This window comes from Pantherophis guttatus, chromosome 12, assembly GCF_059756535.1.
Source record: "Pantherophis guttatus breed Tessera chromosome 12, ASM5975653v1, whole genome shotgun sequence".
Classification (NCBI taxonomy): domain Eukaryota; kingdom Metazoa; phylum Chordata; class Lepidosauria; order Squamata; family Colubridae; genus Pantherophis; species Pantherophis guttatus.
In genome coordinates this window covers 1137934-1371059 of record NC_142074.1, presented here as the reverse complement: position 1 = coordinate 1371059, position 233126 = coordinate 1137934, and the positions used below count along the sequence as shown (strand labels likewise).

The following is a 233126-nucleotide window of genomic DNA, read 5'->3' as shown; positions in this document are numbered from 1 at the left end:
CCCCACATTTCTGCATTTACATTAGAGTGGAATGGGTGAGGGGAGGTAATTCTCCTTAAATTAGCAGACGTCTTTTTTTGCAGTACTCGCAGAATATTAAATTGGAGAAGGCCAAAGCACATGACAGCTTGCACAACTCTGTTAGCATTTGAAACACATCCTCTTCCTCCTGAGAAGTGCCTTAAGCATCCAACATTTGCTGTGTTTTAAGAAAACTGAGCTTTTGCTTTGCTCGTACAAGCAGCAATCTTTTCCTTGCAATCAGGGAGCCTAGAGGTCATATAGCTGTGCCTTTTCTTCTGGGGACTTCTTGCTTTACCTGGTAGGAGAATCCAGATGGTGGATCATACAGGATCCTTGAAGGAGTTGGGGTGCACCCATCATTTCTGGTGGAAATGAGCCAACTCCCCTTGGGTTTGGGCAGCAACCAAACTTTAGACTAAGAGTTTAACATGAACTTGGGTAATAGAAACAAGGGTATACAAAGTTGTGTAATGGAAAGCTATGTAGTTTTTCCCCCTGCAGTTTTTATCCAACGAGAAACAGTCCTGTGAGCCTGGAGGTGCCAGAATGCAGAGTTGTTTGGGAAATGCCAATTTCTTTGCTCATGAACATGTGGAGATGTGGCTGTTGAATGTCTTTTATTTTGGTTTTGGCTTTTGTTTTTGCTTGGTGCAACTATATATTTCCTCTGTACCTGTGTAGGAATGTGTGTCAATGTCTAGAATGTAGTTCTCATGATAATTGTAACTCTACTGTATTTACAGTATGAAGAAAATTCTCTCTTTCAGAAAATGCTTGGAGTGGGTTGTTGTTTTTTTTCCTTCCTAGCAGTTAAGTAGCCAAACAAAAACACCCTGTGGTGTTCTGGGTAGTTTCGCCTATTCCCTGCCTTTCAGATGCATTGGGAGCAAGAGCTGGACATGGCAAGAGCTGGCGTCCCAACCATACTAGGGCAACATCGAGTTAGGAACGGTGCCCATCTGTATGATCCAGGCTAAGCCCCCCCCCCACGTCCCTGCCATGGTTGGTTGGCATGCTCCGTGTGTGTTGCCCTCTCTTGTGAGTCTGCCTTTAGGCAAAGCACAAAGGACGACATTCTAGCAGTTTACTCTTAGCGAGCAGTGCATGCCTGTAGCAGGGAGGCTCTCCCTTGCTAAGCTCCAGGGGGCTGCTTGACAGCAAAGGAGGAGAATCTGATTAAGGTCCTTCCAATCTTAGTATCAGCTGCACATGTCCCCTCACCCCTATCTGGACCAAGGCCGTGGAGAATGGCACAATTTTCTGGCAGTGGATAGTTGAATTCACCCCCTTGGATCCAGGTGAAGTGGTAATATCTGTTCTCTGCCAAAGTTCTGATTGAGGAGATGACCCCCCTTCTCTCAACTGGAAAAACACCACCCAATACTAATCTTGCATCAAAGATTCAGAAGTGGCTGAATTGTTGCACTTTGCAAGTTATGTTAAATTTTGGTTTGGGTAATAATGATCTATTGGGGGGGGAAATCACCATTAGATAGGCTTGCACAGTATACTGTTCATCAACCATAGTTAATAATCCACAATGATTTGGGTACATACACAAAATATGGCTCAAGATGATGTGCAAACTTGGTCATTCGTAGAATTAAACAGATTTAACAGGAAAGAGCGCTTCATTCCCAAGAGTAAAGTAACTGCTGCTAAATTGAATAGTTACTAGACAATCCTTTTTCCAAAAGAGGCATTCAGAAGGCCAGCCACCATCACTGATCCCTCCCTCCCTCCCTCCCTCATTTAAATTGAGTCTGTTCTTCCAGAGATGATAGCTGTCATCAATTCTCAAATGCAGGCAGACCCTAACAGTCCAGATCCTATCAAGTTCAATAGAATTCATGCCCATGGAGGCCATTTTTGTTCCTTTGGTGCCACCACACTGCAGGAGGCCAGGAGTTTGGCCTAAATAAGCCTCATGTATTCTTAAACCACCGAAACAGTTCTTTCAGTCTTCTCCCTTCCCTGTTTGTGTACTGGGAAGCCTGGATGGACTGGACCATTAAGTGTTGCTGACCACACCAGCAAGAGCCTTACTTGCCACCTGTGGAATAAAGTGAGCCGGTCCTACTCTCAGTCTTGCAAGTATCCTGCGACCTAAATGTGAGACTATCGTCAAGCAGAGAAGAAACCACTTCAGAGGGACTGACTGCGTTGAAATCGTGATTGCCCCTTTATCAGTATACAGTATATTAACTTGGAATGTATCGGTTTAGAATGGAAAACTTAAGAGCTTTCCAAATAATATTTTCTTCATTAAGCCACAGTTGGCTGGACTTGTACTTTTTTATGGCTCAGTGCAATTGTTTAAAAAGCATAATAGCTGGGCTCACAAGACACAGTATGGAAACTAAACCATACTATAATTTCACGATGCATTAACCTGGTCTCTGACAAACTGTGTTCTGCTCCTTTAAGAAATGCAGCTATGTGAATAGTAAGTGTTTAATAACATTGGACAAATCGTTATGTGCAAGTGATACAAGACGGAATGGCTTTCCTCAAACAGCAAGCTTTCTGGTGCACGGAGATGTCAGTTCCCAGAACATCCAGTTCTTGCTTGCAAGGAAACTCCAGGTTGCACTTCCTATACCTTTGAGTGGAAAAGTATTAGCAATATTGGTGTTATTCAATATTGGTGCTATTCTGAGAAAAAAACTAAATAGATAAGGTGGAACAACCTTCAGATTGCATCACTTAACAATGGAGTTCCTGTACCAATTACTATTGTTCACCAAGGGCCATCTATAGGTATGAGCTGATTTTGATAAAGATGGCCAGAAACCTGAAATATTGATATTTCTTTTCTTGAGCAATATTTCTGCATTGTTGGGTCTCTATACAAGAGATAAGAAGCCTATTAGGACATTTGGGTGTGTGTGTGTGTGTGTGTGTGTGTGTGTCTTTCTGGTGGAGAATTTGTGGCCCTCCACAAGTCGGAGGCATTGGACATGCTCAACCTTTTCTTAATACTTTGGGGAGACATGATAGCACTTAGACTTATATACCACTTCACGGTACTTTTACAGCCCCCTCTAAGCGGTTTACAGAGTCAGCCTCTTTTCCCCAACAATCCGGGTGCTCATTTTACCAACCTCGGAAGGATGGAAGGCTGAGTCAACCTTGAGCCTGGTGAGATTCGAACTGCCAAATTGCAGGCAGCCGCAGTCAGCATAAGTAGTCTGCAGTACTGCACTCTAACCACTGCGCCACCGTGGCTCCTGATAACCTGAAGGGCTGTAATGGAGAAGAGGCAGAATTGTTCAGAGCTGCTCGAGATAAAACCAGAAAGAAGGGGGTTGAAATGAATATGGAAGCCTATTTCACCCAATTGCTCCAGGTGAGATTTCCTTACTATGTAACCGTGAGCCATTCCGCCTTTGCAGTGCCCGCTCTTTTGCCCGAAGTACTTCAACCAGGAGCTTGGGTGGGCAGATCACTGGACACTCTGATTTTCAATCCTCCTTTATTTTATGAAAGGAGACGATGTTCAAGAATGCAATAAATAATTCTGACGGAAGAGAATATTTAGCTACAATATATTTTTCTAAGCAGAAAGTATCATTAAAAGAAAAATTTAACACATCATTTAATGTTCCAGCATAATAACATTTATAGAAGTGAAGGCACATTCTTGAGAAGACCATGACATATGCTCCACATAAACTAATATTGCACACGATTGCTTAAAGTTCTTTTTAGCTTTCTTTCAACGACCTTGGACTGGTTCCTGAAAATGGAATCAGCAGATCTGGGACTTCAGCTTTTGACTGCAGGAAGCAAAGAGGCAAAAACAGTTCTAGCTTTTTTAGAAAACAACCCCACGCAGTTAATTTTTCAGAGTGGAGAAAAAGGGAAAGGCATTTGCCTTCATTTGTGAAGGATAATTCTGATCACCACAAGGGCTCTGAAGAATGACTCTTGGCTGTTTTCTCAATTTACCCAAAACGTTTGGCCAACGGTGTCTGTCTCCGATGGGCCTCCTTAACAAGACTGGGAGGAGCAGCAGCAGGTAAAATGTCTGCCACCATGGAATATGCAGAACAGACATAAAAATCTTCAGAAATCCCCATCATAAATGCAATAAAACCAATTCTGCATTATTTTAATTTTGGATGCACTGAAGTATGTTTGCATAAGATATACAGGTAATCCTTGGCTTGTGACCAGTAAGACTTACAACTGTAAAGCACTACCAGCTGTCATAAAATGTCAGACACCCCACCCACCCACCCACCCACCCACCGTCAAATGACTTCATTTTGGGTGCTTGGCAACCAACTGGCTGAAGTTTCTGATGGTCATGTGACTGCAATTTGCAATGTTTTTTGGGAAAATGTCCATTCAGGAGAATGGATTCATGTGACTCCCTCAATCACTGCTTTAAAAACAAGTGAAAAAGTGGGTTAGGTCATATGGGTGCCTCAATTTACGACTGTCATTACTTATGACCAAAATTTTGGTCTGAATGATGGCTGGAGCGAGAAGTCTGCTCTGGAAGCATCCCCCCTTTTGTGACTTGGGGAGCCTGCAAAAATGCTTGGACTGCAGCTTGCATTATAACCAGCCATGCTGCAGATGACGATGTCAGGAACCAGGAACGATGGGAAGCAAATCCGGTGCATTTTAAGAGGCTGGAGGCTGCCTTGGAAGATCTAAGAGGCTAAAGGACATTAAAAGCGCCATCGCTAACCCCGGCCTCCCTGAAGCACTTCTTCAGCATTAATTTTTTTTTAAAAAAAAGGTCCTGCCTGAAATGCCTACAGGTGGAGACCAAAGGGAGATACGGATGCGCAGTATTTTAAAAGAAGTGGACACCAGCTGGGAAGGGAAAGAGAAGGGACTTTTTAAAAGCCAGATAAAAAACGGGAAGGAAATCCTGACTTGCATATATGGCTGCATATACACTTTGTCTAATAATTTAAATAAATCAGAAAAACATGTTTCAAATACATGGAGCTAGCAGAAGCAAATAACCAAAATAAATACATATAAAGGAAATGCAAAGCTTGTTCTAAAATCTGCTTTTGAAGCTGTTTGGCTGACATCTGATCATTTAAGAATCCTGATAAACAGGTGTGCTTGAGGCAGGAAAGGGACTTTACATTTTGGGATGAACATTGCACATTCAAAGCAAAGAAGCAACTTTTGGTTCTTTGAAACAAAGTCAAGTATAAAGCCTTATTCACAAACAGGAATAACCAATAACCGCCTTACCAAGGCATGGCAAGACGGCAGAGAACTGGAGGAGAAGAGAGATTGAGAAAAAAAAGGGATGAAACAACGGAATTCAATTCACCAGGTGAATTTGCAGTTTTCATACTATGTCATACTATTCACCTGACTACGTTGAGGCATATTACTACTTACATTAATATATAATAACATGCCCCGCTCCGTGAACAGGATTTTTTATATACATTTAAAAAGCCCAAACTTTGTTCCGTCCCAAAAGCATCCATGCTGCTCTTCCCCCACAGCCTGGGCCAGCTGAGGGCTGCTCCTGTCATGGGGCCCTCTCGCTCTGAGGGTTTGGCCAGCAAGGAGGAGGAGAAAAGCTGCGGATATCGGGAGCCACAATCCACAGCCATCCGGAAAGGGCCCTCTTGGGCAGGGGTACGCCAGGCAGGAGCCCCGTTTCCTAACAACCTGATCAGCTAAGAGCAGAATCAGGGCCTGGATTGCGAAAACTCGCTTCCAGCAGGCTCGGGAAGGGAGGAAATGTCTAATTCTCCCTGGACACAATCTTCCTTCCCACCCTCTCTTGGAGCCCTTAGTGGACGCAACGGGGCACGGAGGATGGTTTTTGTGTGCAACTCCCAGGAAAGATAAATAAATAGTGCAAGGCAGCCCTGGAAGTGGATTTTCACTAAGCTATGAAGAAGTTTGCAGTTCTTTCTTTGTGTATTGTCAACACAATCCCTGCCATTTTCTGAGCCCCCCACCCCCTTTTTTCCCAGAGGCCACTCCCAGAGGGCTAAAAGAGGAGGAAGGATTTTGAAAAGCTGTGGCTTGGGCGCTGTTTCTCCATCTGGGTATTCCAAAGGGGTATTAAAATGCCTAAATTGGGTGACTTAAACCGAACTGAAAATTAAGTAAACTGTTTTTTTCATGAACTTTGATCCTGATAGGTGTATCTCACCACTTTAAATGAAGACAAGTCCATGATCAAGTAAAAAGCCCTGATCTTTCAGGGCTAATTCTTGCAATTCTCACTAATTCAAAATTAGGAAAGCAACAAGGCATCTGCAAGGCCCATTTTGTTCTCCAGGCAGCTGTTTGCAATCAAGCCAAATCTTGTCCTTTGAAGGCAGCTGTTGGAGGGAGGAGGGTGCAAGAGCCCCCTGCCTCTGGACCCTCTCAGCTAACATGATAGAAACCCATGAGCACAACAGGGAGGCAAGTGGCAATCTCAGGTCTTTAGGGGTCTGGATGATGTTCAGAGGAAAAAGGAAGAGCTGGTTTTGCTGGACTCCCACACAAAACAAGAAGGGGAGAAACTTGAGGAGTGTAAAGGGGTGGCACAGCTTTGATTCCTGCTGACCACCAGAGTCTGTTCCGGCATTCCTCACAAGCTACAAGTGAGGGCGGGACAGACGAGATGGAGGACCAGGGCCCTCAGGAGGAGGAGGGTCCGGTCCAGGGTTGGCCAAGAAGGACCGCTCTGCTTTTTCTCTTTCCCAGCTCCAGATGTGGCCTTTCCTGAGAATGCCTCTGCTTGGGTGGAGTAGAAGTAAGGCACGCTTCTTTGGCAAATGGGGAAATAACATCAAGACCTGCTGGTAGCAGCCAGAAGATATCCTTATTTTGGCTTCTTCCCCAAGAAATCAACTTGAAAAGCAACTCAGTATTGTAGCTCCGGGTTCTGCTCCATTTTGGAATCTTTTGTCCCGTTCTGGCTGCTAAGAGGGGCAAACAGTGTAGAACACGCTGATCTCCCTGGGGGGAGTCGACCCCTTGGCCCTGCTCCACCTCTTCAGACGGTCGTGTCGTCTTCCTCCCGGGAATCCCCAACCAGAAGCGAATGCTTGTCGGGCTCGCTCAGGGCAATGTTGCTGAGGGAGTGCTTGTCGGAGAAGAGGGAGCTGATGGAGGCTTGACTGTAGTGGATAATTCGGTCCATGAGGCTCAGTTTCGGAGACCCTGGTCCAACATCGTCGATCCCAATATGGACACTGATTTCTGACGCGCTCTTGCACCTCACCTGGGTGCGGGCATGGCGCTCATACTTCTCGCAGGTGGGCTTCTTATAACTAAAGGGGAACACAGGTCAGATTGGTGGGTGGTTTCATGAAAACTCGAGCCAGGGACTGCAGAGCCAGACCTTACAGCCCCGGGAGCCCCATGTGTGAGGCTGACCTTTCTGGCACTTTCTCTGGCTATGGCTTTGTAGCCTCAAAACATTTTCCTACCTGCTTTAAGCATATCGTTTACTAAGCCTTTTGTTTAATATGACATTATTACAAGCCTTCCTTGCCCAGCGCACTGTGAAGGGAGCATGGTTCCCCCCCCCCCCAGGAGAAGGCCTCTTCTGATCCGAGGCTGCTTTGCGTGGTTTTGCATTCAGCTCCTCCTAAAGCTCCGCTTTCATCCACCCACCAGCGCCCATCCAGAGAGCAACTTCCCCATCCTCCACATCCAGCCCTCTCACGACAGGATGTGGCCCACGAGGAAGGCCAGCAACTACAAAGATCCTGGCTTCTCCTCCTCATTTAGCGAAAGGCCAGGCCCTGGGTGGCCTTTCGCTCACAGAGATCCCCAAAGAAGGAACCCCTCACCCTCCCTTTCTCCTGCACAAGGCACCCGGTGGTGCTCACAGCTACTCACAGTTTTAGCAGCAGAGAAGACAACACAACGGACACAGAGGAGGCCGCCATCGCTGCAGAGCCCATCCAAGGCTGCAGAACCAAACCAATCGGCAGGAAGACACCTAGGGCCAAGCACGCCAGAGTTCAAAGGAGCGCCGAAACTCAAAGACACGGAGCGGGAAGCATTTTCACAACTACTTCCTGTCACTGGGGGGGGGGGGGGAGAGGTAGGGGAGAAACTAGAACCCAAATTGAAAAGAGGGGATTTAGGAAGCCACTTGCACAGAAGAAATTTCTTACCCCAAATTTATTATGTCTGACTAAACTCAAGAATTCCTCCTTTCTCTCCCTAAACTAACTGAAGCAAAAGGGGAGGAAACTCTGGAATTTGATGTCCCTCTTAATGCTTCTTTTCTCAGGTATCATTTCCTGCAGCTTTTTGCTTTACCGATTAGCTCTGTGCACATAAATTTAGAGACCTTTTGTGGAGGACACCACGCAGCACCCAGAAATGTTACATACCTGCAGCGACAGGAATACCAATAAGATTGTATATGAGAGCAAAGACAAAGTTGATCCGTATCCTTCTAACAGTTTTCCGTGATAAATCTATGCTTGCCACCACATCCAGCAAATCATTCTGCAAAATATGTTGTTTCAGAAATTACTTAACAGGATTAATTCTATCTATCAACGCTTTAGATTCCTGGTGACTTAATGAAGCTGCATCCCTTTCTGGACCTCAGCTAACTCAACACCATTGGACCATTTTAGAAAGTGCACATATGATCAAAGAACGTAGGGGGCAGGCTGGACAACCCATAACGCCCCTTCCCTGAAGGAGTCCTACTGGGCCCCTTCCACCAAGCAGAGCTTGAGTTCAAGCCCCTCGGATTCCCCCGTAGCTTTTCCTCTCAATTCCAGAAAGGAAATGCACAAATCGATGGCAGAGTCTTCCCCTCCACAGCACAACTTACCCTGATCAAAACCACGTCAGCTGCTTCTATAGCCACGTCTGTGCCTGTGCCGATGGCAATGCCAACATTAGCCATGGCCAGGGCTGGGGAATCATTGATGCCATCGCCCACCATAGCCACCCGTTTCCCTTCTTCCTGCAGTTGCCTCACTTTGGCAACTTTGTGGGAGGGGAGCACCTCAGCAAATACTTTTGTGATGCCAACCTAAAAGCAAAAGAGAGAAGGCTGAAAAACCCCAAAGGACGGACACCGGGGCAGCACCGGGCTCCAGAATCAGGTTGAGCCAAGGTCCCCTTTCAAGAGGCTCTGGTCTTCCCAAGGCCTATCTCCAGTCACCAGTGAGGGCACCAAGATACGTTAAATGAAAATATGCCATAAACCGACTGCATGGTGAAGCCTTGGAGGCGTCCAGGAAACCCTCAGGAATCCAGGAGCTTACCTGAGAAGCAATCGACCTGGCGGTTTTGCCATTGTCCCCCGTCATCAGAACCACCTCCAAACCCATCCCCTTCAGAGTCCGCACAGCAAGATCCGCTTCGGGCTTCACGGTGTCAGCAATGGCTACCAGGCCACACAACTCCCCTAGGAGACAAACATGTTCCCATGATGCCTCCAGAAAAGACCTACTTTTCCCTTATGTTCCTGCCTAAACCGACTTAGTCGTGTTTTTATCTTATATTGGTAAATTACAATAAAACAATCAGTGTGTTGATTGCTGTGATCTAACCACAATTTTTGAGTCAGGCAGCCTATAAGCTTAAAGAGTACAAAAATTGTCCACTTGGTTGGTTGCTACAAGATCACACAGGCTGACTACAAACAACGGCCTGACAAAGTAGCAACAAAGGTGCATTGGAAGATCATAAATTTTAAAAATATATCTTGTTGCATTTATATGAATGATTTGCACTTATATGAAGCATATGAAGGATTTCCAGGAACCAAAATTACTTAAAGTCAAATATGTGGTTAGGATTAAGAGACAAAAAAGTCTTGGTTAGTCTTGCTTCAGGCCCCAGAACCAGTCAAGATGCCAAGGGAGGCTCAAGGGTTACTTCACTCTTTTTGCAATTGTAAATACTGAAACAAGGTCCACAGATCCACAAATGGGCTGAGACAGGGGCAGCAGTGAAGAATCAAGAGGCGGGGGGGAGATTTCTCATTTTTAGGCAAAATAAATGTGTCAAACTTAATAATTATTTCAGCTTTTTATTGCAGGAAAAATGTGAAAAATCACACATCCATAAAATCAGTCTTTAGAAATATACATTCACGGGAAAATATGTCCAGGGAGGGCGCAATTTGCACATCATGATACCCCTTCACAGAGAATAAACCCACATTTGTTTAAGCAAATGGAAGCAAGAATCCAAGCTAAGCTTAACCCTGGTTCATTGTGGCATTCAATTTAGGCCAACATATGAAATTGAATTTCATTGAAATTCCAATGAAACAAACAGAATATTTTATTATTTCTAAAAGAGTTTAGTAAGAATAAATTTACTTATTTATTTATTAAATTTATTTGCTGACCATCTGGTATTGAAACAACTTTGTTGAATATTTGAAGGCAAGACTATTGGATAGTATATATATTTGCAGTAATTAAGAGAGAAATAGTCAATGACAATGGTTAACTAAGTTTAGACTGCCAAATGATTGTGCATTTATGTTTATTGTAAATGCAATAAACACACCTAAATAGACATTCAGAAATTCTCTGGAGTTTTATTCATTATTTAGAATTGTTATGAGGTGCATCTCTGGCAATAATAATTTTGTCAATAAAATCAATGAACATTTCTATCCTGCCCAACTGTTTCAACACATCCGGTTACATGTCCTTTCGGCCTTTTCCAACTAAAATACTGAATATCCCGATCCTCAAACTTACCATCCACAGCTATAAGAACTGCTGTGCGGCCTCGGCGTTCGTGCTCCGTCATGGCTTCGTCAATATCACTTCTGAGAAGAAGGCCGTTCCTAGACATCCACTCTCGGTTTCCAATGAGGACAGAATATTTGTGCGACGTCCATGTGTCTGAAAGGAAAACTTCCATTATCCAAAAAAAGAGGATCAATTTAACACTAAGAACAGTGTTCGTGAAGGGCAGCCAAAAATCTGAAGTATGTTGCACCCTTTCAGGCTAATGAACGTTATTCAAAGATATGGGATTTAGAATCAGTCCTTTTTCCATCCTGGACTAATGGTTGTCCAATATTGGCGCTCCTACAAGCCTGGAAGGCAATCGGTTCCATTGACTAGCGGTCCTCCCTGTTAGGGAGATTCCCCTCAGTTCCAGGTTGGAACCCTCTCTGAGTAGCTTCCACCGCAGCTTTTTGTTGTATCCTCAGATGCTTTGGAGGATAAATCATCAGGCAAAACATACCTAGTCCCCTTAGCTACCCATGGTACAGTGTAGCCTCCAGGCCCCTAATCCTCTTTGTTGCTCTTGTCTGCACTCTTTCTCGGGTCTCAGAATCTTTTTTGCATTGTGGTGGCCAGAACTGGCTGCAATGTGCCAGGTGTAGCCTTACTAGCACAGTATGCAGAAGTACTCTCACTTCTTGTGATCTTGATGCTGTCCTTCTGTTAATGCAATCTAAGACTGCATTGGCTCTTTTGGAAAACTGTAGCACACCGCCGGCTCCCATACAGGGGTGGACCATGAGGACCCCTAGATCTGTCTCACAGGTACTACTGATGTTCATAAGGTATACCTCACAACAGATGCACAAAAGGAATAATAGTCATCAAAACAAGGTTTCAAAACAAGGACAAAGTAGCATCGGGGCATTTCAATCTGAGTCCTACATTGGAGAAGGGCGGTATAGAAATTTAAACAAATAAATAAATAAATAAATCTCTCAGGACACCCCATAGCAGAGCTCAAAGATCCCATTATTGGGGGGGGGGGGGAAGAAGCATTAATAATTGAGGGAGAGGTTGCTGAACTCATGTACACTGCGCTATCTTAGGAAATCTCTTTATACAATAGTTAATTGATAAAGTCTCACATGCATCCTGAATCTTCATCACTGAACCATTTTCTTCCTTTCTACTCCCTATCTCATCATCATTTAACCCGTACATCAGTCTAATTATTCTATCTAATCAAGGAAGCTGCAGCTCACAAAAGTTTCTGCTTTTTAAATAATATGTTAATTGGAAAAGATGCTACCAAACTCCTACTGATATTTATTAAATAATAAACGGCCCTGCTCACGAATGGAAAGTTTTTAAGAATCTTTATTCCTTTCTCGCTAAGGAATGAATGAGACCAGAACTACCTGAGCACATGATTGTCCATAAATATGCTTAGAGCCAGTGAATAAAAACAAAAATCAACGTGTCTCTGGTTGGACTGATGCCATCTTATGCCTAATTACGTTTCCATGTATGTGAACTTCCCTGTCTTCCAGAAAAAGCAGCCGCCCTTCCCATCTGCAGAATGAAATGAAAGCCCCTGGAAGCTACTGAACATCCCACTGTGCAAAGCCAACCGCATCTGCTTCAACAGTCACAGAATAAACTAGTCTTAGAAAGGTGGTAAGGAAGACAATAGCCTGGATCAGCAGTCACCAACTGGGGGTCCACGAGAAAATTTTGGTGGTCCGCAGAAAAATTATTTGCATTTTTAATATTGCACTAAATGAGGGGTCCTCAAACTACGGCCCCTGGGCCGGATGCCTGCAATGAATGCTTGTGTTGCTGCAGAGGGTCTCCCCCTTCAGGGTCTTTTTGTGTGGGTCGGAGGGGGGGGCAGAAATTCCGACTTGGGGGTCTGCTTTGGCCTCCTGGTGCTGGGCTTTGGGCGAAGGCTGGAGGGAAGCACCGCTGGTGGCAAAGAGCCGGAGGGCCTCGTTCCACTGGGAGTGCATCATGGCCTGGAACTGGCTGACCATCTCAGCCCGCTGAGCCTCCAGGCACCAGTACCTGGCCTTGCACTCCCACAGGTCTTCCCTCTGCTTGGAAAGCCTATGCTCCTAGTCCTCAGTGAGGTGGTTCTGCTGAGCCTCCTTCTCAGTCAGGGAAGGAGAATTGAGCTGTTTTGCCAACTCTTTCTCATGGTGGCTGCTTAGCTCCAGCAACTGCTTCCTGTTGGGGCCCTAAAGAGCCCTGGTGGGGAGGCAAGGAGTGGCTGGCAGGAGAGGGGTGAGTAGAGGCTGGCGAGGCACCCCTCAACATGAGTGACACTGAATTAGCCACATCCACCCAGTCACATGACCACCTGGCCATGCCCACCCAGCCGGTCATTAGGCAGATCATATTAGTGGTCTGCGGGATTTAAAATTATGAATTTAGTGGTCCCTGAGGTCCGAAAGGTTGGTGACCCCTGGCCTGGATCATCATTTAAAATTCGAAAAAAGAGCCCCCGTGGGCCTGGGGATTGTGCATTTCTCCCCTTTGCCACAGGGCTGAACACACCTTACTTTCAGTTCTGCCTAGGAGTAATCTTTTTCTACATGAGAATTGGAAAATAAAGCCCAAAGCAAATCCCATTCTCAGAACATGTGAGTCAGTAAAGCCCAGGGAAAGCTACAAGATAATCCTGCCCAACTGTCCTTTGCTTTCTGGGTCTTCAAATTGGACGGTCAAACACCCCCACCCACACACACACACAAAAGGATCCCTTCAACTCTTGTACTCCAATTACATAAAGCAGGCTATTTCATGGGCATCGTAATGTACTGTCCGTGTGCCAACTGGAAAGCAGAATCTCTGAAGCAGTATAAATCCCTGCCCACTAGGCAGCTTCCAGTTGGGGCAACAAAGGAACATTTTATTCACATGGTTGGGTTTGGCTGTGAATTAACACAGAATGAATGAGGAAGCGTTACCACACAGCTGTCTTACAAGGCCAATCCAGAAAACGGAACTTGTTGGTTTTGGGGCCCCTTCCTCTCTCCAGAAGCCAAATCCTTGCCAGGAACACAAGCTCCCATTTACCAGACACGCATGTCACACGTGGACTCACCTGGCACCTGCTCATTGATGATCAAAGCTGGCTGCATGAGGGGCTCAGCCTTCTCCTCCATGCTCACTAGGGCAGCGTTCCTGACATTGGTCTCTTCCACAGTTTCACTCTTGCTGCGAAGTAAGGCTTCAATATTGGTAACTTTACAGCTAATACCACAGCCGGGCACCACCTGGAAATCAGTGCATGTCCCAAGGATATCTGCATCCAATTCCTAGAGAAACGAAAGGGCCACATAACAATAAGCTCACCTGGGCAAAACCAGGACCATCATCTGAAACAAGAGTTCCACATCCAGAACCCCATAGCACTAGCAATAGCACTTAAGACTTATATACCGCTTCACAGGGCTTTACAGCCTTCTCTAGGTGGTTTACAGAGTCAGCCTCTTGCCCCCCACAATCTGGGCCCTCATTTTACCCACCTCAGAAGGATGGAAGGCTGAGTCAACCTTGAGCTGGTGAGGCTCGAACTGCCGACAGTTGGCAGTCAGCAGAATTAGCCCGCAATACTGCATTCTAACCACTGCACCACCACGGCTCCAATGTAAGATGTGGGAATAAAATATAGGGGTGCTTGAAGCAATAATAAGTCTTCCCAAATCTGGAGGACATGAGGAATGAAGACCTCCAAGAGGGACATCTGCAGGCAATTTTGAATTATATGCCCCAAGTATCTGAATACTTTAGTAGCAAACTCGTTGGATTGCTAAAGGAGATAGTGGAAGGTTTAGAGAAAGGGTCCCCAACCCCCAGGCCGAATTAGGCCATGCAAATGGCTGGCTGGAGCGCGCACAGCTCAACTTGTGTGAGTGCAGACTGGTACGCCAGTCGTATGCCATGCACGCCAGCCCGTTGCTCGTGTGGCCCAGTTCTCCTCTCTACCACCACCCCCCCAGCCAGACTGCCAAGCCACAAAGTTTGGGGACCACCGATTTAAAAGGCATGTCTAGCCACTCTTACTTTCATCTGTGAGATTGAGGAATTATTCGGAAACTCTGTATTCAAACTAAATGCAGCAAAGAAGAAACAACTACAAGGAAAAATGAAACCCTAAAGGAAGACCAATGGCATCTTGTCACTCAGAGGACAAAACAAAAACAAAAACAAAAAAAACCTCAAGAAGACTGTCCGCGCCACTTCATATCCTCCCCTGGAAGAGAGACACAGACAGCTGCAGTCAGCTCTTCATCAAGTGCTCCGTAATAGGAAGAAAAGTGGCTCAGAGGGTCACAAAGAGGAAGAGTCCACTGAGTTCCCCAAAGAGAAAAAAGAACGTGGGGCTGATTGGTGACTCACTTCTCAGAGGAAGAGAATCAGCAATCTGTAGACCGGACAATCTATATCAAGGTTGCCTCCCGGGTGCAAATATGTAACAGAAAGGCTTACGCAATTCATCAACCCCACTGATTATTATCCCTTTCTCATCTTCCATGTTGGGAAGAGAGATACCAGTAAGGGCCTGAAATCCGTATCAAAGGGTTATGAAGAATTAGTGTAAGCCAAAACAAACAATTGTGCCTGGCCAAGACTAACTCCCCACGGCTTCTCCTTAAGTCCCTCCTTATGAGAAGGGTTGGGGCGACCTCCTTCCCAGCAGTCTTGCAGCCCTTCTCTGGGCTTGCCTACGCTCTGCTCTCTGTGCCGGGGGAGGCAGCTGTTCCTCCTCAGAGGGGATCTGCTGCCTCTCAGCAGCACTGCCAGTCAGCAACCGATCCTCCCGTGTCTTTGAGGGCAGGTAGCTCTCCATTCAATCGACCACCTCCCCCAATGCCTAAGGGGCCTGGGACAGCATCATCCTCACTCCCCGGCCTCTCTAGATATGCCAAGGGATTCGAGCCATCCCCGGCAGATGCCTCTTAGTTCCAACTGCCCCTCCTTCTCCTCTGAACTGGGCTCCGATGGGGCCATGACTCTCATCCCTGAAGAAATTAGACTGCTCCCAACTTTGACACTCTTTTGAAGCCCTGATTTTGCCAATGGGCTTGAGGAACCCAGAGTGGGATGGAGCCCATCAAGGGGTTTGTTTGATTGACTGATTATTGTTGTCAGATTTTTTTGGGGGGGGGGAGGATTGCTTTTTATTGTTTTTTATATTGGGCTTTTATCTCTGTACGCTACCCATGTCGCTGAAAGTGAGTTGGGTGGCCATGGAAAATTTCTTATAAATAAATAATCAATTTTCAAAAGAAACAGACCCAACAAAAGAGATAAAGGATCTGAAGGCTAAATCATATGACAAATGCTTGAGGACCTAGGTAGGTATCTCTAGCGGCAAAGAGAAGGATTAGATGGGACGTGATAACTGTCTTTCAGGACTTGAGGGGCTTCTGACAGAGACGAAGGGGGTGACCTGTTCTCCAAAGGACCGGAGGGCAGGACAAGAAGGAATGGGTGGAAATCCATTAAAGAGAGATTCAACCTAGAACTAAGGAAAAATTTTCTGACAGTGAGAACAATGAATGAATAGAAGACTTGACTCCCAGAGTTGTGAAGGTTCCATCACTGGAGGTTTTCAAAAACAGACTGGGCAACCATTCGACCGAGATGGTATCAGGTCGCCTGCCTTAAGCAGGGGGTTGGCCCAGAAGACCCCCCGAGTTCCCTTCCAGCCCTAGGATTCTACGTTCTACGATCTGCTCTTCTACCTGTTTGCAGTATTTTGTGATTGCTGCTCCTAAAGGGTGCTCACTGTGGCTCTCCGCTGTTCCCACCAGGGCCAAGACTTTCTTGCGTGGTATCCGGTTACTCTCCACTAGCATCTTCATCTGCATCACCACTGGAGTTCCATGGGTGATGGTTCCTGTTTTATCAAACATCACAACTTTTACCTGCAAAACACCCACAGAATATCCACAGAACTTTAGAGTTGTAAACAGCAGCAAATAGTCTGTGGGGAGGATTCATAACATTCTTGGACAAAGGTAAGAGGTGAGATCTTTTTGCCTCTGCCACTCAACCAAAAAGGACATTCCATTTTCTCACCTTGTGTGCCATCTCCAGCGGTTCTCCGCCTTTGATCAAGATGCCATTTTGGGCTCCTACGCCAGTTCCCACCATCACAGCAGTTGGAGTTGCTAATCCCAAGGAACAAGGGCAGGCAATACACAGCACGGTGATGGAGGCTTGAAAAGCAAAGCGGATCACGACCTCTGCTTTGGAAATGCTCTTATTATAGCCCTGTTGGCACACAGAGAGACGACTGGATGGGCACTTATTTTAAAGAAAGTCACAGTTTGATGAGGTCACGTGCTGCCTTAAATGTGGTTTCTTTGGCTTCAAAGTAATATAATATGGGAACTCATCAGTTGTGGCATATAAAATAGGGTGTATAGTTTAGCATTTTGCATTAACCCAGACAACTGTAATTTATTCAATTGACCACACATTTGTGTGAAGTGTGAATCTAATGTCTTGATTTTACATATCATCTGTGTATGTGTGAAAGAATGCAGTTCTTGTCATGGGGAGGGGGTAGAAGGTTATGAAACAGTAAAGGGAGAAGTAACAGCAACACAGAAAGAGGAAAATGTGGGAAACAAACTCAAAATAACTCTGCCTTGATTTTGTCCAGTAGAAGATGTGGCAGAGGAAAATTCTGATAAGACTTTCAGGACTCTGCTACCTCCCCTACAGCAAAGGCCTATGAGGACCAATGTGGCCACTAAATTATCAGACTGGAGTCAGACACCGAATGTCAGCAAAGAGAAACATTCAAAGAATACATTTCAACCTCCTGCTGCAACTTCCAAAGGCTGCATAAAGGAAGGTACAATAGTAAGCATATCAATAATCACCATGAATACAACTAAACATTGTGATCCAGCATTAAAATATATCACAGAAAGTGTGAGTTTGCATTGCCTCTGTATACAATTTATTCTTCATTAAGCAGGTGATCAACTGATAGTCAAAAGGGCCCTTTCCCGCTCTGAGACCTATAAAATAAAGAGTTCCTTTGTGCAAGCACAGATCATTTTCTTCTTGACTCATTTTAAGCGTGGTGTTTTCCAGCCACATCTTCAGGGATCTTTATTAGCGATTATTAGCATTTAGAAGATAATCATAAATCACATTTAAATATTGGGCAAAAATCAGCAAAAATGTAAATGTAAGTAATGCAGGCAAAGCAACATTTTAAAAACACCACTCTATGAACTAAGCATCTGAATCGTATTTCCTTTTTTTTTGCTATTTAAATTCAAATTAATCTATCATACATAATATAGAGAATATGAACAATAGCAAAAAAGGAAATCTTTTGGTTAATTAGATTTTGCAGGCCATTGCTTTACAAAAATTAAAAACAAAAGGAAAGAAACTTACAAGAAAATAGGTTTCTACCACTTGAAAATTGACAAAGCCAATCACAATCCAAGCAAGAAGTGTAATCACAGAAACACCAACAATGAAAGGAACAAAATAGCCACTCAGTTTGTCAGCGAACTGCTGAATTGGTGCCTAAAGCAAGGGAAAGAGAGAAAAAGAAGCAACATTAATTCTAGAAGTCTTTTTTGAGGCTGAGCTGGTTTGGGTTTTAGCCTGCAGATTTGTAATAAATAACATACATGATTTTTAGTGAGAAAGGGTATTTAACTCATACTTTGCTGATGCTATAATTATTGGCAGGGCCAAAAAAAAAAAAAAAGAGAGAGACACAGAATTTTGCTGAAATCTCACTGCATAGACCAGTTTGGCATGTTCCATAGCCATATACTGCAAATAACTTTAAGCTACCCACTTGCTGTCTAGAATCACGGCCGTCAGACAGGAGAGAAACCTAAAGGTGTTCGTCTAAATACCTTTGATGTCTGAGCTTCTTCCACAAGCTTTACGATCTGGCAGAGGGTAGTGTCAGACCCAACATGGGTTGCCGAGATCAACAGGGATCCATTCTGATTAATCGAACCTGCTATGACTGAACTTCCAGGTTTTTTCATCACCGGCATTGCTTCACCTATATAGATCAGAAACAAAACAAAATAGAGGCCGCTCTTTGACAATTTGACAAGAGCCTTGGTAGTACAGTGGTTTAGTGCACCCTGTTATTAACACAGCTGCCTGCAATTTCTGCTGGTTCGAATCTCTCCAAGGCTCAAGGTTGACTCAGCCTTCCATCCTTTCAAAGGTAGGTGAAATGAGGACCCAGTTGTGGGGGCAATAAGTTGACTTTGTATAAATATACAAAAGAATGAAGGCTATTGCTTAACGCATTGTAAGCCGCCCTGAGTCTCCGGAGAAGGGCGGCATATAAATCAAATTAAAAAAAAAAAAAAAATTCCCTCTCCCCAGCCCGGAGGTCTAGGGCCCATGAAAACCCATTCCGGCTTGCCTGTGATAAGTGATTCGTCTACCATCGAGTGTCCTTCAACCACTCGGCCATCCACGGGAAACTTGCCGCCTGGGACCACCTTCACGATGTCACCCCGCTGAACTAGCTCAACATCCACTTGCTCTTCGCTGCAGAGAAATCAGAAGAGTCAAGACTCAGCGATGGAAGTTATGTAGCAGTTCAGGTTGTTAAATCCTGCACAACAGAACTCCCTTTTCTTTTAAATTCCTGTCCAAAGTCTTCTTCATCTGCAGGAGGCTAGAGTAATGTAAAGAAATCCCCAGCTGAAATTATGTTTTGGGGAGTTTATATGAAATTCAAGTCAGGTTGCTACTCTTCTCTCATTTACAAATATTTATAATTTACACTGAACAGCATAGGCAGAATGTTACCTGCAGTGGTGCAATACAAATGTAAAGACTACAAGGAAATTACAGGGGATGAAGCACTGCAGCATATAAATATTTCATTAAAAAGCCACCACAGAACTGGAAATACCTCATGAGGATATTATCTGCACCCAAAGTAACAATAGTTGCTTCTGTTGCTTGTAGTGAAATTAACTTCGCAAGGGCCTCCGATGTTTTACCCTAAAAAAGATTAAAAAGTGTTTTACGTTCAAAGCACCATAGAAATGCATTGCAAGCATCAAAATCATAGGTTAAGCATAAAGTCTTTAACCACAAGAGTTTCCTCACAAACTAGCAAGGAAAGAGAAAATCTAAGTTCCACGGAAAGCATAATCTCTCCTTTCATCAGCATTTGTTTTTAGGAGTGTGACATTTGTTTGAAATAAGACGCTGAGCTTGTCGATTGAAAAGTCCGCAGTTCGGCGGTTTGAATCCCTACTGCCGCATAACGGGCTGAGCTTCTGTTACTTGTCCCAGCCTCTGCCAACCTAGCAGTTCGAAAGCACGTAAAAAATGCAAGTAGAAAAATAGGAACCACCTTTGGTGGGAAGGTAACAGCGTTCCGTGCGCCTTTGGCGTTGAGTCATGCCAGCCACATGACCACGGAGACATCTTCAGACAGCGCTGGTTCTTCGGCTTTGAAATGGAAATGAGCACCGCCCCCTGGAGTTGGGAATGACTAGCACACATGTGCGAAGGGAACCTTTACCTGTACCTTTAATGCCAGTCACTAGTAGATAAAAAAAAAACTTTCATTAAGCTGCAGGCCTCCAGCTTGAGCAAATTTGAGGGCTGAAGTTCCTAGAAGGTGGCACCCAGGGAGATGGCCTGATCCTTCACCTCCCTTGTTTTCCTTCACTTCCTGCTTGATGGAAGCCCAATTGGGAGTCATTTGAATGCACACAAAAGCCACTGAGCTCCTTCCAGGCCTTCTTCAAGGCAGAAAGGGTGCAGGAGAGGGAGGCAGCCAGCTTTGTGAGTTTTAGTATTTTGTGTGTGTGTGTGTGTGTGTAATACTATATTATTGTTACATATATTCCCTTCAATTGAAACACATGTTTGTAATAACACCCAAATTTTAATAATACCGAAAGCACAGGTAAGCACCGAACATGGCAGGTAATTTGAAAGCATTGTTTCTCTCCACCACCACCTGAACCAGAGGAAAAGCTCTTTTGCCCTGACCTTAGCCACGTGCTCCAACCAGCGCCCCAACGCAATGAAGACAAAGAGCATTGGAGGTGTGTCAAAGAAAGTCACAGGATTGGCCACTGCCTGCTCGGCCATTGCAACCAGAAGAACTACAAAGGAGTAGACGAAGGCGATGGTCGTGGCCAGAACAATCAGCACGTCCATATTGGCTGTTTTATGCTTCAGTGCTTTGTAGGCTTGAATGTAGAAGTGCCAGCCTCCGAAGAACTGTAAGAAGAGCAAATGTCAGTAGCACATTTACACTGAAACAAAGGTAACAGGGAGCAAAACTGCTCACTCATTGCTAAATTTCGGGAGAAAATGCCCAGGTGCTTCCCTCTTGGCATGGGCATCTCAAGAAGACACCTCCCATCTACCCTGGACTTGGCAGGCAGGCAGCAGGTTCCCGAGAGCCACACGACAGAGCAACTAGGGAGTTCTAGGGGAACCTCTTCTTGTGCGGCTGCTCTGCCTCACTGGCAAAATTTAACAGAGCCACCCTTATTTTCCATCTTCTCCTTGCTTCTTCCATCCTTTCCTTTACCTGCCCCCCAACAAATGTTCGGTTTCAGAAGAAAATTCAGAACAATTGTGGCATTTTGTTTAGTGGTGCTAGAGGTTTTTCACCAGGAAGCAAAATCTCCCACTGTATGTCAAGGGAAAATGATTCTGACAGTAACAAAAACGTAGACAGAGATGCTCGAAATGTCAAGATAAAAACATTACTCTTGACTTTTTTCCCAAAAGAATAGAAAAGGAAAACTATTTTAACAAATGAAGTTTGCCTCTAGGTTAGTCTTTTGGAGGGAGCAATGAAAGAGTAGAGTCAAATGTTAACTTTAAAGGACAATGCCTATTGGACACTTGGCACTTTCCGGTGACAATCCACACAATCACATGCTCTACCTAAGCACTAAAGAGTAATCTGAATTTTCCTCTCCCAAAGAGACTTTGTCAGTGTTTCAAGATTAAGGACTGCAATTAATCCTTAACCCTAACCCTAAAAGGAGTTGGGGCATGACATGAGGACTGCCATCTCTTTCTACTTGCCTGAACAGGAATACACAATAAAAAGGAGAGCAAATTCATAATTGACAGCCCAGGAAGAATCTGCTGCTCCAGAAACATTGATGGGTGGTGTGCTTCTATTTCTTCTTGAGTCAAGTTAGAAGCCTTGTACATGGCCGACATGTGGCTGTCCATCACCATCATGTAAATCATGAGCCCCATTACAGGGATGCAGAAAATGAGGCTTACAAGGAAGGACCGTTTCCACCTAAGTAATAAGCGGACAAGGTAATATTGAATAAACCATCATAACTTAAGAAGTTAGGTACAACTTCAAAGACAGTATATAGTTATTTGGGGGGGGGGGGAACCATGTTCCAGGAAACATGTGCAAAGCTACAAATAAACACAAAAAAGAACTTACTGCCTTATTTCCTGCTTGTGGTCTAAGTGGCTAGCAGATCGGTCTTTCTTTACCAATGTAGCGTTAAATCCTAGATTCTGGAAAGAGACATAATGTGAATATGTACATTTCCACACAGATCATAGCTAAAAATCAGTAACATATACTACCAGCAAAGGGAAACCGACTCTTTGCCAGAATTGTTTTACAAGTTTAGACATTTCTGTATATTATTTAACAACCACCATTGCCCAAAAACAAGTCACTTTAGAATGAAGGATATAAATTAACGACGATAGCTTGGGAAGAAATATCCCTCTGGTTCAGTTCCAAGGTGGGAGAAAGACACTGAAAACACGGAGGCTGATTGGAAAGATGGTTTATTGGTGAAGCAGAACCAGATGGGTTTGTGGTTCTGGGCAGTTGACCACAGGGAGTTGAGGGGGGGGGGGTTATACCTTCTTTGAGCTTTGCACTGTGCAAGAACATGTATTCTACTGGCTGCTGCCAGATTCCTATGGGGTCATGTAGGGGTCATAGCTGGCTCTATAGGCAAAGCGGAAACACAAATCCTAGGTGGTGTTTGTGTCTGAGCTCCCAAGTTTTGGTTGAAGTTTGGACTGCTCTGAGATGATGCAATGAAGGGGCTTGTGCTCCGAAAGGGTGTTGGGATTGGACAACTCCTATTGTGGCTTAATGGCTGTTGTCTTGTTTTGGATCTTGAGTGAGGGCTAATCCTATCATTCAGGCTTTGCTGCAGGGAGTTTCAAAATATTCTGTCTTGAATGGATTTCTGCCTGCAGTATTTGCTTTGCCTATGAATAGAGCTATCTAGTTTTCAATAAGCTCTTTATCTCTTAAGTACTGAGATCAGCTGTGAGCTATTAAGGAAAGTGGGGGTTGCTTTCTGCCTCTAAAAAACCACATTTCTCCATTTCTCCCTTTGGGAAATGTAATAATTGCCTTTTTAAAATATTCCTCAAAATATTTCATTCTTCTAGGAGAGGGTGATAACTTTCTACAACAGAACACTGGCAACAGCTTAGAGCCTAAACAAACAAATAAGAAATAAGAAAATATAAGGGTGGGGGTGGGAGAATAAGAGCATAAACTAAACTGAGAGAATCTAAGTTTCAGTCTTAAACCTAGCATTTTGTTATATCTACATAATGGGATCAGAAAATGCCAACTTCAAACCAGCTTCCATATTCAGCCTCTTCTTTCACAGAGTTTCCTCTACTTAGTTACAATGATTTTTATGGAAAAAATAATCTAAAAAACAAAATGAAATAAAATGAAATAAAATGAAATAGCAAGCTAACAAAAAGAGAAACCATATTGGCAAAAAACCTTACCTGTATAATCTGTATAATATCTCGAGGGCCAATGATCTCCAGATCATACTTAACGTGGGCTTTGTTGGTTGCAAGAGCCACTGAGCTGTACAAAACCCCTTTTGTTTTCATAAGGGTAGATTCTATTTTATGAACACACGAGGCACAAGTCATCCCTCTTACCTGTGAGGGGGGAAAAAAACTTTGTTTGCAGAATATTGTTTCTTAAAGAATAATTCTGCCTGCATAACACGATGAAAGGTGGTCGAATCCCCTAAATAAACCTCTAATCCTAGCTCAAGATTTGTGCTAGCTTATCATTGCTTTTGTTATGCTTCTGTAATTGTTCAAACGGGTAAATAGAGCCAGTTGGTTTAGCACAGGGGTCGGCAACCTTAAACACTCAAGGAGCCACAGAGGTCCTAACCAGAAGCCCACCATTCAATTCTGGAGCCGACCGGAAGTCTGGTTCCCCCACCATAGAGTCTCCTCCTAGTGCGGCATCCTTTTTCCTCTACTTGTCCTAACCGAAAGCCCTTTCAATTGTGGAGCCGACCGGCGCCAGGAAGCCACACCAGAGGGATGAAAGAGCCACATGCGGCTCCAGAGCCACAGGTTGCTGACCCCTGGTTTAGCAGTTTAGGCACCAGGTTAGGAACCAGGAGACTGTGGGTTCTAGTCCTGCCTTAGCCATGAAAGACATTTGGGTGACTTGGGCCAGCCACACTCTCTCAGTCTAATTCACTTCCCAGGGTGGTTGTTGCGAGGACAATAGGAGGAGGAAAGTATGTGGGATATGTTCGCTGCCTTGAATTGTTTGTAAAATAATAAAGGCGGGAAACAAACAAACAAACCATTCCTTCTACTCCTGCAGAATGGAAACTAGGCACAGATAGATAAATAGATATGATTAAGGTTTTTAACTGTCCATCAAAGAGCAAAACTCTAGGGGAGTTGGGAAAATCTGCTGTTTGCTCCGTATTTCAACATCCACCCATTCTGTCAGTTAGCAGTTGTGTTTCCCAGCCTGCATACAGCCCTATCCTGCGAAGTGTGCACTCTTTGCCTTCCTGACCAACGGGGGAAAAACTGATACGGACACTGAGAAAAAAGCAAACAAATGAAAATATACAGAAGCACACTTCTGTTTGAGGAAAGTGGGGGGGGGGGCGAATCCCACTAAGACAAGAAACTTGGAAACAGCAACAGAAACATTCTCAAACTTTTTGGTACACGGGCAAAAATAGATATGACAGCAAAATGAAATGGTTTTTAGTTATAATTTTAAGGGGAATGATCACTATATTCAAGGACATGTCCTCCTAAACATGAGGAGCAAGAAGTGAAGGTGGAGTTGGAGGGCTCGTTCTGCCACCTCAATGTGGTCTCTTAGTAACAACAGCAGGAGTTCCACATTTTTCAGAAGGCCTGATACACTGCAGTTACCCAAGGGCTTCCATCCTTTTCATATGTGGTATAAAAAAACTGCCAGATGCATAAATGTTGATAGTGAAACAATCTGCTTACAACCAGTTCCAAGATGCCATCTCCTTCATCATAATCCTCCAGCACCAGAGCACCAAACCCCAGTTCTCTAATCCTCTCGGCTACCGTTGGGGGCTGGATGACGGAAGGGTCGTATCTCACTTCAGCCTTCCCAGCCATCAGGGCAACGAGCACAGAGCATATTCCTAGAAAGAGGGAATCATACTTAACAACATTTAGGCGAAAACATAATCGGTATGCTGTACAATCAAGTGTCCTGAATAAACACATCATACTGCTATTTTCATCAGTGTAAAACTGACTGATTTTCTTAGGACATCTCATGGCCCAGGTCCAAAGGTGTTGTGAGGCTACTCAGGTAAGATCCACCACCCAAAGACCAAATGTCAAAACCTGAATCGGGGGGAGGGGGGGACGATGACACTCCCTCTCCTTGAACCACATGGGCCCCTGCCTCATCCTTGAGCAGGCGCTCAAATCAGAATAGCTCTCCTTCTGCCTTTACCTGAGATCTGGTCAACATCAGTCATAAATTCTGTGACCGCAAACGTTAATCAGCCTTACGGGAGGGTTTCTTACCATCTTCTCTCTTCAGGTTCCTCTCAATGTTTGCCACGCAGGAAGCGCAGGTCATGCCAGTGATCTGAATGTAGCATTTGGATGGTGCCTTCAAACCCGATCTGTTCGGAACTGGCGACAGGTTGGGAAGAGCGACTGTTTTGGGCAGCTTGCTGTCTTGCGTTCTAGCCAGCCTCTCCTGGGAAGGCTGAGTGATTAGCACCACGGGCTCTGGGCTTGGTGGCACTGGCAGCAGAAAAATATCATCAGAAAACAACGTTCCAGCTCTTCCACCATCTGCTTTCTCATGACAGCAGTAGATATGCTGATCTTTCTGGGTGCTTAATCTCCCTGCCCCACCTGCCTTTAGTTTGTAAGGAATTTTTCTCTTTATTAAAAAGTAAAACTAATACTGCAGATAAAGGTTTCCCTTGTCCAGTCGTGTCCAACTCTAGCAGTGGTGCTCACCTCCATTTCCTAGCCCAGGGAGCCAGCATTGTCCAAAAATATTGCCACGGTCATGTGGCCAGCATGACTATAAGCCAAGGCACTTGGAACGCTGTTACCTTCCCACCAAAGTGGTACCTATTAATCTACTCGCATTTGCATGCTTTCAAACTGCTAGGTGGGCAGGAGCTGGGGCAAGTAATGGGAGCTCATTCCATCGTGCAGAGCTCGGGTCTCGAACCTGGGCTGTCAGTTTTCCAGCTGACAACCTCAGTATCTTTGACCACTGAGCCATCGTGCCCCTTGCAATACAGTACAGGTAAATGTTTTCCTGTCAGTCGTGTCTGACTCTAGGGCTCGGTACTCATCTCCATTTCTCGGCTGAGGGAGCCAACGCTGTCCGAAGACAACATTTCTGTGGTCATGTGGCCAGGATGGCTGTACGCCAAGACTCCCAGAACGCTGTTATCTTCCCACCAAAGTGGTATCTATTAATCTACTCTGCCTGACCCTGCACCTTTCCCATCCGGCCTCCCTTAACAGCACCAAGAGTGATTTCCCTACAGTGGACTAAGATAACAAATTGGCTGCTCAAAAGGAAAAGAAACAGCCACTTGATGCTCAGAAATTGTAATATGTAAGGTTGATCTTTAAAACTGTTTTAAGGAAAATGCCGGTTACATGAATTGGGCACAGTCAGTGCAACACTATGCTGTAGGACCTTCTCTAGCAGTGCAGGATTACTCCCGCAGGGGGATCGTTACAAAAGTTGTGAAAACAATCTGGAGTCCCCCATTCTCCACAAAACAAAACAAAAAAAGTAAAAAGCAAAGCACTCATGTATTTACAGTAGGCACCAATCCTTCCTGGAATGATTCTGCCATTGGTTAGAGGAGCTTCAGGATGGACGGATTGGCCTAGAAACCCAGGATTGGAGGGGAGCAGCCATCGCCTCTCCCCTTGCTCGCCCACCAACCCCTTCCGTCTATTGCTCGCCCTGAAGCAGAACTCATGTGCTTTCACTGCAACACCAGCCCCCCAAACCAGTCCCGTTAAGGAAATTAGCACATTATCCCACGTAATACACCCCCTCCAAGAAATCTTTATCCAAAACAAAAGGCTATGGTTGTCCTCTCAAGTCTGCCTGGAGTCTAAGGAATAACTTACCAGCTATGGATGCGTCAAAGCCCATGTCTTCAATTGAGTTTTTTAAATCGGCTGGAGAGGTCAGCGTTGGGTCATATTCAATAGTCCCACTACGATCCCGCAACGACACAGAGACTGACTTCACACCGGGTTTTTGTGAAATCAGCCCCTCAATTGACTGCACGCATGAGTGGCAAGTCATTCCTTCGATGCGGATGACGGTCACCAGCATCAGGGGATGAGGCCCGATGCTGTGAATAGCTGCTGGAAGAGAAGACTTTGATGGAGATCTGGAGTTGTCCAGGCGCTCGGCCTTTTCGTGTGCGTCCAAAACACAAACCTTGAAAGTCCCCGGGGAGACAGCTTCAATCGCCCTTCTGAGCGCACTGAGGCTGATGAGGCTGGGGCTGTACTGGACGACGGCTGACTTCTCTTGCAGAGACACCGTCACGCTGGTCACCGAAGGAAGTGTCAAGAGGCTGCTCTGAATATTGAACACGCATGAATTGCAGTGCATGCCATCCACGCGGAAGGTGGTGGTCTTCCCATCCAGCTTGCCTTCTGAACTTTCCTGCGGGGTCCTTTCCGAGTGTTTGGTTTGGCTGCTTTTGAGCCGCTCTATGTCAATAGAACCGAGCTGGAGTGGTTTAGGCATTTTCTTTACGGAGGCGCTGAATCCTGCCGCTTCTATTTGCTTCTTTATTTCTTCTGATGTAATGATGTGAGGCTGGTAAGCGACCATGGCTTCCTGATTATCCAGGGAAACTGCAAGATAAATGGGAAAGGGTTGGCGTGATTTTCTCTTGGTATTCCGCAAAACATTTATCCATTTAAAGCCTTTCTGTAGGTTAATGTTCTAGTTAACTTGAGGAGCTGGAAATCAGGGGACTCAAAACCTAGCCCAGAGGCTGCTGTTTTCTGGGAGTGGGTGGTTCCGAGTAGAAGCATGAAGTGATGCCTGTTCCTCCCCTCCCCCCCCCCCACTTTCCTCCCCTCAGCAGCTCTCAGCACGTCACCTCCCACCAACCAGCCAGCCAGCCAGCCCTTTTCTGCTCCTCCTCGGCTCCTCTCTCTCCATAGCCATCACTGATATCCTTGGGCAGTGCTTCTTAACCGTGGCCCCTTTAAGGCGGGGGTGAGGGGGGATTTCAATTCACAGAATTTCCCAGCCAGAATGGCGAGCTGGGGATTCTGGAGTTGAAGTCCTCACATCTTAAAGTTGCAAGAGTTGAGAATAAATCTCTTTGGGGCTTTTGCTACCCTTGTTCATTCCATGCCTGGAAAAAAGCACAGCAGCTGTTTCATTCTGAACATGGTTGAAAAAGCTTGGTTGCAGTTTAGGCATGGACCACCTAAGGCCAGCTGGAACAGTTTGAATGCTGATACTTCCAAGCAGTCCAGAAATATGTGTGAGTGTTCTGAAAGGCCTTTCAAATAGGTAACTTCCAGAGTACGTGACACAGGCAATTTTGGGGTTAGACTATTCAGTCATGGAGCATTTTGCACAGCTTTACCTGGAAAGCATCCTTTTGTTCAGCTAGAAGAGTCTGGAGGAACTTGCAGACTATATCACTGCTGTGACAGCAGGCAACAGAAACGAATCACAGAGCAAAGAGGTGGAATTTAGCTTTTGGAGTGGAAGTGCCAGGATCTGGAGCAGTTACATCATGCCATGAAGGCTGGATGAGTCTCTGCCTACTTCTTCCAGTTTTGAAAGAACCCCCATCCCCTCTGGTCTTGCTAGTCCTGGTGACTCACTAGAATGAGAGGGAAAATTATTTCAAATCTGTATGGTCTCAGCGTAGGTTCTGTTTGAGAATACAAAAGGTTGGATGTTACCTTTTAGAAATACTATAGCTTTCTGAATGGTGGCTTTACAAAGGACCTACAAGTGGATTTCTCCATGAACAGAATTGTCATCCATATTTTGTACCTCTTGGAAGTTAACTTGCCTATTCAGGTTATACTGGAGAATTGATGAAAGCGGTTTAAAAGGACAAAAGCTCCCAAAGTGCTCTATTTTTAATTACCTTTAATTCGCTTGACCCCTTGCAATTTGCCAATTTTTCCTTCAATGGTGCTCGTACAGGAATGGCAGGTCATCCCTTCTATTTTCATTCTTAGCACCACGTCATTTATTTGGTTTAAACTTACATCTTCACATGTTCCTTGATTTTTATCTTGCATTGCATTGTCCAAATTTAATCCCGGTACTATTTGATTAATCTGTTTGCTATTTAGAATAGAAGAGATAAAGGTTACAACTAGAGTTGTTTTATCAGAAGAGATTTTCACATCCAGAATGCCTTTGATCTTTAGGAGGTCGGTACGAATCTGTTCGGAGGTCAGAGTTGCCTGGGTGGGAATTGTAAGAAAAGTGGTGTCATGTGGAACAGACTGAGGGTTGGTATCGCCAAGAACAGCATCAAACCCCATGTCTTCAATGGCTTCCTGGAGTGACTCTGGGATTTGCTCTTTGGGGTTGTAAACAATGGTTGCGTTCTTCTCATCCAGAGAAACCTTGCAGAGAAAGAGAAAAGGCAACTGAGCCAAGCAAGATTAAGATGGTCTTAAACTGGCATTAACATGTCAAGGAGCTTTGGCTTATTACTCTGACACCCTGAATGGCAATTTCACTCACCTGAGAAGGAAGTGTAAGGCAGTACCTATGAAACCATAAATTAACTCGGATTTATTTGTAAGACAAGACGGCTAGCTACAGGGTGAGCCACAATAAAAGCGGCAAAACGATTTCAGAAATCTCACACACAATAATACAGGATACATTTCTCACATGAACTTTCTACAGCGCCTTAAGTATACATTACAATCTATATACAGTACAGTAATGACAGATAAAGATTAGCCTAATCTTCAACTGTCATGCCCAGAAAGTTAAATAGCTGGCTGATGTGGAACATGACGTTACAGTTAATGCTACACTGACTTGTGGTGGGCTGTGTATAGGGCTATAGGCTGGGATGAACAGAGCAAACCCACGCTCCTCAATTTTTAAAAGTATTCTGTAGCATATAACTGGTGGGTATTTAACTAGGAAAACGGACTTTGAAATTTCACACACAAAAAAAGAAAGTGAATTTTAAGGGAAGGAGTGGCAGAATCTGAGGATGGAGTTAAAGAGAGATAGCCAGGAATCTCGATGTAGCCACAAATGGATTAAGTCCAAACTCTCCCACCCCCGCCCTGCTTGAATTCTGTTGACCCTCATCTACTCCAAACAGGGGCTAACTTAGTTGAGAATATCCCTGGGCATCAGTTTAATTGGACTTTCATGTGTGGACCTGATTTTTCATGCCTGACACAAACTGCCATGTAGTTTAATGTTAGTATGTTAATGATACGTTTAATGTTAAGTATGTTCATATTTTAATAAAAAATTACAAACACACCAAAATTAAAGAACTAAACACTGTCAGGATGGAATGGCAAGTCAGAAATATACTGTACGTGCAAAAACAGAAAAGGGAAATGATCAAGCCCACAGGAGAAACTAAAGGAGCTACCCTAAATAGCTTGACTTATTATTCTGGAATCTGGGGCAGCAGAGTGAAGGATTCCCCTCAGGTGGAAAGCTCAGGATGGGTCCCACGCCAAGTGTCCAAAGGCAAAAGAAACTGGGCCAGGGAGTGGGCTAATCAAAGCCCTGCGTAGCTTCTCTTGCAGGACTCCTCCCAAAACAGCCTTATTATTACTCTGCTTTTCTCCCATTAAGCCATAGCAAGAGAGGCTTTGACGGTTTGAATCTTAAGCAGAGAACCACAGTTCCCAACCTGTAGTCTGGAGACCACAGGGGTACCAGGATGGTGTGGCAGGCGGTCTGGATACCAAAATCAAAACGTTGTTCAAAGGACCTCAATCTCTTGACAAATCTCAGAACACGTTGGCATTCTCACCCAAACTCTTGCCTCTTGCGACATTTGGTAATTTCAGAATATTTTAGAAACTTAAATGTTATTTTTTTTTTGCCATAGATACTGCAAGGAAATAACACACGCCAAGGCACACATACAAGTTCTAGGCTAGGTTCCGTGAGGGAAGTTCAACAGGATACAGGCTTTCCCAAGCTAAGTTTAGACTTTAATTGCTGGATTGCTGGGCTATAAATCCCAACAGACCAAAAATTTCCATTTAACACCTCAAGGTTCCTGTCACACCAGTGATTTCTCCATCCCAGCCATAGTAAAAGCCTCTCCCTCTTCCTCTCCTGGGAGGAATGCCTGGCTGGGATTAAAACTTGTATGCTCTTCCTGAGAGCCTCTTCTAGCGGAACAAGCACCTCTATTCCTCTCAGCCTCTTTACTTTTGTAAAATACGCAGCACAGATAAGTAGGAACTTGGCCCCCGGTTCTTTGGCAAAACAGTCAGGATTCTGCTGAGATACCAAGATTACAACAAGTAGAAGGAACTTCTTCTCTGAACTTTTACCACTCACAGATTTACTAATATCAGGAACTTTCTCATAATACCTAAAATCTGATTTGTTTTTCAGCAGACATTCAACATATCCTGCTGCTTCAATTTCTAAAAGGGCAAATGGACATTACTGAAAAGCCCATTGAATTAACAGCAAATTTTCCATTTGCCATAGGCAAAACAAAAGCTAGAAGCCCCCATGTAATCTAATTTAAAATATTGCAGTTTCTTTCTTCTGCCTTTGGCTATAGTATCATGGATTGATTTACTGCCAATTATATGGAAGATAACCAAATTCAGGCTCTCTGAATTGCACGTCCTCCCCCAGCCCCCTCTTAAGAATCCTGAATCTAAAACCTGTCAAGATTATTCTGCTAAGCTGCGTGGGAAAGCAGTCCTCCACTACTGGGCCCCATCTAGCCTCTGATCTGTAATAAAGGCAAAATCACTTACTTTAATGACGTGAACTCCATTTAGTTTCCCAATATGCTGCTCAATTGTCTGCACGCAAGAACTGCATGTCATTCCCTCCACCTGAACAACAATTGATCTGGCCCCTGATGGTGGATCCATTCTTTTATCCTTTTGCATTCCTGAAAATTAAAAAGAAAAAGATAATGGCACAAATCAAATAGGGGCACAAATCAAATGCCCCATTTATACGGAAATGACAGAACGCCTACAAGAAAACCTCCAGGAACAATGGAGACCAGATATTAGGCCAGGCATCAATTCTTTCCCTGGCTTGATTCACGGGGCAATTGGAAAAGGAAAAGGAAAGGGGGCATTGGTTGCCTTGATCTGCTTGGAGCACAAAAAGAGGCAGAGCAGAGCAGAAATGAATATATAAATGAGCAAAGCAAAGGGTGTGGCGAGCGGAGGGTAAACCACACCATCTATTTCCAAAAGCAAAGCATTACAAATGCTAATGAGAAGTAACCCGGGTTGCTCCAAAGAAGCAACAGGAAGAGATACAAGGCTGACAAGTTTATTTTCACTGGTATGTGGAAACCCTTCAGAGGAGTGACCCAAATAACAAAAGTGGAATATGCAATTACTCCATATGACTAAATCCTTCTTTACATTCATGCTCAAAGTGACAGTACTCGATCATCCAGAATGTGCACAGATTTTTATCTATCTTTTGCTTAGTAGAGTTCCCTGTAATCTGCAGAACTGAAGGCAGACCTACTCCATGCTTATTGATCAACCAAACAATGAAGGATCCTAGATAACATAGGGTGCGCTTGAGGTGCATATCTGTCTGGGTGTGTCTGGGTATAATTCACTGCAAACCACCTTAGGAACCAACTCATTGGAAGTCACAATCTGGATTGAATAAAAGCAGAGCCATAGCTAAATGTGAATGTGGTATTAGGGCACGCTTTCATACCTCTCCATCAGGAAGCAGATAAAGATACCCCAACTTTCCTTTTGCTATCACAAAAAGTAAGCAGGAGCATCAAGAGGTGTTCTCTCCAAACCCCCAAATAGGGCTCTGATTCAGTAAATAAGGAATGGAAATTACCTTGATATTTAATAGTACGAGTTACGTTATAAAATTACTGGAATCAAGTTTCCTACTAATCTATGGCTGGTTTCTAAAATTAGCTTGGGTGTTAGTACTATACCCCAAACTCTCCCACAGAACACAGAAATTATAGCAGAAGAGAAGCGATTCCTATTCTGGATTAGCCATCTCAATAATGGTCTAAATAATTGTCTGTGTCTTTCAATGTTAATTTTTCAGTTAACCACAAAGACAAGTTTTCTTAAGCGTTTCCCCTTCACCTGCTGTTTACAGTTTACGGAGTACAAAAGCATCTGTTATTGCATAACAGTGACTCTAAAAGTTTTAAATGCATTTTTAAAGCAATTAAAGATTTAGAATTTTACACGGCAATTAAGTAGCAGGTGCAAGTGAAGCTTTAACAAAGGAAGTTTCCATGTAAATAAACCTAAGTGGGGGGAAAAGTCCAGGGAAAATGCACCATGGCTGGATGTGGCTTGCCCATGTTCTATTCCAGTGGGAGTTGAAGTCCACACATCGTCCAGCGGCCAAGGCTGAGAAACACTGTTCTATTCAAAAGAAGGAGAGTGAGGTGTTAGGGCTGACATGCTGGGCTGGCTCTGCTCAGAACCCTCTTTTGGCCCAGCCAAGGAGGATTCTTCAAGAAGCAGAGGGAGGGATGAAATGAAAAGTGGATATAAATCTAATACAGCCAGTAGCTCTCGCTTAAATGAAACTAATTGGGCAGGCATTACGTGATGTGGTCATAAAGACTGATGTCCTATGACCAGCAGTCGCTGTTGCCATTGTGAAGTGAGGACCGTACAGGTCATTAAGCAAAGACCTCGCCTGACTTCCGACTCCCTCCCTGATGATGCTTGTGGGAGGCTGGCAGGGATGCCTGTTAATCACGATCACGTCACTGTGAGATGCTGCAACAGTTGGATATCTGGGCTGATTGCCAAACGATCACGAAGACAGTGGTGCTGCAACAGCTGGAACTTCAGGGATTGGTTGCAACTACCTCTCATTAAGCATTATCTCAGATCTGGTCCCTAAAATGCTCGGCTAAATGAGGACCGCCCTGTAAACAAACTGCTTTCAGGAGATGGTTGGAAGAAACACCATTGGGACAGGTTCTTCTGCCCGTCTGAAGTGGGAAATGGAAGTCGGATAAATCAGGGGTCACCAACATTTCGGACCTCAGGGACCACTAAACTCATAATTTTAAATCCCGTGGACCACTAATATGATCTGCCTAATGACCGACTGGGTGGGTGTGGCCAACTTGATGTCACTCACGTCAAGGGCGCCTCGCTGGGCTCTATTCACCCCTCCCCTCCCAGCCACTCTTCACCTGCCCGCCTGGGCTCCTTAGGGCCCCAAGAGGAAGCAGTTGTTGGAGCTAAGCAGCCACCACGAGAAAGAGTTGGCAAAACAGCTGGCTCAGTTCAAACAGGATCTGACTGAGAAGGAGGCTCAGCAGAAGCACCTCACTGAGGACTAGGAACATAGGCTTTCCAAGCAGAGGGAAGACCTGCGGGAGTGCAAGGCGCCTGGAGGCTCAGCAAGCTGAGGTGGTCAGCCAGTTCCAGGCCATGATACAGTCCCAGTGGAACAAGGCCCTTCGGCTCTTAGCCATCAGCGGTGCTTCCCTCCAGCCTTCGCCCAAAGCCCAGCTCCAAGAGGCTGAAGCAGACCCCAAGTTAGAATTTCTGACCCCCTCCGACCCACACAAAAAGACCCTGAAGGGGGAGACTCTCTGCAGTAACACAAGCATTCATTGCACGTATCCGGCCCAGGGGCCGTAGTTTGAGGACCCCTGATTTAGTGCAATATTAAAAATGCAAATAATTTTTCTGCGGACCACCAAAATTTTCTCGTGGACCACCAGTGGTCCACGGACCACCAGTTGGTGACCGCTGCTCTATACAGTCTTTGACTTACAACCATTCGTTTAGTGATTGCTCAAGTTATAACGGCACTGAAAAAAGTGACCGATGACAGGTTTTCATACTTACAACCATTGCCACATCCCTGTGGTCACACAATCAAAATTTGGAGGCTTTTGCTAACTGGCGTGTATTTATGACGGTCGCAGTGTCCTGGGCTCACGTGATCGCCTTTTGTGACCTTCTGACAAGCAAAGTCAATGGAGAAGCCAGGTTCACTTTACAACCATGTTACTAACTTAGCAACTGCAGTGACTCACTTAACAACTTTGGCAAGAAAGGTCATAAAATAGGGCAAAACTCACTTTACAACCATCTCGCTTTACACTGGAAATTTTGGGCTCAACTGCCGTCATATGTGGAGGATTACTTGTACATTTTCTCCAACTGGCAACGCAGCACCAGATCTTTTGTTTTCAGCTGCACTGGAGAGAAACTCGTTGGCAGCTTTAATATGGGTGGACTTCAAGAATTCCCCTTCCCGTTGGCTTAAGACGTTGGCCTTTGACTCCCAGAATTCCCCAGCCAGGTTCCTGGGAGCTAAAGACAGCACACCGTAAAGTTGTCAAGGTTTAGAGACATTACTCTAGACAGAGCCAGGCTCCTTTTCAAAAAGTTTAAAAGGACTGGGGAGCTGATAAAAACAAAGGCAGGCTAGAGATAAAATTATAAGAATTGTTCAAGTATTTCCATGACTTGAGAAAGGTTAGGCACAATGTAATTATACATAATTCACTAAACTTAACTAGGGACTGTGCACATATTTTCAGAATGCTCGGGAGAAAAGAATTACAATTTTCACCACAGAGTCAAATCTAATCAAATAACACAGGGAATAAATCAGAATTTCTTCAATTTAGACCTGGTCAAATAATATTCCAGCGATGACCCCCTGCTTTATTTCCTGTTTTGCTGTCATCCTAGAATCATATTCAACTTACTTTATAACAAAACCTCATCTTCTGCAGATTTTACTGTTGTTTGTTATTGGTTTTATTGTAATATACTGCCCAGAATTGCCTAAAATGGGTGACCATGTAAATTTTTTAAAGAAATAAAAATAAACAAATAGGACCCCTTAATTCCAGGCCTGGGAATAAAGCCAGGTTTCCTGCCTGATATCAGGCAAAAGTTGTCCGGATCTCTGGGGGCCTGCAGTACCAAAGGACAAGTCTGGAAATGGAGAAAGCCGAATTCTTAGGTCCCAAAAGATTAGATCATTTGAATGGACCTCCTGGTCCATTCAGGCTCATTCTACCTAATTCTACTGGGCCGGCAGAAACCATAGGAAATAAACGGCCTCTTGAATAAGCAGGCCCTGTGCTGCGAAGGGCTTCATAGGTGGTAACTAATATCTTGAATTGTGCCCAGAAGCCAACTGGTAACCAATGCAGGTTGCAGAGCAGTGGTGGCACATGAGGGTATCGTGGTGTGCCCCCCCCCCATGCCACTGGGGCATGAATAATTTTTTTGAATGACTTCCCAATCTAGCAGTGGGCACAACCGTATTGTGCAAAAGCCCTCCTGACATCAGCTGCCATCTACTCTTTGCGCACTTGGCTGTGTGTTTGCTATTGTTGCACAAACAGAATTAGACAAAACACTTTTTCAGAGCAAGAGGTTTGGTGAATGTATTACCACAGAAAATGAGCTTTCGTGGCTTCACAAGTATGGGAGAAATAACATTTACAACTTTTATTTTTATTACAAGTCAGATACAAGCCATACTGATGATTCAGGACGCCTGTTAATATAAAGTTCAACATTACACTCCCCACACATTTGTGGTTGTAGCAAGAAAGATGTGCAGGTGGAAGCAAGGAGGGGAAAGCATTAGAGAACACGGGGTTGAGCAGATCACACCCTTTTTAGCTACACTTTCTAAGGTTTTGAGTGAACGAGAGGCGGGGTGGGGGGGAAATGTTCATTTCTTTCATACTGGGGCCAGCAGTACTTTTGCCATGGGCAGCTGCAGCGACAGATGGAAGATAGACATTTGTCCCTGCTAATATGGAGGAGAGGAAGAAATATTAACAAAAGTCAATGATCTATTATGCCAACATTCGATATTCCTTAAGGGCTTCCCAAAATTAATATGTCAAAATCACCCTATGCTTGCTACCATGCATGAATACTAAGGAAGGACATACAGAAAAACAAGATCCAGAAAAGAAAAAAAACAAACAAGTGAGACACTAGCCATGAATATGGTGGAGACCCCCCCGCCCTGCCAATCTTGGATTAGAAAAACATGGAGGGGGAATTGATGCTTTGATTTAGGAGGTAGTTAATGCTGCCTTACTTGAGGGCAAGAGGCCATTGCATTCTCCTTGGTTGAAGGCACCTCTTGAAATGTGGCTGCCTTGGGTGTCCTCCTGGATTAACAGCTCCTCCTAGAACAGGAGTCTTTGCCCACTTTACGGCAGCTATTGTATTTATTTCCCATAGGTCTTTGCAGATGCAGTTTCAAGACTCTCAGCAGCTAACCAAGTATAAAGAGACAATAATTATAAAAAGAAAAAATGCAACTCAGGTGCTAGGTGTGGCCCCAGATGGACTAGGAAGCCCCAAGGACAGTGACTGACTCGCATCCTCATCACCACAACCTTCGCTACCTGGAACACCCTCTGCCTCTGAAGCCGCCTTCGCAGACAACCTGGAAGCGGCAGTGGTACAAAATGCAGCAGTCGCAATGAGAGAATGATTATGCCCATTCTGGGGCCATGGCCCTAGCTACCAATAGGTTTCTGAGTCGGCTCCAAGGGCCTGGGCTACCATCTCTAAAGCCCTGCAGAGCTTGGCTGCAGGAGACCGACTCTCCTGAGGGGAATCCATCCAACTTCTTTGCAGACCCACCCCTTCTCTCTGTTGGTCTCCCACACTACAAAATGAATGTATGTGAATGTACTCTCTTTTCTGATTTTCAACAAGATTGTGAAAACAGGCCTTTGAAGCTTGATTTAATAACCTTGGAAGGCTGAGTCCAACTTGAGCTGATCAGGCTCAATAAATATATGTATTTAGTAACATAAGTATACGTACAAAGATTTTCTCTTCAAACACAAACCACTTATAGCAAGTGTAAAGGAGTTAAATGATGCCAGTATCAATTAGATTTACAGCTTGCTTTGTTATGAATAGATTGAGTTCAAAGCCGAAAGGATATGCATATATGAAAGAAATATATATAGATGACAGTCAGTCCACTAAAGAGAGAAGATGGCAAGGAAGAAGCAGGTGGCAGAGAGAAAGCAGAGCTGCTGCTTAATTCATTCTTTGCATCACTCTTCACGCAAAAAGAGCCCAACTTACTAAAAACCTAATTGTGGAAGACAGACTAGAAATAAAAATAAAAATAAGCAAGAAAATTTAAGAGAACACCTGTCTGATCTTGATGAATATAAATCACTGGGACCTGACAGATTACATCCCAGAGTTCTGAAGGAGCTGGCAGATGTCATCTCAGAACCATTGTACCATATCTTTCAAAAATCCTGGAGCACCGGGAACCACTAGAGCAGGGGTATCAAACTCGATTTCATTCAGGGCCGCATCAGGGTTCTGTTTGACCTTGGGGGGCTGGGGTGGGTGTGGCCAGCTCGATGTCACTTGTGTTGGGGCACCTATGGTGACCTGAACACTTCTGCCAGCGAAATCACGCTCCCGAGCTCTGTTTTCAGCTGCGACAGCCTCCTGCAATCCTCTGCCAGGGAAAACGGAGCTCTGAAGGGCCGCCCACAGCCCTCCCGAGTCCCATTTGCACTGGCAGAGGCACCATGGGCTGGTCCTTCGCTGTTTCCAGGGCAGCCTGGCAGGCCAGATCTAAGCACCCTGCAGGCCAGATCCGGCCCCCGGGCCTTGAGTTTGACACCCCTGCACTAGAGGATCAGAAGAGCCGATGTGGTTCCCAACTTCAAAAAAGAGAAAAACACAGACCCAGGAAACTACAGATTAATCATCAATACCTGAGAAGACACTGAAAGAAATAATCAAAAAACAGATCTGTGAATATCTAGAAACAAAGTTATAACTAGCAGTCAGCACAGGTTTGTTAAAAACAGATCATGCCAAACCAATCTTACTTCATTCTTTGACAAAGTGACTAAATTAGTAGACTAGCAAAATGCTGTGGACATAGTATACTTAAGACTTCAGCAAGGCATTTGACAAAGTAGATCACAATCTACTTTTGGTAAACTAGAAAAATGTGGGATACACAGCAACACCACCAGATGGATTTGTAACTGGCTGACAAACCACACTCAACGAGTAGTCCTTAATCATCCACATGGAAGGAAGGAAACAGTGGGGTACCCCAAGGTTCCATCTTAGGCCCAATACTCTTCAATATCTTCATAAATGACTTAAATGAGGGATTAGAAGGGGAACTCATCAAATTTGCAGATGATACAAAGCTGGCAGTAGCACCCAACATCCCAGAAGAGCTCAACTTGTATGAGCAGCAGGTTGGTAGGCACTTGCACGCATGTGCACCAGCTTGCACTTGCACATCCCAGTTTCTCTCTCTCCCCCCCCCCCTCAGCTGGGCCACCAAGCCTCAAAGATTGGGGATTACTGAACTAGAAGACCTCCAAGATCCCTTCCATCTCTATTCTGATTGATTGATTGAGACATGAGTCTATAGCTGAAACAGGCTGTATTTCTCCTTGCAATATTGCATAGATGAAAATCAAGTAAAACATTCAACAGCAGCAACTTTCAAGGACTCTGAATTCCAAATAAGTGCATTTGCATTTCAACTTTTTGCTAAGATTTTGTAAAAATGCATTACACATTACACTGCAAATCCCATTACTTGTTTATGATTCACACAAGAAATACCCTACAAACAACAGGTGCACGTAGAAAAACATAGGTAAGTCTTATTTCCAGCTAAACCAACAACTGATTCCCTTTCCCCATAAATGTAAAGAAAACCAGGTATTTAACCTAATTTCCAACTGTACCACACTATTTGCAGCTTTTATAATCCAATTTATAACTTAAAATGATTTAAGAAAAGGAGAAAGGAAAGCCTTTAAAATAAAACCATAAAAGCACAATAAACCAAATCATGGAAGTAAAACTATTTTAAAACAAGTAAAGATTGAAAAGGTTGGATTTTTTAATACAAAAGTATTTTTCTGGCAGGGAAACGATAATAAGCAGAGAGGACATTCTGCCTCCGCCTCCTGCCCTTCGCTTGGCAAGGCCATTTAGCCATTTTAGACCTCTGCCTGGATTCTACCATCTGGGAGGGGGGTCCTTGAGATTCCCAGCCCCAGCATAACCTCAGGGCCAAAGGCAGGCAGCAGTCTCCCAGTCTGAATTGATCTGACATGGATTCAGAGGTGGCATTCAATGTAAACAGGCCCCAGGAGCACCCGTCCAAGAAACTGAGAGCTGGAATCAAAGGAAGAATTATGGTAATTGCTTTCTCCATGGAGTGGGGCTATTGGAGGAGATAACCAAGCTCAGGGTCTCTCAACTTTAGCAACTTTAAGATGTGTAGGCCTACCTACCTAATTGTTTTGCGACAGACAATATAATTTAGAAATGCCCTTAAAATAAAAAAGATTATCCTCTAATTAACTTTAATAACCTCCGACGCCCTGTTTTTGCAGAGCAGGATTCAGCCTCAAATATGATGCAATATTTCATCCAAAAAAAGAAGTAAAAAGCTCCTTCACAGTTTCTCTTCATGCCAGCATAAAGAAAGAAAAAAGATGTTTCCTCTGTCTTCCATTGCACACGAATGCAGATCGGCTTCCTAAATTAAACACGTGCTTCTTTTAGTTCAAAGCACTTTCCTTACATATTGCTGCATCCACAGAGTCTGAAAAAGGAAACGTGGAAGGAAGGAAGCGACATGTCAAGCAAGGCAAGGAAAATGTTTGGGAAACGGAAGGCAGGTGAAGAGCTGCCGCAAGGGAGCCGCAAAAGGAGCTCAGGGCAGGACTGGGAAAGCAACCCCAGGCAAGGTGGGAGGAATTCCCTTTCTTCCCATCTCAGGCTCCTGTTGAAAAGACCCTCCACAATTTGCCCCTTGGAAGGAGAAGGCCGGAAAGCAGAGACGCAGAGCCCCAAGAGAGAAAAAACGTCGCTCTCCAACCTTGGCCACTTTTAAGACTTGTGGACTTCAACTCCCAGAATTCCTCAGCCAACAAAGCAAAGCAAAGCTGGCTGAGGAATTCTGGGAGTTGAAGTCCACAAGTCTTAAAAGTGGCCAAGGTTGGAGACCCCTGTGTCCCAGACAACGTGGAGGCGGGTGGACTGCAAGTCCCAGGCTCCGCAGCCCGCATGGGGAATTCTGGGAGTTGCAGTCCCCTCATCTGAAAGAGAAAGAGAGGGAGGGAGGAGGGGCGCGCTTCTCTCTTCCGTCACCGGGACCCCCGAGCCCCCCCCCCAAATCCGGCTCCTTCTGCTAAGGGTGGGGTGGGTTGGGGGTCTTCGAGAGAAGCCCTCCCTCCCCCTCCTCCCCCTTAAAAGCCCCCGCGAGAGGCTCCTTTGCCCCCCCCCACTCCTCCCTCTCAGCTTCCCGCCGATCTCGGGGCCAAGGGAGCCCGGAGGGAAGAGCCTTGGGAGGCGGGGGGGGGGTCTCGCTCCCTCAGGCGCCGTACCTCAGCCGCGGCCCATCCCGCGCGCGCCGCCGCCGCCGCCGCCGGACCTCTCCCTCCTGCCCCGCCCCGCCCCGCCCCGCGCCTCAGCCGCCGGCTCGGCCACGCCCTCCCGCGCGACGGTTGCTACGCTCTACACGCCGCCCTGCAAGGCCAGCGGAAGGGAGCGGCGTCACGTGGACGGGGGAAAGGAGTCGGGTGGCCTGGATCACGTGATGCAAACCACGTGAGGCGGGGCTACTTTAATCTCCCGGGTTTTGGACCCCCTTGCAAGACTGGTGGGCGTGTGTGTGTGTATGTGTCACTCCCCCCCTCCATCGTGATCGTCGTGGCGTTGAGCTGACACCACGTGATACACCAAGTTGGCCCCACCTTCTGGGCTCAAGGCCAGCCAATGACGTAAAGGAGCCCTCCCCCCCATGCGATCTGTTGCAACCTCGCTGGAGGTTTTGGCGGGAAGCCAAATCGTGAGGGGGGAAAAAAGGCCCAGAGGGGCTAATTCAAACTTGAACAATGGGCCCCATCCGACAAAATGGATTTCCATGTGGAGAAAAGCAAAGCTTTGCGTTTAGGCAGGGGGAAAAAAAAACCAAAGGCAGAAGAAATACCGATTAGGCGAGACCTGCCTCAAAAACAGGAACTGTGAGGGGGGCTTGGGAGGCCTAGTGGACGGTCACTGTCTTTACGAGACAGCAGCGTCCAGGAGGACTGAAGCGCTGCTTTGCTGCCTACGGCTATGGGTGGGAAGGCTCTTCTTCCCCCATGAAAACCATCCCTCACCCACTCCGGTTAAATGCGCGTAGAGTGACGGGGTAGAGTGACAGCAGAGCTGGCTGGGGAATTCTGGGAGTTGAAGTCCACACATCGTCCAGCAGCCAAGGTTGAGAAACACTGCTTTAAAGGGATAAAGTGACCGTTGGGCAGCAGACCAAAATGGTGGCTCCGCAGTGAACCCCGAGCTTAGGGAGGCGACATTTTCAGGGGTGTCGGGGGTCAATTAACCATCTTTTGACCCCCTCCCAGTGAGCCGAGGTGTTGCCGGCTTGATAGAGCCGTGGATGGAGCCCGAGGAACAGCTGACTGTCAGGGAGGAGGTTAGAAGACGGCACGGAGAATGGCGCAATCGGGGCCCGGCCCAGAATCCAATCGGGAGACTAGGGTATTATATTATTCTTGAGAATAATATCTGGATTGAGTTTGACCCTGTTTCTGTCAAGGAAGTGGACAGGATTATGGGCAAACTTAGTTCTTCCACTTGCTTATTGGACCCTTGTCCCTCCTGGTTGGTTTTGGCTGCCAGGGAGGTGACTAGAGACTGGATCCAGGCAATTGTCAACGCTTCGTTGAGAGAGGGGAACTTCCCCGCCTCTCTTAAGGAGGCGGTGGTTCGACCTCTCCTCAAGAAGCCTTCCCTGGATCCAGACTCACTTAGTAACTATCGTCCCGTCTCCAACCTTCGCTTCATCGCGAAGGTTGTTGAGACTAGTAGTGCAACAGCTCCCACAATTCCTGGAAGAAACGGAATACCTTGACTCGTACCAATCAGGCTTCCGACACGGACACAGCACGGAAACGGCATTGGTCGCTCTGGTGAATGATCTCTGGCGGGCTCGGGATGGTGGTTGTTCCTCCATCCTGGTCCTACTTGACCTCTCAGCGGCTTTTGATACCATCGACCATGGTATCCTAGTGCAGCGACTTGTGGGGTTAGGGGTGGGAGGCACTGTCTTACAGTGGTTCTCCTCCTACCTCTCGGGTCGCTTTCAGTTTGTGTGGGCGGGAGGGCAGAGATCCACCCTGAGGCCCCTTAATTGTGGGGTGCCTCAGGGGTTGGTTCTCTCCCCCCTGCTCTTTAACATCTATATGAAGCCACTGGGTGAGATCATTCGTGACTTTGGGGTGAAATATCATCAATATGCTGATGATACCCAATTATACATCTCCACCCCAGACCACCCCAGAGATGCCCGTTCCGTGATGTCCTGTTGCCTGGAGGTGGTACGGGCCTGGATGGGCAGAAACAGACTCAAACTCAATCCCTCCAAGACTGAGTGGCTGTGGATGCCGGCATTTTGGGTTTCAGAGGCCCAATCACTTTTGATAAATGGGGAAAACTTGCCCCCGTTGATAGGGCTTGCAACTTGGGTGTCCTCCTGGATGCTCGGCTGTCCCTAGAAGACCATCTAACGGCCGTGACCAGGGGACCTGGTGCGCCAGTTGCGCCCTTTCCTGGACTGAGATGACCTTCGCACAGTCACTCATGCCCTGGTTACTTCCCACTTGGATTACTGCAATTCCCTCTACATGGGCCTGCCCCTGAGATGCACCCGGAGACTCCAGCTGATCCAGAATGCAGCCGCACGGGTTGTTACTGGAGCCCCTCGTTACTCCCATATAACACCCCTCCTGCGTGAGCTGCACTGGTTACCAGTGGTTCTCCAGGTCCGCTTCAAGGTGCTAGTTCTCACCTATAAGGCCCTACATGACTTAGGTCCGGGATATTTGCATGACCTTCTCCTGCCTGCCTCTCACCATCCTGTTCGCTCACATAGGGCCGCTCTCCTCAGGGTTCCGACGGCGAGCCAATGTCACCTTGCTGTGCCCAGGGGTAGGGCGTTCTCTGTGGGTGCTCCCACCCTCTGGAATGAATTACCTACCGAGCTCCAGACGGCTCCTGATCTCCGTTCCTTCCGTCGGGACCTGAAGACTTGGCTGTTAAACAAATTGGCTTGACTCTGATCCCGGGTTTTATTATTTACTATTAATTAGTTATTTGGTTTAAAATGGGATTTTATTGTAATTGTTTCTTAACTTGTGTTCGCCGCCCTGAGTTCTTCGGGAGAATGGCGGCATATATACATGTAATGAATAAATAAATTAATAAATAATAAATAAATAAATAAATAAATAGGCCTGTGCTGCTCCTTATCAAAACCTGCATGGAAGTGAGGACGCCGCTGGTCCTGATGCTAATAGGCAGAGGCAGAATTCTCCTTTTCTTCTTTTCCTTCCCAAAAATTAAGGTGCATCTTATAGTCTGAAAATTATGGTGTCTTAAAGGCCCCGAGTGTGAGAAACGCTGCTTTGGCACTCCAGGATGCAAAACGGAATGAGGGAATCCAGCATTTCCATATGCTCATAGAGCCTCCCTCGGGCCCTTGAGGGAAACATCTGCCATGTGTTCCGTCTGATATCAAAAGCACCTGGGCCCTCATCAAGATTGCTTTCAATCCCGACTTTGCTGAGGAGTTTTGGGAGATGAAAAAATGGAAACCAAGGATGACAAGAATCAAAACTGTCCAGGAAAAGGACAATTGACAATGGATCCGGGGCCAAGGAGGGTGCATACTTTTGGAGCCTGCCTTATCTATGTTTCATGGGGAAATACATGGGAAAATCCCATTGGCAGAAAATCCATTTAGAATTAAGACAGTGTTTTTCAACCTTGGAAGCTTGAAGATGGGTGGACTTCAACTCCCAGAATCCCCCACCCATCTTCAAGCTTCCAAGGTTGAGAAACACTGCTCTAAAAGGATGCAAATGACCAGCTGTCTGCAAGGAACATAAATCCTTCCATTCCCCACTATCCTGTCAAGAGCTGAAGAAGCTTCTGGGAGTTGAAGTCCACCCATCTTCAAGCTTCCAAGGTTGAGAAACACTGAATTAAGAGTTAGGTCATTGTGAATTCGGACAGCAAAATGGACATTGCCAATGTATTTGGAGCCCATGGGTATGGTTAGGAGCGTGCATACTTTTAGAGCAGTGGTTCCCAATGTGGGGCCCATGCCCCATAGGGGGTCAATTTGATTTTTAATGGGGGTAGTTTGGAACCTTGTTTAAACCAAGTTTTTTATTTTTATTTATTTATATTTCAATTTCTATACCGCCCTTCTCCCGAAGGACTCAGGGCTGTGTACAGTCAAGATAAAACCCACACATATAAAAGTTAAAAGCAAATTAAAAGTATTAAATAATTTGGCCAAAACTAAAATAACATAAAACAACCCATTAAAATAACATTTAGGCCAGTCTTGTTAATGGCCTTTTAGGCTTCCTCTACGTGAGTAGAAGTTCACTTTTTGAATAGTAAGAATGATATGTTGGGGGGGGGGCATCAGGATTTTAGAAATGCTTAGGTGGGGCATGGCCAAAAAAAGGTTGGGAACCGCTGTTTTAGAGCCTGCCTTATCTATGTGTCCTAAAATACATGGGAAAATCCCATTGGGGTAAACTCCACATAGGGTTAGGTCTCCATGAATTCGGAGTATGACTAGGAGGGTCCATACTTTTTGAGCCTGCCCTATCTACATTTCATGGGAAAATCCCATTGCTGGAAAATCGGTTTAGGATTAGGTCTTCATTCATTCAGAGAGCAAAATGGACACTGCCAATGCATTCAGAACCAAAGGGATGGTTAGGAGGCTGCATATTTTTCGAGCCTGCCTTATCTACACTTCATGGGAAAATAAATGGGAAAATCCTATTGGAGTAAACTCCACTTAGGGTTAGGATTAGGTCTCCATGAATTTGGAGAGCAAAATGGACATTGCCAATGGATTCAGACCAGTGGTGAAATCTCAACCGGTTTACTACCAGTTCGCTGGCTGCGCGTGCGCAGTGCGCACCACGCACCAAATGTGAGTGCACGCACACAGTGCATGCCAAAAGGAGGCATGCGGTAAGTAGAACAGCGCAAGGGGGGGTGACCAACTGTGGTGTGCAATCTTTTTTTACTTTTAAAAGCATTGCTGTTAATGATTTTAAAAGTAAAAAAAAGCCTCTTGATGATCGCGCAGCTCAGCTGGGCATGGGCGGGGGGGGGATTTTTGCTACCGGTTCTCCAAACCTAACCCTAACTTTAAGTGAATTTTCCCTCACTGGGATTTTCCCATGTATTTTGCCAGGAAACATGGAAAAAGCAGTCTCAAAAAAATGCAGCCTCCTAACCATACCCTTGTGCTCTGAATGCATTGGCAATGTCCATTTTGCTCTCCGAATTCATGGAGACCTAACCTTAATTTTCCCATGAAACATAGATCAGGCAGGCTCCAAAAGTTCAAAAACAAAAATGTAACAAAATTTATATCACACACAATGGGAACACATTAAAACCAATAATAGTTTCCATTGGGTCTGTGATTATCAAACTATTTAAAAAATAATCTGCATGAGTGAAATCCAATGTGCTAATAATGTAGCTGGGTCAGGAGGGCACTGCCAAGCCTTCGGGCCCTTTTGAAAGGCGAGGAGGGAGGGGCCAATCTTAGTTCCAGCAGAATGATGCTCCAATTTGCTCAGATTCCCCAGGGTCGACTCCTGAGCCCATGTAGGCAGAGCTCATGGGGACAATCAGGGCAGCATTTTTCACAAATCTTATTAAAAGACACGAACCTTACCATTAAAAGCTAAGGTCTGTTTTCTTAGAAAAAGTGGTACCAGACTCCCAATTTTATGGAACATGCTATTTCTTATCAGTCAAAATCTGCATAAATATATTCTGCTTGGTCTTGAGTCAATCGTAAGAAAAGAAAAAATGTTTTGTGGGGCTGCTTTTCAAGACCATTTGAAAAGTCAAATTGTTTAGTTTATCCCACTTTTATTATTTTTTATAAATAATTCAGGGTTGTGAACATAATACTCCTTCCTCCTATTTTTCCCACAACCACCCTGTGAGTAGGTTGGACTGAAAGTAGCTGGCCTGAGGCCACCAGTCATGTTTCTTACCTAAGGCACGGTGGTGGGTTGCTACCGGTTCTCCTCAGTTCAGGCGAGCCGGTAGCGGAGATGGTGAGGTGAGAGCGAACGGGTTTGCTTCGACCATCAGTTGGGTCCTCCCGCCTGCCCTTGCGCTATACCTACCTATATTTGTTCATTTTTAGCCCAGCTGATAGGTGTGATAGAGTGGATTACCCTGCCTCAGCTGTTCTGAAATTCAATGTGCTTGTGAGAAGTGCAAGTTCGCAAAGTGTGTGTGTGAAGCGAACCGTTGGTAACCCTGGTTGAAACCCACCACTGCTAAGGCAGGACTAGAACTCACTGTCTCTTGGTGTCTAGCTGCTTTGCTTCAGCCCTGCTTCACTTTGATGGCATCCTGACATAAAGGGAGGGGGGAGGAGAGAGTAAGAGGATATGGGGAGGGAGGATGACAGGGACCAGAGTTGCCAGCCCGGAACAGAGCCTGGCAGATCCAAGGACCCAAGCGTGAGAACGGAATGCAAATGCCCACAGTTCTATCCTCACTACACAGTTACTCTGTGGGCAGCTTGGCATGCAGCTAAAGCCCCCTATCCTCCAATAAAGTAGACCATGTGCGTAGATCTGGATGCTTTATTAAAGGAACAGGATGGGTGAAACTGGGAAAAATAGAAATACGTTCAATAAGAACCCAAATACAAAATAAGCAGTGTTGAGTTGCTGGTGAGAATAACAACGAACAAATACAGATAAATCTAAATTTAAGGAGCCTGAGTGGCGTAGGAGGCAAATGCCTCCTACTAAGGCAGTATTTAAGATCCAGCTGCCTGCAACTACTGAGAGTTCAATTCTCACCAGGCTCAAGGTCGACTCAGCCTTCCATCCTTTCTAAGGTAGGTAAAATGAGGACCCGGTTTGTGGGGGCAATAAGCTGACTTTGTATAAAATATACAAAAGTATGAAGGCTATTGCTTAACGCATTGTAAGCCGCCCTGGGTCTCCGGAGAAAGGCAGCATATAAAAATAAATAATAAATAAATAAATAAATAAATAAATCTCATTACTGATGCTGTGTGTATGGAACGTGGATTTTTGTGCCACAGATTAGGCTGAATTCTTCCTGGGGCTTCTGTATCCTTCCAAATGCTAAAGGAAATAGAGTCTGGCTTCCCAGGATGCACTTGTTTTGGGACTGAGGGTTTATGGGTAGATGACCTTTAAACCGCCAGGTCAGTTTACAAACAATACAGATTAGTATTTGGCCCCAGCTACTAGATGGGGCCAGAGAACAGTATATACACAAATTATATCTGGGGGCATGACAGTCCCTGCCTGGTATCAACCAATACTACTATTTGAGTTTTGAGATGGTAGCATTAGGTGAGCTACCATTGCCTTTTCGCTGATATGGCCGTCTAGTGATGTGACTGCAGTTTCCGATGAGGCTTCTGGGAACTTGGCAGTGATCTAAGTTCGGAATATAACATCCCATTGCTAGCCTCTCCCTTAGAATTGCTGAGGTCATCTGATATATATATATATATGTACAGCACCATTTTGTAGCAACGGAACACAAGTCAAATCTGAAGATATTTGGAGGATTGGGTAAGCTCGAAACAATACAGATTGGTATTTGGCCCCGGCCACTCAATGGGGCCAGAGAACAGTAGTATATACAAAAATTGTATCTGGGGGCATGATACCCATCAAAGATGCCAAATGTTAGGACTGCTACCAAAACACCTAGTTTGAACCCCATTGGACATTTACAAAAGTACCAGGGGGAGGGGAGAAGAGTTTACGCAGGTATATTCAGATCTGGCTTTGCTGCGCCGTAACCTCTTGGCTTCAGTAGAAGTTATACCTTTCACTACAAATGGTGTCAAGGGTCTTTCTTTCCTGAACATCCAATCTGGGAGAGGCCTGATGCTGGGTGCCTTAACCACTAGAACAAACTGCCTCTAATGGTCCAAAATGCTGTGTTGAATCAAAATTCAGTTAGTGCAAAGCTGGCAACATGGGCAGTTGAGACAAAACACCTGCAGTTGTTTATGCGAACAGTTCCAGGTGAGGAAGACTCAGCAAAGACAAGGCTCCTTTTGAGAAAACGAGAAAACGGATATGCTTTGGATATGGGTTTATCCTCTTTTACGGTAATAGTGTGTTTTGTTAAAATAAAAATATATGGTTAAAAGTTTTAATTGTCTATTTCCATCAAGCTGAAACTATTACCTTATTTTCCATAGAAATATTACTTCAAATAGTGCAAATCCAAATAGCGTGAATCTTTTGTGGAATTAATCGCACTAATCAAAACGCATTTGTAATCTTTTCTTAGGTCGGCTTTCCATTCAGTCTTTTGGGAAATGTCGTCAGGTTCTAAAAACCAAAAAGACACATTCTGATTCTTCCAAGCAGATTTTTTTTTATTGTTCTTACCTCAAAAATCTTGCAAACTAAAGCATGCTACCTCCTCATAAAGCACTTCCTCTCAGAACTATTGGCTGTCTTCACCCTCTTTCTTTCACACAAGCCATCTGAACTGAGTTGTTTCTTGCTCCCCTCCCTCCTGGGAATCTGAACTACATTCCATCACAGATGTCTGGATAATGCACGCACGTCTTGTAACATCCTGACAAAAACCCAACTTACTTGACTACCAGTTCTGCGTTACAAGAGTTTATACGACGTTATGATCCCATATTATTTATTTTTAATACTTTTATTATATCACAAGTAGCACAGAAGAGTGCCAGATAAGGGTGGCACAAATACAAGTCAGATTACTTCCCCATTCCCAGAGGGGACACAAAGTCACATCTAGTCTTCTCTCCATTCTTTTGGAGTAAGTCGGCCAACTGGAGAGAAATTCCATACAAGTGGAAGCTGAAGGCAAGCCTGCAAGAGTGATCAGAAATAAAACCATAATCATTGCAGCAATTCTCTTCACACAACACATTTACCCACGGTTGGTAAGGCAGCCCAAGTGCCCGGACTGACCCCAGAAAGCCCACTTTAACAGGCAAACCCAGCAACTGAAGGAAGAAGGGTAGAGTTCTGACTGCTGCCCTGGCCGCAGGGCAGTCTGCCAAATACTTACATAGGTCCAAGTGCCAATACCAAACGCCACTCCAGAAAGGAGAACGAGGTTGCCATACTTGTCATGGAAATCAGGTTCAAGTTTGCGGTGAGCCTGTCTCGTCACCGTATGTTGAATGCCACGGGCTGGAATATAAAGCCCTCTCGGTTGAAACACCAGTTTACCGATCAACCAGGCAAACTGACATAAAGCATGCATTATTGTTATTCTGCTTTTGCTGCAGAATATACTAAGCTCTGAATTTCCATTAATGGCAATCATGCCGGGACTGGGCCACCGTCCTCCTTCTCTGGCACTTTTTAACTGAGGCCGGTTGCTTTTTATATTTTCTAATTTTGAAGCGGAGTTCAACATTTATAATCAGACCTAAGGTTAGCTGAGTTCCTACTGTCACAGGCACCTTCACAACATTTGTGCATGAACCCTTAACATGCATAATTATGCAAACCTATTTTTATTAAACATTTCGGTGGAAAATCCCTGTGCTGTCTTGAAGAAAAGAAACGCTTGATTTTTGTGGTTAGCAATTCCAGGAGGAAAGACCAAAGTCCAGCTTCTCAGCCTCGGCCTGGCATCCATTTGGGGCATGGACTGCTTCCTAAGCAGCAGGTGCCAGGGAAGGGAGAGGGGGTGCCCAGGTCTTCTTGAATTGAAAGCTCTGTGCCTTTTTGTGCCATGCAATGGGCTGAGCTGTGGTGAGAAGGGGTTTAGGAGTATCTGCGGGCTGAAGCACCACAGTGACCTGAAGGTCCAGATCTGGGGATATTCCAGATGGGGTAATACTTCTCCTTTCAAAGTTGGTATGTAACCTGGGGGATGGGGATGGGTGTAGCTTCCTGGACTGGCAGCTCCTACTTGAAAAACAGATGAAGACCTTTGCCCAACTCCATCTGGAGCACCGGTTGCATCTTCTCCTAGATAGGGGAGGGGGTGCCTTCAGCCACTCACTCATGGCCTAGTCACCTTGCAGCTTGACTACTGCAACAGGTCCTACGTGGGGTGTATGTATGTATGTATTGATTGATTGGTTCGATTTATATGCCGCCCTTCTCCGGAGACTCAGGGTGGCTTACAATGTATTAAGCAATAGCCTTCATACTTTTGTATATACCTGCTTAGTAGGGCTTTTGGCTCCTCCTAAGCGGTGTTCTTTTTATACAAAGTCAGCTTATTGCCCCCACAATCCGGGTCCTCATTTTACCTACCTCGGAAGGATGGAAGGCTGAGTCAACCTTGAGCCTGGTGAGATTTGAACTTGAAGTAATTGCAGGCAGCTGGTGCTACTTAACAGCACTTTAGTCTGCTGTGCCACCAAGGTTGTCCTTAAAGGCCATTCAGATGTTTCAGGTGGGCCAGAATCTGGTGGCCTGGGCAGGCGTTGATGTTGCCTCTGCCACCTGTAAAGGGCCCGGCTAGCGGAGGGGCTGCCCATCTCCCACAGCGTCTCAGGGCTGCTGGGATCTTGCAGGGTCGGTGCCTGCTAGGCCCCTTGGGGTCGACGGTGCCCTGAAGCGTCCCTGCCCTGCTCTGCCCTCTGCGGAAGCAGCTCCCCAGGGCCCAGCCGGAGCCCCTCGGCGGGGCAGGGAAGGGGGCTCCTCCCTGGCGCTGGGCCTCTCCTGCTGCTCCCCTTCGGGCGGCAGGAAAGGCGAGCGGCGGAGGGAGGGAGGGGCGGCAGGTCGACGGGGAAGGTCAAAGCGCCCTCCGTTTTCTCCGCTTTTCGCGGGAGGCCCCGCCCGGCAGTCCCCGAGTTACGACCACGCTCTGGCCCAGCGTTCATGTCGCTAAGTGAGGCATTTAAGAGGGCGTCCCATTTTACCATCTTTCCTGCCACGGTTGTTAAGTGAATCACTGCAGCTGATCAGTTAGCAACCCGGCTGTTAAGCGAATCGGCCTCCCCGTGGAGGTCGCCAAAGGGGGGGTCACGTGACCCCGGGACGCTCGCCCAGCGTCTGAACGCGGATCACGTGACCCTGGGGGTGCCGCCACGGCCGTTAAGGGCGGAGGAGGGTCCCGGGTCGCTTCTCTCAGCGTTGTAAGCCGAGGGCTGCCTGTAGTCTTCGCTGAGGAGCACCCCCTTCCCCCCCTTCCACCTCCACCAGGCCTGCCGGGGGTCTCCGGGGCACCAGACTCACCCGAAAGGCCCAGAGCTCTCCGCGCCAGAGGGAACATCGCGCCGCGTCTCCCCGCTTCTCCTGTCACCTCGCCGGGCAAGAGGGGAACAAAATGGCCGCTGGCTTGGGCGTCACACTCCTGCGCCCCTCGAGAAGCGCTGCACCCTGGGAGATGTAGTTTGGGGAGGGGGAAAGAGAGAAAAGGGGGGAGTGGGGCGCCGCAATCGCAAAGGGGAGCGAGCGCGCCGAGTGAGGAGGCTCCGACCGGGGCACGTTTCGGTCCCGGCTGTCCGTTTCGCCTCACGATAGCCATATGACTCGCTCGCTGGTGCGGTGTCCCTCCGCCGCGCAGCTCCGGCAGAGCCTTGAAGGGCCTCCGCGAGCGCTTTTTTTCCTGTGCTGTCACGATGGCCGAGTGGTCTAAGGCGCCAGACTCAAGGCAAAGAGCCTTCCCGGAGAGGGCGGGGCTTTCTGGTCTCCGAATGGAGGCGTGGGTTCGAATCCCACTTCTGACAGGCTTCGTTTTTTTGGGGGGGGGGGTCGCCTTTGCAAACGTTTAGCTGCGGCAAATGGCAAGAAAGCCTCGGGAGGGCGGGGGCTCTGCCCCTCCCGCACCGGGACCTCCCCCCCCCCGGGCAGGGAGAGAAAGGGCCTGTCTTGCAGCCGGAAAGACAGGCAGGCGCCCCCAGAGACCGCGGGGGCTTCTCTCCTGAGCCAAATGTCAGCCCTGCATTGCAAAGAGACATAAAACCAACTTTGTTTCCATCCTGTCTCCGACCCTCCTTTTTTTTTTTTTAAGATATTTTTTCTTTTTAAACAAACATACATAAAACCATCTTCAATTGCAAACAGTGAGTGGGTTGGTTACAAGTCTTTTGTGCATCATTGCCCGAATTCATAGCTTACAATTTACCTGGATTCTCATATCATTGACCTAATATCTATCTATCTATTGTTATCCTCATTAATCATATATTTAACTATGACTTTTTCTTCCCTCATTATCATTCAAAGTATTCTAAGATTTAAGTTAATTTTTATTATAACATTCCTTTCGTCCTCCTGAATCTATCCAATAGTAATACACCTATATGTTATATTTCACATAGTTCTACAATTCTTGTATTGTAAAAGCCTCTACCATATTTCATTTCCATATTTTTTTTATCTAACCATTGATAAAATAGGTCTGTAATGTGAATGATGTAGGAATAGTACAGGGTCAGCTATATGAACACTGAAGGGCCCTCTTTATTCACATCATTATAAGAAAGAAATGTGCTTGTTTAGAAATTACATTAAGTCAGCTAAATTCCATTCTTGGTAATATATATCTTCTGAGGGGCCTATGTCAAGGATGCAAAGACATCCATCTGAAACAAAAAGTTACTCATTATCCAAAAGCAGCCATGAATCTATGCATCAGCAATCACAAAATTAAAAAAGGATGTTTAGCTAAGATGATCTCATGTATTAGAAATTAATATATGAATTTAGTAATATAGAAAACTGATGAAAGTATCAATCATCACCTAACAAATATATGTTAACCATATTTGGAAAGCTGCTGTGCTCACAAAATTCTTTGTCTTGGAGATGTATAAAAGCAGTTGTATCAGAGCTCTTCTTTGTTCAGAATTGCAGATACAAATCTGGTTCTGAAACTGCGCAATAAACTGTCTCTTGCTGACCCAGGAATGTTTTTTGGTCCCATCATTCCATAACATCTGAGCCTCCTTTTGATCACTAACAGGAATAACAAATAACCGAAAGTAGCAAAGTACCATGTTGCAAAGATCAGGAATCCACTTCTTCCCATGGTAAGTTAACAACCAGGCTAAATAAATAGGTGAACCTGCACAAAGAACAGCAAACCAGGCCGAGTTCTTTACACAAATTTCCTTGAACCCACGAATTAGTTGTCCCAGCTTGACTCATACAACAAAGAAAGAGATCTGCAAATGTAAGAAAAGTTAATTAAAATATTTTCCCCGCTGGAGTTACACATTCACCAAATTAAACATCAGGGGCACACTCAGACCCCACACCCCCAGAGACTCCCTGCCCTATATTTATTTCTAGCCTCTGTATCCCCATTTGCACCTTCTTTATGCTCCCAAATAATTTTGTTCTCTTGCAAACAGCCTGCTATGGAAAATAAGTCGACCCCCTCTTCTTTGTGGCAGTTCCTCAAATACTGGAATACCGCTATCATGTCCCCCCCTAATTCTTCTTCTCTTTAGACTAGCCAAACCTAAATCCTGCAACCGTTTTTCCTACGTTTTAGTCTCCAGGCCTTTGATCGTCTTAGTTGCTCTTCTCTGAACTTTTTCCAAAGTCTCAACACCTTTTTTGTAATGTGGAGGCCAAAACTGGATGCAGTGTTCCAGATGTGGTCTTTACCAAGGCTTTATAAAGCGGCACTCATACTTCATGTGATTTTGATTCTACGCCTCTGTTTATACAACTCAGGATTATATTAGATTTTTTGGCGGTGGCTGCACACGGCTGGCTCATATTCAAGTGATCATCCCCTGGGACTCCCAGGTCCCTCTCACAATTACTTGTTTGTTCAAAGTTCTTATTGTTCAAAGTTATGACTTACCTGAAAAAGCATAGGATCCAAAGTTCTGATAGTGGAGTCCACTTTGAGCACATTTATGGCTGTTTGCAGAATTCCATGGTCATCCGACTGCATTTTGACGGTTTTGCCAAAAACAGGCACGTCTGGATTTCAGTAAAATTGTGCCATAGTGAATAATGAACTTGTTTAAGGACCATGGTGCTTGCTTAATGACCGCAGTGTTTGTACTTAAGATTGCAGCATTTGCTTGACCACTGTCACAAAAAATGCTTTAAAATTGGGTGAGTCACATGACAGACCCAATATATCACCGTTATGACTTACAATTGTAATGGGCAGGCTCCGTTACAGTTGTAAGTCAAAGACTGCCTGTATAATGATGCTTAAAACACACACAAAACAAACCCTATAATCTAGAGCTGTGGTGGCACAGTGGTTAGAATGCAATACTGCAGGTCTAATAATTCACTGCTCACTGCAGGAATTAGATTCTGAGCGGCTCATGGTTGTCTCAGCCTTCCAGCGTTGGTAAAATGAGGATCCAGATTGTTGGGGGCAATACGCTGATTCTCTAAACCGCTTAGAGAGGGCTGTAAAGCGGTATATAACTTTAAGTGCAAGGGCTACCCATGGGATCCACAAGTTTCCAGGGCCTTCAGGAAGGTTAACTGGGATGGGGCCAGTCTCACCTGGGGCGGGGGTGGGTGGGAATGATGTTCTGTGGGGTTACAGCAGAAAAGGCAGATCTTCTAGGTCCCATCTGAGCTATCTTTGGCTGATTTGCAAGCTACTCTCCAGCATAATGGGAATGGAAAAGAGTTCAAAAGTTGGATAAATGTCTTAGTTTGGTAAGCCATGGTTTAGATCATAAAGGTTCATGTAGTTGTTAACATCCAGCCACACTGTGTCTCCTTCATCTCAGTTGGACAGCTTTTGACTGGAATCCAGTGGACCATGTTCTCATGTAATTCTTTATGGTTTATTATTCTGCATCCATTATTCACTTATATGGGATTGGGCTATGGCTTTTTAAACACAGAAGAACATCCTGATGATATATAAGATCACTTTGTTAAAATTCAGCGATGGAATGATGCTATTCCCAATGGTTATTTATTTGACTGGATTTACACAAAATTGTAATTTTAGTAGCAAAGGCATTTTAAAAAGAACTTCCAAAGCACATTAAAAAGTTTTAATATTTATGGAGTTTATTTTCACCTTATCATTTGAAATATACAATTAGACAACAGATGATCTGGTGGATTACCCTTTCGGAGATATTTTCTGAATAGATTCCTCAGTCTCTTCAACCATAACAGAACTTCTAATGTTATTATATTTTTTATGTCATAAAGCATTTTATAAAATTTGTCAAATTTCACTCCTTTGCGATTCATGGATCCCGAACTTTAGACACATTGCGTAAGTTAGCCCATCTGAGTTACATTGGTTCAAAAATTATTGCATTGCTATATTGTACTGTTCACCCAAATAAAAATTATGAGAACGAGAGTTTTAGTAATAGATAGATTGTTCATATTTCATTGTATTTTTGTTGTTAGCAAACCCAGTTTAGCCTGGTGCAAATGCCAATCTGAACCAGACAGGAGAGGCAGTTGAAGGAACATTTATTCTTCAGCAAAAGGGTCTCAGCAGCTACGGGAACCAACAATACACAAATACAATTTTTATAGTGTTATGATTAAGGGAGTAAACTTTCTGCCTCGGCAATTCCTTTAAACAAATTTCCCTAATTCCAACCTGAGATCTTCATTTTGGAAAATGATCAAGGCTGATGGAAAGTTTTATTCTTAACTCTATTTTATTTTTATTTTATTTATTTATTTATTTTTCTTGTTTATTTTTCTCTCTACTGTAAGGATTTATTGACAACTGGCATTCCGCCTGTTTCTTAGGAAGACCAAAAGCTAAGCAGCCCCGGGCAGCTTAGCTGCCTCCCCGCAACCATTTCTAACCTGTCTAGCCACCAGCTGAGCCCTGCAGTCCAAACTCCAAGAACAAACTAAGCAAAGACCATTGAAGTACCACACGTTCAGTCTACTGAGGACAGACTGGGGCAACTGCGAGGCTGCCAGGAGAGCCCTCAAGCTCTGACAAGGGGAAACATTCACCCCGTACCCCACCCCACCCCCTCAGGCCTTCTTCTGTTTCAACATCTCCATGTACTTCTGGAGAGACTTCTGAATAGCATCCCTGGAAATAAAGTGCACAAAGTCCTGGATGTCAGCCTCATGATGCATCAGCAGGTGGTCGAGAGCTTGCTTCCGTAGGGTGGACTTGGAGAGCTGTCGGGCGTGATCTGGAATGGCCAGCCACTGGGCCATGGCTTCTGCAGCTCTAGCTGGGATCTTCTCTTCCACCAGGCCAATTTTGAGGATTTCTTGTGGAGAATAGAGGAGTCCCAGCTGGAGAGAGCGCTTGGTGGCCCTGTGGCCAACAGAGTTCAGCAAAGAGTCCTTCAGCCAGATGGACAAGCCACTATGTCCAGTCTTGTCTCATTCAGACCAATGTAGTACTTCGGATTGTCAGCCATGATCCAGTAGTCACATGACAAGGCCGTGAGGCAGCCTCCCGCGCGGCTGGAACCGTTGACGGCGGCCACGGTGACCAGGTGGCTGTGTAGAGGAGGATCCAGAGCTGCTGCAGAGCCCTCCAGAACTCGCCCAGATGCTCTCTGCGACGTCCAGCCCAGGCAAGAAGATCCCGGGCCCAGCCGAGGTGAGGACGAGACAGGCCCTGTGGTCCTCCAGCTTCTGCAGTGCCGGGCTGAGCCCATTTACCGGTGGCTGCTGCAGCCGTACCACCGCCATGCCTGTGTGCTCATCCAACTCCCCCAGCCCTGCTCTTCCGGCGCCTATGCCCCCCCCCCCGCAGGGAAGGCCAGGGGAGTCAGCGGGCACAGAAGGGCCCCGCCAGGCCCGGCTGCCTATCCTGCCAGCCACCCCACCATCTTGCTCGGGAGGAGCAATTTGCCCCCACGGACAGCCCCGCGAAAGGACTGGCCGCCCATTCTTCCCTCCGTTTTAATAGAGCCCTTTGGCACAACGGTCACCCTTGTCCATGGCAGCCATCTCCAACCTTGGCAACTTTAAGACTTGTGGACTTCAACTCCCAGAATTCCTCCGTCAGCGAAGTCCACAAGTCTTAAAGTTGCCAAGGTTGGAGATGGCTGTCTATGGAGGTTCAAGCCTCTGAATGGACTCTTGAACGCCTCAAAGCAGGACCCATCTTCCTCAGCCAGGACAGGGAGTCCTTGATGTACAACAGTTCGTTTAGTGACCGTTCAAAGTTACAATCGCACTGAAAAAAGGGACTTATGACCATTTTCATACTTACGTCTGTCACAGCATCACCAAAATCACGTGATCAAAATTCAGAAAACTTGGCAACTGACTCATATTTACGACGGTCGCAGTGTCCCTTGGGGTCACGTGATCCCCTTTTGCAATCTTCTGACAAGGAAAGACAATGGGGAAGCCAGATTCACTTAACAACCATGTTCCTAAGACAATAACTGCAGTGACTCACTTAACAACTGCACCAAGAAAGGTCGTGTAATAGGGCAAAACTCAGTCAGCGAATGTTGCGCTTAGCGAGAGAAACGTTGGGCTCAGTTATGGTCGTAAGTCGAGGACTACATGCACTTGCATTCTTCCTCCTCCCTCCCCCCCCCCCGCAAGAGCTGTAGGCGGGGCCAGATCGATTTGGACGGCAGCTCTGCCTCCGCCCTCCAATCACATCGCACCAGATCGCCCCCTTCTCATTGGTCGGAGAGCGCTTCCTTTCACCCTAAAGGCGGAAGGTCAGGGCTTGAACGGAACCGGAAGCGCCACGGACCAATGGCGGACGGCGGAGTGGCAGCTCGACCAATGAGAAGCTGGCCCGGCTGCCCGTCTGACCAATGGGGGGCCGGGCTGCCGGCGTCGGCCGCCTCTCTCTCTCTCTCTCTCTCTCTCTCCTCAGTTCTGGCGGCCATGGCGGCGCCGCGGCTGCTGCTCCTGCGGGCCCTGATGCTGGGCGGGCTGGGGCTGCTGGTCGGCTGGGGCGGCTCCGGAGTGGAGGGGCAGAAGAAAAAGGAGGTGAGCGGCAAGGCAGCCGCGGGCTCGGGGGTAACCCGAGGTCATCCAGACGAGCAGCAGGACCGTCCCTGGGCAGGGAGCATGCGCAAAGGAGTCGGGGGGGAGGGGGAGGCCGGCGGCTGTGGCGTCGTTTCGCCTCAGAGCCGGCCGGTCTTGGCGTCTCTCCGCGGGAAGAAGCGCGTTGGCGGCCTGGGCTGAGGCCTCGCAGGGCAGCCCGGTCTCCGTCAGCAGCCTCGTCCGTCTCCCAGGCGGAATTGGGCCCTTTCTTGGCCGGGGCCCCGCAGAGGCTGCACCAGGGCCTCAGCGGTGGGCCAATGGGGCTCTTTTACCACCTGTGGACTTCAACTCCCAGAATTCTGGGAGTTGAAGTCCACAGGTGGTAAAAGAGCCCCATTGCCCCCCCCCCCGCACCAGGGAGCCCTTCTGGCTACCACCCAGGCTTAGAACGGCTTTGGGGCCGCCTTGAATGCGCCCCCATCGGGATGCGATACGTTCAAGGGAAAATCCTCCAAGGGCCTCCGTCTCCTGGGAGGGAAGAGGTGGCTGCAGGTCTATGGCGATGGTCAGTCCTCCAGGCCACATCTTGCCCCAAAGAGGCTTTTCCAAGAGGCCCTTCTGGACTTTATGCTTTTTTCTTTTGGAGACCTTTCACCTCTCATCCAAGAAGCTTCTTCAGCTCTTGACTGGATGGTGGGGGGGAGGGGAAGGGAAGGGTTTATATTCCTTGCAGCCTTCAAGGAAAAACGAGAAAAAACGAGAAAAGTCCAGAAGTGCCTCCTGAAAAAAAGCACCTTTGGGACAACCATCACCTGGACGACTTGAGAATCTCTACAGACTTTTAGCTATACAGTTTGGGATGAAGACCTTTGGATTGGTGGGGGAACAGGAATGGATTTCCAGAGGAAAAAATTGCAGACTACAGGAACCATTTGCAGCATTCAGGTGACCCTGAGGACACAGATAAACCTCCCAAGTGCTTCAACCATCCTCTAAAACAGTGTTTCTCAACCTTGGTAGCTTGAAGATAGGTGGACTTCAACTCCCAGAATCCCCCAGGCAGCAGCGTTGGCTGGGGGATTCTGGGAGTTGAAGTCCACCCATTTTCAAGCTTCCAAGGTTGAGAAACACTGCTCTAAAAGGATGCAAATGACCAGCTGTCTGCAAGGAACATAAATCCTTCCATTCCCCATTATCCTGTTGAGCTGAAGAAGCTTCTTGGATGAGAAGTGAAATGTCTTCAAAAGAAAACACAAGAAAGTCCAGTTGCCTCCTGAAAAAGCACCTTTGGGACAAGACGTGGCTGTCTTTGCACAATGCGTATCTGGCATCCTTCGCAGAGTTAACACATGGCAACCTTGGTGTTGATCTCGGCCAAATCCACTTTGGAGGGTGGTTGCTGAGGGGGGGAAAAAGGAAGATGGATGGTATGCCAGGGTAGGAAAAGCGATGCATAAATGCAACAGCATGGTTAGACTATGTTTTCTTTTTAAATTCCGCCTTTTTTATTGTTATAAACAACTCAATGTGAGGAACATAGCTAATACTTTATTATTTTTATAAACAACTCAATGCTATGAATGTACCTAATACTCCTCCTTCCACCTATTTTCTCCACAATCACAATTCTGCAAGGTGGTCGGGCTGAGAGAGAACCTGTTCCAAAGTCACCCAGCTGGTTTTACCTAAGGCAGGTCTAGAACTTGCAGCCCTCCTCCCCTCCAATCCCAGTTTCTTGCCTGGGTTTATTCTTTTTAATTTGCAGGCCTTCGGTTTCATGTAGGTGTAGTGTGCAAAAATAATTAATGTGAACATTTGTGTGGTGTTGGGCTTCTTTCAATCTTTCAACTTGACAATGAAAGGTGAAAGAGGAAAAAGAGGGTGGAAATTGTGGCATTTCATGTGAAGAGAGAGAATCATGTAATCCTGTAGTATTTATGGATTTACCACATCATGGTAAATTAGTGGGAGCCGGCACTGCTCACGATAAGCCCTGATGTGTATTTAAGTGGAATGAATTAACATTTAAGCTGTTGACCATTTAGGTGCCTGAAAGATGGCATGCATTTAACGTTGCAGAATTTATTTCTAACCTAGATGGTGCTTTCCGAAAAAGTAAGCCAGTTGATTGAATGGACTAGCAAAAGATCAGTTATTCGACTGAATGGGGACAAATTTCGACGTTTGATAAAGGCACCACCAAGAAATTACTCTGTGATAGTAATGTTCACCGCTCTTCAGCCTCACAGACAATGCGTTGTGTGCAAGTAAGAATATCAGTTATTCAGAAATTCACCATATTATCAGAAGAGTATACTCATTAGTGCATTTTAAGAATTTTTGTGCTGGGATTACGCTTGTTAGAAGTTGATAAAATAGCCATTTGTGAAGTGGTAATTTGGAAATATTCCTCTAAAAAGGGCTCATGTATGGGGATGAATATTATGCTGAATCTGCTATAATTGCAGGTTATGAACAGCATTTCTTTGAACAAGTTGTATAAGTTCCTAAAGTTCCCAAAAGCAAAAATGATTTTAGAAACTAATGTTTAGTTCAGGGGTCTCCAACCTTGGCAACTTGAAGACTTGTGGACTTCAACTCCCAGAGTTCCTTAGCCAGCAAAGCTGGCTGAGGAATTCTAGGAGTTGAACTCCACAAGTCTTCAAGTCGCCAAGATTGGCGACCTCTAGTTTAGTTCATGTTTAACTGAACAGTTGGGGAAAACTGACACTTCAACTACTTGGAGAGGATCCAACGATTGTTTTGTTGAAAGTAGCAAGTTAGAATGAGTCACTGGTCTGCTGTTAAGAACACAAAGTATCAGAGATGGTCAACCAAACTTTTAAATAGCACAACAGAGATTGGAGGTAACTACAGGCAGTCCTTGGCTTACAATCACCTATGGGACCAGAACTCATTGCCGTTGTTAGTCAAATCACCACATGACCAGTCTCAGGTTTACAATCATTTATGCAATAGTCATTAAGTGACTCAACCCGGTTGTTAAGCAAAGCACCTGGGTGTAAGTACTAGCCTATTTTATTCAATGGGCATTTCCCCCCAGAAAAAAAAAAAAAAAAACCTGTTGCAAAACGCAATCACATGACTGAGGGACACTGTCAGTGGTCCTAAATGTGATCTAGTTGCTAAGCCTAAAGTGCAATCCCACAGCTGTTGAGAATGAAGTGACCATCATAACTTTGAGGACTGGTAGTAAGTAATCTTCAAGTCCCACGTTTGAATGGTCATTAAGTGACCATTGTTTGTAATGTTACACTGGTTGTAAGTCGAGGGCCACCTGCACATCTGATCACTGACAAAGAATAGGAATACAGATTGGGGCTCACAGTATGTCTTTGTTCAGAAAGACACAGGGTACTTAGACTTCGATGGTGTGAATGCCAATCAAGCAGACTATTACTCTTCCATTATCCCACTTTTAAAGGAGAGAATTTTAAACACATCCATTATTGCAGTTTATAGCCTGTAAATTGATGTAGCGGTTTTGGGTGGAATTATGTCATGAGGGAATAGTTGTAGCATGTATAAGGTGGTTTAGCAGTCAAGATTACTATGACTGGATATGTTGTTTTCACAGGGAAGTGAAGGCACAGATATTCAGGAGCCATCACTGACCTTGATACGAACATATAGAAGGCAGTAACAATTCTTTCCACGCCATCCTGAAATTAAATTCTAGCTTCTCAGGCCTGAAGCACATTTATTTTATTTATTTTATTAAATTTATATACCGCCCTATTCCTGAGGGACTCAGGGCGGTGAACAGCGAACGATAAAAAATACATGTAATACAAATGTTAATTAAACAAAAACCAATTAAAATATACTAAACACTCTGGTCCTAGATAATTCAAGACATCCCAGTTTAAAATAAAATCGAAAGCAATATAAAGGGAAAGTTAGGCCAGGCCGGCCTGCTGAAACAGGAATGTTTTGAGGGCACGGCGGAAAGTGCGCAGATCCGGAATCTACTGTATCTCTGGGGGGAGCTCGTTCCAGATGGTGGGTGCCCCCACAGAAAAGGCTCTCCCCCTGGGGGCCGCCAGTCGACACTGTTTGGCTGACGGCACCCTGAGAAGCCCCTCTCTATGGGAGCGTACTGGGCGGTGAGAGGCTATTGGTGGCAGAAGGCGGTCTCGTAAGTACCCCGGTCCTAAGCCATGGAGTGCTCTAAAGGTGGTAACTAAGACCTTGAAGCGCACCCGGAAGACCACAGGGAGCCAGTGCAGCTCGCGCAGGAGGGGAGCCACATGGGAGCGCCATGCTGCTCCCATAACTACCCGGGCGGCCGCATTCTGGACCAGCTGGAACCTCCGGGTGCTCCTCAAGGGGAGCCCCATGTAGAGAGCATTACAGTAGTCCAGGCGTGAAGTGATGAGGGCATGAGTGACCGTATTTAACGAGTCCCGATCCAGAAAGGGACGCAACTGGCGAATCAGGCGAACCTGATAAAAACACCTCCCGGCCACAGCTGTCAAGTGTTCTTTTAAAGACAGCCGTGAGTCCAAGAGGACGCCTAAGTTGCGAACCCTCTCCGTGGGGGGCAATGACTCATCCCCAATAGTCAGTGATGGCACCAACTGACTATATCGGGACGTCGGAAACCACAGCCACTCGGTCTTGGATGGGTTGAGCCTGAGTCTGTTCCTCCCCATCCAGATCCGTACAGCCTCCAGGCACTGGGACATCACTTTAAGGGCATCATTGGGGTGGTCCGGGGTGGAGATGTATAGCTGAGTATCATCAGCATACTGATAACTTCACCCCAAAAACCACGGATGATCTCACCCAGCGGCTTCACATAAATGTTGAACAGAAGGGGTGAGAGAACCGACCCCTGTGGCACCCCACATACAAGGGGCCTCGGGGTCGACCTCTGCCCCCCTGTCAACACAGACTGCGACCGATCAGAGAGAAAGGAGGAGAACCACCGCAACACGGTGCCCCCCACCCCTAACATTTCCAACCGGTGCATACACGGTGCATACTAATACTTCCTTTCATTTCTGACAGACAAGCTGATGAGGAGTACCAGATTCTGGCAAACTCCTGGCGATTCTCAAGTGCATTTACCAACAGGATCTTTTTTGCCATGGTGGATTTCGATGAAGGTGCTGATGTATTTCAGATGGTGAGGAGTTTCTGGTGATTTTAAAGCAGTGAGCTTATAGGAATTGCTTATAGGGGTTTTTGTATGACAAAGGATAGCAAAAGATAATATTACTTTTATTTTGAAAAAAAATCTCAAGATATTTAGAAAACAATCTGAATTATATTTATTCAAAAAATAAGTCCTTAAGTATTCTTTATCTTCATTAAACATATTTTATTTATTTTATCTCAGTGCTTTTCCACCTTAGCAACTTTAAGATGTGTGAACTGCAATTCCCAGACTTTCCCAGGCAGCATCTGAAAAGTTGCCAAGGTGGAGAAGGTTTCTCTGGAAGAGGTGAAGCGAAGGGTTCTGCAGCACCCACGTTGTGCCCAGGTTGAGAATCACTGGTCTAGAGTAGCTGCAGGTTTTCCTGTGGACAAAAGGCTTTCCTCATCCTTGTACAGGCATTCCTTCACTCACAACCCCAGTTGAGACCAGAATTTCGGCTGCTAAGCAAGGCAAGTGTTAAGTGAGCTAGGCCCAATTTTTAAACCTTTTTTTGCCACAGTTGTTAAGTGAATCTAACTTCCCTGGTTGACTTTGCTTGTCTGAGGCCTGCTGGGAAGGTCTCAAAAATCACCCAGTCCCAAGACGCTGCAGCTATCGCAAAAACCGAAGCGAATGGTTTAAATGGACAACCTGCAGAGGAGCTAATATTATCAGTTATAAACTAAATATTGCTCCCATAAGCTGAGAATCGGGTTTTTTTTGACAGCAGGGATTTAAAGTTTGGCATTAGAGACTAAGTTTTCAATGACATATTTTTGTATATTTTGCTGAAAAATAAAGCTCAACATGAATTCTGCTCCAACCTTCATTAATTTCCCACCAAAAGGGAAGCCAAAAAGAGGAGACACTTATGAGCTGCAAGTGCGAGGTTTTGCCGCTGAACAGCTTGCCCGCTGGGTGGCTGATCGAACAGATGTGAACGTAAGTAAACACCAGACTTTGCCTCTGATGTGATGCTTTTAGTTCTGACTGCCCAAAGAGATGGTTTCTTATCCCATTGTTGCTTTGAGGGACCACTGCTGAACTCTTGGGCATCTCCTTCAGCTTCAGAGAGTATACAGACTCCTATAGAAAGAGGCTGCTCTAATGTGGGTTCTGACAATTAGTTGGTCGAAAGTGGAATCAACTTCCATCTTATCTGCTGGATTCAGTACAATACCACAAGCCAAAGCTAAGCAACACATTATGTCTTAGAATATTGGGACCACAATTTGTCCTCACTTGTTGGGCAAACTCAATCATTGTAGCTTATTCAATAAAACTTGTTTAATAAAACCATCTAACTGGATACATGAATGAACCCATATAGTTTGCATGAACCAATTGAAAACAATTATTTTTTTTAATTCCCAAAGTGGAAATGTAGAGTGGTTGAGGGAACAGATACTTAAAAAACAACAACACTTCTGGAGTTTCTAGTTTTCAGATGTGCTCAGCTACTGCCAAAACTATCCTGGCAATCTTTGGCTTACAACTCAGGACTGTGCTAGCATGTGCAGTGATGCAATTCAATACTCATCCCACTGATTAATAATTGAACCTCCTTAGAATATTTGCTTTTTGAATGAACATTTTTTTGTAAAATTGCTTGGATATATTTTAAGAATCAAGTTACTTATTGTAGTAGTAATTAAAAGTGGCTTGAATATCTAACTTTAGAAGTTAATCAGCATTTTTCTCTGTGGATCATTTCTAATACTTTAAAAATTTCATTAGCTTTCTTAGTATAACTTTTTCTTTGGGGGAAAATTGATCTGAAGACACTGCTGGAAACCTGCTTTGTACAGATTCTCCTCCATCATCACATTAGGAGAGCAGTGACATAAGCGGCAGCTATTTTCATTGTTGGAATTATACTGTTTATTACTCCTTTTAATTAATTCTGCCCTGTCCCTCAAAAGGTACAAAGACATATATTAATAAACAAGGCACAACATAATCTTTGTTTTAAAATGTTCTTTATATTGTGGATCAGTCATCCAATGTCATACCTGGCCGAGGCCCCCCCTATGTCCAAGAATTCGATGTGCTCCCTTTCAGTAAATCATTTTAGAAGCCGTGTGGGAGACATCCAAGTCAGGGAGCGTTTTAGTGACCCCAGTGCTGAAAAGTCCCCTCCCATTGATGGCAGTGAAATAATGACTGGAGCTGACAGTTGCAGCCTGCCTTTCTCACAGATCCGAGTGATAAGACCACCAAACTATGCTGGACCTTTGATGTTGGGGCTGCTGCTGGCTGTCATTGGTGGCCTCGTCTATTTAAGAAGAAGCAACCTAGATTTTCTCTACAACAAGACAGGCTGGGCGTTTGCTGCTTTGGTAAGCAATCTGACCTTTTGCCCCCTTGCTCTACTCAGGCACGCAGCAGCGTGAACTCTCCTGAAGAAGCTGCAGCGGGCATTCTTTTCCCCCCTGTTTAAAAAGGGACAACCGGAGGAAAGAAGGTTTCTGTGTTCCTGCTTGGGAATTATTTTTGCAGGAAACGGGCAGATCTGAAATCAACATTTTAGACCTCTCTGGTTCCTTTGAGAATAAATTTATTATTGATAAGGTATAAATTATACCTGATTAAATCATACTATTGTGTAAATAACGTCTGAAGAGTTTATAAATGCCAATTTTAAGGTTTATCGTAAGAATAAACATTTGAAATAACTGAAAGTGTGAAAAAAGCCCTGTGAGGTTAGTTATATATAGGCACATTCCTTTGGTAGGTTTGTTGGTGGCACATGCATGGCAGCTGATTCACTCTTGTTTTTTAGTGCTTTGTTCTGGCTATGACATCAGGCCAGATGTGGAATCACATCAGAGGGCCACCATACGCTCATAAGAATCCTCACACAGGTCAAATGGTGAGTTATTTTTCCCTTGGAACCGGAGATCCTTTTCCTTGGCTCCAAGTCCTCGTCTGCTGGGAAATTTCCAAGTTCAGTGGGAGGTAGTGGGGGAGGGGTTGTAGAGCATTAATTGCCATCAGATTGTTCTGAGCTGAGCTTCGCTTTCTAAAGAACTGATGGGGGTTTCTGCTCACATGCAAATGCAGGTTCTGAGCTTTGTCCCACCGAAGTAATTTCATGTCTTTGATCTCTTTATTTTCCAGAACTACATCCATGGGAGCAGCCAAGCACAATTTGTTGCTGAAACACATATTGTTTTACTGTTTAGTATCCTTGAGGATAAGTAGGATATGCGAAAGTACAATCAGAAATATTGTTTGTCCAGCCTTCTGCTGCTGTGTGATGGTTTTACAATTCAGGAAATGGCCTGTGTTGGGCTGGGGGAGGACGTGCTGCAAATTTACGCCTACCAATCCTGGCAGGAGATCACTAGGACGAATCTACAGACCCCTCACATCCTGGACACTGTTTCAGGGTAATTCAGGCCAAAACAATTAGGCACAGGGACAGTTTCTTTCGTCCCACAGCACTGTCTTATGTCTAAAGATACTTACACATATCGTAGGGTTGTAGTAGTATTATCCTTATCTTATCCCCCTCTTATTGGTATTATTATTATGATGATTATTATTACTCTGTCACTTTGTGTGTACGCTGAGAGCTCCTGTACTGGAGACAAATTCCTAGTGTTTCTAATCCTACTTGGCCCAATAAAATATTCTATCTGTAGGAGCAGGTAAGAGGTAAACACATTTGTCTGAAGGTGGCTTATTCTGTTCTAGTGGCAACTGGTCTCAGTGTTGTAAATGTAACATTGCTACCTGGAGTTACTTCAAGTAGACCTTGCTTATTGACTGCCTTGTTTATACCATCCAATTGAAGTTATAGTGGTATAAAAAACATATTTGCAAGTAGACCTTGCGTTTACAACCATTGTAGTATCATAAGATCGCCTTTTGCACACTTCCTAGCCACCTTCTGACAATCCAAGTTAATGGAGAAGGCAAATTTGCAAATTGCAATAATGTGATGCCTTACTTAATAATTGTGATTCACTTAACACCCAAAGAGGAAACCAGGTTATAAGCCCATTGCAGCCACATGATTTTCCACTGAACAACTGTGGTGTTTAGTGATTGAGTAGCCAGTCCCAGTTGTGGTCGCTAAGTGAGGAATATCTGTAAACCTAACCCTGCACCCTAGTTGGAATTCTCATTCTATGTTATGTTCAAATGACACACTAAACTTTGGGCAGATGTTTTGTCAACCGTGCCTGTAAAAGTGTAGAAATCTGAATGTTTGCCATAATTATGTAAGATGGGATCTCTCTCAAAGCTGAAAGGCTTCTTTCTGTCCATGGCTGTGGCCTTAACCTGCCTTCTCACAGATGCAGGTGTCACTCTGGGGATTGTGCTTCTTTATGAAGCTGCTACGTCTGACTTGGAAGTGGGGAAGAGAAAAGGTAAGTATCAGAACGGATAGCAAAATGCTTTCGTTGGATTACATTGTCAGAGGTAATTGGCCCCGTTACCTTCCTGGGGTAATTTCTTGGATCGTGGCATTTTCCTTGTGTATATCTTTGAAAAATAAGGCCGGAATACATCTTCTAATAAACTCATATTTATTGTAAAGAAAATAAAACATCTAACTATCTAAAAATTAATTGTTACATTTTTGCAAAGTTTCTACCGGCTATTTCTCAGCCAGACCTTTCTGGCAAGAGAACAAAGAAAAAGTGTGAAGTGGAAAAGAAAGGAATGTGGATACACATAGTTAGCTTACTGATAACAAAAGTTGGCAAGCTACGGAAAGTCTGTCAGTCCAGAAATAATGAGCTCTGCTGTTAAATACAAAAACGCAGTGACATACATGACTAGGCGCAGGTGGGGAAGAGAGGGAGTGTTTAAACAGCTGCTCAGCATTTCTTGGGATGAGTTCATTGCCAGCATAAAGCATGTCCGCCATCCCTTTCGATTAGAGGATTGAGAGGCCCTTTTGTAGTGTTCCTGACATTTTTCTCACAGACTTGCCTTCCCAGAGCACTGCTGAACCAAGTGGTGCCGGTCGTTAGAAGGGTAGGGTAGCTTTGGGGTACCTCTCCTCCTGCTGCTGGAGCTGCTGCCTCCTGTAGGGCCCGCAGGAAGTTGTTTGTTATGTAAATGCATCGAGGCAGTGGCGGCCTCCACATTTTGCGAAATGCCCCTCCCCCTTTGCTGGCCCCTGCTCTTTACGGCTCAGTCTGATGATAGTTTCCGGGTGACGTGAAGGGCTTCTTTTCTCTTCCGCAGTGATGTGCGTGGCTGGCGTTGGCCTTGTGGTGGTGTTCTTCAGCTGGCTCCTCTCAGTATTTAGATCCAAATATCATGGCTACCCATACAGGTAAGTGTGTCTCCTATCTTACAAATTGCTCTGCTCCAAGGAATAGATTCTTAATAGAATTATGAAACGCAGCTGCCAACTCCAAGTTTATGGCACACCCAGTATGGGCACAGTTTGGATTACCCGAAGTTCTTAATACAGATAGAGAACCCCACTCACTGAACAGCCATGTCGTACTTCCTGCTCCCTGCTCTCTCTTGTTCAGCATCTTTTCATTTGGTGTGTTTTTATCCTCCTTTCAAGTGATGCTTGAAAGGATGAATGCTGCAAAATACATTGGTTTTCGCTTGGTGTCATTAGGATTAGGAAGGAATCACTTTTTAAAATGGGATAATGATCCAGGTGCATCCAGACAGATAGATATAGATATATATGTATATGTATTTTCTTTCAGCTTTCTGATGAATTAAGAACGTGCTGTGTTGCAATTCGCCAAAGTGGAGCCCTGGCGTCCAAGATCCAGATGGTGCTACCTCTCTGAAGTGAATGAAATCCTTGCACACCTAACCAAAGATCCCTGGTGCCTTGGCAAGACAAAACCTTTAACGTCAGGATGCCTATTACAGCACGTGACTCTTTCCCATTTACCTGAGGCCAAGGGGTCGCTTCTTGTCTTAAAAACAAGGGAGCCTTAAAAAGGCAACAGTTCCAAAAGCTTAACTCGGCGCATCTCTTTAGGCCTTGCATGTGTACAGGTGTTTTCCGTTCGCAGTTCTGCACGCTGCAAGATCTTCAGAAGTGGCTCATCTGGGTTGGCTTTTTCAGACAAGGATGGTCCTTTAATAGGTAAGCTCCCATCGTGGCTGTTTTTCCAGCACCTGCAGGGATTTTATTTCTCAGCAAGATTTCTTACTCTTGCAAGACCTAGGCATGTTATCTCTTGATAGGGGAAGAGAGTCCAATTTTGGTGTTTTGGTTCTGTGCAATAGGTGATTTGCTTTCGCCTAAAGAGTAGAATCAACAGATAAAACATGAAGGGAGAAATAACGGTTGAACCTCCTAAGCATTTAATAAAGTGGCCTCCTTGGCTCTTTTCTTTGAAGAGAAATGAATGATGTTGCCATGTGTGAGACCATTTCCATTTACTTGGTCTCCTGCTGCTGCTGAACTGAACTGAACTTCCTAGAATTATATGCTGCCCTTCCCATCAAACGTGGACAGTGTTGAGATCTACATCCCCATGTAGATTGAGCTCTGCAGTCAAGTTCTATTCTTGTGCTGATCTTTACCAAACACGGCCCCCTGCTCAGCTTTGGTAATGGACATTGTCTGTGGTGGGTTGGACTAAATATCTAGTCCTCCACTGTGTTCCCAAAAGAGATCACTGGCGTTCTTAAAATTATTTTCATAATTGAGCAATTGGGAGGAAGAAACCCAAAAGCAGAATCTCCTCTTTATCTCTTGTGTAGGTGCTATGTATATAATCCTGGCATTTGTACCAAAATCAAAGGATGGCCTCATTGGAAAAGTAGCTGATGGGGGGATAACCTACTTAAATTGAAATATTTCTCATTCGGAATCATGACTAGATATTAAACGTGCCACCTTGTCTATGGTAATGGAGACATACTATCCAATGGACTTCTTTTTTACTTTCAAGACCTTTTGGAAAGGAAAGGAAAGAATCACAAAAGAAGCTGGGTGCCATTTGAATAGTTCTCCCTTCTTCTCTGTGTCCTGCTTGGTTTTTGTGCTAAGGCCCAGATTCTCCATAGGAAGAAGACCCCATCCTGGGTTTGGTAGCATCGGTTTCTTTTGGGCAGGGGGTAATAAGGGCTGTGGAAGATCAAGAAAAAGATATTTCTTGAAGTAGCTACTACTCAGCTGTTCAGTTTTCTCTTACACAGGTTTCCTGTATTCAATTACTTTCCAAGTGCCTTAACACCATTATACTATTTTTCAGTATTTGATTCCAACAATGTTTGAAAAATGCATTTTTATATGATTGAGAGCATCTAAGTTGTAGCATGGATATTGAAATGACTATTATGGATATTTGTCAGCTTTCAATAAAAAATTTCTTAGCCTGAATCAGCATTTTTTGGGGGGAACTTGACTGCATCTGGAAAACCTCACTACACTGTCCTAAAAATATCCCAATAAAAGAAACAGAAGACAGCAGTACAATAAACAATTCTTACTTTAAGATTCAGAGGTTTATTCCATGAGCAATTTGGAACATGAACAGCCATCATAACCCAATTTACAATGAGGTCCAGAGACAATAGCTAGGTCCAACAAGGAGTAACTTTGGCCAGTGGCCCTGAACTCATCCCAAGATCTTCTTTTTATGCTTTTCTGCACTCAATTCAGAACTTACTTTCTTGCTCTTTCTTACTGACAGTCTCCACAAATACCTGTGTTCATCTCAAACTTCTGTCCATCAGCTACTTTCAGTTCCTTATTTCTCGTAGTTTCATCCTTCTACGTCCAAATATATTTCAAAACTACGTACTTTGCAAAATCACATTTCACAGCAACGGCTCAGCAGGATTACAATTAGTTCTGAAACACTTTGAAATCTTTCTGTCTAAAACTTTGGTTCATGTAGCTCTTTAGGGCCTGCTTTTCCCACTTAGGCCTTATTGATTCTAATAGATTAATAGGCATTTCCCACAACACAGAGATGTTCTCCTGCACAGCGTTTCCCCCTCCATTGTGGGGGGAGGGGGGGTGGATAGCTGAGCACCTGCCTTTCGGTCAGCTGATGTGAAGGTGCCCTCAAATCACCTTCAATATTGGCACCATTGAGATTCCATTCATTTAAATCAGGGGTCCCCAACCTGTGGGCTGTGAGGGGATTGCAACCGGGCCATGGAAATGGCTGGCAAGTGTGTGTCTACGCATCCTTGTGCGAGCAGTGGCTGAGTGTGCTTCATTTGCGGGACTGGCAGGCACATAGGCACGCCTCTCGTGCAAGTGGGGCTGCGTGTGTGTGTGTGCATGCTTGCCAGCAGCTCATGTAACACCATCCCCTCTCTCTCCCCCCCCCAATCTGCAAAGCTGGAAACATTGGGGAACTCTGATTTAGATGGTTTTAATTACAAAATTGGTGCATTGTGTCAAGCCTTATTTCCAAGAATATTTACAGATTCCCCATATATTTGGGAAGGTCTTCTTCAGAAAGATAATAAAAACACAATAGATTGTCAGTTGATACAAGGTTTTTTTAAAATATAGATTGGTCTATCTATTGAATTGTTGAAATTAATAAATTTCATTTTCTGCATACTGTTGTAGTTTCAGTTTCAGTTTATTTAGATTTATATACTGCCCTACTCCCAAAGGACTCAGGGCGGTGAACAGCCAAGATAAAACAAATATAATATAAAATTTAAAAAACAATTTAAAACATATTAAATAAATTTGGCCCATACTAATTAAAATACCCCTGTTTTTAAAAACAAAATTAAACAATTAAAAAGAGTTAAGCCAGCCCAGCTTGTTGAAATAAAAAAGTCTTGAGGGTGCAGCAGAAGGTGCATAAATCCGGGATCCTCCGTATCTCCGGGGGGAGCTCATTCCAAAGGGCAGGTGGCTCTCCCCCTGGGGGCCGCCAGTTGACACTTTGACCGACGGCACCCCTCTCTGTGGGAACGTACTGGCCGGTGAGAGGCTACCGGTGGCAGAAGGCGGTCTTGTAGATATCCAGGTCCTGAGCCATGGAGCGCTCTAAAGGTGGTAACCACCGGAAGACCACCGGGAGCCAGTGCAGCTTGCGCAGGAGAGGTGTTACATGGGAACGCCATGTCGCTCCCATAACCACCCGCGCGGCCGCATTCAGGACCAGCTGGAGCCTCCGGGTGCTCCTCATGGGGAGCCCCATGTAGAGAGCATTGCAGTAGTCCAGGCGGGAAGTGACGAGGGCGTGAGTAACCGTGCATAAGGAGTCCCGATCCAGAAAGGGACACAACTGGCGAATTAGGCGAACCTGATAGAAAGTCCTCCTGGCCACAGCCATCAGATGTTCTTCTAAAGACAGCCATGTATCCAGGAGGACGCCCAAGTTGCGAGCCCTCTCCGTGGGGGCCAATGATTCACCCCCAATAGTCAGTGATGGCACCAACTGGCTATATCGGGACGCCGGAAACCACAGCCACTCGGTCTTGGACGGGTTGAGCCTGAGCCTGTTTCTCCCCATCCAGATCCGCACGGCCTCCAGGCACCGGGACATCACTTCAAGGGCATCATTGGGGTGGCCCGTTGCAGATGGAATACAACAATATTTAAAACAACACAGCAACAAAAACAGTACTAAAATGTGGAATTGTCCCTTTGAAGTCCCATTCAAAACGAAAGGATGCTTTTCAGTTTGGTTTCTTTGGAGAGCGGTTCTGCAATTAGGTTCCACAACTACTGTTGGAAAAACAAGGCCTCTGAATTCTAGTTGGTTTTCTTACTATATTTTTTAATTTAGATTTTATTTTATTACTTTATAAATAACTCAAAGCAGTGGACACTTCCTCCTATTTTCCCCACAACTCTGAAGTAGGCTGGGCTGGGCTGAGTTGAGAGAGGAAGTGACCGGCGAAGGTCACCCAGCAAACTTTCATGCCTAAGGCCAGACTTGAAATCCTTTTCTGGTGATTGGTCCAAAGTCAGCCAGCTTTTGTGCCTAAGGTGGGACTAGAACTCCGTCTCCCCTTCATCACTGCACCCAACCACCTTTCTTGTTCCTTTAAATCCACCTGGAGCCATTTTGGAGTCAGATGGCCTCAACATTTACTTATATTTAATTAACTAAATAATTAATTTCCCCTCTGTTCAAAACCTGTTGTAGAAAATCAAATCCTGAACCCAACAGTGCTTTTTGAGGAGGCAACTGGACTTCCTTTTTCTTTGAAGACATTTTGCTTCTCATCCAAGAAGCTTCTTCAGCTCTGACTAGAGGTTGGGGAATGGAAGGATTTATATTCCTTGCAGACAGCTGGTCCTTTGCATCCTTTTAGAGAGTTGTTGAGGCCACTTGGAGGGTCACCTGAGTGGTGCAGATGGTTCCTGTAGGTTTTCTGGAAATCCGTTCATAATCCCACACCAGATTTCCAGAAAAACTGCAGACTACAGAAAAACTGCAGACTACAAAACCATTAGCAGTACTCGCTAAAAGGATGCAAATGACCAGCTGTCTGCAAGGAGTTCCATTCCCCACCATCCAGTCAGAACTGAAGAAGGTTCTTGGAGTTCTTTTGGCTCTTGAACATGTTGCACTAAACTATAAACTATGATTGTCAGATTACAATAGTTATAATTATTAACTATGGTGACACAGAAATAAAGGCTATTATGATTCTGTTGACTATGTTGACCATTCAGCTTTATAAACCACAATTTAGAGATTAATGACAGAATTCAGCCAATTTTGGTTTTGTTAAGTTATTATTTCGCATATGATGAGAACATGACAGAAGAGAAGTAAGCATATATACCAAGTCCGCGTAATTACAAGTTAAAACTTGTATGAGAATACGGCAGAGGCCATATGACTGGATGTGCAATTCAGCCATCCGGGCACTGGCCTCTGGCGTTGCTTCATGCAGATCTAGGGAACCAGAGAACAGACGCGCTGGGCAATCTTGCACAGTACGTTTAATAGTTTGCCTATCAGCATCCCAATCGCAACCAGGGGAAATTTTCCATCCCCACTGATACAGGGCAGAGGCACTTCTTCCAGTACCAGACCTAATTCTGTTCAATTTCGTCCAGATATAGCCAGGCAGGTCAAAACCAGGTGATTTGGTAGAGGGATCATTAATGTCACAAGAAAATACCTTGAAGTTGGAAGGGACCTTGTAGGTCATCTAGTCCAACCCGCCGCCCTAGCAGGAGACCCTACACCCATGATGGCGAGCCTATGGCACAAGTGCCACAGGTGGCATGCGGAGCCATATTGGTGGGCACGTGAGCATTGCCCTAGCTCAGCTCCGGCACACATGCCAGAAACTTTCTAGGAGTCTGGGAGGGTGAAAACAGCCTTCCCCACACCCCGGAGTCCCTCTGGAAGGATGTAAATGGCCCATTTGCTGACTTTGGTGGGACTGGAAGGCCCGTTTTTCGCTCTCCCCAGGCTCCAGAGCCTTTCTAGGGACTTGGGGAAGGCAAAAATGGCCTTCCCCACCCGAGGCCCTCCAGAGTCAAGAAACGGTCCCACTGGAAGTTGGGACATGGGCCGTTTCTGGCCTCCAAAGGGCCTCTGGGGTGGTGGGGAAGGCCATTTTTGCCCTCCCCAGGCTCCAAGAAAGCCTCTGGAGCCTGGGGAGGGTGAAAAACGGGCCTACCATGCCCACCATGCCATCGTGTGCCAAAAGCAGGGGAAGTGCAGGGGGTCACGCACACATGTGTGTGGGGGGGCACACATTGAATTATAGATGTGGGCATGCCCGGGCGCCCCCTTCCCCTGCGCTCCCTGCACTTTTGGCACGTGATGGCAAAAAGGTAGTCATGACTGCCCTACACCATTTCTGACAGATGGCAATCCAGTCTCTTCTTGAAAGCCTCCGGTGATGAAGTTCCCACAACTTCCCAAGTGGAGACAGTGGAGGTAGAATGTTTTCTCAACCGTAAAAATGTTAAATGTAAAAAGTTTTTATAAAGTCATACAATGTGTTTTGAAATAAGTGAGAAGAACTGATGTATTAAGCTCTGTCAAACTAGGTGTGCAACACATTTATTTATTTATTATTTAGCATATTTATTTATTTATTTATTATATTTCTATACCGCCTTTCTCCCGTAGGACTCAAGGCGGTGTACAGTCAAGAAAAACATAGACACACAAACATCATAAAATTGCTAATTAAAATTGTTACTTAGTTTGGTCAATGAAATAAAACCCAGAATTAGATAACATTTAAAAAATCATTCGCATGTTTGTATGTTTAGCCCTGCCTGTTGGAACATCAGGGTCTTGAGGGCACGGCGGAAAGCACGGAGATCAGGGATATTCCGTATCTCCGGGGGCAGTTCATTCCAAAGGGTTGGAGCCCCCACAGAGAAGGCCCTCCCCCTGGGAGTCGCCAGTCGGCATTATTTGACTGACGGTACCCTGAGTAGTCCCTCCCTGTGAGACGAACTGGTCGGTGGGAGGCTATTGGTGGCAAAAGACGGTCTCGTAGGTTCCCAGGTCCTAAGCCATGGAGCGCTTTAAAGGTGATAACTAACACCTTGAATATGGTTGGTGACACACAGTCAACACAATTTTAATTTAATTTAATTAAAATTAAATTAAACAATGATTGCAACACAATCAGATTGTTGGAGGTGTGACCTCAAAACTGCCTCTTGCCTGCCTTGAACGAGGCACAAAGAAGGCCGGAGAGCGCTCGGGAGCCCCTGCAAACCCACCTCCGTTTCAGTGACGTCATGCGGTGTGACGACAGCCGACGACAGCCGCCCTAGCAGCCAATCGGAAGCGGTAGAGAGGAGCGATGACGCCAACCGCCCTAGTAACAGCGCCGACATGACCCGCCCAATGGAAAAAAAGATGCCAGTCCCCGAGAGCCAATGGCGGGACGCGGAGTGAAAAAGGGAAGGCGGGGGAGAGGCGGGGCCTTCCCTCCTCTTTTCGCCGACAAGATGGCGGCGGTGGCGACGGTGGCGGGGTGGGTGACGCCAACGGCTTTGTTTCCTCTCAGCGCTTGAAGCTGGCCGCCCCCGGCCCGGCCGCGAGGGACAGCGACGGAGACATGACCGCAGAGCCCGCGAGGTAGGCGGTGGGAACGGCAGCCGGCTCCGCGTGCTTTTCCCTACGAGGCCGATCAGCCGGGTGAGGGGCGGAGAAAGGCGGCGGCGGCGGCGGCGGGAAAAAAACCCCGACGCTGCTACTCTCGCCGCTCGCCTTCCTAAGCGCCGCAGCCTCCTCTGGCGGGAACGCCGCGCGGCGGGTTATCCGGGGGTGCTGAAGACGATAAGGTTGGGGGAACGGGCCCTCGCCCCCCCTCCCGCGAGCTTCCCGCCTCTGCGCATGCCCAGTGGGGGCGGGACGGGCCTGCCTGGGCTCGTGGGCGCCCCCCGGCGGTTGCCCTCTCCGCTTGGGGGCGGGGTCTCTGCCGCCTCTCCCCCTCCCCCCCCAAATGCCTCCCTCCGGGGCTTCGGTGGCGGCATCCCGCGGTGACCGGGAAGGATGGAGGGCTGCACAGGTGCGCTCCTTTGGGGAGGGGAAAGGAGCTTTCCGCGCTCCGGTGCCTGGTGCGTTTGCGGCGACTTCTGAGCAGAATCCCGGCGTTTCATGTCTCCTATATATAGAGAGGCTTATAGAGAGAGAGATGGGGATTGCAAGGCAGCTTTATTGATTAGCCTAGTATTAGGCCACCTCGAAGCAGAAGGTTAGGGTTGGGGAATGGGGAGTGCGGCGATGGAATCGGCCCCAACGCCTTGGTGGTCGCGCCTGTTTATTATTTATTATTTATTTATTAGTTTCATTTATATGCCGCCCTTCTCCAGAGGCTCAGGGCGGCTTACAATGCCTTAAGCAATAGCCTTCATACTTTTGTATATACCTGCTTAGTAGGGCTTTTTGGCCTCTCCTAAGCGGTGTTCTTTTTTTATATACAAAGTCAGCTTATTGCCCCCACAAACCGGATCCTCATTTTACCTACCTCGGAAGGATGGAAGGCTGAGTCAACCTTGAGCCTGGTGAGATTTGAACTCGCAGTAATTGCAGGAAGCTGGCAGCTAAATACTACTTTAACAGTAGTTTAGTCCACTGTGCCACCAGGCTGTTTGTGGGGTTCGTCCTTTGGGTAAAGACAGTCAGCTTTAGTTGTGGCTTAGTCTGTTCTGTAGATCAGGGGTGGGCAAATGTGGCCGGTTTACAATCTGTGGACTTCAGCTCCCAGAATTCTGCTGTAGATCCATCACGGGGAGGGGGGGTGTCAAAATTCAGAAAATTGTGGTTTGATTGACTGCAAACGAGACCAGTGTTTGTCAACCTTGGCAGCTTCCAGATGTGTGAACCGCAACTCCCAGAATTCTGGGGATTGAACTCCGCCCATCTTCAAGCCTCCTAATCTGATAAACCCTGGATTAGACTGTTGTGTGAATATAGTCAAGTGCTTATGACACGGGGTTAAATTGTCTTTCTTAAGAGCAGGGATTATTTGTGCTTCTTCAAGGACAGGATTCACACTTGGTTAATTCATATATATTGTTGACTCGGGATGTATGAAATCTCCAGTTGTGGTTGGTAGATCATAGTTTATGACTTCCATGAACCATTTGTGTTTACACAAGTAACCATGGTTAAGCAGAGCATGGATAAAAATGACTGCTCCTCCTTAATTGTTTTAGCTCTTGGTCCAAATTTGAATATTATACTGGTCCTCTAATCATATTTTAATTTGCATTTTTCTGCAAACCAAGTTGGTGAGTTCTTATTTGATACTATCAACAGTTTTCCTTGTTCTACTATCCTTTTCGTACAAACTTATCTTCCATTTTGATGATACAATAGAATATTTCTTCAAATGTTTTATTCGGTAAATGAGTATAGGTATAGTATATACCTATATATAGTATCTCATGGTAATGAGCAGAACCACCGATTTAAAATTTATGAAGGAAAAACTTTCAAGAGACTATTGCCAAATGAGATTTGTGTATGAATCATGAATAATCACAGTCCTTCACTCATTTATTTCAATCAGTGAAATATCTACAGTCTATATTGACTGTACTCTTACTCTCTTGGAGGAACAAGACTCTTGCCTTGTCTCCATTTTTATTTGTGAAACAGCTCAGTAGTGCTTTCTTATTGCTACATACTCTGAAAAAGTTTAAAGAAAATGCAGATGATTTCTAGCTTTTTACACTTTTGTATTCTTGCATTGATTTTTCCATGCCCTTCAATGGTCAAACATACAGATTACCAAATGGTTTAATAATTGCCCTTCCAAGTTTCTAGTTGTCTTTCATCAGCAGGACTTTAGGTGATTAAAAAGAAAAGGAGTAAGCATTGTGCAAAAGAAGGAATATCGTACAAATTGCCTAAGTGATTAAGGAACTGTGAAAGATCCTTTGTTCCTGAACGTTTTGGTTAACAATAAGACATTTTTAAAAGATCATAAAGTTGGAAGCTAATATTTTGTACATGTAACCTAATCTTTTACTTAGTTCAGGAATACTAATTAGAGCATCCTTAACGGATGCCTATCCACCTTCATCTGAAAACATCCAGCAAAGGAAGCTTGCTACTTCACTGCTCAATTCTTTTTAGAAAGCTTTCCCTAAAATTCAGATATCTTCCTCCATCCTGACTTGCGGAAGATGTCACTTCTTCTGGCTGATATCACTTTAGGTACTTGAAAACTGGTGAGTTGTGTGCATTCAGAATTTTCCCCACAAGGATAAACAGAATTTATTCAATCATTTCTCATGGCAGATTTCAATCCCTGATAAATTTGATTACTTTTCTTTGGAACTGCATTAGTTCTACTGAATATTTTTAAAATTGTAGTTCCCAAAACTGGACATTGTATTTCTGACAGGATCTGATCAAGATGGAATATATTAGAACATTTTTCTTTTGACCTGAAAGCTATAATTATGTTAATGCAACCTAAGCTTGCATTTACCTTTTTAGTATCCATGTTGCATTGCTGATTCATGTTTAGTTTGGACAACCTCAGGATTTTTTTCAGATATACTATCACCAAGCTTTGTTTTTTTCCACTTTATATCACTGCATTTTGTCTGTTGGTAAGAACTTTGCATTTGTGTCTCAAAATTCATTTTGTTTTCTGTCTTTCTATGTTGTTAAAACAATTTTGAGTATTGCTTCTGTCTTGTAAAGTGCTGTTTCACCCAGATTTGTATCACATAAAAATTTGGTAAAACATTCCATCCATTTGGATCATTATTGAAAATTTTGTAGAATGCTGGACGTTGTGAACTTTGTGGCATCTGACTTAATACCTCCCTCAAATTTGATGAGGAGCCATTGATGAGGATTCTTTTAATATAGTCTGTTGAAGTTCTATGTAAATTCCTCTAACAGATACATCTTATTTAGAGAAATTTCATAAGAGTAATTTTAAAAGATTTATTGAGATATTATGTTTACATCATTTTTACTGAGAAAGTTGACTAATCAAAAAGACTTGTTCTTGACCAATACATGCTGATTTCTAATAATCATTTGTGTTTTCGAGATGCCTACAAATCACTATATCATTTGCTCTAAATTTTTCAAAGTATCAACATTAAACTGCATAGTTTGCTATTCCCTAAAAATTCAGAACTTTTCTGACAGATTGTTATCATCTTATATGAATATGGAATTGTTTGCAAATTACTGAAATGGCTCCTTATTTATAAAATTAGTATAAAGTTTTAGAAGTAATATGTTCAGGTGACATGTTTAGAAGTTTTTCTCCTAATCTATGTAGTTATGTCTGTCTGAGACCAGAGCTACCATTGTTCAATTTAATCATATAATATGTAGAAGTATACACTACTATACAGTACACTAGGACACAGGTAGTCCTCAACTTAAAACCACAGTTGAGTCCAAAATTTCATCTCGATTTTACAACCGTTTTTATGATGGTCACTAAAAACCTATTTTATCCATGGGTATTTTTCGTTGCATTCAGTTCTCAAAAGTTAACCATTATGCATACACACACACACACATGACACAGAGAAACAACAGTTTAGATGTACACGTGCATGACGAGAAAAACGAATCCTGTGAGTTTACCAGACGGATGGCACAAGGAACAAAACTGTTCCAGAATCTGGTAGTCCTGCTAGAAATACTTTGAAACCTCCTCCCAGAGGGGAGCAACAGAAACAGACCGTGAAATGGGTGTGTGGGCTCTCTAACAATGCTTCGAGCTCTAAGCACATAGTGCTTATAAGCAGTATCCTGAATGACCTATAATCTTCTTGGTTGCCCTTACCCACTCTCTGTGTGGACTTTCTATCTGAGGCACTGCAGCCACCAAACCAAACAGTGATGCAGTTTGTTAAACGCTCTCAATCGTGCCTCTGTAAAAAGTGGCCAGGACAGAAGGAGAGAGATATGCTGTCCTCATCCAACGCATGAAATGCAGACACTGTTTTGCACCCTTCAGTAAAGATAACAAAGATAGTCGGATTGTTAGTTATTTGCGCCCCCAGATACTTAATACTGTTGACCACCTCCACAGCTGCAGCCTTCATGCAAACTGCAGTAGCAAGCACAGTCTTTGGGGCCCTAGAGTGATCCATATTACATCCCTGCTCTGCGAACTGTCCTGGCTACTGGTGGTCTTCTGAGTGTAGTTGAATGTGTTGGTTTGTGATCTTTATAGCCCTTAACGGCATAGGTCCAGGCTACCTGATGAATTTTCTCGTCCCGTTAGGATGAGCCTGTCAGAGAAGTCTCTTCTTCTAGATTCCTATAGTCAGAGCTCTTTGACAGGCAATAGGCCTTCTCTGCCGCAGCTTTGCCCTCCTACCTAGGGTAAAATCTATCCCGACCCTCCTGTAGGATCCTAAAGATCTGGCTCTGCTAGGTGGCTGGGGACCTAATGGGGGAGTTCCATGCTAGAGGTCGCTGCTGGATTGACGGCAGATTTCACCTCCCCCCTCGCTCTCTGCTCTCCACCTGTCCAGCTTTTGTTATGATATTGATGTACTGTATTCTTGTTTTACCTTTAAATGTTTATTTTATTGTTCTATCATTTTTTACTTCTGTTTTATTTACATTTCTTTTCATTTCTTTCTTTTTGTAGATGTAAGCCACCTAAAATAGCCGAATAAATTTAACAAATAAGTGCAACCAATGTACTTATTGCACTTCCCAAGAATGGAAAGTTAGAAACTGGATGAAAATTGTCCAGGCACTGGGATCAAGATTTTTTTTTTTTAGGGGAGAGTTAACCAAGGCCTCCTTCATCCCCTTTGCAGTGAGGAATTTCACCAACCAGAAGGGACCAGGGGCTAATTGACAGGTGGTTGCACTGGCAGCATTGAATCCAAAGGGATCAAACTGTTCCCAGATGACTGGGTAAGACCTTTCCCCAAGCATCTCATATGGACTAGCACCATGCAAGAGTTCCAGCTTGGAACAAATTTGAGTAACTTTGTCCATCCTGTGTTTCTCTGAAACTTTCTCTGAAGCAAATTTTCTGAATGATCTTGACAATGATCGTCTGAGCTCCCCGGTCCCAGAGGGGACCGGGTGATCCTGAACAGAGCCACCAGCAACTTCCTGCAGATGCAATAAGGACAGAAAAGGATTCTGTGTTCCTGTCTTACTGCCATGAGATAGGCCTTAATGGCAGCTCTAAATCATGTCTGATTAGAGTCATCCCTCATCTTCCTTTAGTGGTGCTCTAGACGTCTCTTAACCCTTTTCAAAACCCTCAGCAACTCTGAACCACACGAAGGGGCAGGGAAGGGTTGTAAGAGGTTGCATAGGCTCAATTGTGTCAAAAGTCTTGTGATATCCTGATACCCTATTTTATGTTCTTCTGAACCTTAAAACCCATTTTAGTCATCATTTATTCTGTTCGATCTTTTTTATATTTGTAACATCTTTGATTCTGTTTATTAATTTTGGAACCTGCTTGCTACTACACCAAATTATTTTAATTTGACCATTAATATTTCAATTCCTTTTAAAGGCTCTTTCAGAACCAATACCAAGTCAACTGCAAAAACCCTTCACTTGTAAGTTTCTTTTTTAATCTTTACTTTCACTATCTTCTTATTTTGTCTTACACCTCTATTCAGTAATTCAGTAACCAAAATAAATGCAAGACTTGGCATCCCTATCTTGTTCCCTTTTTATAGCTCAACGGGATTTTCTTAGATCTCCATTAACAATTATTTCTGCTTTCTGTGTAGTATAAATTGGTCTTACCCATTTTATAAAGTTCTCTCCAAAATCCATACCTTCTAAAACCTTGAATAAAAAGTCCTGTTCAAATTGTCGAAGAAAGATCAATGTAATCAATGAGATTTGTTTTTTTTTATATTACTCCAAATATTCCAACATGTGTAAAGTATTTCTAACATTGTCTTTTAACTGCCTTTTAGTTAAAAATCCATATGAACTACATCAATAAATTCTTGCAAAAATTGTCAGTCTATCATTTAAAACCATTGTGAACAACTTCTAATGATTGTTTAATAATGATTTTGGCCTACAATTTCTTGTTAAAGTCAACTCGTGTTCCTCTATTAATGCTATATTGGCCTTCCAACTCTTTGATATCTTTCTTCTCGAGGATAGAGTTTATTGTAAAGTTTCTAAAAGTTCATCCTCAACACATAATAAGAACCAGATAATCCATCTAGTTCAAACATCTTTCCTGTTTAATCTTTCTTTTATGTAGCTTCAGAAACTTACCTTATTGTTATAGGTTTGTTCATAATTTGTCTCTGTTCCTTGGTAATCGTTGGTAAATTTCGTTTCTTTAGATATTTGTCTCAGGGAGTTGGGTGGGTCAAAAAGGTGAAATGAATGAATGAGTACACAAATATTTTCTCTAGAGAATTGTCATTTCCTTTAAACAAGTTGGAATAATGTTGATGAAAAGCTTTTTTATGAGTGCATTGTCGGTTAATATTAGATCTCCTTATAATTTCAATTTTATTTTACTTTTCATAATCTATATGCTAGCCACTTCCCTGCTTTGTTTGCAAAGTCATGAAGGATTTATGTCTTTTTGAAAAATAGGTAAACTAAATTATACAACAAATTAAAAAAAATTATTTTGGTAATTTGTCTTCAATGATATAATATTTTTCTCAGACATTCTATCCAATTGTGGGGAACGAATTGTTTCTGAGAGTCACTGGATGTGGATGAAGTCATCTAGCAGTTAGTACTGTATTGATTAATGTTGTTAGTATTGTTAATAAATTTAGCATCTAGCATAGCAGCATGTTAAATTTTTAAGTGCTGTCAGCTAACAGATGTAAATATTTCTGGTTATTTATCAAATTTAAGTTGATGTTGAGTCTGACGCAAGTTTTCTTAGTTGTTGATAAAATTGCTTGCTTCAGTATAAAAGTTCCAAAAAAAGTAAATGTAAGATGACTTAATCCTAACCAGATGGAGTGGCTTTCTAGTAACTTGATTAATTTACATTTGGTACATACGTAGTTTGAGTATTCTATGGGCATAAGTATATAAATGGAACATGTTCTGCAGATCACAATAGTATCAGTTTCTTCTTCCATGAGTGGATTTAAAAAAAAATTGAGAGTGGAAGTGTAGAGGGTTTTACCACAGATATCTAAAAGTATACGTGGAGCTTTATGCTCTTTAGGTCTGGATGGGGTGGCCCTACCCCAGGGGTTCTCCTAGATTCACAATTCTTGCTCAAAAGAGCAGGTGGCAGTTGTGACTAAAAGAGCTTTTGCACAATTTTGGACTGTGCATCAACTGTGCCGTTTTCTAGATTGTGGGACTCTGCACTCAGTCTCTCATGCCTTGGTCATCTCCCGTTTGGATTATTGTAACATGCTCTACATAGGGCTACCCTTGAAGAGTATTTGGAAGTTGGCATAAGTCCAACTCTGTTCTTCTGTATTCTGAGATGCCAGATTTTTGGTTTTATGGCTCTTATTATTGTTGCTAACTGTTCAGTATTGTGTTCAAGATGGGTGACCATTCAAATTGTTTACATAAGTAATTATTTAATCAAAGTGTTTCAATAAAACCAAAATGTAAATGAAGTATTAAGTGCCTGATCAAATATGTAGGTGCATAAATTATCATTTCTACTAGGAAAATAGAAAACATTGTCAGCTTGGAAACCTTGAGGGTTCTGAATTTGAAATAAAACTGTCAGCTTTGGAAGCCATATTAGGCCGGAAGCTTCCATGCTGCCACCTTCTCCTGTGTGGGAAAGTAGGAGGGGGGATTTAGCAGAGGGGTTGTCTGTAGACATAATAGCATCCTTCCTGTCGGTCAAGGTCAGGGTGATCCTGCATCTGGAGAAGGGGTGGTCGGAGTGCTGAGTTGAGATGGGACGGACGTTGATTGGAGCGTGTGATCGACTGAGGAGTGAGGGGATGGTTTGGGGGGTTTTGATTTACTGAGGGAAAACCCGGACCTCTCAGATTCGGCTTTTCCCAGATGTGCCAGTTTACCTATTCTAGTAAAGAGACCTTTGGGAAATGTTTGCTTCAGAGTCTTTCCTTGGAGTTGGGGTTTTTTTCTGGAACGCTGACAAAAACATTCCTTAGATAAGGACAACCTGGAACATTTTACTTTGCATCTTCTACCATAGGGAATGGTATAACATGCAAGCCCTAATTTCTTATTTTGCATACGAAGAAGTATGTAAAATAAGTGGTGTGATAATTCATGCTAAATGTTATTTATTGATTGTTGTATAAAAATATGTGCTAATAGAGTAACACTGCAACCTAATTGCAAGCAATGGAAGTGATAGTTAAATAGAAACAAGCATATTTTTGCAGTTTGGAAGTTGTTTAACATTTATTTTAAAAAGTCATTACCTTGGCTAAAGTTAAATGTAACAAATAACTATTTTGTAGATTCAGTAACAGGTAAAATTTAATGTCATCTATCACCTCATTGATTGTATTTCTGGGGTCATGGACTGAATAATATGGGAACAAAAGCTTAAGTTTCCATTGTTCCTTGGTAGAACAATAGAAACATTTTGAGTTTTGTTTTGCCATAACATGGAATATTCTAAATTTCCAAAAGAACATTCTGAATGGGACCATTTTTTTTCATTCTCAGAACAGCCCATTTCCCCCTATTTTATGCATATCAGATTAGTTTGTTTGAGATATAGAGCTCTTGCTTCATTCTATAATGCCAAAAGGGATATATTCAATGGTGCGTCTTTTTTTTAACAGTGAAAGCAAATTGAATACATTGGTGCAGAAGCTTCATGACTTCTTGGCTCACTCATCAGAAGAATCGGAGGATGCAAATTCTCCTCCAAGATTATCGATGAGCAAAAATATAGGTAAAACTCATGCTAAAGCTGTTAAGATTTACAATTTTTTTAAAAAATGTATTCTCTGATATCACACAGAATTGTATAGCTAGGAAATGCTGTTACAGCATGACAGAGTTATTGCTGTCTTGTTTTAATAAGCATAATACATTTATGACTAAAAAAACAATATATAATATTATTTGGGAAAAAGGAATTTTTTTGACTAATTTTACTGGTATTTCCATTGTTTCTTATATTTGAATTTCATAATGTGCTGCATTGTTTTTCTACCAATTTTATTTTCAACTATTGCTTATGTCAATTTCTTCTTTCTTTTTTGTTTACTTTCTTATTACTTTTATTTCTATGCAGCATAAATCTAAAGGTTTGGCACCTTATATAGAAAAGTGCAAGCATCCATAGTAAAAAAAAAGATACACACATACGCATTTTCCTGTGCGCTGCTCCCACTATCCATGCATGGGTTAATCCTTCAGTGCTTGGCAAACAACTGAGTGAAAACAAAAGACTTTTCCTCCCCTTTCCGGCTCCCAAGCCACGCCTCTGTTCCCATGATCCCCCAGTCTTCACTCAGTTGCTGGCAAACACTGTAGTGATTTTGGGAGCTCCACAGTTTTCCAGGAAGGTATTGTACCTCTGTGGGGACAGTTCTCCCTTTAATTCCCTTTTTTTCCTAGTTTCTTTAACCTTCCCTTTCCTTAGGGCGTCTAGGCTTTTTAGTTAATTTTGAATAGATTGTTTTTTTGCGGCTCCTTACTCTTAACAGATTGCTACTGCACGTGGATCAGAGGAAGGGGGGGGAGCGGAGCTAAGCTACCCACACCGCTGGCTCGGCTGGCTTAAGCTTTAAAGGCAGCTCCTTTCCCCTCGGTGCCGCCGCTCTCATTCGCGCTCCCCAGCTGACCGGCAGGCTCAAACAGCATCGCGCCCCTTTCGCTCACCGCGCGCCGCGCTCACAAGCGGTTTTCGCGCTAATCAGCTGGGCGTCGGGGCCGGAGCCTCGGACCACGTGGCGCAGACCGCAGCGCTACTTTGGAGCCGCGCTTCGCCGGAAGGGCACCGGACAGAAGCGCGAAGAAGAGCGCCGGAAAGCAAGCAGCCTGCCCCTGCACTACAGAAAAAGCTTGCAAGGGGAAACGCGCGGCGTTTGGCGGACCCTCGGGCCGCCATTGTGAGTCCGACGCTGAAGTCTGGCACAGAGGGTGATCGCACCACGTGCCAGCGCCATTTTGACGGACCCTCGGGCCGCCATTTTGGCAAGAGCCTCAAGCCTACGCCTCCCTCCACCACCAGGGAGCCGGCTAACCCCCCCCCTCCATCACTCCACGCCTGAGGGGAGTTTTCCTATCTGGGGTTAAGGCTCAGCGCAGCTCCAGGCCGGCCCATTCGTCGCAGAAGCGGCAATGTCTCGCTTCCCCCCGTCTTCGGATATGGAGCTGGAGCTCACCCCCCCTCGCAAAACCTCAAAGGGGGGGGGGAAAGAAATCCAAGAGGAGACATGAGAGCGCAACCAGCAGGGCCGCATCAGAAGGCTCCCTACCCATCCGGGACAGGGATGCCTTAAGGAGGCACAATGCACTCGAGCGGCAGTGGGAGAGAGCGCACAAGGCGATTTCAGGAGCCCCAGCCAGGGAGTCTGGGCTCGTGGGACCAGCACAGGCCCCCCCAGGGGACATAGAGCTGGGACTTACTTCAGTGGCTGACCTTGCAGTCACGCCAAGAACCCCAGATCTGACCAGACTGGGACACTCGACCCCCCGTCTCGAGACAGGCCCAGGGACCGGACCGGAGGCCGCAATGACCCCTTCCCCAGCCCAGGTTCTTCGGGTCAGGGAGGCAACCCCCACCCATTCAAGGGCAGATCAACAGCCCCTGGGGGGGGGCAGGGGTGACGGCCCCAATGGATTTCCAGGCCATGTTCTCGGCCTTTTCGTCCTTCCTCGCAGCAAGCATGCAGCAGGCTTCCCAGGCACAAGTACAAGCCGCACCGGCCCAGGCACGGCAACATCACCCGCAACCCCGCCCTCACCCTGATCAAGGGCAGGACTCGTCGTCTGAAGAATCAGACCAAGCGGAGGAGGGGCCTGAGGAGATGGAGCTATCGGAGGACGAAGGCCTGGCACCGGACACCCCGGCGTATACAGGCCTCTTTCTCCCGGCACTATTCAAGTCCCTACTCCATAAGGCGCGGCTCACAACCAACCTCGGAGTCCCAGGGGACATCGCAACTACCACCCCGCAGTCAGTAGGTCCTCATGACGCACTTTTCCAATCGTCAAAGCCACAAAAGGACTTCATCCCTTGCCCTCAGCTCTTTACGGAGGTCATCCAGAACCCCTGGGCGCAGCCGGCCTCCCTGGCAACGCCCAGCAGCCTGGAGAAGAAACTCTACTGCTCAGCCCCGGAATTGGAGGACCTCCTGGCGCTGCCCTCAGTAGACCAACCAGTGGCAACGCTATCCTCTAACTCCTTGGTCTCCACCGACCCACTAGACACTCTCAAAGCAGAGGAGAAGAGAATGGAGGGGGCTTTCCGCAAGGCTCATCAGACAGCAGGCTGGGCAATTAGATCAGCAACCGCATCATCCTTTTTCAACAGAGCGTCCCTCATTTGGCTGCGGCACCTCCAGGACAGACTCCCGCCTGAGGACACTAGGCTGCATCAAGATCTTAACAAGATAATAGCTGCCACCGAGTACACAGCCGACAGCTCTCTGAATTCAGCCAAGTTCGCTTCTAGGGCTCTGGCCTCAACCCTTACCGCTAGGAGGCTGTTCTGGCTTAGGCCATGGAAAGCCGACTTTAAAGCCAAATGGAAGCTGACCACTTCCCCATACAAAGCGCCAGAGCTGTTCGGAGCAGCGCTGGAACCCCTACTGGTTGAGGGGAAAGACAAGAGGAAGATCCTTCCCTCAACATACCGGCGCCAGGAACGCAGATACACGCCTTACCCGCTCCAGCAGCCCTTTCGTGCCAGCGCCGGACCCAGGGGGTCCTTCTCCCATCGCTCCCAATACCAGGGAGGAGACAGATTTCACGACAGGCAGCAGTTCCGAGTCCGAGGACGACAACAGCAGCCTAAGCGCAACTTCCGTGGAACTGGCCCTAAGCCCGCCAGAAGGGGAAAATGACTCAGGGCCCATGGGACCCATAGGGGGCAGGCTCATCCTCTTTCATCCACAATGGGCCAGCTCGACCTCGGACTCCTGGGTAAGGCGTACGATCTCTTCAGGATTATCCATCGAATTTTCCGGTCAGCCGCCCCACCGGTTCGTCCGTTGCCCAACCCCTCGATCCTCAGAGCTTCAGGACTTAATGTCACAGGAGATTGCCCACCTCCTGGAGGTCGAAGCCATAGAGCCGGTCCCGCACAGCCAGCGGGGCTCAGGTTTCTACTCAACCCTCTTTTTGGTGCCCAAGAACTCAGGGGGTTGGAGGGCCATACTCAGTCTAAAGCGTCTGAACCTGTCCATTCAATACCGCAGGTTCAAGATGCACTCCCTCAAGTCCATCTTAGCGGGGGTGAGACAGGGCGACTTCCTTCAGTCGGTCGACCTCAAGGAGGCTTATCTCCACGTGCCCATTCACCTGCATCACCGCCAGTACCTGAGGTTCGAGTATGCGGGCCGGCATTACCAATATCGCGCGATGCCATTCGGACTTTCGTCGGCCCCCCGCACCTTTACCAAGCTGGTAGCGGTGGTGGCGGCCAGGCTCCGAGCTGTCCCGATCCGGGTGCTCTGTTACCTGGACGACATTCTGGTCCTGTCATCCTCGCCCGACCAGGCTTCCAGGGATATGAAGATGGTGATCAAGACTTTCCAGGATCACGGCTTCACCATAAACCTTGCAAAGAGTCAGCTTCAGCCAACCACCAGACTCCTTCACCTAGGGGCGGTGATAGATTCGTCCAGTGGCCAGGTGTTCCTGTCACCGGACAGAGTCCAGAGCATCCGAGCTCTGATCCTGCAGACCCTGACGGGGAGGAGAGCTGCCCTCTTTCACCTCTCAAGCCTCCTCGGCAAGATGGTATCTTGCTTCGGCATCGTACCGTGGGCACGCAGACATTCGAGACCCTTGCAGTGGTTCCTCCTTCCCTTCCAACGAGCGGGAAGGGCCAACTCCAAAAAGGAGGTTCGTATCACGCCCCAGGTCCGCCGGTCTCTCAGGTGGTGGACATCGCCATCGATCCTCAAGGGGTCCAGCTTCCTAGAGCCGGACCGTCTGATACTCACCACCGACGCCAGCCTTCGGGGGTGGGGAGCCCATCTCCACAACCTAGTCACGCAAGGACAGTGGTCGCTTCAAGAACGGCAATGCAGCATCAATCTTTTAGAGCTGCGGGCGATCAAACTGGCACTGCGCAACTTCCAGCTGACGGTGCAGGGGCATCACATCCTAATCTTGACCGACAACATCTCGGCCAAAGCGCACGTCAACAGGGAGGGGGGCACGAGGTCTCGTACCCTGATGAAGGAGGCCGCAGAGCTGTTCAGCTGGGCAGAGAGACATCTACTCTCAATCAGAGCAGACCACATTTCGGGTGCAACCAATGTGAGGGCGGACTGGCTCAGCCGCGAAACAATAGATCAAGCGGAATGGCAGCTCCACCCTCAGCTGTTTCGAGAACTCGCCTCGCGCTTCGGGATCCCGACAGTAGACCTCTTCGCAACTCCGGCCAACGCTCAACTTCCCCGCTTCATATCTCGATACCCGACACCACAAGCGGAGAACCACGATGCGCTACGCTGCAGGTGGCCCAGGGGCCTCCTATACGCATTTCCACCAGTCCCGCTGCTCCCGCGCCTCATTCGAAAGCTACTGGCAGAAAAAGCAGACCTACTCCTGGTAGCCCCGAACTGGCCCCGGAGACCATGGTTCGCCGACCTGGTGGCACTGTCCGTGGAGCAGCCATGGGTGATCCCACCACAGCAACTAGTTCTGTGTCAAGGAGCAGTCACGCATCCAGAGCCCCAGTGGCTGCAATTAGCCGTTTGGCATTTGAACGGGTCATCCTGAAGAAGGATAACCTGCCAGATGAGGTAGTTGCCACTATCCAGGCGGCCAGGCGCCTGTCTACGACCCGCATCTACGAGTCTTCGTGGCAGGCGTTCTGTCGCTGGAGTGCCCATCAGCATATCGACCCCACGTCAGCGACTATCCGGGACATTTTGCGGTTCCTACAAGCTGGCCTAGAAAAAGGTTTGGCCCCTGCAACCTTACGAAGACAGACAGCGGCGTTGTCCACAGTCATCACATGCCCGCCGTACCAATCCCTCGCGCACCACCCGCGCATCAAGGAGTTCCTGCATGGGGCCACCAACCTGCGACCCCCCACAGTACACCGTTACCCTTCTTGGGATTTACCTCTGGTGTTGCGGGCGCTGACCGGGGCCCCATTCGAGCCCCTAGACTCGACCTCTCTTAAGCACCTATCACTTAAGGTGACCTTCCTGCTGGCGATCACCTCGGCAAGGAGAGTCTCAGAACTAGCAGCTCTTTCAGTCCGCAAGGACTTATGTATTTTCCACGATTCAACCGTGACGCTACGCCTGGATCCCGCCTTTATCCCGAAGGTCAACTCGTGGTTCCACCGAGCCCAGGAGCTCATCCTGCCAGATTTCTGCCCTTCACCTCGCGACCCCAGAGAAAAGAGGTGGCACACTCTAGACGTTCGACGCGCCGTCCGCACTTACATTCGCCGGACTGCTCCCTTCCGTCGTACGGAGGGTCTCCTGGTCTCCTTCAACCCGAAGTCCATGGGTCAGAAGATATCAGCAGCCACGGTCAGCAGATGGATCAAGGCCTGCATCGCCCTGGCATATGACCTGTCCGCCAAGCCGGGTCCCGGCAGGATCCTACCGCACTCGACTCGCAGCGCGGCCACCACGGCGGCCTGGGCCACCCAAGCCTCGGTCGTGGACATCTGCAGAGCTGCGACGTGGTCGTCCCTCACACCGTTCATCCGCCACTACAAGATCGATGTGTTCAACTCGGCTGAGGCATCGTTTGGGCGCAGAGTTCTGCAGAAGGTGTTGACGGAGGAGGACTCTGGGGACAGTCAGCTTCCCACCCAGGGAGTTTAGGCTTGGGTATATCCCATGCATGGATAGTGGGAGCAGCGCACAGGAAAATGGACGTTGTCTTACCTGAACGTCCCTTTTCTGGGCGCTGCGTACACTATCCATATCCCGCCCGTTAGGGCTGCCTGCCCCCTGCTTATGACTGAGACTAGTTCTTGTTCCATTAGGTTAATTTGAGTTAATAAAGTTGAGTTTATAAGTTACTCATAGTGTGGATTCTTGTCTGCTGCGCCTTCGTTCAGACTGGGGGATCATGGGAACAGAGGCGTGGCTTGGGAGCCGGAAAGGGGAGGAAAAGTCTTTTGTTTTCACTCAGTTCTTTGCCAAGCACTGAAGGATTAACCCATGCATGGATAGTGTACGCAGCGCCCAGAAAAGGGACGTTCAGGTAAGACAACGTCCATTTCACACTCTAGCAGTGGGGTTTTTTAAATCTCAAAAACTTGGTTGGTATGGATCTAAATATGGGTTACTTCCATGTGGGAATTGGTTTCTCAAGGCCATGCTGAATATGCAATGTATTTAATTTTCTTTTTAAAAATATAGCAGCTAGTTTAAAACATATAATATCAAAAAGATGACACAGAAGGGAAAATATTTTTGTTTCATACTAACAAGAAATTTATTGTGGCACGTAGATGAGTCAAAATTTTGGATCACATTGTAACAAAATGTAATCATGTTGGTTGTGCTTGGTGAATTTCTTGCAGACATTTCATTACCAAACTAGATACCATAATCAGTACTAGAAGGGAGTAGGGTTATAGTTTTTACAGTCTTTACACTGTATGTTGTAGATGACTCCTGTTTTTTCTGGGGCTGTTGGTTTATTTAGGCTGTTTTGGAGAGCTTTATTTGGTTTGTGTGCTACGGTTGATGCCATGTAATAGAGTTAATAGAGTAAATGGTATATCCGAAAAAGCGAGGACAGCCTGTAGCTTAGAGGTTAATACACCTACCTAATATGTAGATAGCCCGGGTTCGAATCTCAGAAAGGGTATGGCTAGCTGACGAGAGCTAAATAGCTTGAAATAGATCTATACTAGTCTCCCTTTATTTCTTTGTCGGTAAAATATAAATTTAACATGTATTAGAGCAGTGATGGTAAACCTTTTCAGCACCAAGTCCCCAAACCGGAACGCATGTGCATGCGCACGCTGGAGTGCTGGCCATCTGGTCTTTGTGCATGCCAGAGCACCGGAAATCCAAAGACCAGCTGGCTGGCGTGCACATGCCTGTTTTTTGGTCCCATTCTGGGCTGTTTTCAGGCCATTTTTGCCCTGAAAAATGGCCTGGTTTTTTTGGCAGTTTTTAGGCCACTAGAAGACTAGTGGAGTGCATCCATGAACACCAACTATCAGGCAGAAGACATAAAACTTCTTAATTTCACAACACATAGACAGACTTGACCATAGTTTCAATTAGGAAACTGTGAGCATCCTAGATCAGTGGCCCCCAACCTTTGGGGAACCAGGGATCAGTTCCCGGGAAAGGTTTTTCCACAGACCAGAGGGGGCACGGGTTCGCGTGCTGCCTGTAACTTGCAGATGGGGATTCGCTTGTTTGTGTGGACCGGTTGCTGGCATTCTGTGGACCGCTGCCGGTCCAGAGACTGGAGGTTGGAAACCCCTGTCCTAGATCAAGCCAAGTCCAAAAACTCCAGAAAATTCCTGGAGAATTGGCACTGAGACAGATCTACCATCAACAGGTACATTGTGATAAACATCATCTATACCACGGGTGTCAAACTCGATTGCATCACATGACATATCACCACGTTTTTAGTCTTTGCAGAGCTGGGGTGGGTGTGGCCTATGCGTTGCCAGTTTGACACCCCTGATTCAAAAGAGACAATAAAAAAGCCCAAAGGGAACCCAAAAGACCAAAACACCTCATTAGCAATCAACACCTGTATGACTAGAGATTAACACCAAGGTTAACACTCCCCCAACAATTTTAAGAAGTAAACAAAACCACAACCAAGGAACTACCAACGCAGACAAACATGCTAACAGTAAGTAAACAACAGCCTAATCAAGAAACTACCAAGAACACATCCACAAGCCATTAGCAGATAATAATAAGAACAAACCCCACTCCTTTCTAGCACTGATGATGTTACTTAGTTTGGTAATGAAATGTCTGCAAGAAAGCTCAGAGATCATCAAGAACCCTACAGTTCAACCCCAAGTTACAAATATTTTTTTCTATTGGTAATCATGTTAGTTGTTCTATATTTTGATTCGCTGCTTTACCCCCGCCCCAAACCATCTAGTGGGGTGTTAGGTGATGAATAGCGCAAGTCTGGTGTTCCTTACCCCTACCTCTTCTGCAAGGCTTTATCCATTGACCCCGCTCCCCCATCAACATGGTGTAATAGTGAATAGCTTCATAAATATAAGGTCACTTGAATATTTTGAACAATTGGCGGTGGACACCCCCAGACTTGTTATCATGGGGGATTTCAACCTTCCATCAATCGGTGAAACGTCTGAGGTGGCTTGAGAGTTCATGGCTTCCATGACGGCCATGGACCTTACTCAGTTAATTCATGACCCCACTCACACAGGGGGACGCACTCTGGACTTAGTTTTTGTCTCTGGTCAGTGGTTGAGTGGCCTTGATATAGGGGATATAGCCATCGAACCCTTGTCATGGTCTGACCACTCGCTCCTTCAACTGGACTTTCTAACCGCTGCACCCCGCCGCAGGGAGGCGGGACCGACCAGGTGGTTCCGCCCCAGGCGCCTGATGGACCCTGATAGGCTCCAGATGGAGCTTGGGCCATTTCCTGAGACTGGCTCATGACTCGGCTGAAAACCTGGTGGCCGCCTGGGATAGTGCGGCTGCCGGGGCCTTGGACTGTGTCGTGCCTTTGCGGCCTCTGACCCGGCACCGAACTCACCTAGCTCCTTGGTTCTCCGAGGAGCTTAGGGAGATGAAGCGCCGGAAAAGATGCCTGGAGAGTAGTTGGAGGACCAGCCGCTCCGAATCCGACCGAACACTGGTCTGGTCTCATATTAAGACCTACCTAGCGGCGATAAAAGCGGCGAAGTCTAGCTACTTTGCCGCTCTTATCGCGTCATCAGATAATCGCCCGGCCGCCCTGTTTAGGGTGACCGGCTCCCTCCTCCACCTGGAAGTGCGGGATGACCCCTTGCAGGGTCGAGTTGAGGACTTTGTGCAGTATCTGTATGACAAAATCGCTCAGATTCGGGAAGGGCTGGCTCTGACTGGGTATGTCCAGACGGGATGACTGAGGCAGGTCTTGAGAGTGTTTCATGGGGGGAGTTCGATCCTGTGGCTCCCGAGGACATGGACAGGGTCCTGGGTCCTGGGACGGCTGAACGCGACCACATGTTTATTGGCTTCCCGGGAGGTGACACGAGGCTGGCTCCAGAAGATTGTTAACGCTTCTTTGAGTGAGGGGGTCCTGCTGGCCGCTTTGAAAGAAGCGGTTGTGAGGCCCCTCCTCAAGAAGCCCTCTCTGGATCCGGCTGTTTTGGCTAACTATCGTCCAGTCTCCAACCTTCGCTTCGTTGCGAAGGTTGTTGAGAGTGTGGTAGCGCAACAGCTTCCCCGGTACCTGGATGAAGCTGTCTATCTAGACCCGCTCCAGTCCGGCTTCCGGCCTGGGCACAGCACGGAAACGGCATTGGTCGCGTTGGTGGATGATCTCTGGAGGGCTCGGGATAGGGGTTGCTCCTCTATCCTGGTCCTGTTAGACCTCTCAGCTGCTTTTGATACCATCGACCATGGTATCATGTTGCACCGGTTGGCGGGGGTGGGGGGCACAGTTCTGCGGTGGTTCTCCTCCTACCTCTCTGACCGGTCGCAATCTGTGTTGACAGGGCTCAGCGGTCGACCCCGAGGCACCTTGCTTGTGGGGTGCCACAAGGGTCGGTCCTCTCGCCCCTTCTGTTCAACATTTATGTAAAGCCGTGGCTTCGGGGTGGAGTTCCATCAGTACGCTGATGACACCCAGCTGTACATCTCCACCCCAGGCCACCCCAACGATGCCCCTGAAGTGATGTCCCAGTGCCTGGAAGCCGTGCGGGCCTGGATGGGGAGAAACAGGCTCCGACTCAACCCCTCCAAGACCGAGTGGCTGTGGTTTCCAGCGTCCCGATATAGCCAGTTGGTGCCATCACTGACTATTGGGGGTGAATCATTGGCCCCCACGGAGAGGGCTCGTAACTTGGGCGTCCTCCTGGATGCACGGCTGTCTTTAGAAGATCATTTGACGGCCATGGCCAGGGGGGCTTTTTATCAGGTTCGCCTGATACGCCAGTTACGCCCCTTTCTAGATCGGGACTCCCTACGCACAGTCACTCAGACACTCGTCACTTCCCGCCTGGACTACTGCAACGCTCTCTACATGGGGCTCCCCCTGGGGTGCACCCGGAGGCTCCAGCTGGTCCAGAACGCGGCCGCGCGGGAGATTATGGGGGCGACGAGGTGCTCCCATGTGACACCTCTCCTGCACGAGCTGCACTGGCTTCCGGTGGTCTTCCGGGTGCGCTTCAAGGTGTTGGTGACCACCTTTAAAGCGCTCCATGGCTTAGGGCCGGGGTACTTACGAGACCGCCTTTTGCCACCAATAGCCTCCCACCGGCCAGTACGTTCGCACAGAGTGGGCCTCCTCAGGGTGCCGTCCGCCAGACAATGTCGGCTGGCGACCCCCAGGGGGAGAGCCTTCTCTGTGGTGGCACCCACCCTCTGGAACAACCTTCCCCCAGAGATACGTACAATAACAGACCTCCGGATTTTTCGTCGGGTCCTGAAAACCTATTTATTTCAACTAGCTAGGCTGGCTTGAGTTAAATTTTAAATTGATTTTAAATTGGGTTGTTTTAATTTACGGCCAAAATATTTAATTATTTTAAACTGATTTTAAATTTTGTATGTCCTGTTTTTTTTACTTTGGCTGTTCACCGCCCTGAGTCCTATTTGGAGAAGGGCGGTATAGAAATGAAAACAAATAAATAAATAAATAAAATTATTATAATTTTTAAAATGTTGCTATGACATGTTTGTATATTTCTTGTAGATAGTGAAAGTATGCCTGGAAATATTCCAGCCCCAGTGGAAAACAACAAGGAAGAGGTAAGAATAGAAAATAGTAATTGTATTGATATAACAATACATGGGAAATTATTTGATAGTTCAGCTTTCATCTTACTTTTATTAGATATTTCCAAATTTCTCTCAATTTGAGTTGTTTTGAATCCCAAATATTTCTTTTAAGTTTTAAACACTCCATTCCAAGTACCAAACAGCTCACCTTAAATGCAAAACCGACTTTTTGTCCATTTTTGTTTTAGGCATGAAAGACTTCTGAATGATCGAAGTGGGACATTTCAAATGTTAAACATTGTTTAACATCCCTATTTATCACTATTGAAATATGAAAAGTTGCATCTTCAGTTTTCAGGTTCACTTGGTAGCCTTGAAAAGTTTAGTGAGGGATTGTTATCGTAACGTGTCCAAAGCAATTCTTCTATACTTTGAAGTACTCTAACATTATGTATACCAGAGTCTCTTTCCAATCAAGCTGTTTTTGAACTGATGACTTTGTGGACACAATCATGTAGCTTGTTTGGCACCATTATGGATGTGGTTTGCCATATTTTTGTTCAGAGTTGTTTTTTCAACTTCCCAGTCTAGTCTAGTTGCCCTCACATATTAACTAGGCTTGATCCTGTTTAGCTTCCAACTCCAGAAAAAGAAGTGCCCCTTTGTTTGTGTGCTTGCATTTCTTTTTCTCTCTCTGTAAGGTCTTGCCTCTCCCAATCTTCGCAAGAAAGCAGGACTCTTGAAACTAAAGTTGTTCCAAAAGGAGCTTTTCTTGAAAGTCTTGTGATAGCAAGAGATCTAGGCAGGAACTAAATCTTCCCACTTAAAAATCAGCAATTTAAAGCAGTGCAAACCAAACCCCTCCCATAGCACAGCGATGCAGGAAACAGAAACTTCATATAGAGATCCCTCCAATCCTCCCCCCTCCCACTGGAATGCCAGCCTCCCAATAGAAATATAAGGGACCTGACTCTATTTCTACATATATATCTATCTATCTCTCTATATATTTAAATACAACTACGTGAATAAACTTGCAAGGATAGCAAAGCTTATTTTTCCTGTTTTTCCTAGTATTTTTGTTTTCCAGAGGAGCAATTCAGAGCCAGTCCATTTGTGACAAAGGCAGTAAATAAGAAGCTACTTTCAAATAAGAGACAGTCTAGGGAGGACTGACTGGATTACACAACGCAAGATATTAACTTCAGTTATTAACAGATTTTCTTAGTCCACACAGTCCAAGTGACTAATGAAACAGGTTAGGTTTGTGTAACACATTGAGCCGCAAAAAATCCTCTTAACTGGGCTAAGCATGTTGTGGGCAAGCATTTTCCGTATATTTCAACTGATTTGGCTAAACTGTGACTATGGCTGGGTCAGATTCATTATTGAGCATTCTCTAGGTGTGATGGATACAAATTCTTTTACCCCACTCCACTATTATCTGGGGATGAAGCCAGCTTTGTATTGTATTTATTTTAAAATTTCTATTCCACCTTTAAATCAGGAGTTCAAGGAGGTATATGTAATGTTCCTTCCTCCTATTTTATTGCTACCACAAAAAGTCTGTGAGGTAGGTTGAGTTGAGAGAGAGTGAAGCGAGCGAGTGAGTGGCCCTGTAGCTGAGGATGGACCGCAACCTCAGCCTTCCACTTGGATTCCAATACCATAATTATACTATACTGCTATATCATGTTCAGGAAGACTGTCTCTTTGAGATCTGCCCCACCTATGCTGGCAGAGCAAAATTGTTACCTTCTAGTTTTATACTTCATGTGCACACAGTACATATTTCCAATTTCCAGGGACTTGAGTATCCTAAGAATGGGTCTGTGTCTTGAACATCCTGTCTTGATAGGCACAGTGTGCAGACACATTCAAGAGAGTCATAACTGCCATGAGGCACTCTCCTTCCATACACCAAACATACATTTCTTGTGGGTTCACAGCATGGCAGGCTTTTCAGCCACTTGATGTGCGCAACTATTCTAGCTGAATATGGGTATAAGTGCTCCGTGTACTCCTTGTGTAATGTTGACGCTTTCAGTAACCATTTGAAATTATGATGGTGCTGAATGAGGGGTACTTAAAACTCTCAGTTGTGTCTGTGGCAGCACCTTGCAGGCCCGTGACCACCACTGGTGGCTTTCACTGCCAGCTTTCACTGCCAGAATCAGCGGTGATGCTGCAACTGCCTGGGATTTGCCTAAAGACAACCACAGGGACTGCTGCATCTGCCCACCTAAGTTGGTTTGATCACATGACGTTGCACTTAGTGACCAAGATCCCCATCCAGTCGGGGACTGCTAACATTTGGCTTCTTGATATATTCTTGTGAGAGAGATTTATTTTGACACAGAATTCTTTTTCTTTGTAACTGAAAGCAGCTCGATTGTTTTCAGTAATTTCACCCACGGTTTTTGCTTATTTTATACAGTGATTCTATAGTAACATCCAGCATACAAATTAGACACATTTCTTTATTATATTAAATATTAGGCAAAAATTTACTTACACATATTTTTTGCCTTTCCAATTTATTTTAACGCATCCAGTAATTAAAGCATACCTTTATGTAGTAATGAATATTTGTAGCTGAACTTTTTATGGTGTCTTAAGGGTTGAAATACAGAAGTAATTTGCATTCAAAGTAATATCTGAGATGATATGCACAGACAGAGGAATAATGATATTTTCATTTTGTATAAGAGGTTTGCATTTTTTCATATATAGGGTAGTAGCTCTTCTGAAAGATCCAAATCATTAGGATCATCGCGCTCCAAAAGGTTAGTTGGCATATTTTTAAATTTTTAATTTTCCTGCTTCTCTGAATCAGGAGATTGACTATAAGAATTGATAATTATGCTCAAGAGGTGATTTAACAGAAATATTATGGTGCACTTTTAAAAATAATTCATAATATTAATTTACCCATTGAATACAAATATTCTCAGATCTAAAATCCAGTTGCACAGAATTGACCTCATCCAGTTTTGGTCATCACATTACAAAAAAGATGTTGAGACTTTGGAAAAAGTGAAGAAGAGCAACTAAGATGATTAAAGACCTGGAGACTAAAATATATGAAGAACGCTTGCAGGAACTGAATATGGCTAGTCTAGAGAAAAGAAGGACTAGGGGGGACATGATAGAAGCATTCCAGTATTTGAGGGGCTGCCACAAAGAAGAGGGGGTCAACTTATTTTCCAAAGCATCAGAAGTCAAGATAAGAAGCAATGGATGGAAACCAATCAAGGAGAGAAGAAACCTGGAAATAAGGAGGAATTTTCTGACAGTGAGAACAATTAACCAGTGGAACAGGAGTTGCCTTCAGGAGCTTCATCCCTGGAGGCTTTCAAGGAGAGACTGGACAGTCACTTGTCTGAAATAGTATAGGGTCTCCTGCTTGAGCAGAGGGCTGGACTAGAAGTCCTCCAAGGTCCCTCTATTCTGATTGATTGACTATGTGGAATTATATATTATTATCAATTATAATTCTTTTAGTTGATTTTTTTTAATTCTTCATAAACTGTTAGATTTCTTGCATAAAAATATAATTTCAGGCTGTAATGTTGTGCAAATTTGGAGTTTTTTAAAGTTCTGTAATTTTATTAAATATGTACACGTGATATAATGAATATTTGTCTTTGCTGCTCATTCAGAAAACCCATAGTTGTAACGAAATATGTTGGCTCAGATGAAGAACAAACTTTAGACGAAACCATTATTCAAGATGTTTCAAATGAAAACTCGGAAAATGAAGTTGATATGAAAAGTTTGCCAAAAGGTAATTAATCTGTTAGTTTAGAAGTACTGTCAATATTAGAATATTTTCTTAGTCACTGAATAAACTTCTCTGTTCTTTCTTGTCTCTTCCATTTTGAAACTGCTGGCTGCTACTGATAAAAAGAATGGATTCTTGTTCAAGTAGCAGCAGTTCATTAATTTAAATGTATATTACAACAAATTGTATACAAATATAATATAAATTAAAGTTTTGGAGCAATTAAAAGAATATATTTGTAACATTTCACTTTTTAAACATGCCCCAATTAAGCAAGCAGGATTAAGTAAGCAAGAGTGATTGGGTGATTCAGGTGTGGGGCCCAGCAGGGTGGGAGTCAGGCCCCAGGCCTGTAGGGATCCAATTGGTGGTGGTGGGATGGAGTGAGAGAAGCGAGGCATTCCAGCGCCTGTAACTTCAGACTGAGATATCAGTAGCTTTTTTTTTTTTGAGGGGGGGGGGGTCTGCTGTAACTTTGAATGGTCGCTAGGCAACCAATTGTAAGTTGAAGTCTACCTATACCAGAGGTCTCCAACCTTTCCAGCTTTGTGGACAGGTGGGGGAGGGGAGAGGGGATGGTTCCATGCGAGCCGCTTGTGCAAGTGGGGATATGCACGCTCTCTTGCTGCTTCTGTGGCCTGGTTCCCCACAGCTCACAGCCTGGTAGTGGGCCATATCCCGGGGGTTGGGGACCCCTGACCTATACTCCTGCCACTTATTTTTCCCACAACAATAGCCTGTGAGGGGGGTTGGCCTGAGGGAAAAGCACTGGCCAGAGATGATCAGAATAGCAAACAAATTGAAGGCACATAATTGATAAATTGAAAGAGAATCTGCTATTTGGGAAGCTAAGGCTAAAGAACTTTAATTAGATAAATCATCAAGTACCTCTATTAGGGAGATAATGCATAGATAATCCATATGTAGAAATCATTAAATGGTATGTATAAGAAAAAACAGTTTAGTGGGAGAGTTTAATAGAGGGAACATGTAGCGTACATTCAGTTAGATAATTGAATACTATTGAAAAAGGAATTTAAAATACCTTTTAAAAAGTGATTGGTATGATTTCTTTAGTATAATCTATCATGTAAACATCCTTTTAAAGTGCCCACTGTACTCGCATTGGTAATCATCTGAAATTTCAGCCTCTGAAATCTCCGTTTGCAGGGCTACATTCGGAGTATAAGACGCACCCAGATTTTCACCTTTTTTTGCGGGAAAAGGTGCGTCTTATACTCCGAAAAATACGGTATATCTCTTGACTCTGATCACTCCACTCCACTCCTGGTGGGGGATTGATGTATTCTTATTAAATAGGGTGTGTTATTTGGAACCCTGATACAATATCCAGGTGTTTTGAAGGTAGTAGCAAAAGTTTTCTTTACAGCCTTAGCTTACAGAAACTGGTGTATTGTGTGTGTGTAGGGTTATGTCTATAGGTAACTATAAGGTTTCTTTTATATATGTACTGTTAATGCATGTATTAATGGTGTGCTGTATTTTTAAATTCTGTCACTTGGTCTGTGGACCATATATGAATAAATGATATTATAACTGTAATGTTGCTATACTGAAGTATAGGAACATTGGATGTTGCAGTTAATGTATAAATGTATATTGCACTATATTTGAGTACCTCTCTATGTGCTAATCATGTATTATCACATTTATTAGTGAACTATATAATCCATATATTAATGTAAGAATTTTGTCACAAATATATAACACTAATCATTATCTAATACCATGATACGATGATACTATTTGTACTCTGCATTGGTGTGAATGTACATGTATGAAAGATGAAGTAAGTGAAACTCATTAAAAGCAGGACAAAAAGGCAGAAAGGTTTACCCAGGAATATTTATTTATTTATTTATTATTTATTTATTAGTTCGTTTTATATGCCGCCCTTCTCTGGAGACTCAGGGTGGCTTACAATGCTTTAAGCAGTAGCCTTCATACTTTTATATATACCTGCTTAGTAGGGCTTTTTGCTGCCCCCCCTCCCCCGCGGTGTTCTATTTTATACAAAGTCAGCTTATTGCCCCCACAAACCGGGTCCTCATTTTACCCACCTCGGAAGGATAGAAGGCTGAGTCAACCTTGAGCCTGGTGAGAATTGAACTCACAGTAATTGCAGGCAGCTGGCAGCTAAGTGCTACTTTAACAGCAGTTTAGTCCGCTGCGCCACCAAGGCTCTTTTTTTTCACCTTATGCTATCATATTATCATATACAGTTAATAATTAGATATTATTCCCAGATAGTAGATGAGACATTGGCACCCCATAAAAATACCAGGAGAATTGAAAAAGTCTGCCAAAATAGGATTGACAAAGCCTTCTTTTGAAGATTTTTTAAAAAACCCTTTGGAATTATAGTGTTTTGGAGTAATCACAAAGGTTAGATAAAATGGCTAATCCTCAGGGCCCAATAACTGTATGAATACATGATTAAATTTGAACGTAGGAGTTCTGATTTCATAAATTTTATTGTACTTTTTAACTATAATTTTCTTAGGAACTATTGTTGTACAACCAGAGCCAGTACTTAATGAAGACAAAGATGACTTTAAAGGACCTGAATTTAGGAACAGAAATACTACTAAACTAAAACCAGAAGCTCAGAAGAAGCGAGGAGGTAATGCATTATGAATTACGTTAAATTCTATCTTTAAAATATTCCACATTGGTTATTACTTTGTGCGTATTGTATGTTGGTTTTCAGCAGGGTGGATTTGATTTAAATCGAGTTGATTAAATCACAATTTAAATCATGATTTAAATCACTAGTAAAAAGGCTTGATTTAAATCAACTCGATTTAAATCATAATTTTTAAAGAGCAACTGCCATCTCTGCTACTCCTTTGACCCACTGTTGACTCACCGATAGTCCCAGTGTTGCAGAATATACAGCCTCATGCTACAGAACTAAGCTCCATTTCATGCTGAATAAACTAAATTATTTATGTATCTTAAATAGAAAACTATCTTACGATAGATTTTTACCCCAAAAGTTTATTAAAATAAATTCGATAAAAATAAAAAAAATCCGATTTAAATAAAAAAAATCTGTTTTTTTTAATTTTTTTTTAAAAAATCATTGATTTTTATCCACCCTGGTTTTCAGTGCCTTCTGAACCTAAGATAGGTTAATAAGAATTACAGTAGTTGTGTTGCTGACTGGCACTTGGGAGTTAGGGCAGCGCTGATAGCCCAGCGATATAAGAAGACTACAAACTCTTTTCCTGTGGCCCTGGCTGCCCTGCCATTCACAACTGCTAGAAATCAGCATCATACTTCCTTTACATTTTGAGGTGAGAGGAACACAAAAAAGGTAAAATAATCTAAAATAATCTAAAAAGAAAAATTGTTCAGTTCTCCTCCAAACTAACTCAAGTTAAAAAAAATCTGTCCCTGTCCACCTTTGTGATACATCGTCTCCCATTTTGCATCCTTTTAAACCACAAAAGAAATCTCAGTGTGCAGAAACTTAGGTATCAGGTGTTGGTTAAGAAAAAGCTATCAAGAAAAGAGAAATATTTTATCAGCTGCTTAATGAACTTTAGGGATCTAATTGCTGTTAGGAAGTGTGTATTGGATGATGTAGTTTCTTATTCATGCCATATAGAAGATTTTAATGGTGTGCAAAATGTTTCTTGGAGAAGCAGTTCCTGTATTTCATTTATTTATTTGTTGAATTTGTATACTGCCCTTCTCCCAAAAGGGACTCAGGGCAGTGGACAGCCAAAATTAAAATACATACAATACAAAAGTTAAGATAGCTAAAATAAATTAAATCATATACAAATGTATATGATGTACAAAACAAATTGAGCATAGTTGCTCACTAATTGTTCGCTCTTGCCACTTAAAGGAAAAACCAGTGGCCACAAATCTTTGTTATTGTTCTATAATGTAGCTCAGTGTGTGTTTAGAATCTGCAACCTGAGAAAGTTGTGTATGGACTTGATGAATTAGAAATGTTTTGTGAATTACAAAACTAATTGTGAGACTGATGCACAAATCCCATGCAAATGGAAATCAGGCAAATCAGAACTGTATGTAGGCTTGAAAATTTGATAAATAAATATTAATTATTTTGAAAATGTGAAATACACTTTTACTTAGAAGTTGAAACTTATTTTTGTTCAGTTTGAGATCTTCCTTAAAAGCTTGTTAATCCTGTTGTCTTTATAAGTCATATAGCATTTATATGTAAATTTTTATAACAATTATCCTTTATTATTTATATTAATTATAAATTATAATTTAAAAGATATATACTTGATATCTACTTAGAAATGCTTATTCATATTATGATATTGAATTACAACTATAAAAGCTTAAGTGTAGGAAAATGTCTTAAAATGGAAGCTAATAATTGTATTCTTTATTTGTTCAATAGTATTTTTCTACATGCCTTGTAATAACCCCCATTCAGTGTCTTCCACATGTGCTTGATAATATGACAAAATTGTGCCATTAACGTGAAGAATCTCTTTTCAAATTATACTGGATAAAATGTGTTAAAATAATGCTTTACGAAAAAAATGAAGAGCTTCTAACACATTCTCTCTCTCCCCCCCCTCTCCCCCCCCCCGGTCTGTCTCTCTGGTAGAGGAAGGGCTTCATGGAATTGTTAGCTGTACAGCTTGTGGTCAGCAGGTGAATCATTTTCAGAAAGATTCTATCTACAGACATCCAACATTGAAAGTTCTTATATGTAAGGTATATATATTTATATATTCTCTTTCTATCTATCTCTATGCACCAACATTCTCATGAATGTACCAATAGACTGAAGATAAATTTATTGAAAATCCACTTTTTTGTCTTCTGCGGTCTATAAAAAAGTATTGTCTCCTTAAACTTTTGGAATAAGACAAAAATACTTTGGAAACAAGAAAATTTCAATAGTTATTGCAATATCTAGGCAGTTACTGAAGTTCTTTCCATCTCTGGTCAAAAGAGACCTGATGCATCCAGAAAGGGAGAACGCATTTTCCATTGTTTTCAAAATGTTTTAGTAATGTTTCTGCTACAGAAATCAGGAACATTACTTTTATGGGGGGGGGGGGGAGGCGGTGGCCCAGGGCATTATGGTTCCAGATAAATTGGTGGTAAAAAAAAAAGAAGCCTTTACTTCCAAATAAGTCTTTTCAGAAACTTCTTAGGTAATGGCTTCCTAGTTTCCCTGCAGTATCCCTACTTTTTAAAAAGCTACTTGGGCAGGACTCAACATTGTATTTCAAGATTCAATATTGTAGTTCAAGAACTACTGACTTGCAAAAGGTTTATTAGATACAGTCCACTGCCTCCTATATTTAAGAGAAACTCATCTCAAGACTCTTCTGGAAAACAATGGGGTAAGCAGCCTAAGATACCGCTTACTGGATCACAAGGAACCTTCACAAAAAGCGTTAATGCTGGCTCCTCTGCAGTCCCTAGTGTACTAGTGTCGTTTTACACTGGAATGGGCAGCAGCCACACACTGAACCACCAGCCTCAATACTGTTGTGTCCCACCTCTATTGAGGAGCTGCCTTGGTTGCCATTGTGTTTGCAAGTGCCATTTGAGTTTTTGGTCAATCATTAATACCTTTCATGGCTGCTTTTCGCAGATAATTGTGGCTCCCTTCCATCTTCCCACAAAGCTTGGTGGATAGGAGCCCAAGAGTGGGTATTTTCAGCAAGGGTCCCATCCTGCAGCCCCCAAGCAGAGAAACATCCCCAATTTTATGGTCTTCCTTTCAGGAATCCTTGTGGAATCATCAACACCAGACTACTTTATAGAAATTGGATTACATTTCTTCAATATTGAATTATGTTTCTATTTATCCTTATACAAACATACACAGGCATACACAAACATACATATATGCCCTTACATTTTTTGTAATGCACACAAACATATACACACAGACCAGTGATGGGATTCAGCCGGTCCTGGCCGGTTCGGGCGAACCGGTAGTAAAAATTCTGTGTTGCCCACCATACTGTGCCCAGTCACCCCTCATCTCTGCTTGCCCGGCATAGCTGCTGCTGCTCTCCGTCTGGCTCCCTCGACCACACGGTCTCTGAGTGCCAGCCAGCTTGCCTACCTTTCAGCTGCATCCCACATGGCGCTCTCCCTCTCTGGCACACAATGGGAGAAGCACGATGGAAAAATGCCACGGAGGGGAAATCAGGTAGGCAAAGAAATGCTTGGGGGAAGCTGGGGCCTGGGCGGTGGTGGATGGGGCATGCTACTGCTGCAGTGGCAAAGCTGCAATGACGAAACAACTGGAGCCAACAGAGCAGCCAGCGTGGGGGAAGGAAGCCCCTTTTTTTCTTTGCCTTTCCTTCATGCCGGCAGCTCCCTTTCTCATTTCCCCATTGAGTGCAATGCCCAGGATCCTCTTTGGTAGCAGACACCTAAGATTTCCCCCCTTGCAGGCCCGCGCTGTGATGAAGGAGAGGAAAACTTGGGACTTGGGCTTGGGACTGAGAAAAACAAGCACTGCAAAAAAAAAAAGTTTTCGTTAGTTTGCACTTTGCAACTTACCATCACAGACGTGTGTGTGTGTGTGTGTGTGTCTGACTGACTGTCTGTCTGTCTGTCTGTCTTCGGTTGAATAAGCTGGATGGCAATGGGCGGTTTCATCCAAAGGAGTTTTTGTTTCGGGTGGGTCTCCTAGCCTTAGAAGGAGAGAAGGAAGGAGGAAGGGAAGAGAGAGAGAAAAAGAAAGAGGAAGAACAAAAGAAAGGGTGGGAGGGAGGGAGGGGAAAGTGAATGACATATAGTTGCATGGATGGATGGATAGATAGATAAATGGAGGGAGAAAGGGAGGAAGGGAGAGCGAGAGAAAAAAGAGGAGGAAGGAAGGACCACAAACCCTGGCACTAGACGTGGCTTCAGAAGACACTTTGAAACAGCACAGCAATCTAGGGCTGGAAGGTATCTCAGAGGTCATCTAGTCCAACCCCTGCTCCAGCAGGAGATCCTTACAGAATCATAGAATAGCAGGGTTAGAAGGGACCTTGTTGGAGGCCATCTAGTCCAACTCCAGCAGGAAACCTTATATCATCTGGATTATTTTGGTCCCTCTAACAGAGAGGAAAATTGCCAGAAAGGAGGAGTTTACTAGGACAAGGCTGCCATGCAGAGGAAGGCAGAGATAGTCCTTGACTTATGACCACAATTGAGCCCAAAATTTTGGTTGCCAAGCAAGAGCGTTATTAAGTAAGTTTCACCACATTTTACTCAATCCATGACCACTCCTGGCTCTAACAGTCATGTATGTGCAGACTAGGGAAGAACATCTGAAGGCGTGTGTAATGTTCTAATGTACAGACGTTATAGTTAAATGTGTGGCAGAAAGTGGACTCTGGGTATGTTTTTCCAAATGCAGTAAGTGAGGTTGAATGTGTATAGTTTTAGAAGAGCTGTGTGTTTGTGTGTGTGTGTACCATACACATACTGTATATATAGTAGATAATGTATTTTTTGTGTGCTTATATACACACTATACTATGTAATATGTACATACAGCATATATACATAGGATTAGTGTATTTTGGATGTTCAGTAGTAGTAAATAAATAGGCAGGGAAATTATCTCGTTGAGGCCTTTGAGGAGAGGCCAGGCAAGGTGCCCCTTGATGTGAGTAACATCAAGTTGGCCACACCCACCCAGTCACATGCCCACCAAGCCACGCCCACAGAACCGGTAGTAAAAAAATTTGAATCCCACCACTGACGCAGACCCAGTACTCTATTAAATATACAGAGTGTACCAAAACTCAAGGCCTATAGGCCAATCATAATATGCTTTATTAATTTTAATTTTTTTCAGAGATAAAGTTACTATACAGGTAATATTTGTTTATCAACCATAATTGGGACCAGTAAGTTGGTCGCTAAGTGACACAGTCACTAAGTGGGAAATCACATGACTGTGATTGTGCTTACAGTTTTACTTCAGTTTTCCTTTGGTTTACAGTGTCAGAAGGATATGATGTCAAAAGAGCTAATGACTCCCAACGATGGGATGTCGATGTTTCTGGAGCTCAGTTCACAAAGAAGCCAGATTAAAGGACAAACTTTAGAGCTTTTCCCTCATTCCCTTGACTTTTGAATGTATGGCAGTGAGATAATTAGCAAGAAGGGAATTAATGTTTGTATTTACAATCATTGGAGAGGAAGAGATTACAAGAGATTAAGCAGGGACACAATGGGGAGCAAACATTGAAAGCAATGCGGTGTTGCTGGCTATTTGCACAGTGTGCTCGGGGCTCAAACCTCAAGCTGTTTAGGAAGGAACAAAGTCTTATCAGTTACAGGCAGCAGCTGGCTAATGAAGGTCACAGAGCTGAGCTTCCTAATTTGTGTTGCACTTTTTGGGGAAATGCACTGCAGAGAAAAGCAGCCCACAGAGAGATTGCAAGGGGGGGCGGGGAAGAAAAAATGGAACAGGCATAGGACAATTTGATACTGTACTAACTGACTATAATGGCAGATGTATGACTGAGAGACACAGAGATGCTATGAAAGTCATAAATGTGGGCATTGGTCACAAAGTTAACTTTCCAAACAGCTGTTGCTCGAAGCTGTCACTAAGCAAAGTCTTCTGTATTTAGGAATGTTCAAAGGTCATGCATCAAATGAGTAAAGAAATGTTTAGAAGAAAATGATAATTCAAACATTTAATGTAATTTTAAATAATAAATTGTCTATGGAATATAACTTTGGTACATACTATGTATAGTATGGCAGGATGGGGATGTAAACTATCTAGTGGCCAATTTGACGCATTGTATACATTTCATAAAAAAAAACTTGACTCAGTTTCAGCTAAGTTCTGCTTAGTTTACTGTCTAAATTACTTGGAAGCAAAATTTGTGTTTTATATTTGATTGCAACGATGAAATAAATTAAAAAAAGACCTCAGTGTTCTAAAAAATGCATAAGCAAGAATGCTGTTAAGCAATATAACCCAGCAATTTAATTAAGCTTTCTGAAAAAAAATGCTTTTTCTTGATAGACTTGTTTCAAATATTATATGAGTGATGACATCAGCCGTGATGCAGATGGAATGGATGAACAGTGTAGGTAAGTGTATAAAATTGCCATCATTTAATTAAACCTGATAAACTGAATAGAAGTTACCTCACATTGTTTAATATGTTCAGAAAGTAGATTGCTTCATTTTCTTTTGGAAAGAAAATGCCCCTCCCCGTCCCCCAGGATTTTGACAATATTAAAGGTTTGTTAATAATGCCTATATGGATTTGATGTATTAGAGTTAGCAAATACATGTTCCTACAAAAGTTGTTAATTGATCTTTAAATAGGAGAAATAGTTCACCTCATTTGCCTTGCTTTTTATTTCTATAATTTGTATGATTTTACTTGCATTTAATCCCCCCAAAAAAATACAGAAGTAACTGGAGAACAATTGAGGGGAAGTTAATGAGTTTTTATAGTGTGAAACAAAGTGCACCAGTCCCATTGAACTCATGGTTTGAGAACAGCTCTGAATTTCCAGTCTCATGAATTACTGGCTATCCCTAGGGCAGAGGTCAGCAACCCACGGCTCTAGAGCCACATGTGGCTCTTTCATCCCTCTGCTGCGGCTCCCTTTTGCTGATCGGCTCCCCAATTGATAGGGCTTTTGGTTAGGATAGGTAGAGGAAAAAGGATGCTGTGCTAGGAGGAGACTATGATGGGGGAACCGGACTTCCGGTCACCTCCAACGGTGGCTTCCAGTTAGGACCTTTGTGGGTCTTTGAGTGTTTAAGGTTGCCAACCCCTGCCCTAGGTTATCTGGATTAATGCTAATTTGGCTTGTTTTCCTGTGATAGAAAATGGAGATAGTCTTATCTTTTGAAAATAATCTAGCTCCTTATATCTCAGTCCTGTTGTATATTAATGAAAAACTTCTGTCATTTGTTTATGGGAACGTATTTTAAAAATGTTAAAACTTTAATTTCAGATGGTGTGCTGAAGGTGGAAACTTAATTTGCTGTGACTTTTGCCATAACGCATTCTGCAAAAAATGTATATTGCGCAATTTAGGCCGAAAGGAGCTGTCAACTATAATGGATGAAAATAATAAATGGCATTGCTATATTTGTCAGCCAGAACCTTTGCTGGACTTGGTCACTGCTTGTGATAGTGTATTTGAAAATTTGGAACAATTATTACAGCAAAATAAGAAGAGAATCAGAGTCGACAGTGATAAAAGTAAAATGTATGATAATTCCCTTAAATATTCTTCAAAGAAAAATAGTTCAAATTGTAATGGAGAAGAAAAGAAATTAGATCATCCATATTCTGGTGCTCTAACTTATTCCTATAAAGCATTAATGGTGCCAAAAGTACTGCTGAAAAAAACAAAAAAGCTTGCTGAAACCACAACTAACATGAATGCTAGTTTTATAAAGTTTCTCAAGGAGGCAGCTGAAAATTCTGAAATAAACAGAACAGTACATATACGTCAGCTGAAGGCGTTTAAGTCTGTGTTAAATGACATTAAAAAGGCTCATGCAGCATTGGAGGAAGGTCTGAACCTGGAGATTCAAACTCTGGGTGCTAAATTCAAACAGAAACATACCAAAGAGAAAGAAACGGAAATTAAAATGAGTAACAGTGAAATGAAAAGAACTGAAGGAAAAGAATGCAAAGAAACTAAAATTGTATCAGAAGTCAGTGAGCCTTCCAGTGATCAGAGTGTGCCAGTAACAGAGCGGATGGGAAACAAAAAATTGAACTGTAAAGATAAAAAGACTGGCAAAAGTGAAGAGCTTCAATATAAACCTAATAACATTGAAGCAACAGATATGGACATTCTTTCTGTTCCCTCATCTGTTCCTGAGGATATTTTTGAATCCTGTATGGATGTGCAGAAAGCAGGTGGACAGAGTACTGTAAACAGAACAGAACATGGTTCAGGAAATACAAATAAATCTAAAGATAGTAAAGGTGGGACTAAGTTGATACATTCTCCCAAAGTTAAGAAGGAATTGGTTGTAAAATTGACACCAGTTTCTTTCTCCTCTTCTCCTGTGAAACCTGAGGATCAAGATGAAAAACTGGAAAAGGGAGAGGACAAAGAAGATGGAAAAGAAAATTGTAGTTCTGAATGCATGCCAGAAAAAGATTTCCTTTCACAGGTAGAAGATCTCAGAAGGTCTCCACGAGTTAAAACTACACCTTTAAGGCGTCCAACAGACATAAATACCTTAACTTCTAATTCTGAGGAAGATAGCAATGAACCGTATGATGAAAAGTATGGCAGAAAAACCACACCGTCCAAAAGGAAAAAAGACAAGGAGAGTTCTCCGAGCAGCACCGTTTGCAGTCCTCCGTCAAACAAAGAGCTTGCTGGAGACCCCAGTTCGGATTCCGATGAGATGCCTGCGGTGCTCCAAGAGGTGGCCATGATGAGCCAGAATTCTTCAGATCCTGATAGCAGCAATGAAATACCCAAAGAGGCGCTTAATACATTAAAGAGAATGGTGAAGGAGGATAACGGAAAACGAAAAAGGAAAAGTTCTAGTTCTGGTTCAGATTTTGATGCTAAGAAAGGTAATTCAAATAAAGATTTAGGTGCTGCTAAAAAGAAACGCCAGAACTGCTCAGATTCTTCTCATAATGATTCTGAATTGGAAAGAGAAAATACAACAAAAACAGAGCAAACAAAGAAAACTACAAAAGAAACGCCAAAGAAAGAGAATTACATTTCTGTGGAAGAGAAATTACCTAAAAAAGAAACGAGAGAATCAAACCAAAAGCAGCAAAATGAATTGCCCAGTGAAGTTGATGAATTTTTAATTTCAGACAAGGAGAAGGCGGGCAGCTCTTTGGAAGACACATCTGGTAAAGAGGCCTCTGTTAAGGAAAAGCAGGGGCAAAATGTCAAAGAGAGCGCATTGAAAGGAAGACAGAATGTTTCCTCTAGAAAAGACAACAGCAGCACTTCAGGCAAACAAAGCAAACCATGGGGGAAACTACGGGATTTATCTTCTGATGATGCAGGACGGTCCCCAAAGCAAGAACAAAGTGGCGAGTCCTCAGATGAGATCAAGAAAGCCAAAAAAGAAAAAGAAAAAAGCACAAATGAGAGAAAGACCTCTGAAAGGAGGCAAAGTGATTCCTCTTCTGAAATTGATAAGCCTTCTCCGGAAAAAGAAAGCTGCAGTGCTTCTGGAAGCAGCAGTAAAAACCAAAAAACACTTGAAGGAAAAACAGGAAGGAATTTAAGAGGGAGAACTTCTAAGAAACTCCAAGATAATGTTTCAGATGCTGAGAAATCTCCCCCAAACGAAGCGGTCTGTGACCCTTTGGAAGACCATTTAAATAAAAAGGGAGAGAAAGCTAAAGAGAAAAAGAAAAACCCTAAAAGGAGGAATTCAAAAAAACAGAGAGGCGAGTTCCTTTCTTCTTCTGATGAAGACTTCTATGAGGAGAAAAAGAACAAAAAGAGAGGGACAGCCAAGAAGGGAAACGGCAAAGGTGGCTCTAAAGAGACAGGGAAACGCGAGTTAAAAAAAACCAAGGACACATCTGTCAGTGCTGCTGCCACGTCATCCTCATCAGACGAAGCTGAAAATGAAAATTTGAATTCAGCGGGTGAGGAAAGCAGCGATGAGCAGAAAATAAAGCCAGTAACAGAAAGTTTGTTGGTGGACAGAAAACTGGGATTTTTTCAGTCTTCAGGTGTGCAAATGATTTACATCTAAACTTTTATTTATTATTTCTTTTGAGCCTAATCCATACATTTTATTAATTTATTGAAGATGTTCATTTTTAGGGTGCTTTGCATTTAGGTTTCAAGAATGTTATTTGGATTATGCTAAATTGCTTCTCTTGTTGATATGACTGGTAAAAAGAAGAAATTCAGTACAATGGTTAAACAGGTGCCTCCTGGAGGCCCTTTTTTCCTTAGGAGGATGAACTGTTCAAAATAAAATTTGATTTAAATCTAAAGTTTCCAACATTTTCAGTCAGCCACTAACATTGCTGACTAGAAACTCTGAAAGCTGTAATTTAGGTACACGGATAGGTACATTTAGATGCATGGAAGAATACCAGGGTGAGAAAATTCACTTGGAACGTTTTGGCTTTTTTCTGTCAATATTTCTGGTTTCTGCTAAACTTTGCCTTGATGTATATCTACCATTATGAAAAAGGAGAAAGAAAAATGAAAAATACTCATAGGTCATTGGCTTAAGCAAAGTCTAATAATAGCTGTGTTGCTTAGTGTAGACTGTTTATAATCCATGAAAATGAAATAACTATTTATGAGAAATGTTCAACCTATTTGTTCATATATATAGAGAGAAGCTTTTTGATTCAGTTTATTGGTAGAAGCATTGATTCAGATTTTTTAATGCCTTTGTTCCCAAAATTGGTCAAGGCTACAATGAAAATATAAAATTATTATTCAATAGTTGCAACACAGAACAGTTAAAACAACCAGATATAAACTTATATCACAATTTAAGATTACCTGTCATGAAAAGGTGGCTAGATTTTCTATAAGTGACGCACATAACAACATGCACATGGAGACAAGTACATTTAGGGCAAAATTTCAGAACCAGTTGACAATGAAATGCCACAGCATAGGGCTACCTATTAGGGCATGTCAAAATGTCCAACTTTCAATTTCCAAACTTTAGGGGTGCTCAAACATGGTGACATGCTTGGGGACTGTAAAGATATTTTGGTTACTTTAATATAATTTAGATATGCTTGGTAAGTAAGTACATAAATATCATAACTTTTTAACATTTTTGTTTCGTTTCTAGGGCGTGTCAAATTTTTCAACTTTCAATTTCCAAACATTAGGGATGCTCAAACGTGACATGCCTTGGGGAATCGTAAAGATAGTTTGGTTACTTTAATATAATTTAGATGTGCTTGGTAAGTAACTGTATAAATATAACTTTTAAATATTTTGTTCGTTTCACAGGTCAGCCATGTTTCTCTTTGTGTTAAATGTTATTTTATCTGAGAGTGTTAATACTGCTGATCTCATTTCCTGTGAGTATGATAACTGATCTGCAATGGCATTTAAACAAAGACTTGGGAACATTCACGCATATCAGTAACCTAATTGGGACTGACAGAGACTTGTTGCTGTCTGATAATGCAAGACATTCTCAGATACGTCTACTGTTAAGAGAATAAAGTAGCAATGATGCTAGAAACTACCCAGCAGCCAATCTTGCAAGACATATATATCCAAAAGTGCTTGAAAAGTAGGAACGAACGGTTCTTTTGGGACCCCAGTTGTAAATTCACGAGTGACAATCTTAAACAAGTCAAAAACATATATCTTGGTAGAGGAAAGCTAGATGCCAAAAAGCTAGATACCAAGTTTCACTGTGAAACTTGACAAACCGTTTGACATCCTCAACTGCAAGTGTCAAATTGTTCTGTGTGCCGAATTCAGCTGCCCTGCTGGCTGCAAAAAAGGAGCTCACATTAACTGTACTTGCCCTAAGGAGACGAAGATACCATTGAAGGAACTTGCTTTCGTTAAAGGTCAGCGAGACAAGATTGGTTCTTTTGGATCGCACCAGATTGGTTTGCCAGATGTGCCCGAGCAGAAACGACTAGGCAAAAGGCAAAAACAGCAAGACAATGAGAGACAAAGGCTTGCTAAATATAAGCAGGGAAGTATTCCAGACATTTCGATAAGTGACAAATGAAGTAATTATCTCTTATGAAAATGAAGGACAGACGACTAATGATGAAGATAAAGAGGAATGTGATGGAAATTATGAAGAGGCCTTTGACCAGGGGTGTCAAATGTGCGGCCTGCGGGCTGGGTGCATCACACTCTGCCATGCCCACCCCCATTTTAGTGAAGGGGAGGAAAAGTGATATGTCACGGGACAAGTTCATTGACAAACCAATGCGAGTACCACAGTGGCCCCTGCCATGCCCAATCAACAGAGAGATGTGGGAAAGAGGTCACAGAGGCAGCAAGCAGAGTGTAGACACAGGACAAACATGAGGGTTCTAACAGAGGCCAAGACGCAAGTCGGCAGCTGATGTCAAAGAACGAATCAAAACAAGGCTCGATGAAACTTGTTTAAACATTTGTGTAACTCAGATAATTGCTTTCTGGTTAGCTTGTGATTGCATGGATTACTTTTTGCTTAGTTAGATAAGATTCATGCAGAAAAAAATAGCACATGTAATTTGGGAAGATAAAGTTAATATTATTTGAGATACAAGAGCCTTTTCTGGGGTATATGATCAGACGTAGAATTACCATACCAAGCTAAACGTTATGCAATTGGAAAAATAACGGCAGATTTGAATTCTGGTGAAAAATGTATTTTTAGAACCACTCACTGAAAAAAAATTCCAAAATTAATTTTCATCCCATTATACGACCCGCCCTACTACCTATTCCTCTGGAAGGAAGGTGGATATACACAAAACACTTTTACCTTCCCTCCAAAGTGGTACCTATTAATCTACTTGCATTTGCATGTTTTTGAACTTGGGTCTTGAACCCAGGCTGTCGGCTCCCCAGCTGACAAGCTCAGTGTCTTTAATCATTGAAGCATTGTGCCTCCTGTGTGCATTTAAAATGCTTGTATTTTACTAGGCATTTTAAAGAAGATATATAAGTAAGCAAGAAAAATTAATAAAGTAATAATTGAAGAAAAATGGACTTAAAATATGCAGATTTGTTTTCCAGTATATCATTGGTTAATTATGAATGACTAAATATATTACATCATTTTAAGTTTTTGAAAGTGCTGTTAAATTCTAAATTAAACATGAATATCAAAAACTAGGTCAGCAGGATATAAATCACTGAGTAAGATTATATGCTACAGTAAATTTAGTTCAAGCAAATTTTGTTCTAATGTAGATGTCCTGTAAAATCGAAATATGGACTATAGAGAAATCTAGATTTCAAATTTATTTATTAAGTTGTAACGAGAAGAAATTTCTTAATTGCACAGCTCTCAGTGGGTAAATCTCTCTTAAAACTTTATTTTAGACCCTTCCCACTGTTTAGAATATATGCTTGGCTTCAGGCAGAATTAATATTCTAACATTAATGTGTACATCCTGATTATTTAATATAAGGGCTAGTCATTTGTTATGGTGTGAATAATAATAATAATTTTGTTCATCCTGCCAGAAACTGATAACTAGAGATTATTATACACTGCTCAAAAAAATAAAGGGAACACAAGCAGAAGACATCCGAGATCTGAATGAATGAAATAGCCTTATTAAATACTTTGTTACATACAGTAGTTTTGTGTTCCCTTTAGTTGTTTGAGCAGTGTATAAACTACTGTATGGAAAGAACAAAGTATTTAATAAGGCTATTTCATTCATTCAGATCTCGAATGTCTTCTGCTTGTGTTCCCTTTATTTTTTTGAGCAGTATATTTTAAAGGCATTTAAATTGCTAGTCATCCAGACAGCTTCTGGAAGCGCATTCTGTAAGTTAGTTGGGTGCTGAATGGATCAAAACATGGGTTGGAGGTCTGGAAGCTGGAGGACCAGCCCTGGAAGTCTTGAAGTAACTCCTACACAATCTTGAAAGGCTGTCACCATATTACGGTTTTGAACTTAGAAAAAGGGAAGATTAGTAAATATGATTGTAGACAATCATGTTACCTTTATTCTATTTAAATGTAATTATAAACCAAAAAAAGGTATAAATTTAGCTTTTCCCTCAGCTCTCCATCCAGTTTCTGGAGGGTGTTTGTCCAGTGGCTAATTACAGCCTTCTTCCTAGCCCATGTTAAATTGGATTGCATTTATTTAATAAAAACTAGGATTGTATAGTAGGAAACTGAAGGATTTAATATGACAAAAAGGGGAAAATGCAGTTGCATATATATTGCATTGCGAAACAGTTACAGAATGATGATATAAAGCTCACTCTCCAGATAGAATAGAATATTTTTTATTGGTCAAAAGTGATTGGACACACAAAGAGTCTGTCTGCCGTGCATAAGTTCAGTCATAATTTGTATAGCCAAAGAAGTGGCACTCTTATAATGACATGCCCATTTTAATTATAACATTTTAAATTATATTTAATGTATTGGGGCTAATAAACAGCTATGCTGAACTTCTCAAGTAACAGAAACTGTTATAAATTGGGCATATTTTTTTCATCTAATTTTATTTGATAGTATTTCAAATGAAAAGTTACAATTAATGGGAATAGCAGCACATTTGATCCTAAATAATGATTGGGGATCAAATCAAAAACTGCTTTTAAATCAGTGAAATCTTACTTTTTATATTTCAGTATCAAACGTCCATTAGATTCTAATCAGTTAGAATCAGCTGTTGCCCATTAGATTAACCTTATTTAACTCCAGCAAGACAACCATTATGTCATTTGCTTCAATCTATCTTAATAGTTTGTTTAACCAAAATAAAGCATAATTTTCACTGGTCATATTGAGATTTACATTACATTAAAGGATGATCATTCCCAGCATTGCATTTTTTTTAAAAAAACGATTTGCTCTCCTAAATTATATATAAGAACAGTTCTGCTAAAGGAAGAATGTACCAACAACATACAACTGTTACATATTAGTTAAAAATGCTACAAATCGATTTATCCATATTTTATGACATACGTGACAAGTAAAATCTCTGTTAAATTCCAAATAACTGTTTTAACAGTATTTAGGAAAAAAATGATATAATCTGATATATTTTTCTTTATAGTAATATCAATGTTTTTTATTTGCCATATGCTTTTTAAAAATGCTTTTAATATTTTATAATTAGTGTAATTATATTCTTATGCTTTCCAATTGCATTTGGTATACTTTGTGATTAGCTTGAAACAGCGTAGGGACTATGCCATGCTAAAAAATTCCTTGTTTCTGTTCTAAATATCTAGATAAATCTAAATATTAGATTTCTTGGTCTTGTCTCCACTAATTCTTTTGGCAAATGGAGCTAGGTTGTTCTTTGCTTAAAAAAGATCAACATGTTCACTTGATTTAAAATTTTGAATTCCTTTTGAATAAAGAAGTAGTGTGGTTGAAACAAAGAAAAAGATGCCCACAAAAATACTGAGCCTGTAGGATTTCCTTTATGAGTGTTTTTCCATAACACAGTTCTAAGACAGTAGAATTCAGTTAGTGATGCTCTCAAATGTTATTGTTGGAAAAGTTAAGCTTGTCCCACAGCTGGAAGGAACTCTGTTGCTCAGAAATGGCCTGGCCTAACTGGAGCAAGATGGCTTTTATAAGGGGGAAATGACAGAAGCTCTGGATCCTCGCTCTAAAGGAGAAATGAAAGTATTCATGTCCTTTGTGCTTTTTCTAAAAAACATTGAAAGGGAGAGACAGGTTTATTATTCAACTAAGAAGTGCCTGGTACTTTTTTTCACATTTTATGGGCTGCAGCATTTTTTTTTTTTTTTTTTTGAAACTCTTAGTGATTTGTGATCTAAAATTTAACTTCAATTTGGGATTTTTGATTCTGGGGTAGACTCTTCAGAAGAACCTCTAAAACCTGTCATGAGCTTGTGAGTAGCAAGATACTCCAGGAGACCCCAATGAAGGACGGGACCCTAAAACCCTTAAAAGAAAGCTCTGTTTGTCCCTCTTCTTATGTGGAATCGGGACTAGGAAGCATAGGTATGTCTACTGAGAAATAGAACACCTAGCTATGGATTAGCCCCCTTGGACACAAAAATATAACCACTGAGCTTTGGGCAGGGTTTGGAGAAGACTTTTAAAGCCCTTGCTTTCAAGAAACCAGCTGTGTGTTACTTGGCCTTGTTGCTTTTTCTTTGACAGACTTTGTATATTTGAATCTTTTGGCTGTTATGTTGCAGATGTCCTCACCATAGTTGTTACACAAGTAAGACTTTACTAGAACCACTAGAATTTTCAATATGTTTTCAATTCATTAAATGTTTCCTATACCCATGAAATTGAGAAGTTACCCAGATAACAAGGTGAAGAAACATAATATTGATCCCAATCAATCCCTTTGACCACCTCTAAATATTGTATTGCTTCCTGACAAATTGCTTATCAACTAGCCACCCAACACTTAAGTGGTGTCTTGGTACTAATTTCCTTCAAATTTCACCCTGCAAACAACTTTTGCCCTGTGTACAAACGGGAACTATGAGTTCTCCAAGCTAAATCCAAGGGGTGGCTTGTAGAATGAGAATTTGACTTTAATAGTTCTTACATTGCTTCTACATTAAATTTGCCAAAAATCAGAATAGTACTGATATAGTAGTGTTCCAATTAAATTTTTATTAAAAGGCCTAAGTTTTCATGAGCCACGGTTCACTTCATCAGATGGATAGTGCAAGAAAGCTAAGGCTTTTTAACGAAACCCATTTGTTGGAAAAAGTGCTTCCAGACTCATCCTGAGTTTTGCCTACCACAGACTAACCTGGCTTTCTTTCTACAAAGCCTTTGAGTTCATAAGCAAATCATGGGCCAGTTATCTAGGATAACTGAGGAATGGCCTAACAATATCCCTTCACTACGTTTTGAAAACCATGATCATTGATGGTATTGATCTATTGTTTAAATGAAGTTGTAGGAGAGGGATTCATCCCAGAGAAAGGTGATTTAGCATTTACAAATGAGAACGCTTTGTAATGTAGCATCTGTATCGATGTTGTTGGAATAAGTGCAGTATTATGGCCATAGTAAATTGCACTCCTAATTTTATGGAGGTCTATTTTTGATAGAATTTATTAGGAATTCTTTGTCAAATTGTATACTAAGAACAATAATTGAATGATATTCATTACATTTGCTCATGGAATTTACTCGTAACCAAGGAAACTAGGTCTGTCATTTGAGTTCTTGGCATTGTCTTGAATAGATCTGTAGCTCTAGCTGGATAATTTATTACATTTGTAGTGTGCTCTTTTTGCAAAGTGGAATACATGGTGTTAATTCCATTTATATTTGCTTTAATCTATAGAATAGACTGAGATTGACCTTGGGCAGTCACTCACTCAGTTGAGCCCACTTCACAGGGTTGTTGTGAGGAAAATATGAGGAGAAAAGCATGTTGGATATGTTCGCTGGGTTGAGTTATTTTGAAAATAAGGCGGGATATAAATACAAGAATAAATAAATAAATGAATTAAGTAAATAAATTACTACAGTATGACACTCCCCCGCCATATGTTTGAATGGACCAAGTGCCAAAATGTAAGATCTACAGATACTAATCCTCAATGTTAGGGTATGTCATTTAATGGGGTGAAAATTAAGTTTTGCCATTTTTTTTCAGTGAGGGGTTCTAAAAATATGTGTTTTTACACCAAGAATTCAAATGTGCTATTAGTTTTGCAATTGCACAACGTTTAGCTTGGTATTTTAAATCCATGTCTGATCATATACCCCACAAAAGTCCCTTGTAACTCAAATAAATTTTATCTTCTCAAAATTACAACTTGTGCTACAAAAATTAAATATTTTTTTTCTGCATGAATCTTATCTAACTAAATGTCTGTGGAGATTCTCAGTCATCCAAATCATGGTTATTCCAAAGGTGCTTTTTCAAGAGGCAACTAGACTTTTGGCTTTTCTTTGAAGTCATTTTGCTTCTCACCCAAGAAACTTCTTGGATGAAGCAGGTACAGTTAATGTGAGCTCCTTTTTTGCAGCCAGCAGGGCAGCCGAATTCGGCACACAGAACAATTTGACTTGCAGTTGAGGATGTCAAACGGTTTGTCAAGTTTCACAGTGAAAGTCTTTTTGGCATCTAGCTTTCCTCTACCAAGATATATGCTTTTGACTTGTTTAAGATTGTCACTCGTGAATTTACAACTGGGGTCCCAAAAGAACTGTTCGCTCATTCCTACTTTTCAAGCACTTTTGCATATATGTCTCTTTCAAGACTGGCTGCTGGGTAGTTTCTAGCATCATTGCTTCTTTGTTCTCTTAACAGTAGGCCGTATCTGAGAATGGATCGCATTATCAGACAGCAACAAGTCTCTGTCAGTCCCAATTAGATTGCTGATATGCGTGAATGTTTCCGGTCTTGTTCTTTTTTTAGAAGCCATTAGAGATCAGTTATCATACTCACAGGAAACGAGGCCAGCAGTATTAACACACTCAGACAAAATAACATTTAACAAAAAGAGAAAGACAGCTGAACTTGTGAAATGAAAGAAAACAAAATGTTAATAAATTATGATATTTATGTAATTATTTATCAAGCACATCTAAATTACATTAAAGTAACCAAACTATCTTTACAATCCCCAAGGCGTGTCACAACTTTTTAGCACTCCTAATGTTTGGAAATTGAAAGTTGAAAAATTTGACAAACCCTAAAAATTTCCCTTTTGTCTTTCTGATTTTAGAAAAATAGTTGTAGGGTGTATTAATTCTTCCTTTTCACAAGGTTGAGTCATGCAGAATTTCTTCTATAGCGCATAGGATTTGGGTGGCTTTACACATCTGGAAAGAAGTGGCATTTTCCCAAATAGTGGCGATGGTATCTCATAGCAGTGATAGAAGAAGTTTTTCTCTTTTGGGCCAAATAAGTTTCCGCCTTTTTTCTTCTAAAGGAGATGAAGGAGAGCATCAATCTGCAGCTGTGCCAATGGAAGAAGAGGAAGATGACGACGATGATCCCGAGAATAGGTATGATTCCACCCGTAAGGACTTTAAACAGATTATAACACACCCTAGGCGTGGGCTCAAGCGAGAGCAACGGAGCAGCAAGCAGGTTGTAAAAACCAGAAGTGCCTGCCTTGTACAGACTCGCTCACAGGCTTCCCGCCAGCTTGAACGAGAGGCCAGAAAACAAACCCCCCAATCCAGAAATGAAAAGAAAATACGATTTAAGTGTTAAGACACACACCTTGCATAGGGTGTGTTATAAATGCAGCACTGTCCATTTTAAGTTTCCATGTATAATGTGGATTTTGTGTAAATTGTACAACTCTTTAAACAAAAAGCAATTTGATAATTACAACTCTCCACGGGAATGGGAGATGAGCAGTTATTCCATATGGATAGCATTTCGATGGCACTTGAATTCCTTTTCAACCGGAGTATAAATTAGCTCTTATAAACACTTGGTCAAAACTAGCCAGAAGTAGAACATGCTTTTGGAAAAATCTATTTCCTAGTATCCTGAATTACAAATTCTTATAATTTCAAAACTCAACTCTTGGTAGTAGTAATATGATAACTTGAATTTCCGCCTGCTTCAATCATTAGAAATTTTATTGGCTTTGTTTAGCCTACAGTCGCATGTTAAATTGAACATGTGCATACATGTATATTCGTTAACATTTAATGTTAAAATATGACTGTAATTAAGGATTCCGTTTTGCAGGCCTTATAAACTTCATAACACACGAATTCTGTAACTGATATAAACCAGGAAAGAATAGAATAAAAGGGATTTTTTAATTAATAGAACAGGTTGCAATCTTTAGTGATTTATCAGGGCATGAAGCCTCTATGAACACAGGGGAACTTGAACTAAGAAGATATGCAGAGGATTGCACTGTTACAGAATTGACAAGATGCTTTTGTTAAGGCACCTATGCCTAATGTTGGTTATCAAGCAGTTTCTCTGCAAGAACTGTTTCAGCAAACTCCATAGAATATTTTGGGAGTGATAGAGATGCATTTGGCTTTGCGGGCTTAGAATTGTTTGTTACTAAGTAAACTGGTTTTTACCTAGAGAAAACAAAACATATTTTTTTGTACCTGAAATGAATTTTAACACTTAACTTGTTCTCCAGTGTGGACCTGGGTACAGATAAAATGCTGCTATTCTAGGTTATTACTTGCTTTTCATATACAATGTTTAAAAAATGTTTGAAAATGGACTTTAATATTTGTTTAGGGATTGCTATAGAAACAGTGGTGAGGAAATTGTTCAAAAATTCTGTAAAGACTTTCAAAGAGTCAAAGTAGAAGAGTTCATTATTTCATTGTTAAGTTTTAAAAATTAATTTCTAGTAGAAAAATTATATATAAAAAATCAAAAGTTGGATTTTTCAAAAAATTCGCAGTGCTTAGTAAATCAATCATACTTTTAATCAAAAATTTTAATTTTACTCATAAAATTCTTGGAATTGCTTTAATGTGGGAAAAACCCAGAATACTGTATTATCCAGGAATAAAATTGATCTACCTCTCTTACATGGAGTTGGTGTTCATAGACAAGTACCGGTAATCTTAACCAATATGTATGTTGGTTAACATGTATTGAAATGTACCATTTTTGCTTCAGAATCAAGGAACTGCAATTATGTCGTTGTTTCACTATTAGAAGGGTCCCAAGAGCTGTGTGCAGAAAGCCCCCCCATCCATGGAGACGCTTCTGCTTCTCCTCCCTGAAGAGCAGCTTATGCAGCCCAAAAATGCAGCCGGGGTTACCATCCCTGCTCTCGTTTGCAAGCTGAACTAATTTTGCCTGCGCTTGAGATCTGCCATTGGGAGTTGCACTGTGATCCCCAAACTTTCAAGTAAATGTGCTGAGGCTTGCAATTTGACTGTTGCTTGCTTTTGCTTTTTTAATGGATGAAACAGTTCTGCCAGGCCAAAGAAAGATGTTAAGAGATCTTAGTATTGTTACAACTTAGACAGTTGTATTTAAAACTTTCTTTTTCTGAAGAAACTATTTTAACATGTCTCTTGTTAAAAATGTTAAAATCAAGTTTGCCAATTTGCAATATTTTAGTGAGTCTTAATATAACAGACAGTGCTGTATTTCATTGTGGTGTGTATTTGTTTATGATTGGTTTGTCTGAATTTTTAAATAGTGCTGTTTTAATATGTTTGGAGTTATTTTGTTCATTAAGAGATTCATAGTGTATTCATGCACAATGCCTTTGAAGTATTTGATGGATGCAATAAATTTTTGTAAAACATGTTTCTCGTCCAAGCATTTAATTTAAGAAACACATTTTTTTTCTACTAAGTTATAATAGGAAACAATTTATTTAGCTATTGTCATTCATATTGTCCTCATAATATTCAGCTTACCATTCTTGGAAGTTTCAAATTTTAACACTATTTAGTCATGTTATACCAACTAAACTGAATTAAAGTATGTAATGTTTTTAATTTACTCTCATACTCAGAGTATGTCAAATATGTAATTGCAGACATACTTGGTATGGCAGTTGGTAAGACATCTTAGAAAACATGTACATGGATTTGGGGCCCTTACCTCTGACCCTCTGCATAATGGACTTCCAATTTGCTTAACACTCACCTCCCCTTGCTATAAACAATGTTGATTCATGCAGTTGTGGATACAGGAGACCCTGTCCAGAGCTGATATCAAAAATTGCCTGTGGTGCGGAAAAGTAGAAACTACACATGTGACTGTGCAAATATATATGCATTTAGTTTTGCAGTTGAAACTGCAGTAGATCAGGATACAGTAGAATTGGAAAGGAGTAAAAGCCATTCTCACCTCAGTACTACAAATTGAATAAACATTTGACGAAGTCACCCAACAATCTTGTTGAAGACAAATAAGGCAGTATTCGCTTCTGGTAATGGGGTCTGCAGATAACTGCCATCTTGGCTATTAGAACAACGATTTAAAGATGGCCGAATCCAGAAAACATCAGAGATTTAGAGATTGACAATCCAATGTATTAGTTGTGATTAATGGACTTTGGATCTAATTCATAATGTTGCTTTTTAAAGGCAATTTAAAGTAGTTTATATTGTGAGCATATTCTTTCTATCACAGTATGGGAACGCTGGATGATAAACCCGAGTAATACACTAGGATTTGTCAATCGTATTTGTGTTTACTTAATAAAGATTTAATGAATAGAGGGTTCAACTTCTCTGAAGTTTATTCCCATGGCTGCATCTCCTTTCCTAGCTAATTAGCATTTTATGTCTTTACAGCAGTCAAAATTGACTTTATTTGAAACAGCAAATCATTTTACTATCAGTTATGACTTCAACAGATTAACAGAGTTGAAAAGGACCTTGTAGGTCATCTACTCCAACCCCCCCACTTAGAATATGTGTCTCCTTTTGGAAGTCCAACTATCTGATATGACATGTTTTGAAACCCAAGCGTAATTTGAGATGGTTTGCTTCTTTGTTCCTTGGGTAAAAGCTAGGTATGGAAACACTAAATACAACAATTTGATCAGAAATTGGAATTGTCACATTTAGTTAAAGTTGTTACAGAAAACAATTCAGCTTTTGTCAACAGTTCTGTTTTTCTTTGGCTTTGCTTTCCATAGAAACCAAGGTCAAAATCTGTTGTAGGATTCCAGAAATGTGGAATCAAGTCTACAAAAAATAAAAATAAAAATCTGTAAATGAATGTTTATGGACAGTTCTAAATTTAGGGGGGGGAGGGGAAAACAATATTCAGAGATAACCTACTTAATACCAAGTAATCATTTCTAACCATTATCGTGTTGTTCATCATAAAATTTAACATGCTGATTAATATACTTGTACATCTTGTGATCTAACTGAGGAAAATGTATGAGTTATTCATGGTAGACTGGCAGGCTCAAACCTGTTAATTTGGACAGCAAAAATACACCATGAGAAAAAGCATGTCAGGCAGAGGTCCTTGGTGCGCTCTGAGCTTGGTGGTTTTCTGGCAGATGGGTAACTTGACCAGCATTGATGATGTTGCCTAGTTTGGGTCATGCAAGAAAACAACTAAGTTAGAGAGCACCAAGGTCCCCTTATTTCAACCCTGAGCTACAAATATTCTCCTTTATCAGTAAAAGCATATTTTTTTAGGGCATGGTGACTTTTAAATCCCAAAGTATGTCAAAGTTGATGTAAGTAAGCCTTCCCCTTGAAGCCCTTCTCCTTGTCGCAACACCTTTGGTTTCTTGCTAGGAGAGTTTCTCCAGAGATGCCCTGCTGCTGTTCTACTTTGCTGACAAGTTTAATCCATTGCTTTGGAGAAATCCAAATATTTTTGATACAGCATTGGAGAAAAGGATGGCTATGATTAAAGAGTTAAACTTTCTTTTGTGTTAAATTTCTCCTTCCCATTCAATTTCATTGAAGAAAAGAGCTCCCTGAAGATTTATATTAGATTAGTATTTTCCTTGTTTTTGATTTTATTAAGGGGGATCAATACAGTGGTACATACCAATCTTGCTCTTTGGATTTGTTTTAGTCCATCAGACTGAAAAAGTGTGATGAAACTTGAGGAAAGCCCAAGGGAATTTTTGAAAGCAGTCTGAGATTCTTAGAAAACTAGGAACAAACCCTCTCGGTTTGCTCTAATTTCTTTTCTGTCACTGAGAACTAGTTCTTGTGCTGAATGTGGGCCAAGAATCTGAAAAACATTGATGATGATGATCTCTTTTATTCATTAAACATGAAACTCAGTCAACTGGACATTTAAAATGTATCACAAATACCATTGACTGGTGCTAATGGTTGACATGGGTTGCTGCCAGCATCCTAGGTATCAACCAAGTTTTTTATTATTATTATTATTATTATTATTATTATTATTATTATTATTATTATTATTATTAATCTTCAATTTGATTCACAGTCTGGGACTAGTAAAAACTTAACAGTTCAAGTCCCAACCAAGGACCTAAGAGCTGTTAAGGTAACGTCTGAGTATATAGGCATTTCCAAGGAAGGTGGTTTTTTTTTACAAAGTCAGGATATTCAGGTTTGATGGGTTCAAAATTTCCATGTATCTAGGCAACCATTATTACTATTATTATTATTATTAATCGTTATTATTATCATCCTCAGAATGAGATGACCTGCTTCTATTTTAAATTGCACCAGTTAGACCCATCAGCACAGTTTTAGGTTCTGGTATTCAAGGCTTTTGCAATTGGTCTTTTCTCTATCCTGTGGTATCTGCCCACGAGAAGGAGAGGACAAAGTTTGCCTTTATCATTATTGGGTTACTGCTGTCTGTTTTGAACTGCCTGGCTTGCCTTGGTATGAAGGGGAAAGTGAGATTCCTTTGCAGAGGTGCCACTGGTATTCGTGCGTTCGTTACTATGATTAAAACAAAAAGAGTTTGTCAGTCAACAAGAACCCTTAAGCCAGGAAAGCCGGTCTAATGGGCTTCCTTTGGGCAGTGTTGATGGACCACTAATTGTCTATCCATTATAAAGTGTATCACAAGATATGACTGTGCTTAATCTGCCTTCAAGTTCCTAGCCAGGGCTTTTAAGGTTTGTTATCTTGCACAGTTTTAAAAAATAGCACTCAAAAACTGGCTTTTAAACTTTCTCTTTAAAATGATATTTCATTATTGAAATATGACTGATCCTGATATTCAGCTAAAATTGCTGTACTATATAGATCGATAGTATGATTCTGTAGAAAATGGAAGTTAGCACTAAGGTGGTATAAACAACAGCCGCAGAAACTATAGATGGTCCTTGACTTATGACCACAATTGAGCCCAAATTTTCTGTTGTAAAGCAAGACAGTTGTTCAGTGAATTTTGCCCCACTTTATGATCTTCCTTGCCACAGCTGTTAAAGGAACCACTGCATTTGTTAAGACGATTGTTAAATGAATCTACCTTCCCCATTTATTTTGGTTGTTAGAAGTGATCACGTGACCTTGGGACTTTGCAACTGTCAGGAATACATGCTAGTTGGACCAGCGTCTGAATTTTGATCATGTGACCATGGGGGTGCTGCAGTGGTCATAACTGGGAAAAACGGCCATAAGTCACTTTTTGCAGTGCCTTGTAACTTTGAACAGTCACTAAACAAACAGTTGTAAGTCAAGGACTACTTGTACAGCAAACTCATCAGTTGATAGACTTTGAAAATGTTTCACAACTCCTGCTTCCACAAGCAGATTGATACTCTAGGCCAAATTCCATGGCTGATGGCCATCTGTTGCTCAATTTGTTTAATAATGCTTGATCTGCTTATTGGTTGTTATTGGTGAACCAATGGAATACACCTTTTTTGTTTTGCTTCAAAGAATTGCCAAGAAAATGCTTTTAGAAGAAATCAAAGCCAATCTTTCCTCAGAGGAGGATGCTTCTTCTGATGAAGAATCCAATGATGGGAAGAAAAAGAAAGGAAGGCGAGCCAAAAACAAAAACAACAGTGGTAAGCACCTGACAGAAAATATATATATATATTTGAACGCATTTTCATATCAAAGTGCATTATAACAGTTCCTCAATAGCGTACTATTTGCTACCACCAGGCAATCATTAAATGTTAAATGATGGGGAAATCCATTGTTAGGTTAATTCCAAGATGCACGGGTGGTTACTAGCTTGGCTGGCTTCATAAAAGGCTTGGAGGACTTCATAAAAATCCTGGGAGTCAGTGGGGGACTGCCTCTGAAGCCCCTCTGCCTGGAAACGAGCGGGCTTCCTTGTGCCGTTGCTTGGCCAGACTACTGGACTAGATAGAGCAGCATTCTTAGGTTCTGAATATGCCACTTAAACTTTGCCCCGAGGATTTTTATTTGTCTGCAAAATTAAGTCTTTGGATTCCGTGTTGCCTCCTCTCCTTAGCACCATTTTTCTAGTTCTTAAGAGCATCCCTCCCCGAATGGATGGACCCCAAATATTCCACTGGGTGGAGAGGTGCTTGGCGAAGGGTAACCAAAAAGCTATTTTACCACTTAAATGTAACTTGCTTGTTTAACAACACTAGTAAAAATAATGATTTGTTCAGTGCTTGTTCCAGATATAAATCTGATACCGATACAAACTAGGAAAAATTGTCCGTGTAAGTCTTTTTTTAAAATGTTTTTTGTTTTCCTGCAACAGGAGAGAATGAACAAGAAGATGAGTTTGACTCGGATTCAGATGCCGAAGAGGCCAAGAAACCTAGATACAGGCACCGTTTGTTAAGACACAAATTAACAATGAGTGATGGAGAGTCCGAGGAAGAGAAAAAGGGAAAATCTAAAGAGGCAAAAGAAGTTAAACGCAGAAATAGGAGGAAGGGTATTAAATCTCTTTATATTGATGTCTGTGCAGACTAACAAGAGCTCTGTTGGCTTAATTATTTTAGTACACATTTACTGTTAATGATGCATCATGAAATCCCCCTCACTTCTTCACAGCTGCTTTAAATATGGCCCAAGGATTTGGATATGTCTAGAACAATTTCTTTGATCACTAAATCTTATCCTTGTTTTCCTATTTCATTAAAAAAAAACCACTCTTATGGGAAGTGGATAGTTTACAGGTGCTCTTCGCTTAGTGACTATTCATTCAATGACCATTTGAAGATACAATGGAACAGATCAAATGGTAGTTACGGTAGACAGCCCTCAAAGTTATGGCCATTGCAGCGCCCCTATAGTCCTGTGTCGCCATTTGGGTTCTGGGCAGCCTGCCCAGATTTACAAGTGCAGCCCTCTCCCCCCCCCCATCTCTTCCCTTTAAAAATATATATATATATATATATATGCCGCCCTTCTCCGGAGACTCAGGGCGGCTTACAAGGCGTTAAGCAATAGCCTTCATACTTTTGTATATTTTATACAAAGTCAGCTTATTGCCCCCACAATCTGGGTCCTCATTTTACCTACCTTAGAAAGGATGGAAGGCTGAGTCCACCTTGAGCCTGGTAAGATTCGAATTTGCAGTAATTGCAGGCAGCTGGAAGCTAAATGCTACCTTTAACAGTAGCATTAGTCTGCTGTGCCACTCAGGCTCCCTTATGGCTTCCCTGCCCTCCAGCCCCACTGCTTCTCCCTGCCTCCCCCAACCAGTTTTTGCCCTCTTCTTTCTTCTCTTGCTGATGAGAGCCTGAGGGAACTCTGATCAGCAAGATTGCAACAGACAGGTCTTGTGACAATTCCATTTTGGCTGCTCCAACTTGCACACTGTCTAATGGTTTAGACAGAATAGTCATATTTATAACTAGACAAGGCTCAGGGAGCCTTTTTTTTCCTCAAGTGAATCTGGATCAAACTCCTCATGAAGCCTAGGTAAACATGATCAACTCTGTAAGAAGGATATTAAAAGTATCAGTCCTTTCAATCAGCGATTCTCTCTTTTATGTACCTGTGAGCAGAATATTCTGAAGAAATGCTCAGTTTCTCCTAAAGACCATGCCAATTTGGCTATTCTGGAGGTGGGCTAATAGTTTTATGGAAGTTCATCTTTTAAAGCAGAAGGAATCTTTCAAACTAAGGCTAGAATGTGGAAACTGCCAGAGTGAGTGGGTTTATTTATTTTATTTATTAATCAAATTTCTATACCGCCCTACTCCCGAAGGACTCAGGGCGGTGAACAGCCAAGATAAAATACAGATAATACAAATATTAAAAAATCCCTTAAAATTATTAAATATTCGGCCGAAACACAGATTAAAACACCCAATTTGTAAAATCACGGATTAAAAAATTTAAAAATTTAAAAGATGGGAGTTAGGCCAGGCCAGCTTGCTGAAATAGAAAAGTTTTGAGAGCACGGCGAAACGTGCGCAGGGTTGGGGACAGAGAAGGGGAATATTGCAGAATCTGAGGTTTTCTCCATACCTGATCAAATAATTCTTTCCTCTTTATCTATAAGGTTAATTATTCTTTTCAATAGAATAAAAAGTTATATATTTTTTTCTTCTGTAGCCCTCTTAATGGATCAAGATAGTAGAGAGCACATTATAAGTTGTTTTTAAATGCCTCTGAGAAGGCATTTGGAAGAAATGTATTACTGCAGATTTTTCTTGCCAATTGGGAATCAGGCTAATTATTTCCATCCATTCAGTCTGATTCATTGGGTGCCTCTCTACAATACCAAAAAGATTTGTTATTCTTGTCTTTTCAGATTAACAGACAAGATTTCATGCCCTACAACTCACATCTGATGCAACTCACAAAAGCTAATGCTTTGTTGTAAAATTGGCCAGTCTGCAAAGATAGTACCAGGCTTTCTCTGATTGTTGGCTCCCATGTCTCTCCACCTACATTGTTATTCTTGTGTGAATAAGGCATCCAAGAGCACATCCCAAGGACGAGTTTCTTTTGTCTTGAGAAAGTAGATCTCTTTTACTCGTGGTTAGGTGGTCACTTTTCTCTCTTTCTCTTGGGATCCTCAGTTTCAGATTACCTTAGCTCTTGGGACAGAATTGGAGGGAGGCACTACTAGGACTTTAATAAGGGAAAAGAGATTTAAAATGTTGGGACCTTTCACTTCGGAAGAGTTGGAAGATAGACTCCATGATTGGATGGCTAAAATGGAAACAAATCTTCATTAAAAAATTCCAATCTTTCATTTTATTTGTATATTTTTTAAAGTATTAATATTAGCACTTATTACTAATAGTTCCCAGGCAACATTGTATATCAAAACTGCAGGACATTTCAGAGGCAAGCATTTCGGTGTCAAACTTGAAATGAGCTGTCTCACTTTACCAGAAGTTTTGCATTGCTTTTCTAAGAAGTCTAGAAGTGTTTAAATGAGAAATATTGGATTCAGAATGCTTCTGGGATTAAAGAAGCAGTTGCAACACTGATCTGGATTGGAGTAATTTTCAAACCTATAAATTTTACATTCAAATCATCATGCAGATCACAATTGTATATTAATTTTTGCCTAGTTTTTTCACTTAAATTGTTTTACTTACATGTTTATTCCTCATCACTGTTGGAAGACCTGAGAGACCAAGTTAGGGACAGATCATTATGAAGAAAAACTGTGTGGTTAGCTAAGAGTCAACAACAAATTGATGGCACATAATTAATTATTGCAAATCAAATTTACAAATAATATAATTATATAAATAGCATTTGCTTTATTAGGCAGCTTTTTATGACAGGTTTGCATTTTTTACATGATAGGATATAGTTTTCATTGTTTTTTGCTGTATTGCTGTTACTTTGGGCTTCTGTAACTAATTGGGCTAACGTTTATGAAAATGTATTGTTTCTTGATACTTTTTTACTTGTTTTATCTTAAAGTGAGCAGTGAGGATTCGGATAATTCAGAAGCCAATGAATCTGGAATTAGTGAAGAAGTGAGTGAATCTGAAGATGATCAACGTCCTAGAACGAGGTAGGATATTTTTTTGATGGCCGGTCCTAGGTCATATTTTGTTAGTCTATATACATAAAAGCGAAATACCATTCATGCATCATGACAAAATCTCCAGAACTGTAAAGCCTACCAGCTTGAAATTTGCCACGTATGTTCCTCTTGACTTCTAGGTGCTCACTAAGAAAGGATTTTTCGAAATGACCATCAGAGCATTAGTATTTCCTATATTATTATTAACACACTCTGATGCTAAGGAGTTCTACTCCCCCTCCTCACCTGAAAATAAATATGTTACAAATGCAAAACACAAGCAGAGGAGAAGAGTTTCAGTTTCAGTTTTACTTTCACAGCAGCAAGCAGGGGATAGGATAGGGGAGCCTTCTGTGGGGCAAGGCTGAGGGAGAGAAGGGGAGAGGGGAGGCTGAACATAACTACTCATTAATTTTCAAGCTCCAACTGTAGATTCATCAAGCCCAGTCACATAGTTTCATAGCGGAGCACAGCTAGTGTTTAATAATTTTGCAGAAAGATCTCTGGAGAAATCTGTAGAGATAAAAGCTACAAAGCACTTCCCAACCTAGAAATTTTATTTCATGTTTTTAAAATCTTGCTTTCGCCGTTAAAACCTGAACGCCAAATTCAGATTTATAATGCTGCTTTTTTAAAAAAATGTTTTATTATACATTTTCCTCTATAATACATCACATTTTTAGTTTTAAAATGACAGTCCATCTCTTTCCGTCTCTTTCCTTCTTCCCTCCCTTCCCTTCCCTTCTCTCCTCCTCTCCCCTCTCCTCTTCTCCACTTCCCTCTCCTCCCTTTTCCTCTCCTCCTCTTCCATCCACTTCCCTCTCTCCTTTCCCCTCTGTCCTTCCCTCTTCTTCTGTCTCCTTCCTTCTCCTCTTCCCTTGGCCTTTCTCCCCTCCTCTCTTCTTCTCCACCCCACTCCACTCCCCTCTCTCCCTTCATCTCTCCACTTCTCTTTTCTTCCATCTTTTTCTTTTCCTTGTAGTATATAAAATTCCATTTCCCTACAAAATACAGTGTATTTTCCAGGTACCGTCTCTTTCAAATATAGCTTTACATTTTCTTGAAATTACATCAGATTAGAAGAAAACAAACTTAATATCTACATGAACAGTGTGCTGATAGCAGTAATAATCATAATTATAGTAACATTGATAATATTCTTCATATTAATATTTTTCATTATTTGGTTTTATTCTCTTAACCTTTTAATTTCTATCTTTTGCTTCTATTATCTAACTATTGATAGACACATATGGTCACCTTTCAGTTTCTAATCTACTTAATACTTGAATGTTGTTATATAGAAATATACGTAGTGATATTTTCCCCATTTCTCAGTTCTACCTCTGTCTTAGTTCTCATGCACACAACTCCTGGCTTAAAAGGTATTCTACATTTGTCCCTCAACTCCTGCCTGTTTGTCGTCCCCCCCCCCCCAAACCTCTTATTAAGTTCTTGGCACATCTCCTTCGCTTCTTCCCTGGGACCTTGTATCTTCTTGCCTCATTTGCATTTAATCTAGGTATTTCATCTATATCGCTTCTTCACACTTTTGAGTCTTAAAAAAGCCTTTCCCTGATTCTTTCCTCACTTCATGAGAGTCTTTCTGTATATTTTTCTGGGATTTCTGTTCTTTATTCAATGCTGTTTGTTCATAGCTCTCTGGTCTCTCCATTATATCTCGAATCAATTGTTTTCTCTCCCTATGGTTCCTTGTCATCTGTTCCTGCATGTTTTGGGACATCAATAATATTCCTTTTAATAATAAATTTATTTCTCTTTGTGACATTTTGTCTTGTTTTAGTAATTTAAAATTTTACTTTACTTTACTTTAAAGCTTTACCCAATAGTCTTTCAAAATCCCAATTTCTTAATTGTCTATCGTACCAAGAAAAAAGCCATTATTCTAGCAGTTCACAGATCACTCTGTTGAATAGTCTATTAGCTGTCTCTTCTTTGTTTCAAAGCAAGTCCAAACTGTTTCACACTCGCACACTGTCCACCAGATTTGTAAATTTGTAATCCTCAAGGTTCTAGCAGTTAAATGTTCTCACAGTCTGTCTCCAAACAGCAAGTATAATCAGTTACAGATGTCTTCAGCTTCTCTTTTAGACATAACAGATTTTCACTTATAGCTTACTCATTTCTGTAATGTCTTCCCCGGCCAGTAGGTGTCGCTCTTAGTCTTTTTTCTCTGGTTCAGCTGCAAATATGACCCCGGCGCTATTTTCTTTTTATTTTCTTGCTTTAATCATTTTTCCAAAATCCCTCACTTCAAGATGACAAGCAAGGTTTAGTACAATATTTTAAAACAGTTTAGTTTGCTGAAAAACTAAACTGAAAACCAATCCAGTCTATCTCTTACCTTTAAGGTTTTTAACATTTTCTGTTCATTCTTTCTTTTCCGGGTCTGACATTCGCTCCCAGTTTTTAGTTGCTGCTTTTCTTTGGGGTTTAGGAAAGACCCTATCACCACTTCAGTTGAGTCCCGCTTTCCTTAGGGGGAAGTGGGGGTTAGGGAAAATTTCACAGGAAAAATTAGAGATTTCTCACCCACATCGCACACACTGTTGCAAGATCTTCCTTCTCTTCCGTTTTAGTTGTCACGGCTTCGGTTCAGCCATAATGGCCGTCCTCTCTTCCACCGGATAAAGGGGTTTTCTTTGAGTGAAACGAGGAGGCTGCGCTCTCCTTGCTACTTCCAAAGCATCCCCTCTTTCTTCGTCACCCCTCCAAGGTGACTTGGCCCCATAGGGCTTCTCCAAGCGAAAGAAATAGATGGGACTTGGTAGAGCTCCGCTCGTCTGTGTCTCTTCGTTGCGACCCTCAGCTGCCCCCGCCCCTATAATGCTGCTTTTTAAAGAGACAGAAACAAAACTCTATTTACTATCTGGAATGCTTTGGAATTATCATGTTTTATTTTTTTATTTTTATTTTTTACAAATCCAGTTTTCTAAAATCCAGGCATTTTTGCCTTTTTCTTTTATTAAAAAAGATAAGCATAGTTTTTGCCTGGTTTCACACATTACAGAAAGCATGGAACCAGTATGGTATGTTTCATTTCTGGCTTGGGATGTTATAATATGGTTTGTACATCATGCTTTATTCTAGTTACACAAACCAGCCAATAAAGCACTATTCAGTAAACCACTATTAAAGTATAACTTAATGCAGTGTGAAAATCTCCTAACTGCACTCCTTCATTCTAAAACATTAATGCAGATGAAACAAGAATTACCTGGATCATAAATAAAGAGGGGAAAACTGCAGCCATATTTTCTTAAATAGTTTAGATTGACTTGATTAGGAATAATGTATATATAATCTTGGAGGAAAGTAAGAAAAAAACCAGTGGTCAGTACAGTTTGCCAAGAATAATCCTTTTTAGAACAGTACTCCTTCAATGTTTTAGATCCGCCAAGAAAGCAGAATTAGAAGAAAATCAGAGGAGTTACAAACAGAAGAAGAAAAGGAGACGCATAAAAGTCCAGGAAGATTCATCTAGTGAAAACAACAAGGTAATATTGCCTGGTTAGACCAGCATTTTGTTTTTGTTTTATTTTTGTCTTTAAATCTCCATGATTTTAAAAATCTTTTACAAATACCTTCCCAACTACAATGAGATGTTTTTGAAAGTAACGAAACTTTCCAAACAAGTTTGATATGGCAGCTGTCAGCCTTGCAAAGATAGTGCAGACAGGAAGCATGCCTGGATGAACTAAATATACTTTTGTTCTGACCCAGCTCCCCAAACACGATAAACCCTCTGACCTGAACTCAAAAGATTCCTTTATTAGGAATGCCAGCAGCTCCAGCAAAAAGTTTATCTCGCAGGCTAACAAGTCCATCTGTCTGTCCATCCGGAAGATGAATAGTTGTCTGCCACACCTATTCATCTCCGCCCCCTGCCTTTTATCCCCAGAGCTAGGGTGGGGCCTCATTAGCAGCGGTGGCTCTTCCGTCCCAAGAACCGGCCCATAGATTTCCACTGCTCTCCTCTCCTCTCCTCTCCTCTCCTCTCCTCTCCTCTCCTCTCCTCTCCTCTCCTCTCCTCTTCTCTCCTCTCCTCTGCCTTCTGTGCATCCGCCCCTCAGGCACTGAACCCAGCTGTTCCTCCTCTTCCTCCTCAGCCACCTCCAGACCTGGGGGCTATTGACTCTCCATCTGAGGGCTGACGGATGGCCCAGGCTCCGCCTCTGTCTCTCTCTCTCCGCCAGCTCCATTCCCTCCTCCCCCTCGGAACTCCCAGGTTGCCCTGATGCTGACCCTGACTACCACGCCTCCTCCTCCTCCTCCTCCTCCTCTGATTCAGCTGCTGGAGGGGCCAGCGGCCGACAGGCCACAACAACTTTATTGTAAGCTTATATTAATAGAATCTTGAAAATCTGAAAATAATATTTCTCCCCCATCACTTTTACTGCTCAAGAAATGGGTAGGGGTGAGATGTTTCCCATATCCCTATTCCTTCTATGGGCCAGGTTGCCAGAGGGTTCCTCTGACTGTGGGACTTCCACTGTTCCCCAAGGTCATTCCCACATACCATTCCATCATAATATCGGATAGATGTTCTAGTTCAATTCCAACTCAAGTATTGTGGCCAATTCTGGTTTTGAAAAGATCCATAAAACTGGAAACGGGCTTAGAGAAGAGTAACAAAGTTGATCAGGGAAGTATAAATTAAGACGCCTGAGAGAGAGCAGCAAGCAGCTTACTTTGGAGAAAAGGTGAGTGATGGGGAGATAATTGCATTCTTGAAAAAGAGACCAAAACCTCACCTTTGTCAGGCCAGGGTGCATGTAATAGAATAAAGGGATTTAGTTTTTAAGAAGGTTATCGAAGAGAAAAACGCCCTGATTGTGTTTTTCTAAGTGAGGATGGACTTCCTTTCACTAGATATACTCAAGGGGCAACCGAATAATTATCAGTCAGAAATCCCAAATGTGCTTCCTCTCCCCCCCCCCCCCCCCCCCGAGGCAACTGGACTTTCTGGTATTTCCTTGAAGACATTTCGCTTCTCATCCCAGAAGCTTCTTCAGTTCTGAGTGAATGGTGGAGAATGGTGGGCCATTTAGTCAGAACTGAAGAATCTTCTTGAATGAGGAGTGAAACATTTTCAAGCAAAAAGAAAGATAGTCCAGTTGCCTCTTGAAAAAGCACCTTTGGGACAACCATGACCTGGATGACTAAGAATCTCCATAGACATCAGCCAGGAATGCTTAAATTTGGACACAGTGGCTAAAGGGACCCTTCCAGTTCTGAGGGTCTGTGTCCTAAACTCAGAGTAAGCTTTTATATCATACAAATGTTACATCCTATCCTCTGATATTAGCATTCTCATCCTCCATAGCTTTACTTTGGATTGGACGGATTATTCCAAATTACACCAAATCCCACTTCATTGTGTGACAGTCATGGCATTTTTAAAATTAAATTTAAAAATTGGCACCTATTGTTCTTTTATTTTGTTCCTGTGTGATTTATAATACAGTAAAGAGCTTTGGAAATATAGGAAATCCCAAATCCAGTTGAGATATAATGGAAAGGAAATAGAAATTAGTCCTTGAGATCTCAATTTATACACACGGGAAATGCTTACTGTCAAGCAAGTGATACCCTCTGCACTCCGTCTGCCGTAAATACAAAAGTTCCATTATGCAGTTTGGTTAGCCAGTATTAGTATTTGGAATCATTAAACAATGAAAGGCAATAACAGTATATTGTTAATCTTGTTGAAAGAGTGTTTTGTGTTTTATTTGAGATCATGATTAAGAATATATCTTTCTGGAATTTTTTTACAGAGTAATAGTGAAGATGACGATAATGATGATTCTAAGTCTCCCGGAAAAGGCAGGAAAAAAATAAGAAGGATTATTAAAGATGATAAACTCAGAACAGAAACGCAAAACGCGTTGAAAGAAGAAGAGGAGAGAAGAAAACGGATCGCAGAAAGGGAGCGTGAGAGGGAGAAGCTCAGAGAAGTATTTATATTTTTTTAATTAGGATATTACCAGGATTTTTAAACAAGTGTTGAGGAAAGCCAAAACTTGCTAAAACTTGCTAGAAGAGAATTCTAATAGAAATATGTCTGGTAGTTAGTGCTTTGTTTTATGTAATGTTGCTGTTGAAAGCCTTTTTCTTGAACATGATGAAGTGGTTTGGTTGGAGAAGTCCTTAGCAAGGTGTCTGGAAATAGGACAGCTTTTCTTAAAACGACATATATGCAGAACCCGGATTTTCTCTTATCAGATGTATTCATTTGAGACGCTTGCCCTGCTGTCATATTTTAGTGTTTATATTTTGCTTTTATTGGAACGTAGTTTTAACAGCACTGAATTGCCTTGACTGTTGTGGTTGGAATGAAAGGCAAGGTCCCCATTTCGAAAAGCTCTGGCTGGATTTAGCTGAAAGCATGTGGATAATTACTGAGTTTAAAAGCTTTTTAAGGCTTTTCATACCATTGGATTACATGAGGATTACATTATATTACTCTTTTTTTATCTTTTATTTTTAATTTTCTTTCTGAGCATTTGCCCTTAGTAGAATTTTATAATTCCACACGCTACCTCCAGAACAGTCCCTTGAGAACTTCTGGAACATGAGGCTTTGTTTACCTTATAGCTTTGAATAAGTTTTTTCCTCCTGGCCATGGCACGCCCTGTGTCAAACCAGGACTCTGTGCTAGGCATTGGGCATGATGCTGCCTGCTGTTTGGGTTCAGCAGTATCCTTTCAAAGTTAATAATATTCCGTATGTTCTCAGAGTTGTATCTGCAATATTCTATAGCACTTAGAGTTTGAAGCTAGTAAAAACAAAAATAATTGAAAAATAGATTTCTGAACTTCCAATAAGGACAGATAATATCTTGAATTAAATGCATGCATCCCAAAAAATCTTTCCAGGTAATAGAAGTAGAAGATACACCTTTGAAATGTCCCATTACAACTAAGCTGGTTTTAGATGAAGATGAAGAAACCAAAGAACCGTTAGTGCAAGTTCATCAAAGCATAGTGACAAAACTTAAACCTCATCAAGTAGATGGTAAGATGGCATGACAATTTTTATTTTAAAATGCTGGATTTAGGAGATGTATGTTTGGAATCGATCGGGTTAGAGCCACACTAGAGCGTTCTGTGGGGTCCTTGGTGCTCTCGGAGCTTGGTGACTTTCTTGCAGACATTTCATAACTAAACTAGGCAACATCATCAGTGCAGGGATTATGTTACCTAGTTTGGCAATGAAACGTCTGCAAGAAAAGCACCAAGGTCCCCAACCCTATGAATATTGTCTTCTATTGATTACAGTGTTCTATTACAGCTGTTGCACTTCAGAGCAAAAATAAGTCCACTGTTAAATTTTAAAGGATCTTTTAAAAAACATTGTTTCTAGGTGTTCAGTTTATGTGGGATTGCTGTTGTGAATCTCTGAAAAAAACCAAGAAATCTGCAGGCTCGGGATGCATTCTGGCTCACTGTATGGGTCTGGGAAAGACCTTGCAGGTATGTTTAAGGATCTGTTGGCTAGGACGGGCCTTGCTCCCTCCAGCTTCTTCCCGTAAAAGAGAATCACGTCTTGTGAAAACTGGTGAAACATGTCCAAGTTACCTAATGCATGTTCCTACTGCTGTTAGATAGAATTCCTGGAGAGGAGAATGAATAGCTTAGGTACCTTTACTGCACTTTCTTCAGGAATTCAGCTATTTCATCTGTAGGACTGGAATTCAGTTCTCAAAAGAACCCTGTGGCATCAGTTGAAAGAGTGACCTGTCAGGTTGCTCAGTTAAATTCTGGTTGGGCTTGAATTTGAACATTTGACTCTGCAGTGCTGGTCAGAACATCTTTCGGTTACGTCCAAAGAGCTTACTTCAACTCCCTTTGAAAGTCCTTTCCGATTTGAAAACATGGGGGAAGGAGGTGTTTGGGATCACAGAAGAAGGAGAGAAAGAGCAGATAATAGACACACAACAAAGATCCGGTTTCATGTCGTGATTAAGGCTTGAGGCTAGGAGCCTGTAAACTCTACTCCTGCTTTAGTCCCAAAGCTGGCTGGGTGACCATTGGCCAGTCACTCTGTTTCAGCCCTACGTAGCGGGCAGTGGCAAACCACTTCAGAACAATTTTGCCAAGAAAACTGCAGGGTCTTGTCTAGGCAGTCGCCTGATATTGATTGATTGATTGATTGATTGATTGATTGATTGGATTTGTATGCTGCCCCTCTCCCGAAGGACTCTGGGCGGCTCACAACAATAAGAAACAGAAAATACAAAAGTTAAAAGACAAATTAAAGCAGAATATCCAATAAATAAGGTTAAACGTGGGAATACCAATTCAAATTTAAGATTTAAGAATTTAAAAAGCTACAAAATCAGTTTAGAGTCAACCCAGGCCCGCCCGTTGGAAGAGCGAGGTCTTCAAGGCCCGGCGGAAGGTTCAAAGGTCGGAAATTATCCGGAGCTCCAGGGGTAACGTATTCCAGAGGGTAGGGGCTCCCACAGAGAAGGCTCTCCCCCTAGGGGTCACCAGTCGACATTGTCTAGCCGAAGGTACCCTGAGGAGGCCAACTCTATGGGAGCGAACCGGGCGATGGAAGGCTACCGGTGGCAGGAGGTGGTCTCGCAAGTACTCTGGTCCTAGACCACGTAGGGCTTTAAATGTGATCACCAGCACCTTGAATTGCACTCGGAAGACAACCGGGAGCCAATGCAGACGGCGAAGGAGTGGTGTAACATGGGAGTACCAAGGCACCCCCATGACAACCCATGCAGCCGCATTCTGCACCAGTTGAAGTCTCCCGAGTGCTCCTCAAGGGCAGCCCCATATAAAGTGCATTGCAGTAGTCCAAACGAGAGGTGATGAGGGCATGAGCAACTGTGAGTAAGGCATCTCGGTCCAGAAAGGTGCACAATTGGCGAACCAGGTGCACCTGGACAAAGGTCCCCCTGGCTACGGCAGTCAAATGATCTTCCAAGCTAAGCCGTGGGTCTAGGAGGACTCCCAAATTGCGTGCCTTCTCTGAGGGGGTCAACACCTCCCCCGCTAGAGATAGCGATGGAACATAGTGGACAAAACGGGGTGCCGGTAACCACAGCCACTCGGTCTTATTGGGATTGAGCCTAAGTCTGTTCGTCCCCATCCAGGCCCGTACGGCCTCCAAGCACTGAGACATTACGTCAAAGGCATCGTTGGGGTGATGCGGAGTGGAGATGAAAAGTTGGGTATCAGAAGCATATTGATGATACTGCAGCCCGAATCCCCGGATGATCTCACCCAGTGGCTTCATGTATATGTTGAACAGGAGAGGCGAGAGAACCGACCCCTGCGGCACCCCACAAGGTAGGGGCCTAGGGGTCGTCCTCTGCCCCCCTGCCAGCACAAACTGTGTACGACCCAAAAGGTAGGAGGAGAACCACTGAAAAACAGTGCCTCCCACTCCTAACCCCCTTAGCCATCACAGTAAGATACCATGGTCGATGGTATCAAAAGCTGCTGAGAGATCAAGTAAGACCAGGACAGAGGAGTAGCCCCTATCCCGGGCACGCCAGAGATCATCTATCAATACAACCAATGCCGTTTCCGTGCTGTGACCGGGCCTGAAGCCGGACTGAAATGGGTCCAGGTAATCCGCTTCATCCAGGAATTGTGGGAGCTGACGCACCACCGCGCTGTCAACTCCCTTCACCATAAGGCGAAGGTTAGAAACTGGGCGATAGTTCTTAAAGAGAGCCGGATCCAAGGCAGGCTTCCTGAGGAGGGCTCTCACCACCACCTCTTTCAAGACAGGGGGGAAGATTCCCTCTCTCAATGAAGCATTAATTACTGCCTGGAGCCAGCCTTGTGCAACCTCTCGGGAGGTTTATTAATTATTATTAAATTAATGTAAGAAGAAAGTGGTTAACTGATGCTAAGTATATCAAAATATTCTTAAAAAAATAATTTATGTTCTGTCTCCCATTTTTTGTTTGTTTAAAAAAAAAGACCCCCCCCCCCGAGTGCAGTTTTGTTCTAATGCTGATTTTCTTGCCTTCCTTTTGAAGGTAGTTGGTTTCCTTCATACCATTTTGCTTTGCGACAAACTGGATTTCAGAACTGCCCTTGTTGTGTGTCCATTGAATACAGCCCTCAACTGGATGAATGAATTTGAAAAATGGCAAGAAGGCCTAGAAGACGATGAGAAACTTGAGGTATTTAATGTGTAATATGGATAGGTGGAGTGTATCTCTGCCTTCAGGAACAGTAAATTAATGTTTAGAAGTATGAACTTTTTGACTTTGAGTATTTGATCCACATTTACAAATTACATGTTGACTTAAAAAAAATAAAACTCATTTATTTGCTTGCTTTCCCAAGGTCTCTGAACTAGCAACAGTGAAACGCCCCCAAGAGAGGGGCTATATGCTGCAAAGGTGGCAGGATGAAGGAGGCGTCATGATCATAGGCTATGAAATGTATCGAAACCTTGCACAAGGGAGGAATGTGAAGAGCAGAAAACTGAAGGAAATATTTAACAAATCATTGGTTGATCCTGGTAAGGCAAAACACTGCAGATCATTCCTTCTGTGACAAGTCATGTAAAGGAGGAGATGTTCTTGAGTAGAGATAGATACCCCATTCTATATGCAAAGCAATGTGCGGAAGAATGCGGGTTACGGCACAATCACTCTTCAAACTAGAGAAAGTAACAGCAGTAACCAGAAGGACTGATCAGATGATTGGTGAATGGTGAAACTGGGTATGCTTTGGAATTCTGTTGGATTTCTTAAGGCATAAGATCCAGATTTACATTTTTAAAAATCCAGATGATTAAATGTGTGGTGGTATATGCTATCTACCCCCGAAAGAAAGAAAGAAAGAAAGAAAGAAAGAAAGAAAAGAAAGAAAAAGAAAGAAAGAAAGAAAGAAAGGAAGGTGGTGTCTGGTAGTTGTTGTAAGTCAGAAGCTCTAGTTAATTGTTTTAGCAAAGTTCAGAAGAGAAATTCTGAAAGCCAGCCTGAAAACAGAACATATTTGGAGCTCCCAAACTATCTCAGTCTAAAGATTTCTCCAAATTTCTATTTTTATTTTTGGTAAACTTTCGGGTATCTGAAAGCATTGATACACCACAAGAGAAATATGAATCCAGTTAAATTTAATAAATCTTGCAGAAAATAGTTTGCATTCTCTGTTTTTGTAACATTGGCTTAATGAAATGGCATGTCCTTTGTACTGTTTTTTTATTTGTTTTATTTAAAGAATTTACATGGCCTTTTATCTCACACACTGATTCTAAGTGGCTCAGAGCAGCCAGTAAAAACAACAGAAGAACACATTATAGCCTTCCTATCAACCATTGGAACCACCTACATTCCTGACCCCCGAATCAACCCCCTCCCAGCTCAGTATTTGGGGGAACAGTCAGATATCCCCAGCTTTCAAGAAGGCTAAAAAAGTGGGGCTTCTTTAGTTCTCACATAGAGGGGAGAGGAGGCTATTCCAAAGGGCCAGGGGTGCTACTGAGAAAGCACATTTCTGAGGTCCCACTCTTTGACAACATTTGATGGAACCTAGTGGGTTGGGCAGATACCCTCAGGGAGTGGTGGTCCCGCAGATACCTTGTGCCAGGTAGTGCTTTAAAGATAACTGGAAGCTAGTGCAGCTCATGAGGCAAGAGTATAGCACAGGTGAACTGCAGAGGGCCCAGAACTGCCCTCCCTGCTGCATTGGGGACCAGTTGCTGCTTCCAAGGTGGCTCCTCGTAGAGCATGTTGCATCATCTAATCAGGAAATGACTGAGTGGCTGTAAGCAAGGCTCCAGTCCAGATATGGGCAGAAAAGCCCCCAACCACTCCATCTTTCTCAGGTTGAGTAGCAGCCAGTTCCTTCCTGTCCAGGTCCTTACAGTCTCCAGGCACTGGGTAAGCACTGAACAGCATCCTCTGCCTGGCACTGGATAGAGATGCACATTGAATATCATTAGCGTACTTTGATACTGGACTCCATGCCACTAAATGACTTTACCCAACAGTTTCATGGAGATGTTAGATAGGAGAGGTGAGAGATCCAAGTCCTGAGGCACCACCTTTTATATCTCTCACCTCTCCTGTTTAAGGGGCATGCAGCTGGGTCTCTGTCCCCCAGCACTGATTGATACTGGCCATAAAGGCAGGAGGGAAACCACTGCAAAATGGCCCCCTGTTTTCAATGCCCAAAGCTGGCCTGGAAGAATAGTATAGTTAATGGTATTAAATGCCATAGAGCAGTGTTTCTCAACCTTGGAAGCTTGAAGATGGGTGGACTTCAACTCCCAGAATCCCCCAGCCAGCGCTGCTGGCTTTTAATCAGCCAAAAGGGAGAAAAGCTCATTGCAAGGTTGGCCAGCTGATGGTGATTGTTGCCATCTTGCTAACTTCCTTTTGTCAATATTGCTGTGAATCAGTCATAGCCTCTCACCGACCAGTTCGCTCCTATAGAGAGGGGCTCCCCAGGGTGCCGTCGGCCAAACAATGTCGACTGGCGGCCCCCAGGGGGAGAACCTTCTCTGTGGGGGCACCTGCCCTCTGGAACGAGCTCCCCCCGGAGATACGGAGGATTCAAGACCTACGCATCTTCCGCTGCGCCCTAAAAACGTTTTTATTCCAACAGGCTGGTCTGGCCTAACTCTCCCTTTTAAATTGGGTTTTAAATGTTTTACATTAATTGGATGTCTTAAATTTGTTTTTTGAGCCCAAATTATTTAATTTATTTTTAATAGTTTTTAACTTTTGTATGTCCTTTGTATTTTTATCTTGGCTGTTCACCGCCCTGAGTCCTCCGGGAGTAGGGCGGTATACAAATATGATAAAATAAATAAATAAATTATGTCATACTCAACTACTTGACTTTATTTCCAGTTAACAGCAGAGGGTGCTGTGATCTAGTTTTATACAAAATGTTGAAAAACATTACTTCCGAAAACCTGTGCGTGTATTTTCTTGGTGAGACATTTTCGTAAGAATGAACAGAGAATATTTTATCATGTATCAAATAAATATATTGTATGGAGGGCTGTGAATACCAGTTTAAATTGTCGGGTAAACCAAAGGATAAACCGTTTGGGGTTAAATGAATACCCTTCTCTCCTCCATGACTCGGCATTTAATTCGTGTCCCATACTTCACAGATATCTCTGAGATGCTACTTCTGTAATTTCAGGCCCAGATTTTGTTATCTGTGATGAAGGACATATCCTAAAAAATGAAGCTTCTGCTGTTTCTAAAGCTATGAATTCTATCAGATCCAGGCGAAGGATAATTCTTACAGGGACCCCTTTGCAAAACAATCTTATAGAATGTAAGTACATTTTAAGAGGGAGCCAAACATATGTTTTATATCTGTCTGCAATTTCAGTGAAAATAAAATAGTTCTGCTAATATGGAATAATATATTCCGTGCATCCTTGGTTTTCTCCTCACCGCTGGTCTTAAATATATTCAGTTTGATTATTCAACAAACATCTGCATTTATTATTGTAAATCTAGGCACACTCTTTCCACGCTTACTAAATATATTTTTGCTGGTGCTGTCCTTGAATTTCTTCCCTCCCTGTTATTTCTGTAATGTGGGGTGACAATTTTAATACGATTGTGTTAAAAAAGAAACGTCATACAAGTATAGGACTGGAAACCTGGGTCTTCAGGGATGGCAGCAGTCCTGTCTTGCATCGTGTTTTTTTTAAAACCGTCAGAAACCTGGCTCAGTTGTTCACCAATTCGCTGCTTCTTCTAGAAAAGAATATCTTGTATGTCCAAACACTGCATCCATGTTACTTGACAGCGAGACTTCAGGAGGCTTTCCCTGGCTGACTGTGGCAGACTGAATTGCAGGGTGCTGGAATGGGCTCTGCATCAGGCACTCGGTACATTATTGCACAGATTGGGTGCAAAGCTCTAGCCCGATCCCCAGTTTGAACTAATAGTCCCTTTCTTTTAAAACATAGAACAGCCTGAATCTGCTTCCAAACATTTCTTTATTTTATTTAAATATTTATAAGTTACCTTTCTGGACTAAGACCACCCAACTAGAGAAGGCCTCAGTGAATATATACTTGTCCATCTTTATTAAAGACTTGCAACAAGATTACTCTGCTGAAAGGAACTAAAAGTTACATTTTCCCTTCCTCAGATCACTGCATGGTTAATTTCATCAAGGAGAATTTACTTGGATCAGTTAAGGAGTTCCGAAATCGATTTATAAACCCCATCCAGAACGGCCAGTGTGCTGACTCCACTCTAGTAGATGTGAGAGTAATGAAAAAGCGGGCACATATTTTGTATGAGATGCTAGCTGGATGTGTTCAGGTGTGTGGATTTTGATTTGTGTTACTTTGCTCCATTGTGAAAGTTTAAAAATTCCTTACGTCTGAAACTGAAACTTAGAGAGTTTTGACACTCTCCTGTCAACTGAAGTTGTACCTTTCTCTTAACAAGCAATCCATTACTCCTGATTAACAAGAAAGGAAATATTTTAAAAGCTTTGATTTGCCCACAGCCATTTGATTATTTTTCTTTTATTTTAAAATGTAAACCCCACCAGGCACGGGCACTCAGGGTGGCCTGCAATTACTGGATAATATCTATGGAAGATAATTTGGGGCAGAACTTTTAATCTTCTTAGACTTGTGACCCTCATTTCACCCAAGCCGTGACGTGGGAGTCTCTTAACCTTTTAATTTTTTTTCTCCTTGTTTATTTGTGTTTCTACTTTCTCCTTCCCTCCCCTTTTAAAAATCTTTTGCAAAAAATGGTGATAACTTAATTGTGTATGTCAGTTGTAGACAGGCAGTGTAAGGCACATTACTATAGTTGCATATTAGCACAATGCTGAAGTGTGGCTGTGAGCTTTTCCTTTCCTTCTCCAGAGCAGGAGAGTGCATAGTTATGGGTCCTCACCTGAATAAACTGTGATTACTCTTACTTTCAAATGTTCATTTGAAACAGACTATGGTTATATTATAAAGTTGGCTTGTGTCATAAAGCTATATTTAAAATAACCACTGACACGATGAAGTTAATTAAACAAAAAAAAAAGGTGAACATTTTGAAACTTTTCCCTATGGAAAGCCAAAGCCTCCGTCTCCGGTACTTCCGCTTCGCACTAGGTGTGACTCAAGCCAGTGCATCTCCCTGACTTCTGTCACAGGGTCATTCCACTGGATAGAGAGGAAGGAGAATGTTAAACAATCTCAGCACTTAGAATCCTATTTTTTTTTCTTTCTAAGCATCTTAGTTGTTCCCTGTATTTTAAGTTACAAAGTTTATTGACTCAGAGTTGGTACTTTGGTGCTCGAATGATACCATAGCGCTGTTTAGCTTCTCTTTTTCTGATCTAATTGTAGAGGAAAGATTATACAGCGTTGACAAAGTTCCTGCCACCAAAACACGAGTATGTCCTGGCTGTTAGAATGACTCCCCTTCAGTGTAAGCTGTACCAGTACTACCTGGATCACTTAACAGGTAAGGATAATTCACTGCTTAATTGTTGTAAAAGGTGGGGGGGAGAGAACCAGAGGATACGTGGATACAGAGTAGGCAAAGTTGAACTGCAGTGGGGGGTTATTTATTTTATTTTTTACCTTGATGAAGATGATTAAGGGGATGGTTCAGGTAATCTTGTTGACTTGGTATTCAGGGAGAATGAGAATCTCCTTATACAGCTTGGTAGTACATTTGCAACTAGAGTGTTGGTTGCTGCAAAGTCTGTAGCAGAACTGGAAAAAGTCTAGAAGAGAGAACAGCCTGAACATTTCCTTCCCTACAAGAAAAGGCTGGGGCACGTCTTGAGAGGAGGCAGGTGTCAATTGTGCCTGGTGCAGAGAAAGGACAGTTTTCTCCCTTTCTCCAAACCTACTGGGCTCATCCATCGAAGCTGATTGGGAGGAGACATTGGAACAGACCAAAAGGAGCAGTTCACACAGCAACACATAATTGATTTATACAATTCATTACCAGAAGACATGGGGATGGACCCTGGCTTCCGTGACTTTAAAAGGGGATTGGACAAATTCCTGTGTGACAGATATAGTGCCAAGTATAAGTATTAGCTAAAACTTTATCAAATGTACTTACCGGTAAATTTTGGAAAATTTAATGGGTTTTGAATTTCCTCGACTATTTTAATTTTATGGGACATTGAAGTTGAATGATAGAACTTTACCCTTAAAAAGTTAACATTCGACAGTTGTCTGTCATTAACATCGCATATAAAAAGTTATTGAAATATGATTTGCAATAGACATGAAGGCCATATGAGGGAAAATATTGTGAATTTGTTTTTTAAAATGGGATTTCTAACATATAAATAAAAATGCAATTTGCATGTGCAAATGACATATGCCTATAAATAATATAGATTGTCAAACCTGTAAAACAGGATGAATAATGAATTTTTAGCAATTTTAAGAAAGGAAAAAAATATTAATTCAGTTGCTGGAATCATCTGATTTCTGGTAGCAGTGTTGCACTGGGAGAACCCTCTCTTACAAGTGACTAGAAAAAGAGAGTGAATTCCTGATGCATTGCATAAAAGTGAGTTGATTTTGCCAAATTTACAGTTCGGTTAATCTGTTTCAAGTATGTAACTGAACTCCATTGTCAGGTGTCAGTAACAGCAGTGAAGGTGGAAGAGGCAAAGCTGGAGCTAAACTCTTCCAAGATTTCCAGATGTTAAGCAGAATTTGGACTCATCCTTGGTGTTTGCAGCTGGATTATATTAGCAAGGAAAACAAGGTAATCTACTTCTCTCTGCCTTTGCTCTGCCTGCAGTGAGACAATTCTAGGGAGTTCCATTTTTTGGCAACTGGTTCCATACTTCTTTCTATTTCTGTGTGTTTTAATTTGTGTTCTGAAAGTTAGAAACAAGGATGGCTGTGCTTAATAAGAACGCCTGATTTTTCAGGGTTATTTTGATGAAGACAGTCTTGATGACTTCATAGTTTCTGATTCTGAAGAAACGTCAATGAGCTTAAGCTCTGAAGAAGATACTAAGTAAGTTGAGTTGTTCCTCTGAAACGGTAATTCCATTTATTGTTGGAATTGCATGTGAAAACAGTTGGGAATAAAATGAGTGTGACTGAAGAGTTTTCATGTTGAAATATATATTTTAGAAAGAAGAAAACAAAGGGCAAGAAATCTAAGAAAGACAGTAGTTCCAGCGGGAGTGGGAGTGACAATGACGTGGAAGTGATTAAAGTCTGGAATTCAAGATCTCGGGGAGGTGGAGAAGGAACGGTAGAAGAGCCAATCAGCAACCCTCCCATCATTTTAAAGGCAGAGGAAGGTAAGTAAGATTTTTAATGGATGTGGAGGGCTTTTTGTAGTGGGCACTCAAGGGCAACAAAGCCCACCACTCCAGCTGCCCTGCGCTTATCATGGTTTTGTGCCCAGTAGTGCTGCTTCTGCTCCTTTTTCTGGCCCTGAAAGTATTAGCGGAGGTGCTTAACCTGGGGACTGCAGATCCTTGAGAGCTGGGGTTAGATTTCAGGGGCTCTGTGGATGGGGGAGGGGGGAATTACAAATTTATCTTCACTAATCTCTAACAGAGATTTAGTTTATTTTGTTTTTGCTTTAATGGATTAATAAAGAAACCCATATATTACTGTAGGCAGTACAGCCATCTTGTCTGCAAGCAAACAAGCATCAAGAACTAGCTAGCTAACTAATTATATGCAATATATATTTTTATATCTACCGTGTTTTTCAGTGTATAAGACGCACCGGAGTATAAGACACAGCTTAGTTTTTGGGGAGGAAAATAGGCCGGGGGGGGGGGGAATCTGCCTACCAGGTATTCATCTGGCTAGCATCCTTAGTCTGGTCAGCTTCAGCACATAAATTTGCTGGTTTTGAGCGCGCATGAGTGCTTTTTATCCCCTGTTTGGGGATAAAAAACAGCTTCTAAAATTGCTGAGAGGGAGCAGCAACGAGAAAATCAGGCAAAGCTCGGATCTTTCGCTAGTGTCTCGCTAGGGCTAAAAAAAAGCTTCTACAGCACAGCTGAGAGTCGGAGGGAGCAGGCAAAGCATTGCCTCTCTCGGGCTGAAAAAAAGCTTAGAAAAAGCTACATTCGGAATATAACACACACTCAAATTTTCAGCCTCTTTTGGGGGGGGGGAAGTGAGTCTTATACTCCGAAAAATACGGTATATCTATATCTCACACACACGCAATATACAATACACACACACACATAATTAATAATGCTTTACGTGAATGTTTAAACATATCTTTCTGGGAAAGAATGGAGAGGCTTCACCATACATGAAAAAGAGACCATGGCACAAAAAGGTTAAAAATCCCTGCTTTAAAGAGTCAAGAATGAACTGCGTGTAATATATTCGATATGAAAATGTGGCTTTTATTTTTAATTTTTTTCATATTCTCAACCCCAATGGATCTCAAAGGTAGTTTTCAATAAAAAAAAAATCAAAACAGTGAATTTGTAAAACTTATAACTTTTAATCAGCCCAATATAATGTTTCTTAGAAGGAAGTCACAAAATTGGGATAAATAACAGGAGAAGTAGTGGAAGTGGACTGCTCCTATTCTGAAACTCAGAATTTCTTATCCCAAAGTTAATGTGGTGCCAGACTTTAAAGGCATGAAGATAGCGAGAGAAAAATCAGGGTAAATGACAGGAAGGGTAGTGAAAGTGCACCGTTATTTGTCAACAAGCTCAGGATTGAGGTGCCACCCGATTTTAAAGGACTGGAGGCATGAAGATAGTGAGAAGCTGCATTTGAACATGAGTCCTTTTGGCATCAAAAGTTTGCATGGGAGAACTGGTGCCAGGGGTGCTTGAATGAGGCAACCTGCTCCTTTTATGGGGCACAAAGAAGAAACCCTTGAAGGCACCTTGGAAACCGCAGTTGGTAAATTGCCTGAGTTGAAACAGTTTCTCTTGATGCGGCTTTTTGAACACAATTTTAGATGGAGAGTTGAAAGCAGCATTGTCAATTTTCTCTGCTGGTGCTAGCAAAATGCAAATGTGACCTCGCCTCTCTTTAACTTTTTCCTCTCTGAAGCAGTAACCAAAAGATGTAAATGCGTATTTTCTTGTTCTGAAGTATATTATTGTAAGATGATGGGTCATTTGTTCCACTTCCTCAATGGATACGGCACTCAGCAAATTTGTTCTGTGTGTGGTAACACCTGCAAAATAGTACAAGGAGAAATCCCCATGGAAATAAACGCTGTAATAGTAAAATGGATGTTCCAGAAGGAGGAAAGTTTGTTCTGTATTTAAAATAAATCGTTCTCTATATAATACACTAAAGAAATGACGATTAAAGCCACAGACCTGTTCTGTCTAAAGAATGGGAGTGACATAAATGAAGACAATGTTGGAATCCAACAGGACGTTTTAAGACTGTAGATGCTCTTACGTATGCCAGCCTTCTCCAGCCATGGGCCGTCTTCTTCCTGTTCAGTGGCCTTGGCTTTTAGGGAAGAAAGCCTTCAGGGCCATGCCCAGGGAGGGCCTGAAGCATCTGTAGAGCTCTTGCATGCTACCACTCTAGCATCCTGTAAGCATTTTCCAGTACTAGAAATGCCATGCGGGCTCCTGCAGGACAAGGAATACATTGGTAGTTTGCCTGTATCTAGCAGAATGTCTTCATACACCCGGATTGGTAATTCTTTGTCCATTTAACCTGATGGTAAATATATTGCACAAATGGCATACATTTATGTAGAGTCTTACAAAGTAATACTTAAATATATGCAACTCTGTGGGTTCTTATATTTAATGAACTGCTATAGTGCAGTAGATGATGTGGTGATGCTTAAATGCCACCAGTATAGACAGAATACACACACACACACACACACACACACACACACACACACGTTACAAAGGAATAGAGCATTTTGCAATTCAAGGTATTTCCTGGGAATGTGAATTTCAGATAATATACCTTTTGTTGAAATCCAGCTGAGCCAAGGTAGATATTATATTAACTGTGGTATAAAAGCTTACTATTTATAGCTATTTGATAGTCTTTAGTACCAGGATTCTAGCTAAGAACTTTTTGTTTTTATTTCCCAAACAAATGTCTTAATAATTGGCTGCAGATTTATTTGCTTAGCCTGGTTAGCTCATTAAAGTCACATTGTATCCCAGCCACAGCCACAGAAAGAGCTGTGGGTAAAAAGAAAAAAGAAAAGAAAAAATTAGCCCCCACAGCAGGAGCTTCAGGAAGACAAGAAAAGGGCCAGATTGTCAGTCCTGAGGTCAGACCGATGTAGTGAAAGATAACATAGTGGAAAGATTACAGAGAGAAATTGTGCAAATATATGTTGTAGCTGTTTAGCTGCCCCTTCCCTGGTGAGGAAGCAGTGTTTTCCCCTTCTCTCCCTAAACCTAAGGATCAGCGCTCCTGGGATATAATGCCATGATACTATAATCAAAGTATAAGTTTGGCTAAGAAAGTGTATTTTTATGGTTGGTTTGGCTGCTTGGAGAAGAGCCGGGGCTTTGCCTTTTTAAGTGACACTTTCCCCCCCCTTTCACTTCTCTAAGGTAAAAGTACTTCCTCCAACCCTGGCAGCCCCGCCCCTGATTGGTATAAGGACTTTGTGGTTGATGCTGATGCGGAAGTGCTGGAGCATTCGGGGAAGATGATGCTCCTCTTTGAAATCCTGCGCATGGCCGAAGAACTTGGAGATAAAGTGTAAGCGATTCTTGGTGATTAGAAAAAAAAAACCTTCCGTTTTCAGGTTGCAATACAGGTAGTCCTTGACTTATGACCATGATTGAGCCCAAACTTACGGTCATAAATTGTGCTGGTTGTTAAGCACACGAAGGACCATGAGATCATGCCCAATTTTACAACTTTTTAATGATGGTCATTAAGTGAAGATGGTGGCTCTTATTAAGCAAACCCATTGTCAGCAACGGGTGTCTTTTGCCAGAAACTGGAAGGCCAAAATCTAGCCAAAAATATTATAAATCATGTTCATGTGACCACAGGATGCTGCAAGCAGCCATAAATTTGGACTGGTTGCTGAGCGACCCAAATGCCATCATGTGACCCCAAGGGAAAGGCTGTCGGAACTTGGGAGGCGGGTTTTTTTGTTGTAACTTTGAACTCTTGCTAGATGACTGGTTGCAAGTCAAGAAGGATCCGTATTTGTGTGCTTTCCATGTCTATATTCTTTTTTGCAGTGGAAGCAAATAAGTGCAACTCAGGGTGGGCATGTTTTGTGGTTGGAGTCGTGAGGGTTTGGTTTTGTGTTGCAGATGTTTCATTGCTCTACTAGGTAACATGAGTGCAACAGTTAGCCTGCAATTCCTGAACTCACAAAATTCCCCTCTTAGGCGATGGGACATCTGCAGTCCAGAACCCCAAAGTAGAAAAATTTCAACAGTGCCAGGGGCTTTTCTCCTTAAAATTGCCATCGCATTCTGCTCTGACCAGCAAAACAAGCTTTTTAATATCCCCTTCCATTTGTAAACTGAATTGATGGCACCAAGCACAAGACATCAGAATGCTAATTACAGGTGTGGAAACTGACAACCCTTTTGCCAATTCCCATTTTCAGCTTAGTGTTCAGCCAATCTCTGATATCCCTTGACTTGATAGAAGATTTTCTGGAGTTAGCAAACCGGGACAAAGAAGAAGAAAAGCCAGTAATATATAAAGGTAAGTAACAACTACCCACTCGGAGATCTGGGAATGTTCCACACTCACATTCCCCATTTTTATATATTCCTTTCACAACGCAGTGTAACACAGAGCCTTTTAAACCTTGTGCTTTGTCCCTTTATCTGTCAGTTCTGAGATTGATTTTTTTTCCTTTCCTATGTGGGTAACGTTACTCTTGCTTTGTGAAAGTGCCTTTCTGTGCAAGAAGGCAGAGGCAGACAGTATTTTGTGGTCCTTTGGGACTAAGGCGAGATCTACAGGGGCAGCTGCTGCTGCTGAAACCGTTCAGCCAGAAGTCTTCCTCTTTGATGCAGACTCTGCTAATCTCACCACTGTGGTCTCAGGCTTAATATTTGGACTTTTGAGGGTTTTTTTTCTGCCATCCTTGCCTTTCTGCAGCTTTTAGAATTCTGGAGACCACTTGTGCATGGATTTGTGGCATTTGAGTTCTTTTTGCCCAACTGCATAGATGGCTCCTTTTACCTGCCTGATGAGTTTATGATGAACAAAAGGCCAAAAAACACACACACCAGCTAGCAGAAATGTGGAAGAGCGTCTCCCTTTGAAGTTAAAAAAAGTGGAGATGTGGGTGGGGGGAAGGGGAAAAAATTCTGTCTCTGAGCTGGCATGTTAAATAAGAGAGCGTTATGAGCAGTGGTGTCTTCGAGGCCCTTATCTTCTGGTTGAAACCTGTTTTCTCTGGCTCTTTCGCCGGTCACGAGCTGGGAGAAAAGCATTGTGAGGCTCTTGTTATCTTCCTTTTTCTTCATTTATATCTTCCGTTTTTCCTTCAGTTATTATTTGTCCTTTCATCAAGTCCATTCATTCTTCTTTTTCAGAGGCAGAGATAAGGAATTGCCTATCCTACTGTGTTCAGAGCAGGAAGTGCTTTTTCGAAAGTCCCTCCCTATATCCATATTCTTCACAGATCAGTAGTGATTTTCTTATTTGGGAGAAGAATGTGAGGTTTCTCTAAAGCCATAGCTTAAATCTCTGAAGTCAGGAAGAATCTAATTCAGTGTCTCTCAACGGTGTCCGATATAAGATGGGGGGACTCCCAGAATTCCCCAGCCAATTGAGAAGGTTGAGAAACACTGATCTAATCTAACCATGGAATTAATTTGTTTGATTAATAGCTCTGGTTTAAGTGGCTCTCTATCCTGTGGGGTGGGGAGGCCTTTTGTTTTCTTGAAAACTTATAGCATTCAGGACTCCCTGAAATAACAACACACATCCTCTACTTCCAGGGATAGCTACATTGCTTTAGTTTGAAAGCAAAGTTGTTAAAAATAGATTTTGCCTCATCATCCATATTTTAAAATCTTTCTTGCCACTTACAGAGACTATATTACTAGCAAGATTTTTAAAAAGTAGAGCAACTAGCTGTTATAAATATCGTCTACAGTGATTAAGCATCAAATTTTAAAATTTATTTAGAAAAAGTAGTTTCCAGGGGACAGATCAATCAGTACAAAAACCAGAAAACAATTTCCTGGAATAAAAATTGCAGTGATAAAATCCATCTCTCCCTCCACCCACCCACCCCACTTTTAAAGATATTTAGTTTATTCTGCAAAATTTATACTTAACTAGTATTTTATTTGAAATCCTCCAAAACTAAGTTGCTTAAATTGTAATGTTTAAATTAAACATATAAAACATGCTTAATTGTGTCAGAATTGAAGTTGAGTACATCACATTCAGTAAGTTACATTTCAATTCAATAGTTTTACTCTATGGCAAAAGCTATGTTAACCCTAACTTTAGGTTCTAAATTATTGTTAGATAATAAAAAATAGAATTTATTATAAGAACAATAAAACATGCTTTTGAACCTTAAATAATAACTAGTGCCTCTTCTCTTTCTGTATTTCATAGGGGTTTGGAGTTAAGGGGGCAGAAAAAAAGTAATACTGTTTTAAAGCAAGAATATATTATATTTATATTTATATTTATTAAATTTTTATACCGCCTCCTCTCCCGAAGGACTCGGGGCGGTGAACAGCCAAGATTAAAAAACATACAATATAAACATTAAAATACATTTAAAACAAAATTAAATCTAAAATGGCTCCCCAATTTAAAACGCCTTACCCATAACCCTATAATTAAAACAAATTTAAAATTTCCACATTAAAAGGGGGAAGATTTAGGCCAGGCCAGCTTGATGAAATAGAAAAGTCTTAAGCGCACGGCGGAAGGTGCGCAGATCCGGGATCCTCCGTATCTCCGGGGGGAGCTCGTTCCAGATCGTAGGTGCCCCCACAGAGAAGGCTCTCCCTCTAGGCCGACAGCCGACATTGTTTGGCCGACGGCACCTGGAGGAGCCCCTCTCTATGGGAGCGTACTGGCCGGTGGGAGGCTATTGGTGGTAGCAGGCGGTCCCGTAGATAACCAGGTCCTAAGCCATGGAGCGCTTTAAAGGTGATAACCAAAACCTTGAAGCGCACCCGGAAGACCACCGGGAGCCAGTGCAGCTCGCGCAGGAGAGGTGTTACATGGGAACTCCATGTCGCTCCCATAACCACCCGGACGGCCGCACTCTGCGCCAGTTGGAGCCTCCGAGTGCACCTCAAGGGGAGCCCCATGTAGAGAGCGTTGCAATAGTCCCGACGAGAGGTAACGAGGGCATGAGTGACCGTGCGTAGGGAGTCCCGATCTAGAAAGGGACGCAACTGGCGGATCAGGCGAACCTGATGAAAAATCCTCCCGGTCACGGCCGTCAAGTGCTCTTCTAAAGACAGCCGTGAATCCAGGAGGACGCCCAAGTTGCGAGCCCTCTCCATGGGGGCCAATGATTCGCCCCCAATAGTCAGCGATGGTACCAGCTGACTATATCGGGACGTCGGAAACCACAGCCACTCGGTCTTGGATGGGTTGAGCCTGAGCTGTTCCTCCCCATCCAGATCCGTACGGCCTCCAGGCACTGGGACATCACTTCAAGGGCATCGTTGGGGTGGTCCGGGGTGGAGATGTACAGCTGGGTGTCGTCAGCGTACTGATGGTACTCCACCCCGAAACCACGGATGATCTCGCCCAGCGGCTTTACATAAATGTTGAACAAAGGGGGCGAGAGGACCGATCCCTGCGGCACCCCACATATAAGGGGCCTCGGGGTCGACCTCTGCCCCCCTGTCAACACCGACTGCGACTGGTCAGAGAGAAAGGAGGAGAACCACCTTAGTACGGTCCCTCCCACCCCCAACTCTTCCAACCGGTGCAGCATGATACCATGGTCAATGGTATCAAAAGCCGCTGAGAGGTCTAACAGGACCAGGACAGAGGAGCAGCCCCTGTCCCGAGCCCTCCAGAGATCATCAACCAACGCGACCAATGCCGTTTCCATGCTGTACCCGGGCCTGAAGCCCGACTGGAACGGATCCAGATACGTCGTTTCATCCAGGTACTGGGGAAGCTGTCCCGCAACCATACTCTTAACAATCTTCGCTACAAAACGAAGGTTGGAGACTGGAATACAGTTTTTCACTGTAGTTTTTCACTCAGTTTTTCACTGAGAAAACAACATACCATTTATGTATTTCTTGAGTGCATGAAACAGAAATACCTGGGGAAAGTCTGCTATATGTCTCCATTGTGTCAAATCTAATAATAAGGAGGAGTCCAGTGGTATCCTTTCAGATAGATTCAGTTAAAAGTTAGAGGCTTTCTTGAACTTTTATGAATTTCATAAGTAATATTTTAAAAAGAAATGGGAAACTGTCAGATGATGATGGACCCTTGCCTCCTTGTACAATGCACTTAACCCCATGCTTTTTAAACGCCTAGGTGAAGGAAAATGGTTCAGAAATATTGATTATTATCGTTTGGATGGTTCTACGACTGCTCAGTCAAGAAAAAAGTGGGCTGAAGAGTTTAACGATGTAACCAACATCAGGTAAGAATGAAAGTGTGTGGGAGGAAGCCTTGTCTGTAGGCCAGGAGCCTGTGATTTTGGGGCCAGTCTAATCAATTGCCTCTTTTTCCAATCTTCGAAATGAGATTTATAAACAAATATGAAAGACTGTAGATATGAAAATCACAGAAGTGCCATACCTATTACTATTAACAGAAGGTGTTAAAGCCTGTGCTTTAACATATACAGCCCAAATATGTTAGAATGATGCTAAATTGGACCACTGAATCAGAGCCATACATTCTGGAATATGAAATTAGAAAACATTGTTAATAGGAAGCTGCAGGACTTATCAGCAGAACTGTTTAAAAATCATATAAAATTGTGCTATTAAATGCTCTGTGTAACTTGAAATGCATATATGAAGAACACCGCAGTGGGCAAGAGATCGGAAAGTATCAATCTATAGCCCCAAAAAGAGCATTGTTAAATAATGTTTAAAATGTTAACCAACCGTCTTACCTCGTGTGCCAATAACTTAATGCTAGATTCCAACAGTCTTTGCAACAAGAACTGCCAGATACACCGTACATGCTGGTTCAGAAGAAACGGGGCATTCAGTATCATATTCCTAACATCCAGTGGAGGTTGGAAACAGAAAGGGAATTGCGAAAAGCTACCTATTTTTACTTCACTGATTATATGACAGTTTTTGATCGTACACATCACAACACATTGTGGATAGTCCATAATGTATAATAAGCTTAATGTACCTGCAGACTATGTCATGCTGGATTAGAAAACAGAGGAAATGGAGTTAAAATTGCTGCCTCAGAGATGCTGATGATATCTCTTTGATGGCTGAAAGTGAGAAACGCTTAAGGGGCCACTTGTTAAAGGTGAAAGTAGAGAGTGCAAGGCAGGTCTGCTGCTTAGTATCAAGGAACAAAACCTTGTAAGGCAGTGTTCCTCAACCTTGGAAGCTTGAAAATGGGTGGACTTCAACTCCCAGAAACCCCCAGCCAGCGCTGCTGGCTGGGGAATTCTGGGAGTTGAAGTCCACCCATCTTCAAGCTTCCAAGGTTGAGAAACACTGTCCTAAGGGTATGTTAAAAGACAATGCCCATCCAATAGAACTAGGGAAGGCATTGATGCAGAAACAGATGGTTTTCTTCTTGGGCTCACAATTCAGAGTGTGGTGAATTTCTAAGCCAGGATTTCCTAACCATGGCCATTTCCAGATGTGTGGCCTTCCAATCCCAGAATTCTCATCAGCGGTCATGCTGGCTGTGGAATTCTGGGAATGGAAGTTCACAAAGAGCAACATCTCCAAGGTTGGGAAAGTCTGCTTTAAGCGAACATTGTTGTCTGGCTTAGAAACTTAGATTCCTTTCTAGATGCATTATGGACTACTCTAAATGAAATTCCCATTTAGCTCAGCCAATACTTGTCTGTCCCTCCTCCACCCTTGTCTTGGGGCTGCTCTCACACCTAATGAGAAGAAAGGCATTTGCTGTTGGGCTTTTCTTTCAAAAAGGGATTCCAGAGCCATTTTCTGATAAGAGTTTGATTATTATAGTTTGACTTGCTATCTGTCCTCTTCTTTGACATGCATATTTCCAGTTTCTGACACGTTGTATAGCATTACACATTTTCTGAATTGAATAAATAAGAACATATCTATTTTCTGCTGCAGAAAACTTTTTATGTTTGTTTGTTTGTTTGTTTGTTTGTTTGTTTATTTATTTATTTATTTATTTATTTATTTATTTATTTATTTATTTATTTATTGAATTTCTATACCGCCCTTCTCACTGAGGACTCAGGGCGGTGTACAGCCAGAATTAAAAAACATGCAGGACAAATATTAAAAAACAATTAAAAGATATATAAATTTGGCCCAATTAAAACTCACTACCAATTAAAACATTTAAAACATTTAAAAACATTTAAAAATTTCTTCTTAAGCCAGCCCGGCTTGCTTGAAAAAATGGGTTTTAAGGGCACGACGGAAGGCACTGAGGTCTTGGATTCTTCTTATCTCTGGGGGCAACTGATTCCAGAGGGTGGGAGCCCCCACAGAGAAGGCCCTCCCCCTGGGGGTCACCAGCCTACACTGTTTGGCTGATGGCACCCTGAGGAGGCCCTCTCTGTGGGAGCGCACGGGTCGATGGGAGGTCGTCGGTAGCAGCAGGCGGTCTCGAAGATAGCTAGGCCCTATGCCATGGAGCTCTTTAAAGGTGATAACCAACACCTTGAAGCGCACCCGGAAGACCACTGGAAGCCAGTGCAGCTCGCGCAGGAGCGGTGTTACATGGTCTTTATTGACACATTTGGAGTGAACTTTTTCCCATCCAACTTTGGAATGTAATTCTGAAGGTGAAGAAATGCAGGGCAGATTGCTTTAAACTTGTAGAACTGGGAAAGACCATACAAATTATCTGAGTGCTGTTTTGTGCTAGTGGAATTTATTATCTCCCAAATAACAATTATAATATTTAGCTAAAACATGCCTCTTATAGAAGCCCAGGTTTAGTTCATTTTATTTACATTTAAAGGTGATTGAAATTAAACAAAATTAGTAAGATTTTTCTCTTCCTAGTTATGTACTGCTTTTCCATCGCACTTTTAAAAAATGCAGTTTGGTAAATTGTGGGGACTGCCCAATAGTTTTTAAGAGACAGACGGTTACATACTTTTGGGATAATTGAATGTTTCTTTCTGCCTCTATTTAATATTAGGAGTGTGCAAATGTTTTAGTTCAAAGTATTGCCAGGGTGGAATTTTGCAAAGTGTCTTGATTTAAGTTCAAAACTGATGTTTTGTGTGCAAAATTGGCTATGCTGTGCATTTTGGAAGCATCTCCAACCTGATAGCAGCTATGATGCGAGCTCAGATGCGTAAATATCCTGTTTTACATTTGGCATACAATTTTACACTGAAAAAGGAACATAATATGGAATGTCATGCTCAAAATGTTTTATACTACTTCATATTCTCTTCTCAAGCTTAAATATGCCCAAATGGAATGTGCAGTTTAGTTATTTATTTCTTACACTTATATGCCGCCCTTCTCCCAAAGGACTCGGGGCGGCTCACAGAAATTAAAACAATGAAAACAATAAAAATAGCTACTAAAATAATAATCAATTAAAATCTCCCAATTAAAATCACCCATCAGATCAGCAAATTTGTTGGAAAAACCATGTCTTCAGGTCACGCCGGAAAGAGTGGAGGTCGGGGCCCATCTGGAACCCCGTGGGTAACCCATTCCAGAGGGTCGGTGCGCCCACAGAGAACGCCCTCATCCTGGATGCCATCAGCCGACATTGTCTGGTCGATGGCACCCGGAGAAGGGCAATCCTATGTGAGCGCACAGGGCGGTAGGAGTCAGGCAGAAGGTGGTCCCGCAGGTACCCCGGGCCCATGCCATGTAGGGCTTTATAGGTAAGTACCAGTACCTTGAAGCGGATCTGAAGGACCACCGGTAACCAGTGCAGCTCACGCAGGAGAGGTGTAACACGGGAGTAACGGGAAGCTCCCGTAACAACCCGCGCGGCCGCATTCTGGACCAGTTGGAGCCTCCAGGTACACCCCAAGGGCAGCCCCATGTAGAGGGCATTGCAGTAGTCCAAATGAGAGATAACGAGAGCTTGGGTGACTGTACGGAGGGCATCCCTGTCTAGGAAAGGGCGTAACTGGCACACCAGGCGAACCTATGCAAAAGCCCCCCTGGTCACGGCTGTCAGATGGTTCACTAAGGACAGCCGCGAATCCAGGAGGACGCCTAGATTGCGAGCCCTTTCAGAGGGGGTAAGCAACTCCCCTCCCATCAAGAGTGATGGGGCTACTAGACCATGAGATGCCGGCAACCACAGCCACTCTGTCTTGGAGGGGTTGAGCCTGAGCCTGTTCCTACCCATCCAGACTTGCACCACCTCCACGTACTTAGACATCACGGAAAGGGCATCTCTGGGTTGGTCCGGGGTGGAGATGTAGAGCTGGGTATCATCAGCATACTGATGATACCTCACCCCAAAACTGTGAATGATCTCACCCAGCGGCTTCATATAGATGTTAAAGAGCAAGGGGGAGAGAACCGACCCCTGAGGCACCCCACAAGTGAGGGGCTTCGGGGAGGATCTCTGTCCCCCCGCCCAGACAAACTGCGTACGACCCGAGAGGTAGGAGGAGAACCACTGCAAAACAGTGCCCCCCACCCCCCACCCCCGGAGACGTCGCAGTAGGATACCATGGTCGATGGTATCGAAAGCCGCTGAGAGGTCAAGTAGGACCAGGATGGAGGAATAACCCCCATCCCGGGCCCGCCAGAGATCATTCACCAGAGCGACCAATGCTGTTTCCGTGCTGTGTCCGCACCTGAAGCCCGATTGGTACGGGTCTGGATAATCCGTTTCCTCCAGGAATTGTGGAAGTTGGTGTGCCACCACGGACTCAACAACCTTCGCTATAAAGCGAAGGTTGGAGACGGGACGAAAGTTGTTCAAGGAGGTCGGATCCAGGGCAGGCTTCTTGAGAAGGGGTCGAACCACCACCTCCTTAAGGGTGGCGGGGAAGACCCCATCCCTCAGCGAAGCATTGACAATCGCCTGGATCCAGTCTCTAGTCACATCTCTGGTTGCTGCAACAAGCCAGGAGGGACACGGGTCCAATAAACATGTGGAGGCCCCCAATCTACCAACAATCCTGTCCACTTCGTCTACGGATACAGGGTCAAAGTCAACCCAGATGTTACTTTCAAGGCTTGCTCCCGTCTCCTCGTCAGACCCTGCCCAGTCAGAGTCTAAACCCATCCGGATCTGAGTGATTTGTCTTGTAGAAATTGAGCAAAATCCTCAGCACTGCCCTGCAAGGGGTCCTCCCTCGCTCCCTGATTAAGAAGAGAGCGGGTCACTCAGAACAAGGCTGCTGGGCGATTCTCTGCAGACGCAATGAGAGCGGTGAAATAGTCACGTTTCGCCGCTTCGATCGCCACAAGATAAGACCTAATATAGGTTCTTAACTGTGTTCGATCAGACTCGGAATGGGAAGATCTCCAACAGCCGTAATTAGTACGTCCATCCTATGATTCTCAGAATTCTATTTTATACTGTTAAAAGCATTGTCCTTTCCTTTTTCACCAAATTTAAAGAATATTCAATATGCTTCTCTGGTTTTTGGCAGACTATATCTTTATTTGATTTGAGTACAAAGTGGAATAAACCTTATTTTACTTTCTTTTTTTTTTCTTTTTTTTTTTTGCAGAGGCCGTTTGTTTATTATTTCTACTAAAGCAGGATCCCTTGGGATAAACCTAGTAGCAGCAAATAGAGTTATTATTTTTGATGCTTCTTGGAACCCATCTTACGATATTCAGAGTATCTTCAGAGTGTATCGTTTTGGGCAAAATAAACCAGTTTATGTGTATCGATTTTTAGCTCAGGTAAGTCAGAATGGAATCTGTTCCACATAATTGAAGTCTGATTTTTCAAGTATATTTGGAATTCAAATTTTTGTTGTAGTTCAATTTTTTAACATTCTACAGAATAGATGACACTTGTGTAATATATTGTTATATTTACTAATTTCATTGTCGGTCAATTAAAGTTATTTTTCAAAAGGCATAATCTTTATTTCAAATCTCATTCAAACTGTCTTAGATGCTATATATTTCTCTTTTGAATAGAATAGAAACATTATTTAGTCATCCAACCAAATCAGAAGTATAAAACTAATACGAACAGATAAATAGATAGAAAGAAAACAATAGGATATGTTCGCAGTAAGTTGTCACCCCCATATAGTTAACCCCAATCTGATCTAAGTATTCTGTCCTCTTTGAATTAAAGAGTGTGGTTCAAAAAGTAAGACAATTTCTCTTGAGTGCCCTGATACGTTTTAGTTTTTAAATAAGAATCTAAATAAGCCTCCTGGCTGGGGAATTTAGGGCGTGAAAGTCCACACATCGTAAAGTCGCTAAGGCTGAGAAACACTGAGATATACCACGAATCTTTAGGCCTGATCTAGTGGGAAAGATTTCAAATGGTATAAAGTACAATCATGTTGTACTCTGAAAGAGGGAATACTGTGACCACCTCTTGTGGAATATGGCTGAGGAACTCTTCTGTAGGTTGGCAGTCCCCAATCTTTTCGGTTTTGCAGACCGGGGTGGTGGTGAGAGGGAATGGTCCCATGCAAGCTGCATGCGCTCGTGCTCATCTGCTGCTTCTGCTCCCTGGTTCTGAACCAGCCGCGGATTGGGGGCCTCTGCTGTGGGTGGTTTTCCTGTGGGAGGAAGAAAGGAAGCTCTCAGTTGCCCCTTCTTCTCTGTAGAAGGGTTTTGCATTGATGTTAGCATGCTTTCAGAGCCTGTCAAAGGTTAAAGAGAAGCTTCTACAGTTTTGATATCATCATAAGGTCCGTTCCTTGGTAGCCAAATGATGTTCACTAATGACATATCAGGGAATAGATTCTAGTTTGCCAGTTTGAGGGGCTGAGTTGATTCAAAGGGCATAAGCAAGTCTTCGGGTACCCTCTAGATTTTGGCCATGTGCTGTTTCAAAGTAAATTTCTGCTTTTAGTTTTCTGGAAATGATAATATCATTTGCATAATTCTTGTTACTGCCACCATCCATGAAGTTGGCATCTTGAACGTGTAGTAACTTTCTACCTGCCTTTAAAAGCATGCTCTCCTGAAGAACAGACTAATCAGAACAACTACAATATTAGGTGAGTGAGTGAGATTAAATCTTCTTGAAGGAGGTTCACAATTTATGAGCCTGCTGGAACTAATAACAAACACAGCAAAACACTAATACTATGGCCAGCATTAATGTGTTTTTCTTTTAAAGGGAACCATGGAAGACAAGATCTATGATAGACAGGTAACAAAACAGTCACTGTCTTTCCGAGTGGTTGATCAGCAGCAGGTTGAACGCCATTTTACCATGAATGAACTCACAGAACTCTACACCTTTGAACCAGACTTACTGGATGATCCCAGTTCAGAAAAGAAGAAGAAAAGAGACACGCCCATGTTACCCAAAGTAAGCTCCTCTATGCAGTCAGCATCTGTCCTTGCAAAAGATTTAAGCCTTCTGTCCTTGCTGGAAAAAGGGAACCAGAACAGCAGGAGGGCTCTCTACTCATCTCGTTCATTTCTGACCACAGCCAGTTAGATCGGTGGCCAAATTTGCAAGCCCAAGAATAGTATCTTCTCTTTGTTGTCATCAAAGATCCTGTTGTCTTGGTCACTTGGTAAAGTTCTGGTTAATAACTCATCTTCCTTATATTGATGCAGAGGATTGGGGGTTTTTTTGCTTTGTACAAACAGTTGGCTCCAATTTGAGAAGGATGTGAAAATATAATACTACTCGAGGCTTTCAACATGCTGCTATTTAGCTTTCTTCCGAGGGTCTCTATTGAAAGGAGTGCTTGCTTAAGACAGTTTAGACGGTCATTGCTTTTTGCCCAACCTTTAGAATCAGCTTTGTCAGCCAGCTGATCACTTGGTTGGCAAAAAGTCATCACCTGTTTCCAATTGCCATAAACTAAGCCTGCTGTAGGCGAGCCACCTGATCAGCCAGAGAGAACAAAAGGAGACGTGAGGAATCCTGGGTTCTTTTTGCCCACATGAAGAGGGAAGCCGTCTTTCCCTTGCAGGACCCTGCTTTCCTGCAGAATCCTCCCCGCTCCAAGGATGGCTGGGAATGGGAACCATTGCAATGCTTCTTGCTCCCAGCAGCCCCTCGTGCAAAGGGGGGTTAATACCTATAAATGCTTACCGTATTTTCTGGCGTATAAGACGACTGGGCATATAAGACAACCCCCAAATTTTCCTGTTAAAATATAGGGTTTGGGCTATACTCGCCGTATAAGACTACCCCTCTTCCAACCCACACCAAATAAAAATTAAAAAAACATCAACTGGCTCATCCACAATGTAAAAGCAGCTGTGCTAGACCCAAAATGGCCCCTGCAACAAGCAGGAACCTCACACAGCCACAAAAAGCCCAAAAACCCAACTTTCACACTTTACACACACACAACACAACACAACTGGCTCATCCACAATGTAAAAGCAGCTGTGCTAGACCCAAAATGGCCTCTGAAACAAGCAGGAACCTCACACAGCCACAAAAAGCCCAAAAACCCAACTTTCACACTTTACACACACAAAATTCCACATACAGCTTTGTGAGATTTTGTGTGTTTGTGTAGTTAGAGTGAAACACTACAGAAACACACTAAATCTCAGAAAGCTGCACAAATATTATTTTATTTTATTTTATTTTTATTTTTATATGAAAGCTAAATTTAAAACTTCCTAAACTTTAAATGGCTAGGTCTAATAAAGAACAACTAAAAAAAAACCCAATTAACTATTTTTTTTTAAAGCTCCCAAAGGGGAAAAAAACTTATCCAATAGAACAGGGGTCTCCAACCTTGGCAACTTTAAGACTTGTAGACTTCAACTCCCAGAATTCCTCAGCCAGCTTTGTTTTGCTGGCTGAGGAATTCTGGGAGTTGAAGTCCACAACTCCCTGCCTGCTTGATTGCAGGCAGGGAGTTGCTTGCTGATGGAATAGATTCAGGCAAGCGAAGCAAGGCAAGCAGCTAAGGCAGTGGTTCTCAACCTTCCTAATGCTGCGACCCTTTAATACAGTTCCTCATGTTGTGGTGACCCCCAACGATAAAGTTATTCCTAAAACCATCAAAAATATGTGTTTTCCGATGGTCTTAGGTCAGGGGTCCCCAACCTTTTGGACCTCAGGGACCACCAACTTCATAATTTTAAATTTTGCGGACCACTAATACGAATCCAGTGTGCCGCTTGCTGAAGCACCTGGACTCCCTGTACGGGATGGGGTCCTTCAGGCACTCTCCCTCCTCTCTGTCTCTCCCTCTCTGTCTCCCACTCTTTCTCTCTCATTCTCTCTTTCTCTCTCTCTCATTTTCGCTTTCTTTCTCTCTCTCCCTCTCTTTCTTTCTCTCCCACTCTTTCTCATTCTCTCTCTCCCCCCTCTCCCCCACTCTCTTTCTCTCTCCCCCTCTCTCATTCTCTTTCTCTCTCTCTCCCACTCTTTCTCTCTCATTCTCTTTCTCTCTCTCTTTCTCCCTCTCTTTCTCTCTCCCCCTTTCTCTCTCCCCCCACTCTCTCTCTTTCTCTCTGTCCTCCTTTCTCTCTCTCCCCCACTCTTTCTCTCTTTCTCCCTCCCCCTCTTTCTCTCTCTCCCACTCTTTCTCTCTCATTCTCTTTCTCCCTCCCCCTCTTTCTCTCTCTCCCCACTCTCTCCCTCTCATTCTGATTCTCTTTCATGTTTTTTCTCTCTCTCTCTCATTCTCTCTCTGATTCTTTGATTCTCTTTCATTCTCTGTCTCTTTCTCTGTCTCTCATTCTCTCTCTCTCTCTCTCTCTGATTCTCTGTCTCTTTCTCTCATTCTCTTTCATTCTGTCTTTCTCTTTCATTCTTTGTCTCTTTCTCTCTCTGTCGCATTCTGATTCTCTCTCATTCTCTCTTTCATTCTGATTCTCTCTCTTTCTCTCTCTTTCTCTCTCTCTCTCATCTCATGGGCCAGCCAGTGTCTTGGGGCTGAGAGGAAGTCAAGCATCTCCCTGAGAGACTGAGGGCCAGAAGAAGTGTGCGAGCGAAGCACTGCTTGAACTTGTGCGGCATGAGCATTCGCCTTGGTATATTTGCGCCAGCTGATGGCCAAGGCAGCCCTCATCTCTCTGCTGAAAGTGCAGCATCAGGATTCTGCCTTGGTATGTTTGCGGCGCAAGGCAGCCTTCGTTTCCTGCTGCTTGGGACTCAGAGCGGTAAATGGTGACTGGTCCGGGGAGCAGCTGGATTTTGCTCTCCATTGCGGACGCCAGATCAGCCCCCTGCAAGATCTCATCTTTCGAGGAGCGCTCCCTGAAGCGGGGCTGGAAACTTTGGTCGGGCTCCTCGAGAGACGAGATCTTGCAGGGGGCTGATCTGGCGTCCGCAATGGAGAGCAAAATCCAGCTGCTCCCCGGACCAGTCACCATTTACCGCTCCGAGTCCCAAGCATTAGGAGATGAGGGCTGCCGCTCTTACAGCGCTCTTACAGCGGAGAGAAAAGGCCGGATTTTGCTCTCCATTGCAGACACCAGATCGCCCCCCTGCAAGCTCTCCTCTCTCAAGCAGCCCAACCAAAGTTTCCAGCCCCGCTTCAGGGAGCGCTCCTCGAGAGACGAGAGTTTGCACGGGGCTGATCTGGCATCCGGATTAGAGAGCAAAATCCAGCTGCTCTCCAGATCAGACACCATTTACCGCTCTGAGTCCCAGGCAGCAGGAGAGGAGGGCTGCCTTGCGCCACTGGCTGACACAAATATACCAAGGCGGAATGCTGTTCCCGTATAAATGAAAGTAGTGCTTCACTCTCACAGCTTCCAGCCATCGCAAACGCCGCTTCTTCCCGCTTCTGCCGCCCCCTCCCCCACCGCCACAACAGCACCATTCATTCCGGATGGCGAGGGCTGCGCTCGTTTTTCTGTATTGCACCACCTGCAAAACCCCTGTGAAAGGGTTGTTTGACCCCCAACCACTGAGCTAAGGTAAGCAAGCTGGAGGGGGAAAAGTTTTTCCCTTCTCCATGGCTCCGGTGATCCCAGCTGAGTTGCCTGATTAGCAGATCGTCAGAGCTTGGATCGCCAGAGCCATTTAAGGCTCGTCAGAGCCTTTCGGGCTGGTCTGCCTGATTACAGGAGAACGACACCCGGCGTATAAGACGACCCCCGACTTTTGAGAAGATTTTCATGTCATCTTATACGCCGGAAATACGGTACGTTTCAATCCTAATTTTTTAAAAAAAACGTTTAAAAGTAAAGATAATGGCATGAGATACAGATGAATACAGGTAGTCCTCAATTTAGGATCACAACTGAGTCGAAAATTGCTAAGTGAGACATTTAAGTGAGTTTTGCCCCATTTGATGACTTTTCTTGCCATGGTTGTTAAGTGAATCACTTCATTTGTTAAGTTGGGAACACGGTTGTTAAGTGAATCTGGCTCCCCCATTGACATGGCTTCTCAGGAGGTTGCAAAAGGGGATCTCGTGACCCTGGGGCTCTGCGACCGTCATCAATATGTGTCAATTGACGAGCATCTGAATGTTGACTCTGACCATGGGATGCTCCCTGCAGTGGTTGCATGCATCTCTGTGCAGAGGAAATATCTGGAAAGGAAAAGCAACTACCCAAAAACTATCAGCTGTTGTGCCCTAATTTGATTTTTTACAAAACCTCACTTATTACTGTCGAAACATTCATTCTTTGTGGTTTTTCTACACAATTGGTGTCCATTGTCAAATTCTTTGGGACATAATATTATTAGAAAGATTATTTTAGGAGACAATTCATATGATCAGTTCCTGACATCTCTTTTTATCTATATTTTGTTCAAAATTGTTTTTGAAATACGCCTTCACATCTCTAACCAGAAATATATACTTTTTTTTTATTGAAAAAGTTTTTCAAATACAAATTTCCCCCCCCTTTCCCCCCCTCCCTAACCCCCCCTCACCTTCCCCTCCCCCCATAGCTTCTCCAAGATGAAATCCAGATTAATATCACATTATATAATACTTTACCACCATTATACACCACCCCCTATGTGCTATACATTTCTTCCTAACATTATTATTATATCCCCTGTATACTATACATTTAACAGCATTCGGCTAAAAACTATATAATAGATCCTAATTTGGCATTTATTCTACTCAAGAGTATAGTTTATTGAATAGCCCGAAGGCCTTTTCAAACAAAACAGAAAAGAAAAAGGGAAAAAGATAAAACAGTTACAAAAATAGCAATCTAAAAATATATGATAGATGACATTAAAATTTTACCATATCAGATTTCAATAGCTAAGTTGCCAAGACTAGATAACCCAAATAGGATAGCTCCTCTCTAACTGAGCTCATCTTTCTTACAATCGATAAAATTTTCCTTGATATAACTGGCTCGTATTGCCGTCAACCTTTTAAGGTATCGAGTGATCGCTCTTACCAAGGGAGGAGAGTCAGCCCTCAACAGAAATGCTAATTTTTGGCTTATATTCCAGTGGGGAAATTTATTTATAATTGGGGACAGATATTGATTTCTAACTTCCTGATAGAGACTGCATTCGAATATTATATGCACCGTGTCCTCCACGACGTTTACCCCACATATGCATATTCTTTTGTCATACGGGATTTTCCGATAACGGCCGAATCTAACAGTGGTATCTAGAAGTTTGAATCTAAACTTAACAAATAACTGTCTCTCCACTGATGGCATTTCTAAATATAAATACTTTTCCAGGGTGAAAGTTGTTTTAACTGCTGTCAGCAGTTTAAGGGAATGATTAGTTGAAAGGGTTGCCATATCCATTTGCCCATGTATATCTTTAATCCGTTGTTTAACTTGGTTCAGTGTGTCACACAACGGGAACCCTACGCCATATCGGTTCAATATTTCTGACAGCCGGGTTAGCCAGGAATACCTTTGAGGATTTGAAATCTGCTGTTCCTCTAGACATATTTTAGGGAGTCTGCTGGCATCCATCTGGGTCATTTTTAGCCAGTAGGCTACCGCCCTAGTGATTGTATAGGTGTACAGTGAGAAATGTCTCAATTCAGCTAATTTGGCATTCTACTCATAATCTACCCATTTCCTCCACCTGGATACTTATATTTCTTTTAAATATATTAATATCTAAACATAACATCACTTTTCCTAAACTAAGCAATCAGTAACCTAACCTATCCCCTTGTACCATATCAATTTTATATCACCCACTTTCCTACAGGTCTACCATACATAATATATTTAATATCTTTATTCTTCTGCCCATATCACTAAAAGATATTTCCATAAAACCCTCAAATGACTTTACAATTTGTATTCCATATAGTATCTTCTGTAATGTCTTTCAACTAGATCCCATTTAGGTGGGATGCTCCAGTTGGTATAATATTGAGATATCAAGGAGAAAGATATCAATTAAACACTGTTGAAAAAGCGGAAGAATTTTACTACAAGGTTTTTAAAATGGGCCCAACATCTCCACGTATGTCATCAGTGTCAGGAATACAGGAGGTGGATAAAGAAAAGCAAAATGAACAAGAGATTGAAACTCAGGTTAAGCAGATGGAGATGGAGGTAATGGAAAAACAAGTTATAGAGGGCTTTTTGGATGAGCCGCTCTTGGATTCTCCTTCAGAGGCTATAGCTGGATCACCTATAAATATAAAAGAGGCAGCTTTGGATCTCAATTTGATGTCTTGTCAAGTTAAAGACCAGCATGTAATTCAATCAGCTGATATACAAGTCCTAGAAAGGTAACCAGGGTGGAGATCTAAACCACAACAAGTTAAGAAAAGAAGAAGCAGGTTCTACAAAACTAAAAAATTTTAAATTAAACAATTCTTTTTTAGCCAACAGATTAATGCCAGTTATTTAAGAGACGATTAAATATAATAAGCGGGATTTATAGAAGGCTGATACATGAAAATATAACTGAGGCAAATTACAGACTTATACTATTTTGAGAAGAATAACAGATCTCTGCAGTTCTGGTGTTTTTGGGATGTGGAAGATGGCCTGTGATTGACCGGATTGGAACTTTCTATTTTGGACTCTTTGAAAAATGGATTACGTATATGTTGAGCTATAAGGCAAGAGAACTATGGAATTGGGGCATGCAGATGATCTGGCTGTTACCCTAACGTGGTTGTTGGAATTAATAATCTAGACAAAAGACATTACAGAAGATACCATATGGAATATAAATATAAAGTCACTCGGGGTTTTGTTTTTTTTTATATACAGAAATACTTATTAATGATGGGGGCAGATGGTAATTGAAGATACTGAATACACAGTTGGAAGCAGGACTTGATGTTACCCTAACATGGTCGATGGAATTAACAATCTAGCAGAAATATATACTTTTAACTGAATGAGAGTACTGGACAAAGATTTCATGAAAGTAGAAATTTTACCTTTCTGTCTATTCTGTATACTGACTAGAAATCGCATTTCAGACAAAGCAATACAGATCTACCAGTTAACTATAATCTAAACCACATTTTGATGACTACATTGGCACGGTGTGCATGGATTAAATTGCACTGTGCTCAACAGTATTGTTTCCACAGGAATTAATGTACATGTGTATCTTAAGAATTCTGCAGTCAGTTAAATTTTGTTGTACAAAGTATGAACAGGATCTTACTACCTATGTTAACTAAGCTTTTGGATCTGGCTGTTTTTTCAGTTGGCATATTCTCAAATTCAGTTTTACTAGCTGTCTCCCCCTCTTAGATATCCCAGTTTACCTTCTTATATTGCCTTCCCCTGAATTTGACAACTTGCAGGTGTATTGGTCTAGAATGCAACCTCCACGATTCATAATCGGCATGGGCAGTTTTAAAAAATGTTTATTGATGGATTTGACTTGTATCCCACCTTATTTTATGAGTTTCTGGGAAATCTTGGGGCCTGGTAGGTTGGGGGAAGATGGCTTTCTACTTTTATTCCAAAGATTTCTGTAAATGCTTGTGCTACCCACATAAAGGTGTCGGGCAAAATATAGTCTCAGTTTAATATAAGTGAGCTTTGGATCTGTTACCTGTTTTCTGTCTCTCTGTGTTGATGTTTCTGGGCTTGTGCTTGAGGTTCTTTAGAAAGGGAGCTGTTTTTTTATTTGCTGCTCATCCCTCACATCATAAATTAGAATATTTTTTACACACATCCATCCATCTATTCACTGTTATCTTTGAAGCAATTGAAACTGAACATTGGTGAGAAATCCAAAGTCACTCTGGGAGCCATAATGCTGTGGGGACTTTCACCCAGATCTCTTATCCAAGATTGAATAAGCGATTAACTTTGCATAACAGAAAGAGCCTGCCTATCAGTAATGTTCTTCAGCAGAAAACAAAGAGTTCTAGATAGAAGGACACATTCAGTTCCAAACTAGAGAAAGCTTTACTCCTATAGAATGAATGTTTTTCCCCCAGTAGATATCCATCCTTCTATGACAGAGTGAAAACCTCTCCCAGAGTGTCTGCCTTGACACTCTGTCAGTCCACACTAACATAGTTCACATTTGACCATTCCGATAGTTTCAAGCTGTGAGATGCATTAGATAGTCAAGGAGAAAATGTAGAATTTTAAGGAGCAAAAGTACTTAGTACTACTTCGACATTTTAAAAAGTATTTCTATATGTAGAATGCTGTAGGTTCATTTGTGGAAGTGCAAATGACACCGTTTATCGCTTTTCAGCCTCAGAACTACATAATCATGAATTCTGATTTGAAATCAGTTTTGCAAACAGGATTAAATGAGCTACTAAATTTAAAACATTTTGTCAGTTATTACTATGCCCGCTTCAGGAACTTTGCTAAGGCGCAAACATTTTTACCAGGTGAGCTCTCATAGGCACATAACTATGTTCTGCTGTTTTCTACTAGGACACAATTCTAGCTGAACTGCTGCAGATTCAGAAAGAACATATAGTGGGTTATCATGAGCATGATTCCCTTCTGGACCACAAAGAGGAAGAAGAATTGACTGAAGAAGAAAGGAAGGCAGCTTGGGCTGAGTATGAAGCTGAAAAGAAGGTAGGTTGCACTAAACCATTACAAAAATACTAGGTAGTATATACTTCAGAACAACCAAGCCTGTATTCTACATCAGAGATAGGAACCTGTCTAAACAATGGCTTAGGACAGCATCGCCCCCTCAGAGTCATGAAAATTTGTGAGCATTGCAGTTCTACAACTTCTTGAAAGCCATAGATCCTTGTCTATTCAGTTGTCTAAAGAGGGAAACATTGCCGGAATAGTCTTCTACTGTAGGATGTCTTTAACAAAGAAATTACAGTGGAATTCCATTCATCGTGAGGAACTTATACTTTGCTGTGGTTTTTATGATCCTAGAAACTTTCAAGATATCAGACAGAGACAGAGAGAGACACACAGACAGACAGACAATCAATCAATCAATCAATCAATCAATCAATCAATCATATACCAACTCAAGTCACTTATTCTGTCTTCACAGGCACAAAATAAAATTAAAGCATTTTTCTCATAGTCTACAAGATGCTAACAATCTCCCCCCAAGAGATTAGGTGAGGTTGTTCTGAAGTGGCTTAGGGTTTCCTGCTTGAGCAGGGGTTTGGGCTAGAATGCCTCCAGGGCCCCTTCCAAGGTGGCTCTTCTCTTCTTCTGAGATGGGTCTGGGTTGGGAGGAATTCTTGCCTTGGCTTCCCCCCTCCCTTCCAGCTGTTAAGATAAGGACCTTCCGCTGCATTCCTGTGTTGCAGCAGCAGGTTCTGGTCTCTTCTATTCCCCCAACTGTTCCGGGGAGCCCAGAATCCCCTCGGTTTTGCTTTAAGCTATTCAGCTGTGGATAACTGCATTCCTGGACTTGCGCGTAGGTTTTTTTAGGCCAACCGAGTTTCTCTACAGGTTGGAATTGGCCCCTGAACAGACTTTCCTATATTTTATTAATTCACACTGTTCTGTTGGCTTCTTTCTCAGGGCTGTGATGCTGCTAGGTATTGTTGCAGAACATCAGTGCTAGTTTATAGTTGCAATGGAAGCTTCAGGAAGTGGTCTTTAAAAACTGCAGGGTGACATTTAAACCAACTATATAGTTTGTGCCCTTTGTTTTGTTTTGATGCTATTAGCATTTTTGTTTTGCAAATTAGGATAAAGATCTGTTTGTTGTATAATTCCTCCAGATCAAGAGTGATGACGTGTTTCTTCATTTATGATGATCTAGGAGCTCCTTTCAGCTTGAGAAATCAGTTCTGTTTATTAATGAAATGTTGTTTATACTTTTTTAAAAATTCCAAGGTTTGGATAACCCGTACTAACTATATACCACTTCCATCAGCTGAATTTAGGCTAGGCACACATATTTTCAGGCAAAACAAGTTTACCAAATTCCACTCTCTTGTGCCAGTCCCTATTATCACTTTGATAACTTCAATAGTCAAAAGTGCCATTCTGGTTTTTTAGGGTCTGACAATGCGCATCAACATACCAGCGGGGCCAAACATGTTCCCCCCCAATTTCACGTCTCAGACTCCATATATTCCTTTCAACTTGGCGGCCTTGTCTGCAATGAGCAACCAGCAGTTGGAGGTAGGTGGCAAGATCAGAGGCTGTATCGGATCTGTTTGTTTGCTTGTTACTTGTTAAGAGTTATATTCTGCCTTTCATTTTGAAGTTCAAGGTGGCCTACCTAGTCCTCTTCCTTTCACAACAGTCTTGTGAGGGGAGATGCTCTCATCACCAAGTTTCTACATTTTGCAATGAGCATGGTTTTTTTAATCTGGTCTTTGATGAAATGTAGGTAACAGCATTTTTTAAAGAATTCCATAGCTCATATCTTTTGTTCAGTCTTACTGTTGTTTCACACTGAAAGCATTACAGTTTTGTACAGTGTGGATTTCTGAATTGCATTATTAAAGACCAAATCATGAGCACTTCATTGCTTTCAGGAAAATTAGTTTGAATATAAAAACTGCTGATTTCATGTGGATTGCTAAGTGAAGCAAAGCTGCTCCTAGGTGAAAATGTTTATGTTTTTACATCTGTCTCCAGGATGGGTAAATTGCTTTCCTGTCTGGAGCCCCATGGCCTGGTTTGCATGATTTAGACATATAAAAGCATGTGCACACATGCACGCGGGCAGTATGTGATACAAAAATTCATTATCTTTGAGAACACCTCAGTTTCTGACTGCTCAACCAGTTTTGATGACTTCCAAAATTCCTTCCAGGACCTCATCAATCAAGGCAGGGAAAAAGTTGTGGAAGCAACGAACAATGTTACTGGAGCAAGAATTCAACCTCTTGAAGACATTATTTCCTCTATAGTAAGTATGGTAGAAAATGCGATCATCCATTTTTGTTCTGAAATTGTATATTTCTTTCAAATTGTTGTGTCATGTTCAAAGTTTTGGTGATAAATTGCTACTTTTTTTGTCTGCTTTTATATTTGCAACTTCGATTTTTTTAACCGGTCTTTTAAAAACAGACATATTTCTTTTGCAGTGTAATGTTATATAAAAACACAGGATAAAAATCTAATGAGGAGAAGGAGGAGTTGTTTATACGGTGGGAAAGATTTAAATTTTGGCCCTGAGATCAATTGACAACTGTTTGGAATTGTCCAGATTAGATCATTGTTAATGAGGATAGACTGTTAGACGTTATTCAACAATGTCACTGATTCTCATTAATAATGACCAACCAGTTTATTTGGAATCTCCAGAATAAAGTCTGTGCTCAGGTACGTTCAACTGGGAGTTGCATCAGTGATGAAAGCAGATGTGAAGCTATAACTTCTCCTGTGGTGCTGGAGTTCCTGACCAGATGATGCTCAGTTTGTGTGCGATCTCTTTGTGGATGGCATCGGGCTCTCTTGGTCCATTGATTGTCTGTGGAAGGAAGCCTCCTCTGGACATGGCTGGCTTCATAGAAGAACAGGGGACAATGGATGCATGTTTCCTCAGTGAGCTTCAAGCCCAGCCTGAGCCAATTTCAGTAGCGTTGACCCTTTTGCAACTGGCTCTTCCTTGCTCTGTTCCTCACTCACGGCAACTCCTGTTCGAGGGGGGAAATGCCAGGGGACTCCCCTGAAAGCCTCTGTGATGCTTTTCTTTTGCAGTGGAAGGAGAATCTCACCCTCACAGAGACGCAGGTCCAGGCTTTGGCTCTGAACCGCCAGGCAGGTCAAGAGCTGGATGTGAAGCGCCGAGAGGCTATTTATAATGATGTCTTGACCAAGCAGCAAATGGTGAGGAAAAAACCCTCAGTCTTGGTGGTTTGTGCAGGGATGTCAGGAGTGACTTCTTTGGCCCCCTTTTCCTTCTCCCTTGGGGAATTGGATGGATTCCTGGTGACCTCCTCCTCCTTAGGGCTGAGAGAGAGGATGGTTTTCTGCCTAGGACAAGGCTAGAACTCAGGCTCTCCCCGTTTCTAGCCCTTAGAGTTCTTAGCCTCTAAACTCGACGAGCTGTATTGATATCGGGGTAATAATATGATCAGGTTCCTGGAAGGATTTTTTCAGGAAGGCTCCTTAGAAACAGCCGCACGTAAACCTTGCATTACATTTTACTGCAGCCTGGAGTCGGTGCCATTTTTGGCCCTGGTCTTCTGTTTCTGATGGATGTAAAGAGATCAGAATGCACATTTGCATTTTCCCCCTTTCATGCCTCAAAGTCAATCTAATTTGTAAGTTTAAGTGGAGTGAAACTCGCATGCCTTTAGAAACCGCTTTGAAATGTAAAATGGAATAAGGCAGCAATGGAGCTGTGTGGGGTCAGACTTTTCTATGCTTCAGTGGGACTTTACCCCCTAGAAAGAGCCACCTCTCAAGGCAGTAATGCATCATCAAATGCAAAGTAGTTAAAGGATTGCAAGATTACAGGATAGCCCTTGAACATTTCTGATGAGACATTCTGTGAAACTGTCAGACTGGCCACAATCTAAAACATAAATAAAAACCATCCTTGGCTCCATTTGTGAGAAAGGTATAGTTGTATTAGAGGTCAGGTGTATTTGAGTATTGCATGGCCAGAGCTGAGACTTGCATGCCAAAATCCCTAAGTTCTACTCCCCCTCCAACTCTCCCTCGCTGCCCACCCCACTGAAACCAATCAAGTCCATGCAAGATGTTTTCATAACTGTCAGTTCAAGTGCAGTTTGTATACGGCTCCCTCCTCCTTCCAGCTGGGAGACTTTGGAGCAGTGTCTCAAGGAGGTAAAGGGTCTACTTTCAATTCCCCAAGCATCCCTCTCCTCATCCCCCCCTCCCCACAGCTCATGGCAGCCGGTCACTGTGTAGCAGCAAAGCACTGCAATCATAAGGTGACAGCTGACAGAAACTTGAGAATGCCCATTCCTCTGGCAACTCAGATAAATGCCACTGGCAAGTCAAGAGAAAATCGTGGTCCGAAAAGGGATCGCCTAGCACCCACTTCAATCACCAGTTTGCAAATGCTGCCATGTTGGCAATGGTGAAGGCAGTGTGGCAAGTATCAGGTAGAGGGAGATATCCCTGGGTGTAACGTCATGTGACAATGACCTTGAGGGACGAGGGGAAGAAATGCTACTTAGGAAACAACCAGCGAAGAGAGGCGGGAGCCCCCAGTGGCTTAAGGGTTAGAGGAAGAAACTTCTCATCCTAGTTGATTTAGATCAGGGGTGTCAAACTCGATTTCATTGAGGGCCACATCAGGGTTGTGTTTGACTTCAGGGGTCCGGGGTGGGTGTGGCCAGAGTGGGCATGGCCTGCTCGATGTCGCTCATGTCAGGGTGCTTGTGGCATCCCAAGTGCTCTGTCAGTGAAAACGGGCCCCCTAGCTCTGTTTCTGGCTGCGACGGCCTCCTGCAACCCTCTGCCAGGAAAAACGAGCTTGGGAGGGCTGCACGTGGCCCTCCGGAGCTCCGTTTTTGCTGCCAGAGGATTGCAGGAGGCCGTCGCAGCTGGAATCGGAGCTCGGGAGCCCGTTTTCACTGGCAGAGGCAAAGCGGGCCAGTCCGTCACTGTTTCCAGGGTGGCCCCGCGGGCCAGATCTAAGCACCCCACGGGCTGGATTTAGCTCGCGGGCCTTGAGTTTGACGCCCCTGATTAGGATGGTTAAAAGTGGTGGTGAGAAGTTTGTACTTTCAGACGTGCAAGCTTCTGTTACTGTAGCTTTACACTAAAGTAGAATTAGCTCATCTGATGGGGCTCCCTGCCTGGTGGGAGGGGGGGCACACTCAGCCAGGGTGCCCCGGCCCAAAGAGAAGGTTGTCCCAGCCTGCTAATAGCCGCCTTCCCCCCACAGCTCATCAGCTGCGTCCAGAGGATCCTGATGAACCGGCGGCTGCAGCAGCAATTCAGCCAGCAGCAGCAGCAGCTCCCGCAGCAGCACCCGCAGCTCGCCTACCAGCAGGCTCAGCAGGCAGCCATGAGCCACCTGATGATGGCCAAGCCCCCCCCGGGCTTGATGATGAACCCCTCCAACTTCCAGCAGATCGACCTCCGAGGAATGTACCAGTCTGCTGCTGGGGCCCTGCACCCCCCACCCCTGCAGCGAGCGCCTCCCCCCATGAGTGGCAAAAACCCAGGACCCTCCCAAGGGAAACCGATGTGATTTTGCACTAGCCGCTTGGAGGATTGGTAAGATCAGAGAGAGAGAGAGAGAGAGAGAACTTTTTTTATTTTTTTAGGAATCAATGGCTTAACAGAACTCAACTGTATAAATAGTTCCCCTCCCCTTACTCACACCTTCTATTTTATTATTCCCCTCTTGTTTTGATACGATGTGCTATCCTGTCCCAATCTTTGTCGGTGACATTGGCTAGAATCTTCTTACGTGTGTCGAGTACAGGAGATGCTGAGTTGTTTTCAGTGAAAACAGCCTCTTCCGTAACCCGAGGGGGCTTTGCAGGCTTCCTCTCCCAACTGCCACGCTTGCTGCGAGTAGCCATAAAAACAGCCGTCGGAGGAGAAGAGCCCCGAGAACCTCACCCAGATCTGTATATTTCGGTCCTCACGCCTCCATGTACACAGCTGAGTTCTTGGTTAAAGTTGATTCCTCAAATGATGGGACTCTTTTGTATTCCTTCCCACACGGCACACAAGGATGACCCAGAAGCCTGGTCTGTTCTCTACCATTCGTGATGGAAAAATAAAGCATAGGAACTGAAGAGGATCTAGAGACAGTGCAATATTTTTAAAAAACTACCGCTCTAAAGTGTCTGAATTACAGTTTTCTGGAAACTGTCTGCAGCCTTAAGTTACGGCCCGAGAAAAGTCTGTCTTCTCTAGCCTTCTGCCACTTCCGTTTCCTCTTTGGGGCCGGTGGGAGAACATCCAGCTACCTTTTTGTCCTTCATCAATGTATTTTCCTCTTGCACTGATTTCTGATGCAAAGCACATTTCTATCGACGCCTTTATCCTGGTGCTGGTGCCTCATCCTGTTGCCGGCAGTGGGATGAGCGAGGAAGCGTGCTGAATTCCTGGGACTTCGGTGGAGCTTAAAGCAGGGCGGCAGCCCTTGGGAGGGAGCCCAGCTCCAGCCTCGAGTTTGACCTGGTGGAGCATGAAGGAAGGGGCTTTCACAAACTGCAGCACTGCCAGAGTTGTGAAATAATTCCTCCTTTTATAGATACGTATCTCTGGTTATCTCACATTTCTTTCCTAGTTTTCATTCTTTTAAGAATATGAAGGTGAGGGAGAAAAAAACATTGTTTTTTTTTTAATTTCAACCTTACAAAGGGAAAAAAGAATGTCTGATTAATTACACCACGAACAGCTACTTTTCAGCATAAAAATGGAATTCTCATCCATTGACAGCATAAAGCTTTTTTCATGCATTAATCCATCTGAGTTTTTCAAACAGAAGAACTTCTGGAATGCGGGCATGATAACAGAATGACAGGTGTGTTTGTGCTACTGGAGTTAGAAGAAGAAAATGTACAGATGGAAGAATTGACTGCAGACCATGAAAAGTGAGAACTGCTAATATTTTTGGAAGTCTAAATGTTTGGCTTTCTGTATGATTCTTGAAGAGCTACGCCTTTTTCTTCTCTTACCTGAATCTTAGAATCTGGACAGCATGGATTTTGGAGAACATTTTTATTTTTAACTAGACACTTTTTGATTGGTGATTGGAACATCTATTTCACAAGAAAAAAATAATTGTCAGTTAGTTTTAGTTCTCTTTTCCACAGTGACGTTGTGGGGTGAATCTACAGCCTAACTTCATCCAGTGGAGTTGATTTATTGCATTACTTTAAATTGGTAAGAAAGGAAATGCTCCAAAATTTATGCTTACTTCAGAAGAAACGGAATACAGACTTTCTGAGACAATTGTTTGAAAGCAAATATATCTGTCCAGAACATTCCTACATTTTCTGAGCTGGGAATTTCTAGAGACTTAATGTGAAATTTAGGCAACATTTTCAAATCCCATTATTTTTCCCACAAGAAGAAGATATCTGATGTGGATGAGGATGTCTTGGAGACTTGGACCACTTACATATTTCTCACAACATTATAGCTGCATAATAATGTGCTTTTGAGTATAACATCAAGCTTTAATCAATATTTAAAGACGGTAAACAAAAACTCATTTTTATATTTGTTTTAGATGTTTTCTCTAGTTGAAATGGCTTATATAAGATGATGAATAAAATGTTGCTTGTAATACAATTTTGCCTGCTAAATTCTCCACATTTTGTAACCTGTTTATTCCTTTGGATGTAAAGCGTTTTTGCTTAGTATTGTGATCCTGTACATGTTTTTGTCCCAGTTGTATAGTAATGTTTCAGTTCCTTGACCAGCTTTGGCTGCTGAATCATACAGCTGTGAAAACTTGGCCTTCATTTCTGTTTAGATGGCTTTTTTCAGTTATGTATTAAATATCATAAAAGTACTGTAGAAAAGATGTCACTTCTTCCTATAAGGCTGTTTTGTAAAATATATATTATGGACTGGAAATTGTTTTTAAAGAAAAGCATTCAAGTAAGACAGTATGCTATCTGTGTTTTCACCATTCAAAGTGCTGTTTGGTAGTTGAAACTTAAAATATTTAATATCTCATTTAATAAAGTGACCAAAATACATCCATGTTCACTGTACTGTTTTGGTACTGCTGATGCCCTGTCTGGCACAACAAATAGGAACTTCCTTGTTGAATTAGGACATCCCCCCCCCAAAAAAAATCCCCCTGCTTCTGTAGTGACCCAGCTAGATGCCTTTGGCAGTCCCACAAAGGCTTCTCAGGTAAAGCAGCACCTTTCCCACTTGTGTCCCATTTTGGCCCCTGATGCTCATAAACTCAAAACACTGCTTTGGGATGTTAAACATTCTTTCTTAAATTAATATTGGTAAATATGGCCCCAAAGATTTTCAGTTTTAGCTAGAGATTAATTTATCCATTCTATTCCCCCAATCAGGATATTAAAAAAAAAAAACAAGCATAATTTAGGTCAGAACTCTGAACAAGAATTTTGATATTGTAAAGCTCACTTTTGCCATTGATTTTCCCTGCCTTACCAAGAAATTTGTCTCAAATACCCTGGTGAATCTCCTGTGAAGATTAGGAAACAGCACATAAAACAATTTCCTGGCTTGAAACTCACTTTAAAAACAAAAACAATCACCCAGCACAATTTGAACTTCATTACAATCAAAAAATTTGAAGCTAAGACTTTCCCAACTTTTTATTCCCCAAAACAGATAATATTGTGTAAAATTAAAATGTTGAACCAGAGTTTAAGATGCACCACTGGATACATTAGCACTATAGTTTTATTGGGTCTGTGGCCCCTGGAGAGCAGGATGTTAGCATGCTTACTTTTTGGTTATTTTGAAGTCTGTTAAAGTTTTTTCTTTTCCAGGTGCCCCCTAAAAACACCTGTAGTGGATTTTCTCTGCCTGATGCTCTTAAGAGATATTGGGTTCCACCAGCGCTAGAGAAATGCACTTTAGGAGAGTGTTGCAGGATTTTAAAATTCGTATTAGGAGTCCCTGTGAATTTTACTCCGCTAGTCGTTGCCAAACTCAAAGGTGTGGTGCTCCTCTTTGTTCCAAGGCCATTGAGCCAGCGCTGTCCAAAGACATTTCTGTGGTCATGTGGCCAGCATGATGTCACGGAACACTGTTACCTTCCCACCAAAGTGGTGCCTATTTATCTACTCACATTTGCTTGTGTTTGAACTGCTAGGTTGGTAGGAGCCGGGGCAAATAATGGGAATTCAGCCCATCATGTGACGCTCGGGTCTCAAACTGGGCTGCCGACTTTCCAGATAAACCCAGTGTCTTAACCACTGAGCCACTGCATCGCCCCTTCTAAAAAAATTATAATACGGTGTTGGGGAGGTGGATTGCTTGTAATGCCCTTGCATTATCCAATAGGCTTGATTGCATGATTCACACATGTGCGCACACACACCAATCCTGGGTGCAGGCAAAAGCCCAGTTAGTTGATGGTGCCTCTTCTGAATCTCTCACTGGCACAAGGTTAAGCATAGAAATGTTTCACCAAAGCCCATGTAACAGAAGGTGCATTTAACTTTGGCTAAGAAATATGGTTAATGTCCTGGCACATTGTCAAGGCCCCTGTAAATCACAGCGCATGTGCTTCCCTGATGTCTACAAGTAGTCCTCAACTTATATCCACAATTGAGCCCAAAGTTTATGTAAGTGAAATTTGTTAAGTGAGTTTTGCCCTATTTTACGACTTTTCTCACTACATTTGTTAAGTGTATCACTACGGTTCTTAAATTAGTAATGTTGGTTGTTAAGTGATTTTGGTCTCCACATTGACCTTGCACGTCAGAAGATCGCAAAAGAGGATCCCATGATTCCAGGACATTGCAACTGTCGGAAATGAGAGTCAGTTGTCAAGCATCCAAATACAAATCACGTGACTGTGGGGATGCTGCAACGGTCATAAGTGTGAAAAATAGTCATAAGTCACTTTTTTCAGTGCCGTTGTAACTTTGAATGGTCACTAAGTGAACTGTTGTAAATAGTCAACTACCTGTACTACAGAGAGCCACTCATACTAGCCTCCTCTGACCATTTCTGCATCCTTGCCCAGGAGCAGAGGGCAGGCATTTTCCATGCAAACAGCATTTAGTCCTCTATAATCCATGCATAGTCAAAGCATCCCATCCTTCTTTTCACAAAGGGGCTGCTATCTGTGGTCGGGCCGGTTGAATGATCCCACAGGCAAGATTTTTGTCAATGAACACCCGCAATTCATTGAAATTCTCTTGGGGTCATTGAATACAGCTTCGGCTTGGGCAATTCAGTCCCGGCTAGGATCTCTATGGCACAGTCTGTTGACTGTGAAGGGATAGCTCATCTGACCCCTTTTCACTGAATACCTCTCTTAGATCCTGATACTCTTTGGGGGATAAGGGGAGGTCCTTTTCCCGTCCCTGCACTACTGCTCCTATTTCCCGCTGTGGGGAGGTTATCTTCCAGGTTCTGTCATGTTCCCAGGGAGGGCGACTTGTTTGAATTTTTAGCAGTCCCCTTCTCCAGTTTACCTAAGGATTTCACTTCTTTAGCCAAGCCAGCCCTAACACCAGGGGCCGCTCCATCCCAGGGGCACTATGAAGCTTAGAGTCCATCCGCATTTCTATGGGTTCGGTGATAAATGTTGCTGGGATGCCCCCTGCTACCCATCCATCTAGCTGGCAGAATGTGATGGGGACTTTCAGCCACCTCAAGCGGATTCCTAACTTCTCAACCAGGGCTGGGTTAACCAGGCACCCGGTGCAGCCTGAGTCTAGCAGGCCCCGGATGCTGGGTTTTAAATTAATTTTTGCTAATTTTTCCAGTGAGGGGTTCTAAAAATGTGTGTTTTTACACCAAGAATTCAAATATGTTATTTTTGCAATTGCACAACATGTAGCTTGGTATGGTAAATCCACGTCTGATCATTATACCCCACAAATACGGTTAACTTTATTTTTTCAAAATTGCACATAGTGCTACATAGATTTTAAAAAAATTCTGCATGAATCTTATCTAGCTAAGCAAAAAATAATTCATGCAATCACAAACTAACATGAGAGAGCCTTGGTAGTACAGGGGTTTAAGGTACCCTGTTATTAAGCTTATTAAGACCAGCTGCCTGCAATTACTGCAGGGTTCGAATCTCGCCAAGGCTCAAGGTTGACTCAGCCTTCCATCCTTTCTAAGGTAGGTGAAATGAGGACCCAGTTTGTGGGGGCAATAAGCTGACTTTGTATAAATATACAAAAGAATGAAGGCTATTGCCGAGCACATTGTAAGCCGCCCTGAGTCTTCGGAGAAGGGCGGCATATAAATCAAATTAAAAAAAAAAAAACATCAGAAAGAAATCTGAGTTACAAAACTGCTTAAACAAGTTTCATCGAGCCTTGTTTTGATTCGTTCTTCAACATCAGCCACTGACTTGCTTCTTGGCCTCTGATATAACCCTCATGTTTCTCCTGTGTCTACACCTCTGTGACCTGTTTCCCACATCTTTCTGTTGATTGGGCAGGACAGGGCCACTGTGGTACTTGCATTGGTTTGTCAATGAACTTCTTTATTTTCGCTGTAGTCAGTTCGCATGTCAAAAGTGGCTCATGTACACCTTCAGACCAGTCAGTCAGCTCCAGCAGAGTGGATGATCTGGCTTGACCTCTACCCAGTGCATGGCACCCCCTTCACAGCCAGTATTAACATTGTAGAATCTCCTCCAATGGCCTTCAAGGCTTTGTCAATGCCTTTCTTTTTCACGAAATGCACCAGATTATCTGCAATCACTTGAGCAGGTTTTCCTGTTTTTGAGCCTTTCTCTGGAGTGAAATGATAAAGATATCTTCCATCCGGCTTACTTCACACAGAATAATGTTCTTTGATGGTACTGGAGAATTGCTGTTCTGAAAAGTTACGATATTTATGTAGTTACCAAGAACATCTAAATTATATTAAAGTAACCAAAATATCTTTCCAGTCCCCAAGACATGTCACAACTTTTGAGCACCCCTAATGTTTGGAAATTGAAAGTTGAAAAATTTGACACACCCTAATATATATAATGTTAAATAAAGTAAAACTTGCATTATTTAACACATTTTAGCCTATTGTTCCAATGAAAAAGTCTTTCCAATTAAACCAAACACTTCCAATTATATGGGGAAGTAGTAGTACAATGGTGAACTCAGTTGACCTCTCACCAAATTAGCATCTTCCAGATATTTTTATTATCATTATTGTTATTATTATAGGTTTAATCTTAAATTCGATTCACAGTCTGGGACTGATAAAAACAATAGTTCAAGTCCTAACATTGTTGTTGTTGATCATTGCACAGTCAGCCAGATGTTCAGACTGGGTTTGGCATTTTTATTTACCTATTGAGTCCTTACCAAGGACCTGAGATAGGCACATCTGGATGTTTGATGGTGCTATAGATATTGTCGCAGGATAGAAGCTGTTTCGAGTAAAGCCAACTTTTGCAATTGACTGATGGCGAATTTGTCAATGTCGATCATGTACAAATGGTGCTCCATCAAATTGCCCAAAGAGGTGGGGGAACTCCAGGAGTTTATAGACAAGAACCTACTTAGGGATTTTATTCAGCCAGGAAAGTCAAGGATGGTGGCTCCAGTACTGTTTAAAGAGAAGAGAAATGGGTCCCTTAGACTGTGTGCGGATTATAGAGGTCTGAACTGTATCAGCATAGAGAATATGTAACCTCTCCCACCAATGAGAGACATGCTAGGATATCTAAAGGGGAGGATCTCCACCAAATCTGACCTCAGGGAGGCATACTACAGGGTGAGGATCAAGGAAGGAGACAAATGGAAGATGGCATTTAATTGCCCCTTGGACTGCTACCAGTTCAGGGTGATGCCATTTGGCCTGTAGGAGGCGCTGGCCATATCCATGCAGTTAGTTCTGCAAGAGCACCTGTACAAAGAGGTCTTGATGTACCTGGATGATATATTGATTTACAGCAAAACTGCAGAGGAGCATATGAAGCTGGTCAGGGCTGTTCTCAAAAAATTGTGAAAGGCCCAGTTCTACGCAAAGCTATCTAAGTGTGACTTTTATAAAACCAGCTTAAGACTACTTGGGATACTGAATCTTGAAAGAAGGGGTGGAAATGGATCCTGGCAAGGCGAAGGCAATAGTGGAGTGGGAAGTCCCTCAAACCAGGTGGCAGCTGCAGTTTCCTTGGTTTTGTGAACCTCTACTGCCAATTCATCCCTACGTTCGCCCAGATAGCTCTGCCAGTCACCAACCTGCTTAAAACAGGGAAAGGGGAAAAATCTAAACCTGGGCAGCCTCTGGATTCGTCCTTCGAGTGCCGAGCAGCATTCAAAAACTAAAGCATCTCTGTTGCGGAGCCGCTCCTGAAACACCCCAACCCAGATGAACCATTTGCAATACAGGCAGATGCCAGCCATGTGGCTGTAGGAACGGTCCTATTCCAGAAAAATGACAAGGGAGAACTGCAACCCTGTATCTTCATGTCCTGCAAATTGTCTGAGGCGCTGGGCCATCTGGGAGAAGGAAGCCTATGTGGTCCGATGGGCTCTCCTAATCTGGAGACAGTTCTTGGAAGGCAGTAAAATCCCCTTCAAGGTGTGGTCAGATCACAAAAACCTAGAAGCTGTCCCCTAAACAGGTGCGGTGGGACCAATATTTCAATTGCTTTAACTTCACCCTCCGATAGATGGCAGATCTTTTTGGCAGATGCTCTCTCCCATGCCACAGTACAACAGTGCCTGGAAGTCATCAACTCCATCATCCCATTCAACCAGTTTGCGGCACCGATAGTTACGAGGCAGCAGAGAGCACCTCTCCTACACCCAACCCCAGACCTCGTGCAACTGCTGCCCTCCTGAGATGTCAAGTCCTCTGCCCCCCGAGATGTTGGCAAGTACAATCGATCAATATTGATGATGATGGTGATGATGGTTTGTTTACAGTCAGCCAGATGTTCAGACTGGATTTGGCATTTTTGTTCGCCAATTGAATCGTTCCCAAGAACCTGGGATAAACAAATGTAGATGTTAGATGGTGTTAACAGAGATCATCACAGGATATAAGGTATTCCAAGTAAAGCTGTCTTTTGCAGTTGACTGATGGTGAATTTGTCAATGCCAGTGGAATTCAAGTGGTGCTCCAATTATTTTGGGATTGTATCCAAGGGGCCTATTACTATTGGTACTGTTTGCTTTCTTTTGCCACAGTCATTCTATTTCTATTTGCAGCTGTTTGTATTTTGTTATCTTCTCCAGGTCTTTCTCTTCTATCCCACTCTCTCTCTTTAGATACTGCCATGTCCACTATCCAGATTTTTTTGTCTTCTTGCCAGTTCCAAGTCTCGGATATAATGTGGCTGATAGTCTGTTGGTTTGAATTCTAAAATCCTAGAGCATTTCTCTATTTTATGGTCCCACCAGTTCTTGTTTGTAGGCAAATGGTATTTCTTGCAGATCTTCCAATGCACCGTTGTTGCTACTTTATCATGCTGTTGTTTGTAGTCAGTCTCTGCAATCTTCTTGCCACAGCCAAGAGGTAATCCACTACTTTATTAGCTTCTTTGCAGAGGCGGCACTTACGGTCTGTTGCTGTCTTCTCAATTCTGGCTTCGTATGCATCTGCAACAGCATCACTTGGATCACCAGGGGTGCAGCTCTATTGTACCTTCCATATAATTGGAGTGCCCAAGGTTGGAAAAAGCTGTCTGAATTACAGAACATCTCCCAAACGTCTATCCCAGCAGACAACTACTAGGACAACTGAACTTTGATGGTCATACCTGGGTGGTGTTGGCTTTTTAAGATTTGCTGGCATTTTTGGTGTCTGCTTCCTCTTCCTTTGGCACAAGGAGCTTCAGAGAGAAAGAAGATGTTCTTCCTTTTAGGACTTTTGATGCTAATGGCCTCTTTGGGATTAAATAAAAGGACAGTCCAATAATCAAGCAACGGATCTGTGAACACCTAGAAACAAAGCTATTACTGGAAGCCAACATGGCTTTGTCAAAAAACAGATCATGCCAGACAAATCTTATTGCATTCTTTGACGAAGCGACTAAATTAATGGACCAGCAAAATGCTGTGGACATTGTATACATGGACTTCAGCATTGACCAATTTTCCAGCAATGGCAAATCTTTTTCCATGTTACGAATACTCCCAGAAATGTCAACTCTATTACACCCCTTTGTGTCATCAGCAAAAAGACAAACCTTACCTTGCAATCTTTCTGTTACATCACTCACAAACACATTGAACAGAACAGCGTTAGGGACTGAGCCTTGTGGTACACCGCTTGTGGCTGGTCTCTGTTCAGACAGAGCCCCATTAACCGTCACACACTGGGACCCATCCCTGAGCCAATGTCCTACCCACTGAACCCCCCAGTGGTTAAGTCCTAGCCTGAACAACATTTTTATGAGCTCATTATGTGGAACTGTATCAAATGCTTTCCTAAAATCCAGATTATTATTTTTTTTTAGGAAATCAGATTGCCCTGGATGGACAGATCCAAATTTTCTCCACCAGATTTAACAAGGAAATTGAATGAAATTGTACACAGTTGGCAGAAACCCTAATAACTTTCACAATTGTGGTTATGTAAGCCTCACAAAGGAAGCTGGGAATATTTTATTCAAAAAAGCATGATTATATAAATCTCTAACAATATAGGCTAAAAAAAGATTCTATGCTATGCAAAAGAATAGCCATCAGGATTAAGAGATTTCCCATAATTTAATAGTATCTGTATCTCACCGATAGTAACTGCATCAGTGCACAGAAGGAATTAAATTCAACTTAGTAGACAGAAATGCTTTATTTACTTTTGAGATGGGTTGCCTGCATTTGTTCTCAGAAGTTCCTTATTTTCTTTCATGAAACAAGCATCCGTGAACATTTGTTTTATGGTTTCATGAACCATCAGCCTATGACCAGAATCATACTACAATGAAGTATGACTATCTGATTGAAAAAAGATGACTTTGTCTTACAACAGTTGAGTTTTATTGAGTGTTTTGCAATACTACATATAAGTATCCTGTATTACATTTATCCACCTGATCAAATTAGAATCAAGACATAAAAAATAAGTGTGGGACATCTCTGATGTGTAGTTGAACAAAAGCTGTTCACTTGCTATCAAGGATTTTAAAGTTGCCATAAATCCACTATAGCCATGATGGTGAACCTATGGCACGGGTGCCACAGGTGGCACGCGGAGCAATATTGGTGGGCACGTGAGCTCAACTCCGGCCAGCTCATTTTCGGGCCTTCTGGGCTCACTGGAAGTCAGGAAACACACTGTTTCCGGCCTCCGGAGGGTGGGGAAGGCCGTTTTCACCCTCCCCAGGCTCCTAGAAAGGCTCTGCAGCCTGGGGAGAGCGAAAAACAGGCCTGCTGGGCCCACCATGCCATCGCGTGCCAAAAGCAGGGGGATGTGGGGGGTCATGCATGCATGCCAAGGGGCGGGGCGCATAGAATTATGGGTGTGAGCACGCATGCGACCACCACCACCCCTCACTCCCCCCGCTTGTGGCACGCGATGACCAAAAGGTTAGCCATCACTGCACTATAGATTTTCAAGCAAGATGCTTGTTGCATTTGCTGTGTTTGGGAATTACATTTATGTGAAATAGTTTTGCGATTTAACTAAGCTCTAAAACATTATTAAAGAGGAGTTTGGAGGTCAATTTAGGGCAGGGAGTTCCAGCTGGAATCCTTGTGTGTCTGCTGCATTAGGACTTGTTCATTACCTCCAGAGCTGCAATGCCAAAGCCTTTGTGTACATTTCATACACTTTCAAAAAGTCCCTAGCGAATTGAAAATGGAGCATATCCTGATATACTATTAAATGTGCATTTATTAAACTTTAAAAAGTAAGTTACAAAGCCACTTCACTCAAGTTACTAAGCCAGGAGCCTTTTTCATTAACCTAAACACCCCCTTTGAAGCAGAGTCTCCTCCAGAGCACAAGGGAGGTGGAAGATCCCAGGGAACAGATCTACTCCACCCTTAGGATCTTCTTGCTGTGGCCAGATTACTTGAGTAAAGCCAGGATTTTTAGTGATATTTTTGAAGAGTGTGAGATTTTGCCTGGTCTATTTTAGATCCTCCACTATGGTGTTGGGGTGTTTCTTATCTCAAAATGGTGGGGAATGACATGGTTCATCTATTCAAGATCATGGTCGGAGCATCCATATTATGACAAAGGATCAAAACAATTTAGGGCATGCTCTTACACAAGGCTATTATTGTCAAAATGTAGCAGGGCTGGCCAAAGCTCAACTGAAACCTTAAATTCAGCATTTATAAAGTTGGGTGTGTTTCTCTGCAGATTTTCCCCCTGAGAGGAGTAAGTGGAAGTTTAAAGGTAAAAAAATAAACACATATGTAGTGAATTATTTACAGGACACTAGATAATGTTTTTTCGTTGCCTAAAACATTATTTCATCTTGACCCCAGCATTCCCCCAGCCCGTTTTAGGGATATCATCAAAGTGGAAAACAAGGAGAATTCCAGATTGCACTCAAGAAGAGATTAAAACAGTCCTTTTCTTAATGGGTATTTTCCAGATGTGTGAGATTTCAATCCCCTATTTCTTCCAGTTAAGTATGACTGAAGGCTATGATGATGCAAAGAGAACGTAATCCATCTGAATGACTCTCAGTCAAAAAAGATAGGACCACAGTATCATTTAAACCACTTAATTCTGTTACAGTCAAAAAATAAGTAGGGGATAATAATTTGATCAGAAAATAGTTACATGCCCAGGGCCCAGAGAAGGAACCAAATGGAAACGGACTGAAATCTAAAACTCTTCTAAAATGATTATACAAATCTTTCCTGGCATGGTTATATTGTTTTCTTGGCAATGGCACAATGGCAGTTTGCCTTCTTCTGCTTTGTTTTTGCCTTCTCAGGCGAGCCGACAGCCGTGTTTCCCTAGAGCAGAATTTTTCAATCTTGGCATCCTTAAGATGTGAGGACTTCAACTCTCAAACTGAATTCTGGGAATGAAAGTCCATACGCCAAGGTGAAAAAAACACTGCCCTCCCAATCCATGCCAAGCGAGTCGCATCCTACTTAGCATCCAAACCCAGCTAAGGGCAGCCTAGGATAGTACCGTCAGTACCACCCAGTACCATCAAAGATCGCTAACTTCACCCTCATGGTGGCTAGAGGAAAACATCAGGATGGGAGAGGCATCCTGAGCAGAAAGAGGCCCAGGCACCAATCTTGCAATTATGAAGTCTATGGAGAAATTCCTATTCCGTCTTATGTCCTTGTCGGTCTAAGACTGGTAGCAAGAAGAATGCTGGGAGAGTTGAGCCTGTTCTACAATGGCAGTAGAGATGTCCTGGGAATGGGTTATATGAGGAAAAATTCTTAATAGAAAATGCCACACTAGCTTGTGGTTGGATGTTTGCCGTCTTTCAGGGCAGGGTTCCAGGAACTGGTTGCCCTCCAGAATCCCAGCAGCCTCACCGGTTTAGCATGCTGGGAACTGTAATCCAATACCACACGGGGAAGCTCTGGGCTTCCCCCTCATGTTCTCCAGGTGTGAGAATGACCCAATTGTTAACCTGGAGAAAACCAAGATTCTTTTTTCCTTAGAGGGGCAAATTCTAAGCCACTCAAAAACAGATTTCCTATATGAGGTGAATGGAGTTGCCATAAATTTAATTCAGTTTTGGCTACAATTCTAAACTCGCCACTTTGGGTGTAGGATAGCAACTGAATGGGGCTAGATTGGCAGACAATCCAACCTCTGCAGAAGCACCCACCAAGCCTCTCTCCATCACTTACCCTCGGAGGCTTTCTGTAATTGTAAGTCGGTACCACATTCATGGTTTTAAATCTTAAATTATGAATCAGTATGATTACAATAAATTAATAAGCCACCTGCAATATATAAAGACATTTTATTGCTAATAAAGCTCTTTAAAGCCCCCCCTCCCACTTTTGCCTACATCAGTAGGACCTCATTCTTTCTGAAGAAAGTTGGGCCATCATATCTCTCATTTTAAAAATAATATATATATATATATATATATGAAATAAATAAATATATAAAATAAATACAATATACACTTTATAAATAGATTTGTCCTTATGAACAGTATTGTGTTTACATCTTCAAAATGCTCGTTCTTTGACCTCACCTCCTGCTTTCTACCATCGGACTCCAACGGAAGGAAACGCAAGCAGGCCGAAGTGTGTGCTTGCACAGAAAAAGCCACATTCACACACGCCTTCCTGAGGAGCCAAACATCCCACAGAGTTGGATTCTTCCCTTTACTACCATGCAAGTCCACGAGTTCTCGGATTTCGGATCACCACCATCTGCCAAGTTGCAAAGGGCCAGTTTAGCAAGCAAGCGAGCTTTTGAGCAGAATGCAAATTATTTCTGAATTCTTCTGTGCCTGGTTCCATGGCCTAGGATCAATGTTGCTGGTGGTTGTCGAACACCCATCTCTTCTGCTCAGTCTGATCTGCTTCCTCTTCCTAGCCCACCAAATTGTGCATGTAATTAGAAAGCGATCCTATGTAGGGTTCCAGGCTCTGCCCCATCCCGTCGCGCTCCCTGGAGACGAAATCCACCTGTGTTATACCCTTCTCTGAAAGCCAAGGGATCCGAGGCCAGGGCTTCTCTACGGGTTAACTAGGCTTGCAGAAGGGATGAAATGCATAGGCTTATAGTGCTCCAGCAAAAACTTGGAAACCCAACTGTGTACATGTATATATGTTACACAATCATGGGCCTTCATATTTGTTCTCAAGCTGCAGGGAGTATCACCTGTAGCGCAGAAGGTCTCTGTACACAGCAGGTATCTTAGCAGGATCTACCGGCCTGGGTAAAAAATGAGTAAATTTTTGATGTCTCTTAGTCCTGAATCCTTCTCGGGGAGATCCATCTTTGTTCAAAGCAATGTAATATTGCCGCTCAGAGTCCATGTGCTTGTAGAGGGTCGAGGCGTAGGTGTTATACCAGTTTTCTTCAAATTGCTCGCGGAAAACACACTCCTGTGTGAGCTTCTTCTGTGTGAGCAGGAGGTGGGAAGGAAACAAAAGAGACATGAAAAACGATCCCGATAAAGGGAAAAATCCCCCTGACTCAACCCAAGGATGACTAATAACTGAGTGACTTCTATCTGGACCTCCTTCTTAGAGGATCAAGATGGACAATTACATTTTCTCTTTCTCTTGTTCACCAGAACTTCGTGTATTAGGGCTGATTATTGTTGGATTATTGCAGTTCTGTGCAAAAAATTAGCCCATCCCAATGTCAATTTGTATGTTTCATCCTGAAGGAATGGAAGCCGACAATAAACCCTACATGGCACAAAGGCCAACACAACTCCTATGGTTTCTAAACTTCTGGCTTTGCATGTTGTGTAAACCCAGCCCAAAGTGGCTTACGCAGCAATTTGTGGTTAGAAATCCCTTGGCTTATTGTGATCTATGATCCCTGCTTCTGTGGTCTTAGAAGCTGGCATCTGCTTTGCTCAGGCACCCTGAACAATGGCAACGATATGCCTCCGTTGGAGATGATGAAGCCGCTTCGTTGCCCTCCTTTGGGGGCTGCCCTCCCATTCCGGAAGTTGTCTATTTTTCAAGTTGCACTAGAGTGCTCCAGAGACAGGATCAAAGAAATAACTAAGGAGCAACTTACGCTGTGTGAATATTTAACTGTAAGGAATTGTTGTTTTTAAACACTATTATGGGTCCACCAAGCCCCAAAGGGACAACTGCTTAGCTGCTTGTGAAAGTATGGAAACTGAGCCCTTGCACTCACATTATTCAATTTTGATTAATTATTTAGTATTAGCTTTATTTTAAAGACTTTGTGTTTGATGTTATATTTTATATTATATTATATCTGTGTGATTGTTTATATTCTATTCCAACTTGTTTTATTATTGGACATTGACCAAAATATCCTGGCTCCCCTTAACAGATCCTGGGCTTTTGCCCTGGGTGGATTGATTTTCCTTTTGTTCTTCAGCACCCCCAAAAACAGGAGGGTGGGATGTGGGTGTCATTTGCCTTCAGAATCTTACGATATAAACAGGCGCTTGTTACATTATTGAAATGTAAAGTTGGTGCTGCAGGTTGAATGTGAACCTGATGTCCTAGTTCTGCCCTTAGAGCAGTGTTTCTCAACCTTGGAAGCTTGAAGATGGGTGGACTTCAACTGCCAGAATCCCCCAGCCTTAGAAACACTGCCTTAGAGTAAACCTTAGGATGTATTCTCCTCCATTTGCCAATTTGGGGTCCCACTAAAACATGGGGCATCAGAGCAGGGCACAGGAAGGAGCGGGCAACTCAAAGCCAACACTCAGACCTCAGTACTCCCCCTGGCCTAGAGCAGCCGTGGTCTCTGCTGAATGGGCGGAGGTCAAATTCCACCCTTCCAGGGCATTGCCCTCCTTGGGCCAGAAGAGATGGAAGCTCCAGAGGAACCTTGGGGTTGGCTGCTCAGTAATACCCTTCTTGGCTAGGCCAGGGGTGGTGTCCCTAGGACCACAAGGCACCAACAAAAATGGGAGGGTGGACATGCCCTCCATCAAGGGAATATAATTCATGTTAGTTAACTTCACGTGGGAGAGAGCTGGACAGATCAGCAGGAAAGCTCATCTGGAGAAACCAACTCAAAGGGGTCACTTCTTGGACAATGAGGAGGAAAGGCAGCGTAGGTGGTTTCCCCACTGAGAAAGCCTGTGGTGAGGGCAGGTCTGAGGATCCCACCTCGGACTTGGTACCCTGTTAATCTCTCCTGCCAAAAGATACTCTGGGAGAAGCAGGAGGCAGGTGTGGGAGATATCTGCTCACATTCAAAGGGCTAAATGTCCCCAGACTTTGGGTTGTTAACAGAGATGGCTACCCCCCTCTCTTGTTTTGAAGTCACATGACCCTTCCTGCCCCACCTGGGGGCACAGGGGTAGTGGTTGCCACTAATGCTGTAATACCCGAATGGGAAGGCTCATGTGGCAAAATTACACAGAAGAACTATACAAGAATGAGCTTAACGTTCCCGATAATCATGATGGGCTGGTCACGGACCTCAAGCCAGACATCCTAGAATGTGAAGTCAAATGGGCCTGAGGAAATCTGAGCAACAACAAAGCTAGTGGAGGAGACAGTGTCCCAGCTGAGCTATTCAAAATCTTAAAAGACGATGGAGTAAAAGTGCTACACTCAATTTGCCAGCAAATTTGGAAAACTCAACAGTAGCCACAGGATTGGAAAAGGTCAGTTTACATTCCAATTCCAAGGAAGGGCAATGCCAAAGAATGTTCAAACTATCGCACCATTGCACTCATTTCACATGAGTGCAATGTTATGCTCAAAATCTTACAAGCTAGGCTCCAGCGGTATGTGGATCGAGAACTAACAGACGTACAGGCAGGATTTTGAAGAGGCAGAGGAACTAGAGATCAAATTGCCAACGTACGCTGGATCATGGAGAAAGCTAGGGAGTGCCAGAAAAACATCTACTTCTGCTTCATTAACTATGCTAAAGCCTTTGATTGTGTGGATCACAACAAATTGTGGCAAATTCTCAAAGAGATCTTATTTATCTGTTGAGAAACCTACATACGGGTCAAGAAGCAACAGTGAGAACTGGACATGGAACCACTGATTGGTTCAAAATGGAGAAAGGAGTCCAGCAAGGCTGCATACTGTCACCCTGCCTATTTAATTTATATGCAGAGCACATCATGAGAAAGGCAGGACCAGATGAATCAAAGGTTGGAATTAAGATTGCCGGGAGAAATATCAACAACCTCAGATATGCAGATGATACCACTCTAATGGCAGAAAGTGAAGAGGAACTAAAGAGCCTCTTGATGCGGGTGAAGAAGGAGAGTGTAAAAGTTGGCTTGAAACTCAACATTAAGAAAATTTAAGAACATGGCATCCGTCCTGCTCAATTCCTGGCAAATAGATGGAGAAGAAATGGAGGTAGTGACAGATTTTATTTTCCTCGGCTCCAAGATCACCGCAGATGGGGACTGCAGCCAAGACACTGGCTCCTGGGAAGGAAAGCTATAATAAACTTTGATGCCGCTCAAAGTCTAGCCTTCCATACAAGGTGAGGCCGAAAGGGGTTACATCATCTCCATTGTGGCTCTGGACCTTTGCAATTTAGTCTGGAATTCTTTTTTGCAATTTTGATCTTGGTGTTTGCTATATATTATCTTTCTCCTTCTCAAGAAAAGGTGCCTGCAGCTCGTGGCTCTTGCCAGGGCCATAAACGCACCAGCTGTCCTATTGCTTAGAATCATCCAAATGGCCAACAGATCAAGGTCATTTAAGGGAGGTCATTCTGAATAATATCAAATTCTGATAAAGTCAGAAGGTTGTAATCATTATACTTACCGATCCGTACAGCTCCCCTCTCTCATTCATTCCAAGATAAAGGCCAGAATCCACTCCACGGATACTAACCAGTCCTACAGCCAAACTTATAAACTCCAAAATTCCTTTAAAAAGATAAAAAAACAAAAAAACACCAGAGTTACTTGAAGAATGAAAAAGGGAGAAAAAACTTCGCTCTTCTTGAGCAACGAACTTTCCTAGCCATATCACCTTGGAGATCTTACAGACCCAGCCCTACTATCTCCTCAGGGGTGTGGACGCAGTCCTTTCAATTGGGAAACCTTGCATATGCAAAGAAGGAAGGTGACAAGTTAAACATCACAGAGGGCTCCAATACAGTCAACTCCTTGACATTCAAGAAATGATCCATCACATTTGCACCATGCTTGGCATGCACCAGTCTGAGCATTCAGCAAAAACCAGGGGGAGGCTGAGCCTTTGAAGAAATGAAACCCGGGAAAGAGACAGGCTAACATATATACTCTTGTACAAGCCCATCCCTAGATAACAGAGCCTCAAATTTTAAATCAAAATGAAAAAAGTACCACTCACGGATAAGCCAACCTGCATTTTCCAGGATGTTTTGATTTTAAAAAATTGAGATTTGGCATATCTGCAGATATAAATGTGAATACTGTATATACAAGATATTACTGTATCTGTGATAAGCCCAACCACGGATAAGCCGAATCAAATTTGGGGTGTGTTTATTAGCACCTAAAATTCTCAGCTTATCTGCAAGTATATTGTCTATAGCCTGCATTTTATATATAGGGCTCCTCTAAACAGAGTATGATGAGGAGAGGCAAACACCCCCCCCCATCCTTTCACCAACAAGCACAAAATGACACTCTTCTGGAAGCCCAGAGCTCCTCTCCCTCTCCCCGTTTTCTTGGATTTCGATAAATGTCAGGAATTGCAATGACGTGGAACCTGCCCAGAGCACTTCGATAACAACCGGAGTGCTGTCCAAATATCTTTTCAGCAGTGAAGCACAGAGATGAGTCATGAATCTCGTCACTGGAGGAAATATCTAGGGTTCACTCTACTACCCTCTTCCTCCAATCTTGTTGTAGACCACTGAAAACGCCCTGACTTTACAGACAGTAGAGAATCTCAGCCCAGAACCTCCCACTTGTAAGAATGAAATTACTAAACTTTGAGTTAAGGAATTAGTTTACCATCATGTCAAGGGCCAATAAAGAACATCGGACTGTAAAAGCATCTAACTGTATCAACGGAAGCTCATGACAGGCCAACTCCAGAAAAATTGGCAAAGGAGGTAATTATTCAAAGAGTAAAATGAGGAAGCGTTGATTTTATTTGCAGAGCTTCTAGGATGTCCAGCCATTCGTCAGACCATCATTAGATTCCATTTCCATCTTCCCTTTGCAAGCTCTAAGGTTTTTGAGTACTACTTGGAAAGGACTTAATACAATATACTACAGGAGAGATTACAATGAGGCTTTCACATTCATGATCCAATCACAAGAATCCCTGTGCAAACAAGGATGTCATCAGGCTAAATGTATCCTTGGTAGGTGACAGAATCATAGAATATCAGGATCGGAAGAGACCTTGTGAATCATCGGCCAACCCACTGCAAGTGTGGAATCCATTATTATAACCTCATTCCAAGCCACCTTTTGGACTTTAAACCATGCCAGCCATTGCCTTACTGTCACGGAACAGCTCCGATTACCTGAGTTGCCTTGTTTCACAGAGGGAACTCCTGTCTTTCAACAAGCATCAAAGTGTTTGTTGTTTGTAGTCACACTAGAAAGCAGAGCTGAACTTCACCTCTGAAGGCATGAAAGAACTTTGGGGCAGGTGGAAATGTCCACATAGCACCCGTTTCCAGTTCTGATGGCCACTGCACTTGGTCCAAATCTGGAAAGGCAGTTTCAAAATCCTATCCTAGCACTGAAGGATAAGTTGACAGTGTGAGACTGCGATCCTGGGAAAAGATGCGGCTGCTTTAAATAGGTGTGGATGGAGCGGCCTCCGTTCCTTCATGCTCTGAAGCACTCCTTGGCTTCTGAAACTGAAACACTGCAGAGTCCAACTAATGAAGATCTGAACGTTCCCTATCTTCTCTCAATCCTGGTTGCTCTTGGGTGACTGAACAGCACCCTAAACCCTTATTGGATGGTGCCCAGGGAAGGAACCCCCGTCTGCTACTTCCATTGCTGGGAGCATTTTTACACACACAATCCCATACATACAATTTCTTCTCCATTTTTTCTGAAATCATTCTGGGCAACATTGGTCTATTCAGCCTATATTGTAACCTGCTCCAAGTTTTGGGGGAGGTTCTGAAGGTCCTAATCCAAATCCGCAGAGAAATCAGAGTCGGCCTCATCGATTGCCAACCTCGGTGACTGAGACTCTAGATCCCAATGGGAGAATGTCACGCCCACAAGAGGCTTTGGAGCAGGGGCGTCAAACTTGATTTCATGGAGGGCCGCATCAGGGTTGTGTGTGGCCTCGGGGGACCGGGTTGGGTGTGGCCAGGGTGGGCATGGCAGCTTGACGTCACTCGTGTCAGGGGCGCCTGTGGTGGCCCGAGTGCTCTGCCAGCGAAAACGGGCTCCCAATCTCCCAATCTCCGTTTTCGGCTGGGATGGCCTCCTGCAACTCTCTGCCAACGAAAACGGAGGTCGGGAGCCCGTTTTCACTGGCAGAGGCACCGCAGGCCGGTCCTTCGCTCTTTCCAGGGCGGCCCCGTGGGCCTGATCTAAGCACCCTGAGGGCCTTGAGTTTGTGATCCCCCTGCTTTAGATGAAAGAAGGAAAACCGAGGTCTCCGCAGGGTCTGGTCAAAAAAGCCCAGATGGTGACTGTGATGGTGTGATCAAAGCTCTCCACCTGTTTGGACATCAAAAACAGGCCGAGCTTCAACATCACCATCAGCTGCCATCTTGTCTTTTTTGACCACACCCTGCAGACTTCCTGGAGGGAAAGGCCGATTCCTAGGGGTTTGCAACATTCAGCAGCCAAATCAAAGTCAGCTTAGGTGCCTTTTAAAGCTTTTGCAGCTCTGGGCGTGGCTATTGGGCGAGGATCAAGAATCCACTTTCTCGTGGTTTTGGTGGCCAAGTGGGGTTTGCTTCCCAAGCCCTCCTTGCTCTTTCCTCCTGCAGCCAGCGACTGCGTTTCTTCTTTGGAGCCTCTCCAGATTGGCTTCTGGAATTCCTGAGGTTTGGAAAACCCGTCTCTCTCTCTCTCTCAGCTTCCCCCACAGCTGCCAGTCATTGTCCTGGCACGAAGACAATCGCTTCGTGACGACTTCGGCCGGCCAGCCGCTTGCACCTGTCTCTCCTCCTACGAGCTGGGGATGGCAGGAGGCCCTGGCTGTGGGGCTCCTGAACAAGCTGCATGTTGTACTCAGATCTGCAGAGCTAAACTTTCAACACCCACCCCCCACCCAACAGCTGCCTGGAAACAGGTGCACAGGGGCTGCATGTTAACGCTGGAGGGATTTTGGGGGGGGGAATCTTCCCAGCAGCAGAGGGGCTCCAGGAGAAAAGAGGAACTCAAGCACACGGCCCCATAGCTTCCTTCCACCATGGATCAGGGCTGCAGCAAACTCAGAAATTCTCATCCCAAGCAAGAAATTGGGCTCTCAGGCAAAAAGAGGAGCCCTTCTGTTCAGGTCTGGGGAACGAAGACCAGTGCTGGCACAAACCCCTTTCTGTGCATGGATGAGAAGGACAAGGCAGCACTAGCAACATGAATACACACACACACACACACACCGCTTCACCAAACGTGTTCCCAGAAATTTGCTTCTGCCAAAAGCCTTCTTGTGTTTCAAAGCCCCCCACCAGCCGCCTCGATCACCCGCTGCCTTTGAAGGTCTGCCAGGAGAAAGGCATGGCGGAGGGGACTTTCAGCCCCCGTTTTTTATTCTCCGTGCTGAGTCACAAAGGAGCTTGTCTTGGTCAACGCTCCTCCTTGCTCAAAGCTAACTCCTGCTGTCCACTGTCCAGGTGAGCTCAGCTTCAGCCTTTATCTCACCGAATGGAGCCATACCCCTGGCCCGCCTTGCAGGATCATTGTATGTCTATGCGTTGTACTGTTACTTCGCAGAGACATATAAATGATACCAACCGTCTGGCCGGCTTCTGCTTCCACCACCACTGGTTGAAGTTCCCCGAGAGGTCTTGCCCAGAGACAACCAAGCTTCCCTTATTTTCACTTGGGTTTTGGCATCTCCCCTGCACTTCCTCCTCCAGGAGAGCCAACTCTGCCCTCCAACAATGGGGCAAGGATGGCCACAAGAAAGGCCACAATAAGATCAGTGGGTTGGACTAGATGACCTACAAGGTACCTTCCAACTTTGTTAATTGAAGAAAATCTAAGGAGGGCAACTTCACCCCAGCTTCTCCATCGGTATTCTGTCCAAGCAACAATTTCCCATTTCAAAGATCTGCCAGTCATTTATATTTTGGGGACAGCTTCTTCCTGGTTTTCTAACACAATCAGTCTGTCCTGCATTCAGTTAAAAAAAATTGCTCAAAAAAAAGTCTGCATTAACTAGCAACAGAAACTTTATGTTTAAAACATGGGGAAAAAATCCCCTAGGAGGATAAACTGCTTCAAAAGAGTAGCATGTTGACTTTTAAAAAGTCCCCCAACTTTGAAATGGCCAGGTATCAGGAAATAAAAGAGGGCTGCAATGCATTTCCCCCCTGGCCCAGCAAGTGGATTTCTGCATTGGTGGGGTTGCTGTACAAGATCCCTTCCAATCCTTCCAGTCTACATAACCACTGGGTTAGAAAATGCGGCCACCAGCAGTGCCTAGGTGAAGTCCGATCCTCTGTGATAAATGGTCCCTTGAGAGACACATCAAAGTCACCTCTACAGCTCTATAGAGCCACTGTCTCCAGTAGCATTTCTCAACTTCAGCAACTTTAAAATCGCTGGACTTGAGCTTCTAGAATTCCCCAGCTAGTGTGCTTTAAGAATTGGGGATTTCGGCTCCTAGAATTCCATTCTGGCTGGGAAATTCTTGGAGTTGCAGTCCACCGGTCATAAAGAGAAACGCTGATCTGTGGGACAGCTTCTAGGCCAAATCCCACCTCATTCCGGTCGCTCTCTTGCTCAGTGGTGGCTTGGCATGCCGTCTCCTTATGCCCAGAAAGCCAAGATTGTCTCTTTCGACTTTCAGGGCTCATTGGCCCCAGAAAGCCCAGAGGGCAGGAGGCGTTTTCCCATCTTGGTCCAACATGGTGCTGTTTGATCCTGCAATCAAGAGCAGCTGGCTGGAGTGGAGAGCTACCTGCCCTGCAATGCAGGGCTAAGGACTAATCCGACTTCAGCACGAGGAGAAATGGAAGTGCTGTTCTGAGCAGCCTCAGCCTCTCCAACTCTGTCCTGCTAGCCAGATAGGCAACTCCCTGCAAGAATCTTCCTGCAGGTTCCTCTTCCTCCTCCTTCTTCTTCCACTTACTTATAAGCACATCTGTTCATCTTCACAGAGAATCTGAACCCAGAACTCTGCGGCTACCAAGCGTAAAGGCCAGGCTGGGTGTCTCCAAGCCTGCTTTCCTGGCTGAGGGGTCCCTTCCCAGATCCCTCGTGGAAAAGCAGGCAGCAGGTTGCCTAGGCTAACACCTGACCTACTTCCTTTTCTTAACAGATGGCTGGATCTGGGCAAGGCAAGACAGATGGCAAGGATTTAGCCGATCTTCTTTGAATTGTTTTGTCTATCATTACATCAAAATATGAAAACTCCTTCAGGTTGGGGTCAAGGGGAAGTTAGCCTGGCGTAAAACATCTGGCTCAGGCATCACTGAATTTCTAACCATTCATTTGATTCCCAAAAGAGATTCTAAAGGTTTTCTTGGACAACGAAATGGGAGACAATCTTCCCCTTGTCTTCTGGCAAAGGTGCCTCTTTGACTGGCCCATTTCCCAAGGCTGCCATTTTGTAAGCGTCTCCACAACATTCTCCCCGGGTTCCAATCACACCCACTGACCCCCAAATGGGGGTCTCTGTTCTTTACAAACATTGTTTTATCTGAAACCAAGCTTAATCTTAGGTACAATTAAAATCCCTGAAGTTATGTCTTGTGGTCTTCTTTGGCCTACAAGAAAATCCAGGATGAAGCCCCGGAGTTAATACTCTTCCTTTGATCTACTCAGGGTGGTTGGAAAGCAGAGGCGGCCGTCCCACCTGGTTCCTTCTGCCCCCTTAACCGAATCCCCCGCCTCTTCCTCCAATCACAACAAATCGCCCTCTCTTGGGAAGAGGCAGGAATTCATAATATTTAAAAGCAGAAGCGGTTCTCATGTAGGTAGCTGGATACCAGCAGCTGAAGCACTTTAATTTTTAATTTAATTTTAATTTCCAATTTATATACCGCCCTTCTCCCTGAGGACTCAGGGCGGTGTACAGCCAAGATAAAAAACATAGAATACAAATATTAAAACATTTAAAAATATATATAAATTTTGGCCCGAAAGTTAAGAATCACAGACTAATTAAAAGAATTTAAAAATTTTAAAAATTTCTTCTTAAGCCAACCCCGCTTGCTGAAAAAGATAGGTTTTCAGGGAACGACGGAAGGCATTGAGGTCCTGGATTCTTCTTATCTCCGGGGGCAACTGATTCCAGAGGGTGGGAGCCCCCACAGAGAAGGCCCTCCCCCTGGGGCCACCAGCCTACATTGTCTGGCTGATGGCACCCCGAGGAGGCCCTCTCTGTGGGAGCACACGGGTCGATGGGAGGTCGTTGGTAGCAGCAGGCGGTCTCGGAGATAGCTAGGCCCTATGCCATGGAGCGCTTTAAAGGTGATAACCAACACCTTGAAGCGCACCCGGAAGACCACCGGGAGCCAGTGCAGCTCGCGCAGGAGCGGTGTTACATGGGAGCGCCATGTTGCTCCCATCACTACCCGTGCTGCTGCGTTCTGGACCAGCTGGAGCCTCCGGGTGCTCTTCAAGGGGAGCCCCATGTAGAGAGCGTTGCAGTAGTCAAGGCGAGAGGTGACGAGGGCGTGAGTGACTGTGCACAAGGAATCCCTTGTGGAATGCTGCAATTTATCAGGCGAGGAGTTCAGTTAACAGCCCATCTTCACCCTGCCTGTCTGCAGAAAACGGGCACAGCTGCTGCCTTTGAGCAAAGGGAAGGGAAAGCGACTGAAGGCCGGCCCGGAGCTGCTCTCCTGGCCCTGCCCCTCCCCCTCCCGCTTTCCTAAGGGCTGCAGACGGAACCCTCCGCTTCTCCCCTGAGAGCTCGCTTCAAACCTGCCTGCCTGGGTCTGTTTGTGCGCCCGGCCAGCTCAGGTCAGGCCAGGCGCCGGCAGGGCCTCTTCCCCCCCCTTTCTTCAGGGGACCCCACCAACGCCAAAAGCCAGCCCCCCCCAGGCTCCCCCCCCCGGAGCAAGGCGAGGCGAGGCGGGTGAAGAGGCGGCCTGGCTGAGTGGTCGCCTGTCACTGTGGGTGTGTGGGTGTGTGTGTGGGGGGTTCTTGTTCCGCAACTGCTCCGGGAAAGAAGCGCCTCAGAGCCTTCCCAAGTCCATCAGCCCAACTTCGGAGCCAGCCTGGCGGAGCCTGCTTGGAAGCGGCCTCGTAGCGGCCAGAAAAGAGGCTGCGGTGCAAGGCAGGGAGGCAGAAGAAGCCCTCAGGCCGGGCAGCACAGGGGCGACAGCCGCCTCCTGCTCCTCCGGCAACCCCGCATCAGCCCCGGCCCCCCGCAGCGCTCCTCGCAATGCCAGCCCACGGCCTGCGGGGGACGAAAAGCGCCGGCAGAGAGAAGCGCAGCGCCCCGCTTGGCGTCCGTCCCCGAAGCACCTGCCGCTTCCCCGGCTCTCGGGACGCCCTTTCTGGGCAGCGGCTCCTTCCCGGCCTGCCTCCCGTTGGGGAAGCCGCGCCCGGCCCCTCGACGGGCTCCGTCCCGGAGGCTGAGGGGGGTCCCCGGCGGGCTTACCGAAGCGGCTGTGGTCCTGGCGGGTGCCGCGCACGGTGCCGTTGGGGAAGAGCTCGAGGTGGAAGCCCATCCGGCAGTAGAGCTGCCTCCGGCGCAGGATGCCCTTCAGGTGGGCGAAGTCGGTGGGCGAGCCGCGCTGCAGCCGGCCCTCGATCTGGCCCAGCCGCTCCGTCAGGAAGGCCGGCGGGTCGGGCAGCGGCGCGGCCCCGAGGGAGCCCGACAAGCCGTGCAGCTCCAGGGAGCCCAGGAAGCCGCCCACCTCGCCCATCGAGCCCCTCAGGCCGGCCGCCCCCGGGCCGCCCCGCCTGCGGCCGGCATAGCGCGCTCGCTCCTCTCCCGCCGCCCCGGCCGCGGGGCCCTTATATACGGCCCACCTCGCCCACCCCCGCCCCGCGCCGCGCCGGAGGGAGGGAGGGAGGGAAGGAGGGCTGGGCGGCCGCGGGGAAGGAGCGGGGGCGCCGTCGGGCGGGCCCGCCCGGCCTCCGCCCTTGCCCGCAGCCAGCCGGCTCGGGGGCGGCGGACTACGCGGCCCATCAGCCACGCCGGGCCGCTTGGGGCTCGCTTGCGGGGTCGAGCGGGGCTCCGGCGGCTCTTTCCGACGGCAACCGGGGCGTCCTGGCTCCGGCGGCCCCGGGAGCCCGCAGCTCCGGCAGCCGCCGCCCGCGGGGAGCCGGGGGCGGCCGAGACCCTCCGGCCACGCAGCGACCCTCTTCCGAGGGGCTCCAGAGCCGGAGCGGTGGCGGCGCTCTTCCCTGCTCGGCCGCTAAGCGGCGCTGTCGCTCAAGGCTCGGGCCGCCTCCTCGCCCCTCCGCCCCCCCCCCCGCAGCCTGGCAGCGGGTCGGTGGGTTGTGGGGCGGCGAAGCTGCGCGGGGTGGCCGAAGGTAGAGCAGGGGCGGCTGAGCGGCAGGCGGCCCGGCCGGAGGAGGCCTCGGCTGGGGCTGCACGTCGGGCCCGGCGTGTTAGGTGCGCAAATGGCATCCAAGCCAAGCGAGGAGACGGGCAGAGGCCGTTTCTCCCACCTGGGAAGAAGCCACCGTCGTTTCCTCCTTCCCCCAACCACGCTGGGCTGCCTGGGCGCCAGCAGGAGCAAAGGCCGGGGGGGGGTCTTTGGGGTGTGGCCCCCTCCCCCCTTTGCCTTCTCTCTGCCTCGGCCTTCCCCCACTTGCGCTCAGGCCCCCTGGATTAAATGCTGCCTGGGACCCAGCAGATGCCCCGATGCCAGCCTCCACCTGGGCATGGGAGAGGGGGAGGAGGCTCCGGGGGTCAGATCTGATTCTTCCCTCCAGGACTCTCCCCTGCCTGGCTGGTCCTTCCCAAGCCTTGCCCAGAGCTCCTGGCAAATCACATCTGGACTTGCCTGCCCCATGTTTTGTTTTGTTTTTAATTTGATTTATATGCCGCCCTTCTCCGGGGACTCAGGGCGGCTTACAGTGCCTTAAGCAATAGCCTTCATCCTTTTGTATATTTGTACAAAGTCAGCTTGTTGCCCCCACAAACTGGGTCCTCATTTCACCTACCTTAGAAAGGATGGAAGGCTGAGTCAACCTTGAGCCTTGGAGAGATTCGAACCAGCAGTAAATTGCAGGCAGCTGTGTTAATAACAGGGTGCGTAGACCACTGTACTTTCAAGGTATAGTGTAGTGTAGTATAGTGTGTCTAGAATAAAATAGGATAGGATAGAATAGACTTCATTGTCACTTTGAATGTATACTAATCAGCATACATTAAAATGAAATTTCGTTGCCTACAGCTCTCAGAGGGTCATCACCTCTAATATACACTATATATACATGACAAAACAAACATACAGCATTATGCATACACCCACATATATTCTATGGCACAGAGATCCAGATGTATACGTGTACATGGTAAGAAAAAGGAACCTTGCAAGTTTACCAGTCGGATGGCACGAGGAAGAAAGCTGTTACAAAATCTGGTGCCTTTCTCTGCATGGACCCAAATGCCCGAGAGGTATTTGTGTGGCCCAGAGCACCCGAAACCTGTGCCTGGGTGAGTTTGTGCATGGAACGTTAGCACAGCCTTCCAGATAAACCCATTTGTTTGTCTTGTTTGTACATCAGCCATTGTTGTTTAGGGCTCTCAGATCAGGGCTGCAAATGCACCACAAGGTGACCCAGAGAGAGTCAGAAGACAGTGACAAAGGCTGGGATCCATTGGGCAAATCGCTCAAGCATCTATATCTTTTCCCCTTATGTTGCTGGGATTTTGGGGAGGTTTATTCATTTTGGAGAGGTTCTTTTTACAATATTGGTGATTGTCAAACTTTTTGGGAATATGTGACATATGTATTAAGTAGAGTGGTCAATCGAGCACCTAAAAGGCATGCTTTTTTTTTTCAGTTTTACCCTCAAATGACAAGGAAGGATATACTATAAGTTCTAGTGGTCAGTCACCCCTTATTATAGATGCTCCCACAGAAAAAAGTAGCATTAATTGTTGTGCTGAAGGTGGCCCACAGATGACCTGAAAAGCAGAGGAGTCTGGGTGGAAGTAGCTGGTCCTGCAAATAACTCTGTCCAAGGTGAGAAGCAAGGCTCAACACGGAAGTACCACGGTTCTTCAGTACTTATCGGGGATTGGTTCCAGGAGATGCAATCCAGGAGTAGCAAAAATGAGCACCAAAGAAAGTTTTCCCATTAGGAATAATGTAAATAATTTTAATGTGTTCCCAAACCAAAGACAATGCACCTTTTAAAGGCAATATGTAAAAGGGTTGTAGCTCATTACATGAGAAATAAGCCTAAAAATTAATAAATACTTAGATTAAATAAAATAAAAACTTCACTTTACCTGTGCTGAGATTTTTTTTAAAAAAAATTATGGAACCAGCTATGGCTAGCCTTGAAGACTTCACTTGGGGCCAGTTTGTTTTTCCAAAGATTGTCATGCAAATCTTTAGCTTTTCCCCATATCGTGGCTTCCGATACACTGCCTGCCACCAGCTGCTTTTCGTTTACCCACATTAATAACAGCTTTCAACTTCCTCACAAAAGTGCAAAACTACACAAAATGAGCCCAGAAGCTAAGAGAGGACTGCAAGGCAAGGATGTGCGGAGGGCAAGAGGAGGTGCGTGTCTGAGGCGAGGCTCGCTCTTTCTAGCTGGAAAGGGTAGCGAGTCACAAGGCAGCTCACACCGGCATCTTCTAGCTTGTGCATGGAGTACCAAAGAAACGACCAGAACCAGGACCACATTTTCAAAATGTGGCCAGTACCAAATTAGACAAGTTTCAAAGCAGCCAAGTACCAAGGTATGACTGTATATGGGAATAAAAAGGGTTGGGTTGAATTTATGAGTAGTTGCAAGGATGGTCATAGATCCAACTCTGTAACATCACAGCCTCTGCATTTCTAATCCAAAACTGAGGGGGACAATGTACCTTCTATGCCCAACATTTTTTTAACCCATCAGAATTTTCAGACCTTCCTTCCTTCCTTCCTTCCTTCCTTCCTTCCTTCCTTCCTTCCTTTTTCTGCAACAGCTTTGTTCCCTATGCCATCTGTTTGGTAAACTTGCAAGATTCGTTTTTCTTGCCATGTACATGTATATATATCCAAGCTAGACTGTGTTGTTCCTCTGTGTCATATAATATATGTCGCTATATGCATAATTTTGTATTTATATTTGTTTGTTTCATTCATTCATTCATTCATTCATTCTGTCATGGTTATATAGCGTATATTGGATGTGGTGACCCTTTGAGAGCTGTATGCAGCAAAATTTCATTTTAATGTATGCCGATTAGTGTATATTTAAAGTGACAATAAAGTTATTCTATTCTATGCTATGCTATGCCATGCCATGCCATGCCATTATTTCTTCAGAAGAGGTAGACTATTCCTATGTTTTCCTTTTCCTTTCTGAAACCTGGGAATATCGTGCCCATGGCCTGTCATTTTAATCAGCATACATTTTTTTCCTGACCTTGAGTCACTTTTCCCTTGCTATTTCCATTCTCCTTCAGCCTACATCTTGCTGAGCAAATGGCAATATCTCCAATCTCCCTTTTCTCTCTGTTTGTGCTTCTAAGTTGTCTCTTTTTATAACACACATGTCTCAGGCCAGTTCGAAGTAAATCTATGCTCTGTTTAGAAGGGGCTGTTCCAGCATTTGTGAAAACAATGAATAAATCTGCCAAGCAAGCCTTATACTATAGGAAATTTCTTGCAAAAAGGAACTGTAAGCTTCAACAACTTCAATTTATACTTTAATTTTATAATTTCTGTTTTCTCTTTTTAGATATTTCATTTTCTTTTTTCTTAGATATATTTCTTAAATCTTTAACATTCACGGTGGAAAACTAATCTTTGGTAAAAGAAAAAAAAGAAATATATAATTGATATAACCAATATAAAATGATAAATTAATATTTAATTTTATATTTAAAATTATTTAAAAGAAAAAAAGAGAAAATAATGGAGCAGTTAAGTTAAGCAGTTAAGATGCAGAACACTGACATTTCTTCTATAAAACAGTTTGAGCAAGAAAATTTTAAATTTTAATCTGGAAATGAAATATAAAAGCCACAAACTATAAAATGCCATTAAAAAGACACTAAAGTAATGACTTGATCTTGTGGATGCTCAAGGGATATTAAGATCTAGGGGAGATTTGGCTGACAAAGGAATCAGGCTAGATGGGTGGATCTACACTACAGTTCAATCTCGTTACAGGAGAGAGAGAGATAACTATGGGATATATGTGATGGAACAGAGTTTTGATAAAATATTATTGGGAGAGGACCATAAATACATAACCAAAATGTATGCACAATTGCTTGAGCGAATGATAGGAGAGGACGTTGTAAAAGATACTTATGATTGCCTGTGGGAGGAATTTTGGGTACTCTATTCCTTTAGAAAAATGGCAACAAATGTGGGGGGAAAATATTAAAATGACTACAGCAACGTCTTTCAAAGAAAATGCATATAAAATGTTGTATCGGTGGCACCTCCCACCAGCAAGAATTGCTAAAATGTTTCCGGGTGCATCAGAGTTATGTTGGAAATGTGGGGAAACCAGAGGTACGTATTTCCATCAATGGTGGACTTGTATAATGGCAAAGAAGTATTGGAGAAGGATGAGGAATTGGATTAAGGAAATTACTAATGTGGACCTCCAATGGAAACCTGAGATATATTTACTAGGTATTCGTCCAGAGGGGCTGAGTAAGAAAAAATGGTATCTCACGCTACATATTTTAGTTGCAACTAGAATAGTGTTCGCCCAACAATGGAAAGAAAAAGAGATACCGGCTAGTGCCCAAATCTATATAAATAAAAATGTAAATGTCAGTTTGTACATAACCACACATCTCCAAAAGTTCTTCACCGATTGCTTTCAAATTTTGACACAACGTTGCATTCGACTATCTATATTATATACATGTCACACCTGTGGCAGGTAAAATCATGAAAAACTTTGGAAAACATTGACAAACATTGAAAAACAGCGCCATCTGCTGGACGTAAAACCAACATGGCAGCCTCCCAGCCCTGATTACACTCAACAGATTTCTGCTCCTTATATTTAGACTCTCCCTATTGCTTCCAAGAAACTGCGCATTTGGAAGGCAGAGACGCCCGAGGGCCATATCCTGCCACCAGGCTCAGCAGGTAGGCAGCCGGCTCCCCGCCGGGAAGCCCTCACAGCCGGCACTTCTAGGGCTGGGTGGGGCCCGCCCAAGCCTGGCTCTGACCTCCCCCTCCCCCGTCCGCCCCACAAACTAGCCTTGCCCGCTGCTGCTGCCCATCCCCCTCGCCAGCCGGTCTCGGGGCTCCCTCCAAAGAACACCTGGCAACGAGGCTGCCTGGGTCCGCTGAGCAGGAACCCTCCGTCCCTCGCCTGGCCCGAATTGCGCCTGGCCCAGCGCTACCATGGGCCCCGAGGTCAGAAAGACCAGCCGCTAACTGGCACTATGTGAATTGGGTCGGTGAGTGGGAGAAGGAGGCAACTGGACCCTCGGGGTCGCCTTTGACCAGCTCTGCCTTTGATTCCCAGGTGGGCGCTCTGGCAGTTCACGGAGCCTACACAAAAATTTCGGCCTCTGGCAGAAAAGGGGCTTTGGGGGGCGGAAACGGCTGGGAGGGAGGATAGCCGGCCTTCCTTCGCTTTGCCTGGAAGAGCGGGGGATTTAATCATTCCCCTGCCCTTGGCAGGCGGGGGAGAAGAACTGCGCAGCAGGAGTTCAGTGGAGTGTGCGTAGCTCCTGCCTTTGCCTCTTTCTTCCTTCGGGCAGGAAGCCCCAAACCAGCCTTAAACCCCCGCTGCACCCCCTCCCTCCCTCCCTCCCTTCCCTTCCCTTCCCTTCCCTGCTATGCGTCTCCCCATTGAGCCCCCAGAGAACATCTGTGTAGGGAGGACGGAGGGGCCCCCCGAGTTTCTGCTGTGGTGTGGAGAGCTGCGAAGGCCTGGCCTAAAAAAGTAAGGGCGATGGCAGGGGATGCAGAAGAGGCCGGGCCAGAGACAGAGATAAACAGAGAGGGAGGGAGGGAGAGAGAGATAGAGAAATACAGGGAGAGAGAGAGACAGAGATACAGAGAGGGAGAGAGAGACACAGAGAGAGATACAAAGAGAGAAGGGGAGACAGAGACGGAGGATTTTGTGGTTCCCATTGTTTTTTAGCAATCGGTTCTCTGCCCTAATCACCAGATGGGTAGGCGTGGCTCGGGGGCTGTCATGTGACTGATGAAAGTGAGTGACGTCGAGTTGGCCACGCCCACCAAATGTTCGTGGAGAGTTTGGAACTTCAGCCTCGCTCTCTTAGCCCAGCGGAAGCACCAGACTGGGCCACAGCAAGGCGTGGCCGGGAACAGCTAGTTATAAATAAAGTACTAGAGTGTGCTGAGGCGGACAGAATGATGTATATGTTGAAAGAAAAAGAGGATTCTGAATTTTTTCAAAGTTGGGACAGTTGGTATCGGTGGTTGAATAAAAGGATTGAGATGAATTGAGGGCCTAAGTCAATAGGCCCTCAATTCAATTTGTATACCGCCCTGAGTCCACTAGGAGAAGGGCAGTATACAAATTGAATAAAATAAAATAAAATAAAATAAATAAAAATAAATATGAGGCGAGATATATTTATCTAGATTGAAAGATAATTGTATGAAAACTATATTTGGGGATTATTTACTTTATTCTGTGTTGTGGGCATAATTATTTATTAATGAGGGCAGGAATATTATCTGCCGGGATGGACGTGTTTGTATGTTTAGTGTTATGAATGGGGGAGGGAGGGAGGGGAATGTATGGTTTTTGTTTTTATGTGTAATCAATGTTTTTGTGTTATGTTGATTTTAACTTGGAAAAATTAATAAAATTTATTTTTTTTAAAAAAGACACTAAAGTAATGACTTGATAAAATCAGTCATGCCAAATGACGAAGCCAAACAAAATGAAAAGCCAAAATTTCTGAATGTCTCAATATAAAAGAGTAAATTTAAATAAAGAAAAAGCATGGCAACCCCTCCGCCAACAGCAGCCCCCCCTCCCTTTTAAGGATTGCCTTTATAGAAGCTCAACTTGTGGAAGGGGATTGATTATTCTGGGGTTGCAGTTGCTATCAGAACATTCAACCTTACATTTGCTCTGATGAGAAACATATTTTGGCTATCAAGGGTGGGGGAAGTGGAGAATAGATTTATACACATAGAAATTCAAAAATTGCCAGAGGAATGACAATGCGAATTAAGAAATTCTCCAAATTTACAGCTGAGCAATCAAAGTTGGATGTTTTGGGTGGTTGATAATGGAGACAGTTGGATGACTCAAATCAATTTTTATGTGGTCAGACTGGTCTGACCTTTTACGTAAGTGTTTTGCAAATTTTTTTGATTTACAGGGGCCAAATTATTACAGTTTGGAGTTTTAATTTAGTTTTAGCTCCCTCCTCTATCTTTTGGTGGCCAAAGTTCTCAACTAAGTTGGTCAGGAACCTGTTCAATCTCCCATTTGATGCCCAGTTTGTCTCCCAGTTGATGTCAGGGTAGACAAAGTCCCCCATTACTATTGTGGTGTGTTTCCTACATACATTGGTTAACTGACCAGCAAAAAGTTCATCTATTTCCTCTGCTTGATTGGGTGGCTTGCAATACAGGTAGTTCTTGACTTACAACAGTTCATTTAATGACCGTTTGAAGTTGCGATTCCTGTCACCCCTTGGGGGCCCCATCGCTCCTAGCCACATATGCCACAAGCCCATCGGCTGGGCGAAGTGGATGGGGTGGCCGATGCCTGTCCTGTCCCAAGCCCTGTTCCCAGGGTCGATGACTTCACTGATGCCACTCCCCGCATCTCCATCTCTACGAAACTCTCCCACAGCTGCTCTACCAAAGGGCTGCGGTATGTGGTCAAGAATTATGAATTATTTTCCAAAATTTCTGAGCTTTATAATATCATCATTGAAGATGAAAACATAATGTGACTTGATCGCTGCATTTCCAGCAACTTTTAGAAAATAAATAATCACTTTTAGCAATAAGGACTGGGATCATATAGCAACAGAGAGAAAAGTCAGAGTCAACAAAGAATATCATATACTGATTTTTCTAACATTTGGTAGAAATTTAATAATCTTCCACTGAAAATCCCATTATTGCACATATATTTGCATACTTAAATTCTGCATTCCTTTAATGATGCAATCTTTGCCTTGTTCTTAGTATTTCACCAGTAATTGAGAAATGAGCCTTAGCAGCTTTTCTAAGTTACATACAGTAACTATTTCAAATTCAAATATAGTAATTTTCAAATTCAGTCAAATCGCTTTGTTCTCTTTGCTTCTGCAATTCTTTAAATACTCTGCTCCTTGCATGAAGATACTAATGATCGTGTGGGCTGCCCCACATGTGTATGTTGGCAGAGGCAACCCTCTTATATGCACCTAGAAGATGGAAAGACTAATTCCCACAGTGGAAGAGTGGCTGGTGAAGGTGTTTTAATTAAAGAACTTACCTACTTTCATTTCTTTTTGCTCAAAACTGAAAAAGAATGGAAAGTCTGATTATGGATTTTTATGATTAGAAAGACTTTGTTGTTATAGAAATGGATTTAGATTTTGGGAAATGTAAAGCCAATGGTTGAGGGTTTTTTTATTTTATTTTACTGCACTGAAAAATGTCAGAAGTCAACATTTTCCCCCTCCCTCTCTGTTTGCAGTTTTTCTTTCTCTTAGTTTTCTAACTCTTGTTTTTTCTGTATTTTCATTTCAAAATGAAATTTAATAAAGAAACATATAAAAATGTTAAGCCCCGTAAATAGATTCTGTGTTGCAAGAGGGGGGGGTGAGAATCTAACGTTACCAAAACTTGGGTATGCATTAAACAAAAAGCAATTCATTTCTAACTGATGTATTTTTACAATATATTATAAAATATTGTGCAGATCTTTCAGCTAAAAGGTAGTGGATATGTCTAAATAAATAGCTAATCAGTTTATGATAAGACAAGGCAAGTAGGTCAAATTTTAATAAATCAAGATTCAGTCAAGTACATTAGGAAAGGAAAATGTAACCAAATAGGTCAGTATATTTGCCAGCAGGGAAATATATACATCAAAACAAGCACCCATAAACATCCAATGGCACCTTGGACAGTTCCCAACCGTCTCTCTAATTGAGATGCAAAAAATGTTGTCTCAGCAAAGGAAAGATGGCTTCATTTAAAGCCTTGGGAAAGGTGAAACAGAATAAAAGAGGTGAAAGGGACCTTGGAAGTTTTCTAGTCCAACCTCCTGCTCAGGCAGGAGACCTTCTGCCTTTCCAGACAAACGGCTGCCCGATCTCTTCTTGAGAATCTCCAGTGATGGAGCACCACAACCTCTGAAAGTAAGCCATTCCACTAATTAATTGTTCTCACTGTCAGGACATTTCTTCTTAATTCAAGTTGGATCTCTTTTTGATGATCTTCCATCCATTGCTTCCTGCCCTGCCCTAAAGTACAGAGGTTCACCCCTTCTCTGTGGCAGCTCCTAAAATATTGGAATTAGCCATGGTGGCCCAGTGGTTAGAGTGCAGTACGGCAGGTTACTTCTGCTGACTGCTGATTGCCAGCAGTTTGGCAGTTCAAGTCCCACTGACTCAGGGTTGACTCAGCCTTTCATCCTTCTGAGGTTGGTAAAATGAGGACCCAGATTGACTGTAAACTGCTTAGAGAGGGCTGTAAAAGCATTGTGAAGCGGTATATAAGTCTAAGTGCTATTGCTATATTTATTTATATCGTGTGAAGTGATAGTATCACTTTATAATCCACTGGTGAGACCACACTTGGAACACTGTATCCAGTTCTGGTCAAAAAATACGTTGAAACTCTAGAAAGAGTGCAGAGAAAAGCATCAAATGTGATAAGGGGCCTGGAGGCTAAACCATATTTGGATTGATTGAGGGAACTAGGTATGCCTAATCTAACAAAGAAGAGGCCTGGGGTGACATGATAGCAGTTTTCCAATATTTGAGGGGTTGTTACAGAGAAGAGGGGGGCCAACTTAATCTCCAAAGTACCTGAGGGCAGGAAGTAACAGAGGAAGATCATTAAAGAGAGAGCCAACCTAGAAATAAGGAGAACTTTCCTGACAATGCAAACGATGAATCTGTAGAATGGCTTATCTCCAGAAGTTGTGGGAGGCTCCATTGTTGGAAATTTTCAGAGAGAGACTAGACAGCCGTTTGTCCAGAATGATATAGGGTCTCCTGCTTGAGCTGGAGGATGGACTAGAAGATCTCCACGATCCCTTCCAATCCTTTTATTCGATGTTCTGTGTCACCCCTGATCCTTTTCTTCATTAGACTAGACAGCTGCTGCAATTGTTCATAGGGTTTAGTCTGAACCGTACGTGTCTATGAGTCTGTGAGGCCTGTGAGGTCTGTGGAATACTGCATCCATTTCTGGTTGCTATGATACGAAGAAGATGCTGAGGCCCTAGAAAGGTTGCAGAGCAGAGCAACGAAGACGACAAAGAATCTGCAGAATAAATTGTATGAGGAATGGTAATGGAACTAGGTACATTCAGCTTAATGAACAGAAGGCTTAGGAGTAACATGATAGCCACCTTCCAATACTTAAAGGGCCCTCACAGGAAAGAGAGGGGTGATTTATTTTCCAAAGCACCAGAGTCAGGACAAGAAGCACATGGGAATTCTAGAAATTGAAGGTTATCCATCTTAAAGCCTGCTGGCTGAGGAATTCTGGGAATTGAACTCTACCCACCTTAAAATGATATAGTTTGAAAAATGCTGTTTTAAACTTTGCAATAGCCTGGGGGCCTATATCCTCAGATATGTCTATGGAGATTCTCAGTCATCCAGGTCATAGCTGTCCAAGAGGCAACTGGACCTTCTTATTTTCCTTTGAAGACGTTTTGCTTCTCAACCAAAACACTTCTTCAGCTCTCACTGGATGGTGAGACCACAACAGACAGCTGGTCTGTTGTAATCTGCCAGTGGCCTGAGGAGCTGGCAGCAGAGTTGGACAGTGAGGAGGTTGGGGGGGAACATGGGCCAGTCCTGGAGTCTGGGGAAGGCTCGGACAAGGGCTCTGCATCGGAGGAAGAGAAAAGGCCATCTGGGATGTACGTGCTGCCTCCGGAGCCTCCAGAGTCAGATCTCAGTGAAACAGAGGGACAGGGGGAGCCCGTTCCCAGTGCGCGCATGCGCAGAGCTGCCAGAAGGCAAGAAGAATTAAAACAAAAGGGACGACTCAGGAGTAGGGCTTGGAGATGATTGGCCCCTCCCATAAGATTTAAAAGAGGAGCAAAGGCATGTGGGCTTTTGCAGGAAACAACTTTGTTAATTTTGTTCAGTTTAAAGCCTGAAGCTCTGTTTGATTCTGGACTCCGTGTGGCTTTGTCAATTAGGTCTTTGGCAGCGTGTCAAGGGAGATAAAGATGGGTGATTATCAGCCTTATCCCGAAGGACTCTTTACAACTATTTGGGACTCATCTGTGAATGAACAGAATTCACAGCTGTTGCAATAAAAGAGATAAAAGAAAATAAAAGGGATTACTCGTGTGTTTTACTGACTCAAGAAGCCTAGGTCACAATATGGTCCTTTGCATTCTTTTAAGGGGTCGTTGAGGCCACTTGGAGGTTTAGCTGTGTCATCAGGGTCAAAAATAGGTGTGGAGCCTTCTTGGAACTGTTGGAAGGACTGTGTTGTAAACTGGAGACAGATGATGTCATATCCATCCCCCTCTATTGAGAGAGGGCTGTTCAGGTTTGACATAGATGGCCTCAGATACTTCCTAAATACTGAACTCTGATAAATAGCTTGTAGGTTTCTCTGCTCTGTCCCTCCGATTCTGGGCACAAGGGCAGAGGACAGTTGCAGTCATCCAATATGTCAGTTGAAGCATGGCATTTCTTCTTTAAAAAGGTGGGAGATACTAGGAATAAAGGGGAGGCAAAGGTTGGGGGCCTTTTCTGACATTTCCCTATGCCGATTGTGATGCTGCTGAAATTAGTTCTGATCAGTTCCATTTTTTTAAAAAAAATTGATTTATATGCCGCCCTTCTCCGAAGACTCAGGGCGGCTTACAATGCGTTAAGCAATAGCCTTCATACTTTTGTATATTTATACAAAGTCAGTTTATTGACCCCCACAAACTGGGTCCTCATTTAACCTACCTTAGAAAGGATGGAAGGCTGAGTCAACCTTGAGCCTGGTGAGATTCGAACTTGCAGTAATTGCAGGCAGCAGATGTAAGTGGATGTTAATTAGTCTGCTGAGCCATCAGAGCTCCTTTTTCTGTCTGGTTTCACATCAGGCAGACCTTTGCTGGCATCAGGGGTCCAGCTAGTGATGGAGAAGAGTCAGAATTGCTCAACAAACAGACCCAGCTGGCTGTTGATTTGTGTGAAGGGTGCTTTAAGCATGAAAGACAACACGGGGCACATATTTTTACGTTGCCGCTTTGACCTCATCTCCTTTAGGAAACGAGTGTCTCTTTTATTGGGAACGTTTCTGAGATTCTTACCTGAATTCTATGTCACCTGGCACTTACTGGATCAAAAGACAAACGTTCTCACAATGGGGCCCTTTTTGGTGTGGGTGTCTGCAGAAAAACATCCACCCATTTAGGCAATTAAAATCTTCCTCCTTAAACATGTTTAACCATGTACAATGTATGCATTACTTGGTTGGTCTATGAACAAAATAAAGATATGATTTGTCAGGGATTAATTATTGTATAAACCAAACATGAGGACAAGAATTTGTTTTTTTAAGATCCCTCTTACTGAAGTAACAGAAGTGTATTTTCTTAACTCCAGCATAATAAAGTTTTATTAGTAGAAGTAAAGAAAACAAGAAAAATGCCTTCCACAAACTCAAGTTCAAGTCTCTTCTTTGCCATGGAGGATCGCTGGATGCCTTTAGGCCAGTAACTGTCTTCCAACCCAACTTAGAGGATGGATGGGATATGAATCAAGGAATAAATAAGGCTAACAAATCAACACAAGGACAGCCACTCTGCAAATTTAAAGGGAAAGACAAGCATTAGTAGAATGACTGAGTTGTGCCAAAGATCCCCACTGCACTGAAAACACAAGTTTACTCCTTGTACAATCTGGAGAGGCCAACTAGGCTCATCACAGGTGAATCTTCAGCTCCCCTGGCTTCTTGGTATTTAGCACTTCATATAAATTTAAGGCCACCAATCCTCAAAAGTTGTCAAGGAAAATATATCATACCTCCCCACCTCCCACTGAAAAAGCGAGATTAAAAATATTTTTGAAAGGTCTCCTTAAATGCCACATTAATCCCCACCTTTTTGACTGATGATTATCCCAGAGCTAAGTGTGACTAGTAAAAATGTATCTCCAAATCATTTGCCAGACCAAAGTTGTGTGTCTTGTGATGACTTTAATCACCATGGGGATCCCACCAAGTCATGCACTTTTCCTGGAATTACTGATTAGCTGATGGTTGGTTGGTTGGATGATGGATTGAGGTTATTCTTTGGAACACATTTTGTCCCAGTGCATGTTTGCTTTCATTTTGTGTGTTCTTCAGAGCTGAAGAAGCTTCTTGGATGAGAAGCAAAATGTCTTCAAAGAAAAACCAGAAAGTCCAGTTGCCTCCTGAAAAAAAACACCTTTGGGACAGGAGTTAGTATGATTTCTCCTGCTAGTTTTATTTTATTTGGGAGAAGAACTTTAAAAATGTATGTCAGTTTTGGCTTCCTCTTTTCTTGATCATTGGACTTGCTAGGTAATGGGAGATGAGCTCACTGCTGACTGGGAAAGATTAAGAGCAGTATCATAACTTGGCTGGTCTTAAAAGAACTCCTTTCTGAATTCTGTTTTGAAATCTCACAGAGTATGTGGCCCAGTAATTGGAATTGGAATTGCTATGAAGTTGTTTGAAATAATGAGGGCTCTGCCTATCTACAAAAGCTACACGATAAGGTCATTTAAACTAATAAGGGCTGTCTAGTGTGGAGATGTTATACAGGGAGATTGAGGTGGGCAATTCCTGAAATTTTTTCTTTGAAGTACAAAAAAAAGAAAAAGAAGAATATGGCTAGACTGAGATATTTGGAGAGCTGAAATGAAAAGTCTTGTTTTGCCATGCGTACAAACAAACTGTCAGATCAAAACCAACCAAAACCATTGGGGAATGTCTCCTTTCCTCCCAAGGATTTCCCGAGGTTGTTATCAAAAAAAGTCAAGATCCTTCCTTCCTTCCTTCCTTCCTTCCTTCCTTCCTTCCTTCCTTCCTTCCTTCCTTCCTTCCTTCCTTCCTTCCTTCCTTCCTTCCCAGAGTTGTAGGTTGTTCACAAAAGCAGTAAAAAGAAAGAAATATATACCCTGTCTATTCCTAAAACAGACTCAAATCACACAGCTGACTTTTCAATCGATGTGATTTCAACCACAAGTTTAACATGCTAGGAGGAGCACATATGTTTGCGACGTGTGCATGCAAGATGGAGGAAAATGCAGGCAACCTCTCCTATAGAAGGCTCTACATGTGACACCTGCTTTTCCAGTGTTGGTCTTGATGCATGACCTTCTTTAGTTCTTCCTTGGTCTTTCCTTCCTTGGTCTAAGTACTCTGCTGCCCCTGGCCCACCACCTCTTCTGAGCACTGATTTCATTTGGCTGGACTTTCAACCCAGCGCCCTCCTGACTTCCAATATCTCACTGTTGATAAAGTCCCAGTCCAGGTTTTCAGTTCTTCAAAGATCCTCACTTGAACCTTCTTCCTCTTGGCCATCTCGGTGTCGTCTCAGGACGAAGACTTCTCTGAGGAGCCCATCTGTTTCTGGAGTTGCAACGTCTTCACAAAAGATTCTTAACTCTATGAAGTTTTTCCTATTTAACAATTGTCTGGGTAAAGAGCAGCTCTGATTTACATAAGATCCCAGCATCAGTTTGCAAAAAGGGGAGCTAAAAACTGCCTCCTTTTAAACAGAGAGGAAACTAATTTTAGCCATAAGCGCAAAAGCAAATTTCCCATTTTGAGGCTATTCCTCATCTTTGCCAACCAAACACCACCTAGAAACAAGAGAAAAGTAAGTCCCAAGTTTTGATGAAAATACCAAATTTATTTAGAGAAAAAATTAAGAAGGGACCTAACCCTCAAAGAGCCTGTAAAGTGAGCTCGGTATGAAGGCGGGGTCTGTCTTGAGAAAGACGGCAGGAGTCATGACCTCATAAGATCTATTCATAATCTCTCTATCACACTTAAATTCTGCTACAATCCAAAGGCAATTAGCAGCTTTCACGATCTAAAACATTAAACATCCAGGGCACATCAAACAGAAAAAATTAAATGTAAATAAAACATCATAAACCTATACATCGTTTTAGCAACAATCCCAGAAGCAAAGAAAAAGCAAAGAATAAAAATAAGACGACTAGGAGATTGAGCAAGTCATGAGCTCAGCTGGGACGCTTTCCAAAAGAGCCGTTTGCAACATCCTCCTAAAACACACCAGGGAAGAAGGGGCTGGGCTGATCTCTGGCTCTTTGGAGGACTCTTGCAAAGGGCCCCCATGATCTCCCAAGAGACAAGGTCAAGGTCCCATCCCTCTGCGGCTCTTTGAAAATCTGCCCTTCGCTTTTGGAAGGGAGCATCCAAGTGGCCAACAGCGCAGGGTTTTCAGTGCTGGTGCTTCTAGGTGTTACTGTCATCAGGTGCCAGGAAGGAAAAAAGAGAAGAGCAGCAGCGGAGGGGAAGGATGTAATTACAATGGCAACAAGGATACAGAGTGGCTTTATTGCTTAATCAGTAAGCAGAAAACACCTTTTGTTTTTCTTGAGTTAAATTATTGTTCTGAGATGATAAAATATAAATCTGAGATCAAGAAGATAACAAAAGCAAAGAGCTCTTCATCTGAGGGGGAATAGCTTTTCAAAGCTGCAGAATAACCCAAAGTCAACACCCAAGAGTAAGTTTCTTTTCAATTTAAACAATGTTTCTCATGATTTTTGGCATGAGGCAATTCCTGCAGAGAAAAATTACAATGAATGAGTTGAAACAGAACTTTGAAGACAATGCAATCTTGATTCTTCAGATCAGAATGGCACAGTTAAAAACTTTAGCGATTGATTCACATGAAAAAAGAATAATCTAACTTGAAAATTTTGATTAACATACCATAAGAGATCTGATTTCAAGACTCTAAGAGAGAGATTGGGTAGGATTCCATGGATGGAAAAAGGAAAAACAACAGCTTGGGAAATTCAGAAAAAATAGATTATAAAAGCCTAGTCTAGCACAACCCCTGAAAAAGAAAAACGACAGTTCAGAAGAAACCAGCGTGGTTGCACAAAGAACTCTCTGGTAAACTGAAAGACAAAAAAGACAAGTATAAAAAAAAATGGAAAAGTGGGGCACATGACTAAAGCAGAATACTAACATATAACTGAGATTGGATTCTGTTTCTTGGCAAGAATTTCAGCTCCAGGGATTAGGTCTATGGACCTAGTCACAGTCTTTTTTGTGGAAGGAGGACTGAATCTTCTTTTTCCCCCAAAACATCTGCAAAATCTGTGTAGTTTCTTGGTAGCCTGGAAGTTTTTTCCCTGGGTTTTATTGCCAATGGGATAAGGGCTTTGCAATCTGGGCACAGTGATCATGGCAAGTGTGTTTCCTCCAATGAGTAGTGGGGTTGTGAAGTTGCAGCCATCAAGTGTATGGCTTTATCTCACTTATCCAAATTTCATGAGCTGACAGCCTGACATTAGTGGGAGTTGGGGTGGGGGAGGAGAGGAGAGGGAAAGATTGAATGTAAGGAAGAAGCCCCCAACCTTTTGGGCACCAGGGACTGGTTCCAGTTTTTTTAATGGACCAGAGGGGGCGTGTTTCAGGTTGGGGTTAGGATTGCCTGCATCCCACAGATGGGGTTTTGCTTGTTTGCCTGGCCCAGTTTCTGGCATGCTTTGGCCCAGTATCAGTCCATAGACTGGGTGGTTGGGACCCCTGACATAGAGGGATAAAAGCTCAGTGGGTGTGGCTATTCTTAAATGCAAGGGGTCTGCAACATGAGTAACCAGACCTACTTTCAAAATCTATCCATCAATTGTTTCGACTGGTAATGGGGAGTTCAAAGTGATAGTAGGGATGTTCTATGCCTTAACCATTGAGAAGTCTATAAAGCCTTTGAATTGGCAGGGACAAGGAGACATAACGTATCTTGAGGGGGATGGTATGGGCTCTGTTTAGTGCAGGATCCAATCTGGGTCAGTCACCAGGACCAAAGGTTTCGTCTTCTGAGCTTTTGGACTTGTGCTGGAGCCCATCACAAGTGTGCTTGTGTGCTATTCTGTGTGTAGTATTTATAGTGCCTGTTATTTGTAGTTTTTTAGATGTTGATTGTGGTGTGTTGGTGGTTTTTAAGACGTTGGCAGTTGTTCTCTTGTGCTGCCCAGCCCTCACCTTCCAAGTACTTGATAGGCTGGTGGTAAATCAGCACTCCTGTTGACTGATGAGGGGCCCATTTCCCAGGCTTCAATCACTTCCCTGGCTGTTTTTGGGCCTGTTCGTCCAACTATCTCAGTAGCTGCAAAATCAAATGTGTGTCCGTGTTCACTGCAATGTGAGGCTACCAATGAGTTTGGGTCTCCTCATCTGACTGCTCGCTTGTGTTCTTGCAATCTGGTGTAGTTACCTTCCTGTCTGCCCTACATAGTCACAGTGGCAATCCATGCAAGGGATTCAGTGGATTACATTGGAAGCATCTCCTATCCCCAAACAATCTTTACAATGGATAATTTGTCCTCCTATGGTAGCCTCTGGGCAGTGTGCGATGCCCACTTGCAGATCATGGAAGCTGCGTTCTACAGCTTCTGAAATGTTTCTGATATATGGCAGTTGTGCCCTGTGGTTGGTCTTGTACCTTGTTTCTTCCTTTCTCTTCCACCGTGTTGCGCAGACATCTTGTGACAAATGATGGTGAGAACCCATTCTGCTTGAATTGTAGGTACCCACTCTCCAGCTGTTTGGCTTGCTGGGTACTACAGTGGGTTCTCACCTGCCATATTGTGTTCTGATGCAACTCTTTTTGTGTGACAGTGGATAGAATTCTGTATTGGCCAAGTATGATTGGACACACAAGGAATTTGTCTTTGGTCCATATGCTCTCAGCATAAAAGACAAGATACGCTCGTCAAGAATCACAGGGCACAACACAACACCCAGTGACAGTCATACGGTACAATAAGCAATCAAATCATACTAGGAAACAATATCAATATAAATCGCAAGGGTACCAGCAACAAAGTTACAGTCATGCAGTCACAAGTAGGAGGAGATGGGTGACAGGAACGACAAGAAGACCAATAGCAATAGTAATGCAGCCTAATGTGAATAGTTCGACAGTGTTGAGGGAATTATTTGTTTAGCAGAGTGATGGCGTTCGGGAAAAATCTGTCCTTGTGTCCAGTTGTTCTGGTGTGCAGTGCTCTATAGCGTCCTTTTGAGGGTAGGAGTTGAAACAATTTATGTACAGGATGCGAGGGATCTGTAATTTTCACAGCCTACTTTTTGACTCGTGCAGTATACAGGTCCTCAATGGAAGGCAGGTTGGTAGCCATTGTTTTTTCTGCAGTTCTAATTATCCATTGAAGTCGGGTTGCAGAACCAAACCAGACAGTGATAGAGGTGCACATGACAGATTCAATAATTCCTCTGTAGAACTGTATCCGCAGCTCCTTGGGCAGTTTGAGCTTCCTGAGTTGGCAAAGAAAGAACATTCTCTGTTGTGCTTTTCTGATGACATTTTTGATGTTAGGTGTCCATTTTAGGTCTTGAGATATGATAGAACTTAGAAATTTGAAGGTCTCTACTGTTGATACTATGTTATCTACTTTGTAAGAGGTGGAAGTATGGGAGGGTTTCTCCTAAAGTCTACCACCATTTCTATGGTTTTGAGTGTGTTCAGTTCCAGATTGTTCCAGTTGCACCACAGAGCTAGTTGTTCAACCTCCCTGTCTGTATGCAGAGTCATCATTGTCTCGAATGAGACCAATCAATGTTGTATCATCTGCAAACTTCAGTAGTTTAACAGATGGAACATTTGAGATGCAGTCATTGATATACAAAGAGAAGAGAAGTGGAGAAAGTACACATCCTTGTAGGGGCCTGTGCTAATTGTACAGGTATCTGATGTGATTTTGCTTAGCTTCACCTGCTGCTTCCTGTCTGTTAGGAAGCTTATGATCCACTTACAAGTGTGTTCAGGTACCGCTAGCTGGTTTAGTTTAGTTAGAAGAATGTCCAGCATGATGGTATTGAATGTTGAACTCAAGTCTACAAAGAGGACCCTTGCGTAGGTCTTTGGAGATTCAAGATGTTGCAGGATGTAGTGTAGAGCCATATTAACAGCATCATCTGTTGATCTATTTGCTCTGTATGCAAATTGTGTGTGGGGGGGGGTCTAACAGCGGATCCGTGATGGTTTTCAAGTGGGACAGCACTAGCCTTTAAACTAAAGATGTTAGAGCAACTTTGGAACCCCGAGAGATGGCATGCCACAAAGAGGGGGTTGTGGGTTTTTTTAAAATTGTCTTTTTGTAATCTTTTAAGGGGCTTAGGGCGGGGGGTGGGGAGGGAGGGGCATAGGTCAGGCCCGTTACAGGGGCACGGAACGGAAGGCGGGGAGCGGGGTGTGGAGGAGCACAGTGTGGATAGGGTGAAGGGCAGTTCTATCAGGACCGTGGTTGGGAGGGGCAGATATGGCGGGAGTAGGGGGCCACATCAGGTGGTGGGGGCACGCACCCGCTATCTCCAAGCGGTGGCATGCCTCGGCCCCCATGACTCTTCTCGTTTCCCCGGCTGTCCAGAGTCTCAGAGCCCAGGCCTTAGACTGATGTTGTGCAATGCCAGGTCCGTGGTTAATAAGGCCCCCCTCATTTGTGAGCTAATACAGGAGGGGGGTGCGGACCTGGCAGGTATTACAGAGACCTGGTTGGGCCAAGAGGGGGGGGTCCCCCTCGTAGAGATGTGCCCACCAGGTTTCCGCGCATTCCATCAGCCAAGGGCCCAGGGCAGGGGTGGGGGGGTGGCGGTCATTATAAAGGAAGGTCTTGATCCGAAGGAGGCCACTGTACCTCAGATAGCCGGATGTGAGTCTCTCCTGGTGAAGTGGGGCCATGGGATGCAGGTGGGCCTGCTGATCGCGTACCTGGCTCCCTGCCACGTGACAGCGGCCCTGCCCGAGCTTCTCAACGTTATTGCCGGGGTGGCGGTTGATACCCCCAGACTTTTGGTCATGGGGGATTTCAACCTGCCATCTACCGGTGGGGCGTCTGGGATGGCTCGGGAGTTTATGGCTTCCATGACAGCCATGGACCTGACACAATTAATTCATGGCCCCACTCACGCGGGAGGACACACTCTGGACTTGGTTTTTATCTCTGGTCAGTGGCGGAGTGGTCTGGATATAGGGGATATAGTTATTGAACCCCTGTCATGGTCGGACCATTCTCTCCTGAGACTGGACCTTTCGACCGCTGCACCCCACTGCAGGGAGGCGGAACCGACCAGGTGGTTCCGCCCCAGGCGCCTGATGGATCCTGATAGGTTCCAGAGGGAGCTTGGGCCAGTTCCTGAAACTCTGGCACACGACTCGGCTGAAGATCTGGTGGCTGCCTGGGATAGGACAGCCGCCGGTGCTCTGGACCGAGTCGTGCCTTTGCGGCCTCTGACCCGACGCCGAACCTGCCCGGCCCCTTGGTTTTCCGAGGAGCTGAGGGAGATGAAGCGCCGGAAAAGACGCCTAGAGAGTGGTTGGAGGGCGAGTCGCTCCGAATCCAACCGAACACTAGTTAGGTCTCATATTAAGACCTATCTAGTGGCGATAAAAGCGGCAAAGCGTAACCACTTTTCCGCTCTTATTGCATCGGCAGATAACCGCCCAGCCGCCTTGTTTAGGGTGACCCGCTCCCTCCTACATCAGGGAGCACGGGAGAACCCCTTGCAAGGGCAGGCTGAGGATTTTGCACAGTATCTGCACGATAAAATCGCTCAGATTCGGGAAGGCTTGGACTCTGACTGGGTAGATCCCGGCGGGGTGACTGAGGCTGGTCTTGAGAATGTTACCTGGGATGAGTTCGACCCTGTGACTCCTGAGGATGTGGACAGGATCCTGGGGAGATTAAACGCAACCACATGTTTATTGGACCCGTGCCCCTCCTGGCTGGTACTGGCCACCCGGGAGGTAACACGAGGCTGGCTCCAGAGGATCATAAATGCTTCTCTGAGAGAGGGTTTCTTGCCTCCCGCCTTGAAAGAGGCGGTGGTGAGGCCCCTCCTCAAGAAGCCTTCTCTGGACCCGGCCGTTTTGGCAAACTATCGTCCGGTCTCCAACCTTCGCTTTGTTGCGAAGGTTGTGGAGAGTGTGGTTGCGCAACAGCTCCCACAGTTCCTGGATGAAACCGTCTATCTAGATCCGTGCCAGTCCGGCTTCAGGCCTGGGTACAGCACGGAGACGGCATAGGTCGCATTGGTGGATGATCTCTGGAGGGCTCGGGACAGGGGTTGCTCCTCTGTTCTGGTCCTGTTAGACCTCTCAGCGGCTTTTGATACCATCGACCATGGTATCATGCTGCGCCGGCTGGAGGGACTGGGGGTGGGAGGCACCGTGTTGCGGTGGTTCTCCTCCTATCTCTCTGACCGGTCGCAGTCTGTGTTGGCAGGGGGGCAGAGGTCGACCTCGAGGCGCCTTGCTTGCGGGGTGCCGCAAGGGTCGGTCCTCTCACCGCTCCTGTTCAACATTTATGTGAAGCCGCTGGGTGAGATCATCCGTGGTTTTGGGGTGCGATGCCATCTGTATGCTGATGATACTCAGCTGTACATTTCCATCCCAGACCACCCCAATGATGCCCTCGAAGTGATGTCCCAGTGTCTGGAGGCCGTGCGGGTCTGGATGGGGAGGAACAGGCTTCGGCTCAACCCTTCCAAGACCGAGTGGCTGTGGATGCCGGCGTCCCGGTATAGCCAGCTGGTGCCATCGCTGGCTATTGGGGGTGAGTCACTGACCCCCACAGAGGGGGCTCGCAACTTGGGCGTCCTCCTGGACACACGGCTGTCTTTAGAAGAGCATATGACGGCCGTGGCCAGGGGGGCTTTTTATCAGGTTCGCCTGATACGCCAGTTGCGCCCCTTTCTGGATCGGGACTCCTTGTGCACAGTCACTCATGCCTTGGTTACGTCACGCCTGAACTACTGTAACGCTCTCTACATGGGGCTCCCCCTGAGGAGCACCCGGAGGCTCCAGCTGGTGCAGAATGCGGCCGCGCGGGTGATTATGGGAGCGACGTGGCGCTCCCACGTAACACCTCTCCTGCGCGAGCTGCATTGGCTCCCGGTGGTCTTCCGGGTGCGCTTTAAGGTGTTGGTTCTCATCTTTAAAGTGCTCCATGGCTTAGGGCCAGGGTATTTGCGAGACCGCCTGCTGCTACCGATAACCTCCCACCGGCCAATACGCTCTCACAGAGAGGGCCTCCTCGGGGTGCCGTCGGTCAGGCAATGTCGGCTGGCGGCCCCCAGGGGAAGAGCCTTCTCTGTGGGGGCACCCGCCCTGTGGAATGAGCTGCCTCCTGGAATACGATTGATCCCGGACCTCCGGACCTTCCGTAAAGCCCTGAAGACGTTTTTATTTCATCAAGCCGGCCTAGCCTAAATGGTTTTTAATTGGGATTTTAAATTTTATGGATTTGGGGTTTTAAATTTGGGTAGCCAATGATTTAATTCTTTTAATTATCTTAACTTTTGCATTTGTATGTTTTTTAATTTTGGCTGTTCACCGCCCTGAGTCCCTTCTGGGAGAAGGGCGGTATACAAATTAAATAAATAAATAAATAAATAAATAAACTAGTCTGTAGTCATTCAGTTCCTTGATGGTGGGCTTCTTTGGCACTGGGATGATAGTGGAGCGTTTGAAGCAAGAAGGAACATGGCACATATGTATTGATTTATTGAAGATTCGGGTGAAGATGGGGGCCAATTAGTAAGCACAGACTTTTAAGCAAGAAGGAGTTATCTTGTCTGGACCTGGTGCTTTTCCTGGCTTTTGTCTATGAAATAGATCTTGCACTTCCTTTTCTGTGATCACTAGGTGTTGTGAACCCAATGGGATGAGGTCAGTTGTAGGAGGCTTGGCTGTTGTTGGTGTGTCTGAGATGGGGGTTGTGGAGATAGGTGGCTGTAGTTTCCTTTCAAACCTGCAGTAAAACACGTTGAGGTCATCTACCAGTTGCTGATTTCCTTCAGCCTGGGAAGGAGGTTTGCCATAGCCGGTGATATTTTTAAGAGTTTTCCACATGTTTGCTGGTTCATTTGTTGAGAACTGATTCTTTAGCTTTTTGGAGTAGCTAAGTAGCTCTTCTTGCTGCTCTGATCTCCCTTGTTAATACATTTCTGGCCTGATTGTACAGCATCTATCACCTTTTCTGTAGGCTTCCTATTTGGAACGATGTAGCTGCTTAAGTTTAGCTGTGAACCAAGGTTTCTTGTTACTGTATATTCACAAGTTCCTGGTCGGTACATATAGGTCTTCACAGAAGCTGACATGTGATGGTTGGTGTAGAAATTCAGAATGTGTGGAGTGTTGGTGGTCTTGCAATAAACTGTGGTTTCTAGGCTTCCATCCTCTTGTCTGTTGACAAGTATATCTAAAAATGTTAATTGCCTAGCTGTTTCTTCCTCCATTGTGAACTGTATGTCAGGGAAGTGTGGTATGGAAGTCTTTCAGTGCATTTCTCTTGATGATGATAAATGTGTCATCCAGCGGCACCAGAACTAGGTGTGCAGTTCTGAAATGCAGGGTGTTCTAATTCATGCAAGACTGTTCCTGCAATGGCTCCTGACATTGGGGATCCCATCAACGTCCCTTTTATTTGTTCACACAATTTTGCTTTTGAATGTGAAGAAGGTATGTTGACAGTATTGAAGTAGCTTCACGACTTGTGTCCAGGTTAGGTTGTTCTGATCTCTGTGTTGTGCTCTTCTTCTAGTTTTCTATCTATTAGTTCATATGCTCAGTGAGGAGGGATGGCTAGGGACACTACGTCAAAGGAGACCATGATCTCAGAAGCCTTGTAGTTTTGTCAGGAATTGTGTAGATGATGTGACTGTGCTGTTCGAGGGTTGGGTCAGGAAGCTTAAGCATTGTGATAGCCATTTAGCCAGGTTATATGGAGGGGTGTCTCTTAGTGCTACAATAAGTCTGAAGGGGACTTCTATTCTGTGTACTTTGGGGAGTCCATATAACCTCGCTGGGACAGCATCTGTTCCTCTCACTTTCCACCATTCCTTTACCGTTATACAGTTTTGTTTGAGCTGGCTGAGATAACTCACCCAACTGAATGCTTATCTCAACCAACTCCAACAAAACAACCGTATAACAACCATGATCTTCAACATTAAATGTGATCCACATACAGATGATCATACTTTTAAATGTCAGTGTCAGCTGTCCAGTTGGCGAATCCAGAAAGAAAAACCTCGTGTGTGAAGTGCTCTCTGTCTGGCACTCGGTGCCCAAAAGGTTTGCCATCACTGCTATAGGTCTACACTACAGGCCACCAAACCAAGCAGAACAAAATGGATGAACTTTTTGCTAACCAGTTAACAAATGTATATAGAAACACACCACAGAGGTGATGGGGGACTTTAACTACCCTGACATCAATTGAGAGATAAACTTTGCATCAAGTGGAAGATTGAACAAGTTCCTATCCAACCTAGCTGACAATTTTGTCATCCAAAATGTAGAGGAGGGGACTAGAGGGGCAGCTGCAAAGGGAAAAACAACTCAAAAAGCTTTGGAAACTTTGAAAAATATGATTATAAAAGCCCAATCCAATATGGTTACACAAAGAACTCTCTGATAAACTGAAAGACAAAAAGGATAAGTACAAAAAATGGAAAGGGGAACACATGACTAAGGTAGAATATCAGCAGGTAGCCCGAATCTGCAAAGATTAAGCCAGAAAAGTTAAGGCTCAGAATGAAGTAAGACTTGCAACAAATGTCAAAAATAATTTTTTAAAAATTTTATTTCAACATATATAAAAACAAAAATAAAGTCAAGAAAGCAATCCGTCCACTAATGGGAGAAGATGGCAAGAAAATAACTGGCACCAGAGAGAAAGCAGAACTACTTCATTCATTCTTTGCATCAGTCTTCACACAAAAAAGATAATACAGTCCAACCTATAAAAGACATCACTATAAAAGACAGACTAGGAATACAAATTAAAATAAGCAAGAAAATGAGAAGAGGACAGCTGTCTGATCTAGATGAGTTGAAGCCACTGGGACCTGATGGATTGTATCTCAGAGTAATGAAGGAGCTGGCAGATGCAATTTCAGAACCATTGAACCAGAGGTGCTATTCAGATGGTTCTAGCCAGTTCGGGCAAACCGGTAGCGGTGGCTGCGGGAGGCTCCACCCACCTGCCCGGATGTCATCACATCCCATTTTTGACACTCTGCAAAACCCAGAAGGTCCTGCGCATGGACAAAAGTGGCGCGTGCGCTCCCATTTGTGAACCAGTGGCCATAGTTCCATTGAACCATGCCTTTCAAAGATCCTGGAGCCCCAGGGAACCATCAGAGGACTGGAAAAGAGCTGATGTGGTTCCCGTCTTCAAAAAAAAGGGGGAAAAAAACATAGTTCCAGGAAACTACAGACCAATCAGCTTGACATCAATACCTGAGAAGATACTGGAAAAGATAATCAAGCAACAGATCTGCGAAGACATAAAAGCCAGTAGAGTTATAACCAGAAGCCAATACAGGTCTTACGACCGTTTTTCACATTTATGACCATAGCAGCATCCCCATGGTCATGTGATCAAAATTCAGATGCATAGTAACTGGTTCCTATTTATGACGATTGCAGTGTCCTGGATCATGGGATCCGCTTTTGCATCCTTCTGGCAACAAATTCAATTGGGAAGCCAGGTTCACTTACAACTATGTTACTAACATAACAGCTGCAATAATTCACTTAACAACTGTGGCAAGAAAAGTCATAGAATGTGGGTAAAACTTACTTAACGAATGCTTCACTTAGCAACAAAAATGTTGGGCTTGATTGTGGTCGTAAGTTGAGGGCTCCCTGTATTCTGTTAAGGCCACTCTGGGATCTCCAAGGAGCATTTCACTGCCACAGGACGGCAGCAGTTTTCATGTGACAGAGCAACAGGTGTGTGGGGTTTTGTTGAATTGCTCCTTCCCAAGAAACATCGAAAGGTTGGAAAGATCTGCCCAGAGGATCTGCAATTCTTTCCAGAGATAGTTGGGAGCAAAGAGGCTGAGTCATGTTTTTGGGAACAGGCTGTGTTTTTTATCCTCAGTTCAGGGTGTTGCCATAATATTAATCATTATTATGAGTAAAAAGGAAAATAAGGAAGGAATAAAGAACAAAACTTTGGCCCTAGTTGTGACTTATTCTGTATTTTATTTTGTCCTGATAGTTGCTGAAGTTCATTGTCTTTTTTGGCAATGATTATCCCCCCCCCAAAGAAATGATCAAGTGTTGATCTCAAAAGGTCTGACTGGACTCTTTCTGAATCGGTGCTGCTTTCAACTAACATGGCTCACCTGCAAAATCTTCCACAAGGCTGTCAGTGAAAATGGTAGACCAGCTCCATCTAATCCAGAGGTCTTCAAACTTGGCAGCTTTAAGACTTGTGGACTTCA

The 233126-nt window shown here is 43.6% G+C and overlaps 5 protein-coding genes, 1 non-coding gene and 1 pseudogene across 13 annotated transcripts; 3 read left to right on the top strand and 4 right to left on the bottom strand.

Moving 5' to 3' along the window:
- Nucleotides 1-3556: 3556 nt before the first annotated feature.
- ATP7A (ATPase copper transporting alpha) lies at nucleotides 3557-41725 on the bottom strand. Of its 2 annotated transcripts, none has more exons than XM_034435150.2 (23): nucleotides 41648-41725; nucleotides 32019-32158; nucleotides 29162-29651; nucleotides 27153-27896; nucleotides 25560-25784; nucleotides 25002-25165; nucleotides 23496-23657; nucleotides 22162-22238; nucleotides 21780-22005; nucleotides 20724-20957; nucleotides 19627-19718; nucleotides 19129-19256; nucleotides 18599-18753; nucleotides 18123-18257; nucleotides 16782-16976; nucleotides 16445-16627; nucleotides 13798-14011; nucleotides 10713-10859; nucleotides 9258-9400; nucleotides 8819-9022; nucleotides 8364-8481; nucleotides 7861-7963; nucleotides 3557-7286 (listed from the first exon to the last, which is right to left on the bottom strand). In XM_034435150.2, exons 2-23 carry the CDS (start codon nucleotides 32154-32156, stop codon nucleotides 7010-7012), a joined length of 4554 nt encoding a protein of 1517 aa, XP_034291041.2. In that variant the 5' UTR covers nucleotides 32157-32158; nucleotides 41648-41725; the 3' UTR covers nucleotides 3557-7009. The 2 variants fall into 2 exon arrangements, with proteins under 2 accessions (XP_034291041.2, XP_034291040.2); XM_034435149.3 differs by lacking the exon at nucleotides 41648-41725 and adding an exon at nucleotides 37330-37511.
- Nucleotides 41726-50028: 8303 nt separating this feature from the next.
- Nucleotides 50029-53160, bottom strand: COX7B (cytochrome c oxidase subunit 7B). Its single transcript, XM_034435151.3, has 3 exons — nucleotides 52571-53160; nucleotides 50439-50563; nucleotides 50029-50236 (listed from the first exon to the last, which is right to left on the bottom strand). The coding sequence occupies exons 1-3, from the start codon at nucleotides 52860-52862 to the stop codon at nucleotides 50159-50161; spliced, it is 495 nt and encodes a 164-aa protein (XP_034291042.2). The 5' UTR covers nucleotides 52863-53160; the 3' UTR covers nucleotides 50029-50158.
- On the top strand, nucleotides 52951-53064 carry TRNAL-CAA (transfer RNA leucine (anticodon CAA)). The gene is made up of 2 exons: nucleotides 52951-52988; nucleotides 53019-53064. It is a non-coding gene; the product is annotated as a tRNA-Leu (tRNA).
- Nucleotides 53161-57289: 4129 nt separating the features above from the next.
- Nucleotides 57290-57980, bottom strand: LOC148112192 (enoyl-CoA delta isomerase 1, mitochondrial pseudogene; annotated as a pseudogene).
- Nucleotides 57981-58504: 524 nt separating this feature from the next.
- On the top strand, nucleotides 58505-71724 carry MAGT1 (magnesium transporter 1). Its single transcript, XM_034435152.3, has 10 exons — nucleotides 58505-59236; nucleotides 61331-61500; nucleotides 64268-64385; nucleotides 65199-65339; nucleotides 66596-66736; nucleotides 67180-67269; nucleotides 67518-67581; nucleotides 68702-68776; nucleotides 69603-69693; nucleotides 70088-71724. Exons 1-10 carry the CDS (start codon nucleotides 58796-58798, stop codon nucleotides 70101-70103), a joined length of 1347 nt encoding a protein of 448 aa, XP_034291043.2. The 5' UTR covers nucleotides 58505-58795; the 3' UTR covers nucleotides 70104-71724.
- Nucleotides 71725-77111: 5387 nt separating this feature from the next.
- Nucleotides 77112-182722, top strand: ATRX (ATRX chromatin remodeler). Of its 3 annotated transcripts, XM_087877434.1 has the most exons (37): nucleotides 77245-77395; nucleotides 82407-82681; nucleotides 83301-83346; nucleotides 86521-86633; nucleotides 97760-97815; nucleotides 100519-100571; nucleotides 101448-101572; nucleotides 104094-104213; nucleotides 106194-106303; nucleotides 110598-110665; nucleotides 111548-114273; nucleotides 123134-123209; nucleotides 129513-129643; nucleotides 130318-130497; nucleotides 133461-133554; nucleotides 136979-137084; nucleotides 139365-139544; nucleotides 140466-140604; nucleotides 140953-141062; nucleotides 143597-143743; nucleotides 143910-144087; nucleotides 146730-146867; nucleotides 147699-147874; nucleotides 148912-149029; nucleotides 150171-150301; nucleotides 150471-150559; nucleotides 150679-150851; nucleotides 154092-154242; nucleotides 155114-155214; nucleotides 159004-159112; nucleotides 164336-164513; nucleotides 165922-166116; nucleotides 174561-174710; nucleotides 176118-176243; nucleotides 176884-176979; nucleotides 177774-177902; nucleotides 179938-182722. In XM_087877434.1, the coding sequence occupies exons 4-37, from the start codon at nucleotides 86618-86620 to the stop codon at nucleotides 180244-180246; spliced, it is 6984 nt and encodes a 2327-aa protein (XP_087733560.1). In that variant the 5' UTR covers nucleotides 77245-77395; nucleotides 82407-82681; nucleotides 83301-83346; nucleotides 86521-86617; the 3' UTR covers nucleotides 180247-182722. The 3 variants fall into 3 exon arrangements, with proteins under 3 accessions (XP_034291044.1, XP_087733561.1, XP_087733560.1); XM_034435153.3 differs by lacking the exons at nucleotides 82407-82681; nucleotides 83301-83346 and having other exon boundaries at nucleotides 77112-77395; XM_087877435.1 differs by lacking the exons at nucleotides 82407-82681; nucleotides 83301-83346; nucleotides 86521-86633 and having other exon boundaries at nucleotides 77236-77395.
- On the bottom strand, nucleotides 164245-206306 carry FGF16 (fibroblast growth factor 16). 5 transcript variants are annotated; one of them, XR_015729659.1, is made up of 4 exons: nucleotides 205955-206302; nucleotides 198020-198123; nucleotides 193798-194674; nucleotides 164245-165355 (listed from the first exon to the last, which is right to left on the bottom strand). XR_015729659.1 is itself a non-coding variant. In XM_087877436.1 (3 exons), exons 1-3 carry the CDS (start codon nucleotides 206220-206222, stop codon nucleotides 165083-165085), a joined length of 645 nt encoding a protein of 214 aa, XP_087733562.1. In that variant the 5' UTR covers nucleotides 206223-206306. The 5 variants fall into 5 exon arrangements, 3 of the variants coding, with proteins under 3 accessions (XP_087733562.1, XP_034291045.2, XP_034291046.2); XR_015729660.1 differs by lacking the exon at nucleotides 164245-165355 and adding an exon at nucleotides 185555-186523; XM_087877436.1 differs by lacking the exon at nucleotides 193798-194674 and having other exon boundaries at nucleotides 165083-165355; nucleotides 205955-206306.
- Between the last annotated feature and the right edge of the window lie 26820 nt (nucleotides 206307-233126).

Bases quoted from the DNA above. Each gene is read 5' to 3' on its own strand.
- ATP7A (XM_034435150.2), bottom strand. From the start codon at position 32,156: ATGCAAAAGGATAAAAGAATGGATCCACCATCAGGGGCCAGATCAATT. The intron at 16,977-18,122 runs GTAAGTTTCTTT...GTGTGCCAACAG, and splicing joins TGGTAGAAACCTATTTTCTT to GGCTATAATAAGAGCATTTC. The intron at 7,287-7,860 runs GTGAGTAGCTGT...GTTCCCCTTTAG, and splicing joins TCTTCTCTGCTGCTAAAACT to TTATAAGAAGCCCACCTGCG.
- COX7B (XM_034435151.3), bottom strand. From the start codon at position 52,862: ATGGCTATCGTGAGGCGAAACGGACAGCCGGGACCGAAACGTGCCCCG. The intron at 50,564-52,570 runs GTGAGTCTGGTG...TTTATATTCCAG, and splicing joins GAGAGCTCTGGGCCTTTCGG to CCCGTGGCATTCAACATACG. The intron at 50,237-50,438 runs GTAAGTATTTGG...TCACTCTTGCAG, and splicing joins GTATTGGCACTTGGACCTAT to GCTTGCCTTCAGCTTCCACT.
- MAGT1 (XM_034435152.3), top strand. From the start codon at position 58,796: ATGCACTTGCATTCTTCCTCCTCCCTCCCCCCCCCCCGCAAGAGCTGT. The intron at 59,237-61,330 runs GTGAGCGGCAAG...TTTCTAACCTAG, and splicing joins AGGGGCAGAAGAAAAAGGAG to ATGGTGCTTTCCGAAAAAGT. The intron at 61,501-64,267 runs GTAAGAATATCA...CATTTCTGACAG, and splicing joins AGACAATGCGTTGTGTGCAA to ACAAGCTGATGAGGAGTACC.
- ATRX (XM_034435153.3), top strand. From the start codon at position 77,376: ATGACCGCAGAGCCCGCGAG. The intron at 137,085-139,364 runs GTAATATTGCCT...ATTTTTTTACAG, and splicing joins CATCTAGTGAAAACAACAAG to AGTAATAGTGAAGATGACGA. The intron at 166,117-174,560 runs GTAAGCTCCTCT...GTTTTCTACTAG, and splicing joins ACACGCCCATGTTACCCAAA to GACACAATTCTAGCTGAACT.
- FGF16 (XM_087877436.1), bottom strand. From the start codon at position 206,222: ATGGGCGAGGTGGGCGGCTTCCTGGGCTCCCTGGAGCTGCACGGCTTG. The intron at 198,124-205,954 runs GTAAGCCCGCCG...ATCTTTTTAAAG, and splicing joins CCAGGACCACAGCCGCTTCG to GAATTTTGGAGTTTATAAGT. The intron at 165,356-198,019 runs GTAAGTATAATG...TTCCTCCCACAG, and splicing joins GAGGGGAGCTGTACGGATCG to GAAAACCACCCACAGCAGAG.